General features: G+C 46.1%; 1 protein-coding gene across 2 annotated transcripts; it reads right to left on the bottom strand.

Annotated features, from left to right (window-relative positions):
• Positions 1 to 62,465: 62,465 nt before the first annotated feature.
• LOC138472740 (uncharacterized) lies at positions 62,466 to 191,190 on the bottom strand. 2 transcript variants are annotated; one of them, XR_011268670.1, is made up of 2 exons: positions 191,124 to 191,178; positions 62,466 to 65,473 (listed from the first exon to the last, which is right to left on the bottom strand). XR_011268670.1 is itself a non-coding variant. In XM_069611062.1 (2 exons), the coding sequence occupies exon 2, from the start codon at positions 113,956 to 113,958 to the stop codon at positions 112,729 to 112,731; it is 1,230 nt and encodes a 409-aa protein (XP_069467163.1). In that variant the 5' UTR covers positions 113,959 to 114,153; positions 191,124 to 191,190; the 3' UTR covers positions 107,513 to 112,728. The 2 variants fall into 2 exon arrangements, 1 of the variants encoding a protein (XP_069467163.1); XM_069611062.1 differs by lacking the exon at positions 62,466 to 65,473 and adding an exon at positions 107,513 to 114,153 and having other exon boundaries at positions 191,124 to 191,190.
• Positions 191,191 to 288,358: the final 97,168 nt, after the last annotated feature.

Below are 288,358 nucleotides of genomic sequence, written 5' to 3'. Positions count from 1 at the left end.
TCCAAGGGAGTTGGGAAAACCCTGACCTTTTGGAAGCAGAGATCATGACAGTACCCCCCCTCAAGGCCCCTCCCAAACCGGGCTTCTCCGGGGGTTTTGGCTTGTCAGGAAATGTTCGGTGAAATCTTTTGATTAGGCGAGGAGCGTGGACATATTCAGCAGGTTCCCAGGATCTCTCTTGGGGGCCATAGCCTTTCCAGTCAATTAGGTAAAATAGTTTAGATTTGGAGATCTTGGAGTCCAGAATGCTTTTGACTTCAAACTCGAGTTCTCCATCAACTAGGATAGGTTTTGGAGATTTAGTTAGTCGGGTTTGAGGTTGCACGGGTTTTAATAGAGAGACGTGGAAGACCGGATGTATCTTAATGTGCGGGGGCAAGTCCAACTTGACCGCTACTGGGTTTACTATGGTAGTGATGGAATAGAGACCAAGGTATCTTGGGTTGAATGTGCGTGGCCCTTTTAGAGGTAGATATTTGGTGGATAACCAGACTTGATCCCCTACTTGATATTGAGGGGCTTCCTTCCGATGTTGATCTGCTCCTTTCTTGTATTGTTCTTTAGCCCTTTGAAGGTGAGAAACAGCTTCCTTAAAGGCTTGGGTGATTGTAGAATGCAGGTAGTCTACTGCTGGTGTTTCAAGATCTTGGAGGGGATCCAACTCCGAGGTTCGAGGGTGACTGCCGTACAAAAGAAAAAATGGGGTTTTCCCAGTTCCCGAATGGACAGAGTTATTGTAGGCATATTCGGCTATCCAAAGGATGTCTTTCCAAGTTTTTTCAGTTTGTTGCAGCATGCAGCGTAAATACTGTTCCAGAGTTTGATTGGTCCTCTCGGTTTGTCCATCGGTCTGAGGGTGGTGACTGGTCGATAGTCTCACATCAATTTTAGCCGACCGACAGCAACTTCGCCAAAAATGAGAAATAAATTGACTACCTCGATCCGAAATTAGAACAGAAGGAAAACCGTGCAGTCGGACGATGTTTTCGAGAAATTCTCGGGCCAGAGTTGCTGCTGTTGGCAAGCCTTTGAGCGGAATGAAATGCGCCATCTTGGAGAATAAGTCCACGATTACTAGAATCGTATTGTATCCGGAGCATGGAGGTAGATCGGTGATGAAGTCCATAGAAAGCGTATGCCAAGGGCGAGGTGGGATGTCAATAAGGCGTAAGAGGCCTGCTGGTCTTTCCTTTTGACTCTTGTTTTGGGCGCATACTCCACAGGACATTATAAAGTCTCTGATATCTTTTTTCCAAGACGGCCACCAGAAGTAGCGCTTGATCTTTTCTGAGGTCTTGGCCATACCGGGATGTCCTTCCATTAAAGAATCGTGATAACAAGAGATTACTTTTTTCTGTAAATCTGTGCTGGGTAGGTATAATCGTTCTTGGAAATACAATAAGTTGTCCTTTACTGCAAAGTCCTTTCCCTGCAGATGCCAATTCTGTATGTCTGCTGGAGTTACAAGTTGCCTGGCCTTATCCTTAACTTCCTCTATGGATTCTGTGGCGATTACACCCAGAATTCTTTGTTCGGGAATGATTGGTACAGGTTTAGGGTTGATCAAGTGTTCTTCCACTCCCATCCGAGAAAGGGCATCAGCTTTACCGTTCTTTGTACCAGGTCGATAGGTAATTATGAAGTCAAACTCGGCAAAGAATAATGCCCAACGGAGTTGTCTAGAGGATTGGGCTTTTGCGGTTTTCAAATATTGCAGGTTTCGGTGATCCGTAATCACAGTAACGGTGTGTCGGGCCCCCAGCAGATAATGCCGCCAAGCCTTAAAGGCAGACTTGATAGCCAGAAGTTCCTTGTCAGTAATCGTGTAATTGATTTCAGGAGGCGAGAATTTGCGGGACCAAAATGCCACGGGATGCAACTGATTGGTTACCGGGTCCTTTTGTGATAGAACTGCCCCCATGGCAAGGCTTGAAGCATCAGTTTCCACGATGTAGGGGAGTTCGGGGCGAGGGTGTTTTAAGATTGGTGCAGAGATAAATTTAGTCTTCAAATCCTGGAAAGCTTGTTCCGCCTCGGTAGACCATTCAAAACGTTTGTTTTTCTTTAACAAGGCAGTGATGGGCTGGACTATTCGAGAGAATTCGGGGATAAACCTTCAGTAAAAGTTAGCGAAGCCTAACATGCTTTGCACACCTTTTACGGAGGATGGTGATGGCCATTTGAGAACTGCATCGACCTTCTTTGAATCCATACGCACTCCGCCAGGTGATAATATGAATCCCAAGAATTCAACTTCAGTCACGTTGAAAACACATTTTTCCAACTTAGCGAAAAGTTTGTGTTGACGCAATCTTTCGAGGACCATTTTCACGTGTTTCCGATGTTCAGATTCCGATGAAGAATAAACGAGGATGTCGTCAATGTAAACAACAACACACACATCTATGAGCTCTCTGAGGACATCGTTCATAAAATATTGAAAGGCGGCCGGGGCATTGCAAAGTCCGAAGGGCATGACCTGATATTCAAATAGCCCATACTTGGTGCGGAAGGCCGTCTTCCATTCATCGCCCTCTTTTACTCGTACCAAGTGGTAAGCTCCTCTAAGATCCAGCTTTGTATATATGCATGCTTTTCTGACTTGGTCCAGGAGTTCAGGGATCAAAGGTAACGGATATCTATTCTTAACGGTGATCTGGTTCAGGGAGCGATAATCTATACAAGTTCTAAGGTCTCCTTCCTTTTTTGGAACGAAGAACAAAGCTGAAGAAGCAGGGGACTTGGAAGGACGAATAAACCCATTTGCCAGGTATTGATCCAGGTATTGTCGAAGGTGAAGGTTCTCAGGCTCGGTGAGGGCATAAATTCTACTACAAGGAGGAGTAGATCCAGGTATCAGGTCTATCTGGCAGTCATAAGACCTATGAGGAGGTAGAGAGTTAGCCTGATCCTTCCGAAAAACATCTTGGTATTCTAGGTATTCGGGAGGTAACTGGGGAGTCCCTGAAGAAATTGCTGCCAGTGCAACACCAGGTGGAGGGTGACAAGTAGAGACACATTCTGGAAACTGGACCGTTCTTGCTCGCCAATCGATCAGAGGATTGTGTTTCTCTAACCAAGGTATTCCCAGAATAATCTGAAACTGAGGGGCCTTGATCACATCGAACACGATCTTCTCATGGTGTCCATCTTGACTTACTAGCGTCACCTCTTGAGTGGTATGCGTTACTGGCCCGGAGGCTATCTCCGTACCATCCAACGTAGTAATGACGTCCTTTACAGCCTTGGGACAAAGAGTTAGATTCATCCTCAAAACCATTTCATGATCCACATAATTGCCGATGGCACCGCTGTCGACGTAAGCTTCAATTGCATGTAATCGATCCGGATTATCAGGGCTAATGAGGACCATAGGTATCACGAAATGCGAGGTCACGGAACTGGTTTTCACGCTCGGCAAGAGGACCTCTATTCTTGTCGGGCGAGGTCGTTTCCCTGCTCAGAGTTTGTAACTTTGGTAACTGCAGCTCCTACTGCCTTCTTGGCAGGTTTCACCGGACAGTCTCGAAGAAAGTGCCCTGAGTTTCCGAAATAGAGGCATAATTGCAACTGTTTTCTCCTTTCCCGCTCCTTTTGTGTTAGAGGACCTTTCAGACCCCCTATTTGCATGGGTTCCCCGGAGTCTACTCCTTTGGAAGGAGTTGGCGGTTTGGAAAATACTCGAGCATCAAACTTGGAACGATCGGCCTTCCTGTTCTGCAGTCTGTGATCTATTTGAACGACTAAGTCTATATAGTCCGAACAATCTTGTGGGGGATTCACTACTTGAGCTAACACATCTTTGAGCTCTCCACGTAGACCTCTATAAAACAGCGTAATCCTTTTGTCCTCAGGCCATTGAGTTTCCACTATCAGTCTGTTGAAAAACGCAATATAAGCCAAAAGGTCTTGATTACCTTGTCGCAACGAAAGAAGCTCATTGTCCAAGGCCTGCCCCTGTGAATGTCTTGCGAACAGTTTTTCCATACTGAGCTGAAAAGCTTGAAAATCATGGAGGACCGGATCATCTTGATTTACTAGAGGGATCGACCAGTCTGCCGCATTGCCACTAAGGTACGAAAGCACGAAAGCTACTTTAGCTTGATCAGTTGGAAAGGCTGCTGGCCGGCATAAGAAATGCAACCGGCACTGATTGATAAATACTGCAAACCTCTTTGGGTCACCAGAAAATCGTTTGGGCGGAGCCAGAGGTACATTCCCAGGTAGGTTGATCTGCACTGGATTCATAGAGGATGTAGAAGGAAGATTTCCCCCAGATGCGGGTAACGGGGTCTGTCCGGCTTGTGACTGTAGCAATTGTCTAGCGAGATCATCTGTTCGCTCCTTGGAAATAATCAGTTCCCTTCTTAGAGCGTTCGTTTCCTGACGGGCTGCATGCACTTCTGCCCTTAGTTCCCCAAGTAACTGGGCTAGCTGGTCGGTATCCGAGGTTTCCATAGCGCCTGGACGGGAGTTTTGTGGTAGGCTTTGCGTTCTGTAACGCTCACCTGATTCCCGTAGAGGCGCCGGTCTTGATTGGGCGTATACCGTATCTTCAAAGGTGATGTGTAACACACGGCTGGCTCTTTGGGCTGGACCTCTGTGCACTGTACGTCTGACTCGAAGGGTAAGATGTCTGCAGATAGAAAATATGGGATTAAGGAACTGGGTTATTGAATGTCTCTCTCTTCTTCCCTTTCTCTTCTCCTGTAGAACCCCAAAGGTTAACGCTCTCACCTTAGGTAAGTGAACGCTGTGCTCTCCATCTGCCTCGGGGCAGGGTGCTGTAACCAGTTTCTTCACTGGATAAGGGGAGCAGGCCTCTTGACTTCAGAGGACTGCTGTCCGTCGTTTACTGCACGAACGGTAAGTTTCGAGTAATTCTAATGTCTTTAAAGTCTTTAGTAATGATGTCTCTTGTTTTGCAGGGTTCCGGCGATGGCGGATGACGGGCTGAAGTGAGTTGAAGATGGAGCCCGTGTGATGAATAGAAGCGCCTGGAAGCACGTAAGTAAGCGCTTGTTGCCTGCTTCACGATGCGCTCTAACTGTCTTTTTATTTTGCAGGTACAAGTTCGGAGCGGCTGCAGGGTGCCGGAATACCCACTGGGTTAGATGTGGGAAGGAGTAATGGCACGTGAGTATTAAAGTTCCCCAATGTCTTTAAACGCACCTTGTTTTGTCTTTCAGATGCGGGATGCAGCGCCGAAGGCCTCCGGAACGTGCGAAGAGTTGGTAAGCTTTTGTCTTTCAGATGCCGGAATGCAGTGTGAAGACCTCCGGAGCGCACGAAGAGTAGGTAAGCCTGTGTCTTTCAGATGCCGGAATGCAGCGCGAGGCGTTGGTGACAGCCGATGGACCAGGTAAGTGAAGAGCTGTCACTGAAGACCGTAATGCTAACCTGTTCTTTCTTGTCTTTATAGGTGTTGCTGAAGACTGGATACAGGATGGTAAGCCTTTTTCCTTAGGCCCAGGATCAGATGCAGAAGACACGATGAGCGTTCTGCTGCAGAGGATGCAGAATAACGCAAAGCAAGATTCATCCATCGGGTGTGGTTTAAATAGCCTCCTGTAGTGCTTAGGTTTCTCCTTCCACAGCCACGCCTAGGTAAGAAAAGAGTTCCTGCTTTCCAGAAGAGTTCCAGTGTTCTGAATCTAGGGAGTGGCTCCTGCCCCACCCAACAGGAAAAGTAGTTCCAAACAGAAGAGGATCAGAGGCTCAACTGGCAGGCAAGTAAGCAGCATGGTCTGCTGCAGGTAAGTCCACCCAAGCATTATGAGCCCGGCGCTTCCAGCGCTGGGACTGGGCATATTTATGAGCCTGGTGCCACTGGCGCCAGGACTGGGTCCAAAAGGTCCCAATTGGGACTGGTTGGCACTCGGAACCTGGGTTATGGATCTGCTTCCAAGGGAGTTGGGAAAACCCTGACCTTTTGGAAGCAGAGATCATGACAAGGCATGACAGAAACTATTGAACTGTAGTACTATAAAGAGGCAGATGACTTGTGAGGAGGGACGCACAGCTTGAGGATGTTTTGTTATTTACTAGCCCACTGAATGCCCATGGCCATGCTAATTCCTATGGCCAATCCCACCCACTTCCTGCCCCTCCCACAACACATCCTCATGGGACCTCTTTGATTTAGCTTTATCAAGCATTAACATCATCCATTAGCCTTGCAAGGTTATTTCTAAGCAGTCTGCTGAGAGTTAATGGCTTAATTAAAGTTGTAAATGGATTCTGGTGTAATAAAAAAGCTTCAAGCAAGTTTGACTTCAACCACTTGATTTAGATCTTTTCCATGCACCGAACACCTTTTAAAAACAAGCAATCACAAAGCCAACAGTTTTGGGTTAGGGTATTAGAAAGGCATTTGCCAGTTAATGCCATCATATGCCTAGGCAATCACTCAATTTTTCATCCGTTACCATCTTATCCTAAGGTAATACCATTATATCAGTGCCTATCCCATACTTGCACAAATGCCCACACTGTCGGCTTTGCCAGTGCTTGTTTATTATTCCAGGCAATGTCTAGTCTAGCCGCAAAGCAACAAGAGACATTGTAGATGGCAAACAAAAGGTCAAACCCCATCCAGCGCAGTCCTACCCTCCCCATCTCCCACCATCCCACTCCCTCCTTTTCGGATGCATGGTAGCACTAGTTCCCTTTTTCCACTTCCGACACTTTTCTGAATATAGCACTTTTAACACGAATAAAGAACTTTCTTGGCACAGGATGAAGCGCCGACTCTACTTGAACTTGCCTCCTCACTTACAAACTGTTTTTATAGAAGAAGGTGTGGTTTTGCAATCTAATGTAAGCTTTGTATGGAATTGAAAGGTATTGTGACATGCATCAGGAGTGACGGTGCTGACAGGCGGGTGCAGGTCAGAAGCACCTGAGTCTTGAGTGATGATCTTCTTCAGTGGGTTTGGGGATATGTTATAAAATGCACAGAACCTGGTCTGATCCCTTGAAGTGCTTTGTGGAAACCTTAGTTACTTAAAGCATTTCATTGTTAGCACCTGCACTCATATGCATACATTTTAGGCTCATGCCCATAGCAGGACAGAGTTAACTGCTTGTAACATTGAAGCTGCACTAGAATAGTCTCATTATAATGCGTAAATAAGTTAGATGCCCCTACACAAGTATGTTTGCCACTCCCTCACCGTCTCTGAAGTTAGCGCCTCTCCCAACATTTGAAGAGTTAGCCCCCCCCTAAATTTTAGCCTAGGTGCACCACGGGATGTGCGCACATGCATTTTGTTAGGCAGAGCGGTCAGGGAAGCCTTTCCCAAAACTGGCGGTGTTAAAGTTTTACTGTGTTTGTGCAGAAAGAACTGCTACTTTCAAGAAAGACTTCCATCGCCTCTATGCATATTGCGCTGGAAAATGTACTATTTGATAGTTGGTTCCCACACCAGACCCAGTGGGGCTGGAGGGGTAGAACAGTGGGGGTGGAGCCTCCAAGTTTTCCCCACCTATTTTCTGAAGTGGACCCTCCCATCACCACCCCCTGAAATGTAGGATTCGTAGTGCACCCTGGGAAACATCATAACATGAACTTATGGCTAGCACCCTGTTCACTGAGCCTGTGCGCCTACCCTAAGACACGAGTAAAGACAGTGCAGAAAACCTCGCACTGAGCCATGGCTAGCACGCTGCCACTCAGCCTGCTCACACCAGCCTCCCATCCTCCCATCACATCGTCTAAAGTGAAGCAGAAATGTAAAACACCTGGACTATGAAATTATGAGAGTCATGGAAACGAAGCCTCTCAACTACAAGAAACGAGGTCATAGGCTAGTTCCTCTTCGTCCTCAGGCAACATGAAGAGCACAGTATCCGTATTGCGGCAAGTTCTCCCACCTCCTTCCATCAGTACTTCATCATGAGTTGGGCCTTAGCCCTTAAATGCGGCAGTAACAATATTACCACTGCATTTAAGGGTTGGCTCAATCATGAGTCGGGTGATAAGTGGGAGTTTTACCTTACTGCCCGTTTTCGGCGCTATTACTGCCGGCGGTAATAGCGCCCCCCAAACCTTTGTCCAAAGGACCCAATGGGGAATGGGAATTTATCGCTGTACCGCTACTTGTGATCTGCCCCTAATATCGCCAGACCGAGTAGTGGTAACACTATTTGCGCTGGTGTTATGCTGGTAGTGTTACCGCCGGGATATCGCCAGACTCCTGATGACGCTTGTCTTGTTGGCAGGCCATGCATTTTGTCATGAAATGTGTCTTGTATCACAGATTCGCGTGCTATCCCTGCCTCACCTATCGCCTCTCCTGTCATATTCATTTTGCTCACCACAGCCAATTTGCATGGCCGCCCTCACACAGCTCACATTCCCTGTGTTAATGTTTGCATTTAGAATAGCGCACTTTGGCACGTGGCGTCACTTCATAATTACCCTTTGGCTCTGGTGTCAAATCATATACATACCTGAACTTTTGGACTACCCAATATACACACCACACCGTGTTCTCACAAAACCAATATTGGAGTTCTTGCATCTTTAGCAATTGCCACCAACATGCAGTGGGAAGTGTCTGCCTCGCTACAGATGATCAAACCTGCATTCAATTCCATATTAATCCCGTCAAATCTGGCGATATAGGAAGTGTCGTTTTAAGGAGGCTTGCTTTCTTAGTATGTTCCTCTGTCCATACACATACTTTGGCACACAACACCACATAGGAGCTGTCAACTTGTCAAACAGCGTCTCTCTTTTCATCACTCTCCCGGGTGATCAACATGTCACCTACTAAGAGGATTGACTCCTACACGTTCCAGATCCTTCCAAATCCCTCGAATTTTCTCGAGGCATGTCATCAGCGAATCTCTCATGCCTTGGTGCAACGCCTTTCACAAGAACCTCTCTGTGCCGCAGGAGAGTGACGTCTTTCCTTTCTCCCTCTAATGACAGCTCCAAAAACATTTACTCTCTTGATGGTAATGAGCCATTTATCTTCAGCTTTTGTTTTTGTGGTCAGTTCAGAATATTCTGTGACTACCTGTGCTACTAGTGTCAACACAGTATTTAATTTATGACACGCTGTGCAAAGTCTCCAACCTGTATGCTCACTCTCTCAGTATAATTGAATGACTTATTTTTGACTGGGCAGCATGCGTTGTGGCACTGTGTGCCCTTTTCCCCTCTCTATCCTCTGTTATTGCAGTAGTGATTGTATAACTTTGCTAACAGCCCCCATGCTCTCTTGGCACAGCTTTCTTTGAAAAGTTTGCGATTTTATGCCAAGGAAAATCCCCTATCTTATTTATATGGGTGCTGGTGAAGGTTCGGGAACAGTCGGCTGTTGATGCCGATCTGTTGCTTGGACCTTCGCTGTGAGGGCTTGCTGACGGAGTGGGGTGGGACGTGGGCGGGGGCACTAAGAAGTGGGCCCGATGGGCCAGGGAAAGGAGAGAGGGAGTGCCAGCGCCAGTGGGGGCATTGGGGAGGCGTGAGCTGGGTTTTTTCTGTGGGGATTGGGGAAGAGAGGGGGTGGTTAGCTGCGGACACGTTGACAGCCAAGGGAAGGGGCTGGGGGCAGCAGGGAGCTCGTTTCTGTTGTTCTGCACGGGAGTAGGGGCAGCGAGGAATGGCTCCTGAAGTTTTGCACCTAGGACGGACATAGGAGACGCGAGGGGCAGATGCTGTGTGGCCCCCTACTCCCAAATGTGGGCCTTGGCGCCGATGCGGCCTCCCCTGTGGGGAAGGCAGGGCATGGGAGGGATACCGAACAGGGTGTTTGCAGAGAGGGTTAGGGGGGATACATGCTCCCTGGTGCGGTGCCGGCATTGTCTGGTACGGGGCATGTTTTTCATGTGGCAGGGTTTTTGCAGGGCGCCCCTTCAGGGTAGAGAAAAGGGGCATGATATGATATGATATGGCATTTATAATGCACCTGTACACAGGGCGTTAAGTGGGCCGGGGCCAGCCGAGGCCAGGCCCCGCAGTTTCCGAAAGGGCTCCCAACTAGCCCCAGCCAGTTTACACCTCAGGCAGCCGTGTAAGAGGCTGCACCGTAACACGAGCTGCCTTCAGGTGTCAACACTTCGGTTTAGAAAAAAGAAAAGGCAAAAGGAAGAGTACGTTGACATGTTCATTGAGTTTGAGATTGACTAAGAGCGATTTGCAGTCTTCAATGTCTGTTGAAGCAAAGAATATGGAGCTGATGTGGTTTTTGTGTGCCACAGCAATTCCTCTTCCTCTTCTGCCTTCTCTGCTAAGTTGTATTAGTTTGTAGTTGTCGTGTATGGCTTTGTGAGCGATTACTTTGTAGTTGTCAGATAGCCATGTCTCTGTGAAAAGAACAAATTATTTATCCCTGGTAATGTTCTTTCGACTGTATGTTCCTCCCATGTATTCCTCATCTTTGATATACTCCGATATCCTGTTTGCAGATCGGAAACATTTCTGAGCAGAGGGTGCCGTGCGTGGTCGTCAACCTTGTGTCCCTCAAGAGCCTTCGTCCTCCTCGGGGATGATGTTGACACTGGTATATGTGGCACACAATGTGCCCGTTGCCTCAGTTCGTGTTTTCCTTTCACCAGCACAGCAGTTCAGAAGATGACAATACTTGAGTGTTAACAGAGAGGAAGGTGTAAACCACAGAAACTCCTTCTTGACAGAGGGGCAGATTAGGAGGCGCGATGAGGAATACGTGGGAGTAACATTCAAGTCGAAAGAACATTACCAGGGGTAAGTAATTTATTCTTCAAATTGATTGTGTCCTCCCAAGTTTCCCTCATCTTTGATATTCTCCCATAGAATTGTGTTGCAGGAGGTGGGAAAGAGTTTAATTTTGGTTTAGCCTTTCCAAATCTGGATTCCTGGCCTGAAAGGGAATTTAAACAATAATATTTTGCAAATGTATGCACCGAAGACCAGGGGGCAGCATTGCAGATGTCTTGTAGTGGTACCCCTCTCTGGAGGGCTGAAGAAATGGCTACAATGCTGGTCGAGTGGACCCCTAGACCTTTGGGAGCCTCTTTCCTGGCCAGGTTGTAACATTTGGATATACATAGTATGATAACACCAAGACAGCGTTTTTTTAGTAAACGATTGTCCCATTCTGTGGCCCGCATAGCCAACAAATAGTTGGTCATCCGCCCTTATCTTAGAAACCCTGTTGATACAAAAGCTCAAGACTCTTCTAGGGTCAAGTCTGTGTAATCTCTCCTCTTCTTTAAATGGATGAGGAGGAGGGTAGAAAGCAGATAAGACAATCTTTTGTGTCAAATGAAATTCAAACACTATTTTTGGCAGAAAAGAGGGACAAACCCTTGAAAACTACCTTGTCCTTATGAAAGACCATGCATGGTGGTTTAGAAGACAAGGCTTGTAGCCTGCTCACTCTGCGAGCAGAAGTAATGGCCATTAAGAACACAGTTTTCAAAGACAACAACCTAAGTGGACAAGAATGTAATAGCTCAAATGGAGAACCCATCAGTAAGCTTAAAACTAGTTTGAGATCCCAGACCGGAATAAAAGGAACCAGTGGGAAGATGATTGTCAACCCTTTCAGAAATTGGATGACTATAGGAACCTTGAAGTAGGAACCTTGTTCCGGAGAGTGCTTAAAAATGGACAGTGTTGCCAGATAGCCTTTGGCTGTGGCACCCTGTAACCCCTGATGGGTTAAATGTAGTAGAGAAAACAAAACCGATGGTGTATCACAGGTAAATGGATCAATTCCTTTATCTCTACAACAGCTGAAAAATATGTTCCAACGGCAGCGGTATAAAGAATTTGTTGCTGACCTTCTCTTCATGACATCTTCAGGAAGGTCCCAATCTTTGTACCTCTCAGAAACCATGCATGGAGATTGAGGGTCCTGATCTCTGGATGAAGAATGCGACCCCCTCTTGTCAGAGAAGGTTCTCTTTGTGGAAGATAAATTCGAGGGAAGATGGACACTTGCAGACGTTCCGGGTACCACATCCTCCTGGGCCAGTCCGGGGCAATCAGGATCATGGATTGCTAAAATCATCTTAGCCTCCCGAGCACACAAGGAATGATGTGGATCAGCAGAAAAGTGTACAGAAGTGGAAATTCCCAGTACACTACGAACGCGTCCCCTAGAGCTCCTTTCAGGGGAAATTCCCTGGAGCAGAACTGTTCACACGTTTGGTTGACACTGGTCATGAACAGATACACTTGTGGGATTCCCCAAAGGGTGAAGATCTCTTGAAGGACTTCCTGAGATAACTTCCACTCATGGGAGACTGTGCTCTGAACGCTCAGGGAATCCGCCACTGTGTTTTCTTCTCTGGCCAGATCAACTGCCGACAGAGAGATTCCTTCTTGCAGTGCCAAAAACCAGAGCTGTATTGCCTCTCTGCACAGAGGCAGTGACTGCACACCCCCTCTCTTGTTGAGGTAATGCATTGCCACTGTGTTTTCCATCATTATCGGGACACTCTTTCCTCATACAGAGAGCATGAAGGCCATCAGCGCTGGTCTGATTGCCCTCAGGTCCAAAAGGTTGATATGCAGTTTGGACGCCGATGGAGACCAGTGCCCGCTGATTGTTAGGCTGTTGATGTGACCTCCCCAACCCGATAGGGAGCCATCTGTAACCAACGTAATCTCTGCCCATGGTTACCAAAAGGGTTCCCCCTCCAACACATTTCCCTTGACGGACCACCATAGGAGATCCTGTGCAACCCTGTTCGGAATCCGCACAAGATCCATCATCCTGCCGGAGAACTGTGACCACTGAGTCCTGAGGGCCCACTGAAGAGACATCATTCTCAGAAGGGCCTCTGGCACCATAAAATTGCAGGATTCCATGAGACCGAGCAACCTCAGAAAATCAAAGGCCAGAATATTTGAGGCACTTTGAAATGTGTTTACCACCTGCAGTATGTGGCTAGCCCTCCCCTCGAGTGCAAATCTTTTCCAGGGGAAGAGTGCAGGAATTGCAGCTTCTGGGCAGGTGTCATTTGGGACTTCTTGAAGTTGAGGGAGAAGCCCATCTTGTGGAGAGAATGACAGATGCTGTCCAGATGTTCCAGAGCCTGTTCGGCGTGAATGTGCTCTGATCAGCCAATCATCCAGGTAGGGGTAGATGTGGAACCCCCTCCCCTCTGTAGATTCATTGCCACCACAGCCATCAGCTTTGTGAAAACCCTCGGGCAGAGGTCAGCCCAAATGGCAGAACCTGAATTGATAGTGAGAACTGCCAACAGCGAATCCCAGGTATTTCCTGTGCTTTAGATGAATTGACACATGAAAATAAGCCTCCTGAAGATCCAATGACATCATCCAATCCTGGAGCTGAAGGGCCTGGGGGATCTGCTGTAATACTTCACCATCCTTTCAGATGCTGGGATAATATGCTTCCCACCACTGTCGAATATTTCAAGTTTTGAAAGTGGTTTTGTGGCACCGGTTGGTGCAGAAAGCAAGGCAGTGGATACTGCTGCAGCTCCTCTTGACCTCTTCCTCTTCTAACTGAGGAATAGTAATGAAACAAATGATTTCTCCATCCCTGAGCAGAAGATGCAGCTGTTCGACCTTGTTGGGGCTGCCTAATGGCCTGACTCAAAGATTGCAGTGCTGCCTTAGACGACTGCAAGTTTTCAAGATTTTCGTCTGCTTTACATCCAAACAAGTAGGACCCTTTAAATGGCATATCCAATAACATGAATTGCACGTCAGAAGCAAACCCTGATTTACAAAGACAGGCAAATCGTCTAAGCAGTGTACGAGCAGCCATAGAACGACTAATACAATCTGCAGTGTCTAGCCCTGACTGCAATCATTGGCACATAGAATCTTTACCGTCCTGAATAATGCTCATAAAACCACCCATTTCCACACCCTCTGGGATGTGTTCAGATGCCATGGTTATCACCTCCCACAAAGTGTAGGTGAACCTGGCCATAGCACAAGTTGCATTTGTTGCTTTCAGTCCCATACTCCCTGTAGAGAAAACTTTCTTTCCCATGGCATTGAGCCTTTTATCCTCCCTGTCCAGAGGGACTGTGGGATAGCTGCTCCCTTAGATGCAGTAGTAGCTGATTTCACAATAAGGCTTTGCGGACTCCAATGTTTCGAAAGAAACTCTGGATCCACTGATGAGGTCTGTATTTGTTACTGAAATACTTGTGAATTGCAGGTCTGGTATCTGCATTTTTCCAGTTCTCTAGCACTCTATTTTTCACTGCTGTATGGAAGGGAAGGACTGGGTCCCTAGGAGGTCCCCTGTCCAAAATATCTGCAAGGTCATCCTGTTCATATTCAACAGATTATCTACCCCATCCAAGGTATTCAATAACCTTTGCCATTACTGACCTATATGATGCATCAGCATGACATGAACCTTCAGGAGTGCCTGAAGAAACCTCTGGAGGGGTGTCTAGACCACTGGCATCCTGCAGGGTGTCCACAAGGTCTCTCATTTTAGATTCTTTGTATATTAGCTCCTCTGGAACCCGTAGGAATGGCTTATCCACTTTCAAAACTATAAATAGGGCTTTCTTTCTCCACCTCTTCCTCATAAAGAAAGGCCATGAACTTAAAAAAGTCTCTTTTTCCCTGAGGTTTAAAAACCTTTGACAGACCTGTAAAAGGCCTCGAGGGCTTTGATCCTGACTGTTTCGGCATCAATAGACTTGACTTCGATGCCTTCGACACCGACAAATGGGTCGGAGAAGGAAGATCCCTTCAAGGTGTCGAGGTCATGAGAGCCGCACAAGATGCCTTCGAGGTCTTCGAATCCTTCGAAGCCTTTGACCTACTGTCTGGGCCCTCGAGCGTGTGGTCAGTGGTTTTCAAAGATGACACCCTGTCGGCCTTTTGCGCGATGGGGCTGGGAGTCTCTAACGACTTCAATGAAAGGGATGGCTTTGCCGTCTTCTCAAACACCTTTAACATCTGCCAGTAGAACTTTTCCAGTTCCACTTGACTAGCCCCCTTTTTAGGAAATCTTAACCGTTTCCCTTCAGCCGAGGAATCCATAGAGGATGACCTGGAGCAATGACCCCTTTTCTTTGATCTCCTTGAAGATAACGAAGAGGACTGCCAAGATCTTGAACTCTTCAAACTTTTACTGTGCCTCTTGGCCCGGTGCAGCGATTTCCCTCTTGGGCTCTTACCTTCGGATGAAACATTTGTGGGGGTCACCAAAGACGAACTCGGGATTGTTTGCCCAAAGCAAGTTTCCCCTTCCTTTCCTTTAACGTTTTTCCAGTCATAGACTGGCACGAGCCACAATCTTCTACGATGTGGCCCACCCCCAGGCACCAGAGACATGCTCGATGAGGATCGGTTTTGGATATCTTAGCCGAACACTCAGCACATTTCTTGAAGCCCATTTTCAGGGTATGAGTAAAACATTTTTTGTAACAAACTTGTAAATACGCAGTAAATAGCACGCCGAGGCAAAGAACCGTTTCGAGCAGCTGTGTGGAAAAACAGAACTAAGGCAACGGGCGCGGTGTGTGCCATATATACCAGCATCGTCATACTCAAGGAGGACGGAGGCTCTCGACGGACACAAGGTAGACGATGACGCACAGCACCTCTGCTGAGAAAGGTTCCCGAGCTGCAAGCAGGATATCAGAGTATATCAAAGATGAGGAATACGTGGGAGGACACAATCCATTAGAAAGAGTGCGTCAGTGCTGCCTTCACACACAATGTCATAGATATCCGTGTTGTGCTTTGTCATTGATCATAATACATTGATCAGACTGCAGTGTAGTGTGTTCCATTTGAATGACTCGTTTTTGGATGCATTTTCTGGCATCCAGTGGGGGTGGGATGTGTGGGTTTTTTGTCTATCAGTTGGGTGTGGCTGGTCTGTCTCTTCAGTAGGTTCAGTGATGGGTCTCTCTCAGTGCTTTAAGTGGGGTAAGAAATTGAGGTGGGGGCCTCAATTTCTTACCCCACTTATGGGCATTGATTGCATGATTGGTATGGTCTAAAACTTGATGGGTGTGGCCTAAAGATGAACAGGTAAAAATGTTCTGGCCTACATAACTAAGTGCATATCACAACACAGTCTGCTTGGTACAAACTAAATAGATAATAATAATAATAATAATAATAATAATAATAATAATAATAATAATAATAATAAATCGGCCTGTGCACTCATCCCACAATGCATAAATAAATAAATTGGCTCATGTATCCAACAAACAATATGACTAAATAAACAAGGTCGTGTATGCAGGTGAGGCCTTGTGACCCAAGAACTACATAACCCCAGTGTGTTTAAATGTTTGCATTGTTTTGTCGGATACCGGCCGTGTTGTCGTCGCCCCCCATTTCTCCTCGCTCTGGTGGTTCTGGCTTTAAGCTGTGCCCCTCATGCTGTTCACGGCGAGTGTGTGTGTGCTGTAGTAGTGGCGGTGCACTGAGGGCAACGTTGTGATGCAGGTAAAGAGATGGGTAGGGTACGGCAACAACGCCACCTAACTGCTGTATGTGTAGAGGAAGCAGTGGTTTGTGTGTAGGAGTTGGGTCAACCTGATAGGGGAGTTGTTGGACGGTAGAGGAGGTGATGTTGCTATTGAAGGCGTCTCCATTGTGGTGCAAGTGTAAAGCCATGGAGTACTTGCAGTTTAAGAATAGAGCACTTCCACTTCTGATGTTTGAACGACATACACCAGTTGGTTGAGGGGGAACTTGGAAAGATTAATAGGTAGATATACAGGCTAGCAATCCGACCAACAATTTACAATAATTGTACTGGTTGCCATAGGGTGGAGGATGTGGGGCTGATTGCATTGTATAATGCAGGGGTATAGGTCCTTCTTTAGGACGATCGTTAAACTAATTGATCATTTTGATCCCGCCACTTAGTATTATGATACTCCTGGCTTTGCATACTGCCCTGTTTGACTGCTAGGATGTCGTTATTTTAGCAATATCTCTGTGTATTAAACGCCAGGACCGATTGCACATCTTCCTCCGAGCAAAATGTATTCAGTCCTGCACTTCTCTTCCCCTGTGGCCTCCTCATATCCATGGCATGTGTAGCCCACCCCGCTAACACTGGCCTAGTCCGTGGAATGCTCTTGTTGGATTTGTTGCCCCATGCATGAGCCCATATCTTGCAGGGCGACTTTCACTTACGGGGCCTGTGGATCATGCAATTTGATTTCACCAAACAGAAAATGAACACGAGTACATCTGTCAAAATGGCACTTCTGGTTCGAATCTGACTTCTATCCCGTGGTGAAATTGTTACTCAAAATTGGGTTTAGTTGTATATGTTAAAAGTAAATTAGTGGTTAGTCAGTGTACACTCAAGACAAGGCGCCAGGCTTGCAGTTAAACCTAAACATTGGGCAATCCGTGCCAACGCGTACCAACACTTGACATGAGTGATATGAAGTCTATAAATAAATAAACCGGGTTGTGTATGCAGGTGAGACCTTGTGAGCCAAGAACTGTCACAAGACCTCATCTGCATACACGACACTGTTCATTTATTTATTTAGGCATTCTTTTTCGGATACGGTGTTTCCGACAAACAATGCATATATATATATATATTTTTTTTTAAATTTTATTAGTTTAAATTCAAACCTTTAAAATATTACACAAAACAAAACAATCAACCCAAATGCAAATACAAAGCCCAAAACACCTCCTCCCTCCCATCCTCCATTATCATAAGGATCCAGCCTATTCAACATACATGAGTCAGCATGGATTTTTTTAGGGTTAATCGTTCTGCTGCTGGACACATGTTTAACCTCTCCTCGATTGAGGCCAAAAAGGATGTTAGTGGCATGATTAATTTCATGTCAGTGCCATTCCACATTCTCATCCACCATTCTTCCGCACACACAGTCAGATGATCATCATTCCAGCGTCCCAGATGAATTGATCGGACATCTTTTAACTCTGGGCAAAACAACACAAGATGTTTAAGTGATTCCACTTCTTTATCGCAGAACCGGCAAGAGAGATTCAATCCTTCGTTGCATGCCCAGTGGCTGTGCCGGTCTTCGGTTTTAAAGTCGTTCAAGCGGAACAGCATAAAAAGTCTACGTGCTTTCGGTCTTGGAAATAAGTGCAGATATTTTTGTAGCACGTTAAAGCCTCTTGCTTCTGCAGGTGAGTTTGTCATTGCTCTAGCGGTGAGACGCTCACTGCACGTGACTTCCCAATCTGCTCGCCAGATCTTTACTTTTGCTGCTGTGGGATTTGAATGATGGGTGTCGAGGCTAATGTTGTATGCAAGTATGAGATCTTCACAACGTTTTATCCATAAGGATACAATATCAATTCCACTCGAAGACGCGTTGAAAGTATTCGGAATTGCAGGATTCTTTCCTGAGCTCTGGATTTCCGAAATAAGGCCAATTGGTTCCAGCTAATCCGAGCATGCAACGAAATGAGCGCAAGTTCGTACCTTATGCAGGCTGTCGAAATTCCAATTGGTAAGCTTAAGGCTTTCGACCAGAACAAGTGTTCGATTGATGCCCAGTGATTTGGAGAGCATCCAAACGCATTCTCCGCTCCGTATGTTAGAATTGGCGACACTTTATGTTCTTAGAAATTTTTCAAGGGTTGCATAGAGAATCTTCCGAACTTTCTGTGTATCAATTGGCCCTGACATGCTAACTGGCCACATTTCCTCTTAGATTCACATGTGCAGGGGTCGACACAAATGCTCGAGTTTAATATCATGCCCAAGTACTTTACGCTTTTTGTTAAACGTAGTTTGTCTTGCCCAAGTTTCCACACAAACTTTGACTCCATTGACCTCTGTGTTACGCTTAAGTTATGGAACACCAGTATTTCACTCTTGGCTGCGTTTATTTTCAAATTGTTTGTGTTCACATACTTTTGGACTGCCTCGAGTTTACGTTGTAAACCGATCGGGGTTAAATCCAGAATAACAAGGTCGTCAGCATACAGCATCCAATTTATTGGAGATGAATGGAGCTTAGGTGGAAAAGCCCTCACTGCGGAAATTGCGTCACCAATGTCTGAGATGAAAAGACTAAAGATTGCAGCTGCCAACGGACAACCTTGTTTAACCCTCTTATACGTCTTGATCTGTGCAGATAAGGAACCTGACTGGTCTAGACGGATTGCAATGGATGTGTCTGTGTGGAGTTCTTTGATAGCCTCTAGTAAACCAGCAGGGCAACCCCATAACCCTAGCTTTTGCCACAGTAGCTCTCGGTCGATCATATCGAAGGCGCAAGAAAAATCCACAAAGGCAAGATAGACTTTGGTATTTGTACGCAGTGCTTCCCTTTTCAATAAGTTTAGGACAAGCTGGTTCAGGGAGCACCCAACATTCTTCACGAAACCTGCCTGTCTTTCATCAACTCTGTTAGCTGCTTGGGCCCAGTTGATCAGTTTTTTTTGGAGCAAGGAGGCGTAAATCTTCCCTAAGACATCCACCAATGCCACTGGCCGATAATTTTTCAGTGACATTCTGTTGCCTTTCTTGAAAATTGGGACAATTATCCCCATTTTCCATGAGCTTGACGACTGATGGTGCATATTTATTCTGGCAAATAAATCAAAGCATAAATCAGCCCAGAGTTCAGGAAACTGTTTAATCATAAAGTTCGACAAACCGTCAGGACCAGGAGCAAACAATGTATAAATAAATGAACAAACCGGGTCCTGCGCATAAGGCTGCATGGGACTGTAAATTCGGCTGATGAACCCTCGCGTGACGTCCTGAGAGGTAGTTAGTTTGCTTGGGGACGTTGTGTGGCTGACACGTTTCTTGCAGGTGGTGCAGGTATGCGTGATGCTGTGGCTGGTGCTTCTGTCAGTCACAGCTGCCATCATCATGAACGAGGGCAAACGCATTGTCGTGGCTGCACGCGTGGCAGGATAATGTCCCACTGTGCTGTGGTGGGATCGGGGGACGATGTTTTGGGGACTGCCCCAGCTGGCCCAATCCCACTTAAAGTGCTGGTCTCTCTGTTTTGTATTCTTGTAGAAGGCCGTTTGATAGTCTGTGCAGCACATTTTCCAATCTCTCCTTAAATTGTATTTCTTTCTTTCTTTGTTTCTTTCTTTCTTTCTTTCTTTCTTTCTTTCTTTCTTTCTTTCTTTCTTTCTTTCTTTCTTTCTTTCTTTCTTTCTTTGTTTTATCTTTCAAATAGGGTGGAAGGGGAAGTGAAGGGTAAAGAGGAGAGAGGGCAAATTAAAGGGTGTAGGCAGAAAGGGGTAAGAGGGGCACCGGGGCTAGGCGAGTGCTGAGTGGAGGTCAGGGGGGCAACTGCCAAGGATTGCAAGGGGAGCAGGGGGTGGGGTCCACATGCTAAGTGCGAGGAGGGGAGTGAGCTGGGCGGTGGGCGGCCTGGTGCCCTGTAGAACTCCGAAGGAACCAGGCAGCCAGTCACTGTGGCAGCCAGGGATGTTAGCAGGGGAAAGGTAGATGGAAGGAAGAAGAGAAGAACAAGTTACTTACCCGTGGTAACGTTCTTTCGATTGGATGTTCCTCCCACCTATTCCTCATCTTTTGATAATATCTTTTCAGCTTCAGCTGCTTTGGAAACCTTTTCTCAACAGAGGGTGCTGTGTGCTGTCTCATCGAGTCGATGTTCCTGGAGGGCCTCCATTTGACTGTCGACATCATCATTAGTATTAGTAGCACACACACCGCCCGTTGGCTTCAGTTCTGTTTCCCCCCTCCCGTAGAGGAATTACAAGGCGTACCATAGACTGTAGGCTCCAAGAAAGCGTAAAGTGTAAAGACACGTACATTCTTTGGTGGGGTAGGCTGGGAGGGGCGATGCGGAATACATGGGAGCAACATCCAATCGAAAGAACGTTACCACGGGTAAGTAACTTTTTCTTCAAATGGATTGTGTCCTCCCATGTATTCCTCATCTTTTGATAGACTCCCAAAGCAGTAATAATTTGGTGGTGGGTGTATGAATTTTATTTCGTCCTTAAATGTTATCATGGACTGAATTAAGGACTGCTTTTCTAAATTGTCCTTCTTGACTAGAAGATGAATCCAAGCAGTAATATGTTATAAAAGTGTGAACAGGACACCAAGTGGCCGCTGCACATATGTCTTTTACTGGAACCCTTCTCTGAAGATCAGCAGAGGTTGCCATGCCCCTTGTAGAATGTGCTCTTAAACCTTCCGGCGGGTCTTTACCTGCTAACCTGTAACATTCCCCATTGGCCAGAATAATCTGTCTGGATATGGTCTGTTTTGCCACAGCTAAACCCAATTTAGGACCCAAAGGGTAAAGATCTCTTGAATGACTTACTAAGCTAACTCCCACTCGTGGGAGACTGTGCTCTGCCTGCTCAGAACATATGCTGCCGTGTTCTCCACTCTGGCTAGGCAAACTACCAACAGGGAGATTCCTTCTTGAATTGGCCAGAACCAGAGCTGCATTACCTCTCTGCACAGTGGTAGTGACCCTATGCCACCTCTCTTGTTGAGGCAGAACATAGCCCCGGTGTTGTCCATCATTATCTGGACATTCTTTTTCCCTACAGAGGGCAGCAAGGCCTTCAGCGCCAGTCTGATTACCCTCAAATGGTTGAGTGTAGTTTGGATTAGGATGGAGACCAACAACTGCTGGTTGTCAGATTGTTGGCATGGGCTCCCCACCCCGTGAGTGAGGCGTTCGTAACTACTATTATCTCTGGCCATGATTGTCAAAAGGGTTCTCCCTTCAGAATGTTGTCCTCGCAGGCCCAACACATAAGATCCTGTGCAACTCTGCTTGGAACCTGAAGAAGATCTGACATTCTGCCTGAGAATTGGGACCATTGATTCCTGAGAGCCCATTGGAGAGATCACATTCTCAGGCGAGCCCCTGGCACCAGAAAAATGCAGGATGCCATGAGGAAGAGCAACTTCAAAAAATCAAAGGCTCAAAGACACTGGGAAATCTGGAATTTGGTCGACGATCTTCAGAATGTGTTGTGCCCTCACATCGGGTGACGAGGCTTTCCCCAAGGTTGTATCCAGTACCGCTCCGATAAATTGGAGTCTTTGTTATGGTATCATGTGGGACTTCTTGTAATTGAGAGAGAAGCCCATTCTGTGGAGAGAGTGGCCCTGATCAGCCAATCGTCTAGGTAGGGGTAGACGTGAATTCCCCCCACTCCTGAGACTCGCTACTACCACCGCCATTAACTTGGTGAAAACCCTTGGGCAGAGGTGAGCCCGAATGGAAGAACTCGAAATTGATAATGAGAACCGTGAACCTCAGATACCTTCTGTGCTTGTGATGGATAGGCACATGAAAGTAAGCATCCTGAAGGTCCAATGATACCATCCAATCCTGCAGCTGAAGGGCCTGAAGTATCTGAGAAAGTGTAACCATCTTGAACTTGTCCTTCCTGAGGAACTTGTTCAAGTTTCGTGAGTTAAGATGGGTCTCAATCCTCCGTCCTTTTGGGGAATTAGAAAGAACAGGGAGTACCAACCCTTGTTCCTCTTCGCCACATGTAACGGTTCTTTAGCACCTTTCTCTAGCAGGGTCAACATTTCTTTCATAAGGAGCGGATCTGGAATTTTGTAAGAGTTGGTCCCTGGTGGATGATTCAGAGGCCTTTTTAGAAAAGGAAGGCAGTAACCCTGGGCTACCGTTTCCAGTGCTCTAGCATCTCAAGTAATGTCTTGCCATTCTTTCAGATGCTGAGAAAGTCTGCCTCCCACAGGGGACTCAAGCTGGTTTGAGGCAGCTGAAACTGTGGCTGAGGGTAAACTGCCGCTGCTTGGGCTGATTTAGCACCTCTCCCTCGTCCACCACAAGGGAATCTTCTCTGACCTGTATGACTGGCCTTTCCTCTCCCTCTTCCAACTGAGGAGTAGAATCAAAAGGACTTACCCCTCCAAGATGTACTGGGGTAGGAAAACTGAGGATGTCTAATGGTGGCACTAAAGATTTAGCTGCCTCTTTCGAGGTCTGCAGCTTTTCATCAGCCTTGCTGCCAAACAGCCTCGAGCCGTCAAAGGACATATTGAGGAGTCTAGATTGCACATTCGGTGCAAATCCAGACTTCCTCAACCATGCAAACCTGCGCAGCACATAAGTAGTTGCCATTGACCTGCTAATGCTATCAGCAGTATCCAGACCTGACTGGAGGAATTCACACATTGCTTCCTTATCATCCTTGATGATAGCCAGAAAGCCATCTCTTTCTTCTCCTTCTGGGATGTGGTCAGCCGCCATAGCTACACAGTCCCACGGGGTAAACATACATTTTGACATGGCACATGTAGTGTTTGCTGATGATTTTAAAGCTATACTTCCAGCAGTAAATATTTTTCTAGCCCAGGCATCTACTCGCTTGTCATCCCCATCGGGAGGGATAGAAGGGTATGCTGATCGCTCAGTACACGTGGCAGCCTGAACCACCAAACTCTCCGGTGTTGGTGTTTTGTTAAATATTCTGGGTCACTGCTGGATGGCCTATATTTTTTTGAGAAGTTCCTATTTATTGCAGCTGCAGTTTCTGGTGTTTCCAATTAGATGTGACCCTTTTTTTTAGGGCACCATGAAAGGGTAAAATTGGATCTCTTTGGGGACCCTGATCCAGTATATCAGTTAGGTCATCCTGCTCAAAAGATGTTGCAGGCCTACTCCAACCCAAAAACTCAACCACCTTGCTCATTAGTTGTCTGTATGAGGAGTCAGCATGGTCAGAAGGATCTGGTTTCCCAAATCACAATTCTGGAGCGGTATCAATACCACTGGCTGTTTGCAGGTTTTCATACACGTCTTTTATCCTTGACTCTTCTGAAATGAATTCATCTGACACATTTGGGGCACCAAATTGTAAGCCAAATGGTGGTGTATTGTCATCTGAGGGGTCATTGTCTTCATGAATTGAAGTTAAAGATGTCAACAAAATCCTTTTTTGGTAAAGGTTTGAAAATCTTTTCTTGCGTATATGTGGCTTTGACAAACTTGAAGAAATCGTCGACAATGAGTTTGAAGTTGGTGTCGCAGACTTCAAGTTTGTCAGAGTCGACTTCAACGCTGATGGCGTTTGCGAGACCATCAGAGTTGCCGACTTCTTATGCTTCTTCCAAGCCTTCAACGATTTCTCGTCGGATCGAGATTTCTCTCTGTGGAATTTCGGTTTATGCCTCGGACTCGAAGATTCATAGGGTTTCGTCTTCGACTTCCCTTTGCCGTCTTTATGCAGATCGACAGGGGCATGACGTTTCTGCTTTTTTTCGAGGGGATCAGGCCGCCTTCTCGAAGATTTTGAATGTTTCTTTTCGAAATGCATCCCATTTTGCTGGGGAGTCCGACTTGTTTGGACATTTGATTACCTCAGCCGGGGAATCACTAAAGGTCGAAGGTGACCTGTGATGCCGTTTCTTGGCCTTCTTGGAAGAAGATGAAGAATGACGCGATAGACTACTCGATCAAGATCTTTTAGACCTTTTCCGCCGAGGAGAATCTCTCGACTCATTGGATTTTCTTTTTTTGGAACTGTTCGAAGGAGACTTCAAAGGTAACCTGACCATCACCCATTTACCTTTACGCTCCCTCAGAGCCTTCATGGTCATCGCCTGACAGGAGTTACACTCAAAGGTACGATGTTCAGTTCCGAGACACCACAGGTATATGCAGTGGAGGTCAGTGATTGACATTTTCGATCCACAGTCCCGGCATTTCTTAAAGCTCATTTTAGGTGTTGATGGAGCCAGTGGTGAAGTCATTTTGGTACAGAAACTTAGTGACGAAGTTCAATGAAGAACCGAAGCGCACCATAATTCTTCGAAGGATCCACTCTGGGGGGAGTGGATCCATAGAGGGCAGCCAGAGGGAAGGTGGGAGCTGGGGTCCCAATGAGAAGGATCTCAGTCTTACTGGCATTAAGGCAGAGATCATTGACAGCACACCATTCCTGAATAGCAGTCAGACAGTCAGGGATGAGAGAGGAGGAAGTAGAGGGAAGCTTGAAGGAGAGATGTGTGCCGTCTGCATAACACTGGAAGTGAGGAGAGAAGGAGGAGATCAGGTGGGCTAGAGGGGCAAGGTAGATGTTGAAGAGTCGTGGCGAGAGGATAGAGTCTTGAGGGACGCTGCAGGTGGAGAGTGTGATAGGGGAGAGAAAAGCACCCAGTTGAACATGGGGAGGTCGGTCGGAAGAAGAATGAGATCAACCAGTCAAGTGCCAGGCCCATGGTGCCAAGGATGTCACAGAACCTATTTGTCAGGGTGGCATGATTGACCGTATCGAAGGCAGAGGAAAGATCCAGAAGGATAAGAAGGGATGGAAAGTTGGAATCGAGATTTGAGAGCAAGTCTTGATGGGTGTTCAGTAGAGAGGTTTCTGTGCCTCTGGCTGCTCTGAAGCCAGACTGGTAGTCGTGGAGACAACCAACAGATTCAGCCTGTTGGATCAGTTGGGAGATGACCAGCTTCTCCAGGAGTTTGCCCAGGAAGGGAGTAATGGAGATAGGGTGGTAGTTAGACAGGCAGAAGGGGACGGTAGAGGGCTTTTTGAGGAGAGGATGCACAAGGGAGTGCTTCAGGGGTAGCGGGAAGGAACCAGTGGCAAAAGAGTGATTACAGAAACTGGCCAAGGCTGGCGCAAGGGAGGCAATGTTGTCCTTGACAGTTCTGGAGGAGCAGGGGAGCACCTGTTTTGGAGGAGACTTTCATAGAGAGGACTTGTCTAGAGACATCATCCCGTGCTATAGGTGGAAAGAGGAGAGTAGGAAGGAAGGGGTGAGGGGGCAAGGGAGGCCTGAGAGCTGGGGAGGGAGGAGAGAGGGGAGGAGAGTGAGGACAGGATGTCCTGAGTTTTGGTTAAGAAGTGGGAGGCCACTGAAGCACACAGAAGTGGAGGCTGCAGTAGGATTGGCGAGTTCTTTGCAGATTTTAAACAATGTGCCTATGTTGTTAGTGGCCCCTGAGATGCAGGCTTGGATATGGGCCCTCTTCTTCGAGCGGATGGAGAGTCTGTATTGCCTTTGGAGCAGACAGCACGCCAGTCTGTCAGAGGATGTGCCTGATGCCCGCCAATTCCGCTCAGCAACTCTGCACTTGCGTTTCAGAGAGGCCAGGTCAGAGCCATACCAGGTGTTGGAGGCAAGCTTCATGCAGATCCTCACGACAGGGGCAAGGATGTCCAGCGTGTTGGTGATAGAGAGGTGAAGATTAGCAAGGGAAGAGTCAGTGTGCGAGTCCGTGGCAGGAGTGGGGTGAAAGAGGCAGCAAAAACCATAACTGACACTCTCTTCATCGGTCGAATGACAGAGAAAGGAGACTTGCAGTGCAGGCAGAGGCTTTGCTCAGAGACCTATGAGATCCGGTGAGAGGATAGGAGAGAGTGGTCAGACCAGGGGAGAGGTGTAGTGAGAGGGTTGGCAATGGGGATGTCTGCTGATTTGAGTGCCTCCAAGGTATGCCCGGCTGAGTGGGTCGGACTGGAGGGATGAATAGTGAGGGAAAGAAAGTCACAAAGGTTGTGGAAGAGTCCAGTGGCTGAATCAGGAGAGTCAAGGGGAATATTGAAGTCTCAGAGGAGAAGAAACTTGGAGGTGGAGGTGAGAAGAGGTGAGGTCAGACCACTCCGAGAGGAAGAGGGAGACCGGACCAGGGGTTTTGTAGATGGTGGCGAGAGTCAACATGAGGGTTGGCGTGACACCAAGCCTGCAGATGAGGCATTCGAAGGAAGAGTAGGTCTGAGAGGGAATGATAGTAGCAGGGACCAATTCACAGAAGATCAATGCCACTCCGCCTCCAGACCGGATTTTTTGCTCAGGCACGTATTGGTGTCTTTTGGTGGGGTTTTCTGCATTGTATGGTTGTGTGTGTTGGGCTGGGTGGTTTGTTCTGGGTGCTATAGAAAAGCTTGGAGTGTATTAGCTGTCTGGCCTGGGTTCACCCATAGCAACTATGTTCGGTCAAGCACATTAAGCCTTTCTTTGATCCCCCTGAGAAAGGTTGACACCTTCCTTCAGGGAACAGGAACTCTCCCTCAGAGATCCATGGGAACCTGTGCTTCAAAGACAGTCCTGTCATCACAATGGCCACTTATTTTACTTTTTATTTTTATATTGCGCAAACCTCACCAGTAGGAAATGACGTGCAGAACATTTTGTAAGGAATACAAAAGAAAAGTTAGAAAGAACTGGAGACTTTCAAGATTAAGTTGAAAACAAAAGGTTTTTAGCTCCTTATGTAAAAAGGAAAAGGGAAGGGGTAAAACAAGGAGCAGTGGGTAATAAATCCTACAAGAATGGTATCACAACAGAAACGCCTTCATGATGAATGCGATTATTCCACTTTGAGGCAAAGAACGTCTTTACTTCATGTAACTCTAGATCCCTCATATATCATCAATTGATTAGACTGGCTGGGAGGATGATGAAGCACAAACACCTTGTAAAAAATATATGCAAGCTTACATTTAATAAATGCTTCCCAGGGAAGCCAGTGCAACTCAGTCAGAAATGGGGAAATGTGATCAGGTTTCCTTTCACCGGATCCAACCCGAGCATCAGAGGGCAATACTGATCTGAGGGGCCGAAGTGCATTGTCATCCACTTCTTGATATTGGATTTGCAGACCTTTAACTTGCAGGTGTCAAGAACAATGTTACGTTTGGAGACACTTCACATCAGGTTGCTGATTACTGGATGCCTTTTGATGTATCCGACAGAAGAAGGGGGCAGAGTTAGAGTAGCCTTTAGCTCTGGTGACTGAGCCCTCTGCCCATGCAGCCCCTGCGGCTAAGCGCCCAAGGCAAAGGGCGGCTCCACATTGTGTCTGCAGGTGTCAGCAGGAGAAGCCAGTGACCATCCGTCAACCAGCAGCGACAGCCAAGGTAGGAGTGGCAGGGGTGGGGAGTAGAGCAATCACTCTACCCTGGAAGCCCTACCACTTTGCAAACTAGCTTAGCACTGTGAATATTAGCCTGCGTCGCACCTCAGGGAGCTGTTTTTATAATTGTTTTAAATTTTTATATTTAAAATGATATAGTTTATATATAAACTTTTCATTTAAATTGCATAAGACATTTTACATTATTTACAAATTAGAACACTATGCCGCATCCTTCAGAAAAGAAACGAGGGCCAAGAGACACAAAGAGTTACTTTAGGCAACTTGTGTAAGCTCCAAGATATTGTCAAGGAATTGTACAACTGTGTATATCAGCTTATTATTTTTGCCTTGAAGGAGTTTTAGCCATCTGGAATCGCCTTGTTCTTGTTGGTCTGAGATCTTGAAATGGTCTCCAAAGAGGATTCTCTTGTGCGCTAGTGCAGGGCATATCATGATTAGTTGCATGAGAGACTCTGTTATTTCTTTATTCTTGCAAAAGCTGCAAAAATGTTCCTCCTTTGGTATGTTTCGAATTTGGGATAGTCTTTGTCTGGTAGGAAGGATATTTAGTCGTAGTTTCATGAAAATTGTTTGAATGACTGGGTCCGGAAAAAGTTCCAAATAATGTGGAAGTTCATTCAGAGCTCGTATGTCAATTGGGCATTGTAAGTTCATAGATTATGCTGCGTTCCTGCTATTGTTCTAGACCAATCAGTACACTGAAGTTTGATCTTTGCACGCTGTGGCCAGTTTATCAACATTTCCGTCGTGATTTCTTCTTTTGTCATTTGGTTGAACAGCTCATTCTTCCATGCTTTCAAGCTGGTATTATGCATTGCTTGTGGCGTTATTTTAAGGATTTGCATTGCTGGGACTGTATCTTCATTTATGACTTTACGAAGGAGATCAAACTGCTTCCAGCGTACTATTGAGGCAAGTGATTGTAGGGCTACCTAAAAACGTATTCTGGGCATAGGATAGTTCCTTGGGAGCTGTAAGATTTTACACCAGAATGATGCCTCTAGCTTTTGCCAGTTTATTCTAGTAGCAATGATCATGGCGTTGCTACCATAAGTGATGATCGGAATTACCTTTTGGCGGTAGAACGCTATGATCGGTTTTGCAGAGAATTTTCCATAGCATCTATGCAGCATCATGCCTTGACGTGCTAGCAGTTGGATTTTTCCTTCGAGACTGGTCACCCAGGCTGTTTCTTCCTTTTGTTGGTTTAATAACACGCCAAGATATTTGAACGAGGTAACCGTATTCAGCACTTTGTTATCGAGGGTGAAGTTTGGTCTGCTTTGGCAAGACGACTTACAATAATTGGTTAATGCCATGATTTTGGGTTTTTTGATATTTGTCTGGAGTTCGTTGTTGGACATATATGATTCTGTCATACGTAGATTCTCCTGTAGTAAAGATGGTGTTTTGTCTAGGAGTACAATGTCGTCAGCATACATCAAGTATGGGATCGGAATTGAGTTTATCTTTGGTGGATTGAGATTTGCACTGTCGATGCTTGTGGAGTAATCAGCAGTATACAGATTATACAGGGTTGCTGCTAAGGGGCATCCCTGTTTTAGGCCATTCCAGGTTCTTATCGCCTCCGTCGTTGTACCTTCTTTTGTTAACCTGATCGAAACTGTCGTGTTGGTATATAATAGTTTGATCGGTTCGCTGATTTCAAGTGGGCAATTCCATTTAGCAAGTTTGTTCCAGAGGATGGACCTGTTTATGGCATCGAAGGCCATGTGTAAGTCTATGAACGCTGCATAAACGGGGGCGTTGTTGCTTATGGCATCATGTTTTAGCAGGTTTAAAGTTAGAAGGTTTACATTAGTTCCTACGTTCGCGGTGAAGCCGGTTTGTCGACTATCCAACCGGTTGGAAGCTTTCGCCCATGTGGTCAAGTTTTGTAGCAGATATGAGGCGAACAATTTTCCCAAAGGATCTAGCAGGGCAATTGGTCTAAAGTTGGCCGGGTTATCTCTGTTGCCCTGTTCATAAAATGGAATCAGTACCGCTTTGGTCCAAGTAGATGGTAATAACTTGACTGTATTTATTAAGGTTAGTATGAGATCCATTAGGTTCGCCCAAGTCTCCGGATCACGCTTCAGGGCAGCATTAGATAACCCATCTGGTCCGGGTGCTCTGGAGGAGTTTAGTTTGCCAATCATTTCTGCAAATATGCAAATATGTGCTTCTCCGAGGAGATGGTCCATTGATTTGAGATTGTCGCTATTTCCATATTTTCATCGCTATTCCGCGATTTGTAGAGATTAGAGAAATGTGCAATCCAATTCTTTTGGGTGACATTAGATACCATCGCTTGTTGTTGCTGGTGATTATTATTTAGCAGATCCCATAGAGATCTCAAGTTCTTGTTTCTGAGTGTTTGTAGCATAGCTTCGTCATCCGTTTGCTGCAGAGCCATCACGTTTGATTTGGTCCAGTTTCTGTATGCTTGCTTTGCTTTCCGGATGTTTTTCAGGTTTCCCGGGTTTGCATCTTTTCTCCATTTATGCAGGTTTTGGCGCAGCAATTTTCTTTTTTTAACTATTTCTTGGTTGTAGTAATGTTGGTGGATCAGTTTCTCTGTAGCAGGCTTGTTTTTTTGGAAGGGGAGAAGGACCCAGTCATAATTTATTTTCTGGTCATCTGGCAGAGGTGTTTGTTGGAATACCTGCGGGATGGTGGCCAACAGATCTTTGCTGATTCTTAATCTGGTGTTACCTCCAACAATTTCTATCCGAGGAGGAGGAGGACAGGGGGCAGGCTCGTCCACTCCCGCAACTGCTATCGAGAGGATCGAGTGATCACTCTGATTAGTAGATATTATTTGAAATTCCAATAATATGTTGGTTATGGCTGGCGATAAATATATGGAGTCGATGATGGTGGTAGCGTTTTGACCAATCCAGGTCGGGATCAGCAGGTTCTGAGCATCATGAGGTTGCTTTATTAGCTGTAGATTTCTCATCGAGATCTCTTTAGTCCAGCGTAGGGCTCTGGTTGAAAGGTCATCAGATTGCTTAAGGAGTCCGTTGGTGTCATACAGATGAATATTTAGGTCTCCACAGATGATGAAGTTTATATCTGGGGATTTGCCACTGATTCTGTCCATTGTTATAAATACGCCATCCAAGAAGCAATTGTCATTAATTGCAACTGGATTCCAATACACGTTGATGACTGCAATCATTCTGATTGACTTCAATTGTGATTCAGGTAGGCATTCTGGGGTTGTCTCAATCATAATTTTGATGATGGTCAATTGTGTCCATGGATTTATGTTTTCTGTTTCGACAAAGTTCCATTGTGGCGATATCCTCACCAGCGTCCAAAGGCCAGCGTCCAAAGGCCAGCGTCCAAAGGCCAGCGGACGCGCGGCCCCTAGAACTTTTCAGCGCTGGGTTGAGGGCAGTAATAAATCCATCACAAGCTGGGGTTTTAGTCAACCACGTCTCTTGAAGGCATATAATCTGGCAGGAGTCTAGTAGTGAGTCTGGAGAGTCGAAAAGATGGGAAGATCCTCTCGTATTCCACGAGCATAGTTTCCATCTGTCGCTCTTTGTTTCGATTGATGGTTATGAGCAAGGTTCTGGAGGTGTCAAAGGTTGTGATGGATCTTCAGCATAATCTCTCCAAAAGGGTTGTTTATTTTGTAGTTTTCTGTTAATATCACACTAGTTGGTTTATGTAGGTATGTGAATTCTTCCAGAATATAAATGAGTGCTCATATGTCGTGCTGGTCTATCATCTCGCAACTTAGTATCATCGTCAGGGCAGTTCACTTGTTGTTCATATGAGCATGTGGCGTCATCAGCATCACTTGTTTCATCCACAGTTGGCATTAGTGCAAATCCTAATGAGAGCAGTGGCGTGGCCATGTCTAAAATTCGGTTCATGATCTCCGGGGTGTAAAGTTAAATCTGGACCTTGTCTAGGTAATATTCATCTTCAAAACTCACTATCTTTATATCTTGTGATAGGGAGCTGTTCAAATTTACTTGAATAACATCTGTTCTTGCATTGATTCACATCTAGAAAGTGCCCACTGAAATAGTACTGTGATTTATTTGCCTGTCCCACACACATAGAAATTGTTCTTGTAAGCTTGATTCACATCTAGAAAGCGCCCACTGAGACAGTACTGTGATTATTTACCTCCGCCGCACACTTAGAAATTGTTCTTGTTAGTTTAATTCACATCTAAAAAAGTGCCCACTGAGATAATAGTGCGATTTATTTACTTGTGCCGCACACTTAGAAATTGTTCTTCTTAGCTTGATTCACATCTAGAAATTGCCCACTGAGATAGTACTGTAATTTATTATTTGCCTGTCCAGTGCACTTAGAAATTGTTCTTCTTAGCTTGATTCACATCTAGAAAGCACCCACTGAGATATTACTGTGAGTTACTTACCTGCGCCGCAAACTTAGAAACTGTTCTTACTGCACTGATTTACATCTACAAATTGCCCACTGTGACAGTACTGTCATTTATTTGTCTGTCCTGCACACTTAGAAATTGTTCTTGTTAGATTAACCCACACCTAGAAAGTTACATTGACTCACATCTAGAAAGTGCCCACTGTAGTAGTACTGCGATTTACTTGCCTGTGTCGCTCAATTAGAATTTATTCCTGTTATGTTGATTCACAACTAGAAAATACCCGCTGTAACAGTACTGTAATTTATTTGCCTGTCCGGCACACTTAGAAATTGTTGTTGTTAGATTGACCCACACCTAGAAAGCTACATTGATTCACATCTAGAAATTGCCCACTGAGATAGTACTGTGATTTATTTACCTGTGCCGCACACTTAGAAATTGTTCTTTTTAGATTGATTCACATCTAAAAGTGCCCACTGTGATAGTACTGTGATTTACCTGCCTGTGCCGCTCACTTAGAATGTGTTCTTGTTACATTGATTCACATCTAAAAAATGCCTGCTTAAGTACTGTAATTTATTTGCCTGTCCCACACTCTGAAAATGGCACTGTGATTTACTTACCTGCGCAGGACACTTAGAATTGCTCTTGCTAGTTCGATTCACAACTAGAAAGTGCCCTCTGAGATAGTACTGTGATCTACTTGCCTGTGATTTAGGCGCCGCTACCCCATCTAGACTTCCATTTTACTGTTGCCCTCTTTAGCCCTCTCTCACTACCTGGTGTCCAGAATCCAGACGCAGGTTCGACATCTAAGAAGACTTCATCTACTGTTACTAGTACATCAATCTCTAGGTGCTGCCCTTAACCTCCACTGGGATGGAGATCCCAGTTCAACAAAGACCCGCCCTCCAATCCGTCCTGATCCCTGACCTCTCTACACCCAGACGCCGCCCGCCCACTCTCCTATCATCATCCCTCATCCAACTCTAAGATCAGAGGAGCACTCTGGTGCGCCAATCACCTACCTCCTCAAACGCTCATCCCCCACTCCTCATCCCTCCCAAACACATCGACATCCACTTTCCCTCTGACATCTTTTGAGAACATCTTGATAACCCCACCCATTCACCACGCGCATTATTGAACTCCCAAGCCAGAAGAGCCCTCTGGAACTGCAAGCAGAGTGAATCCACCTCCACTACCACACCATCCTTGTGCCCACTGAGGAACTCGCCACCCTCTCAACCTACCTCCCATGCCGCCCTCTCCCTCCCCCTTAGCCCACTGGGGAACTCACCACCCTCTCAACCTCCCTCCCCTTTATCCCCTACTCAACCCCTGCCAACAGACACGCCCCTTCATATCCCTTCCCTTCTCTGAAAGAAGCTTGTCTTGCCCTTGCTAGAACGGTAGCCTCATCTCTCTCCCCCTCTGACCCCAACACCCTCTCTCACACCCCTATGCCACCAAAACCCACAAAATCCAGAAAACCTGACTGGTCTTCTCCCTCGACCCTCCACACCTCACCATTTCTGCTTCAGTCCAACCTCCCAGCCTCTCCCTCACCTACCCCAGACACTCCCCTATCCCCTCCCTCAGTTTCCACTCACTCTCTCTTGACTTCTCACACAGGTGCACCTAAACCCCAAGTGCCCTCCAGACTCATTACAGAGTCAACCCGCCTAAACCCCACACCTCAAATGATCCATTCACCACCCTCCCAACCACCCTTGATCCACCCCTCGTCTCTCTCATACCTACATCCGCCCGCCTACTCTTCCAGCCCCCCATCGACGTAACCCTCTCACCCAACACTCAAAGTCCACAGGCACCCAACCCCTCCACCACACCTCAACCGGTCTCAACCACCCTGAATGATCCTACCAAACCCACCACCCCACCGGGCCCCCAAGTCCGCCAAGCTCCCACTGCGATTAGCATCACGAAAACCACCTCCCCTCACAAAGTCACATGCATCCTTTTTAATGCCCGCTCCGTAGCAAGAAACCGAGACAGGATTTTTGACCTCCTATCCTCCAACAATCCCAACCTCATTTTTATTACAGAAGCCTGGTTCTCCGATGACTATGCCCCAGTAGCACACAAAGCCTTCCCCCATGACTACTCGTTTATTGCCCACAATAGACCCTCCAGAGGTGGCGGATTGGCAGTCCTCTTCAAACCCCATTTCTCCGTCTCACTCGTCCAATCCCAGACATACAATGCCTCCTGTGAATCCCTTCTGGTAAAACTCTTGCTACCATCGACTTTCACCCACAGCTTCCTACTCATCTACAGACCCCCTGGATATGACAGATATTTCGCCAACAACCTCTGTGACTCAATAGCTACCATTCAGGTAAATCACCCTTCTCTTACACTCCTGGGAGACTTCAATATCTGGTTCAATATGCCCAACAACCCCATGACTCATCCGCACGTTGAGTCTTGATGCGCACAACTTCTCCCAACATACCACTGGTCCAACCCACTCAGGTGGACACACCATTGATGCAATTTTCAGCTCTCATGACCTGGTTTATATATCCTGTCCCAAACCACTTATCAGGACGACCACTTTGCCATCCGTTTCTCTATCCGCACACCTGCCCCTCCTCCTACAGCTCCCCCGGTCCCCACCCCTGATCTCAAATGCTGGAACAAAGTCAAGATCTTTCCCGACCTAGCCGAAGCCCTGCTTCTCCCCCCCCCTGCAAAGCTACTCCATGACCGACCCTTAACCATCGATTCCTTCGACTCCTTGCTTAAAGACTCTCTAATTCCTCTCAACCCCACCCCGCGCCCCGAATCCTCACGCTAAGGACCGTCCCCCAAATGATTCACGCCCCACCTGAAGAATGCCAAAAAACAAAATAACTCTCCTGAACGCAAATGGCGAGCATCTGAACACAATCTCAGCAGATCCATGTTTGCCCTGCACCACCGTAACTACAAATTCGAAATCCGAAAGGCCAAAAAAGCCTATAACAATAAACAAATTCTAAACTGTGGCAACCGCATCAAATAGCTCCACATGATGATATCAGAATTTGTGAAGCCTACGTGGACCTCTACCCAATCCACCCCCACACAATCACTCTGCGACTCCCTCTCGCTACATTTCTATAACACTGCACTTGACAGGACAGCAACCATTAACACCAAACTGTCCTTGCTCTCCCCCTTCCCATCACCGACCCCTCCTGATCCCATTGCGCCAACGTCCTCTTTCGCTACTTTCGACTCCTTCAAACTCATCTCCAGAGACGAGTTTATTGACCTACTATCAGCCAGCAAACACTCTGGGTCGCCCCTCGACCCCTGCCACGTCTCAGTCCTGAAAGAAATATTCTCGTCTACCTGTGCAGGAGAACATGCGAGAGCCATACTAAACTACTCCCTCACCTCTGGCATCTTGGCATCTTCCCTGAAGCCTTCAAAATAGTTTATGTCAAGCTTTTAGCAGGTGTTAAAATCCATGGCGCTAAGGGACCTTGATGTTAATTACGCCACCGTAATTTACGGTGGCGTAATTAACGCCTTCCCCACTCCCATTATGCCCTATGGGGCAAAAATGGGAATGAGGAAGGGTAAATGGGGATTGGGGACTTACCGCCCCGCCAACCTCGGAATGGGGCGGTAAGTCCGCCAACCACCATGGCGTAAACGTAGTTTACGCCATGGTGGTAAAGGTACGACCCAGGCGGTAACTTACCGCCTGGGTCGTAATGAGGCCCATTGTCTGGGCAACATACTCCCAGCTCAACTCCTTTGTAGAATCCAACAGTCTCCTCGACCCCGCACAATCAGGCTTCAGACCGCGACATGAAACAGAAACCACTCTGATCTCGATCTGGGATGATCTCAAGGTCAATGCAGACTCTGAAGGTTGCGCAGCACTGATTCTCCTCGATCTCTCTGCAGCCTTTGACACGGTTAACCACTCAATCCTCCTTGACCACCTTCACTCCCTAGGAATCCGTGGCACTGTTCTCAAATGGATTGCCTCCTTTCTCAGCAACAGGAAACAAATAACCCTCCTTTCGCCTTTTGTCTCAACTGCTCGCTCGGTGAACACTGGAGTACCCCAAGGCGCATGCCCATCTGCTCTCCTGTTCAATCTCTACATAACCACTCTACCAGGAATCATCTACATGCACAACCTCTCCTGTTATAACTACACTGATGATACCCAAATTATCCTAAGAATCCCCAAGACAAGAACCAACCCTCGTCCCGACCTTGAACCTTGCCTCTGCGATATTGACTGATGGATGACAAAAAAACCACCTCCTTTTGAACCCTGATAAAACTGAAATCATGGTGTGCAGCAATACTGCCCTTCTCACACAATCCACTGCCATGGCCCTCATCCCTCGGCCCTCCCCACCCCACTCCGATATAGTCAGAAACCTAGGCTGCACTATGGACTTGTGCTACAACTACGCTGACCATATACCCAAATCATCCTAAAAATTCCCAAAGCAGACACCAACCCCCACCCTGACCTTGAAGTCTGCCTTCGCAAGATTGATGAATGGATGACAATAAACCACCTCCATTTGAACCCGGCTGAAACTGAAATCATCTCATGCTGGAATACTACCCTGCTAGCACACACGCTCCCAAGGCCCCATCCCTCGGCCCTCCACCTCCCCCTCTGATACAATAAAAAACCTAGGCTGCACTATGAGTCAGGCCTAACCCTCTCCCGTCAGATCAACGACATGTCAAAATGCCGTCACTACCACCTCAAACTTCTCAGATGAATTTTTCCCTACCTCTCCTACCCGAACAGACTTGCCGCAGTTATTTCTATTGTCATGTCGAGACTGGACTATGCCTACTCCCTATACCTAGGAGCACCGGCATACCAACTCAACAAGCTCCAAAGAGCCCAAAACGCTGCCGCAAAACTGCTTCTCGCCCTGGGACAAAAAGACCACATCTCATCCCGCACTTCGAACCCTCCACTGGCTCCCAGTCGGACAAAGAGCTACCTTCAAGACCCTATGCATCACTCACCGAGCAGTGCACACGACCGGCCCAACGTACCTATAAGAGAAGATAAAACCCTACCTCCCATCTCGCACCCCGAAGATCAAGGACTGCCCTATTTCTAGTGATAAGAACCTCTAACTCTGTCAGGATCAGAGGACCCGCCTTCTCAACCTTGGCCCCAACTCTGTGGAACTCACTCCCCCCACATATTCAACACACCCAAGACTATATAACCTTCCGCAAAGCTCTAAAGACGTGGCTCTTTCCGTAATGCCCACTATGACCATCTGAGGCGACTGAGAGCTTGCAACCCGATTACAAATGCTCAATGAGATCCCGAGCAATGTCGCCACTAAATACGCGTATTAAGCCACTATTAACCAATCGCACGCTTGAAATCCGGAATACCAAACTCCTTAGAGCATAACTCCACCCAAACACTCACCTCCCATATCACTATGCTTACTCTCTACTTTACACCAACACACAATTAGAGTGCAGCTACACTCCTTGACCAATTTCGGCCTAGCTGCTCACATACGAACATTACTCCATGAACACCTCATCATTCTAAAAAAACGCAGCTACATCTCATGACAACCGGCCTAGCTGCACACATAAGCATCCTACGCAGGCCTAACACAGCCAGAACCCAGTCTTGGTGTACATCCTCCAGAATGAGCACATTCAACTGATATCAATACCACCACACAGAATGCTAAACTGCAGCTACCATCAGGCAATTGTCTACGGTCCCCGAGGGCATTCAACCTACCAGCGCTTTGAGGTCATTCCAATGATATATAGAGCGCTATATGAATGCCAAATAAAATAAAATAACAGAGGATAGACCAGGAGAGGGATTCCATCATCTTGAATGTTGTTAATGTTCCCAAATTTCCTGTCCCTCCTCCCCACTTCCTGCAGACAAGACACTCTGGGTATAACATGCACTGCAAAGGGTGTTGTAAGTGTTGCCGGGCCTCTTGCTTTGCATCCTTCTGGCCTCCAACAACAGGTCATTACCATCATGGGCGCTCCTGCATTGCATACCACGAGGACCCTTTTATGATGGCCGCTGTAGGCATTCTCACCATCATCATTTCACCTTGATCGGAACAGGGCCCGCCTGATTGGCTGCATGCTCCCTCTTCCTGTTTGGACCCTTTGGAGCCGGCAGGCAATCGGCAGCCTCCATCAAAGGGCCATGCCTCTCCCTGTCTGGTCCTGTCCGTGTCTGGATGAACGGTAGGCGGTAATACCACTCACTTTTACTCAGCCGCTTTCGGTAAGCACTCCTCCGTGATTTTAAACACCCTCACTGCTCTTGTTGCTGACACCCTTGCAGGCCCTGCACTTGACTATCTCACTTTGCTACAACAGTAGAATAGGGGCCCTGTTAACCCTCTTTACTGTCACCTCAGCCTGATCTCCCCGATCCTCTGTTCACCGGCTACAATTGGAACTCTCTCTACTTATACATCCCATCTGCCATCCATGAACCAACTTTGCCTTTCTCGTGTGTACTTATTACTCATTTATTCATGCCATCTTCTGCATTGCACTGCAACGAACGGCTGATCTGCTGCATGCTTTGTCTCTAATCTGTATCTCTACAACTGTGCATCCTCCTTTGCGCTGATTGACTGTTGCGTTGTCCTTTCACCACTGCCTATCTGTAAACTTTTATCTAGACCAACAGCAGTACCTTCTCATTTTGCCTCGCAAAGACTACTCCTCTTCTGCTTTCTAAATTCCCTGCTCAAAACGTCGATCAATACCTTACTGTATGCTTTACTGCACAATTCGAATTTAGGTGTACTTTCCATCTGTGCACCATCCATTTTGTACTGCATGTGTGTGCTTCTGGTAATATTCAAATGTAGGTGTGTTTTACATTCATGCACCATCCATTTTTTACTGCATTTGTGTGCTTCTGGTAATATTCGAATATAGGTGTGTTCTACATCTATGCGCCATCCATTTTTTACTGCATTTGTGTGCTCTCTGGCTTCTGAGAATTTTGGTGAGCCTTACATCTGTGTGTTTCCCACCTTTTTCAGCTGCTAAGCCGCCTGTTGAGTTTGTGCTCGTGCAATGCAGTCTCCCCTTCTTTCCTTGATCCTCCCCTCTCCTCACCTATATGGCACTCACCATCTCTCCTATCTATTCTAACTGCTATGCTATCACTTTTCCTCACTCTCCCTCTGTTCTTCCATCGAGGACAACATCGGCTCCCTTGCCCCTGCACTTGCTTATTTCTGAAATCACTCTCTTACTACCGGGTCCTTCCCCTCTTCCCTCAAACACGCCCCTGTGCACCTCCTTCTGAAAAAGCCTTCCGCTGACCCCTCGTGTCCGGCTAACTAGCGCCCAATCTCCATCACTCCCTTCCTTGGGAAACTTCTGGAGAACCTGCCCCAAACTGACACAGCATACTGAGCTTGTTGGTTGTCTACCCGACCATCAATCTGGATTCTGAGCATCCAGAGGCATGTTAACTGCTCTCCTGAACACCTGTGAAGAACTGCTTGCATCTGCTGACTCTTACTCACCTGCTGTTCTCATTCTACATGATCTCCCCTCTGCATTTTATACGGTCAACCACACCATCCACATAAAATGTCTCCATGATACCCTTGGTATCTGGGAATGGGCACTGGACTGGCTGACCTCCTTCCTCAATGACCATTCCTCACAGGTTATCCTGGGCTCTTTCTCCTCTCCCACCTCTATCTCCACTTGTGGCATTCTCAAGGGCTCCAAAATTTCACCCTGGCTCTTCAACGTCTACCTCGCCCCGCTTGCTCACCTTATCTCTACTTTCTCCCTGCACTTCCAGTGTTATGCAGACACCAAATTTCTTTCAAACTTCCCTCTGATCCCCTCCCTACTTCTTCTACCATTCCTGACTGCCTATCTACTATCCAGTCCTGGTGTGCCTCTAATGATCTCTGCCTCAATGCCAACAAGACTGAGATCCTCCCTATCGGGACTCCTGCTCCCTCCTTTCTCCCTTCACTCTGGCCACCCTCTATGGGCTCTCCCCTTCTCCTTCACCTGAAGCCAGAAACCTTGGAGTCGTCTTCGACTCTTCCCCTCTCTTTCCTCCCCCACATCCTGGGCCTTGCCAAGAAGGCACATTTTAAACTCCATCTCCTCAAAGATATCCTTCCTTTCCTCACTTTCCCCCAGAAGCTCAATGTCTCTATAGTTCTGTTACTCTCTAGGCTGGACTACTGCAAAAGCCTCTTCCTTAATCTAGTGAAATAAATAACGGGTATCTGGCATTGTGCTAAGACTAAATAATATCAGAGAAATCACATGGTTGGGTAAATCAGATCAGCAAAAGAGTCCATACCAAGTGTTTGTTATGTTTTTTTCAGCCTGACCAAGCAGGAAAAAAAATTAAAACATAACGAACACTTGAAACTGACTCTTTTGCTGATCTGATTTACCCAACAATGTGATTTCTCTGACATTATGTTGGCTTGGGACGAGTGCCAATGCCAGATACCCGTTATTTCTTTCACTGCACTAAATCACAGGCCCAACAGGTGGTCTAGGGTGTTGTTGGTGTTCGCTGCTTCCCACTTTTTTTATATCTTTTTTTGATATCTTTTTGGTTCATACTTAGGACTTAAGCGCCTTCCGCACTGATCGTACCCGTACTCTTTTTTTTTATTCTTCCTTAATCTACCCTCTTCCTCTCTCCGCCCCTCCAGCTTATTCAGAACAGGGCTGCATGACGTATCCTTGTCCTCAAACTCGGGGACTGTATCTCTCCAGCCCTAAAATCTCTCCACTGGCTCCCGGTTGCTACAAAGATCAAATTCAAATCCCTCTGCATCATCCATAAAGCTGTCTGGGTCGGGGATCACTCTATCTAGAGCTCAATCTCACCAAATACTCTTCCTCCAGATCTCTACATTCTTCTTACTCCAACTCTCTGCATGTCAAGCGCTTCTCTAAGCAGTGAGCTGGTGGCCAAACTCTTTCCTCAGATGGTTCCCTCAGCTGTAAAAGCCTACCCCTTCCTCTCTGTCTTGAGCCGGATCTCTTCAAATTCTGGACGCTCCTCAAGAGTTTCCTTTTCACCTCCTTCCCCCTCTCCCTCCCATGCTAAACCCCTCAGTCGCTGAGATTGGTGGCCTGGACCCTTATGTGTTCTTCTGGGTCCTGGCCTTCCGTCCAAATGCATTCAGCCTCCGCCCTCCCCAAGCACTTACCTTTGGCACCCACTGGCCTGTGTTGTCCCACAGGCCTGCACTTATTGTATTGGCATGCAACCACTCTTCACCAAGTGGTCTCTGCCGGAAACTTACCTGTTGCCTGCAACTGACTCTCTGGCACTTCCCCCTTTGTGGAACCTCTAGCACTTACCCCCTTCCTTTGTCCCTCTCTCTCTCTGCACTTGCACGTTCCGAAAGTTCATAAGGCCTAGTAGAACCGCCCACTGCCTCTGTTCTTCATTGGGTTTTTTTGCATCTGCTCCCCTGTTCCCTCCTCTTTGCCCTGTGAGCGCTTTGAAACACAATTTCTTGATGTATTATAAGCGGTATCCGGTCATTGCGTTGACAACCAAAGCATCGACAGCCAAACCATCTAAAAAAAAAAGCATTTAAAAAAAAAACATCTAATGCATTTTCTTTAGATGGTAAAGGGTTTAGTGTAATAAAAATGGGTTTTTAAGGTTAAAAAAAGTGGGGTGGGGGGGCCCCACCATTAAAATAAAAATGAAAAAATGCATTACATGCTTTTTTTATATGCTTTTTTTATATGGTATGGCATTAGATGCTTTGGCTGTCGATGGAATGACTATAAACCGTATAAGCGCATTACAAATGCACAATAAATAAACAATGGACTTGCTCTGAAGCAATCATTTGTAAAATATTGCTTTTACAAGTGTGGGGGACCCTTCCCTTAGTTGATTCATCTTTAGAACACTGTTTAAGAAAGATTCCCTTATTGGGAGTGCAAACTACTCCAACGTCCTCTGCCAGAGAAGTGAAGATAGAAGCTTGAAAGAAGAGAAAGATCTTGTACTTTAACCATCCGAATGGTCTATTTGGGATGGTAAGCTAACTGGAAAAGGCCTACTGCAACTGAGAGGCTGGTACCCAGGACCCGCTTCACTAGAGGTGGGAGAACCCTGCTAGTGCTCCCTACAAACAATTTTAGTTGGGATGGGCAGAGGAAAAGACTCTCCTTGCCCTTGAGACCGTGGACCGGGTCTCCAATGAACAACAGAACCAAGGAAGGGACCCCTGGCTCTCCATGCCTCTTCAGACTGCCTCAACACCAGTTTATGATCTGTCAATTCTGTCCAAGTTGCTGGACGGGATCTACCAGAGTCCTTTCTAACCTCAACACTGAACCACCTCCGTTGCTGACGCTCTGCTGTCACCACATCTAAGACCTTCTGACTCCTCTTGCATCCCCAACTCCACACCGCTTGTCTGCTTTCTTGTGTTTTCTCTTACAGGGGTGGGCCAGAAATGTTTTTATTAGTTATGTGCATTTTTGTTACTTTAATTAAATATCCTATTTTTTTATAGGACATGCTTTCATTTTGGCATCAGCGTACAATTATTTGGATTGCTTCTGTAATTGCTCACACTCCTCCTGAAGAGTATAGCCTGCCCTCGGCTCACAGTACCAGAAATAGCAAAGGAGGTATACCTGTCAACTGTGCCTGTTTCACCTTTATTATTGGGATCAATGGTGGATTAGTAGTAATGGGGGACCGAGCAGGCGTGTTAGCTACAATTCATCCCTGTACTCCTGTAGATCAGTAGTTATTTCATCACAGAGACGATATTCTGCATAGAAACACAACTATGTTCCAACTAGTCCCACAATGGAGACGTTTTCGGTGAGCTCACTTGGGATTGTGGCTCTTGTACAACAGACCCTATAGAATGAAACCTTCACCTAATCATATAGATTTGCTGAGGGAGTCTATCGCTAAGGTGCATGCTGCTTAGGACTGGATGTCTTGTTACAAGGACACTCAAGGGTTAAAGACTTGAGCAATAAAGTAGGAAGAGGAGGAGCCTCAGGGAGGAAGGGGCATTGAGTTAAGGCAGTGATTCGTATAGTGTTAATTAAACCAAAAGTGTCCTGTCGTCCTTAGATGAAGGCCTGCTGTGGTATGAGTTAACTAACAACTGGCGACAAGGATAAACACTTGTTATAGACACTCCAGCCGGCGTGCATTGCATCCTTCCTTTTCTGCGGGCTGCCCCGGAGACCGCCCGCCATAATCCAGGCGTCCTTGTTGAGCTCCACTGCCCATGTTACTTTACCATAAGGGTGAACCTCGCAGGACCTGCCTGCAACGGCGCAGAAGCCTGCGCTAACTCCTCTCTACACCAGGTGATGAGAACATTGGAGAGCCCACCCACAGTCTGGGGAGGCTCGCCCACACAGTGCGCATCCCTAGAGGGAGCACACGTGAGCCCATGAAGACCTGGCGAGAGGCCCACATAATCCCTGCCCACCCACATCGTGGGGAAAAAATAACATTATAAAACCATACCTGAGGCACACTAGGCAGGCTAGGGGGAAAGCCCTTGCATGCACGCCTGCCCAACCACTGTCCTGCCCATCTGCCCACATCACCCAGCAAGAGGGCCACTGGGACAAGCACGAGAAGAAAAAAAAAAATATCAAAACAAAACCGTGCATATGTGGGCACACTAAAGAAGGTGCCACACCAAAGGCGTCCACGCCATTGTACGACATGTGCACACTGGTGCACCACAGGTAGCAACGGAGCCCCTTCGCGCAAGAAGGGTCAACACTGGAAGCCCTGCGCACCAGCCACCATGGCAGAACCAGTGGCACAGTCGTCCACCAGCAGCGTTGCTTTCCTGAGAAAGTCTATCCCGTTCAGCCTACAGTCGTAGCCTGACAGAGGCCCTAGATGGACTGCGTCGGTCAAAGACTTTGTCGGATTTATCACAGCGGCAGGAGAGGAGAAGTCACCGGTATTGAAGGGCATCTTCATCAATTTGGCAGGTACAGAAGTCAATGGCATCATCACGACCATCCCGGCTGAAGAGAGAAACACCTTTGACGGCCTAGTAGCAGTTCTGAACAAGAAACTCGTAATACAGCCCAACAGGCACTACGAGCAATATGTATATAACCAGTGCCAACAGACGTCCCACAAAACAGTGGAAGAGTTCATCACGCGTCTCTTCCAAAAGTTGGTCCACTGCCAATTCTCAGCATTTTCAGATGACAAGGCGATCCGACTCCGGGTCATTGAAGGATGCACATTGTCAGTGCTGCGAAAACAACTCCTAAAGAAAACCCTGATGATCGACGAAGTAATAGAGATGGCGAGAGTACATGAGAGGGTGGAGATCCAAGTGACCTCCATAGAGATGCCGAAGAAGAAACCAGAGAGAGATGAAACAGTGGCAAGCATCACCAACACTAAAGAAACAGGAAAGGCCACCCCAGACCACCAAGCTTTTTAAAGAGGACCACAGATGGAAGGTCAAAGGCTGCAAGGACAATCGAATCCCAGGATTATCTCTTTTTCCACAATTGGGCATCATCTTAAACCCAATGGAAAAGCTAGCCGGAATTTGAGTGCCACTTCAATACTGAGCATCCTAAAACCTAAGAGCCTAACACAGTTCAAGATAAAACTACAAGAAATTGAGCTACATATCCTCCTGATGAACCGCCACACAAAGGTGGGGAAACACGTGTTGAGGATTAGAATATGTTAATGAGTATCATAAAGTACTAACGAAGACAACAACATACAAATACATTTCTAATTTGATGCAAATTATGGATTCCACTTTCTTCTTTCCACAGAGGAAAGGATACTCACAGATGAGACCAGGACCACATCAGCAGAGGCTGTGCTATCGATGTGGCAAGATCTTCCCTCATGCAGGCCCCTGCCCAGCAATGAAACAGCAATGCACCAGATGTGGCAGAGATGGACATTACCAGGCCGCCTGTTGGGAAAGGAGAATATTCCCACCAACCCGTCCAGCCTAGACAACATGAAACAACTGGAGACAACCTTTCAGACCGGGCCCGCCAATGGTGCAGTGGAGACAGCCGCAGTTCTACCCACAACAGCCAAGAATGATGGTGAGAGCAATGGAACAAGGTTTTGACTACAGGGATATACCCGCACATGATCATCTGTCACAAGCCGAGTACTACGCTAACTGGAATGGCTACCCAGATGAGCCGTACGCCAACTGGGATGAATTTCCTCAATGAGTTGGTTAATCTCATACAAGAGGAACAAGACTGACTACAGCAAAGCACCCAGAGTGCTTGTGACAATGGAGACAGTCACCCACCAATTCCTCATAGACACAGGAGCCACCGTCAATATTATGTGGGAGCAGGAATTCCTTCTGCCAAGAACACCCCACGAGCTGACTCCATCAAAGGTGAGAATATTTCATTGGGGAGCCAGTGTCCCACTGCCATCCTTGGGGGAAGTTAGGAAGGCATTCTCCTTCAGAGGAAAGAAAATAGACACCTTCATCCATGTACCAAGGAGCCGGTGCAGGGGAAATGCCTGCTCAGCGACTGCACAGTGAAAGGGCTCGGCCTGATAGACATCCAATTCCAGGACACAAACGTAGTAGTATGCAGCAGGGACCAAGATGGCAACAAAGCCATCTGCCACCTAACGGGCTCACAGGTGAACAAGGAGATGATCAAGGAAGCATTCCCTGTGCTCTTCCAAGGGTTTGGAACACTGAGAAACACAGTCATACGCCTACAAATTGACCAGCAAGTGAAGCCAGTCCCACCACATCCAAAGGAGTGTCGGGTTCCACCTTAAGGAAGCAGTATCGGGGGAGCTGCAGCAGCTGTTGGACAATGAAATTATAGAACACGCGACGGGGCCCACGCCATGGATCTCGCCCCTTATCATGGTGCCAAAATATGGAAACCGACTTCGACTCTGCATCGACATTAGAGTAGCAAACACAGCGATTGAAAGGGAATGGCACCCAGGCCCAAACATTTAGGACATGATTGTGAACCTGAGCTGTGCCACAAAATTTTCAAAGCTTGACCTCAACCAGGGGTACCACCAACTGGAATTAATTCCTGACTCCAGAGGATAATGACGTTTGCCACACAAAATTGCCTTTTTCGATACAAGCGGTTGAATTTCGGTATTTCGGCAGTCGCAGAGATCTTCCAGGAGACCATTAGACACCTACTCCTCCCAGTCAAACTAGCCTTCAACCACTCAAGACGACATCCTGGTGTACGGCACCACCCAAGAGGAGCACGACCAGGCACTCATGGACGTGTGCACCATCCTGAAGGAAGCAGGATTCTCCCTGGACCATGAAAAATGCAATATCAGCAAGGACAAGTAGAGATTCTGTGCACCGGATGTCTGTCAGAACCCCTATTGTGCATGCCAGGGGTTTAATGGATGGGCTGATGACACTGTGCATTCCATGGATCCTGTTCTGTGTTGAGCTGTTTGTTGATTGTATATTTTCTCCACAGAGAACGATTGAAGCATGTGTGTAATCAAACCAGTTGGACTCTTTCCAGCGTTCAGCAGCTGCTGAGGGACTGGGGGATGGAGAAGAGATTAACAAACTAGAACATTTCAATGAACTAGAGAATTGTGTGCAATAGTCTAGGGCCCCTCAGTCTTTCGCTGCCAAAACGCCACAACTATCCTATGGTCTGTCTGGGCTGAGGCCCAGCTCAATGAACCATCAAATGTCTAACATGTGAAGACCAATTCATAGGTTCTTAGGGCTTAGTGAGCTCTGCAAGTATCTGATTTAAAGATGATGTACAACAGCATACATCTGATTTGCTAGAGAGTGATAGGTATAGGGTTTGGTTGGGGTGTTGGGAAAGATTCTGATGTGTGCGTGCCTATTCCCAGGGTTTGAGTTCCTGCTCTTTTATTAGGTTCTGCCTACTTCAGGTAGATGAATAGTGAACCAGGTGGCAAGTGTGCAGTTAAGAATTTGTCCTTGTGGGGGTAATTTTCCAAGCCCCAGATCAGATAACAAGATTGTTACATTTTTCCCAACCCAGAGTGGAAAATAAACATAAAAGCATTTTCACCTGTTTTTACACTTTTGTTTTGCACTTCATGCACGGAAGTGCCCTTTTGCATGGAAGTGCCAACAGAAGTGGTCCCGTGTGTGTAATTTACTGCTTAACTGAAAATGATGCCCATGGCGTTTCAATAAATGAGATGTATATAAATATATTTGTACATATGGTTTGTAAGTAAACCTTACACATTGTATTATTAATAAAGATACAAGTATACAAACACCATCAAATAACACATAAATACAAATACACACATTTGCATCAGTAAATATACATGTGCAAGAACACTATTAAAGTTCAAAATCAATTAATTTGTTAATTCCTAATTCGGGGGTTCATTCATTCATATTGGATTTAAGTCAGTGCCTGTTGGAATTGTATCAGCCTGAAATGTTACAGTGGAGCATTTGCAGGCCATTCACACCATAGCATTAGCTAGTTGGATTTCCTTTGAATGGTTTTAGTGTCTACTCAATGCATCTAATGGCTGCCAATATCAAAGATATCTGGGCCTCTGCTATGATCTCACTCCAGAAGTGCGGTTGTACAATATATCCTTCTTTCCTGCAGAAAGCCCTCAAAGTGTTATGTTTTACAAGGATGGTTTTTGGCCTTTTGTTAGAAGGTGTCCCAAGGTCTCAACTGCACCCCCCCTCTAAGCAATATCGACATATCTGATTCTCTCTTGAGATGCCAGATCTAGGCCCTCCACCTCCAGATTTGGGAGCAGGCTCAGTCGTAGTATTAAAAACGACATCCTCCATTTGGGGTGGGCCCATTTTTTAATGTAATGTTCTACATTGTTGAAGGGCTCCTCACGTCGAATCAGATTATGGTATAAAGAGTGTGTGGTAATGCTGTCTCATGGTTTATACCAATCCTGCTCCCACAAAGCGCTCTTTATATCGTGGGGGGCAAAAGTCAGAGACTCACTTTACTGATTGATGTGGGTCAAAAGAGATTCACATGCTTTTATCCAGTTTAATAGATGGATGGAACTTTTTTCGTCAGTAGGTTCAATTTAGATTTAATTTAGTAAATAATGATTTTTTGGGATGATCGTTTTTTTCCAAGATTTTCCTACAAAACGCAAGAGTTCTCCATTCTGTCTGGGTGTGATTGAATATGGTAAGTCCTAAGTATTTTGTATTTTTTATTTGGATTTATAAAGCACTCAACAGCCCTTGGGCATTGTGGCGCTGTTACAGCATACTTAGTTACATGAGATTGGTGCAGTTAAAAAGCAGTGCAGATAATAATGACAACATGAGAGAGGATAGTACAAGTTCCTTGGTTACAGTGAAACAGGATAAAAAAGCGTCCAATGTTCCGGTGGAGCCAGAACATGTATCAGAAACAGTTGTTAATAATGCATAGGTGCGCCAGAGCTGCTAATCATTACAGACCAGCGGCAGTGTGTCCACTATGCGGGCAGGCATATTTAACTGAAGAGTTTGGTTTTCAGTGTTTTACGGAAAACTGTGTAGGATGTTTCATTTCTGAGTGCTGTGGGCTGGGCGTTCCAATTTTTGGGTGCTAGGTATTGGAAGCTGGAGCCCCCTGCTTTGGTTCTTTTGAAAGATGGGACGTAGATCTGGTTGGAGAGGTGAATTATAATGGATCTGGATGATGTGATGGGGTGATCTTTTCAAAAAGATGTGGGGGGGCCTTGTGTGAGAGGCACCTGTGCATGATAGCCAAGGTTTTTAATAGGATCCTCTCTTTGACTGGCACCCGGTGCTCTTCTCTTCTTGCCTGTGAGATATGTTCCCTTTTGGGGATTCTGATTGCTGCCCTGAGGGCATTGTTTTGTGTGACTTGTAGCTTATTAAGGTTTTTGTAGGAGGTGCCCAGGAAAATAGCCTTGCAGTAGTCGAGTTTGGCGCCGACTGTAGCCCTGGCAATTGCGAGGCAGTTTTTGCTTGATAGGAAAGGTTTGACCGTGTTGATAATTTTCATGGTGAGTGCAGCTGAGGAGGCAATAGCACTGACCTGTCGTGTCATAGACAAGGAAGAGTCAAGGAAAACACCTAGAGTTTTAACAGAAGGTAATACAGTGATAGGTGTGTTATCAATGTTGAAGGTGCTGTACTGGGGGAGAGCTTATTGAGCGTCTCTTTGGTGCCTACCAAGAGGATCTCTGTTTTATCTCCATTGAGACAGAGGCCATTAGCTGCCATCCATGTCTGGATGGCTGTGTAGATGCTAGTTAGGGCAGCTGAGGCTTGTTCGTAGGAGCCGGTTGGGGGAGTAACAGTTGAGTGTCATCGGCATAGTTGGTATAAACTATGCTCCGATGATCCAGGCAATTGAAAAGTGGTAGGGTGAAAATATTATATAAGGTGGGTGCAGTGCATGAGCCCTGCGGGACTCCACAGTGTATAGTACTGGTGCTGCACAAGCAGTGTCAGAGACAACCTTCATAAGTCTCCCTTTAAAGAAAGACAAGATCCAGGCTATGGCTTCGGGGGAGAAGCGGGCAGCATTTTTGAGTTGCTTACAGAGGGTATCATGGTTGACGAGATCAAAGGCAGCCGGAAGATCTAGTAGTAGGAGAAGTGCTGGCTTGCCTTTGTCCATAATGTCACTGAGTTGTATCTTAAGATCAAGTAAGGCAGATTCTGTCCCATGTCCTTACCTAGGATGCAGTTTGCTTCCAGAAATTGCTGGATTTAGGTATAGGCAACTTTGTCCAGGATTCTAAGCAGAAATGGGACGGTGGTGATGGGTCTATAGTTGTTGGTCTCAGGGTCTAGTAAGGATTTTTTCAGGAGTGGTCGAACCTATGCCTCTTTTAGGCTAGCAGGGACTGTGATGGATTTGAAAGAGGCATTAATGAATGTTTTAAGGAATGGAGCTAATGTTTACGCACATTCTTTCACCAGCTTTGCTCAACAGGCATCATCTTTGCAATTGGGAGGTCTGATTTTCTGCAGGATGTCCAGTACTTCGGACTCAGTTACCTCCCTAAATGACAAGAGTGTTTCATCTTTAGCATCCTTGCTATCAATATGAGACACTGTCATGATGTGTTTGGAGAGGCTCTTGTGATGCTCAATGATCTTTTTCTGCAAGAGTTAAATTTTATTAATCAGGACTGTTTGTACACTGGTACACCATGTTTTGTCTTCTTGTGAGTTGGTAACTGGTGCGGACAGTTCCTTAAAGATGGCAAAGAGCTCTTTGGATTCAGAGGTGGCCTTGGTGGTAGTATCGTTGTATGATGTGGATTTTGCTAGGATTGTGGCTTGAGTGGCTAAGGTTTAGTAGGCGGATAGCGTGGAGTCCTGTGGGGATCCTTGCCATTTATTCAAGGCTTTGCGCTTGAGCCCACATAATGCTTTCAGTTTGGGGGAAAACCAAGAGTTGGAGTGTTTTTGTTGTTGCTTTTTTGTTCTTTAGAGGTGCCATGGTGTCGATGGCTGTTTTGAGCGTGGTATTGTATATATCAGCCAGCACAGAGGGGTCTGATGAGGTAGGGTGCATGAGCACAGGAATGTCTATGTGAGGAATTATCCTTTCTTTGGTTAGGTTCCGTGCACATTGAGCTAAAGCCAGTGGGATAGGGCTGAGTGGTTTCATTGTGTTGGAGGTGATTGGGATGAGGAATGGATAAAGTGGTGGTCAGTCCTGGGGGTAGGAGTAATGGAACTGACATCTACACTGCAGTTATGGTCTACTTCCCAGTCTAGGGCGTGCCCTTTACAGTGGGTGGGGTTGAGGATTCTTTGGTGGAAACCACGTTCCAGTAGGGCTTTGGCTAAAGCCTTAGATGGTTTATCTTTCTGATCATTGAAACACAGATTGAAGTCCCTCAAAAGAATGGATTTGGAGGTGGTTTTCAAGTTTTCAGAAGGAGTTGGAGGAAGTTGTCATGGAAGTCCGCTATAGGTCCTGGTGGGCGATAAGCTAGGTGAATAGCAATGGTGTGTTGGGAGAGATTGCGATCTTGACCGCTAGGGAATCGATGTTTTCTCAGAGGTGTGAGAAGGTTTATCTTACTGCTAGGGTATCTTTAACTATGAGGGCTACTCCCCCGCCTTTAGCAGTACGTCTGTCTTGATGGAGGATGGTGTACCCTGATGGGAGGGCTAGAGAGAGGGTCCTCTGGATGCTTCATTACGCCAGGTTTCTGTGATGGCTAAGGCGTCAAGATCCAGATTGGTGATAAGGTTGTGAATTTTTGTGGCATGTGCTGGGAGGAATCTGGCATTAATCAGTGCAAATTGTAATGGAGAAGGTGCAGGATTGTATTTATTATTGCCTTTGTCTTTCTGTATGGAAATATCGGTTGTTAAGGCTTCATGCAGGGCGGGTGTAGAGATTTTAGTGGTACCAGGTGGGGCTGGTGTCTTTGTCACATTGGGGTGTGAGCTTTGTCGGTTGGAGATGGGACCTGTGATTGCAGTGGCATGACGGGAGCCCTGAACTAGGAATTTGTTTCTGGTACTGATGGATCTAGGGCGTGTGAGGAGATGGGTGGTTCTAGTGAGGCTGTCTGGTTGGTTAAGCCTTGTATCCGAGGAATTATGGAGATGCAAGGTGGACCTGCGATATGGAGCGGATTGGGAAAATAGGTTTTGAGAAAAATGATGGTAGGAAGGGTTAGGGGTAATGTCTGTGGATTTGGGAAGTTGAGAGTCTGTCATGATAGGTTCATAAGGGAGAGGTTGGCAGTGAAGGTATGCTAGGCAGCTGCCGTGTTTTCTCGTGATGTGTGACAACGTAGCAGAAATATGCGTGGTAGTGGTACGGGTCTGTGCTAATTCAATTTGTGTACAAGTACAAGTAGTTAGCGTGCAGCAGAGACCAAAACATGTCGAAATACCCCTAGCAGGGAACATCATTGAGTTAGTCCTCCGCACACTTAGGGACGTTAGTTGCACTAAACAGACCACCTTAAAAATCCATCCACATATGTTCAAGGATGGGATTTGATTGATTATCTTCTTGGTAACCTGGATCTTCCTTTATGAGTTTCCAAAATACCTGCGAGTCATTTGTTGTGAGCACTCGTAACATGGTTTCCACATCTGATTGGTATAGTTTTGATTGTGTAGCCTTTCAGACAGATTTTGAATGCCTGCTTGAGTTCTTTCATTGTTTGCCAATTCTGTTTTATTTTAGTGCATGCAACCTGCTTCTCAAATCCTTTTTCTTGTCTTGTAATAGGGTAATAGTATCGTAGACATGTTTTTTCTCATGTAAATGACATATCACTTCCCACAGTAGGGAATTGCACTACAGCTCTTTCATCAGGTATTTGGAACACGGTAGGTTATACTTAGCTGGAGGTTCCAATTATCACAGGGAATGCTCTGTCACAGTTTTTACCACCACCTCCACATTCAGGGCTTCCTCCTCGTTTATAGGGTTGTCTGCTTTTCAGTCCTAATTTTGTAGAAGGCTTTGCCAAGAGAGGTCAATGCTGTATCCTATTTCAAATGTCAGAAATGGGTTTGGCACATTCACCTGCTGACCTACACTGAGTTATAATAAGCTTCCTAAATTAGTTAATTTATCGGTAATTGGCTAGAGTTATATTTTACTTTGATGTCCTGCATTGGTTATTACTTTAAAAAGAGAAAGCGTCATTTTGTGATTGTACCTTCATGATGCAAGTTTCAGTGCTTCTTTACATTCAGTGCTGTTATTTACACATTATAAAACATGTCTGATCATTTAGTGTACTGCCCAATACAGTTCGCTGCATTCGCCCTATGAATAGCATAACTTAATAAAAATGCATAGACCTTCATGACACTGACAGGAGCACTGCAAGATAGGGACACAGTTATGGCTTGGAGGTAACTTCCGAGACAGAATACATTTTCATACAGTGAGTACTCTCACAAATACTACGCCCTTTGCTAATCCATCACACATAGTTTTAATGCCTGATCAGAGATTCACACCAGAAGAAAACATATGAATTCTGTGCAACATTGTAACTACATAACTATGTAACATTGTGATAATGTATGGTTAAAGTATCCTTGTTCTCGAGCCCTGATACCTTTGGGTCTGGTGCGTGCTATAAATAAACAAACAAACAAACAAACAAACAAACAAACAAACAAACAATTTGCCTAGTATTTATTGTACTTTCCTTGATGGGCTGTTAAATTAATGATACATATTTATATATGTCCAAGGATCTTCGGTTTCTTTAGATAACCCGGGCGCTTTGAACCAGATTCATTTGTGTGTTAACTTTACCACTGCCTCAATTCCGAATCAATGGGAAGGCGTATATTTTTGGAAAATTGCTGGAATTGGGGATATATAACTGTGGATCTTATCGTTGTGACCCTGCTCAGCCATTATTCCATAATTTTAATTGAGAAAACCCTGAGCGATAGATTAACTCCATTTGGATGTTTTCATTCCTTTTATAACCCAGCAAAAGAGAACCAGGAGGGCCGAATTCAGGTAGTCTGCTATCATTTTTGCCAATATTTTGTCATGGTCTGGTGATCTTTTTGAAACTTCTGATTACTGGTTAATTTGTTATTTATTTATTTTGGAATTTGTATAGCCCACCTAACCCGAGGGCATCTGGGCGCTTTTCTTACATAGGATAACAAATGGCATTACATATTACATTTATTGTAATAGTTTCATATTTACATAGCCGTGGAAATTTACATACATGGCAATAGAAAATACAGTTATTTACATATTCGCGTACATACAGATACGAGGCCTAGTTACGGATGATGTGTGGGATTAAGGGTAGTTGTGTTTTCTGAGGCATGCTTGCTGGTTTTATGGCAAGCGTTAATTACACAATCCCCTTGTAAAGAGTAAGGTTTTCAGTTGTTTTTGAAAGGTCCAGAGGGAGTCTTCTGCCCTGAGTTTGGTTGGTAGGGTGTTCCAATGTTTGGGGGCTACTGTGGGGAAGCTACTGCCTTCTGGAGTTTGAATCTCGGTCTGGCTAGCAAGTACATATGTGCCAAGCGCGTGGGCCTGTTGGATTGGGATCTGGAGATTTTGGGCCTCATCACGACTTTGGCGGTAACCCTTAAATCCGGCGGTCGCGCTATTACCACTGGATTTAAGGGTCCGCCAAATCAGGACTTTGGCGGATTTTGCCACAGCTCTTGGCTGGGGGGAAATCCGCCGAAAATTCGTGCTATTACCGCCGGCGGGAAATCCGCTGGCGGCAAGAGCGCAAATTTTCCCCATTGAGCCCAATGGGGAATGGGCCATTCCTGAATGGGCTCAATGGGGAATGAGGAATTACATTACCGCCGAACTCGTGATCCGGCGCTATTAGCGCCAGGGAGTTCGGCAGTAGGGCTAATACCGCCGGCGTTGCCGCCAAAGTCGTGATCAGGCCCCTTGTCTGCAAGGTAGGAAGGAGCAGACTTGTGGAGGCATGTATGTGTCAGGATACGGTTTGAACACTGCGTTCTTGAACCGCTAACCAATGTGCATTTTGTCTTGTAGAGGATATGTGCACATTTTTGGGAATATTGAGTGCTGCTCTTAAGGAATTGTTTTGTGTTACCTGAAGTTTGCTCCGGGGTATGCCACACACCCTTCTCAGAGCAGCAGTCTTAATGGTAAAATTGTTCCGATCTATCTTCTATTTTCTTTTTTATCTCATCTTTATTTGCAACTAGCCAAATGTACCTGTACTCTGCACAGGTTCTGCAGACAAACATGATAATACGGTGATCAGTTGTTGAAAATCAATGATCCTGTAGGTCGCTGTTCAGAGTCGCTTGATGTGCTTTGCACTCTGAAGTAAACTGCACTGAGAATGGGCGTGTGACATACCACAGGGCAGATGTGGAGGGGAGGCGAGAATTGGTGTGCTGCAGCATACTGGGGCCTTCTGTGCACTCTCCCCACCTGTCGCATCACACTGGCACGGTGCAGTGTGTTGCGGTGGAAATATCTCAGAAAGGGTGCATGCTAAGGGCTTGAAACATGGTTTTCATTTTGAATTTTGATCCTTGCGTCAAGACGCTTACAATTTGCTTTGTCCGGTCTTTCTATGATCACATTGACGTTTCACCAATTTCAGGAAACTGTCTCCTGTGTGAAGGGTCTGAAATCTGGGCAAAGCGCGGGATGTCCAAATGTGATGCAGCCAGCAATGTCTGGAGGGTCCTAAAAGGTAAATATGCAAAATGTTGTTCAGATTGGTGGAACAGTGTGGAATTGTATAAGAAACAAACTAAAGGATTTTCAGCTTTTTCTATAGAGAGAGAGATTTTGTGGTGTCTTGGTTACACAATAACAATCAAAGATACCAATAAGGCATCAGACACATCATAAGTATCCAACAGAATGGGAGAAACAGGCATAAAGGGATTGAAGGTGGAGGGAGGGTTAGGTTGGTCCAATCCCCTACTGGAGGCATTCAAACTCAAGCATGCCGAGGTGGCATGGTCCTATTGAGCTGGTTGGGTTGGAGGGCTGAGACTCTGTTGGGCGGAGAGAGAGGTGGCTAAAATGAGGGCAGGTGGTGCAGGGTGTTGGGTTTGGGGGAGCATCTAGGGTGTCCCTGTAGTTTGTCACCCATCGGAGCTAAGTCCTTAAGAATTTGGAGAGGGAATCGTGTATGGTAATAGTGATCTTTTTCATCACACGTGTCTCCCAGATTTTGAGCCACCACATGCTGAGAATATGACCATCAGCGGGATATCAAGATTGGGCAAGGTTAACCAGGCTGCAGCTAGGGGCTGAGTGATTAGAAAACCAATTTCCCTGCTCAACCTGTACTCCCCTTTCTGGTCAGTATCCCCTAATGTCAATGTTAGTGGATTTAGTTGGTTTGCGTGCCCAGTGATGCCCCTGGATAGGATCTCTTTCCAGCAGAATTGACAGTGGGGGCAGGACCACCACATATGCTCCAGGGTGCCAGTATGCCCGCACCCCTTCCAGCATAGGTGAGAATACCCAGTGGAGAATTTGTGAAGCCGGCGTGGGGAGAGTTACCATTGAAAAATGATTTTGTAAGAGTTCAAGCTTATTTGGGCCCAGAGGCATTGCTAGGTGATGGGCTGAGGGGGCTATAGCCCCGGTTCTTTTGGTTGTAGCCCCGGATAAAAGCTCAGGAGCTACAACCAAAAGGCTAAAATATTTTCTAGACCTAGCAACACCCTTGTTTGGGCCATCGACCAGATGCAGGACTTGTGGGGCAGGTGGGGGATAATTTCTGTTTGGAGGCCTCTTCCCCAGGTTATCATGTATGGTAGGTTTTCCTGCAGGTCGCATCAATTTAGCCACCTATAAATGCCAGTGATCTAATGTTTTACTGGCATGTCATTGATGAGCAACTTGCCTGTCATCTAGTGTCTCAACTGGCAATACCAGTTCAGTTAGGGAGCATTGTGTCTTGAAGTCTTCGTAAAGGAGCGGGCAGTCCTGATCATAACAATCCTGAAGGTGTCCCATTCCTCCATTTAACCAGAGGTTGAAGGCATTGGGTGTCTGAGCCCTGGTGAGAAGTCCGGGTTTCTAGGGACTAGGGAGAGAGGGCCCAGGCCTGGCTTCACCCCCCAGAGTCTATGTGGTGCATCCCAATAGAATAGGGCTGTGGAAGTTGAGTGCAAGATTAGCCCTCTCAGTGTACACTATTGCTTGTGTATGAATAGAACAGAGCTCAGCGGGAGGTGGGTACCAAACTGTTCGAGGTGAGGCCAGTCCAAACAAGTAGATGCATTCCCCCGTTTCTCTATGTGCACCAGTTGTGCTGCTAGAAGGTAATGCCGGAAATTAGGGACCCCCAATCAACCCATTGCTGTGGAGCAGAATAGATCTTTAGGGACACCCTAGGGTGATTTCCCCCATATGTAGCAGAATAGGTTAGCTTGGATAGCTTGAGGGAGGATTTGCTGAGCTGGATAGGAAGGTTAGTAAAAGGATATAACAATCTGGGAAGGACATCCAATTTTACCAAGTGTATCCGGCCCAGCCAGGAGATATCCATGGGGAACCAGCGATTGAGATCCGCAGCAAGAGATTTGAGGAGTGCGGAAAGTTAAGATTATAAAGATCTCGACCACTGGGGGCGATGACCACGCCTAGATACTATCAGGTTTTTTTAGTCCAATTTATGGGGAATGCAGCGTCCAATCAACCGATCACATCCGCTTCCTCAGAGACGTTGAGCCCAAGCAACTTGTTAAATTTTATAGTGTAACCTGAGGCCAGGCCGAAGGCCTCAAGTCCCCGGATCACAGCAGGAAGGGGTTCTTCGTGTTGCTGAGGAACAAGGGGACATTGTCCTCATATAGTGCTATTTTCTGGGGAGAGAAACCTGCTTTGATGTCCTGTATGTGTTTATATCCCTGATATTGCGGGTCAGGTGTTCCATTGCCAAGGTAAATGGTGGGTGAGAAAGCGGACATCCCCGACGAGTGCCTGTGGTCATTGACCCTAATTCTGGTGAACGGGGCGGCTAAGATCACAGCAATCCACAGTCTAAAGTTGGGCCTGATCCCATAGGCTAACAGGGTCTTTCCCAAGAAGCCCCAGTCCAGACGTTCGAACTTGTTTGCATCGAGCACTACCAGAGAGAAATTTTGTTTGTTTTCCCCAGCTCGATTACATTTAATGCCCTGCTGATGCTATCGTACGTGCCCCTATTGGCTACACATTCAGATTAGTCAGGATTTCTGGGAGAGGGGAGAACCTGTGAGAGCCTGGTAGCAAGGATATTCCAGAAGAGCTTAGCATCTGTATTCACCAAAGCTATTGGTTGGTATGAATCGCAACTGGAGTCAGCTTGCCTGGTTTGAGAAGCTGGACCGTTAAGGATTCTGCCGTCGTTTGGGAAACTGAGTTGGTGGATAAGAAAGAGTTCTAGAGAATGGTCAGGGAGCGGGATAGGTGGCTTTTGAAGGTTTTGTAGAATCAAGCTGTGAAACTGTCTGGGCCTGGGGATTTGTTGAGGCAGGGAGAGACGATGGCCTCCTCGACTTCCTCTTTGGAGATTGGCAAGTCAAAGGAATCCCGGTCTGTGTGGGATATTGGAGAGAGCGCAGGTCTTTCGATATAGACATTTTTGCACGTCGCCATCCCATAAGGAATCGCCCAATAGCTGGGAGAAGAATCATTGCGCCACTTCGCATTTCTCCACCTCGCTGTACCTCAGCACCTTGGATGTGTTCATGAGCCTTGTGATCTTATTTCTAGCCCTGAAGCCCTTTAGCTTGGTAGCCAGTAGCATGTTGGCCATGTTGCCTTGGCTACAGTACTTCTCCCTGTGCGGTGTGCTAAATGGGCTTACAGTTTCGACCGCACAATCCACAGATTTCATAGGGCTCTCAGGTAATTAGTCAACGTATGAGTCCTTTCCAGGCCTCAGACATTCTCTTCAAGGTGGGATCTAGGGATTTCCTTGGCTTTGACAAAGGCCGAGAAGTGGCGATCAGTTTGCCTCTGAGAATGGCTTTGAATGCAACCCACATGGTATACCAGGATAAGCCTGTGGTAGTGTTGGTGGCAAAGTATTCTGCTATCAGAGAGCTTACCTCTATACGAATAGTTGGGTGTCCGAGGAGTGCATCCATAAACTGCCAAGGAGGTTTCCGGCTAGGTGAAAACCTGTGTACCAAGAAGTGTGCTGTCATCCGGAGTGGTCCATTGTTATCCTGTGTTATGAAATGGCTAGCACTGCACCCAGTACTGATTTGAAGATATGGGGAGAGAGAAGCAGAGAGGTGAATTCCCAGATTCTTTACAGAATCAACCGTGATCAGAAGAGAACCAAGAGAAAGAGGTCAGAACGCTAAAGACCAGAGATCTCGTACTGTTGGTGGACCATTCACCAAAACTCAGTCTTATCTCCATTTAAGCATAACCAGTCAACATTAAACCAATTACCGATGTCTTCTAGGCACCCTCTCAAAAGAGCGGCAGCTCCATTCAAATTTTGATCTATGGGGAGAATCAACTGGGTGTCCTCCTCATAAGAATAAAAGTGGCGCTCCTGGGAGTGGATGGGACTGGCCAAAGGGCACACATAGACATTAAAAAGCAAAGAAGACATTGCTGGTACTTACGGGAACACACAAGTAAGAGCAGGAGGAGCGGAACTAAAAGGAGGTAAAGAAAGCATCTCAGACCGCTCAGAGAGAAAAGACCTGAACCAGTGAAGCACAGTGCCAGCTAATTCAGCCTCACCAAGACAGTGACACAAGATGGAATGGTCGATGGTATCAAAGGTTGCAGACGAGTCCATGAAGATCAAAATCCCGACCCTACCCTGGTCGAGCATCATGGTGAGGTCATCAATAGCCGACAATAACACTGCTACAGTGCCTATAGATGGGCGTAAACCAGACTGAAAGGGGTCTAGGATGGAAGCATCTTCCAAAATGTTCCTTAGCTAGGGCGTGTTTATAGCTTCCAGGACTTTCATAAGTAAAATAAGAAGGGAGATAGGGTGAATGTTTGCTGGAACCGCAGGGTTGAGAGAGGGCTTCTTCAAAAGAGGAGTAACCAAAGCTTGTTTAAGAACTGAGGGAATCCACCCACAACTCTTTGGGGGTCATTACGAGGTGGGTGGTAAGGGATTACCGGCACCGGTAAGGGCACCAGTGCCGGTAATCCCTTACCACCCTATTCTGAGGTCCCTTAGCGGGTCCCTTCCCTAACGCCTGGTTTTACCAGGCGTTAGGGAAGGGACCCGTTAAGGGACTTCAGAGCTAATAACGGGCCCGCTAATTGCGGGCCTGTTATTAGTCCATCCCCATTCCCATTGAGCCCTATGGGGGCTCAAATGGGAATGGGGAATGGTTCCCGGAATGGGGACTTACCGGGTCCTCCAAGGTCGGAATGACCCGGTAAGACCCCATTCCGGGAACATGGACCCGGAATGCGGTAAGGGGGTAGCCATAGCGCTAATAGCACCATGGCTACCTCCAACCTCGTAATGACCCCCAAAGAGTGGTTCAGAGCTAAGGTAAGAATGGGAGCTAAATCCCCAAAGATACTTTTTTAAACTGTCAGTGGAATAGGGTCAAGAATACCGTTAGGCTCCTTATCTCAATATCGACCCTCGCCAAAGAGGGGATTAATGCTTGGGACATGAGGAGTAATTCAAGGCGCGAGTGAACTCTACGGACATGGGAGAAGAAGGAAAAGTCTGTCACCTCGGAGTGTAGCACCTGCCAGGAATCCACAACATTTAATTTGCAGAGTTGGTGGAGGAGGGCAAGAGCATTGGGGGAGTCTGTCTGATTAGGTGGTGAAGATTTATCCAGAGAGGTGTTTAATGTGGTATTAAAGTGCCTGCCCATGATTAGATCGCCTTTGGCGAATCCGAGAGGATCGGGCTGAGTGTCTTGAAAAACGAGTTCTGTGCATCGTAAGGGGCATCTATCGAGGCAAGAGTGACTTGGGGCCCACCTAGGCTGCGGTTAAGGAGAGAATCGGCCCTCGTGGTCCCTACGTATCCTATGCTTGGTGAAGGGGAGCTACTTGGTTATGAGGATCGCAGCCCATCTTTTTTTGGAGCTGTATCATGCAATGAACTGATATGGAAAGTAGGAATATCTAAGGCATGGTTCATCTTTTTGTAATAGATGGGTCTCTTGGAGGAAGGTAATGTCACACATTGAGTAGCTTAACGATTGGAGAATCCCTTTTCTCTTAACAGATGAATTAAGTTCCTGGACATTGAGGTTGATCAAAGGTGAGGAGGGGAAGGATCCCTGGACATTTGGGTCATTTGTAGTAGTTGGGACAGAGCCTGTTGGCGTGGACCCGAGGGGTAAGTGCTGCATGGTGGAAGGTAAGGAATATGTAGGATAACTGGTGAGAACCAATGTAGTGGCCTTAACACCTATATCCAAATACAAGCAGGTTGTAGGGTATATCTCTGGTTTGGGAGGCAACTACCAAACTGGGGGTAATCAGGTCATTCGTTGAGGCTCACTCAGAGTTCTGGGTAGAACAAAAGCATGAAGCAATTAGAATGAAAATAAGGCTATGCAAAGGCGTAAGGAGTGCTGTGGAGGCCATTCTGGGCCTGACGCTAGTTGATGGTTGGTGGACTGTCCCAGGCGGAGAGTCATGGCAGTTGGGGCCCCTGGGGGACTGGGGTTGCACTGCCCTCATGGGTCGGTTGATTCTTCTTTGGGGCCCTGGGGCCTGCCCCAGGCTCTTTATGATTTCCGACCCCATGCAGGGGTGTCCGAGTCTCTGTCCGAAGGACCTGGAGACCCAAGACGATCAGAGTCTCACAGGAATTCTTCCTCCATCTGGGCTGACAGGGCCCACGACTTATTGTTCCAAGTAAAGAGAATTGGCTTGGGAAGCACCTGTGTATTTGATGTTCCCTTTGGTAAACCACAAGTTCACAGATTGGAATGTTTGCCGCTTCACTAAGGTGGAGGGGGCCAGGTCCTATAACAACTTGGCAGCTCTGTGGCGCAGTTTGCCCTTGAGGCGGGACCGCCTTAGAACCTCCTCCTTGACTTTGAAGTAGTGCACCCTGGTGATAACATCTTAGATCAGGTTCTTCGATTTTTGGAAGGCGGAGTACACCCTATGGGTGTGGTCCAGGAGTGTGCGCTCACCATCCGGCAGGGGGAGGATGGATCGGAAGAGACCTTGTATGAAGTCTTCAAGCTCGGAGCCTGGAATGTGAGAAGGAATTCCCCTAACTCTGATATTGTTTCTCCTGGCTCTATTTTGAAGGTCAGTCTGTTTCGCCTGGAGTTGTTCGGTTACTGATTCCAGGGTTTCAATTCTTTTTCTCACTTAGGCCAAATCTGGGAACTGGTTGCTCATGGGCCTTCTTACCTATATCCCAACTCAAATAAATGTAATGTACTAGTGACTGCATTGCTTACTCATTTTGAACACTGTATCAGATTGTGTCTGTGTAACTATATATCTATGATTAGCCAAGCGGGAAAATAGACCATGGTTAATTTTCTCATTAAAGGAAGGGGTGTTTGATTATTTTGTATAGCAATTTGATGACACCCTTTTAAAGGAAGATTAAAAAGCCACCCCCGAATCAGATCAGCAAAATCAACATATATATTGTGAGTTTCTATTTCGGTCTCAGACAACCCACAGTGTAATAATTTAGCAGGTAAAAAGCCCACCTTCATACTCTGAAATAACAAACAAGCTGGTTTGCAATAACAATTTATTTTACGAATTGAAATAGTACTAAAATATTATGACAGACAGTTCTCCACTTGAATTACAATACGACTGCAAACACACCTCAATCTAAAGCAGTTGATTGACTTTTCTCTATATTTTTCTCTATATGTAGACACACAGCTTGACATTGATGCTTTCACAAAATATGAAATCAAATAATCTACGGCATAGAGCTGTTCTCACTTTAAACCCACACCCACCCTGAAATCAAAAGGCAAAGCAGCACTCAGAATATAGTTTGAAACAAACCAATTTACTGCAGTTGTAGCTCACATAAGCTATGCCTCTGGCTGATTTATATCTAAAATGTTGGACATCATCAATGACAAACTATTGGTTCCTAGCTTGGGCATAGGCACCACTTGACTTCATCTTCTATGATATCAGATTTGTTGCAAACAATGGTAAAGGCTTGGGTTTCTCTAGATTTCTGTTGCTTTGGAAATGCTGGGACAGAGGAACTGAATTCACTCACTATTTTTCAGGAATCAGGTCCGCCCTCCAAACAAATCCATAACCACTGTGAAATGCTAATATGTTATGTGGCTTACTACACATAGTGAGTGTCAGGGAGCTAACTGTAGTAAGCTGAAGATATTAGATTCCGTTTGGCCAGTTTTGACACATATAATCATTAATGTTAAAGTTAACCTGTCAAGTAAACAGATGACAGTCTTAGAACACTCCATGGTTTCAAGCTAATTATTGTATTTTTAAGCATTGGACCTTGGCTCAAGTTATTTATGAGGGTGTCTATTTTTTGCCTTTTAGTTTTGTCACACAATGGGTTTTTCAATTCCATGTTAACCCTTATGTCACACAGATCCGTCTAAAGCAAATACGCTTTAAGAGGTCTGCTTTCGTTGCATATAAACATTCCTTCTCACAGTTTTCTGAACTCATGGGGTCTTTCTTTGAGAAAAGGGGTATTAGAGAGCACTGATTTTAATTAAATACAACCTTGGTTCTTGACTATGCAGGCTGTATATAATGTAAAACCTGTACTTGAGCTTGCATTATATTCACTTTCAGAATACAGATACCCATGTACACTTAATATGTAAATTAAATTAATTAAAACTTTTGAGGCACCATCTTTACAATTGTTTTCTTTTTTATTTATGTTTAATGCATTCTGTACTCTTTGAAGAAAACACTCCACAGTGGAGAAGGCTATTAAAAGAGACTATGCCCTGAATGTATGCCTGGTTACATTTAGCTAGCTAACTAGCTGTTCCCGGCATAACATACGCTGTTCTAGCATATCTTAAAGGTCAATATCGGTCGGTATTCATAGGGTCACGTCTGCCCCCCTTCTGAAATATTGGAATTACCACTGATCGCTTTCAGAAAGGGGGCGTGGGTCCATGTGACTTATTAATGGTCATTGAAAATGATATACATATTAGAAACTGTCTTCTTTTGAATTCGAAAGGCATCAGATGGAATGTGAGGTATGCGTTGTATAAGAACAGTATCTACGTTTAATCCATCAATTACACAGGCCTCTATGATGCGTCTTTGTAGGCGTGTAATTGTCAACCGTGTTACAGTTCAGAGTCCTCGGGATGTCATAAGCTTGCGTAGTAGCATCATTCCAGCACCTACTTTCAGTTCTGGCTCCTGAGGAGGCAATCGTCCAACAGCGATTTGCTCTTTAGAGACTGAAATGTTGATCCGGTAATTAACTGTCCATTGACACAGGAACAGCTGTGCCTGTGTGAAGAGAAGTGGGGGTGGAAAGAAGTCACTTGAAATTATTCTGAATATTTGCAATAGTGGAAGGTGAAGATGACCGCATAGAACCGTGCTCATTCTGTTTGTTAAAATGATAGCTGTTGTTGAAGTGGATGGGCACACAGAGGTGCACTTTACCATTTGAACAGCAGAGGACAACCTAACGCTGATAAATTGCTTTGTTAAAATGATTTCAGTATCGTTGAAGTGGACGGGTACACAGAGGTGCACTTAGCCATTTGGACAGCAGAGAGCAACATCACAATGCTAAATTGTATTAGTGAGTACGGACACATACCTGTTTTTTTTTTATATATATAGATAGATGTAGAGGTCTGGGCTTCACTCCTAACTATGCCTTTTAATGCAATGACAGCCTGGAATTTAAATCCCAATTTTTTGTCTTTCGCCTTGGTGATTTTAATGTTTAAAAAAGGAGATTGGCCCCTTCCTAAAATGTATAGGCCAGTTGTGGTGTTGGACACATATGGTAAGACAAGATGGTTTTTGATCCGATTAGGGAATTGGGTGGAAATAAATAGCATACATTCTGCAATAGAAAATGTGTTTAGAAAAGGTCTATGCACCATAGTCACTCATTTTGTAATTGATACTTGCTAAATCCATTCACATAAAAAAGAGACAATCTTTTCTCCCTTAATGGATTTAGCAACAACTTCTGACTCAGTGGACAGGTCTATTTTAGGTAGATTTTAATTGATACAGGGGATCCAGATGATCATATGAATGTTATTTTCCACCTTCATCAGGACAACAAGGAGATCGTCCCCTATGTTAAGGTTGGTAAAACGACATGCTCGTCTGCAGTTAAAGTAGCTAGCTGTTAGACAATGCTGTATGTTGGCATCAAATGTTTTTTGAAAATGTATTTACCAATGCATTGAGTCCTGATTTATTGCCAGTTGATGCAGATGTCCCTGGAATGAGCATAGTTCTTATTCCGATTCTGGTGTATGCTGATGACGCCCTTTATTTTGGAAGAACTGCACGGGCACTGCAGATATAGCTTGACAAATATGTTGAATTTATCGATGACCTGGTTTTGGAGATTAATGTGACAAAATCTCTGCTGCACACCTTTGGCTTGGGGTCAAAATAAGATTGCCCAACCTAGACCCAAACACCCCAACAAACTATAGGCCAATCACAACCATCCACTTCCTCTTAAAAATTCTGGACAGAGTGGCTTACCTGCAAATTCAGAAACACCTGGAGGACAACAGCTTACTTGGTCTCCGACAATCTGGTTTTCGGCCTAGGCATGGCACCGAGACTGCCCTCCTGGACCTGAAAATACAGATGGACGAGGCGAGAGACAAAGGCAAATTAGCCATGCTCCTCTTGTTATACCTCTCAGCTGCATTTGATTTGCTTGATCACCAAATTGTCACGGAACACTTAACATCTTCAGCAGCCTTCTCTACGAATGCTTCCTCTTGGATTAAATCATTTTTATCCAACCGCACCACCAGAGTCTTCTCACCCTCTGCCTCTGCAGCCACGATCCCCATACACTGTGGGGTACCCCAATGATCCTGTATATCCCCTTCACTATACAACATATTCACGAAGCTCCTCTTAGACCGTCTTGACAACATGGGTGTCATCTACACGAACTACGCAGATGACACCCAGGTTCTCATCACGTTGTCAGGATGCTACGCTGATGATTCCAAACTAATCAACGACATCTACTTGGAAATACAGGCATGGATGGCTGCTCATAGTCTCTGCCTCAATGAGGAAAAAACAACTCTTAATTGTCGGGTCCCAGACTCGCCTTAACAAGCTAGACGCACAGTACATGTCCTTCAATATTGATGGGAACTCAATCAAAGTTGCGAAGGAGATAAAAACTAGGTGTCTACTTTGACTCGACCCTATCACTGAATAAACAAGTGAGCTCCATTGCATCATCAACAGCCTACACTAACAAGCTAATCAATGCCTGTAAGACATACCTATCCCCCACCAGTTGCATGATGCTAGCACGAGCTCTAGCGCTCTCTAAATTAGACTATTGCAACAAGCTCTTTCTTGGAACCTCTGAAAAGAACCTTAAAGGACTACAAGTCCTACAAAATAACTCTTTAAGAGCTACCCTAAACACCCCCAGATCCAGCCATATCTCCAGCCACAGACAAAAATCTAACTGGCTTCCAGTGCGCCGACAGAATCGCGCTTTGCCCGCTGGCTATCACCCACAAATGCATCTCCAACGCCGCACCAAAATATCTCTAAGAAAAGTTCTCTCTACACCAAGCGACCCAATCTACCAGATCGTCCCAAACGCACCTACTCTCAATGCCCAGATTCAACCTCAAAACGGCAGGTGGAGCCAGCTTCCCTGTACAAGCCGCCAACCGCTGGAATTCCCTACCTCCCACCAATAGATTGGATACATCCTTCAATGCTTTCAAAACCAATGTTAAACTCTGGCTTACTGACAAGCTCAATAACTGATGCCTCCGGCTCCGGTGTTTGTGACTTACTACTGCATGGCCCTTTAGTACACCTATGATCATAACCTAACTGTAATTATTGTGAAAGCTAGACCATTCTGTAACCCAGGTCGACCCTTTCCGACAATCTCTTATGTATGCCTTTTCATGTATGTATCCTATTTGTTTTTTTTTTATATATACAAAAAGAAAGTCCAGTATTTCAACCGGTGTTGCTTAACACTCTTCCCCCATCCACGATGGAGTCAAATATCCAAAATACTTTATTTAAATCTCATCTATTTCATAAAAACAATCATAAAAATGATCATAGTACATAAAACATATATCATATGTTAAAACCACACAAGTAAGAACACCATAAGTGAAAAATGTTATAATCATTTCTTTAGGATCATACACTCTGATTCCTATGCCACACAATTGATGGCCTATTTCCTATTGGTGTAATGTAAACAACCCGACTTGTACAAGTTTCTGTCCTTCAGATACAATAATGTAGGACATTCTTCAGGGGATTTTTGACTTGTGCCGGGATTAATAATTCTTCTTTAGGGGAGAAACCTTTCATCCCATTGATAAATCCTGGGCCTGTTCTGTAAATCACCGCAGATTCCCAATTTCTTGAGGAATTCTTGCGTTTCCTTAATCTCTCCTTTCTATCTCACTGCTGGTCTGTAATATAGTGAGGTAAGCGCTCTCAGTCCTGTGTCTTATTATTCCACACCCGTGGTAATTGGACCCATTCCACCACTCTTTGAGGTTTAGTATTTTCCAAAAGTTCCTTATTCCTGCCTCACTATTACTGTGTCTGCGTCCTCATCTGGAGATTCACCCATGGACATGTATCCTATTTGTAACATGTACGAAGTTTTCCAGCGCTCAGTTACCTCAGGGTTAGGTGCGCAATACAAATAATAAACAAATACAAATTGTATGTCTAATTATTTAGTAAAGGGTGAGAGAGTGCAAAAACAACTACTTATGATTATTTTCGGTATTACTTGTACTTCAGAGCTAAAGAGCTAAATGGCAGAGAGCATTTAATCAAAAGGGCCCTGAAAATGTCACATGCCATAGGTGTCATGCATTCTTTTGCAGCAAATGATTAGTCTTAGTCAATTAAGCCAATGTTGAGGGTGTATAGCACACACCCTAAGGCTGTTGCACTACATGGGGCAGGTGTGTGAGGAGATGGCTCCCAAATACAGCATCTCTTTAAATACGTTTTGTAAACACATCCTAGATCTCCCCCAACATTCAGTTGCTTTTGTTGTAGGTATTTCCGATTGTATGGCATAGACAAGGGATATTAGTGGATTATGTGTTTAGTGTATTTGTGTGGTGTTGATCGTGTGTATAGCACAACTGTTGTACTTTTTGGCAGTCCATGTGCTCACAAAATATCGCATGTTTCTACTTATGGGGAATACCTGTTTGTAAAATGGTCATGCATTTGGAGGGAATTACTGCTGTGGCTGTTACAATTTGGAAGTGTGAGCGCGCCAACGCTGAAGAGTGAACGTTTTCCAAAGTTACTGACTAGTTGATACGTGTAGGTGTGTGCTGTTTGAATGTGTGTTGTGGGGAAGTGCGCGGTTTGGAAGTGTGTTGGTGAGTGTGTCCTATGCCCCTTTAATAGTTACATTTTTCATTTAGGTTTGTTTTTTGTTATAGTAATTAGGACTTTCCAGATTCAGAATGGGTCATTTAATGTAGCAGGGCGTGTGGCCCTGGAGTATTGCAAACACTTTGAGGTGAATATAAATGTGGTTCTGGAAGAAGTTATTCTCATGTTTGTATTTTCAGAGTTTACTTGTTATACTTTCATCCCAGTTAACGTGTTAATATTTTGCATATTTGTATTTTTTATTATTTACCTGCAACTACATTGCTTAGTAGTTACTAACTCTAGATAAGTAAGCTAGTTCTCTTTTTGGTTACTAACACAGTTGATATTTCCTATTAATAGCTAGTCAGATAGCACAGCGAGTACAGTGCTCGCTGGCAGGGCCAAACTCATCCTTTGATAAATGAGCACCACGCACCGTGTTAAATAGGCAGCCCTCAGATACCAGAGGGGTTCGTAGCGCTATATAAATCCCCTAACAAATACAGTCAAGATTTTTCCACTGAACCTATTTGAATGCATGTTTTGCCTTGTGATTTTAGCCTTTGCTGAGGTTTCCTTTGGCATGATATTAGTAATTCTTTCAAATATGAAATATGCCCTTTAATGTTGATGCATGTATTTTGAGTAGAGCTGGGCAAGCCAAGGATTTCATGGGTGGGGCCGAGCCTGGGGGTCAGGAGCCCACCACGGGCCGAGCCCTTGATATTCCTGTCTCCTGCAGAAACATTAAAAAAAAAATGAACGCGTGCCTGGGAGGTCGCATTAATTTTTGTCTCATGTTTGGGCATTTCTTTCCATTTTGGCCGCTCGGCGTGGGCAAAATGGAAAGAAATGCCCAAATATGGAAAAAAAATAAAGCTGCCCTGGTGCCCTCGCGGGACCCGAACCAGCATCAGAGCCCGATTTCTTTTTTTCTCCATAGTAACATATGGCGGGGAGTGGGTCTAGCTCGTGTGCGCACAGCTGCGCTTATACTGGGCAGCCGTGGTGGGGCCCGTGGAAGGCACGTGGCGTCTGGGGGTACCGGCCCGAAACGAGGGTCAGGCTAGAGCCCCCTTTTGAGCCCGGGCCTCGCCAGGCTCGCCCACCCCTAATTTAGAGCTGGCATATTAAATAAGGGGCATGAGGCGGTTCGATATTATGTTCAATGCGGTGTACTTCAAAGTTCTACATGCGCAGATCCACGTTACAGAGTATTGTTTAATAGGATTTACAACTGTAATGTATGACATTTAACATTGTCTACTGGCAAATTCTAATCTGTTATGCGATGAGGTATTTTTCAATTAACTTGTGGAGTGGGCTCATGAGTGGTGGAAAGACGGACAATGAGTGGCTATGAAGACTCCCATGTCTCCCCTTTGTGGTGGCTTTTCTTGATGCAATATTTGTAATTGTGCATCTTCAACATTGCATAATGTCGCAGTGGCATTTTCTTTTGGGTAGGCTTTGCTATTTAAGTCGTGCACAAATATGCTAATGAGTACATATATTGTAATGGATTTGTTTATTTGTTTCTATTCTTAGCTGGTGAATGTCTTGTCTATATTGTTTTTGAATTTGTGACAGGCAAGATGCTAACAGAAGTACAAATACTTACATTGGTTGCCATGATTAATCAAAATCCTGCTCTGTGCATTCCTTTGTATTTGGTCATACGTATATTTTTGCATTACAGTGCTGACACATGAGGTGTTCTGAAAAATCCCTGTTTTTATATAAGGTCTGTGGATTGTCTGGATGTCTTAACTGATAGTGCAGGTGAAGTTTGTTCTGCATACAGTTTTTGAGGGGTCGGTGTAAGATGTTATGAGAATTCCCTGTTCTTAAGTTACGTGTGTGAGCTCCCCGGATGTGTTATCATGCCTGGACGTGTGGATGAAAGTATGATCCACGTGCAATGTTTAAGGGGTCTATGCAGGCTGTTATGCATTACTGATGAATGGCACATGTATTTTGGGGTGGAGGAGTGAGTGAATGATTGGCAATGGGAGGGGGACTTCCCTGTTTGTAATGTGTGGGTTGCTCGGTTGTGTTGTGTAATACGCTTTGATTGTGACATCTTTGTTTTTTTATTGCACACTTGTAAATGCAATTCTGGTTCCAATGTTTTTGCATGGGGTGTCAGTGAGTGCTGTGTGGGGTGTCAGGTAAAGACTGGGTGAGACGTCAATCAATATTCTTTATTATACGGTTTAATGAAAATTGCACAAAGTTCCAGGATTCCACAACAGACAAATGACCTCTGCAGAAGGGCCTCAGTCTCCGGTCAGAGTCCTTCCGGACCTCTCATCTGTGTGCTATCTCCACAAGCTGCCATCCCCCTCCGTCCAGACAGCCTGGTTATCAGCCTTCTCTGCCAGGTTGCCCACAATACCTTCTGCTGGTAGGTGATAACTTCAGAGATCATCAGGAAGGGAGATAGGGTTTGGAGTCCACTAATCTGGGGAGTCTTGGCCCTGCCTTATCCTTTTCCAGGACCCAGACTACTCTATGTGCTGCCATGCCACTCTCTCATTCATCCACACCATTGGGATTTACCCCTTTGGGTTGGATATTCTTCTCTAAACAAGCACACCCTTCCCACAACCCCCCCCTCTCTCTCTCTCACTCTTTCTTAGTATGACCTCCTGTGGTTCCTTGAGGCTGCTTCTTCTACCTTCCACCAACACTGCCTTTTTCCTGTAGATCTTTTCCCACCACCTCCAAAAGCTGTCCAACATTTTCCCTTCAACATTATTCAACCTCCTCCAATAGTTCTCCATATTCCTTCAAAAGCTCCCCTCCTCCTCCTGATGTTTCCCAACCTCCTCCAACTCCTTCTCTCAAGCTCTTCACCCTTCCTCTACCACCACTCTATCGTCCTCCATTCTCCTCCAGTTTCTGAGCCTATTCCTCCTTCCGCTCTCCAACTCGCTCCTAACATGATCCTTCTTCTGCTTTGACAACTCACTCTGTGGGCTGCATGTTCTGCCTTTGTCTTGGTCCCTCCCCTGTGTTGGAGTTATTGCCATTGGCTTGCAGCTGAACCCAAGGTTAGGGGCAGCGTTGAGATTGGTTAGCCTCTGGACCCCCACCCCCCGGACACTGTCTCAGGAGACTGTTAAGGGCTATAGGATAGGGCCAGCCACCATGCATGCCAGTGGGTCAGCCTTGTTTGTCGGTTGTCTACATGCTGTAGCTTCCATTCACTGAAAGGTCTTGGTGACTAGGTCTTTGCATAAATTCCTCGGGCGCGTTGGGACCTCTCCCTAGGACGATGAGGGATGGGCTCAGTTGAGTTGGTTGATAGCGTTCAGCAACTCCATACTACATGGACCCAGTGTCTGTCCTTTTGGTAGATATTCTGTGACAGAAAAGTGTAGGAAAATCTAAGTTGTAATGTGCTTTGCTAGTGTTTTGGATATGAGAGTGCTTGAATGTGTGTATAAGTGCGTAGTGAGTGTTAAGTGCAAAAGCGTGCCGACGGAGCGTGTTCTTGAAAATTGTGTTTATGTTCATCTATGGCTCTCAAATATGCATTGTTATGCTGGAGCATCTGTCAGAACGGTGGTCGATTGTGCGTGTGTGTCTCTGAGCTGTGTATCATTTTTACTTTGTGAGTATGGCGAGCTGCATAATACATTACATTTTCCTAATGAGACCTGTGAATGTGCATGATGTGTATGGCATTTAGTTACTTCCATTTGAGATGTTAGTCTTGTAGTGAGGTTTTAAAGGGAGACGCCATATCATTCATGGTGATGTTTTAATTGTATTTCTTTAGTATGTTGATATGTACCATACCTTGTGGATTGTTGGGGACACGTGGATACACTGGCTCCAGTGCTTTCTCTTAAGTATAGGCATGAACATGAAAGGGGTACATCTCCAGCTATTTGAGGTCTTGTATCCAAAGCATGATGAGGTTCCCGGTGTGCTTGCCCTCCATTTTGGTGGCAATGACATGCTCTATATCTTAATCCTGCCCAATGGGGGACCGCTCCACCTAAAGTCTGCTCTTTTTTGGTCGTTACAGAGCCCAAAGGGTTCCAAAGGCTGGGATTTTCAGCCCATTGGGGAGCTTCACCCCTCGAGCCCCAGTTCGTAAAGGTTTTTTTTTTCAAATGGAACATTTGTTTGCAGAAGGCAGGGTTTTTGCAGCAATGGTATGACGCAATTACTGGTTCCCTCGGAACGTGAAGGCGGTATGTTTTGGGATCTTGTGGTTCAGAGGTTGCAAACAATTCCCTTAATCAAGCAAATTATTTAAAAAGTGCACCTATGAATGATTTAAAAGTGAAATGCATAGAATTAGCAGAGTTTCAGTTCAGGGTTGAGCATGTAACTCTCTTTGATCCATAACTATTGCTCCCAACACCGATTTTCTATGACTCATTGCTCCATAAATGTATCAAATAGCGTTAGAATATGTGCAAGATTTGACTGGTTATTTTTTTTAGGTGCACCGTTTTTAATGGCGAAGGAACTCTAATTCTATCCCACCCCGTTTGACCATCTACTGTTGCACAGGTGATTGCATATTTGTATTAGTTATTTTCCATTTCATTTGCAAAAGAAGGTTTTATCACTTCCTTGCCTTCAGGGGGCTTACCTTACATAAAGGAGGGGCCAATCGTGTGGTGCCAAGATACCCTCTTGCTTTGATATTATCCAAATTGACCTTTTACAATTGACCTTTTGCGCAATTGAGCTAATTATAGTGGTCCTAATTGACCTTCTGCACAATTGACCTCTATATTATTTTAGTTATTTTATATATTTATTGGGTTGGTTTGGGATTATAAATAATATAAGGGGATTGGGTGGGGGGCCATGGGGGGTTTTAGATTGGGTTGGGGGATACGGGGGTTTCCCCCTGCATATATGCCCTAATTGACCTTATAAATTAGGTCAATTCTCCCGAGGTCAATTCTCCCAAGGTCAATTGTGAAAAGGTCAATTAGTATACAACCCTTGCTTTATGTGTACATTTGGTCAGAACAAAGCTTTTTTTAGTTTGGGCTGCTAGGTATCGCTTGCGACACTTATAAGCCAAACCTATTGCATAAGAGTACAGATAGAGGGAAATGGCATATGAGGAGGGGCACACAGAATTTAGGTGTTGTTTGGTCATTTGCCCACCATTAACTGCCCGTGGCCAGGCTAATCCCCATGGACATTCCCTTGCTTTAATCAAGTGTTACCATCAAACTTCGCACTCGAAGTGCCTGTCATTGTTTATTCAAAGCAGTCTTCTGAGAGTTAATGACTTAATTGGAGTTGTAAACCCACTACTGGTGAAATAAAAAAATGTCTTAACATATCTGCCTTCAGACACTTGATTTATAAGCACTCTTTGTCCTGGTAAAACAAGAACTGGCAAAGCCAACAGTTTTGTCTTGTGTACAAGTATTTGGCATTTGCCAGACGCTGCTATTAGATGCCCAGGCACTCACACCATTTTCCACAAGCTACCATCAATGGGCAGTTAATACCACTATGGCAGTGCCTGGCAAGTGCATTTGCCATGCTACACAAAAGCCCAAACTGATGGCATTGCCAATGATTGTTTCCTTTGACTGCTCTTCTTCTCGCTGGCTGTCACAAAATAAGCCTTATTTGGAGGAGGGGTTGCGGGGTCATTCTCAGAGAACCATAAATCAGCAAAATGGTGTCAAAAGTGGTGGTACACCTTTACTGCCATTTTCACTGATCCACAGGAGTTTCATCTGTTTTACCAGGCAGAGTTGGGAGCAGGAGGGACTTTGCATGCCCTGATAAATGCGGCTGCATTACCGGCAGCGATTGGTTTTCATGCTGGTGGTAATGCAACTGAAGCCGCCTGAATTTACCACATGGTAAAAGCAGGGCGACCCATAAGAATCCATTACAAATGCATCCTGCAATCATTAATTGCAAGAGGCTTCAACACTTTTACACAAAAGTACTTGAAAAGCGAAGGGTCGCCCTGATTTTGCTAGTGTTTTACTCTTACATTTTCAACTAGGTGGTACATATGAAGAAAACTGCACAGGGGGCACCTATTTGCACAAATGTGCAAATGATCACGGCCCCCTCCCTCCCTGCAGTTCACATAGGAAAACAAACACTTATTTACGATTTGTCTCAAAAATGGAAACGTCTGATCCAGGATCCAGAACTTCAAACCAATCTTTTGCAGAGTGATTTGCCAGGATTATCCAGTGCGTTGGATATTGTCCCCCTGACTAACTTTACACCTGTAATCTGATATTTTTGTCCGTCTTTTTTTCATGCATAGCTGGTGTCCCAAAATTCACTCATGTGTTGAGTGACAAGAGCCAGAGTATTCAATCTCCTGTTTAGTGGAAGTCAATACTGCTTTCTATCTCTAAAACAGTGGTCTTCAAACTGTAGGACTGTCCCCCAGGGGGCCACAAAGCTCTTCAAAACTGGAGTAGAGTGGCTTCTTTTAATAGTAAATATAAGCAAATATGGCATCAGGAGTGGGGCAGCAACCTTATTTTTGCTCAATGGGTGAGGTCGGGGGGGCGGCAACAATATTTTTTATACAAGAAGGGGCTCACCATAAAGAGTTTGAATACCACTTCTCTAAAATCATAATCATGTTGTTGATAATTAGATATCCTATAACTTCTGTTCCACTATTTTCTACCTCTATTTATTAGTCCACCAGCAGAGAATTCTGCTTAGTATATTGGAGGGTGGCTTGAAAAGTGTGCGTGTGCCCCCCTCCTGCCAGCCCCCTCCTTTGCAAGGAGGAGGTTCAACGTTTCTCTTCTCTGCTCTCCCATTTTTTGTGTTTTTACATTTAGATCTTTTTATTCAAGTTTAATATTAATTGCATGCTGTGTTTTAGTGAGAACAATGTATACAACAGTTGATCAGGGCGACCCCGGTTATACAAAAAGACGCAATAACAATTAGGTAGTATTTAGAACATAAAACTCAAATTGTGTGTTACACACAGAAAAATGGATTGCCACAGGTAAGTGTAGCCGACACATTCCCAACATAAAACATATACAACAACGTATCTAGTCACAATAACAATAAGTGCATTTTTGAAATGTCCAATAGCTCAAAGCATACAGCAACCTGACACTTTGCGAGGAGATTGGTATCAATGTTGAATTAAACATCAAAAACGTGGTGACCAGTGTGTGTGACTGACACTATACAAAACAGTCGACAAAACTGTGTTTCAGCCTCTAGTTTGTTTGTATGGCTGTGGATAAGACGGTCTTCATCTGGACCAGGAATTGTGGTCTGGGTTTTCAACGACCTTGCCTGTGGTGTAGATCTATGACGACAAACAAATATACAATACTAAGTGTCATTGTCCGGTATAAACATATAAAATAAAGCTCCATAGGTAGCTAGAGCAGTGTCCCCAAGGGTGGGGGGGGAGACTTACTGTGCCTTGGAAATGCAGCACGTGATGTTAGTGGTTGCTGCGCTGTTAGCTGTGGCCATGCTGTTCGCCAGTATGATATGATATGGCATTTATAACACGCCTATACACAGGTGTTTCAAGGAGCGACGAGGCAAGGGAGGGGAACAAAGAGAGGACAGACAACGATCCTACTAGGCCATGTGTCATTTAGATTGCGCAAGTGCGTGGGAAGGGGGCAGGGACAGTGCAGTACATGTGAATAGATAAACAATAAGTAAGTAACGCCAACACGTGGCAAGTGCATGGGTAAGTGCAGACATCAGGTGTCAAGGGCTGGGGGGGGACTGAAGGGATACAGAAACAGTCCCCAAGTGCAGGGATTGCCAGGGGGGGCAGTACAAGTGTGTGATGCTGGCGGGCAAGGGACCTGGGTCCGGGATCAGAGGGTGTCCAGGTAGCTGGTGCAGTTTCGGTAACAACCAGGAGGTCAGCAGATGAGAGGAGGAGAAAAAGCAGAGGCAAAGAGAATGGTTTTGAGGTGTTTCCGGAACCGGAGATGGTTCTCCTCAAGTTTAAGGGAGGCAGGGAGGCTGTTCGAGAGGGAAGCCCCAGCCGAAGATAGAGATCTACCACCGACTTGTTGTTTAGAGAAGCGACTGACTCTGAGGGAGTTGGAGGCGGATGAGCGTAGTGCTCGAGAAGGAAGATATTTAGGGAGAGAGAGTTGAAGGTATTGAGGCCCCAGAAGGCCTTGTGGACGATGCAGAGGGTTTTGAACTTAATCCTCGCAGCCACTGGGAGCCAGTGCAGAGATTTCAGTCCTGGAGAGATACGATCCCTGGGTTTGAGGCCAAGGACAAGTCTCGCAGTCCTGTTCTGTATAAGTTGCAGAGGGCGGAGAGTAGAAGCAGGCAGATTAAGAAAGAGGCTGTTGCAATAGTCCAGCCTAGAGAGAACCAGAGCTCTGGAGACAGTGAGCTTCTGGGGAAGGAGAGGAAAGGAAGAATACCCCTGAGGAGGTCCAGCTGGTAGTGTGACTTCTTAGAGACGTCAAAGATGTGAGGGGAGAAGGAGAGTGTGGAGTCGAAGATGACACAAAGGTTTTTAGCCTTGCAGGTTGGAGCAGGAAGAGGGCCAAGGGAGGCCGGCCCGAGACCTACAGGAAAGGAGGGAGCAGGTTTCCCCGATGAGGAGAATCTCAGTCTTACTGGCATTAAGGCAGAGGTCATTGGCAGCGCACCACTCCTGGATAGCAGACAGACAGTCAGAGATAAGGGAAGGAGAGGAGGAGGCCGAAGGTAGCCTGAAAATGATCTGGGTGTCATCCGCATAGCACTGAAAGTTGGGGCAGAGAGCGGCGATGCGGTGGGCAAGAAGTGCCAGGTATTGGTTGAACAGCCAGGGAGAGAGGTTAGATCCCTGGAGGACATCACACGTAGAGAAAAAGATAGCGGAGAGGAAGGACCCAAGTTGGACCTGGGAGGGTCGGTCAGAGAGGAAAGAAGTCAGCCATGCCAGAGCCTGACCAGTGATACCCAGGTTATCACGGAGATGGTTGAGCGGAATGGCATGGTTGAAAGTGTCAAAAGCAGAGGATAGATCAAGCAGCATGAGGACGCAGGGGGTGTTAGAGTCAAGGTTGGAGAGCAGGTCTTCACGGATGCTCAGGAGAGCAGTTTCCGTGCTTCTGGCTGCTCTGAAGCCAGATTAAGCTGGGAGATGGCCAGTTTCTCCAGCAGCTTGCCCAGGAAGGGAGTGATGGAGATTGGGCACTAGCTGGGCATGAGGGGTCGGTAGAGGGTTTCTTAAGAAGAGGGTGCACAAGGGAGTGCTTCAGGGGGGATAGGAAGACTCCAGTGGCGAAGGAGTGATTGCAGAAATCAGCCAGGGTAGGAGCCAGGGAGTCGATGTGGTCCTTGATAGTTTTGGAGGAGCAGGGGTGAACCTGTTTTGACAAGACTTTCATAGATCTGACTTGTCTAGAAACCTTGTCTGCGGAGAACAGGGGAAAGGCAGAGAAGGAGGGAGGAGAGGTGGCTGCAGAAGGGCCAGAAGAAGAGCAGGTAATAGAGGGAGGGGGGGAGGAGGAGAGTGAGGACAGGATATCCTGAGTTTTTGAGATGAAGTGAGAAGCCAGTGCCGTGCAGAGGGCCTGGGAAGGGACAGGAGAGGTAGAGACTGCGACAGGATTGGCCAGTTCCTTGCCGATTTTAAAGAGTTCAGCCGAGTTGTTAGATGCCGCAGAGACGCAGGCTTGGATATGAGCTCTCTTCTTGGTTAGGACAGAGAGCCGGTATAGCCTTTGGAGCAGGCGGCAGGCCAGTTTGTCAGAGGGTGCACATGAAGTGAGCCATTTCCTCTCGGCCATCCTGCACTTGCGTTTTAGGGCGACGAGGTCTGAGTCATACCAGGAGTTGTACTTGGCTTTGGGCTTCAGGCGGATTCTCATGACAGGAGCAAGGATATCAAGAGTATCAGATATAGCAGAGTGGAGCGTGGAGAGGGCTGTAACAGGGTGAGAGCCAGCCAAAGGGGGAGGAGGGGGAGAGAAAGTGGTGGCGAAAGCCTCAACTGACACACGCTTCATGGGTCGGATGACCGAGAACGTGGGTGGCAGTGATGGAGGTGCCTTGGCCTGAGGGGTAGGGAAGGTGAGGTGGGAGGAGAGAAGAAAGTGATCACTCCAGGAGAGAGGAATGGAGAGAGGGACAGAGAGGGGAAGGTCTGAGGAGATCAGAACATCCAGAGTGTGCCCTGCAGAGTGAGTTGGGCCAGAGGGGAGAATAGTGAGTGAGAGAGAGAGTCGCAGAGGTTGCGAAAGAGTCCAGAGGGAGGACAGGAGGCATCCAGGTAGATGTTGAAGTCTGCAAGAAGGAGGAGTTTAGTGGTAGAGGCCAGGAGTGAGGAGGAGAGGTCCGCCCACTCAGTAGTATGTGCATGCTAAGACTATGTGGCTTGAACAGTGTGCTTGTGCCCCCCTTCCACTGGCCCCCTCCTTTGAAAGGAGGAGGTTCAACAACTTATATCTTCTCTACTCCTCTGCTCTCCCATTTTTTGTGTTTTTAAATTTAGATGTTTTTATTTAAGTTTAATTTTAATGGCATGCTGTGTTTCAGTGAGAACAATGACATATTATGTCTCTGTGGCTCCTGTCAGATATCCAGGACCAGAGAACAGCTGCAAGTTGCACATACTGAACAAAAGAGGTTGAGCAAGAGAAACAGTGAGAGAGGATCGAAACAAGAACAGTCCTCAGCTCTTCCTTGAGGATGCACCTCTTGCTTTGTCTGTTCTCAATGTGACATTTGTTTGTTGCAACCTCGGGTCTCGTACATGAATGGTCTCTCCTAAGGACTGCTAGGGTGCTGTTACAATATGTCTGAAGTGATTTCTTTTTTTCCTGCTCACTGAGAAAAGCTAATCTTCTATTACATTCTAGTTTAGCAGAGCTCCTTGTGGCTCATGCTAGCTCTCGTAATGGAGAATAAGGCAGATATAGAAGGCGTGCCTATTAATTGTAGACAGATACACAGAGACCTAACTATTATAGGTTTCCAATAGAGGGTTATATCCTGCAGGCATCACTATGGCATGGTGTCATTGTTGAGATGCTAGGTTGCGATAAGTAGCTCATAATTGTCCTTGTTTGCATGAATATCATATACGTCTGCTCATTTTTCCCTAGGCGTGTTCCTGGCAAAGGTTTAAGTGTCTGGAATTGCAAAACCAGTATTTCGCCAGGCTGTCATGTAGGGGTATAGTGGGGGGTTGCTGGATCTGCCTTTTAGGTGTCAAGCACTAGAGTCCAATTGAAAGTGTTGTCAAGGTTTGTTCTTATTAAGTCATATTGCTCTTTGATTAGGCTCCTCGTCAGTTGTATTCTAATAAGCTCTAGATATCCTGCCCCTCATTGGCCGCCACCTGTTATGGTTTTTACTGATATACCCGCAACTAGGGCTTCCTCGCCTTTGGAAAATTGTCTGCAAGGGTCTCTGATACACAATGGTAAGGTTGTGGGAGGTTTTTCAATGGAGAGTTTAATAATGTATGGTATCAGAAAGTCAGCATTGAGTTTGTTACATTCATACACTGTGCTATCCTGGGTTGTAATCAGCTTTCTAGTTCTCTCCCCCCCCTTACTTACCCCCAACCACAATCTGCTTCTCATTTCCAGAACACACTGCAGCTCAAAGGTTGGACGAGTCTTCCCATTTCTGGATGCAAAGATTGACATGTGCTACCTGGAGACCTCGCTCAGAGAGAAATCAGAAATTTGGAAAAAAAGCTGTAAACCAACATCTTCTAGCCACTGCACCTCTCACTCCCCAGTTAGGGATCTTCTAGGAATAATGAATAACTTTGCAGAATCTCTCACTTATATCGCATGACATTGTTAACAATATTGGGTAGTAGCGATTCTCATTAATATTCATTAGATTTAGAAATGAACCCCATTAACGTTATCCATGCTAGAAATCAAACAAGCTATTATAAATACCAGATAATATAGAGGCCAAATAACTGAAGACAATCTACGTTTTCAAGCAATTCACTGCCGTTAGTTGGTTCCTACCTGCCTACCCACGCTTGGCATCACCACCAACAGAGCAAAATGCTGCCTTTCTCGCAACTCTTGTGACACATAGATATAGCGATGAGTCGAGGAAAGTCTGCAAGCATGCTCAACCTAGACCCTTCGGAAGCAGCACATATCGGCTCTATAGTCATCTGTCGTTGGAGCAGACATTGCTTTAATACTGTCGCTTCCCACGCCTAACACCAGGCATCAGAGTTTAAGCGCATGATAACGTACTGACAGAAGCAGATGCCTTTGTCCATGTGCCCAGGTTGAGGAACCTTGTCAGAGAAGGGAAAATGCTTTTTGGCCACACAGCAGGCATAATCTGAGGACAGGTGCACAAAGGCTCTCATTAGCATCTCCTCGGCGGAGGGGCTTCCATTCCTGAAAGTTTCCTCAAAGGTCAGTTTGCATTTCTCCAGGGAGACATAAACAAAATGGAGCTTCACACTTGATTTCCAACCTATCAGAACCAAGGTGTCCATCAATAAGCCATTAGCTTGCCCAGTTCTTTTAGCCATTTGAAGATGCTTTTGTTTCTGAGTCCTTTTTCCCCAACCACAGACACTGACAAGTACAACTGGAAAAAGAATTAAAGCCATTAGCAGTATAGGTGAAAAAAAGACACATTTGAACGGTGTCCTTGAATCGTTCTGGGTACATTGCTATACAAATTACATATAGTAAAATAAACATTGGAATTAGAAATATCATAACAGCACAGAGAAATACCCTACAATAGAAGTATTTAATGCATGACTTCATAGCAGGGCTGGTGTTGATTGTTTGAATAGCTCTTTCATAAAGAACGGGGTCTTCAATGAGCATTCTCAGCTGATCTGGCACAGGTCTGGTGCTGAATGTGCCCATTTGCCAGATTGGGATGTTCTCCTTCACAGCACTCAGTGTCAGCAGGGTCTTCCCATTATAAAGTGCGCTGGGCTGGTAGGGGATCATGGTGGAGTGCCTCATTTGCTCATTCGACATACACAACACCCGGAGCAATTTCCTGAAGAAGTGGAAGTCATCTGCCTCCAAGTAGGTCAGGTGATTCAGGTGAAGAGGAATGGGGCAGGGCTTAAGCATCACTGGACGATGGGCTTCCTTTCCATGCAATCCTTCAAGAGCGATAGGTTGGCTTCAAACAGACACCAGCCGCTCCGTACAAAGTCCGGGCTCAGCACCATCAGGGTCTTTTGGCTGCTCTGGATAGCCTCCTCCATGTTCTCAATGATGAGCTTCCCTGGGACAAAATCGCGTCCATGGTAACAGACTTTCAGCCCCACGGCCTCCAGTTTTCCCAGCAATTCAAGGACCCATGGGGAATCCAGGCTACTGAAGCTGATGAAGACATGGTACTTTTCATTCTCACCCAATGCTGGGATTATTGGGGCTACCTCTTCTTCTTGAACATCCATTCCATCTACAGTACATGAATCCACCACTGGAGAATTGCGACCCAAGAGATGGACTCTCTCAGAGCCTCCACCCAGCTCTTCAGGAGCCAACTCTGAGTCGTACCACTTTTCTGCCATTCTGTCAGAAAAAAGCAGTTATGTGGAATATTTAAAATTGTTTATTGTAGGGCTACTTTCTATGAATATATTGTCGCAAAGCAGATCTTCATTAATATCTGTAAGAAAATGAAACTTGTCAGTGGAGGGCAAAAAGTGTAAAAGGAGTACATAATAAAACGGTGTCGGGGCTTTCAGCTTCAACTTACAATGATATATGCTGTTGACACCCAGTTTTATTTAAAAAAATAAGGAAGAAAGATACAGTCATGGCAAGCTGCCAAGCTTCAGAACACTGCATAATTGTCAACTGATTGTACCGAAGTGGACAGAAACATTGATAGTCATTTGCCAAGCAGCACAGATATCCCATATCTAGAACCCACTAGTTAGACACACTACATAGGCCCAGCTACAAACCCAATAAAGACATTATGGAATATTAGTACCCGGTGAGGGGGGTGTGGCGTCCTCCCAGCCAATGATTAAGCTCAAAATGGGGTCTTTACCACATGGTAACAACCCCCGTACCGAGCCTCACCTGAACGGGAGTCGGACATCTTCCCTCCCCGGGAATCAGGAGAATACACTCCTGCATGCCCTTCCCCGATGCCCCCCCCATTTTCCACATCTCCAACGCCCCAACCCCTGCCCCACTTACCTGTCGCTGCCTTGTCCCTCGCTTGCGTTGGGTACACTAGTGTTCATGGCGAGTCTCTATCGCAGCAATGGGCGCCATGGAAAGGGAGAAGGGACTACATGTAGTTGCCTTCTCCCCGATCCATGGTATTCATTTTGATTTGTAGTTTTTTTTCTCAGGTTGAGCAATGGCAAACACGCTGTTTCTCAACTTGAGAAAAACACTATTAGTAGCATGGTACAACATACTAATAGCAATATAACCCTTGCAGGGTGAGGAATTACTGGTCAGGTAATGCCCCAGGGCTAAGGTTAAAGCCCTTGAATCGCCCGGGCTTCTAATGTATGACCCAGGGCATTACCTGACCGGTAATGCTCCCCAGCTCAGGTTTTATTGCTTAATTCTTGATTCAGAGCTGTCTCTCAAACTTCACATCAATAAGGTGATTGCTAATGCTAGGAGCACCCCCAAAAGAGTGACTCACAAGTGTTTGTGGGCCACATTTTGGGGGGGGGGTAAACCAATCCAACTCCACCCCCCAAAGCGCCCCAATGCCACCCCACTTCCCACCCCACTACTCTTCATGCCATTCCCAACACCATAATTAATCAAAAAACATTTTCTATTACCTGTGCACATATGGGAATACGTTTAACATACCCCACTGCCCTGTGGGGGCCTACCATGCCGCAGTGGGGCATGTCACAGGGCATGGTGGGAGTTGCAGCAGGCTGCCCTCCCTCGCAAGGCATTCATTTTATATCCCTATGTGAAACTCCCCAGGCAAATCTTTGGAATATTTAGAAAATTTGCTGGACCTAAACACTTGGAATTTCAGTGGTTCAAGTCGTTCCCAAACTAGTTTGCCCAGAACTTGTGAACTTCAATCGTCAAGGCCAAACCCCAAAGTACAAATAATAGATTGATCTGCCTGAGTATAACTTACAAATCTAGAGCATGGAGCACACAATAATATCCTGCCATTGCAACAACTTCTGTGAAGGACACATACATCTAAAAGAAAAACTAGAAACAACTCCAAATCATGAACCCAAAACCTCACGAAGGATAGATACAGTACCTGGTGCCCAATCCGCTGGGACCTACAAGCACTGCATCAGCTACTCTGCATCCAGAGGTCTTAATTCAAGCTGCCCTACCTAGCCCACAGCACCATGTCAGGTTGAGCCCTGATATGTGTATCGTGGAGCTGGAGCTATAACAACACAAAGTTGCCTAGAGAACTGACTGACACTAAATCTATTTATCAAATTAAAGAACATTTATAAAACATTGTCAATTTAATATCAAAAGTGCAAATTAGAACAAAGAAGGGACATTCTTTTTTAAAAAAAACTCTTTTTATTAGTGGCTACATAGAGATACATGGCACCAATCCAAATCGCACCTCCAATATTACACAAATATACATTGTTCGATTCATTTATACATTCAGTGTTACAGAGATTCGTCATCATCAGAAATCATGTTGCAGAAATACCCTCTGAAAGGGCTCCAAATGTCTTTAGGCCTGCATGCCGCTGGTTGTGTCAAGACATATTGTTCTTCCGTTTCATTGACATATGTTAATTCCCGAAGAAATTGTTCCATGCTGGGTGGGCCTCTGTTTTTCCATTTTTGTAGGATGCATTTTTTGGCCACTGCGCATGAAATATTAAACAATCTCCTAGCTTTCTCGTAGCACTTGCCAATGTCCCCAAACAAGTATTTCTGAGGAGTTAGTTCAGGGGGAATCTGCGTTATCTCTTCCAACATCACAGCTACAGAATTCCAAAAACCTGCTACAACCGGACATTCCCAATACATATGAAAGGCTCCGGCCTTGGGTGAATTTGATTTAGGGCAAGAATCTGAGCTCTCTGGTGCGAATTTTGCTATTTTAGCTGGTGTATAGGGTAGCCTATTTAGGATTTTAAATTGGATTAGCCTCAGCCCAGCATTAAGTGAAACATTCTTGGTGAGTGAGCAGTACCTGGACCATTTCTCCTCTTCAATGGGGATCTGCAAGTCCCTTTCCCATTTTTCTTTAATTTGGTTTAGCGTGGGGGTGTGGGTCTGTACTAGGGCTGTACCGAATAGCATATTTAGTATTCGGCCGAATACCGAATAGTTTGTCAGCTTTATTTAATAAATCATGTTCCAAACTTCAAAAAACACACTTATTAAAAAAACAAATAAAGCACCATTTTAAATATATTCTATATTTTTATTTCTCTTAATTGTAATGAATGTAGCATCTTTATTTAAAGCATAAAAACCAGACATAAAGCAGATTTAACCAAAATGAAGGGACCAAATGTACAGAGGATCGTTGCATATTCAGTGCCAGTTAAAGTAGGAGGCTTCACAAATGCAAAAGGACTGCCTTTGTGAATCAGATACATTGCATTCTCTATCCAGACGATCCAGTCGAGTTTCGAAACTTCTTTGCAGCTCACATAGAAATGTATAAAATGGTTCATTTCGGCTCATGCAGGACACACGTCAAGAGGAAATCTGAAATGCGTGAACTCCATCTCACAACTATTCACCCCACCCAAACTAAAGCTGCGCCCTATTCACTTATCTTAGCCACCCCTTCTTGCCAATACACAAACATATGCAACTTATCATTCCTGATAAAACATCAGATAATATTAAACTCAGGACTCAAATCATTAAAAAAAGAATAGGGGGCACTATGATGTACGCAATGGGAAGTGAAAGGACAGGAACTGAAAGTATGTATGCACATTTCTTTCAGTTTGTCTTTTCCAACTGAAAAAAGTGCACATTCCATCTAAACATTCGCCAAAAGAAAAGATTTTCCAGTATTGTTGCAGGCTAGGTATAAAGGATGAGCACCTTTTATGTCTAAGAATCTGTAACAAAACATGCCCTAAAGAGCAGATTACAATATAAGATATTTTGGACCTGTGTGATACTAATTTGTCTGGTCTAATTCTATTCAGTTTTGCAAACTGAAGTCTATATTTGCCTTTCTGAGTTCATGTTGCATTGTATTCAAATGAGAATGTCAAAGTATTCGGCAAGAGCCGAATAGCAAGAAACTATTCGGCCGGAGCCGAATAGCTTTACTTCAGCCGGAATTCGGCCGAATACTTACTCGAAGCCGAAGTTCGGTACACCCCTCGTCTGTACTGCTGAATAAAGCTTAGAGACTCCCAGGCCCTCTTTTGCGGTTATCAACTCTATACATGGGTGTGGTGGAGGTTCGTCCGGGAATGGCAGCCATTTTTTCAGAAACGCAGATCTCATACGGTAGTATTGCAATGTTTTGAGTGGTCCATCTCCCAGTGCCCTCAAAAATTCTCCCAGGGTTGCAAATTTCCCATTGATAAACATGTCACCCACCCTCATCTCACAATTTGGGTCCCAGGATTCTTGTATGCTGCTGTCGTGCGTAGGTGGTATACCTGGGAAATTCCATAAGGGTATTTCCGGGTTAAAGGGTATCTCCAGTTTTAACCTTTCATATATGGCCTCCCATGCCCTGACGGTGAAGCTTACCGGATTGTACTCACAGGTGTCTCTGTATCGAGAATCAAAAATGACTGATTGTATGTTCGTGGGGTGTGTGTTCTATTCTTCTATCCATGCGTGGCGTGTCCTATCCGAGACATTATACCAGTATTTTGCGAATTGCGCTTGGGAGACATAGTAATAAAGCTCAAAATTGGGGGCAGCCATACCACCCAGGTAGTACGGTTCCGTCATTTTTTCCCACCCTATCCTCGCTGTCTTCCCATTCCAAAGGAATGTTACCACCATGGATCAGAATCTGGCGAAGAAAGTCCTACCAGGCCATATGGGGATGTTGACAAAGAAATAAAGCAGCTTGGGTAAAATCACCATCTTAAGGATGGCGACCCTGCCGTATAACGAGATTGGAAGACGCCCCCAAATCTGAAGTTTGGTATGTAGGGTTTGCAATGCGCTTTCGTGATTATTTGTATATAATGTGAGTCTATCCCTGGACACAAGGACCCCTAGGTATCTAATGTGTTGTTCTGACTACTTGAGTCCACACGTTATGTTGGGGCATTTAGTGGCCGGTGTGAGTGGAAATATTTCAGATTTGGCCCTATTCACAGTGTACCCGGAATAAGTTGCAAACTCTTGTATTTCTGACATGATGGGTGCCAAGTTCATCTCGGGTTCCCGGATATATAATAACGTATCATCGGAATATAATGAAATCAGCTGAGTGGACCCCTTTTATTTTTATCCCCTTATCTGAATGTCTTAGTCTCACCGCGGCTGCCATTGGCTCTATGGTCAATGCGAATAACGGGCGAGAACGGACATCCCTGTCTAGTGCCCCTGCCCAACAAAAACAGTTCGGAGATGGATCTATTAGTTAACACCCGGGCACCAGGATCGGTATATAATCGTTTTACGTATCTGATCAAATTGGGGCCCACCAAAATTGCCTCTAGTACAGCCAGGAGATAAATCCATGAGACCGAATCGAAGGCTTTTTCGGCATCGAGGGATATGGCCACCGCGCTTCTGGCTGGGTCTATCTGTGTCATTATGCCGAAGAGCCTGCAAAGATTCAAGGCTGTTGACCTAGTGGGGATAAACCCGTTCTGGTCGGGATGGACAAGTGTGGGTACAGCCGTTAGAAGTCAATTGGCCAGTATCTTTGCAAATATTTTAGCATCAGTATTTATAAGGGACAGGGGCCTATAGGACGAAACATCTTGAGGTGGTCGACGGGGCTTATGGAGAACAGTTATCACCGCCTCTCTCATGGTTGGGGGCAATATGTTACTCTCGAGTGATTCCTCCCATACCTGGATTAATATCGAAACGAGGTCCTTGCGGAACTCTTTGTAGAATTCGGCTCCCAGCCCGTCCGACCATGGTGCCCTGCCTGATGACAATGCTTTGATTGCTTCCGTCATTTCCTCCGGGGTTACCGGCTGATCCATCGCTAAGCGATCTTCATCCGGGAGTTTCGGAAGTGGGAGAACCAAAAGATATGCCCTGATTTCATCGTGTGACTTCTCATCCTTGTTTGTGTAGTTTTTTATAGAATTTGACAAATTCCCCGTTTATATCTTCTTCCTTCAGGAGTACCTCCCCTTGTTCATTTTGTATGCTAGTGATCTGATTTCGTTGTTTATCATGTTTAAGCAGGTTAGACAGTGTTCTGCTGGCCTTGTTACCCACGCCCGTATGGGGGCCGCCACATAACGCACTTCTCTGATGGCCAGTTTATCAAATAGCACGAGATCTAGAGCCACATTGAAGTCCCCTCCCCAAATCACATTGGAAACATCAAGTGAAACAATCAACTGATACACATGTATATTTAGAAAGCGGGATCATCTATGTTGGGCCCATATCTATTAACCAGCAGCAATTGCTTGTCCGTTACCTTCCCCCATACCATAACATATCTGCTAAGCTGATCCACCTTGTGGCCCTCCAGCCCGAATCCCAGATTTGGATAAATAAGCGTGATAACCCCTCTAGATTGGGAGGAGTAGTCAGTATGGAATGGTATGCGTTTCTTGTAACATTAGGATATGGGTTTTTTTTTTCTCTGGTAACGCAATTACCAATTTTTTTGACTTTCATCTGATTATTTAATAATAATAATAATAATTTGGCATTTACATAGCGCTACGAACCCTCGGGTATCTGAGCGTTGCTCATTATTACCTATGGTGTGTGGTGCTCATTTATCAACCTTGGAAGGATGAAAGGCTGAGTTTGGCCCCACCGGGATTCGAACCTGCGTTAGCAAGCTCTGCACGGATGTCAAAGCGAGCGCTCTATTCGCTTTGCCACTTGACCGGCTATCGCACATTCCATGTCAAATAGTTTTATCCTCAGCCCATCACTCGTGTATTATAGGGAGGTATTTTGACAATGTCTCGGCTATCAGGGTTATAATATTTGTGCGACTCGGCCAGCGCCAGTCTCGATGCAACCACATTTTCAATATTCAACAAACCTTTAACCTTTGTGAAACTTTCTTCTGAACAGTGGCAACAAACCCCTCCATTGTACCATAATAGGTCTATTTCAAGACAAAAACAGCAACTTCTGTTCCCTCGTATCTCCCTCCTACCCTCATCATCACCCCGAACTTGACGATGTTTCCATCTGAATTTATGGAGTATTCAAGGGGTAGCCATGTTGCTCTACATGGCCGCCGATTTGGCTCCAGCACTCCAATTACCAAATTGCATGGGGCCGCCCTAGCCATCAAGTTGTCAAGGCCGCAGTATCAAGGATGCGGTAGTTTAAGCATATATTCGTCCATCAAGCATCTTGTAATCCGCTGGCCGGGGCCTGTTATTCTGTACCGGTCTGCCCCCTCTGGGAGTAAGAGGTATGGAGGTTTCGATATACTGCGTGGCTTCTGCTGGGGGATTCGAAAAAATGTGCCCTTCCTGCATGTTGGATCCTCATCTTGGCGGGGAACATCAAGGCATATGGGATTTGGCGTTCTCTCAGGAGTCGTTTGACTGGCTCATAGGATCTTCTCCTCGACTGAACCCCGGCAGAAAAGTCTGGGTATATATGTATACGATTTTCTTTATGTTGGAGAGTTCCAGCCTCCCTTAACAATCGCAGGATTACGTCTCTGTCCCTGTAATTAAGGAGCCTTGCAATTATCGTGCATGGCGGTGCGCCTGGTTTGGGAGTCGGGGCCAGTGTGCGATGTGCTCTCTCGACTAGGAAGTGCTTGGAGAATGCCTCCTGCCCGAATAAGGATTTAAGCAGTATTTCAAGTTGCTTCTCCATTTGGCCTTTTCCAAATGATTCCGACACGCCCACTACTCGGATGTTGTTCCGCCTTGATCTAGATTCGAGGTCTTCGCATTTATTCGTTAACTTAGACATAGTGTCTTTAATCTCAGTCAGGTCATGGCTGTGTTGTGCAATAGTGTCTTCATTAGTGCTTATTCTATTCTCAGTTTACGTGTCACGTGTGCTTTCTTTGTCCACTCTGGTCTTGTGGGAGCCAATAGTGGATACTATATCATCAAGCTTCATGTTCACTGCACGAAATCCATTTTGCACTATATTTGTCAGCCTGTCTTCCTGATCCCCAATTTCTGGGTCCAAGGCCTTGTTGGTGCTGGTGTGGATGTCCGCGGTAGTGGTTTGAGTTTGGCTGCCAGTATAAGCATCCATTGGGCCTTTCTTCTTGTTACTAGGAGTCTTGCCTCCTTTCCCTGCTTTGTGTGGTTCGCCCATAGTGTAGCCTTGCTCTGTTATTGGGCTCGTTTCACTTCTGAGCCCCTTTACTTCTACTCCTCGTGTGCTGTACCCGTTAGGGGACAAGGACAGGGCCTTTAGGGCTGGGCGTGCGTTCACCACGAGTGGACTTCGTTCTCCCACGTATTTTGTTGATGGATTACAAAGTTGATGCTAATTCGCGGTGTTTCGATCTGTTTTGGAGATTTTTGGAGCCTTCAGCCCCAACCGCTTGCCTGTTTTCTCCCGTCAGCCCGGGTTGGTGTGCCCTTAAATATTGTGAACCATCTGAGGGGCGCACTCCCGTATTATTCTGAATTTTAATGCGTGCGGTGGTCCGCGTTTGCCTACAGTGCTACGTTGTTGTGTAGGAATACTCTCTGTGGCCTACAAATGGCCAGTCACGAAGGGGGGCCCCACGCGCCTGTGCGATCAGATCTTATGATTCTCTAGCAGCCAGCCACCAAGCCCAGAGGGGACGAGATTGGGTGACCGGGAGCAGCACCCGCTCGGCAAGGCGAGCCGAGCCCGGGCCAAACGCCGACAACGTTTAGCCCGATCCGCAGCAGGGGGGCGCCGGCCTTGCCTGCTAACTTTTATCCAAATGGTCCCGCTCCCCCTCCGCCCTCCTTACTTGGGTCCGGATGCAGTGTATCGTGGTCCCTCCGGATCTCCTCTCCCCGCGGCGTCCCGTTGTTGCTCCGTGTCGAGCAGCAGGATGTAGGGGCGGCTTCAGGTCTCAGCAGCGGGAGAGCACTGAGGGTTCAAGTTGTATCGGGAGGTCTGCTGGTCCGCCTCCACTCTGCCCCTCCCCTCCTTATCAGCGTCCCAGCCGCGTGTTCTGGATTCAGGCTGGGCGCGGGTCGCAGGCGCAGGCCCCCGCCCATCTGCAGCCTCCCGCCTCTCTGCCTCCATGGCTTCGGGTTCTCCCAGCCGGCTCGTGCCTGCAGCGTGGGTCGGCTGGTGTTTGTGCGGCTGTAACTTCGGGACCCTTGGTCACAGCTTGCCAGGATTTTTATGAGATGAATACGGATTTTCGGGCAATCCATACCTCTGTTTTTTAATGCATCAGGCGGCTCCAAAAAGGATATTTAGGCCCAGGATATCCTAGCGGAGCGGGAGCTCTGAAATCAGGCGGCCATCACTGCAGTACACAACAGCGCCCCTCAAAGAAGGGACATTCTAAATCACATGTAACAAGCCCATGGACACAGTGGGTCACATTCTCCGAGTCCCAAAAGTGCAAAACGGAGGCGCAAAAGCAAGGCGTAAGTCGTTCATGTCTCACTTTTATTTATTTATTTATTTATTTGTATATGGTTTGTTTAAACCTTTACAAAAGAATCACATGATAGAAAACAATAAATACCACATAAAAGCATTTTAAAATCAAGAACATTACATTATCGTCAAACATTTCTAAAAAAGAACTGTGTTTGGTGACTAAGATTTTAAGATTATATGTTCAGCATTTCATGAAAGAGAGCAAAAATTCTTTAAAAAGGCGATGATTCTTAATTTCAAGACTGTAGAGCTGTTATGTCGAATCTGAAACCATAGCATATCCGTATTTACACAGTGTAAGTGTACAATAAATTGCTCAAAGTATAGTATACGTTCTTTCAGTAACGCTGGACATAACAAAATAAGATGCAACAAGGTTTCTTCTGCCCCTTCTTCTTTGCAAAACCTGCACCAGCCCCACACAACTTTTAATATATTCCATCTTTTTAAGACATGATTTGTTTTAAGAATATCAAAGCGGAATCTCATAAAAGAGTTTCTAAAGTTTCGTGAGGGATATTTTTCCAAATAAAATTCCAACCAGGGTTTAAATTTCCAACACGAATAAGATTGACTGACAATTTTAGATTGTGCTACTGCATTAAGAGTTTGTTGCCAGTCATTACATTTCAAAATGTGTTTCACTTTTAGAGGATTGATTAATAATATATCTAGTGATATAACTGCATTCCCCAAAGTTTCTTCCATATATTCTTTCAATTTCATACAGAAGTCATTAGATGGATCGCTTCCAGCTAACGTATATAATGAGTTGGCATCAATCAATGAACATTTTCTCCACAATTACATCTTTTTTCAGACAATAATAGACCTCAGCGATTGTAGATCGAATTCATATCTAATCACTTCAATCGGTATATTCTTCGGAATAAAATATAATAGACCTTTCCAAATTGTACTTTCTAGTTTTTTCATCAAATCGGTATTTTCCAGTTCATAAAATTCCAGCCCATATACCAATTTAGGGATACATGACGTAGTATAAAATTGTTTTAGGGGTATTGCAGTAAATCTACCAAATTTAGCATCGATTTTGCGCATTTGTCTTCTAATCATGTCAGCTTCTACTCCTGTCTTTTCACAATCGCAACAGAACCATTACCTGAAAAATGGTATCCTAGATATTTAAAGGATTCTTGACAGGTGATTCTTTTTCCTTGACAAGACCAAGATAACCGTGCCTGATTTTTGTCGGTCTTACCTAGACACATAATGGTTGTTTTGTCAGCATTCATTTTCAAATGAATACTGGAAATAAAAAGTACAAAAGCATTTATCAGTCTCTGCAGACCCACCTTTGTGCAGTCCAAAAGTGAAAAATTGTCAGCATAAGCTAACCATTCCATTGAGATACCACCTAGTTTTGGTGGTATCAGTCCTTTACCTTTCATTTCCTTACCGGCTTTACAAACGTATAAATTAAACAACGTGGCAGCTAGTTTGCAGCCTTGTCTAAGGCCGTTTGGAATTGACTGTTGCGAAGAAAGCTTCCCTTCTGAGTTAAGTCTGATTTTGATTTTAGTATTGGAGTATAAATCAATATTCATTTCGAGGAGATGCGCGGGGATCGATAGATCTCTTAAAATTTCCCATAATGTATGTCGATCAACCAGATCAAAAGCTTTAGAAAGGTCCATTGCTGCCACAAAAATTGTGGAGCCTTGTTTTTTCAGAGCCTTAGATTGCAAGCTCTTCAGAACAAGACCTCCACAATCAGTGCCCGACTTTTTCGTAAAACCAATTTGTTTGATATCAAGAGCTTTACAGCTAGTAATCCAGTCATCCAAGTCTTTAAGTATAATAGACGTAAAAATCTTATAATCAGGATCAGATATCGCGATGGGCCTGTAGCTTTCAGGAGCAAACCTAGGGCCTTTCTTGTATATCAGAATCACAATGGCTAACCTCCATGATTCTGGAATAAGTTTGTTAGCAAGTATATCCGTAAACAATATATGCAAAATTTTTCCCCACAGGAGAACATCAGTTTTCAAAATTACATTCGATAAGTTGTTCGGCCCAGATATATTGCTTGAGGAGATATCCAAATCCCAATTAACCATTTCATTTTTTTGTATGATATTCTTTTTCAGTGGTTTTTCACAACAGGGTACTGCGTATAATGCAATAAAATGTTGTTTCCACATATTTTCACTAATCTGGATGAAGAGAATCTCTTTTTGCGTAAGCAAAGTGTCATTTAACAACAGCCAAAAGTTAGAAATATCCTTGCCTTTAATTGCTGCAAGGATTTTCTCACCGCCAGCCTGGTCTCTAGTCACTTTTCTAGAGATTAGCCAATTTTTATATGCTTGTTTTAAAACTTTAGTCTTTTTGTTTCTTTCCAATTGCGAATCGGTTCCATTTTTTAGCTTGCGAATTCCTTGTCTCAGCTCTTTTTGCTTAACTAAGGTCTGATTATCAAAAACATGTATGTGGGGTTTTTTCTTAATGTTTGTTGCCTTAGTTTGACACATCTTCGGTGTAATCGCATTTATGTAATTAGTGAAGCCAGTAGCCGACAAATGTGTTGCTGTGTCTTCAACCGATGCGTAGCTCCAATCTTTGTGTAATACAGATATGATTTTTTTTGTTTTAGTATATGACCAGTGTATTCTAGTGCCTGTAATATTGGTAAGTATTTCCTCGTCCTAGCTTGCATAGTATTCTAAATTTTCAGTATGTCGAATTTCTATTGATAGCAGGTTATGGTCGCTTGTAGGCATTTCTACCATGGCTAATTGCGACATATGTCGATCCAAACCATTAGTCACAAATAACTAATCTAATATCGAACCATAACCTCTGGCGTGCCATGTATGTTTAGCGTTGGATATTTTAGTTAACCCCATAATTTCCAAGAAATTCATCCATATTGCACCTCTCAGTCTGCTGTTACACGACATTGGTCTTGATTTGTTGTAAATAGATTCCATGTCACATAACAGAGCATCAATCTTAAAACTATCAAGGTTACATTCAGCATTTAGGTCCCCAGCTATTAACACAAAGTTGTTTGACATTGTTTTGCTCCAAACATCAATTTTGATCGTTACATTTTTTAGTTCTTTCAACAATTGAGTTTCTGTATGTTTAAGAGGGTTCCAATACACGTTAATAATGCATACATTGACACGCGTGTCTCCTAGTCTGATGTTACAAGTAACAGCCAAAAAAAATTCTAGGTCTGCCCATACATCTATATTTACCGCATCCATAGTAAATTTACAAGCAGTGAGCAGGCCACCCATTGATCTCCCTTTTTCACCTTTTACAGCAGGTATCTGCCAAATATCATAATTCTCCCAGGACAGTTGCGTAGTGGCCCATGTTTCTTGAAGAAGCACCACATCAAAATTAAACAGGTAATCTGTAACTTCTGTATTATACAACAACTGGGAGTGACCTCTCGAGTTCCAAGATGCTATTGAGGCTTTACCATTGTCGCTAAAGTGGTTTAACCAGAGTCTTCAAAGAGGCAATTGTGTCTTTTAGTGCAAGGGTTAAACCTCTCCATTCCAACTTATCTCAACCATTTCGGTCGCTTTGGTTGCTTCAGATTTAGATAGCGTTTCTTTCCCAAAATTAGAATGTTCGCTGCCTTGTTTTGAGTCAGGACGGATGTATTGGTAGATGTCAAAACCTTTACATTGCAGACTTTCGGCTTCTTTTGTCAACAGCGTTTTAACTAACGCCGATGGGATTACCAGGCGAACATAGTCAAATCTTTTTTGTGAATAAAGTCTACCAAAACAATTTCTGCAGGTGATATCAACTCAAGCGCAGGAATCATCGCAAATAAAGACATAATATAGGAACGATTCAATGTTAATTGTCTACCCTCAGCAAATAAAGTGGTAAGTATTAAACTTGGCAACTCGGCCATAGCTGGATTTTTCAGATCTAGAAAATCATTATCAGTCGCACAATTTTCATAATATTTTTGCGACTATCTCTCTACTAAGTAAAGATATGCATGTTCAAGTGGGCTTTTTTTATTTTCCTTATTGTTGTTTTGTTCCTCTAAGATTTTTCTTACAATATTAGTGATGTCTTGTTCATTGGGTATCACTTCGTATTCGGGACCATCATCACCTTTATGATTATCACTTTCCGTCATGTTAGGGGACTCAATGGTGCTAGGATCAGGGTCACTGCTGCTGCCTTTAAATCGTACTTTCAAAGTTTCACAGTCGAAAGTTTGCTTATCATCTTGCACCAAAGTTGTTTCGACATTAGTTCTTTGTTTCAAACCATTGTGATCATGAACATTATTATTATTTCCATGCTGTATAAGCCGTGAGGTAGCAGGTGTCGTTGGGACGAATAGTTTAGTCTTAGGGCTTGGTTTCAGGTGTGACCTTTGTCCAAAGTTACTGGGCACAAAAATTGTGAGTGGGCCTACTGTGTTTATCACCGAATCCTCATCAGCCTTATCTATGGGGTGTTTAGCTTTAGACATTACTACTGGCATCATAGAATTGGCTTTAAAGATTTCAAAAATATCAGCCATACCGGTTTTTAGTGAAGTCAGCTGTGATGCAATGTCTGAAGATTCGGTTTTCTTTTTCATGGAATCAGAGATGGTGTTTTCAGCATCATGATATCCTTCTTGTAACGGGTGTTGATTAACTCTATTCTCATTACATGTTACACTACTTACTTTTGTGCCTTCTACAATGTCTATGTGTTTCGTCTTGTCTGAACCTAACAAATCTTGACGTTCAGCTTCTATAATGTTTTTAAAGTCGACGTCTCTACATATTTACGTGATGTCTTAGGTTTTTTTTAAATTTTTGTTTTGCAGCTGTATAAGCCTTTTATTTCTTTTTTTGATTTATTTTGGTTCACATCACATCCTAGTTTATCAAAACTTGGAGGCGAGCGATGTTCAATAGCCAGAACCGATGTCTTCATCCCGGCCAGATTTATTTCAGTAGGATTATCATGTTTCTGAGAGTCTTCGATCACAGTCGCTTCTGGGCTAGATATTTTTTCCAGATAGACAGGTTTGTCATGTGACACTTTACAGATTAGTGGTTTTGCGGTTGATTTAGACAATATCTCATTAAACTTTGCTGGTACCTGCTGGACAGATATATTCATTTGTAATAGTAAATCAGTTTGCCTTTTTAGTTCACTCAAAATTAAGCGATTAAAAATCCCCATCAATGTACAGATGTCAGTGTTATCTGATTTATCCGGTAGCAGTTCGTTATTGAGGTCTGTAACTGGTGTGTCAGAAGTGTTGTTAGATTGAAAAGGGTCCATATCTGCAGTTCTGAACACACTAGGTGTGTCGTCGAACAGCTGGTGGATCGTTTCAGCTTCCCCTTGTGTATTGGCTATTTCGGTCCACAGATTTTTCAAGACCTCTTTTTGCTGAAGGTCAGTCAGATCTTCGGCAAACAAGGATTGCGAATTGCAATTCAATTGAGACCCTACATTCACCATGTCTTCACTTGTTTTCAAATTGTTTGAACAATTTATGGCACATGCCAACAATTCTTCTTCTTCATCAGATTGTTGGGGAGGAAGTGGAAGGGCAGCTGCCCGCGCCAGACTAGCTCTGTGCATAGAGACCACGGCAAAACAATCAGCTTGTGGGTCTTTCATGACAGTGGGGAGTTTAGACTTTTTACTCTTCAATATTACGTTGTCAGCGGTGGCAAGCAGCCTTTTTGACAGCCGTATTCTGAAATTACCTCTTTTGCAGTGTTAGACTCAGTCTGCGTTCTGTTTAGGTATGTCTTCGTTTGACACAGTGCGCGTAGTATAGCTAACAGCTAGCAGCGTACAGTGAAAAGTAAACAGTCCTTTGATGTGCTTCGAGGTGCGTGCGCAGGTGCGCTGCACCTTGGGTGGATATGGAGCTTGGGAGGGATGGGAGGGGGTGTGTCACAAAACACCAAACCAATGGCAGCTCCCTAAAAAAAGAAAACTTTTTTTTAGCGACAAGCTAACTAATTACCAAATCAACTACCAATCTGAGGTCAGGCAGTCCATTAACTAACAGCCTGAATCCAGGCAGTCCATTAACTAACAATGTGTATCTAGGTAGTTCATTACAACAACACGTTAATCACCTCCAGGCAGCTTCCGTGTTACACAGAAGGACGTCCTCCTTCGTTGCGCTTGTCTGGCAGATGGAAAGTCAGCTACACGTTGAATTCTGAACGGCGTTGCGGAGTACAAACGCTCGGCGGGACACCACAGTAAAACAGTCCTTTGATGTGCTTCGAGGTGCGCGCGCAGGTGCGCTGCACCTTGGGTAGATATGGAGCGTGGGAGGGATGGGAGGGGGTGTGTCACAAAACACCAAACCAATGGCAGCTCCCTAAAAAAAGAAAACTTTTTTTTTAGCGGCAAGCTAACTAATTACCAAATCAACTACCAATTTGAGGTCAGGCAGTCCATTAACTAACAGCCTGAATCCAGGCATGTCTCACTTTTACGCTTGAGGACATTTTCATTTCAGTTGAAGGTGGAAAAAGGTCACGAAGCGGAAATAACGCTCCTGCCTTGCATTATTCCTCCTTAAACAAATGGATTCCCAAGGAATCCATAAGCAGCTTTTAAAAGAATGCAGATTTCATAGGATTCCATACATGTCACCTGCAAAACGTATTGCAGGTGGCATTTACATTTTTTTTACAAAGCTGAACATAAAAGCAAAGAGTAAAGGGGAATGCCCCTGGTTTGACTCTTTACTCTAGCATTCTATTTTGAAAAAGCTGAAGGGTGCATGCAGCGGACCCAACAGCACATAAGTGCTAACGGTGGTGGCCCCCTGCATGCAAACAATACTTTTTACAAAATGATCGCTTTTGTATTAATTTTCAGTAACTTTTGAAGTTCAAACTAAGACATGGGACAATATACTGTAAAGATATAAGACTTCACAATGCAGTGCACTTATCCACATTTCAAAAATAAGATTATAAAAGAACAAGATAAAAAAAAAGAAAATATTGCTCGAGTTGAATTTAGATGAGTGCTTTATAAGCTCAGCTTTAAATATCGAATGTACACATTTCCAAATGAGAATGCAATTACTGATTGCAAGTACCAGCTATCATGGTCAATTTATGTTTCGGCTAACAGGGACTGCAAAAGAGTTGGGCCAAGCTTGCTTCAATGCCATAGATTTTCGGTTGTACTTCTCAAATTGAACATTTTTTTTAAGACATAGGGAGAAAATGGAATGTCAGTCTGGTGCTTCTTTAGTGAGGATTACAAGTAGAACAGATGCCCCTTTGCAGCGAGCTGATCTACAAAAATGTAGATGGTAGATGCCATGAGAACAATTATAATACCACAGTGGGTGATAGAGACTAAATGCTATAAAAAATGTAAGTTCAAATTGTCCAAGCATCGGAGAGGCCGAATCAGTCTTCTGGTGAAAGAAGGATATATGTGGATGTATTTGTAGACATAGGTACTTACTTTACACCAGAGTCAAACAACACGGATGGCAATTTACAGAAGGTCAGTGAGAAGAATTAGGCTCGATTCCCACTTCATACAGCAAAAATCGGAGGGGATCAGATAATTCAAGGGGTCCAATTCGGAGAAGCCTCACAAAAACTTTGGCTGTTTGCGGACGATATGCTGCTGGTGGTACAAGGATTAGACTCATCGATCCAAGCAACAATGGATCAAATCAACGTCTTTCGTGAGTACTCCTGGTATAAAATAAATTGGTTTAAATCTGAAGCGTTGCTGGCATCAAAGACCTGTAACAATCAACTACTAATGGAGTTTGGCTTCAGATGGTGTCTGGAGAAAATGCGGTACCTAGGTATATGTGGATCGTATGATGGATGTTAATCTGCTTAACGCTATTGAGACGCTGAAAAACGACCTGCGTAAATGGTATGAATTGAAGCGGAGTCTGTGGGGAAGAGTGAACGCTATCAAGATGACTTCCGTTCCTCGTATTAATTATATCCTGAGTATGATCCCAATAATAACAAGAAAGAAGCTAATGAAGAAGATGGAGAGTCTGGTACAGTCGCTCTTAGGGGAGGGGAAACAACCTCGGCTAAAGCTGTGGAAATTACAAGTCTCTGCAGAGAATGGAGGATTGGCAGACAAGGATTTTGAAAATTATCATTTGCCCTATGGATCCAGACATTTGCTACCTTTCATTGAGAACTCAACTGATGTTTGGACTCAGGCACAAACTAGCAGAAGCACTCCACCTGCACCAAGGGAATTGATAATGTCAGAAGACGCACATGGATGCAAATCATATGCTCCAACAACATTTTCAAGGGAGTGCTGGAATGGGCTTATCAAGCTCAGTAACAAAGGAGTGTCCTATTCAAATAACTTGTCTCTATGGCTAAATCCAGAAGTTAAACTGCAGGGGAAAACACTGTTTTGGCCTAACTGATATTTGAGTGGTATCCAATGGCTGGGTGACCTTTTCAAAGAAGGAAAATGGATCTCCTTTTTTTTTATTTTATTTTTATTTTTTTATTGTATTTGGTTAAAAACCTTTACAAAGAAAATTTTTTTTTCATACAAAACAGAATTTTCACCAGTTCATTTTCCCATTTTGACATGAATCACATACATTATATATGTTACCTAATTAAAAAGAATTTGTGCATAGCTAAACAACATTCCTACATGTATCACATAACATATTTATAGCTCATCTTATATCATTTATATCCTTTAGCTCAGATTCAATAATTATTAAAACAGATAACAATCTTAAAATGAGTTTAGTACTTTCACCAAGCATGCATCGCTGCCATAGTACTTCACGCGATAGGTTTGAGTTAGAGATTATATAGTTCCCAAACTTCGATAGTCTCAACATTTCAAAATGTTCACAGTAGATAACTAGATGTTTAAGAGACTCAAGAGAAAACATATCCTTACAAAAACGGCAAAAACCATTGTTAGATTCTTTATCAGAGGTGCCCCATTTGCACAATCGTTCATTGGTGTGAAATACATTCAATTTGAACCGTAAATAAATATTACGACCTATAGCAGAAGGAAACTGTGTAATATAACCAGCTCTATCTCCCAATTTTCTTCTGAATTGGGCAAATTCGTAGTATAAGCGGTAAGACCCAATTCTATCAGCCTGACAGCTCCAGTAGTAGCGATACAACTTTTGTTTGCAACTAGGTAAGCCTAGTATTAAGTCATCTTTCAGGATGCCCAAGAGAGCCATTAGATCGTTCATTTTTTCCGCGTATCGGGTCAGAGATTTCATACAACCCATGTGAAGAAATTCATTAAGGTCTTCATACAGTGAATTACCAGGGGGATCCAGGATTTTTGTATAGTTATTCAGGAGTCTCCAGTTCCGTTTGGCAGATATAGGGAGGATACCTAGTTCATGACGAACAATATCATTTGGGACTGATGCCGGCAGCCCCAAAACGCTTTTCCAGATCCCACCTTGAAGTGTGTCTAAGATATCGTCTATCTCATATATACACATGTCTAAATATAGAGTAGCGATGGTTCGACTTTAAGGAGGTAGAATTGGATGACAGGTAAAAGAGAAAAGCCACAGTATTTACCCATAATTATTTTCATCTGTGAAATTAGAGGTTTAGATTTCTCACATATTTTCTTTTTCCACCAGATTTTTGTGTAAGCATTCGATAAAGGATACCCTAGATATTTAATTTCATGTGTAATGGTGACCCGAGTATTTTCCATGAGCCAAGTGTATGGGCAGCTCTTTTTATAACCATCCCTAAAGATGATAATTCGGGATTTGTGGTGATTGATTCTCAAGTTATGAGTATTTGCATAGCGGATGAAAGCATTTAGTTTATGCTGGAGACCAAAAGGTGTTCTATCTAAAATAAGAATGTCATCAGCAAAACCAATATAGTTCAGTCTTGTGCTACCAATTAAGATTGGATAGATGACTTCTTTTGTCCAACATTCCTCTATGTCACAAGTATACAGATTAAACAGTACGGCAGCCAGAGTACAACCTTGTTTCAATCCAATTTTCGATGGAATTTTGGCAGTTAACATGCCTTCTTTATTAAGGCGCACTCTGTAGGTTGTGTCTGTATGGAGAAGCCGTATTAATGCGATCAAATAAGCCGGGAAACCCAACACCTCCATCTTCCACCACAGGTGTTCCCTTATCACGGTATCGAATGCTGAACTCAGATCAAGAGCTGCCATATAGACAGCACCTGTGTTGTTATGTTTGCAGTTCCACTCGATGTGAGATATCAGTAAAGCATTAAGAGAGCATCCCATGTTCTGACGAAAACCAGTTTGAAATTTTGATAGGATGGCATTGGTTTTCATATAGACTTGCATTTCTTCAAGGATCAGTTGGGAGAATACCTTAGAGGATGCGTCAGTTAACGCAATCGGGCGAAAGTTACCAGGGTCATTAATAGGGCCTTTTTTATATATGGGGATGACAGTAGCTGAACACCATGAACTAGGAATTGCTTGAGAAGAAAATATCACATCAAATTTGTTTTTTAAAATGGTAGCCCACAAGTGGATATCCGATAGAAAAAGACAAGCAGGGATGCCATCAGGTCCCATAGCCCTTGAAGGATTTAGTTTCTTAATTGCACGTGTTACATCTTCAATGCTCCAAGGGGAGCAATTAGGTATTGTATTTTGAATTTCAGTTTTGGAGTTGTTGTGGAATACTAAAGGTAACTCGTATTTCAGCCTAATGTAGTTTGCCCACTGATCCGCTGAGATGGCATTTTCTTTCAACCCCACATTATCGCCGTTAATCAGTCTTAATAAGGACCATATTTTGCGTGTGTCGTTTTTCAAAATATGATACATCATGTTCTGATTATCTTTCACATAAAGTTGTGTTTTTAGATTTTTGACAGCAGTTTTATGTGTAGCAAGGATTGCCCTTTTATGAGAGTAGTATTGTGTAGATTCCAGAGATAACCTAGATAGATGTCGTAGTTTAAAGTTTCTTAGCTTCTTTAATTTAAAGATCTCAATATCAAATTTATGTACATGATGTTTTACATCCAGAGCCGATTTTCTTTGTTTTGCTATTTGTAGTAAATGGAATTCAATCCTCTTTGAGATAAATTGATCTATATATAAAGAGTCACTCTCAGTCACTAATGGATTCAGATCAAGGTCATCTCTGAGTCGCTCTGATAGCTGATGGCATACAAGAGGGTTCCACCTCACAGATATGCCCGCTCTGTCATTCTCAACCATTTGTAGAGAACGATTAGAAGTCAATCCCCAACCTTCGATTTTTAGATTTATCAATATCGCATTATGGTCACTAAAGCCCAAGTTTAAAACATTTACAGTGTCAATTTCCAGACAAAGATTAGATGATTTAAAAAAATGATCAATATGAGAATGATGTCCTCCCCTAGACCATGTATATGTGAGATCCATCATTCCAGTGGAAATTATCTGAATATCCCAATTAAGAAAGAACTCCACCCATTTTCTCCCATTCATAGCAGATGTAGTATCTGTATGGGATTGCTGTCCCGGGTCTATATTGTGGATTAAACAGGAGGAATTAAAATCACCCCCCACCACCACACCAACTTCCTCATGGTGTATGAAGATACCTTCTAAGATGGAATCAAGAATATCGATGATATTATTAAGCATTATTAGCTTTCTATTCCAATAAATGCACATAAAAATGATATGTTGATCCTGTGGAGATACAGGGAATAGTTCTATAACTAATACATTGGAATCTTTATAAACCAGCCTGGTTGGGGATTTACAGGCGTTATTTACTAAAATTGCTAGGCCACCTGAGGGCCGACCCTTATTCCCTCGAGTAGCAGGTTGTGAGTAACAGACAAAACCTTCGACAGATAATTGAGATACATACATAGTTTCCTGTAGTAGAACTATAGCAGGGATCTTGTCGCTCTCGCATGAACCCCACCATCTATTAAAGTTAGCAAGCCCACAACAATTCCAAGACAAACATACAAATGATTGTTGATGATATGCCGGGCTAGGAAGATGAATTCGTCGCTGTTAATTGCGAGGCTGAATGTATGCCCGACAATGCAGCGGCCATTGCTATTATCTGTCGGACCAGGTCACCACTAATTTGTTGTGGCAATGATTGCATCATTTTCTGGTCAATTGTGGATGTTGGTACCAGTGGCTTATCCAAAAAGACCCTCGCATCTTCATCAGATTGGATCAAAAAAGGAGTTAAGCCAATGGAAACAAAGTTTTCCTTCTGTTCCCAAATAAGTTTCATAATCAGTCTTGAATATAGGCCACAGGTCATCCTGTTGTTATTTTTATCTGCAGGTCTTACCCAGTCTATATCATCAGATCTCAGAGTTCGCAGACAAGGTATTGTGTGAAAAGCTTTTAGCAGGGAAGAGCGATTCAAGTTTTGTTTAACATTAACATTCGGATCACTCTCCCAGCCAAGTATGTATGGAGGTTCGCGTATGGACTCAAATTCATTATGAACCGTCTTATGATTGTTAATGGGAGAATCTACCATTTTATGGTTTATCGTTTCCGCCAATGTCAGATTAGTATTTTCATTAGATGACTTGACTATGGGAGGTGGAATATTGGACCCCGGATCAACTATAGGGTCCTCCTTAGGTTCCTGGGATCGCAACAAGTCCCCACCCAATACACCCAACATCCAGGGTTCGTCGGAAGAAAAATGGTGAGAGGTTTCCAGTTTAGCCGATTGTATCTTAGAGTCCCTAGATACAGTGGCATTAGTTTTCACTTTGCTAGAAGAAGTTTGTTTCTTACTTATAGGATAGAATTGAGAGAGGGACATTTGTGAACCCCCACTTATGGATTCCGGGGGATTAAAACAAGATGAGTTAGATTGGCAATCAATCTGCTCCTCATTCATATGTACATTCACCTTTTTTTTTTTTATTATTATTATTTATTTTCCCCTCCCTATTTTTCTCATTGTTCTTCTCAGGGGGATTGATATCTAATAATACCCTGGATTCATCATCCAGCTGAGAAAGATTTATTATCTCCTCATTCTCAAAGGTGACTGGTATTACATTAGATTTCTCAACTTGTACAATCCTTGCCTGTTTTTTTATTAAGGCTAACGCTTTGGCTTTCCTTTTTTGGGCCCTTCCCGCCAGTCGCTTTTCCCTCCGGGTTAGGACTGTTATAGGCTTAGGTATCAGATCACCCACAGTAGGGTCAGACATTTCCACCATTCCTATCCGGGAACAATCTCCCGCAAGATCAATTAAGTCCGTCAAATGAGAGGGACTATCAGAACCATATGACTTGTTTGTATCATCTATCAATTGATCAACGGGAGTAGCTGTAGTCTCTATGGACTCTTTGTTCATTTTGTCTAGGTGCTGCTCAATTTTTTGAACTGTCGTGAAAACTTTGTGCAGATCATCCACAATTACATCGGTCTGTGTACAGATCGAATTATGTGATTGAGTCTTTAGTGTAGCCGCATATGAGCGCTTTGTCTGAGAAGGATTGTTGAAAATACCATCAAACTGTGTGGCACTATCTACCATATCCTTTTTCTTGTATTGTCTATCCGAGAGAGCTGCGACAGCATCACATGTAAACAGGAGGCCTTCAATTCTATTAATTTTGTTGGATAGTTCAGAAATTGATTCTCTCATAATTCCCATTTCATAATGAGAGCGCTCATGTCCCTTGTCCAGTAAGTTTAAGATTCTCGCGAGAACTGGGAAGTCTGAACTCAATGATGGTGCATCAAGGATGATGCTTGCAGATTGAGCATCATTATTGGAAGTATCTTTGTCTTTTCCATTAAGGCTCGACTGAAATTCTTGAATATCCAAATTCATTCGATCATTAATTGCTAATTGGGCACTAATGGCCTTTGGGGAACTCACCATAGGTTTGTTGGGAGATACATGGGACTCAAAGTCCATTTCCCAAGGCAATTTTACATTCTCGTCACATATGGGATCAAGATTTCTTTCAGAAGGTATCATGCCTTTTGTACTCAACATAAAAACATCTTCTCTCCCCACTAGTTTCTGATTAGCGGGCGTAGAAGGACCCAAAGATAGGCAGATGCGCTTACTTAACTCTGCTTCAATGATGGGGCCCATCATAGAGCAATCCACAACATTCTCTTTGTAAGGATTATCGCAGACACTATCAGATCCCATATCATTTCTCTGTATTGATTCAGTTAAGATAGTGTCATTGGGAGCGCTATTATTCAAATCCTTTAACTTGAATTTGGTGTTTCTGACAGACATATCAGCAGAGATCTCAGCATCACTACCTACACAGTGAATCATAGCTACGGCATCAAATTTGGGAGCAATACCCATTTCTGTAGAGACCATCGCTTTCTTATCAGCTAACATAATATCACTGCCCACTCCCACAGATGTCATATTATCGGGGTGGACCAGTGTGGTTGCACTCTCAACCAGAATATCTTGACTCACCGGTTGAGAAGATGATTGGGACAGAGGCTCAGTGAGTTTCCGTCCGCTTCGCAAACCCTTCACCATGCTGCTATATACAAGAAAAGAGATGGTCTATACTAGAGTATGGCCAAGACTCCTATCATGAGCGCAACCAATTCACAACCCAATAGGGAATCAGTATTTACTAAATTAGATGCAGAAAGGACATGTACAAAGGCTACAGATCATTAATATATTACCACCCTTACCACCCAGCCAAACAGCTCAACAGCACTTGCAGTGCACTTCCGGGGTGCGCGCGCGGGTGCGCGTGCACCCGGGTTATGAGCACGGCAGGGAGGGGCGGGCGGGTGGGTGGGAGGGGGCGTGTCACGCTCACAAAGGATCTACGTAGAAGAAAAAAAAAGAAAAGAATATACGTAAGTACCTAAAAGGCACTCGTTTTAGCATCAAAGCTAGACACAGTAGCACAGTAGCACAGTAACACCCTAAAGGAAGTCCAAACACAAAGCCCAATATCCAAGGCAGCAAGTCCAAAGTTAAGTTGTATTGTAAGTATTTACTCTGGTAATTGGAGTCCGACAGCCTGTTTCGCCGCGCTACGGCAATGTTGTTTCCTCTTGAGCATGGGCGCCTTCCCAAGGAGAGACAGGAACACACCAGCAGGTCCCACAGCTCAACAGCACTTGCAGTGCACTTCCGGGGTGCGCGCGCGGGTGCGCGTGCACCCGGGTTATGAGCACGGCAGGGAGGGGCGGGCGGGTGGGTGGGAGGGGGCGTGTCACGCTCACAAAGGATTCTGGTAATTGGAGTCCGACAGCCTGTTTCGCCGCGCTACGGCAATGTTGTTTCCTCTTGAGCATGGGCGCCTTCCCAAGGAGAGACAGGAACACACCAGCAGGTCCCACAGCTCAACAGCACTTGCAGTGCACTTCCGGGGTGCGCGCGCGGGTGCGCGTGCACCCGGGTTATGAGCACGGCAGGGAGGGGCGGGCGGGTGGGTGGGAGGGGGCGTGTCACGCTCACAAAGGATTTGGGCATTTGGGATATATATCTTCGGCCTATACTGAGATCCGCCCAACTTCCTGGGAAACGCGCACAGTCTCCAGCGGATTCATTCATCTGCAGCAAAGACTAGAAGACGACGGATGCAGACCCCCGGATGCTGGAGGAGGGATCAGGCAGGCTACGCCACCCTTTGACAGATTGAAAATGGAGAAGAAACTTGAGAATAGTACCTTCGGGGAATATAGAAAACTGAAAAAAGCTGTGGGGAATAAAATTCATGAAGTTAGCAAGGATTGAATGGATTGGTTGCAAGATTTCAAGCTGAATGGTCATAGCACCTCCAAGGTGTAAAAACATCTAGCACAATATAAGGTACCCAATGAAAATCTTTGGACAAATGGTCAGAAGTGATAGACTTGGAAATGAGTGTGAGCAGATGGAACAATATATGCAGGAATGTGTCTTTGACGTTGTTGAATCTAGGGGAAAGAGCAAGACAGATTAAGATCCTGAATAGGGTATACTGGACTCCACGGAAATTATATAAAAGGGGCTTATTAGAGTCAGAGGCTTGTTGTAAATGCAAACACAGAGTGGGATCTTTTGAACATATGATGTGGGAATGTGGAATCGTGAGGGATTTCTGGAGAGAAGTGACACTGACAATGAATAATGTTCCAATGATTGATGTAGAGTATGATTTTGAAAGTATTATTCTGCGGGAGGAGGAGCTGATTGCAGATCTAATATTTCCACAGAGATGTTGGTTCTTTAGAGCTTCACTCTGTGCTAAGAAAATTGTTTTGAGGAATTGGAAAAGTGAACAAACACCCTCTGTTTCAAAATGGTTGTCGGATTTGGTGCAGATGTCAAAAATAGAAAGGTCAATCTTTTGTAGGAACAAGAAAAGGGACCTTTATGAAGGGATATGGGATAGATTCCTGGATCTGTGACCAATGTTACTTTTCAGACTTTGTACAGCAGGATTTACCTGTAATGTGATTTATGTATATATGAATATGTAAAATGTGATGAGATACTGAATGTCATTTTTCAATTTATAATAAATGTGAATACAAAAAACGAAAAAAAAACAGTAAAACACAAAGCAAATTAAAATTGGGATATTTTATGATATGAACAAAGGCAAGACTAAATCATTGTAAAAGCTCTGATTTAACAAATCAATATGTACTATAAGTAGAAGTAAAAGAACAATAATAAATTACAAAATATCCCTTCTCCTAATATTATTTACTAAAGAAAGTGGTTGAAATGAATTTTTGCGCAACACAACAAAACTTCTACAAATTGCACAAGACCTTCACCTACTCACTTTCACAAAAACATTTCTTGCTGTCTCATGCCCACTTCCTCTGGGCGCTAAGTGGGAGAATACTTAGACTGATCATCAGACACAACCTCCTGCAGTCAGGTGACGTTATTTCACAAACTCCCGTACTAACTTGCAAACCAGCATGACTGACCAATGATGGTAGACTGAAAATATTTTGCCTATCCACACCCCTTGCCCTCCACTTCCACAGATGGTCTTTTTGCTTGATTACTGCCTTGAGATGGCCAACAAATTCAAACTGATGTTCACCCACACATTGAAAGTCCCATCTTGTCAGCAATTTACATCCCTCACAATACCATTCAAACTTGTCTTTGGCAGCAGAATCAAACATTTCGCCTACCACCTAATTTATATTACGATTCTCACATAGCCAAGATGAGCCTTCAGAAAATATGTTGCCTGTACATCGAGCTTGGAAATCCCTTATTCCAATCTTAAAGGACTATTGGGAGTACCTGGTGGAAGCCCTATTACCCCTATAAAAAACATATTTGAGTCACAACAGGGTGAGTTTGAATAACCCTTTATCTCACATCCATACAGCATCACAGAGCGCACCTTTTTCCATGAACACACAAAGGCAGTATCTAGTCTGCAGGCTCAATACTTAAAATGTCTTATAATAAAGTCTCCCAAAAGTCCCAGGAAAGACTTGTTTTTATCACAGCATTCTAGGCCGGGGGAGGGGGGTGCTCACTCAAAGGGTTAAAGTCTCTATGTGCTTTGAGCTGTCTGTACTCACTGTGAGGTTAATCATCTGACCTCTCTTTTTTCCCACCCTCTCACTTCCAACCCGCCCCAACTACCTACCTCACTACTCTTTCTCTCGTCTACTGTGGGGTAACTTTAGGGCACAGTTGGGAAATAAATAAACAACCTAACCTATTTAATATTGCTTGTTGCTGCCTCCTTTTCTCTCCTAACTCCAGTCCTAATTCACTGCCCCACTCTTTGATATGGCAACCAAACATGAAAAACATACAAACATTTAAATTGTATAAGAATGCATATACAAAGAAGAAGCCCTTTATGTATTTTAATTGGGTTAAATGGGTGTTGTGTCCTATCTTGCTGTGTGCAGAGTGGCACTTTAGCTCAGGGAATGTTAGATGCGTAGTTTGAAGAAGAGTTCTGTGTGAGCATTGGCAGGGGATTCAGCTGTAACTGTGAGGATGGCCGGTGGGTGTCTGTCTCCATTCAAAATAACTATTAAGACTAGTGGCCTCATTACAGGTTTGTACGTAGCCATGCCCTTAATAAGGGCATGGCTACCCCCAAACTCGGGTCCGGGTCCCCTGAATGGGGAAATACCGGGCCATTCCGACCTAGGAGGGCCCGCTATTTCCCCATTCAAGTAACCCGGACCCGGTACATCCCCATTCGAGCCCCCATAGGCTCAATGGGAATGAGGAGCAAGCTAACAATGGGCCCGTTAATGACGGGCCCGTTGTTAGCATGCTGGGCCGCTCGCGGGATCCGCTAAGGACGTCTGGTAAAACCAGGCATCCTGAGCGGGTCCCGCGAGCGGACCTCGTAATGAGGCCGTATGGGGTTAACGGCGCCGGCAGCTCTACCGGTTAACCCCATACCGGACAGGGTCGTAATGAGGCCCATATGTTATGCTATTGTGATTAATATTGTGCACTGTTGCCATTTGCATGGCCTCAAGGTGATCTGGCAGATTTAAAAGAGAGAAGGGTGGGTTAGGTTAATGAGCAGAGAGGGGAAAAAGCAAGATAGCTTTGCTCTTGTGTTGAAGATGTAGGCCGGAATTACCCAAGTCCTACATGCAGGTCTGTTTCTAAGTATGACATGATATGATATGATATGATAGGTTATTTATAACATGCTTAATACCCAGAGGTTTCCAAGCGCGCACCCAGAGATCGAACCTGTGTTGCTCCGTGTCGTCTTGCTTCCAAGGTGAGCACGTTGCCCCTGAGCTATCCTCCCAACACAAGTATCTTGTGCCGAGGGCATTAGAGGTATTTGTGGTCAGAGGGGAACTTTGCACAGACATGGTGCTAGGATGCATGGGCCAGGACTGTAATATGCAATGTGATTGTAGAGCTGCAGCGTTCTGTTATTTGATTCTCTTGGAAGGAGTATTCAATTGATATGTGTGAGGGGAATAGCTGCTATGCATATAGTGTGTTTGTGTGTAGAGGTTGAGGAAGGCATTGCAAGGAGGTTAGTGGAGGGTCTGGTGGGCAACTTGGAGCCTACATCGGGAGCGGCTATTGTAAGGCCTTGGCGTGGTACCCCTTGGGTAAGATACTTGGGAGGAAAGTTCCTGAGGCACGCTAGAGTGGGTTGGTCTCTCTGACAGTAGACAGTGTGAAGTGATTGGTCCTTTGTGAGAGTGGGGTCCACAGAGAAGAGTGGATAGCATAGGGAACATGCAGAACATGGTTCACGTAGACAGTGTGTGACAATGGTTTCAGAGAGGAGGTCAGAGGAGGGATTCCAGAGTGGGCACTGTCCTGGTGGGATCCCCAGGAATAACTCAGCCTGTTGTAAGGTGAAGCTGCAACATCTAGGAACCAGTCACCTGAAGTGCATTGGGCATCGGAGAACTAAAACACGGCAGGGCACTAATTGTATCGGGCACCATGGGGAGAAAAAGAATCATAGTGGAACTCCAGGGAGAAACATCACAAAGGGGCAAAGTTACAGTGAGACACACAGGAGCAGAATTGCAGTGGGACAAATGGGAACAAATCCCAGAGGGCAGAATCGCAGTGGGGCACCTATTAGCAGTATAGTGTTAGGTCGAATGGCGAGCAGGTTAGTGAGGTCCACAAACAATCAAGCCACATATAGCAAGGCATAGCATGGTTTAGCAAGAAATGCTAAGGGCATGACAAGGCATAACAAAGGAAAAGAGCCTGTCCTCCTCCCCACACACCTACCACAGACCTATGCAGACAGCTGCTATTTCTCTTTCTAACTTTCTCTCCCTTTTTCTTAGACACATTGTGCATTGAGTGCTGTAAGGATCTGGGATTTGGCAGATGTGGGAGTAGGCACTCTGGAGTGCCCACGTACTACCATAAGCAGAGTGCTGAGGATTATGGGAGGCATTCACTTTGGTTTCAGAGAATAGGATGCCTGAGAGATGGAAACCACAGTAGCTGTTGGTTGGCAGGATGAGCACAGCCTCAAATCTCACTCTAACTTGCTCAGTGAGCCCTGCTGGGACTTTTGCCTAACAGGACAATGCAAAAGTGGGAACACGCGGGGGCTCATATTGAAGTTCCCTGTAAAAAGACAGCGGGTACCTGTTACGATTCCGCTTCAATGTGCACACGCCCTCGCCGTATTATTTTTTTTTATTTGCAAGGTGGAGTGCAAAAGGGGAGGGAAAAAAGCAGCACACAAGCGTGTAGTGTGCAAATGAAGTAAATTCTGAATGACCTGCCGGCGCAAATGCTGGAGTATTTGTATGGCATAGATGAAATACAAATCCATTAAATGGGGCCGTGACGCAAACTGAATCCATAAAAGCCTTACAAAAGGCTTTTACGAACTCTGTTTACAATACACAGAGCACAGAATGAGCTCCACAATGTGTTTATGAGTTGATAAGGGCTGGAGCAAGGTTGGTTCCTCCAAGTAGTCTATCCCAGTGTCTCCAAAAGGCCTCAAGCCCCTCTCCCACATCACACAGGGCCACAGACCAAAAATGAATCTCCACCTGCACCCTCACCTGGTATTGAGGTGGCTCCATTACTTTAGATTCAGAACAATGCTGAAACACTGCATGGAGGTTTTTCACAGGGAGCGCAACGCAATGTGGAATTGGCGAGATAAAAGGTGGCGTGTGGATTCCGCAAAGTCACCCACAAAGTTAAAGGGGCAGCTGAGTCAGTTCACCATTCCAGCAATAATTGGAACCAATGCAAGAGACTGTAAATAGAGAAGGTACTTTTGTACCCCGGCCTCCTGTTGTCCGATGTGAAGAATGCATTGTGCTTTGTAACAGAGGGCTTATCTATTAACTGTGTTCAGGCTGCACACAACTTACTGGTGTGATCATGGTCTAACAGCAACACCTTTTGACACACAAAGTAGGTTTGCTCCTCTGGAGATTTTATAATGTTTTCTGGACTCTGATCAAAATTATCTTGGGGATACAGTACCAGTCTCTCAGCCTGTCTCTGACTGATTGAACGTACTGTTTTACTAATGGACCTTCAATTTTATTTCACTCCTCTCAAATCTGCTTGATAAGCCAGGCTTCCCGATGCTCCCTAACTTGTCTTTATAATCTCCGCCAGCGCACTGGAGGGCAAGACAAGTTTTTAACATTGGGCCTAAGAACTTGCTTTCAAGTGTCATTACTTTTTTTCCACACACCTCAGACAATGCCCAGAGGGTCTGCAGATCAATCATGAGATGCCTTATGAATCCCATGGTGGTTGGGGGACCTGTGAGATTACTGGTGGCATCATAGACCTTCATTCTTGTGATCTGTCTTTGAATTGTGCCACACCACAGACAAATGCAATAAAAATGATGAGCATTGGGAAAGCTGATCTTGGCAGTGGATAACCTGATGTACTAAGGGGGCATGGTTTGTGGAATTGATGAAAGCCCAATCTACCAAAAACCATTAGAATATGCATGATGTGCCCGCCACAACGAATCTGCAGAGGATGCTTAAATAAGACAAGACGCGCAGCAGTACATGCTTAGGGATATGCCACACAAACAATAATTCGGAGGATTGTCCATATAATGTTTGCCAGCTAGCATCGTCTATTCTACAAATGTGCTCTACCAACCCCTGCCACAATCCTGATACCCAGCATTGGAGCGATCCATGTAGAAGGGCTGACACACACACAGTTTTGCTAGTGGAACCGAATGAATCAGAAACACGCACATAATATGCACATGGAGCGCAGCTGTGCTAAAGTTCCCTATCCGACCCACTTTCCTGCAGGAGGTAAGTGGTTGATGGGGACCTATATCACCCTTCCCGCTCGTCCTGCTCTGGTGTTTCTAAAACCAGTTACCCTGTTTTAATTGCAAGGACACATACTGACAGAAACAAATTCCGTGCTCTAGATGCTTTGCTGCAGGGGCCTGCTCACCAAAGGGAAAATGCTTTTTTGCCAAGCAACAGGCATAGCCTGAAGAGAAGTGCACAAGGGCTCTCCTTAACATCTCCTCAGCCAATTGATTATCATTGCTGAAGGGCGCCTCAATCGTCCGTCTCCATTCTGCGAGCAAGACGTAGACAAAATGGAGCTTCCTGGATTCGCAGCTTATTAGGACCAAGGACTCTAGAAGAAGAATGTTGGCCTCCTCAGGTCTCTGAGTCATCTTGCAGTGTCTCTGTTTCTCAGTTCTTTTGCCCCAAAAGCAAACGCTAGCAATTGCAGCTGGCACAAGGGGACCAGCAATCATTATGCTAAACAATGGTGCAATAAATCTGGCCTGGGGTTTACTTTGTGGGTGCATCACAACAACATTCAGAAGATAAAAATAAAGACAGACGGTGCCTAGGTTGACAAGGAAAACATAGAATAAGACCCGGCAGGCTAAATATTGTATGCAGCTTCTCATAGCAGGGCTGGTGTTGATTGTTTGAATAGCTCTTTCATAAAGAAAGGGGTGTTCAATGAGCAGCTGATCCGGCACAGGTCTGGTGCTGAATGTGCCCATTTGCCAGATTGGGATGTTCTCCTTCACAGCACTCAGTGTCAGCAGGGTCTTCCCATTATAAAGTGCGCTGGGCTGGTAGGGGATCATGGTGGAGTGCCTCATTTGCTCTTTCGACATACACAACACCCGGAGCAATTTCCTGAAGAAGTGGAAGTCATCTGCCTCCAAGTAGGTCAGGTGATTCAGGTGAAGAGGAATGGGGCAGGGCTTAAGCATCACTGGGACAATGGGCTTCCTTTCCATGCATTCCTTCAAGAGCAATAGGTTGGCTTCAAACAGACACCAGCCGCTCCGTACAAAGTCCGGACTCAGCACCATCTGGGTCTTTTGGCTGCTCTGGATAGCCTCCTCCATGTTCTCAATGATGAGCTTCCCTGGGACAAAATCGCGTCCATGGTAACATACTTTCAGCCCGACGGCCTCCAGTTTTCCCAGAACGTCAAGGACCCATGGGGAATCCAGGCTACTGAAGCTGATGAAGACATGGTACTTTTCATTCTCGCCCAATGCTGGGATTATTGGGGCTATCTCTTCTTCCTGAAGATCATTCCATCTACAGTACATGAATCCACCACTGGAGAATTGCGACCCAAGAGATGGACTCTCTCAGAGCCTCCACCCAGCTCTTCAGGAGCCAACTCGGAGTCGTACCACTTTTCTGCCATTCTGTCAGTAAAAGGCAGTTATGAGGAATGTTTAAAACATTTTATTGCGTGGCTTTATATGTATGTATTGTTGCAAGCAGATCTTCATTAATATCTGTAAGACAAGGAGACTTGTCAGTGGAGGGCAGAAAGTGTAACAGGAGTACAATAATAAAACAGTGTCAGGGCTTTCAGCGTCAACTTACAATGATATATGCTGTTGACACCCAGTTTTATTTCTAACGATAAGGAAGAAAGATACAGTCAGGGCAAGCTGCCAAGCTTCGGAACACTGCATAATTGTCAACTGGTTGTCCCTAGGTGGACAGAAACATTGATAGCCATTTGGCAAGCAGCACAGATATCCCATATCCAGCACCCACTAGTTAGACACACTACATAGGCCCAGCTACAAACCCGATAAAGACATTTTTTAATATTAGTACCCGGTGAGGGGGGTGTGGCGGCCTCCCAGCCAATGATTAAGCTCAAAATGGGGTCTTTACCACACGGTAAAAACCCCCGTACCGAGCCTCCTCCGAACGGGAGTCTGACATTTTCCCTCCCCGGGAATCAGGAGAGTACACGCCCTGCTTCCCCTTCCCCTTGCCCCATGACCACCCCCATTTTCCGCATCTCCAACTCCCGCACCCCTGCCCCACTTACCTGTCGCTGCCTTGTCCCTTGCTGGCGCTGGGAACACAAGTGTTCATGGCGTGTCTCTATCACGGCAATGGGCGCCATGTAAAGAGAGAAGGGACTACATGTAGTTGCTTTCTCCCCGATGCATGGCATTCATTTTGATTTGTAGTTTTTTCTCAGGTTGAGCAATGGCAAACAGGCTGTTTCTCAACTTGAGAAAACCACTATTAATATCATGGTACAGCATACCCTGGTACTAATAGCAATATAACCCTTGCAGAGTGGGGAATTACCGGTCAGGTAATGCCCCAGGGGTAACGTTAAAGCCCTTAATCCGCCCGGCTTATGCTCCCCAGCTCAGGTTTTATTGCTTAATTCTTGATTCAGAGCGGTCTCTCAAACTTCCCATCACTAAGGTGATTGCTAATGCTGGGAGCACCCCCAAAAGAGTGACCCACAAGTATTTGTGGGCCACATTCTCGGGGGGTGGGAGGGGTGAACCAATCCAACTCCACCCCCCAAAGCGCCCCAATACTCCAATGCCACTCCACTACTCTTGATGCCATCCCGACCCCATAATTAATCAAAAAACATTTTCTATCTCTCGTGCAAATATGGGAATACGTTTAAGATACCCGACTGCCCTGTCGGGGCCTACCATGTCGCAGTGGGGCAGTGGGGCATGTCAGAGGGCATGGTGGGAATTGCAGCAGGTTGCCCTCCCTCGCAGGGTAATTCATTGTATATCCCTATGTGAAACTCAAACTCTGCAGACGAATCTTTGGAACATTTAGAAAGTTTGCTGGACCCAAACACTCGAAATTACAGTGGTTCAAGTCGTTCCCAAACTAGTTTGCCCAAAACTAGTGAACTTCAATCGTCAAGACCAAACCCCAAGGTACAAATAACAGCTTGATCTTACTGAGCATGGAGCATACAATAACATCCTGCCATTGCAACAACCTCTGCGAAGGACACATACATCTAAAAGAAAAACTAGAAACCACTCAAAATCATGAACCCAAAACCTCACGAATGATAGATACAGTAGCTGGTGTGCAATCCGCTGGGACCTTCAAGCACTGCATCAGCTACTCTGCATCCAGAGGTCTTAATTCAAGATGCCCTACCAAGATGCCCTACCTAGCCCACAGCACCATGTCAGGTTGAGCCCTGATATGTGTATCTTGAAGCTGGAGCTATAACAACACAAAGTTGCATAGGGAATTGACTGTCACTAAATCCATGTATCAAATTAAAGAACACTTATAAAACATTGTCAATTTAATATCAAAAGTGCAAATTACAACAAAGAAGGGACATTCTAAATCACATGTAACAAGCCCATGGACACAATGGCTCACATTTTCTAAGTACCAAACGTGCAAAACGGAGGCACCAAAGCAAGGTGTAAGTCTTTCACGTCTCACTTTTACGCTGGAGGACATTTTCATTTCAGTTGAAGGTGGAAAATTGGTCACCAAGCGGAAAAAACGCTCCTGCCTTGCATTATTCCTCCTTAAACAAATGGATTCCCATGGACTCCATAAGCAGCTTTTAAAAGAAGGCAGATTTCACTGGAAACCATTGTAAATGTCACCTGCAAAGCAGAATTTGAAGGTGGCATTTTTTACAAAGCTGAACATAAAAGCAAAGAGTAAAGGGCATTGGCCCTGGTTTGACTCTTTACTCTAGCACTCTGTTTTGAAAAAGCTGAAGGGTGCATGCAGCGGACCCAACAGCACATAAGTGCTAACGGTGGTGGCCCCCTGCATGCAAACAACACTTTTTACAAAATGATCGTTTTTGTATTATTTTTCTGCAACTTTTGAAGTTCAAACTAAGACGTGGGACAACATACTGTAAAGATATAAGACTTCACAATGCAGTGCACTATCCATATTTCAAAAACAAGGTTATAAAAAGAAAAAAAGAAGAAAAAGAAAGACAAAATATTGCTCCAAGTGAATTTAGTTGAGTGCTTTATAATCTCAGCTTTAAAGATCAAATGTGCACATTTCCAAATGAGAATGCAATTACTTACCGCAAGTACCAGCTATCATGGTCAATTTATGTTTCGGCTAACAGGGACTGCAAAGGAATCGGGCCAAGCTCGCTTCAGTGCCAGATATTTTTGGTTGTACAACATCTCAAATTTAAAAACATTTTTAAGTCTGGAGAGATAGGGAGAAAATGGAATGTCAGTCTGGTGCTCTTTGATGCCTTATTTAGTGAGTATTATAAGTAGAAGAGATGCCCCTTTGCAGCGAGCTGACCTACCTAAATGTAGATGGTAGATGCTATGAGAACAATTATAATGCCACAGTGGGTGATACAGACTAAATGCTATAAAAAGAGTAACCTCAAATTGATTACAAGCATCAGAGAGGCTGAATCAGTCCTCCGGTGAAAGAAGGATATGTGTGGATGTAGTTGTAGACATAGGTACTTACACACTAGAGTCAAAGGACATGGATGTTAATTTACAAAAGGTCAGTGAGAAGAATTAGGCTCGATTCCCACTTTATTAAGCTTGTGGGCTTATGCGCTCATGCCCTCCGGTTGATGCCTTTCTCATTTGCTCTATTAATACCGAGTGTGGGCTAGCATGCCGATATGGAATCATGTGCTTACTTCCTCGGGAGTGCACCCTTACAGTCTGGCCTGTCCTGCGTGGCCTAGTAATGCTGAGTCGGTTAGCATGCTGATATGGAATCATGTGGTAATTCCTTCTGAAGTGCACAGTACTGCATTGATTTGCACCTTTAAGAGAAAAATGATTTTGAGCCAATCAGATTTGACTACTTGCTCCAACTGTGATCAATTAAACAATACAACTCCAGCCAATAGACTGCTTTGCGACATCCCCCCAAGCCCTCCCCCTCCCACTTCAAATGCCATTGGGCCTTTAAAGGGCCTTTTGGAGAATAACTTTTTTTGTGCATTGCAATGCATGAGCTATTTCATCCCACTGTACTCTTTAGCTTTATGGTGCTGCACAATGGCTAAAATAATCAGAAAAGAGATAAGAGCCAGGATGAAGGAACGTTTTGCCATTGGGTATACTATTAAAGACATCCTGCAATGCTTGGAAATTCTGTAATGCAGTCTTCAGTCAATCCACACACTGTGGGGAAGCACATCCACACAGGAGGATTAGAAAGCAACAAGACAAATGTGTGCTGGAGGGTGTTCTTTAGTGAATATTTACTGTATATGAGAAATCAAATGTCTTGAATCTTTCTGAACACCGATGGTCCTTCCACTTTGCTTCTCTGTACACACGTGCAATGATGTATACAATTCAAGAAGATGATGAAAGGATTGCATTTTGCTATACAGGAGAGTTACCCCTACTTTTGAGTACTTGGGGTTAAACTAAACACTGTTACACAATTGTACGCAGCGATTTTGTTCGAGGAATATGTTTCTACAATTGTTAGGTGCATTTAATGCTAAAGGTTTTCTTGTGACACTGTTTTAACAAAAAATGTTTTGTGGGGGTACATAGTGGTCTTCACAAAATGTGGTGTTTTCCCTTCTTTTCACGTTCGGTTAGGATGTATACATAAACATGAAGGTTGTTGCTAGATCCATATAAAAAAATGGGATATATATTTTTCCTTATGTTCACACAACAAAGGTTATCCATGAAAGAAAAGGTGTAAGCAAGGATTCAAAAACGATGTTCTAAAAATTGCATAATTTAATTATTGCGCAAGCATAAGAACCATTAATAAATTGAAATATTGGTGGTCAGTACATTGTCCGGAGAAATCATTTAGCATTACATGCACCTAAACATTGTAGAACAATATTCCTTCAACAAAGTCGTTGGGTACAATTGTGTAACGGAAAGAATTGTGTTTCAGCAGAAATCTGTGCTGTATTCAATTCACAGGATTGAAGTCATAAATGATGTCAAATACAATTCTTTTTTTATTCACAATTTATAAAAGTTACATTACAGTTTATAAAGCCACCCCCCCACCCACAGTGTCTCATATACTAATTGTAGAAATCTACCCCAAACGTCCTCAAATAACGTATACTTCTTCTGATTCCTGTAAACAACTCTCTCCATTTGCGCAAGCTTGTCCATTTCATCCAGCCGGGTGCTCTGCTCTGGGCGAACCACCGACTTCCAATGTTTCAGTATCAGAATCTTGGCCATTAAAGATCCTCTAAACAACATTTTTTTCTGTGCACAAGTCAATCCATCAACAAGCATATCTCTCAGTATAAGAGTGTCAAATTCGAAATCAAATGATGTCCTCAGCACCCGGTTGAATACCAAAGACAACCGACCCGAGAAGTGCCTCACTCTGTTACATTCCCACAGCATGTGTTTGTTCCAACATTCCGGCCCTATGAGAACATCCCCAGCACACATGCATATCAGACATCTCACACTTAAATAGACCTTCCTGTGTCCAATAGAGACTATTCAAAATCTTCACCTGTCTCAACCTCTCCCCAAGACTGATAGAAGACAGAGCCACATTCCCACAGACAGTCACCCGGTGCTCCTTAGTCATCTCCTCAGTCAGCCTTGCACACCACCCCTGCAACAAAGCAGAATTACCCTTTTCTGATGACAAGACCAGTTTGTACAACCTACTCACCTACTAGGCATCTGATTCAGTCTGCGGAATCACCTTAGCAAAATCAATCTCATCTACCTCTGGATTACACCACACCAAAGAGCCCAGATGCCAAAATGGCTGCCCACCCAGATGACTCCCTCAAGAACTCTGTGAAGCAACAAAAAGCTGCATAGATTTCGCTGACAGCAGAGCCTGAGGTATCAACAGTCCGCATAACCTAGCCTCTGCACTAGGCCATTCATCCGGTACAGAATGCAGAAAAGGTGCCAGGTGCCTCACAGTGAAAGTTAGGTGGTAGGCCTGGAGAACTCCTAAGCCACCCCTATCGACTGGTAGTTGAAGCTTCAAAATGTTAATTCTCGGTGGCTTGTTGTCCTATAGAAAACCCTGTACAAGAACATCAATATTCGACCACAACTTCCTGCCTACAGGTAAAGGCAGCATATTGCAAGCATCTTCAGTGTATTTACTTTCCCCCAGCGGAACAGATTCAGCAACTTCCACCTCTCCAAATACGATTTCAGATCCAAAACCAGCCTCCCCATATTCTCCAATAGAATCCTGTCCAACCTGCATGACAACCAGATCCACAGATACGTTTTTTTCTTCAGGCACCACTTGAAACGCAAGTCCTCTATTGCCCCTTTTCGGCAACAAGGCGAAACATGTAACACCTCTGACTTAGACCAGTTAATTTTGTACCCTGAACATGTATTAGCGAGAGATCCAGGTCACTCAGCAGCAATAGTAAGTAATATGTGTATAACCAAAGTGTCTGTGTGACCCCTCCATAACTATCCCCAGTTATCCTCACATCCTGCCTGATGCTGTAGGCAAGGGGCGCAATTGCATGTACGGATAACAAAGGAGACAAAGGGCAACTCTATCGAATTCCACGTTCCAGAGCAAAGGGGTCAGAATGCACCCCATTAGTTGACACATCCGCAGATGGATTTTGTCAGGTCTGTCTTTGTCTCTGGGTGTGTGAGTTGGTTTGAGTCTGTTTTAGGAGTGTTATTTAGTTTGAAAGGAAATTTAATATGGTTTTGGCCTTAACTTTTCTAATTTCAGAATGAGGGTATGTGATAATATTTTATTGGATATAGGGTTATCCCTGGAAATTCTCATAAAAAATCCTGGTAAGGTCAAAGACCTTATAAAAGCACATGACTGGTTAGAAAATAATGCTGTAATTCTAAATTCAAACCTGTACTCACTAGTAATATCCTTTTGGAAATGGAAACCTGCACCTGAAAAATATGTAGAAAAATACCCTTCTCGAACCTTTAGGAATGCAACAATGAGATTTAGGTTTAACGTACTACATACAAATGAGATTATGAATATTCGCGCTAAAAAGGATGTGGAGATGAAATACTGTAGGCATTGCAAAATAATTGGGGTGAAGGACTCACTTATTCGTTTGTTATTGATTTGTCCAAACCTCATGACGCAGAGGATTGAATACTTTCATTATTTGTTAACGATATTTCCTATGTGCATAGGGATCTCCTATGGTATGAGATGCTTCATGGTAACTGTAGTTCTGAACATACGAGTTAATTAATTTTTGAGGGTGATATGCAGTTTGAAATGAAAAGTAATGTTAAATAATCAATTCTGTATAAAATATGAGACATGGTATACATTTGTGAAGAAACAGTATAGAATTTGTTTGAGATATTAAGAGAATAAAGGGGGAACGAAATGAACAGAAATAGATTTTTTTAATCTATTTGTGTAAAAAGATTAGTATTATGTGTAAGTTAAGATCAACTTTTTTTACTTGATTTACGAAATTCATTGTATTTAAAAATGTTGATCTATTGTTGATTGAATTTTGTAAAGGTTTGAATAAACCGTATACAATGAAATAATAACAAGAAAACATGGAACCCAATCCAACATGGAGGTGAGGGACAGAGTTCTGATTGGTCCACATAGTCACCTGTCGTACCAGATGGCATTCTAAACTGCCTTTCATCGTCCAGTTAGGTCCTGTTTAGTTTGGCTCCTATGTTTTAAGCGTTAGAATTTGAGAGAATAATGTAATGAACCAGAAAAGTAGAAATCTAATCTACTGCTGCGTGGGACAAGGCAACTAGAAGATTTTGGTGGGAGCGCAGCATTTTGTTTTGGCATTTACCTTCAGAACAGTGTTCTGTGACTGTTTGGAAGATTCCTTTCATTTAGCTTAGGCATTTAGTTAGGTTTTCTTTTGCAAACAAATCCGGATTGTGAACTCACTCTTGTAAGCTCAAGAGAAGGAAAAACATCTGTTTTTAAAGATTAGCAAAGTTCTGACAGTGAATGGAGAGGTATGTTTTTTGCCCAGTTTGTCTTTTAAAGAATCATCTGCCTAGAGACTTTTCTAGCTGTGTGAACTGATGAGCATTTGGCATGTTTCATAAATCGCTTAGTTAGTCAAGCAGATGCTTAGTGTAGTACATTTAGAAAGCATTCAGTTTAGACACTGCATAGTGTGCGCAAGGAAGAGTTGAATAATGTTTGCCTGACCCAGCGCAGACCTTTCACTAGTATGCAAGCGCAAGGTGAAGTGCGCATGAGGAAGTTAGAGACAGCGCTTGCCTGATCCTGCACGGATTATTAAATTGCACACATGCGCGAGGTGCGCCAATTGATAGCATTTCAATTCTTAGTGAAGTGTGCATGAAGAAGTAAGAGGCAGCGCTAGCCTAACTTTAAGTAGACTATTCACCAGAGCGCATGAAGAGGCTGACAGCGCACCTTAATGCAAGCACGTAGGTTAATAACTAAAGTCTTAAAATAAGACATTAGAACAAATTGAGAAGCGCTAAGGCAAAGGGTTCTTAGGCAACTTAATTAGTGTGCACACGCGCACGCAGTGAAAGGATAGTGTGTCCTTTTAGGTATTTCAGTCGTGTATGTGCAGGGATTGCAGACGACCGCGCTTGCGCAGAACTGCCAAATTGCCACGACATTAAGACGTTTTAACTTCTAGTGAATGCAACTAAAGAATTTTATTGAAGACAAACTAAAAAGGGTTATTGAGGTCAATTCTATAAGGAAAGGAAATTCATACAAGTTTCTTTAATTTGCAAACTCTCACTAGAGTTCTTCTTCAAAGTCTGCACTTCAAATGATAAGGAGAAGACAATCACAGGGAGTTATTTGTTTGGCAACTCACACTAAGTGCAGGAAAGTTCAAGTCCGCTTCACATCAACAAGTCATTCAACTTTCTGTATTGGAGGAACCTTTTCTTCAGTGAAAGTCTTGTGTGCATTACTATTTTATGAGCGGATATTCCTCACAAGAGAAATTAATCCTCTCAGCTTTTGGCAGAGGATAAACAGGTATGGAGTCAAATAGGGAAATTATAAGAGGGAAGTTGTGGTTTTAAAGTATGCAAGGATAATCTGACCCATCTCAAAGGCCTCCGCAAAGCTCATCCTCTTCAACACGGCATACAAGTAACTCCAGTCCACCCGATCAAAGGCCTTCTCTACATCCAAAGATAGTGCATATTAGATGCCACATGCCTTCCTTTCACAAAGCCGGTCTGATTAGAATATATCAAGTTTGCTAAAACTATCTCCAGCCGTCTCACTATTGATTTTGCCAGGATTATCTTAGCAGTATTTTTTAGGCTTATTGGTTGGTAAGTTTGCAGGGGACGCCTGTACCTTATCTTTCTTCAGAATCAGCGAGATCGACGCATGATGCGTCGTCTTCAGGAGGATCCCAAGAGCGTCCAAGGCTTTGTACATATCCCTTAACAGCTCAAAGACCGAGCTGATTATCCTGTAGAATTCCATGGGCCCAGACACAAAGTCAACTTTCTCAGCTCATCAACCGAAAAGTCCTCATCCAAATACTCCCTTTCTCCAACTGAATATTCTGGAAGTTCCAAGTTCGGACTAAAATCATGGATATCTCGCATTCCTCCCGAGCATAAAGATCCTTATAAAAGCTACAAAGCACCCATTGATTTCAAAAGGGTCAAATGTCACAGAGACATCAGCTTTCTCAATAGATGAAGTAACCCTGTCTTTCTCCAGAGTCATAAGGCTATGTGCCAACCACTGATCACATTTCTCTCCTTTTTCAAAGTACGTAGATTGGGTGCAGAATAGCATATATTCTGCCCTCTCGGACACCAATTTATTATATTCACATTTAAGCTGACGCAATGCTCTCTTCTTCCAGTCATCCGTCGAAATCATCACCTCCCGCTCCAAGCTCTTAATTTCACAATCCATTTCCTTCATCGCCTCCACCTTGTCCCTCTTCCTTGACAAACCAATGAAGAGAACACCACTCCCTAAAGGCACACCAAGATGCTGATCATTCTACCCTCCTTATCCTTCTGCTTCGAGAGCGATGGCATTACCAGGCTCCTGCAAACCGGTATGGCCACGCCCCTGGGTCGGGAATTGAATGACTAACCGTATACCTGTCCCACATATCCGCGTTGCAGTTTCAAAGTCTCCGACTCAGAGGGTTGTGTCTCATGCAAAAACACTATCAGGCATCAGGCTATGTAAATGATTTAAAATTGTCTTTCTTTTAAGGGGACTGTTAACGCCATTGACATTCCAGGAGACCGCCTGCAGATCACCACCTGAGGTAGACAACATCACAACAGACTTGCAAAGAGACCTATCAGCAGGCAACACTTCCAAACAGACACTGAAAACAATAACCACCCAACACCCCCATAAAATAATACCGGTCCATGGAAACACTGACCTGTCAATAAAAATAATTAAGGAAAAACTCCCCCCCCTCACCCTGCTCCAATATATATGAACATCAAACAACAAGGATCCCACAAACAAATTCTTCCACAGCTCAGCTCACACAACCAAAGAACCAACCAAGAACCCGCCTACCTGACTAAGGCCTACAGGACAAGGCCATCCCCTGTCCGTGCCTGTCAGTGCTTGGAGGATCATAGAGAGCTACCTCTCCACCTTGGGTAAGACACCACCCCCACTAACTCTCGTGGACTACTTCTGCGGCTCTCTGCCACACTACTGTCTCGGTACTGCTACCACACATTACTCAGTATTGCAGTAGCCATATCCTCCGTTGCAGCTCCCAGCCAAGTTTATAATAATACCTGCCAACATGAATTACTTTCTCTTGTTTATCTGTATACGTCGCTCGGGCGACAAATTTACGTACGCACTGGGCACACGTACATCTGAACCTGCGATCTTGTTACTGCCAATATTTTGGACTTCTAACATAGCCTGCATGTCTAATTAGGGCGCCCAACTGTACTGCCTAACGTAGACTACATATATGGCTCAGCCGCATTGCTAAACAGAGTTTGTATGCTCGATCGACTAGAGGTCCAGCCTTTGTCTATTCTATTGATTGTACCCGATCATACCATTTGTAACCTTCATATTGCCAGCCAGTAATGCATGCGTTCTGTTATAATGGTTATGTTACCTACTATCTCCGTGTATAGTTGAAGACAACCTCTGCACAACACTATGAGCCTATACTGATCTCTACTACTACTAGGCTGTCCTCACCTATCAGGCTGACCTGGTATTTGGAATGTTAATTCTTCCAATCTACTGACGTGCTGGGTGCAGACAGACTGCACATTTACTGAATTTACCTCCCGTTTAGTCTGTCAACATGCACCGTACCCCTGTTTTCTCCTCACCACTGATCCCCTTCCCTGCTAGTTTAACACTGCATCCCATACATCGACCGACACTGTGCACCATAACGCACATCCTACTCACCTTTTGGGTCCTGACTTAGATACCTTACAGCACCTACAAATCTCACACCATTACCTCACAGTACTATCACTTAGGCTCACCAGCCACCTTTACGCCATACCGGGATGTCTTAAAGTCTCCTGTCAGCATGACCATCTCTAATCCCTCTGAATGCACCGGACCTCTGGCTACAACATTTTGCTTCTAAACCTACGCCTAATCAACCTTGCACTACGCACCTGAGAAACATGAGGCTAGGTGCACGACTCTGCCATGCAACTCTCAACCTGACCCCTATACTAAGCAGTATACTCCCCCAACCAATCGCCCCACTGCCATCCACGCCACAAACCAGAGGCTAGGTATTTCTAAGGCTCCCATTGTTGCTAACAGACCTCTGCCTACATAGTTGACTTCAATATTAACTGCTACTAACCAGCCTACACTCACATACACAAGCCAACCCTGTGCCACACAGGCCAGAAACCATAGATTAGCATCTCGACTACACCATCTGACCTATCGACAGAACCAGGACCCTAGAAACCATTCACCAGCACCTAACAACAACCTAGCCACTGTGCTGACATCCAACAAAAATGCACCTGCCCCCCTGGCTACCACTACTACCAACGGCAAGGACATTTAGGTCAAAGGCGCGCTCATCAATGCACGATGCCTCCCTGCTCATGCCTTAGAGATCGCAGACCTTATCATTACCGATTATCTGGATTTCCTGGCCATCACTGAAGCGTGGCTGCATGCTGCTTCGGGCCCCGCCCTGTCCCTGGCGATTCCTGACAACTATTCCATCATTAGGTGCAACAGGGATGCTAATCAAACAAAGGGTGGAGGATTAGCCTTTATCTTCAAGAGCTCACTTGAACTTAGAACTGTACATAACCTCCAGATCACGTCCGCTGAACTACTCTGCATTAAACTACCTATCTCTCCCAACCAAATTGCTACAGTGCACCTTATATATAGGCTCCTAGGTCCCATTTCCACATTCATTGAGGATATCTCCTCCATCCTTGCCACTAAAACCAAACCCAACTCACAAATCCTTCTACTTGGTGACTTCAGTCTAGGGTACCAGGATGTGAACGATACTAAAGCCATTGACCTAGCTTGCACACTAACTGATTTTGGCCTTACACAACACGTTAAAGAGCCTTCCCGTATTAAAGGACGCACCCTTGACTGGGTAGCAGACCTGAATTGCTGGCTCAACCTGATTTGTGTAACCCCTTGCTTCTGGTCTGACCATCACAAAATAATCTTCTCTATGAACTCCAACCCTCATACATCAAAACCCAACCTTGCCCCACCCATCCACACTCACAATAAGAGAGATATCACGTTGGAGAAACTTCTACCATTGATCCACCCTCTGCTTAATACTGCATCAACCACCTGCTCTGACCCCACAGTCATAGTAGATACCTATAATCATGCCATGCTAGAAGCCCTCAATACCATTGCACCACTAAAACTGTGCAAACAAAAACCTCGCCTTCACCTCAATACCTGGTTTACCCCACATCTTAGAGACCTTCGAAAAGAAAAGAGAAAGGTTGAGGCACATTGGAAAAGTATACCATCACTAGTCAACAAAAATAACCTAGCCAATGCCTCCTCTACTTACAAAAATTCCTTACTGGCAGCTAAGAAAGACATGTATAACAAATGCATATTGCTAGCACAATCTAACACAAAGGAACTCTTTAAGATCCTCAAGGAATAAGAGTCTCCTGTAGCCCCTCTCGCCACTTGCACCCCTGACACTGCCCGGTGTACTAACATCCAAAAGGCACTTCTAGACAAAATCTCTATGCTTCAAGCTAAAACCAACGCTAAAAGAAGCAACCTCTCATACTCTGCACTTAACTTCTCGTTTTTACAACCTCCCTACACCTAAACACGCCTTCAAACCATTAAGCTTTGAACCTCTTTCTATTTGGGAAGTAGAAAATATTATCAGGAAGCTAAAACCATCTAATTGCCAAGGTGACCCATGCCCTGCCCCTATCATCAAGGAGGCTGTGCATGACCTTGCACCTTTTATCACTTCCTTTATAAATGCCTCATTCAAATCTGGTATTGTGCGGATAACCTCAAGGATGCTTGGGTCATCCCACTAATCAAAAAACCCTCTCTTGACCCAAGTAACCCATCTAATGACAGGCCTATTACCACTGTGCCTTACTTACAAAAAATTTGGGACCGGGCGGCCTATTTACAAATCCAGGATTGAAAGGGGCCCCTAGGGGTCCCTTACGTCTATGAAAACAAGGCAAGTCACCACACACGATAGATACGCCAGATACGAGGTTGTATTCCCAAAGCTAGGGTTTATTGCAAAGCAAATAGTGTCAGTTGGCCAACTCGGTCTCACGCCCCGCGACTTGTATCTCTAGACCTCGAGGGATGCAAGAGAGTGAATTACGTACATCAGTTACATATATACAAAATAAATACATATCATACAATCAGCTATGACATGTTTAACACCCCCCTTTATTGGGTTTCTTTGAACTTGGTGTGATGATGGACACTTTCAACAATTATGACACCTTCAAATATCTATTCTAGTAACAATATGCAATTTGCAAGTGCGGAGGCATCTTTCAGTTGTTGATCAGAACACAGTGCTTCTGTTCTTGGAAGTGAGCTACATACGGGGGAAGAGTCACATTCCAGACCCTGCCATCTATGAGGTGCTATTCGTGTCCTGGGAGCCGACACGCTCTACAGGGCTCAGTAAAAGGGGGGCCGTAAGAAGAGCATAATTCAAGCCTTTAGCTGCTTTATTCTAACATATTCTACCATATAACGAGACTGGCTGGCAGCTGCGAAATGATTAAATGCCCTGCAGCTCTGCTTCAAGGCAACATTCGGGAGGGAGTTGGGCATTCCTTCCTGGCGCTGCCTACGTTGTGTTTCAACAAACTCTTGTTATCCTCGCGGCCCTGCGGCCTTGTCCTTTCACGTGAAGACAACAATGTTTTACAGTCGAGCAGTGTAAGCAGAAAATGTGCTGCGAAGCAATAAAAACAGAAAGCAATGAGCAATGGTTAGAAAACAAAATGGTGATCCTTGTTACATCAAAATGGTCGTTCATTGGCAAACTTGGAAACCTATATATCTGTCATATCGTGCATGAGACGGTTGGCTCACGGCCACCAAAATACATTTGCCGTCAAATATGAGAGGTATCAATTTTTCTAGACTGACAAACCCTCCTTTGGCCGTATGCTAAACGTCTCATCCATTCATTGTATCCTCCTCTAATGACGATAAGTCTGAAGTACTTATGTCTGAATTTTGCATGCTATTGTAAGCATCATCATCCTCATTAATATCTATAGCCATCAATTCTTTTACTGTTTTCATCTCATTTGTGTCTTGGTCAGCACGACCATAAGTTTGTTTTCTTCTTGTCATCATATGCATACATCCCTTAGTACATCCCTCAGTTACCTCAGTGCAAACTATCGGTAGGCAGTGTATGCAACAACAGCACGTTATGAATATTCCAAACACCACTACTAATATCGAAATCAACTTCCATCCCCAAGAACGCAGTATTCCCCAAAACCAGGACTCTATTCCCCAGCTTCCTTCTCCAGTAGGGAATTTGGATCTTAGGACATGCATTTTCTTTATCGCTTCAAAGATTGTAGGGGAATAGTCATCTACAAATACACAACACGCTGATCCCACTATTTTGCAAATTCCCCCACGATCAACCAGGATCACATCGAGAGCCATTCTATTTTGTAGCGTTGTTAACCTGATTCCTTTTTCTTCCAACGTCATGTTAAATAATATATCTGTCGTTGTGTTTATGGTATTTTTTAGTATTCTGGACAGCTGCCTTATGTTACAGGAGTTCACTATTTGGTACAAAAATGGAATTAATGTTTTTGCTACGTCAGTCGCTACCAGAACTCCTTCGCTACTCCTTTTGGCTCTAGATCTGGATAGTCTGGCCATGTCTGCTGTTTCTAAGAGGAACACTCCTGGGAACAGTAGACCTAGGTAACATGTACCTCCCCAGTTTCTGGGCAACCAAGGATATGCTTTCTCTCCACATATAAAATAAACTGGATCTCCCACATATACTGGTTCTATTTTCCATTTTAATACCACTGTATTCATGCATCCAGTAAATGTTCCGACTGAATAGGAGCCTTTCTTTTTTAAACAAAAAGGGACAGTTCTTGGGTTATAATTCACCGTGTAAGAAGGGGGAACTGCATCTTTGTTCCCGTCTGTTCTTACACGAAACGTCATCACAGATGTTTTAACTGGTGGGGACAATCTATCTTGTCTATTTTGTCATGTTATCTTTCACGTACTTTTCCTTGTAGGCTCTGGGGCCATCACTTGTGCTTTATGGACTATGGAACAACCCACAAGCCTCATAATTATTTCCTCAAACTTATTCATGTTTGTTCTCTCTAATTGACCCGTACTACTCTTATTCCATTTCCCATAGAACATTGCACTTAAAGATGCACTACATGCAGAACTTAATGGTAATGGCTGTACATAGCAACCTATTCCTTTCCCAGCATGCTGCGGTAAATGGGCACATACCCAGCAATTTGTTTTCTTTAGAATTGCATGTGTCATATTCATAATTAATAACAACGTATTGTTCCCAAACACTTCCCTGTGTCTTTCTTCCATTGGGGACAGGGTATAAGTAATCACCTGAACCGGGCTTTCAGTAGTGGATATATTATCTATTGGTAAAAAATGGGTGTATCGATTCCACATACCATAATACTAGGGCTGTCATTATTGGTGCTACCACACTCATAAAGCACATAATTATTGTCAGTGCCAGCATACAATTCTTTTTACCATGCGTTTTTCTTAAGCTTACAGTCTTTACAATTAAGTCATTCTCAGCAGCGGTGCAGTAGGAGGCTGAAACCCGTCCCGACATGTTTCTCATCGTCCTTCTTCTTCCTTATTAGAGTTCGTCGTCGATATCTCTCTTTGTTGCACTTGCTCTGATGTCAATAAGTTCAACGGAATTGTCACAGTTCAGTTCTGCCAGTCCTTTATAGCCTGGATTTGCTTATTTGTTTTTAGGCAAGATCACTTGTCCTTTGTCATACTGCTCAGAGGACTTTTGATCTGTTATCTATTGCCTTAGTGTCATGTGCGCCCAGCTTGTCCGCTCTGGTTCCAGACACATGTACTTTTTATGATCGCACCGAGGAGCCGCGAGTCTTGAATTGTCCGACTTGCACAATTCTCACGCTTCTCTCCTCTACACCTCTAGTTCCTTCTCAGTCCATGAGCAGAACCAGAGGTTGACATAAACAGCAAAGAACTGTAGATCACTTTGTCTTTCGAGGACGCAAATTATATCGCCTCACTCCTGGTATTGTGTGATCCGTGAACAGTGCCGGTGCACTTCCAGATTCAGGCTCAAAGTCAGCCTGTGGCGCTACGGCAGGTGCTGGTGTGCGCCGCGCCAGTGATGCAGATTCGGTCTTTGGCGTGCTGGCAAGTGCTGGTGGGCGCCAAAGGGGTACACGTTTAGTTTCTGACGGTATTTGCAATGCAGATTTCGTGTCGGCCAACAGTGATGTAGATTCTGCTGGGCAAAGTTGGGGCACTCTTTGCCCTTCCCCCTTTTTGGCAATCGTCTCAGGCTTTGTTTCGAGTTTCACTTCTCGTTTGGGCAGATTTGGTGGCGGCTTACTGGCAACAGTGTCTTTCGTCTCTAGGACCGCTCTCTCTTCCCGGTGATCTGGGTCAGGCAAGTCTTTCAGTGAACTTGGAATCTTTTTGGCATGGGTGGCATGGATCCACGACTTCCGTCCATCCACCCGTATCACCGTCTGCATTGCCAAGAGTACTTGATAGGGGCCACGCCACCTGGGTGCTAACGATGACTTTTTTCAAAATGTTTAAGCAGCACCCAGTCTCCTGGCTCCAGCGCGTGCCCCGGACCGGTGTATCTCACTGGTAAAGCCTCCTGCACCTGCTGATGACTCAAACGCAATTTCTGCATTTAAAGGCCACAATAAGTACTAAGCAAAGGATATTCTACCTCTCTAAGTCGTTTTGGCTGAGGTGCGCACCAAACATTTGCCGGCCTCCCCATTACGATTTCGTACGGGGAGAGCCCAGTTTTAACCTGTACAGATGTACGCATGCATAATAGCGCTATTGGTAATGCATCCACCCAACTCAACTTGCTTCCTGCACATATCTTGCTTATTTTTGACTTGAGAATCCCGTTGTGCCTCTCCACAAGACCGGCCGAACTCGGATGCCTTGAACTATGGAATCTCTTATCAATCTGAAGACCCACACATATCTGTAACACCACTGCGCCCACAAAATGTGGGCCATTATCTGACCATAGGACACGGGGCAAGCCAAAACGGGAAAAATATTCTTTAAGCATTACTTTTGCCGTGCTCATTGCTGTGCAGTCTTTTAAGGGATATGCCTCCACCCACTTGCTGAATGCACAGATCACCACTAAGACATATTTCAAATTTTGGCATCCCTCCATCTCTATGAAATCAAAATGGATTACCTCAAAAGGCATAGAGGTTGGGCCAAAACTGCCTACCGGAGTCACTGTTCCCTTTCCTACATTGTGTTGTAAACACGTGATACAGTTCTGCACCAACCTCTCTGCATTCTTCTTTATGTTTACATTCTGCCATACTGTGGATAGGTGCTGTATTATCTTTTTCGTACAGATGTGAGTAGGGCTGTGGGCCATTGTGACCATTGCAGTCACATACGAATTTGGCAACATCCAGTTTCCAGTTCCCTTGTCCACCCAAAAACCCTCCAGATCTAACTCAGCAGAGCCCTTTGCCCACCCTTGTATTTCATCGGCCGTGGCTTCGGCCTGCATTTCTATGACAGTGGCAACTCCATTTTCTATCATACAGGGTACTTCCTCAGTCTGAACCGTCATCATTTTGGTATTTAAATCAGTGACAGTTTGTTTCGCAATTCTGTCTGCAAACGTGTTTCCCTCTCCTACTTTGCACGTTACCTTTTTGTGTGCCTCGCATTTCACTATTGCTAGGCGCTTTGGAAACGTGAGTGCAGACGGCAATCATACAATCAAAGGGCCATATTGAATTCTGGCACCATGTGATGTCAAAAACCCTCTCTCAGCCCAGAGTCGACCAAAGTCATGAACCACCCCAAAAGCATACTGACTATCAGTATATATATTCACATTCAAATTTTCAGAAATCTCGCAGGCTCTGGTCAATGCTATTATCTCTGCGGCTTGTGCCGAGTTGTAGGGGATTCTTTTGCTTTCTACAATGTTCTCTAGGGTAGTGATAGCGTACGCAGCTGTTGTTGTGCCATCAGGTCATTTAAAACAAGAGCCGTCACAAAATAACTCTCCATCTGGCTCTTTCTGTGGGGTATCACTTAAATCAACTTTCCCCTTGGTTTCTTCCTCAGTGACCATTAAGCAATCAATCATGGGGGGGGGGTGATTCATTCTCACCAATTTCTTTTATGGGTAGTGGCATTAATTCTGCAGGATTCAAAGCACTACACCTCATAATTTGGATATGGGGCGCAAACAAGATAATGTCATATCTTGTCAATCTAGCAGAGGTGAGGTGTTGTGTCTGTGTTCTATTTAATAGAACGTCTATGGCATGTGGCACCATCAGAATTAAAGTATGCCCCAATACCATCCCTTCTGTTTGTTTCACTGACGCAGCAGCCGCCGCGACATATCGCAAACATCGTGGTAGTGCGCGCGCTACAGGGTCCAGCGCAGAAGAAAAATAGTCGCATGGCCTATTTCTTCCACCTTGTTCCTGTGTCAAAACCGCCAATGCACATCCTTCACTTTCACACACAAACAGTCTAAAAACCTTCTCATAATTTCGTGTGCCCAAAACTGGAGCAGAACATAATGCAGTTTTCAATTGATCAAATGCTCTCTGACATTCCTCATCCCACAGTAGAGGCATAACCGCATCCTTTCTAGTCAAATTCACCATCGGTTTCACAATGAACGCAAAATTACCGATCCATTGTCGGCAATATGAAGCCAGGCCTATTATGGCTCTGACTCCTTTCTGTGTCTTTGGAATAGGCATACAAGAAATACTTTCTATGCGTTCTGGCGTTAGCCTTCTCCCCTCTTTCGAAAGTAGGTAGCCCAAATAAGCTACCTCCTTTCGATTATATTGAAACTTCTTCAAACTAGCTTTATGGCCATGTGCCGCTAGGTGTGACAGTAGTAATACAGTGCTTTCTTTACAAATCTCCTCTGTGTCAGCAGCTAACAATAGATCGTCTATGTATTGCAAGAGTACGCAACCCACTGGTAATTCTAGCATGTCTAGCTGCTCTTTCAATGCTCTACTGTAAATACTCGGACTTTCCGTGTAACCCTGCGGAATCCGCGTGAATGACAATGATCGTCCTCCTAATGTGAACGCGAACAAATATCTGCTGTCCTTGTCCACCGGAATGCTAAAGAACGCATTTTTTAGATCAACTACACTAAAGTATTCTGCTGAAACAGGTATCATTGTCAATATTGTAGTGACATCTGGCACTAAAGGAAATTGTGGATCTACTACTTTGTTTAGCACGCGCAAGTCAATTATGAAACAGTATGGTACTTCATTGCCTCCTTTTTTATAAACTGGAAGAATCGGGCTGTTGCATGTACTGCCTGTAATTTCTTCAATTACCCCTAATTGCACCAAATCTGTAACAATACTCTCCAATCCTTTCTCACCTTCAGCCGAAATTCTGTATGTGGGGAATTTGCGGTAGTGTAACCCCCTCTTTCAAAATGATCTTTACTGGCTCTATTTTCAAGCATCCTACATCGTTGTCATGCATTGCCCATATACAGGTTGGCACTTTACTTAGTTCTCTTGGTAAAGTTTCAGACATGAATTCTGACACAGGGGCATCTTGTGGCCAAATCGTTAGAACACCCCGTCTGACGTGCAATGTATAACGGAACCTAATTTTTTCAACAAATTTAATCCCAACAGGTTCTCCCCGCAATTTTCTGTTTAAAGGAAAGGACAATGTTCAGTGAATGGTCCTATAGTAACTGGGACTGGTTGGGACACTGGGTTTATGACTGGTGTACCTGCGAACCCTACGGAAACATTCTTTTGCCCTGACAGTGGTATATCCGGAACCAAGTGATGGTCTATTGAACACTTTTGCGCTCCCGTATCTACAAGGAAGCGGTGCTCCTCATTCCCGACTCTCATTTCTACGTAGGGTCCTCTCTGATTAACGGGAATAGACACTGGTTCCTACCCCTGTTCTAGGTTGTCCTATTGGGGAAATAACACATCGTCCGATGTGTAATCATTACTATTACTGTAATACGTGTCTGGCTGTGTATCGAAAACGTTCCCACTCTTCCCTCAATTTCCCCCACTCTGGTTTCCATACTGTTGGTTTTGCTGTCCCTGACTCTGGTTAGGGGCACTTTGGTTTTAGGCTTGGTTTTGATTACCTCCATTATTGTGGTGCTGCTGCATACTATTCCTATTTGGTCCATTCGCTCCTTGGTGCCCTCTATGCTGTCTCCTCTGACCAGACCCATTTCTATTCTGCAGATGTGGACATTGCGCTCGCCAGTGTCCTTCCTCCTTACAATACGCACACTGATTTGGTCCCACTGCTCCCCCATACATATTCAAATTACTCCTTCCTTGTGCATTGCCTCTCCCTCTATTATGTCCTACTACTTGCTGCAGTAGCACCCGTGTCTTCAGATTTACCCGATCCTTCCCCTCTTTTTCTTTCTCCGCAGTCACTTTGTTCTCATAATATTGGGCCATGTGTAATACTTCGCCCAACGTTTTTGCTTGCCATGCACTCTCTGATGTCATTATTAGGTTCTGGATTGGAAGTTTTAACCCCCTCATATATTTGTCAACAAATAACCTCTTTCCCGCTTCCGAGTTCACATCCTGCCCACTGATTCTGTAAATACTTCTTCAAACCTGTTAAAATAATCTGTAGCTAACTCATCCTTGCCTTGTACACATGCAGTCAATTTGTCCCATTGAATTCTTTTCTCTGGGACAATTTCTTTTAATTTCTGTACTATGCGTGCTGGTAATGCTACCAGGTTCGGTCCCAGTGTTCCTTCAACCGCTTTATTCCTGTCTTCTATTATCAAGTCCGTCCATGTGGCGCCAAAGGTCGTTATGTCATCCACCTTTCTTATTTGCTTCCATATGTCTGTTGGCAGGATCACTGGGAATATTAGGTCTATGTCACCCATGGTAAGCACGGATTATTGTAGGCAGGACTCTACTTCCTTGTAAAACCCTGCAGGATTCTTTCTTATATCAGGAACCGTCTGCTTTATGTTGTTCACCTCCTGTTTGGAAAAGGGGACATGCTCATACTGGGCGGTATAATGGGCTGGTGTTACCTGCGCCGCTACGTTGCCCGCTGCGGGAACCTCTACTTTGGGCACAAAGGTAGGTTTGACCTCTCTCATAGGAAATGCCCCATTTACTGTCCCTCCCCCTTTTCTCATGTGTAACAATATTCCCAGATCAAGCGATAGGGCTGTTTCTCCTGTCCTTCGTTCTAGTGCTCTCTTATAAACTGCCATTATTTCGGGTGGGCTGGCCTTATTGTTTTTATATCTTTGTCTAGTAAATGTTCAGCCATCGACTGCAGTGCTTTTCTTTTCATGGGCATGGAATATTCATCAAATATCTCATGTATCTCCATTGTGGGGATATTGGGATCCGACATCCATCTAAGCGCTTCTCATATAGATACTTTTAACTTGTCGCCCCTCTGCACTGACGACATTGAATGTCGTCGTCGTATATACGGCTCTACAGCTTCCTTCCCATGTCTCCCGATATCCTTACCCCTGTACCCAGGTGCAGTAAACATTTCGGCATAATCATTATCTAATTCATCTTTAAGCTCAAAAAGTGCATATACTTGTTCTCTTACTTCTTCATTCCTCTCCCTATAGAGTGCTAATGCATTCAAATCCAACAATCTCTGCGGTGGTAATTTCCCAATTAACTGTTTCCATCTCTCCACCAAATATTCACCCATGCATTCCAGGACTACCTGTCTTTCGTTGCTTCTTCGGAAGTCATACATCGAGGCCAATGCTGCCATCCCATCATTCCCATATACATTTCTGCCTGTTGCTGCAATTCCACCTTCCTTTCTTTGCTGATCGCACTGCGAGTTACCCTCATGCATCCACGTTGTTCAGTCTCGCCCTCGCCACCGTGGTTTCAATTTCTACCCCGGGAGGGACGGACGGTACCGAGTCTGTATCTAAGGCGGGTGGTGCGGATGGGACAATGGGAACAGGGAGTGTCTGCTGTGGGCCTGGTTGGCTAATAGGAAGTGTTACGTGCGCGGTCTGTGGCTGTGGGAGGGCTTGAGCTATAGGAGGGAGAGTTTGGGCTACGGGCAGGTTTTTAGCACTAGTTACTGACATGTTGAGCCTTGCTTCTGATCTTGGGCCTTGTTTTGTATGGATCAATATGTTTTCTATCAATTCATCTGCTATGTGCAATTCTCGTTGTGGGTATATTTTTTCTATATTCAACTGGTCACGTCTGCCTGACCTCCTTAGACTCTCAGTCCACTCCTCCTCTTCCTTTTCTTCCGCTACTTCACCTTTCGATTTATGCCTGCGTGCATGCTTCGCTCTACTCCTAAATCGGAGCATTGCTTCCCTTCTCCAGTCCTTAACGATATCAAATGCTACAGGACGCGCTTTCTTTCTTATCAACACCCTTTCCAAGTTATCTATTCTCGCTATCTCAAAACTACTATTAATCGGCCACTGATGGTCTTGTTGCTTTCTGGTTTGCCTATGCCAAGTCTCACAGAATATTATTGCACCCACTCCATACTTCACATACATCTCATATGCCGGCGTTACCCCAGGTGGTGCAATTTGGCCATCTTCCAAAGATTGTCTACCACAGTGGAAAAACCCCGCTAGGGTGGACAATACCCCAGGCATGTTTCAACCTTCCCCCTGGTTAATCAACCTTACCTAGGGCGTTTGATTTTGCAAAGTCAACTCTCAACCAATATCAGGATTACTTTGAATCGGGGAATGACTCACCTGATAAATCAATTTGTCCTTTCGGACACAAGTCGCCTGTATACTGACGCAACAATGACGTTGTGTCTGCGTTTCTTGGCTTCTGCCTCGTTTGGGGACCCTCGCCTCCTTGTTCTCTAGCCAGGTACGTCGATCAGGGATCAGATGTGTGCAGATCTGCAAAGGAATCTCTCATCACTTCTACAGGGCGCCCCGAACACCTCTTGATCCCGGCTCGATCGTCCCGTCCTCGCCGTTCTACGCCTTGACTCAATTACAACGTATGCGATGGAACAAGTGGGGCAGGGTCCCTATTCGGGCGCCATCTTGAAAGGGGCCCCTAGAGGTCCCTTATGTCTATAGAAACAAGGCAAGTCACCGCACACGATAGATACGCCAGACACAAGGTTGTATTCCCAAAGCTAGGGTTTATTGCAAAGCAAAAAGTCTCAGTTGGCCAACTCGGTCTCACGCCCCGCGACGTGTATCTCTAGACCTCGAGGGACGCAAGAGAGTGAATTACGTACATCAGTTACATATATACAAAATGCATATAATACAATCAGCTATGACATGTTTAACACCCCCCTTTATTGGGTTTCTTTGAACTCGGTGTGATGATGGACACTTTCAACAATTATGACACCTTGAAATATCTATTCTAGTAACAATATACAATTTGCAAGTGCGGAGGCATCTTTCAGTTGTTGATCAGAACACAGTGCTTCTGTTCTTGGAAGCGAGCTACATACGAGGGAAGAGTCACATTCCAGACCCTGCTATCTATGAGGTGCTATTTGTGTCCTGGTTGCCGACACGCTTTACAGGGCTCAGTAAAAGGGAGGCCGTAAGAAGAGCATAATTCAAGCCTTTAGATGCTTTATTCTAACATATTCTACCATATAACGAGACTGGCTGGCAGCTGCGAAATGATTAAATGCCCAGCAGCTCTGCTTCAAGGCTACATTCGGGAGGGAGCCGGGCATTCCTTCCTGGCGCTGCCTACGTTGTGTTTCAACAAACTCTTGTTATCCTCGCGGCCCGGCGGCCTTGTCCTTTCACGTGCAGACAACAATATTTTACAGTCGAGCAGTGTAAGCAGAAAATGTGCTGCGAAGCAATAAAAACAGAAAGCAATGAGCAATGGTTAGAAAACAAAATGGCGATCCTTGTTACATCAAAATGGTTGTTCATTGGCAAACTCGGAAACCTATATGTCTGTCATATCGTGCATGAGACGGTTGGCCCACGGCCACCAACATACGTTTGTCGTCAAATATGAGAGGTATCCATTTTTCTAAACTGACAGGATTACCTTGAAACAAATAAACTACTGGGCCTTAGACAATCAGGTTTCCGTCCCAGACACAGGACTGAGACCGCCCTGATCAACTTAAAAACACAAATTGAGGATCTAAAAGACAAGGGCAAGTTGGCACTCCTACTCCTCCTTGATCTCTCAGCAGCTTTTGATTTGGTAGACCATCGAATCCTTTGTCACCACCTCAAAATAGCTGCCCATTTCTCAGATGCTGCATCATCTTGGATCAGCTCCTTCTTGGCCAACAGGACCATGAGGGTCTTCTCACCCTCTGCCTCGGCTGAACCAGCACCTGCGCCGTGCGGAGTCCCTCAAGGATCCTGTGTATCGCCTACACTTTACAACGTGTTTACTAAGCCACTCTTTGACATTCTTGACTATCTGGGTGTCTCATACACCAACTATGCCGACGACACCCAGATACTCATCCCCATCACAAGGGACTATGCAATTGATTCTAAAGCACTCAATGAAATCTACACAGTCATCCAGGCTTGGATGGCACATCATGGGCTCTACCTTAATGATGAAAAAACCGAGCTACTTGTCCTCGGCTCTCACCACAAACTCTCTAAACTTGACACAGCCTACAAATCATTCACGATGGACAGCAACATTATCAAAGTGTCTAACGTTACAAAAACGCTTGGCATCTACTTAGACTCGACAATATCCCTTACCAGACAAACAAATGCTGTTGTCTCTGCCTCATCCTACACCTGCAAACTCCTTACTGCTTGCAGACCCTTCTTGACGACGGACAACTGCACTATCCTCGCGAGAACTCTCATGACAAAAATCGATTACTGCATTGCCCTCTATTTAGGGACTAGCCAAAGAAACAGTGATAAGTTACAGGTTACCCAGAATAATGCCATCAGGGCGGCCCTCAACCTCCCGAGGAGAGCACATATCTCTGATACTAGACGCAATCTTCACTGGCTCCCTGTTGTCCATTGTATATCGCTAAAAACCCTAGCCTTAACTCACAAGGCCCAGAACAATTTAGCACCTGCATACTGGACCAACCGCTTCACACGGCACACAGCATCCAGACCCTTGAGGTCCACCCAGGTACATACATTGTCTATACCCAACTACAAGCTTCAGACAGCCGGGGGATCTAGTTTCCCCGTCCTTGCAACCAAACTTTGAACACCATACCCACTAAACCCAGAACAGAACCGTCCACTCACTCCTTCAAGAACAAAAACAAATGCTGGCTCCATGAGTGTGATGCATCTGCTGCCTCCACCTAACCGCACTGGTATTGTATGTATATCTGCTGCTTATCAGTCACTAGCCATCTCTATAGTAACCACTGATACGCTGTACCTGTTCATTTCCTGTGTGTCCTTTAAGAATTGCACTGTTAACACTATGACTTGCCCTTTACTTTTTGAAAAGCTGTTTTGATGTATGTAACCACTGTTACGTAAATTATGCGCACAGATGCCCCTGGGCAAGGTGCGCAATACAAATAAATAAATACAAATACAACTCTCACCTCACCCATGCAACCTGGCAAAGAAGGAAAGGTTTGCACATCCCACAATCGAGTGCACCCCCTCATCCTATTTGTACAGTGTATGCTTTCTCAACACAGAGCTAACAACTAGGCCAAGGGGGTGGCACAAAAGTCCAGGCCAATGCGAATTGTAGCAGAGTCAATGCAAATGGTGATGCTAAAAGCAAACAATAGAAATCTCACCTCCAAAACAGATTTGACCATTCCCCCCACACATATACCAAAAAACAGGCCCAGGAGCAGTTCTGCAAACATGTAAATGCAAGTCCTCAATGATCTTGAAAACACCAATACAGTACAAGTAGGAGCCAGCCAACCTGTAGAAAAGTCACCCCTACAGCATCCATATTTACTGTGACATATCCCAATAGCCTCAAATTCAATGCATACCCACCACACTCCACATGTACTACCACCCGCAAAGTGATTCTCAGCACCAAAAGGAAACATGGAATGGCCAGTAATTTGCAACATACCAATGCCCCTGAAGGGAGACTGTCCCTAGAAAGGCAACCCACACAAGCAGAAAGAAGGGGCAGCGAATTGGATAATGTCAAAATGCAACCAGTACCCACCACGTTCATATATACGCTCCCCACCACACAGTAGCTCTCCAAACCAGAAAAAAAATACAGGGAGGGGCCAGCAATGTACAACATTCCAATGTGCTTCAAGAGATACAGACACCTACCGGCCCCCCGTCCGCAACCCTGCCTAATCAAGACAAAGAACAGGGTATGAGATAGCATCAAAAACATAAGAGCTATAATACCATAAAGCACCTGCACTCAATACTCGTCTGCAAGATTTGAAATGAACTACCTAACCCATAAACATACCCACGCACCAGGTCAGACAATCAGTGTTGGGGACATCAAGGAGGGAAAGAAAGAAGGAAAAGTCATTTATAAGGCCAGAATCGGGGTATTCCTACACATACCAATAACTGATGAACACATATGCATGCATCATTGTAGGCTGAACTCCGACCCTCACCCGAAATCATTTGTCTCACAACATTTTGTCAAGTGTTGGCAATAAAAGGCCGTAGGATTTTATTGTACAGATATGGTTATGCAGATAAACAAATAATCGAATATCATAATAATATCATACTTTTGGGCACCGGGTCCTGAGATTACCCCCTCTTGCCCGTGCCGCCTTCTCATGTCCCACGACTCGTTGTGGACACCGTACAGTGCCCTGTACTTCTTTCCCTTTGTTCTTCTCCCTTATTTGTAGGGTGGGAGGGTTTTGTGGTAAAGAAGCAAAGTGTGGAAGTCGCTGAGTAAACAGCGAACCTACCGTCAGTTTGGGTCCCCGTTCAGGGTCCACAAACAGATTGTGTTGTCTTAGAGCATTCTGCACTTATTTATAAGATACAGGGAAGCCCTGGGTCTTTGATGTGTATAGTAGTGGGGGCTGTGCGCCAGCCCCCGGCCGGATAGCCGACATGTCTGGCCCCCTGAGGAGGGGGCAGTTCTTTGAACCTGGCCCCTGCGTGCCTGTTCGTTTTCCGTAGATGCTTAGCACCTTGTTGTTTGGAGGAAGGGCGAGGCGCTTGTTCGCACCTCACCCTTCCTTGGTATTGTGTGACAGAGACTGCGTGTCTCTTCGCTTGTGGGGGAGAGGAGCAGGCGTGGGGGCAGGGGCTGCCCCTCTCCTAGCCTGCCGAATGGTAACATCATTTACTCTGCCTCGACTTGGGCGGCCCTGCATCATTGCCCATAACTGATGAACCCATATGCATGCATCATTGTAGGCCGAACCCCGACCCTCACCCGAAATGATTTGTCTCACAACATTTTATCAGGTGTTGGCAATAAAAGGCTGTAGGATTTTATTGTACAGATATGGTTATGCAGATAAACAAATAATCACATATCATAATAATATCATACTTTTGGGCAACGGGTCCTGAGGTTACCCCCTCTGGCCCGTGCCGCCACACACGGGCAGGTTACCGGCTGGCCGTGTTTCCCCGAAAGTATCTCCTAATAACAGCCTCTAGATGCGAGAGTTGCCGAGATTTCCCGAAAGAAATGTTCCATGCCTTGGATTGTTAGGTGGCTGCCGTCTTTGTGAAAAAGATCCGGGTCACCCAGGATAACAGCCGGGTGTTTTATGAAACCCAGCCCTCTTGCTGCACAGAATTTCTCTATTCCCGTTGAGTTTTCTTCTAGCAATGTCTACGGATTTGTAACAGTGGGCCCCCAGCCATTTATTTCTGGGAAGGATGGCTGGAAAATATATTTCTGTTTCTCTCCAGTTGTGGGAAATGCCCGCCAAGGAGGAGCAGATTTCCTCAAATAAGTTTCTCCTTCCTGAGTTCACCAGGTCGTTACCCCCCCAAGTGTATTATGAGAAATTCAGGCGGGTCTCTGTATGCGACCAGTTCTGCTAGTGTTTTGTGGATGTCGGCTCACCGTAGGCCCCTGTAACCCCACCATGAAGCAATGGTATTTTTAAACGGCGGACCTTCTTTGGTTTCTTCCGCCCATCGGCCTGTCCTGAAGACGAATGAGTGGCCGACAATCCATGCTGAGTTGAGCGAGGTCTTCCTGTCGCCTGTTTGTCCTGCGGGGGGGGAAGAGGAAGAAAAAGACATGGGATGACCATATTAGCTGTGGTCTGATGTAGCTTTTGTAGCAATCTGACTTCCATCCCCCTATGTTTTTTAGCTGTGCTGGTGCCAGGCCTCCCTGCCACGCCGAGGTGGCAGCACCTATTCTGATGGAGTGGGTACCAAAGACTTTTGGGTCCCATCCCGCGTTGCTGATCGCTTTCATCAGAACCCCTTTAAATTGGTAGCGGCTCCCCCCAACCTGGGGCCTTTGTGCATAATAAAAGGTTGGTGGTACATACTGGCCAGTTTGTTGCATCGTCGATGCAACAAATGTTAATGGTTCTTTTGGCCCCCATGACGCCTAAACCGTTTGTGGCCTTGGTGCTGGAGGCAATGAGCTCTCCCACCCAGAAGGCCCCGAAGTAGGCCAGAAAAAATGCTGTTTTGAATAGTACGATCTCATATGGGTGGCAGCATATGGCTTCCAACTGGTCTGCTATTTTTACCAGTTTGTGGAAATCGAGGGGGCGGCGAGTGTCTATCTGGGGCCCTTCCACTCTGGCCCATCCTTTTATAGCGTAGGAAAAGAGGGTGTTCTTGGTGGGATCTGAGCCACCACGTAATTTTGAGAAATATGATATTGCTACTAGGTGTCTTTTTGCCGAGTCTCTCTTAAAGCCCTGCTCATGCGCCCATTTTAAGAATATTTCTATGTCGTTAATCGTTATCAACTCGGCATGGTTTAACCCTGTGGCTCTAAATACCGTTGTAAGCACTTACTGTGCTGAGTTGCAGTAGTGCATGCCATTGCTCTCTCTGCCATCTCCATTAAGAAACCTGGGCCAGGATTCGAACTTTCTATGGGCAGGGAGTTGTTGGCACCCATTTTAAAGGTGCCTGTATCATGTTGGACATCCCGGCATGGGCTCACTGGCGCTGGCGTTGATGTCAGTATTTTGTTGGCACCCATTTCTGAGGTGCCTATTTCTATTTGAGCATCCTGGCCATTGCTCTTTGGCGCTGGCGTTGATGCCATAATTTTGAGGACCCCATTTTTGAGGTACCTTCTTTTTGTTGAGCAACCCGGCCATTGCTCTTTGGCGCCGGCGTTGATGCCCCTATTTTGTTGGCACCCGTTTTTGAGGTGCCTGATTCTTGATGGGCAACCCGGCCATTGCTCTTTGGCGCCGGAGTTGATGCTGTTATTTTGTTGGCACCCGTTTTTGAGATGCCTGGTTCTTTTTGAGCACTTCAGCCATTGCTCTTTGGGACTGGCGTTGATGCCGTTATATTTGAGTTCCCATTATTGCCCAGCATTCTGCTGGTATTGGCGTCATCTGTTCCTGGGCGTGCGGCGCTAGCTCCCGGAATCTTGGCCACTGAAGCGAGATAAAGCATCTGCAATGTTATTGTCTGCTCCTGCAATGTGCTTTGCTTTGACCACAATGTTTTCTTGTAGTGTGACTGCTGTAATGGCTCGTAGGACTTTCAGCACTAAAGGGCATTTAGTGGAACTTCCGTTTATGGAGCCTACCACGGCCATGTTGTCGCACCAGACCAAGAGTTACGTGTTCGCTAGCTGCCTGCCCCAGATGTGTAAAGTAAGCCAGATGGGAAATATTTCTAGGAGGGTGATGTTTCTTGTCCACCCTGCAGCTTGCCATGTTATGGGCCAGTGTCCTGCCACCCATTCTGCGTCTAGTATGGCTCCAAACCCCCTGCTCCCGGCTGCATCGGTGAAAAGGACCCTTCTTATCGAAGTGTTCAATGGCGTACGCCAAAGTGTTGTCCCGTTATAATCTTTAAGGAAATTTCCCCAAATTTCCAGATCTTGTTTCACCTCTGTGCCTAGTCGGATGTGTAGGTGGGGTTTGGTGTAAGATTTGATTTTTAGTTCCAGACTTCTGGAGAATACCCTCCCTTGAGGGATAATTCGGGCTGCAAAGTTGAGGCTTCCAGCTAGTGACTGGCTTTCTTTCACTGTGCCTTTGTCTTTTGTTGTCAAGCTTTGTATTTTTTGTAGGAGTTCTGCTATTTTTATTTCTGGAATTTTGCATAGGCCCTTTGTGGAGTCTATTTCAATGCCTAGAAAAATTATGTTGGTGGCTGGTTTGGTCGTTTTTTCGGCTGCCAGGGGGATGCCCCATTGCGCGGACATTTCTTCTAACGTCGCCAGGGCTCTGCTGCATTCTTCAGAGTTTGCTGGCCCCATTACCATGAAATCATCGAGGTAGAGTACTATCCTGGACCCTGGTCTCTGTCTTTGAAAGGCCCTTTGAAAAAAGGAACTGAATTGTTCAAATAGGGCGCAAGATACTGTGCATCCCTTGGGGAGGCACCTGTCCACATAGAATTTGTTATCGAAAGTGAAACTTAGCCATTGCTGTGAGTCTGGGTGAACTGGCAGTAATCTGAAAGCGGATTCAATGTCCAGTTTGGCCATCAGGGCATTCGTGGCGCATTCCTGTATGAGTCTTACCGCTTCTTGAAAGTGTGTGTATGATACCGCTGATTCCGTGTGCAGAATGCCATCGTTTAGTGAGATTGGCCTTTGGGATTAGATAGGTGATGAATTAGCCTCATTTTCCCAGGTTCTTTTTTGGGTACCAGACCTAGAGGCGATATTATGTACTCTTTGAGAGGCATGCAGTCCCAGGATCCTGCAATCATTCCTAGTAGTAATTCCTTCTCAATTTTTCTTTCGACCATTTGTGGGTTATCCCTGGCTGACTTCAGGTTGTTTGGAACATTCAGGGACCCAATGCCCTTGAACGGGATGACAAACCCCTGGGTGAAACCTTGTCGGATTGTTTTCTCTGGTTTCTCTGTCTGGATAATTCATGAGGGCCTCTCTAAAATTGTCTGGATTGATGGGTGATCAGCCCAGGGTTAGACATGGGGTTGGCGGGATGCATCTGATGCTATTCTTTTGTATTTTTGGGTGGTAGTCTAGTGCAGTTACTTGCTGCGTGGTCACCGTTGCAGTTTGTGCACTTTGTGTTTGTACCAGCATTCTTTTCCCTGTGTGCATTGGTTTTTCCCAAAGTTTTTACAAGAGGTGTTAGCTTTCTGAGAATGTTTTTTGTTCTGCCTGTGGGTATTAGATTTGGCCCCCCATGGCTGGTTCGTCGTAAAGGGCTGCTCCCCTTTTTTGTGGTTTTCATTGTCGGAGGGTCTGGGGCCCTGTGAGTTTTTGTTATTTTTGGGGGTTATCTGCGGGGTCTCTTCTTCTGAAGGAGGCTCTGCGCTTAACATGTATAAGTCGTTCTGGACCTCGTCCCATTCTATGGCTGGCCTCTCTGACATGCTTCTCCTGAATCTAATATTGTATGCTAGCCAGGTTTTTCCTTTCTGAGCGATTTTTACTTCTCTGATTTTGTCCACGTATGCGCATAATTTTCTGCCATCGTGGGGGAATTTTTCTTCATAAATAGTTGCCAAGATGGCGAAAGCCTGTAGACAGTTGTCCCAATTCTGTTCTACCTGGGCATTTCTGGCTATGGCTTTTACTTCTATCTTTTATGGATCTCTAAAAGCATCCTTTCCTTTGCGTTGGGCTTCTATCAGCGAAAAGATTTCAATTAACTCTTTTGCCCATATGGCTTCTTTGATTGTCACATCAATGTTCCATGCTAAACACCTTTTGTATCTGTTCAATATTTCTGTTTGAAAAGATTTAAGTTTTTGGTCTAATTGGGAACTACTAATCATTACTGTGTCTGGAGGGTTGCTGTTGCTCGCTCCTGACTGTCCTGGGGAATTCGTATTGGGGACTGAGCATGCTTTTAAAGCACCCGTTGTGTCAGGAGCTGCCGTTATTGGCGTAGTTACAATTGTGATGGCTGATGTTGGTGTTGTTAGCAGCTGTGTTATTGGTGTTGCTGGAACTGGTGCTGCTGTAGCTGTTGGTGCTGGGGGGGGGGCGGTAACTGTGATGTCCGGTACTAGTGGTACAATGGGGTCTGCATGTCTGGACTTGGCTGTGGGAAGTGTTTGTTTGCCCCTTATTTCTAGCAATAACTGTTGCATCTCACTCATGTTCTTGTACAATTTAGACGTTTTTTTGTTACCTTTTCCCATGCCTTCTTCAGACTTCCTTCTCTTTGCCGGTGTCGTCTGGTCCTCATGGCTGGTTGGTAGGGGGACCCCTTCTTTTGGTAAGCCGTACATATTTTCTCTGACCCAGGCCCAGCCGTTTTGCTATGCTGCCTCCATGGCTGCCAGCAAGTGGGGTGATTTCGGTTTCTGGGACAGTGCTGGAGGTTCCCGTGATTTTGTTTGTTTTTCCTCCACGCTTGTTCGTGATGGCCTTGGATCTTGCTTCTACACACGTTCTCCCCAGGGTGTCTTCTGTTTCAGCGCGGTTTCTCACTGCTCGCCTGTAGTTAGAAGTTTTCTGAACAGTACAATGTTCAAAGGAGGGGAGAAAAGACGCTGCGTAAGCAGTGACATTTTAAAAGACTGCTAAAGAAGCAAAGTGTGGAAGACGCTGAGTAAACTGCGAACCTCCTGTTAGTTTGGGTCCCCGTTCAGGGTCCACAATCAGATTGTGTTGTCTTAGAGCATTCTGCTCTTATTTATAAGACCCAGGGAAGCCCTGGGTCTTTGATGTGTATAGTAGTGGGGGCTGTGCGCCAACCCCCGGCCAGATAGCCGACATGTCTGGCCCCCTGAGGAGGAGGCAGGTCTTTGAACCTGGGCCCTGCTTGCCTGTTGGTTTTCCGTAGATGCTTAGCACCTTGTTGTTTGGAGGAAGGGCGAGGCGCTTGTTCGCACTGTCACGACCCTCAGTCCTGATCCCCACTGGCAAGCCCATTGGCCAGGTGGAATCAGGGCTCGGATCACTAAGAAGGCCTGGCATCCACTTCTCAGGCCCTCTTGGGGCCAGTCCTGGCGCCTTTGGCGCCAGGCTCATCAGTAAGGAAAGACATCTGCTTGAGGAACTACTTTATTTAGGCTTTCAGCCAACATGGAGGCATCCACATAGCTTGATTCCTAGAACCAAGCTATGCGGTCTAGTGTTTTGGGTGTGGTGGCCTAGGGACTACTTTACCTGGACTACTTTGCAGTGGCTATTTAAACCACACCCGAAAAAGACAACACGCTTTGCGTTACTTTGCTTCTAGCAACGTGACGCTCACCGTGTCCAGCTTTCTCACGAGCCTGGTGAATTCCGGACCTGCAGAAAAACCAAGAACATCGTTAGCAGCAGAATCTTACCTGAATTCATCATCCTTCGCTGCTCGCAGCTCCTGGGCATCTCAGTTGGTGGAGTTCACCGCCCGAATCGAAGGACCTGAGAAAAGGAGAAAGACATCATTGAAGGAGGTAGTGGAGACATTACAACCACAAAGCGCTTAAAGACTTACCTGGTTGGTTGATTTTCGGCTGGCATAGCTCCGGAACTCCATCTGCGCTGGGAACTCACCGCGACCTACGAAAAGAGAAGAGCACAGGTCAGTGAGGACAAGACATCGCTGCGCTACGCAAAGTGCCTCCTTACCGCATCATAGCACTATAGCGCGCCATCATCTCCCGATGAGAACCAGCATATCCAGTTCTCCAAGCGGGCACTCCGCGCTCCTAGGGAGATAAAAAAAGAGACATTTAGAACAGAGAAAAGGCATGCAAGAATTACGACGCCATCAATCGCAATAAGACCTACCTGAAAGACACTACAAGGGCAGCAGTCAGTGAAGTAACTGGACCGCCCGCGCCCACAAAAGACAACGCGCCCCTGCCCAGAGAGCAGGACAGAGAGACCACAGATTCCGACAACCAGGTGAGAAAAGAACCTGGAGGGGCTGGAAACACAAGGGAGGTGGGGGAAAACTTACCTTGGTAGCCCAGTCCTAATATAGTCTTCATTTCCAGGTGGAATCCCATCAACACCGAGACCACACCAGGGAATCATTGGGAAGGGCACCAACGACCAACTGGCTGGGTGGCGTCGCCGTGGATACCAGGTGAGCGTAACACGCACCTCACCCTTCCTCGGCATTGTGTGACAGAGACTGCTTGTCTCTTCGCTTGTGGGGGAGAGGAGCAGGCGTAGGGGCGGGGGCTGCTACTCTCCTAGCCTGCCGAATGGTAACATCATTAACTCTGCCTCGACTTGAACAGCCCTGCATCATTGCCCAAATGTACTGCAACATCCAGCCACAGGTATGCGCCTAGCGGTTATTATCCCATAACGTTAAAGAACATACATAATGACATGCTTGAAGCGGAACTGAAAGCCTCAATCTAAACAATGGCATTGCAAAGACAAAAAACAAAATTCCCATCGCCTTCCATCAATGGTTTCAGCAACATTAAACCAACCCAGCTTTCACGACTCCCACCCTCTCTGTCCACAAATCCTACCCTGGTGGCAATGATAGCAACAAAATCAAACATATCAGGCGGCAGCAGCATCACATCATTCCACCCCCCTAGCCAACCCACACACGTATATAACACACATCAGCCCCCCACCACCTCCTGCCACGGAGCACCCCTGTACAATTAGCAGTACCATGTCAACCCCCTCACACAGCATCATAACATCCGGTGGTAAACATCTCCCCGAACTTTTAAACCCCTAAATATTCAGCAACTAATCAACCTACTGTCCTGTTTACCAAGGCCATCCACAGGATATGGTCCAGTATCTGCATCAGATCCACTAGAGAAGTGGGGGGTGACCCAAAACCCCTCAAACTGCGTAATAATGTATTATTGCCCGGGCGTTGCAGGCTCTCAAATCCATGCATGACTTCCCAGTTTTAACGTCTCTTCAGGCCCACTTCCTCATTTGTCGCCCTCACACTGTGACTTGAATGGTACCCTTGGCTGAGTTCCCCCTGTACACACGCTCTCCTCACCTGAGCTTTCCGAGTCAATGGTATCTTGCAGGCCTCGACGTGCCAGGTAGTCTCTCTCCTTCTTCTGGTGCGTGGGCTTGTCACGGAGAGAAGCCACTGTGACCGCTGGGTGAGAACAGCGGCTCAGTGAACTCCTTTCCGGAACCAAGCCAGAAAATACAGGGAAAAACCCGCAAGGGGAAAAAAAACCTGATAAGAGGTGTCAAGTCTTGTCTCAGAAGGCCAGTTGTTAACAGATGAAAGAAGGAAGCGAAGGATCTCCAACAATGAGGGTGTGGCCTCAAAACGTCCAAGCCCAACGGCAGCAGTAGGCCTGAAGAGCAGGCGGAGAAGGCAGCAGCTGAAATGGCTGAGGTGGAGGTAGAAATCTTCCAAGAAAGCACTGCGGAGGAGCATGGGAGAAAACCCCAGGCTGACTGGACTCAAAGAGCAAGAGAAGAAGAACGGGTGAGAGAAAGAGAGAAAGAAAGAGAGAGAGAGAGAGAGAGAGAGAGAGAGAGAGAGAGAGAGAGAGCGCACCGGAGAAAAAGGCACAGGTAGCGCCGCCCAGGGAAGGCGGTGGAGAAGAGGAACCACGGGGAAAAAAAAAACCCCAAGTAGTTCCAAAGCGAAGAGCAGAGGAAGAGCAAAGGACCCAGAGTCGAAAGGTAAACAACAGAGGGGGTTGCAACGCAACGACCTGCCGGGAGGCGGGGATTTAAATACTCCCGGCAGCGTCGCGTCCCGCGTTTGGAGCTGCGGCTGCGAACACAGAAAAAGGACTAAAGTAACCTTCCTCTGCGTCCTCTCAAACTCCAACGCGGAAGACATCGCCAGTCATGGCGACGGCCGCGACTGCGAGCGACACACACAACTAGATCTGTTTCTCTAGCTCACAGCACCGATCAGCTAGCCTCAGCTTTGAGCCCTCTGCGATGGCAGACGCAGCCACAGGCAAGCCCACAAAGGCATCCCTTTGCATCCAACGTCCACATGCCGGCATACCCTCGCACGGCAATCCGAACTGGGAAGAGGTTTGTGGTCTGAAACAGCTTCCAGCCCACTTCTGCTTCCTCTGTGTGGGTGCACAGCACGCCTACATTCAATGCGCCCACTTGCTGCAACGATGGAGTCGTTAAAGCCCGAAATCACTGAGCGCCATCTTGCCACCATACAAAGTTAGGCAAAAAATGTAAATGCATACTTTGTTTAGCGCACATCAAAAAGAAAAGGAAATACTATTCTTGAAGAGGTCTGGGTTGGAAACGGTGTACTGCAACATAAGTCTGACTTTACTATGGTTTAGTGCACTAGTAATGATTTTCCTGTAGCTGATTTTACACAATACAGAAACAAATTTAATTCAGTGTATGAGAGATGGTCTATGGAGTAACAGGGTACCCAAACGTGGCAAACAGCGCAACGTGCATGTTTCACAATTACAAATGTCCAAGTGGACTGGGTGATTGATGTTGCATGAGAGGGGGAAAGCAGCACTGTCGATGTGCATTGTTTAGATGTCCTAAACTGGCACCTTGGGTTCCATGAAATGAACAGGGAGAAGTGGGTGGTGCGTGCAAAACACTGCATCACTGACTCAAGACGTGACACACACTCTGATTCATGGAATTCGTGCGCCGAAAAACGGGGTTTTGTGCGCCATTCTACCCGCAAATCCCCATTTGTTAAACAGGGATTTGCGGGCAGAATGGCGCACAAATCCCCGTTTTTCGGCGCACAAACTCCATGAATTAGCCCAATAATGTTTTAAATATTATCTGTCATTTATTTGCCAAACAATGTGATGAGAATGAAAAGAGCCCATAGCTGTTTCAAATTCTTTGACGAGATATTCATATGATCTGAAACCAAAACAATTGGTATTATACAGGGGGAAGAAGAAAGGGAAGAGTCACTGTGGAACCCAGTAAAATGTGATCTCCATACTTGCTACTAATACAACATTGGACAGACTGGTCAATCCTTATCTTTCACCAGTTTCCAGAAAAGAGAATTATCCCCGGTTCTGAGTGCATTTTGTACGGCTCTCCACTTGTCTGCTGTAAATTACTTCTTTTTCGACTTAGTCAAACTTTTGTTATTGCCTCTCAGGATTCGAAACTTAACTTTGTCCACTCTGAAATGTTTAACTTCCTATTTGTCAAACGGCACTCCTCATCATACCAGTGAGGGTGAACTACCATTTTCCTCTTAATAGATTTTACTGGAGCCGTCATTAAGGGAAGGATTTTGGCATTCATGTGTTTGTACTTAATTAACAACAACTTGTCAGTAATGTCCAGCTTAGAAATATTTGATAAGTTTGGGAGGATCGAGTCATACATGCAGGATTCAATTATATCGTCATTAATAGCCCCCGATTTTAAGAATTTACGGGCATGCCCTTCAGTTGTTAACGCTTGGGTATAGGGGGTGTCACAGGGTTTAGGATAACCTGGAGCAAGGTCCGGCAGACAGATCGAAACCGGAAAATGGCCACTCTCTGATCTGCAGTATATCCCAAAGTCTGAGATTTTGCTCCATTCATTTGTCGAAATAAAAATGTAGTCGATGAGAGAGTTCCCATTCGCCCATTAAAAGTAAACTGTGTCGGCTGGTTCAGGACAAATCTCCCATTACACACCTGCAGTCACAAATTAGACAAAATACACAGACTCTACAGCCAAACAATGGTTTCTGATTGGGGGGCTGCCACCAAAGGTGGAATGTCCCAAGCAAGGTCTTGATCATCCCATAGACCCACCAGCTCTTTTAACGGTTCCAGCTGGACATTCAAATCTCCTGCAACAATAATATATTTCCCTTTAATAGACGGACCATGAAGCTTGGTTAATATTTGAGATTAGGGACCTTCTATGGTTGTCAAACAATGCTGAAACCTAGGCCTATTATAAATAATACACAGAAAAAGCATTTCATCCTTAGTAGCCCTAACATTTGGAGATCTGTGCTGTCAGTAATTACTTCAATCTTCCAATTGAGGGTAACATTGAACCAAATCAAAAGGCCACCAGACGGCCTCCCCCTCGGGCCCTTGATGTCCGGGAGATGGAAGGACTGATACCACTGAAAGAATACTGGATCGACTGCCCAGATCTCCTGCAGTGCTATAATATGGAACTTACGTTAAAAAAGAGTACCAATCTGGGACTGCAACCTCTTGAAGCCTTTGATGTTCCAGGATAGGGGTTTATGGCCGCAGGCATCAACAATTCTACTATTCTCCCCCTGGGTTAGTCAGTCCACTGCCTCAAGATCATTAGTACTTCTGATCTGCCCTTTTCCCTGCGAGAGACCATTAACACTGGGACCCACGGGTAAATGATCCACAAAAGTGTAGAGGGCCTGGCAGAGCGACATTATGGCTGAGGGAGGCTGGATAAGTAAGTGGCACAGAAATAATGCCAGGATATAATTGTAATTACACATTTTTCATTTGGATAGCACCTTTGATCAATACTCAAAAGGCCTTTCACATGATCTGCTGATTTAAAAACAATCTGAATACAACAAAGCTCGGAGCCTGCAAGTGGACCCTGCATACACCTCACAATGTCCTCGCCGATAATCGAAAAATAACCTTTTGTTTGCAGATTCCAATATATGCATTTGTTGATCAAGGATTCAGGGGGTTCATATATACCACTTTGCAACCTGGGGACATTTACCATGAATACGAAGCACAACTGTTCTTTTTTCGTGTCAGGATGATAACCACTTAATCGCCCATGCCCCCTTAATCTTTCCAGTGGGTCGAGATTTGGACCAGACAACTTTGCATGTTGGATTGTATTAAGGCCCCAGGCAACATGCAAGTTTATTGAGAGAGATGGCTGGAACTCACAGGAAAACCCAAGAGGCCCAGCTTAAGGCTATTTGAGGGAGGGTGGCATGGAGCCTTAGTAGGCTGTTCAACATTATCTGAAACAGTCTTTCCAGTCCTCTCAGTCCTAAAGGTCGAAGGGTCACCAGTCCCAGTGTGGGAAATGCTCATCAATTTCACCTTTTCTTTAATCTCCTTAAAAACTAAAGATAACTCATAAAGCCAGCTTTCAATTTTTTGGGCAATTGTCTCCTTCCATTCGATGAACAGGTCATCAAACTTTGCCGCTATATTGGACTTTTCCCAACATTCAGATGCTTCCGTGGTGCAGGTCTGAGGACCCGTATCAAAGAGCAGCTTTTCCTTAGAATTATCCTTGGAATTGACAAGCGTGTATAGATGTGTTTTACTCAGGGGTTGCCGCCCTACCAACTTCTTCTTTTTAGTGCGGGAAACCACCTTCCAAGCCGGGGTCATCAAGGTGCTGTTTAATATTCTCAGGTTAGAAGAGCCCTTGGACAGGCACTCATATCGATTTGTTATAGGATTAGCGCTCAGATCAGTCACACTATTAGAGAGCTCTGCTGAAATGGGCTCAACACTATCACCACTACATTCTTCCGATGAACCAAAGGGCAGAGGACCAGGCCCCCTTTGCTGGTAGACACCTGGCCTGATGGCAGAAAGTCTGACTGGGATAATACTGTGGAATATGTTTCGATAATGTTAGTACCAACACGAACCAACGGAATTAACTGGCAAAACAAAGTTCCTCCCCGCCACTTGCCCTGGTAAATAAGCCATCTCAAAGGGTGCTGGGCGAACCTCCTTTGATGCACGTACAAATGAGCACTTTTTTCCTTTTGCTCGGGGCTGAATCCTGATTGCAAAAGGAGATAGGATCAATTGCACTTCAACAAACAATGCAATTAGAGGAAGAAGGGGGATACATTGTAGGGTCCTTAGTGACCTGGCTCAGCCCTCACCAGAATCCGTAGGGTTAACACAACTCAGGCCATCGATATCAATTAGCAAATCCTTAATCTCCATAATCAAGCAATTCACCTCCTTTATCAGTTTGAACATTCTTGATATTTTGTTTTGGCTACCACCCAAAAGGGCATTACCCTCTGCTTTCCTCTCATTAATGCTGGGGGTTGTGTGAACCCTCACACCAACCGTCAATATTTCGTCTTCGCTTTGCAGAAGTTGCTGGCGAGCCACTGAAAATACAACCAGGCACTATGTGAAAGCAGGTTTCAGGGAGTGGGACGCGAACACGCAAGCGGGTGCCAACACCCGCACCCTTGACTCCAGCGGGCTTCACCCTCTGCGGCTTTGTAAGTGTGATTACTTCGTACATTTTACCTGTCTTGGTATAGCCAGTCTGGATCTACTTCTTTGTGAAGCATGACATTTGTTACTGGCTGCGAGTCAATATAGGATAATATTGGGATATATTGGTTCAGCATGCAAGGACATGTATAGGCACAACCAGCATGAAAATGTTTTATATATTAGCATACTAGCGGTACCACCTGGCGTTGCATTGGTCTGTAGCGGACATCCACGTGGGGGCCTGCTATAGCCTTGTGTATGTTGTATTGTGCCATGACAAAATTAGCAATCTCCCGAAATCGCATATACTGATAGCACAGGGCCGGACCCAACTCCACTCCTGTGCAGGGCGAATGGGTGGGGTTGATCAAATGTCACTATCGCCAGTACACCCCAGACTGGTATGTCGACCTTGTGTCCTAACTTCCTATTATTGGAAAAGTCGCAAAATCAGCAATCTCCCGAAATCACCTATACTGGTAGCACAGGGCCCTACCACGCCCTGTGCAGGGCGAATGTGTGGGGTTGGTCAGATTTCACTATCGCCAGTACACCCCGGACTGGTATGCTGACCTCGGGCCAAAATTTAATTCCACCAGCTGTTATGGGGCTAGAGCCAACCCCGAACATACAAACAAACGTTCACAAATATATGTGTGAAAAAAGGCATCATCAAAATGCAATGGAAAATAAAGCTGTGCATTGGTGGTAACTTGCACCTATTGTTCTTTTTCCATGTACTACCATACACAATTGATTGCAAACTCTGTGGCTTTCTACCCCATTTTTTTCCACGAATGTCCTGTAAAATGCACCATTTTAACCCATTATTTCAAAAGAAATTCCGAAGAACCCCCAGGATATGATATGGTATTTGTAACGGGCCTATACACAAGTGTTTCAAGGCGCAACTAGGCAAGGAAGGGGGAACAGAGGGAGGATAGAGACAATGATCTTACTAAGCCAAGTGACATTGATATCACGCAAGTGCAGGGGAGGGGAAAAGGGGAGCGGGTCAGTGCTGTACATGGGACCAAAATAATAAGAAGTGCGGCCAGCATGTGGCAGGTGCAAGGATAAGTGCAGACAGCAGATGTCCAAAAGTGCAGGTATGGGGGACAGTAGGGTTACAAATACAGACCCAAGTGCGGAGGTTGCCGGGAGGCAGTGTGGGCGGGCAGGGACCTGGGCCCGAAATCAGAGGGTAGCCAGGTGACCAGTGCAGTATCAGACAAGAAATCAGCAGGGGAGAGGAAGAAAGAAGGCAGAAGCAAAGAGAAAGGTCTTGAGGTGCTTCCGGAATCAGAGATGGTTCTCCTCAAGTTTCAGAGAGGCAGGGAGGCTGTTCCAGAGGGAGGCCCCAGCCGAAGAAAGAGATCTACCACCAACTCGTTGCTTGGAGAAGCGACTAACCCTGAGGGAGTTGGAGGTGGAGGAGAGAGGAGCTCGAGTAGGAAGGTATTTTCGAAGAGAGATTCAGAGGTATTGAGGACCCAGTCCCTAGAAGCCTTGCAGAGGGGCTTGAACTTAATCCGTGCAGCCACTGGAAGCCAATGCAGAGATTTCAGTGCTGGAGAGATACAATCCCTGGGCTTGAGGCCAAGGACGAGTCTTGCAGTCCTGTTCTGGGTGAGTTGCAGAGGGTGGAGAGTAGAAGCAGGCAGATTTAGAAAGAGGCTGTTGCAGCAGCCCAGCCTAGAGAGAACCAGTGCTCTAAAGACAGTGAGCTTCTGGGGGAAGGAGAGGAAAGGAAGAATACCCCTGAGGAAGTGCAGTTGGTAGTTTGCCTTCTTAAAGACGTCAGAGATGTGAGGAGAAACGTATAGTGTGGAGTCGAAGATGACTCCAAGGTTCTTAGCCTCGCAGGTGGGTGCAGGAAGAGGGCCAAGCGAGGTCGGCCAGAGAGTGACAAGAAAGGAGGGTGCCGGTGTGCAGATGAGGAGAATCTCTGTCTTACTGGCATTAAGGCAGAGATCGTTGGCGGTGCACCACTCCTGGATAGCAGTCAGTCAGAGATGAGAGAAGGAGAAGAGGTGAAGGAGGGGAGCCTGAAAACGAGCGGAATATCATCCGCATAGCACTGAAATTTGGAGCAGAGAGCAGCAATGCAGTGGGCGAGAGGTGCCAGGTATTAGCTGAACAGCCAGGAAGAGAGTTTAGACCCCTGTAGAACACCACAGGTAGAGAGTGAGATAGAGGAAAGGAAGGACCCAAGTTGGACCTAGGAGGGTCGATCAGAAAGGAATGAGGTCAGCCAGGCCGGGCCTGATCGGTGATACCCAAGTTATCACAGAGATGATTGAGCAGGATGGCATGGTTGACCGTGTCAAAGGCAGAAGAGAGATCGAGTAAGATGAGGACAGAGAGCAGATTAGAATCAAGGTTAGAGAACAGTTCTTCACGGATGTTCAGCAGAGCAGTTTCCGTGCTTCTGGCTGCTCTGAAGCCAGACTGATGGTCATGGAGACAACCAACAAATTCAGTTTGAAGATTAAGCTTGGAAATGGCCAGCTTTTCTAGGAGTTTGCCCAGGAAAGGAGTGATGGAGATCGGGTGATAGTTAGCTGGGCAGGAGGGGTTGGCTGAGGGTTTCTTGAGAAGAGGGTGCACAAGAGAGTGCTTCAGGGGGGAAGGGAAGGCTCCAGTGGCAAAGAGGGTGTCAATGTGGTCCTTGATGGTTTTGGAAGAACAGGGAAGAACCTGTTTTGAGGAGACTTTCATAGATCGAACTTGTCTAGAAACCTTGTCAGGGGAGAACAGAGGAAAGGAAGAGGGAAGAGAGGTGGCCACAGGGGGGCCGGTGGTAGATTTGAGAGGGTGGACAGGATGTCCTGGGTTTTAGAGATGAAATGAGAAGCTAGGGCCGTGCATAGGGCCCGGGAGGAGACAGGAGAGGTAGAGACTGCAGCAGGATTGGCCTGCTCTTTGCAGATTTTAAAGAGTTCGGCCGAGCTGTTAGATGCTGCAGGGACGCCGGCTTGGATGTGGGCTCTCTTCTTAGTGCGGACAGAGAGACGGTATTGCCTTTGGATCAGGTGGCAGGCCAGTTTGTCAGAGGATGCACAAGAAGCTAGCCATTTCCTCTCAGCCACCCTGCACATGCGCTTAAGGGTGATGAGGTCAGAGTCATACCAGGAGTTACACTTGGCTTTGGGCTTCAAGCGCATCCTCATGACAGGAGCAAGAACATCAAGAGTATGAGAGACAGAAGAGTGGAGCATGGAAAGGGCTGTGTCAGGATTTGAATCAGGCAGAGGAGGAGGAGTAGGGGGGGAAAGATTTTGCGGCGAAAGCTTCAACTGACACACGTTTCATGGGCCGGATGACCGAGAAGGTAGGTGGCAGTGTTGAAGTTGGCTTGGCCTGAGAGGTAGAGAGGGAGGGATGGGAGGAAAGGAGAAAGTGATCACTACAGGAGAGAGGAGTTGTGAGGGAGATAGAGAAGGGGAGGTCTGAGGAGATCAGGACATCCAGAGTGTGCCCTGCAGAGTTAGTTCGGGCCAGAGGGGAGAATAGAAAGAGAGTGAGTCGCAGAGGTCACGAAAGAGTCCAGAGGAGCAACAGGAAGCATCCAGTTGGATGTTAAAGTCTCCAAGGAGTTGAGTGGTCGAGGCCAGGAGAGAGGAAGAGAGGTCCCCTCACTAAGAGAGGAAGGAGCTTATCTGACCAGGTGGCCGATAGATAGTAGCCACAGTAAGAGAGTGACCAGGAGAGAGAGAGACAGAGCCTGCAGACAAGGCATTGGAAAGAGGAGTAGGCCTGCATAGGAATGACAGAGGCAGGAATCCACTCCAGGAAGATCAAGGCTAAACCCCCTCTGGAACAGTTGGATCTGGGCGCAGAGAGGATCTTGTAGCAATCAGGGAGGAAAATGTCAAAGCTTGTGACAGAGCTGGCCATGAACCATGTTTTGGTGAGACCAAGGACATTGAGATCAAGTTCTTCCAGGAGGCGGCAGATGTCAGAGGAGTGTTTGACAGCTGAGGGAGAGTGGCAATATGGAGAAGGTTGCCAACCTTGAAAGATTTCCGGGTAGGGGTACAAATCAGAGGTACGCCCTGCGGAAGCATAGAAGGAGCCAGAGCGGGGGCAGAGAGGAAGGAGGAGAGGGCAAGGTAGCCAAGGTTGAGGCAGAGGGGGAGGCAAGGAAGCTGATAAAGGGAGAGAAGGGACAGCAGGAGAAGCAAGGAAATTGATGAGGCACAGGTTGGTCGAGGGCCTTGGACCAAGACGGTGTCATTCGGGTAAACATTAATGATGACCTTAGAGGAGTGGAAGGGGGCCAGAAGGGCCACCCACCGGGTGCCCCCATTAATGGGAGAAGGAGAGAGCACAGAGACCATATGAAGAGTCCATACGTCTGGCGAGGGAACGACAAAGAGGATGTCTGTCTGTAGGAAGCACTGGTATAGGGGTCAGCGATAGGGAGGCCCAAGAGCCCCCCCCCCCCTGTTTGGTTCAAGCTCCATTGCTGCGCTCCGTCGCTCACACATATTAGACACATGTATTTACGCCCCTCCCATTGAAAAATTCACCTGCAGCCAGTGCACGTAACATACCAACATTTGTCTATCAAACAACTTCAGCACTTCAGCTGTTTAAATGGTATAGTGTGCAAAGTGTAGACCTGTATGCCTCAATTTAGTGCACAGTACTGTCAACACAATACTCTTGGCAAATATGTTCGCACTTGAACTTGCAGTAATGGTGGCACTTTAATGAGTGCTAATACCACTGTCACGTCTGCAGGAGTTCTAGCATGTGAAGAATTATACTTCTGCAATAATGGCATGCTATGTAGACATTCAACCTGAATGGATTAACACCTTGTAGGGCATCCAGTCCTACTTACATAGTTTGCAATTTAAGTGAAAAATACTCTTGATGGGCCTAATAACGGTGCTCGTGCCCCTGATCTTTGAAAGGAGGACTCAAGGTAAGAGGTGATCACAGGGTCGGACTGCCCTAATGTTAAATAGCACATCATTAAAAAATAATGGGAATCATTTTGCCTCGATATTCCAAAACTAAAGTTCTATGGTAACTGGCTGGACTTCTGTCTGCTGGCAGTGCATTTGTTCAGACACTTCTGGTGGCTCTATTCCAACCCTCAGTGAACCCCCTCTCTCGGCACAGAGACCATGGTGTGATGAGCCCCTGATCATAACCGAGTCATTGATGAACCTGGGTCACTGATAACAGTAAGCCATTGGCAATACTAAGCTGCTGTTAATACCGAACCTTTGATGGAACTGAGTTTGTGATAGTCAACACGAATTGTGCTGATCCGCTGATGATACTGAGCACGGATAATACTGAGGAGATGATGCAGAGTTACTGATAAAACAGAACCATTGAGAATACAAACCACTGATAAAATTGTGATACTGATTATACCAAGCCACTGAAAATGCTATGTGAGTGGATAATGCTGGTACACTGATGAGACGCAGTCACTGATGGCATCAACCTAATACTGATATGAGCCATGGAGGATACTTATCCTGTAATGATATTGAGCCGCTGATGATGCTGAGCTGCTGGAAATATTGACTCACAGATATTAAGGAGCCCCAGGTGGTATTGTGATACTGTTAAAACCCAGATACCAAACCACTGATAATGCCAAGCTATTCATGATATTGATAATAGTGAGTCATTAATAAAAGTAAGCCACTGGTAATGTTGATTCATTGATGACAGCGAGCACTGATGACTACACTGTACTACTGATGCTACCGATCCATGGATCATATTGAGTCAAACAGCAATGATTCTATTCGGAGTTCCTTTTGCGTGTTGTAGGAGACAATTGTACCAATACTATGTCAATATCCCACACTCAATACTATGTCAAAATCCCACACTTGTGGCATTCGTTTATGACAATAAGGAGAAAAAGTCACTCCGAAAAGATTAGAGTAAAAAGTGTATGTTGATCATGGGACCATAAAGTATTGATTTCTAGAAAGATAGTTCAGTAGGTTCAGCACCTGCTGTAGGGATCTCAATAGAACGCTCAGATTGGTGGTTTGAATCCATGGCTGGATTGACTTTTTTTTAAAAATCATTCACAAGTTTATAACATACACTCTACGGACTGATATTAAGCATCAAAAATATGTCAGTCTGTCAAAAATGGTCATGTTAATATTTTAATAACATTCCACGATGTCCATTAATGCTAGTTGTGGAGCAATTTAATATAAATGAGGGAAAACGTGAGCTATTTTTGGCATCTCATGGTTGATTTTAGCATTTAGCTCAACCAAAGGTGCTTTGAAGATTACGTTTTTGCTCTTTTTTTTAAACATTATTTTCTATATTATCTCTGATTTGCTTGACAAGTAAAGAAACATACAATACCCTAAAATGGCAATATTAGGCTAAATCCTTCAGGCAATAACTGCAAAATCGTAGGAATTCCTATGCATTTCACAATGTGCCACAAAGAGAAAGCGCCGTAGAATGCTTTTTGGCTTACTGCACAAAAACCCAGACTCATTTAAAAGTGGAAAAGGTCGCTTTAATGTGACAGGCCCAAGCTTACAATTAATGCTCACCTGGCTCCATGGCCTTGCAGACTAACAAAATATTTAAACCACCAATTAACTAATTACACATTTTCATTTCCCCCAACAATTAAATAATTAAATAAAGCCATTTCCTCCCTAAATGTCCTTTGGACCCTACCATCTCCTTACCCCTTTCCCAGGCGTCCCGCTTTCTCCATGGGGCCATGCCCCTCCAGGCTCAATACCTGTTCCCCGGGGGTGGCCCGCTTGTGCAAACAGCACCACCCGCTCCTTTCCCGTGTCATTCCCCCATTGTGCTTCCCTCCCCCCACATCAAAAGGGGCCATGCCCCCGGAGCCCAGACCCACTTCAATCCCCTTTGTACTCCCCTCTACACCAATCTCCCCCTTCCTATGACCTGCAGCCAGGCTGACCTGCCACATCAGCAACATAAATTTGATATCACAACTTCTCAACTGTCCCGACCTGTCACACAAAACTACCAGCCAGTCGCCCCTTAACCTACCAAAAAACTCCCTCACCAACCGCCCTTGTACATAAAAACCCAAACCAACCGACCTCCCAAGGTCCTCCCCCCACCTTTAATAACCAAACCCCAAACCTAAACGAAAATGAAGGGGTGGGAGGGCGGGACAATCGCCAAGCCCAACCGTCGCCTGCCTCCCGAACCTTCCCTGCCCCCTTAAATACCCCAGAGGGGCGCTCTGCCCCCACGGCCACTCGCTGGCCGTGTGTAGCGCCAAAAACTTACCCGGGGGGAAACGCTTCGCGTTCCCCCCGGGGCCTCCCTTTTGGCTTACTGCACAAAAACCCAGACCCATTTAAAAGTGGAAAAGGTCGCTTTAATGTGACAGGCCCAAGCTTACAATTAATGCTCACCTGGCTCCATGGCCTTACAGACTAACGAAATATTTAAACCACCAATTAACTAATTACACATTTTCATTTCCCCCAACAATTAAATAATTAAATAAAGCCATTTCCTCCCTAAATGTCCCTTGGACCCAACCATCTCCTTACCCCTTTCCCAGGCGTCCCGCTTTCTCCATGGGGCCATGCCCCTCCAGGCTCAATACCTGTTCCCCCGGGGTGGCCCGCTTGTGCAAACAGCACCACCCCCTCCTTTCCCGGGTCATTCCCCCATTGTGCTTCCCTCCCCCCACATCAAAAGGGGCCATGCCCCCGGCACCAGAAAAACCCTCCCCCGAGGTGTTCTTTCTGCCCCACCCCCCCAACCACTTTCCTTTATTTCCAACTCTTCACCCAATCTCCCAGCCAACAGCAAAAGTCCGCCAAATAGTGATTGTTCCCATAATCCGACAAATGCACCCCATCCTCCCTAAAAATCATAAAGCCCTCATACACTATTTCCTTATGATCCATCACCTGTACTGCCACCGAGGCACAAAACTTCACCATCTCCCTCTTGATCCCCTTTCTAGCCCGCTCTATAGCACCCTCGCTCCTTGCTCCCCTCCATACTCTACACGGCAACAACTTAGTCCACAACACCTCTGCTTGCGGCCACATTTCCCGCACCCAGACCAAATCCCTTTTCATTTTCCTTAGTAGGGCCACCCCAGTATCCCTCACCAAGTCATTCTCCCCAGCCTGAATGATCAACACCTCCGGCGCCCCGTAGCGCTCCCGCAACCCTGCCAACATAGGCAGCAACTGGTCCCAGCGCAGGCCCCCTAACCCGTGCCATCTTACCACCACATCCTTATAGCTACACCCCAGTTGCCTGCCCAGCACCCTTTTCTCCGCTTCTTTCCCAGCCCATTTAACAATTGAATGGCCGACAATCCACACTTGCGCCAACTTCCCCTCCTTTCGCACAGCATCTGAAAAAGAAATTACAAAATTACCACCACAATACAATACCCCAACCCCACGTTGTTGTCAGCCCCGCTCAAACCCCCCCATCCTTCAACAATTTCCCTTCTGAAAATCCCTGACGTACCCCTTGTATCTCCCAGACTTCCACCGCCCCAAACCTTTCACCTTATCCTCCGTGAAAACCAGCCTCTTTCCCTCCGATGCCGCACCCATCCTGAATGAATGTGTCCCAAAATCCTCACCCTTTTCTCCCAACACCCGCAGAGCCTTACGCAGTACCCCCAAAACTTGTGCCACTGAAACCGCTGCCCCATCCTCGTGCTTGAACACCAAGCCCGTCTCCACCCCACACCGCTCCTTCCACAACCTGCCTGCCAGCACTGGGCATAAATCCTTACTCCCCCGCCCCAACAAAACCCAGGAACCCCTTCCCTTCTGGTCTGTTTTAGACTTATTAATCCTTATGTCCAAACCCAATTCTGTAATGTGTACATCCTCCCACTGCAGACCCCCAGATCCCCCTTTTCCCCCCACCAACTCCGAAACCCGAAAGGCCCCGAAAAATAGCCACGTAAAACAACTCCCCCTCCCATACCGACCAGCAAATTCCCCCTACTTCCTTAACCAACCTTTGCAGCAATTCTGCCGATATAGGCCTCCTCCTGTCCTTGTCCCTCTTACTTTCCCTTGCCCATCCTTCCAACATCCTACTCATCATTTCCCCCTCACTCGGCTGGAAACCCCAAAACCACTTCCCGTAAAAAGCAATTCCTGCTAACTTCCCCGCTATAGTCGCTCTTGACCAGCCCCTGTCCATACACCTCAGGAGGAAATTCACGACATCGTCCCTCCTCCTCTCTTCCGCATCCCATGTTCCTTTCCAACTACACGCTCCCCCCCCAATAAAATCCTCCCATGCCCTCCTGTACGCCTCCTTAGACGGCCCGGCCAATGAACCCTCCACCAAAGCCAGCGCTCTCATCTTCCTATCTTCCACAGCTCTTCGGGAATCTGCTGCCCCTCCTGATCCGCCTCTGGAGCCAATCCATGGAATCTCTGCCATTGAAAACGAGATAATGCATCAGCGATGCCATTATCCTTCCCCGGCACATGTGTTGCCTTAAACACCACATTCAGTTCCATGCATCTCAGCACAAACTCCCTCATGAGTCTCGCCACCCTCTGATCCTTTGCTGACTGCCTGTTTACCACGTGCACCACACATTCATTGTCCACATTAAAATTCACTTTCCTATCCCGCAAATCCTCCCCCCACAGCTCCAATGCCACCAATAGTGGGAAAAACTCCAGGAATGCTATACTCCTTCCCTCCTTCAGCCACAGTTCCGGCCATTTCTCCGCACACCATTTTCCCCCCCAAAACTCTGAAACACTCCGAAACCCCCCGCTCCTGCCGCGTCCGAAAATATCTGTACCTAGCAACCAAAAATCCTCCGGGTGCACCGGCAATAACCTGAACGCCGCTTTGATGTCACACTTGGCCATGAAGGCCCCCCGCCCTTCTTTCCTTACCAGCTCCACTGCCTGGTCAACATTTGCATAAACAACCCCACATTCTTCTGGGGCAATGAAATCATTCACCGACATGCACTCTGGCCAAGACAAATGGTGTATTAACCGAAACTCCCCCGGAGCTTTCTTGGGCACCACCCCCAGTGGGGATATGACTAGGTCACCCGGGAGGTCATCAAATGGCCCCACGATCCTTCCCGCCGCTATTTCTTTGCTCAATTTTTTCCTTACCACTTCAACATTCTCTTTTGCTGACTTCAGATTTTCAGCCCACCGACGCACCCTTGGGCCCTGATACCCCAATCTGAAACTGTGACTGAACCCTTCACTTAAAATCTTCGCCCCAACCCTGTCCGGGTAAAATTGCAACCAATTTTTCAAAACCCCCACCTTAATTGGCGTAAAAGCCTTTCCCCACAACCCCTCTGCCCGCACCTCTCCCCCTCCCCCTGTCTCCCTGCTGGAAGCACTGTGTAAGCGGGTGTTTTCCACCACACTTGCTGCACTCATGCCTGAAGCTGCACAGGGTCCTAGTGCAGCCGTCCTTGTTGAACGCCCAACATGCTGCTGAGGACTGCCCTCTGCCCCATTCCCCCACCCCTTCCTGGGCGGGGCGACCAAGAAAGGGCCGGAAGGGCACTGGCAGCCCACTTGCTGTGTGCAGTGTCAGGGCAGGCCTCGTTGGGGCCATCCATTGCAGCCAAAGATCCATGTCTATCTCCCCCCAGACCGCTTCACTGTCCTCCGCCATTCTCGCTCTAAATTCCTCGTCATACCTCACCCATGCAAAACCCCCAAAACTCGTGAAAGCCTTCCTAATTACGTCCATATATTTAAGTAGGGCCACACAACGCTCAGGAAATCTTTCACAATAAACACTGGCGTAAATGATAAATGCTGACGTCCAATTCTCAATGGTCACCGGTACCCTTGGTCGCGCAGCCAGTTCCCTCTCCTCTTCTTTAGACCCCTCCTTAGCTCTCACTTCCCTATGGAGCAATTTAAAAACGTCTACAAATTCCCCCGCCTGGATCTTTTCCCTGGTCGCCGCCATCAAGTGCGCCCCCAACGGTTTTGTTATCCCCATATATGGCAATTTTTTCTCCTTTCCTTTCATTTCAACCTCCTTTTCTTTTCCCCTTTGCACCTCGAGCCCCAATGGCTCTACCACCTTGTCCGTCTGAATCTCCACTGAGCAAATGCTCTTTTCAACCCCCAAGGCTCCAATGGCCTGCACACCAACTTCTTTCCTCAGCCCTTGCAAACCCGACCCTTCATTTCCTGACCCCCCCCCGGGACCCCTCTCTGCCATGCAGCTGACCAATCCCTTTCTTGCTCACCTCTTTCTGCACCCGCCGTCTGCTGCCTTGCGTCCACACCAATGCTCCTCAACTCCTTCCTTATCGGGCTCCTACTGCGGGGACAAAACATGTCAGCAGACTCACCCAGCCAACCTTTCCCCCTCCCACTTGCCCCCCGACCCCCTTGCACCTGTCTTTCTTTATCCCAAGCCCAACTTCTTCTCTCCTCCCCCCCTTTCCCTCGCCGACCTATAACCATCCACCTCCCACTGCCCCACATAATCCTCCAAACCCATTTCATCACCCACCAAATACCATTGTGGCTGCGAGCTTGTGCCCCAGTCGAGTTGCTCCTCCTCCTGCGAGCCCGGGGTATCCACCCCGCCACTCCTCTGACGTCTTCTCGGCGGGGCCGTGGAAACCCCTGCCTGGTCCTCTTCTCGCGGGCAAGGCGCACTGACATCCACCCTGGGTTCTTCGTTGCTAGGGGCCGTGCTGCACCCTCTAGGCTCTCTGTACGCTGACCGAGTAGGGGCCGCTCTCAAACCCTCTACTTGCATTTGCCCAGTGGGGGCTGCGCAGCGCCCTCCGCCCTCACTCACCCTACCCGGGGGGGGCCGTTCCGCACCCCGCCCTATCCCTCTCCATTGAGGGGGACCTCCCTCTCCTTCTCCCACCCGCACTCTTCTGTAGGTATTTCCCCCCTCTTCCCCGCTGCCCCTGCACCCCCTTCTGCCCTTCCACCATAGCCCCACCGTGGTTCCTTTGAGCCGCCTCCCTTTGCCCACTCGCTGCTCCCTTAGTGCTATCCCCCAATCCCTCCCCCCGTGGCTGCTCACCCGAAATTCCTTCTTCCCCGGACGCCCTCCTGTCTATTTCCCTCCTCATCTTCCTGCCCCTAGATTCCCAAACATCCCCTCTCCCCGCTGCGGGGGCGCAAGCCACCACTGCCGCGAGAGCCCGATCAGCTGCCGCTCTCCGCTGCGGCCTACCCCCACTTGTCTGCCCTTCACCCGTGACCTCCCCCACCGCCCCCTCGAGCTGGGCCTTAGTTGCCCTGCTAATTATGGCCAGGGCCTCCCTCAGCGCCCTCGCATCCACCAACCCCTCCCTGCTTGCAGCTTGCCCTACCATCTTGCCCCGACCTTTACTGGTGCACCACACTACGCACCTTGCCGCTCCCCGCTACCTGCACCCCCGAGCCGGGACCTACCCGTGGAAAGACAAAGCCCCAAATAGAGGAGAAACCCCAAACGAAATTGAGCTAAACGTTAAATACCACAGGGGAAAATAACCCCTGGACCATACAACCTTACTATCTCTAACTAAAAAGCAAAAAGAAACCCAAAACATTTTTTTTTTAAAAACCCCTCGCCAACTCCCCCAGCACACTTAAATACCTTGCTCGCCGACCCCCCAAATGGCCCCCGCCCCAATTACCACTGGGGCTGAGAACCCCCCAACAAACCCCCCCTTTTCCCTACTGCTCCTTTATTCTTCCTATTTTATCTCTTTCTTCCTATTTTATTTTATTTATTTATTTATTTATTATTTTTTTTAAAGCCCCCAGCCCTTATTCTTTATTCTGCCGCCCGCCCCCTGGTGGCCAACCCGCCATACTGCAGTGCCCTAACACGCTCCTTGGTAGCAAAAGGGAGCGGTCCCTTTAAGAGGACAGCACTGCCCTCTATTTGCAGCAGCCCGTCACCGTGCGCACGGCCAAGCGAGCCCGGAAACCCACAGGCTCAGACCACGGCCACCCCCGCCTCACCCCGCACCAGCGTCTCGGGAAGAAAACCCGAAAGCGAAGCGGCGCCAACGCCGGGTCCTCCCACCACTCTGCGGCCCCCACGAAGGAAGCGCCTGCCCAGAAACTCCCCCACAGCACCTCCCGGGGACCTAGAGACGCCAAACCCAAGGATACTCAACGCCGCATCCTGGACCACGCGTGACCCGCCAGTAAGACAAAAAGGGGGGGTGTTTTATCTACGGCACCCCTGCTAGACGATCCCCCACTTATTAACAAATTAACTATTTTTTTTTTATTTTTTTTTTATATGTACTAACACTACACTACCCGACCACACTACCGACCCTCCTCTTCCTACCTCACTAACAACGCACCTGTAGGCCCCGCTAACTACCAGGGAAGGCTCGGGAGCAGGCGACAGGACTTCACAATCACCAAGCCCAACCGTCGCCTGCCTCCCGAACCTTCCCTGCCCCCTTAAATACCCCAGAGGGGCGCTCTGCCCCCACGGCCACTCGCTGGCCGTGTGCAGCGCCAAAAACTTCCCCGGGGCAAACGCTTCGCGTTCCCCCCGGGGCCCCCCTTCCAGGTGGGCATTGCAAGGCACACATTGCAGAAGTCCATGCAACAGAAGCACAGGGGCAGCTGGGGTTACACAAAGGGTATTATTTATTTCCTACAAAAATCTTAAGAACGGAAAAGCACGAACGCTTCACTGTAAGCCACAGCTTAGTCATGGTAACAATAGCCATCATAACGAGTTTTCTGGTCATCTGCCATAGTACCGGTGGGTTACGGTTAATTCGCCTTACCGTTACCCGATATCCCGGTGGGTGCTGACAACAGCAAGTTCCCATTCCATGGAGCACCATACGACTCCATTGGATTGGGTTACCCACCATCACCGGCACTGGTAGTAACGGTGCCAGTGATATGGGCCATTCCTTGCCAGTAGAGGCCTGGACTCCAGGTAGGTCAGGCCTTCCAGTAGTTCACTGCCCCTACCGGCAAACTCTTAGTGTACCGGTCAGGTAAAAACGCTGCATCTAATGTTACCAGCATTTTTTTGTGCATTTTTACCGGACCGGCACCATCGTAATGAGGGCCAATGTATTTAGTCCAGAAGTGCTTTTAAAGCTGGGCAATGGCCTCCTTCCTTTTGTAAACACTTTAGCAGGAAATTCGTACTTGTCCACATGTCACAGTTTCGAACAGTCTTGATGTGTGTTACATTTTTCCGAGTTTTGTTGTTTTTTAAATTCTTCTTTAGAGGCATGGATTTTGGAATAGTGTCTCTAAAATCTAATGGGTTTTACCACTTGGCGAGGCCAACGGTGATTCCAGACGGCAGTATCTTGCTCCCTTTTCGTAAAATGATTTGGAAATCTTCATGGCATGTTCAATCAGACTGCAACTGAGTCGCTACAAGCGCAATATTTATTTATTTATTTAGCATTTTTAAAGCGGTCACACAGCCCGCGGGCATCGAGGCGCTGTTACAGGAATTTTTGTTTTTTAGATGCGTAATAGTTTTTTTTTGTCTTAGTTGCGTATTCATAACGCGTTTAAACAACCAGAGGTTTCTAAGCGCGGACCCGGGGATCGGACCTGTGTTGCTTCATGTCGGCTTACTTCTAAGGCGAGCACGTTGCCGCTGAGCTATCCTCCCGGGAAATATAGCCTGAGCATTGCGAAAATGATTAACTGAAACTACTGAACTGGAAGCAGAGCTGAATATTTCCTTCAATACCCTGCTGCTGGCCATCCATGCGGCAAGTGATGAAAGCATTACGGTCAATGCACAAACGCCTATCATTGGGCCCTGGATAAACGTCCCTCTAACCTATCCCTTTAGTGAATACTTGCCATTGCCAGACATGATTTCTTCTTAAGATATCAGGAATTCCATCCAGATGAGAATCCTGAGGGTGTTATAAAAAATTAACAAACTCCCATCGGATTCTTACAGTTTCAAGCACACTGCATTGAAGACATAAAGCCATGAATATGATAAGACTTTTATTCAACGATACACAAGATGTCGGCCCCGCATGAGAAACTATGTATAATCGATAGAGTAATCATGCAGCCGAACTGAGCATAGGCGCTGTCTACTCGAAAATATGTTTGGCTTCTCCAAGTAAGCAACTAGCTCATGAAGATTCGAGAGAAAATGGCAGTCGACAAGTATGCCACAATTTGGATTCTGTGACCAATAAATAATCTTAACACTCCTTTTTGTTCCTTTGTCAAAAGGATGGGCAACACCCTTTCAGTCACCACCATGGTTCCAATGAGGCCGTTGTCCTGTTGGTCATTTGAAATGTTGGTGAGTATCTTCCTGACGGGTACAGGGACCTTCCTTAGCCTGTGCCCAAGAAGCACTGCATCACTCTTTAAAGGATCATGTCCTTGAATCCAGTGAGTTTAACTTGCTTTTCAGCAGAACAGAGGGGTATGTCTTAGTTTGACCTCCTCCACGCACTATTATTTCACAGAGGGTACTTGTTATCCAGAACAAGGATCCAGCTTTATGCTTTATGCACATGTCAAGTTGGTGAACCCATCCAAGAACAAACACTCCCTTTCTTAAAAGAGCAGTAAAACTTGGCTCATTCCAATTTACACTTCAAACATGGAATGTAAAAATGTTTTTTCCTCATGGCCACCATGGTTGATGTCGGAGTCTTCCAAGCCCTTCCCTCTTACCACAGTTCAATAAAACATGATTTAGGAAAGGATAGGGTACCTTGAAGTAGAGTCTGCATTGACTCAGCCATACTTGGAATCCATGACATTTGCAGCGAGTTGACTGAGTTTCTCAACAGCCGTCTTAGCTGACTGAATCATCAAAATGAAGTCTTGGTCTTCTCCAGCTCCTTGCGCCTCATCCTCCATTAGTGCCTTCACTCTCGCCCTGTTGTGTGACCAAATGGCTTCAACCGTGCTTCACATAAAATGTGCACATCCTGTTTGATGGCGTACGTACTCCAGAACTGCCAACATGATTGATGCTGCTGCATCTGTAGTAAATAACTCTAGGATTCTAATAAAAAGGGCCCATTGCACTTTCCGTCATCTGAACTTCTTTCACTGTGTTGCTCCTTTACATCAATTTGAGAGACTTTAGAATTTGTTTCTTAGAGTGGCTTTAAATGTCTAACTTTTTTCAAAGCTTCTGAAAAGACAGATTTCCCATTCCAAAGTCTCTATTGGAACTTCTTGATACTGTTGTCCAAAAGACTTTGATCTTCCAGTCCTTGTTCTTGATCAACTGTTTCAAATGTGCATGTGGCCGCTAGTCCAGTAAGGGCAGGTATGCATTCATCTAAATAATTGGTTGCCCCTTGCTTCTTTAATGACATGTGTGTATCTCCAGATCTGGATTTGCTTTCTCTTTGAAATCTGCGTCTAGTTGTAACCAACCTGGTAGATGGTTCATAATACACATGCCCTCTACATAAAGGCAACATTTTGTTAAGGATAATTTCTGTTGGGTGTTGAAATGACCATACATGTCTTCTATGTATGCATCAAACAATTCCTTTAAAATGTCAGTCTTAAATTTGGTGACCCTTGATTGGGTAAAAGTAAAAGAGTTGAGTTTTGAGCATCCTGTTTCAAATCATTAGCAGATGGAACCTGTCACTCACTTATTCAGTGCCGAGTCATGGGCTGGAGGACACATTGGTGTCCGGTGTCCCCGCCCGCTATGTGATATAGTGTCAGCAAGGAAAAGGGCAGGGCCCCCAGGTCCGGCAACAGGCCAGGAAATAATACCTACCTACCTAATCACAGTGACCCCTCAGACAGTGGCAAAGGGGACGCCACTTGAGGTAGGAAACACTGAGAGGAGAATTTGCTCATTCACCACTGAGTGTAAAAATACAATTTGAGGAACAAAGCACTTAAAACAAACCATAGGTTACCTCTTGAACATGGTTATGTCATCCGAAATCTATGAAGCACATGTCCAGAAATAACCGTCCAGTTCCTTTAGAAAACCCACAGACCTATTGGGAGGAGTTCACTGTCTGATTACTTTGTGCAAAACTGTTTTAATGTGAGACAACGCACAAGCTACCTGCCTTCTGTAACTGGCAGAGAATCAGGCAGATTCAATGTGACCCTGAACAACCACAGGCCTGCTGAATGTTTGTACCAGCACTGGGGTGGGCTTTCTTTAACGCTCTCAAAACTATCACCAATAACAAACTGTAAGTGTTTGCCTCCAAGGATATGCAGGAATAACTTAAACCAAATAGCTGTTATATATATATATATATATATATATATATATATATATATATATATATATATATATATATATATATATATATATATATATATATATATTATTCTTAATTGTGATTTGGTTACATATTAAACTTCACATAAGAAACAAAATGCAACATTTAATTCATTACAACATAGTACATAATAATCAAACTATTATACTTAAATAACTTCACACATATGGATATAAATACACCTATAATGAATTCAGACATCAAATAGATCAAGTACACATCCTTTACTACTTCACATTGCATAATAATTCATGTACTGAAAAAGAGCTGAAAGAAAATCCAGATCGAATTAAAGGAAAAACGGAAGAAACGGACTGGATTCTGACAACAGAGAAAGCGGTGGGAAATAAACTTCTAAACCACCTGCCTCCAACATTCAATAAGGTGAAAAAACCACTCAATTACTGTGCTAAGTTCCCGGACAAGAACCTGAGAATCTGTATTATGAGAGCAAGACTTAACCTACTGCCAACCAGAGAGATCATAACAATCAGAGGAGCTTCAACCGACAAGCGATGCCGCCTTTGCAAAAAGGAATCATCCATCAAAACATTGAAGCACCTTGTGATAGAGTGCGCAAAAATGAACGAAAACAGAAACATCTACCTCCCCTCGCTGGCGGAAAATCTCTGGATATTCCAAACGGACGATCTGTGGAACAGATTAATTTCCGGCGAGAACACGAGATGGACCACAGCTTTGGCCAAACTAATCGAACTTGCTTTTGATCAGATTAACCGTCTACAGCCCGACGGCTGCACTTTGCAGGACTCTGACCCAGGATAAAGAAAAGAAGAATCAAGAATTAAGTATTTCAGCAAGCTTATGTGTCTTGGCCAGCTATGGGGAGGTTTCTGTAGTTTCTCTGAGAACAAGCTCCTGAAGACGTGGAAGTTTTGACAAAACTTAGTTGTAACTGAGTAAAGTTCAAATAAAGATAAAAAAATAATTCATTTCCATAAAACCTTTACTTAAAACATTTGATTCCACTAGACTTAAAAGCTCCTTTGTTAGTGCACTTATATTGCCTACTAAATTAAAAACAGCATCCATAAAATTCATCAGTTCAATTGAAAGTGCTAACGAATCTCCCCTTATCATCCATCGCCAGAGATTGCCAGAGAGTATGCAGGTGGATTTATGTACAAATCTCTCAAAGAACTGGAGGTGCGAATACTTTAGTGCATTAGAATTAATATTTCGTAATTCTATCCCAAGACTCTATCTTTTCCCATTCTCTTAGCATTTTCTTATAGAACATAAATACTGCCTCCTCACTAATCAAAGCTTCCTTTAAGAAATCTTTGCACGGAAGCTTAAAATCTTCTACATTTAGATCTCTATCATGAAAAATCTCTCTCAACATATTGAAGAGGGGCGTTTTACTCTCCATTTTAATTATCTCTTACATTTATACACATGCCACCATGACACTAATCCAAATTCACATTGTATGACTGGGAGTGGCACAGAGCTTGATAGGCAAAGTACAGACCTCCGTAGGCGGCCCTCATTCATCTCTAATCACCTCTTAATTGCAGGAGATAGCAGCTCAAGCCCATACATTATTTTCGGAACAACGTTCTGTTCATAGAAGTGTAATAGAGGCAACATAGAAAAGGAACAGATTCTTGTGATAATCCGTTTCATTTGTATTACCAAGGCTTCAGTCACCATTTTATTTACAGCAGATATACAAAACTTTGCAGCAAATATAGCCAAGACTACTGCTGTCGCCTCCAGGTATTCGCAAACTGTCTATACTCCATGCAAAATTATACTTTTATGTTTTTTTATTATACACCAATATACATGACTTACTTGGGTTCACCTCCAAGTAATTCTATTTATCATACATATGCACGGCAACAAGGGATCTCTAAGGCGATTGGCGTTTGATCATAAAGAATTATATCATCTGCATATAGTAGCCAACCAACTGACATAGACCCCAAACGCGGCAGATAAGCATTAAGTGTAACCAAGTTCTTTGCAATATCAGAAATGTACAAATTAAATAGGGTGGGGGCAAGCACACAGCCCTGTCTCACCCCCCACCCTCAATTTCTTTTGTGGCAACTCCTGCGGTATTTAACCTGACACTTATGCAATTCTGTTGGTATAGCGGTCTAACCATACTCAAAAGACCTTCAGGAATATCACAAAGTTTAAGTTTCTGTCACTGCCGATCAACTTTATCAAAGGCTGAAGACATATCGAGGCAAGCCACATAGAGCTAGCTGCCTGTTTTAATAGCACAGGCCTTTTCAATCAGTAAAGTAAATATCAGCCCGTTCAATGAAGTGACACATCCTTTCCTAAAACCTTTTTGCTTCACATCAAGGATATGCTGTTCTTCAGCCCATTCCATAAAATCTTTTAGAATAAGTGACGCAAAGACCTTACTCATTGAAACAATAAGAGTTATAGGGCGATAGCTGGAGGGCTCACTTTTGGCTATATATATATATATTTTGGTAACTTTTTTAAAGGAACAACTAAGGCCACTTTTGAGCATCAATTTTAACATTACTGGACAAATTAGAATTCTGTATGTTCATCACTAAAACTGGTCAATGCAGTAAACTGCTTACATGACAGGAAAAGGTCTTTGTGGAGATTCGGTCTCGCGAGAGGCTGTGTCGCAGGCTCTCGCGAGATCGCGCCTGCAGTACAGAGGAATCCTTGTCTGGCTTTAAGCAGGATACTGGCATGCTTGGTGTGCATTGCATTTTCATGCCATTGTAATCCACGCCTTAGGCCTGTTCACCTGCGCAAATGTAGTCCAGGCTGCATGTAATACACGGCCACGCCCTGCAATTGTTGTAAAAATCAACACAGCTTGGTAATGTACTATGGAATACACAGAGGCCATGGGAGCTGCAGAAAGAACCCGAAAGTGGCCTCGATCACACACACAACTTTCAGCTGGGTGTTTGTGAATGGTCACAGACTCCATAGAGCCATTTTTAATTAAATGAGCTATTGCTCCTGGAGTCTCTAACCGTAATGAAGACCAACGTGGAAACTGTCCACATTCACTTTCAAAGTCGCTCACCTGCTAAATGAAAATTACCAGCATCCTCGCGACTGCAGCATGCATGTGCCTCTTGCCCTGGCTCTTGTCTTGCTGCACGATTAACTAACTACAGTGGAATGTGCAGGCGGCAGAGACAAGGCTGGGTACAGTTACAACAATGTTTGCCGCTCCTCCTCAAGGACAGCACCTGCTCGTGCCTCTTTGCCACTGCACCACCACAGCTGCCATCCTCGCCACACAGTTCTTTGAAACAGCTTGCCTTAATTTGCACTTTGCATTGTCTGTAGCTGCAGCTTGCCACTGTCACCCGAGGCATATGCAAAGTAGCCAAGAATATGCAAAGTAGGCATGATTTGCCAGCACGTGGGGCAACTGCCTCTAACGTCTCCCCAACCAACGCCCCCCACTTCCGCTTGTTCTCCCCAGAGATGGGGAGTGCGTGGTGCTGGCGGGCAAGTGGAAAAGAGAGGAATGAGCCGGAGAGCAATGTGTGTGTGCAGAAGTGAGGCAATTGTATGGGAGATATTTGCAATGGGAAAGTGGCGCAGGGAGAATGAGGAGATGAGAGACCGGAGGGAAACGGCAGAAGGAAAGGAACTTCTGAAGGGAGAGGAATACAAGTGTGTTGTATACAGACATGGGGCAGAAATGAGAAGCAATGGGGGGGATATATGTGCAGTGGAGTGATGGGTGAAGAGGAGAGCGAGTTACAGAGGAGAAAGGAGGTCCCGGGGGGAACGAAAAGCGTTTCCCCCCGGGGAGTTTTTTGGCGCTGCACACGGCCAGCGAGTGGCCGTGGGGGTGCAGAGCGCCCCTCCGGGGGTATTTAAGGGCCCAGGGAAGGTTCGGGAGGCAGGCGACGGTTAGGACTTGGCGATTGTCAAGTCCTGTTGCCTGCTCCTGAGCCTTCCCTGTAGTGCCTGGGGCCTAGGTGGCGAGTTAGAGCAGGTGAGGTAGGGGAGTAGTATCAGAGGAGGGCGGTTAGGTTTTGTTTATATAAAAAAAAAAAAAAAAAATTAAGTTCGTTTACTTTTTTGGTTTAGGAGTTTGTGTAGGAGGGGTGCCGTAGATAAGACACCCCTCGCGTCTTACTGTGTCTTCGGGCTTCCGTGTGCGTGCCGGGGTTATCCCGTGAGCGGGGGGTGTGAGGGCTCCGTGGTTTTGCGGCGGGGATTTGGGGGGAATCCTGCATCCGTGCGCGGGCCGGCTGTGCGTGTGGGTTTTAGGGCCAGGGAGGGAGCAGAGCGGCAGCGGCTTTTCCGCGGCTCCCCAGTGGATTTCCCACTCGTTTGTCTCGGTCTGGTGGCGCGTAGCAGCGCTCGTTAGAAAGGGGGCAGGGCAGCGCAGTAAAAGGGGCCGTGTCCCTCGTATTGTGGGAGAAGTGCGGTGCTGTTTGGGCACCGCCAGGTGGCAGTGTGTGCTGCTGTTAGCAAGCACTAATTAGTGCTTGTTTCTTATAGTGTTTTTGTGGGCTCCCTCTTCCGGGTTTTCGCTAGGTAGTAGGGAGGGAGGGGGTTCAAGGATACATTTTTATAAATTTTGCAAATTAGCATAAGGCAAGCATAATAGTGACAATACCGGTAATAAAAGCTAATTAGGTAAGGATATTTTGGGTTTATTTTTCTTTTATTAATTATCAATATTAGGGAGGTTATTTTACCGGTTATCACACAAGGTGTGTTTTGGTTCTGGGGGCTGTTTAATTTAGTGTCTGGGTTGCTCAGGGCCAAAGGTGCTAGACCACGGGTAGGTCCCGGCTCGGGGGCGTAGAGTACGTAGTTGGATTTTAAGGGGCATATTTTTGGGCACACGCGGATTAGTGTGCACAATGACAGGCCGGGGGGGCAAGCAAGAAGGGGCTGGTGGATGCTGGGACCTTGAAGAAGGTCCTGGAAATCATTAGCAGGGCAACTAAAGCCCAATTGGAAGGGGCGGTAGGGGAAGTTACGGGAGAGGAGGAGAGTGGTGGGGGCCGGCCGCCGCGCAGAGCGGCGGCAGACGGTGCGTTGGCGGCGGTGGTGGCTTGCACCCCTAGGGCAGGGAGAGGGGAGAGTTGGGAATCCAGGGGCAGGAAGATGAGGAGGGAGATAGACAAGAGGGCGGATGGGGGTTTAAGGAGGTCGGGGGGGCAGCCAGGGAGGGAGGAAGGGTATGATAGCTCTAGGGAAGAGGGGAACGCTCGAGAAGGTAGGGACCGAGGGAACACCAGTGGGGACAGGGGTGGGGCGCAGGCGGGGGTGTCAGGTCAGAGGGGAAGAGAGGGTAAATACCTGCAGAAGAGCGCAGGTGGGAGAAGGAGGGAGAGGTCCCCGTCAATTGAGGAGGGTAGGGCGGGGCGCGGAACGGCCCCCCCGGGTAGGAGGAGTGGGGGCGGAGGGCACTGCGCAGCCCCCGCTGTACAGATGGAGGGTGAGGGTTTCGGTACGGCCCCTCCTCGGTCAACGCAAGGAGAGCCTGGAGGGCGCAGCACAGCCCCTAGCAACGAGGATTTCAGGGTGGAGGTCGGAACGCCTCGCCCAAGAGAAGAGGACCAGGCAGAGGTTCCCACAACCCCGCCAAGAAGACGTCAGGGGAGTGGCGGGGCGGACGCCCCGGGCTCGCAAGAAGATTAGCAAATCATCTCAGGCAGGAGATCACATCCTCAATGGTATTTAAGGGGTGATGAAGTTGGTTGGGAGGAATACGGGGGGCAATGGGAATTTGAAGATTACAGGGCGGAAAGGGAAAGGGTGGAGGAGAGAAGAAGTTCAAGGTGGGATAGGGAAAGGGAAGTACAGGGTGGTCGGGGTGAAAGGGGTCAAGGGAATTATTGGCTGGGTGATTGTGCTGACATGTTTTGTCCCCGCAGCAGGAGCCCTCTAAGGATGGAGAGGAGGAGCACCGGTGTGGATGCCAGGCCGCAGGTGGCAGGCGTGGCAAGAGGTGAGCGGGAAAGGGAATGGTCATCTGCATGGCAGAGAGGGGTTACAAATAGGTGGTTGGGGGATGACCGGGGTGGTTTTCAAGGTGTGATGAAGGAGGTTGGGGTGCAGGCCATTGGAGCCGAAGGGGTTGAGAAGAACATTTGCTCAGTGGAGGTCCAAACGGACAAAGTGGTGGAGCCATTGGGGCTCGAGGTGCAGGCGGGTAAAGATAAAGAGATGGAAGTAAAAGGAAAGGAGAAGAAATTGCCATACATGGGGATAACAAAACCATTGGGGGCACATTTGATGGCGGCGACCAGGGAGAAGATACAGGCAGGTGAATTTGTGGATGTCTTCAAATTGCTACATAGGGAGGTGAGAGCGAAAGAGGGGTCTAAGGAGGAAGAGAGGGAACTGGCTTCACGCCCGAGGGTCCCGGTGACCATTGAGAATTGGACGTCGGCGTTTATCATTTATGCCAGTGTGTATTGCGAAAAATTCCCGGAGCGTTGCGTGGCCCTGCTTAAACACATGAACGTAATAAGGAAGGCTTTTACGAGCTTTGGGGGCTTTGCCTGGGTAAGGTATGATGAGGAATTTAGAGCGAGAATGGCGGAGGACAGTCAGGCGGTCTGGGGGGAGATAGATATGGATCTTTGGCTGCAATGGATGGCCCCAACGAGGCCTGCCCCGACATTACATACGGCGAGTGGGCTGCCAGTGCCTTTCCGGCCCTTTCTTGGTCGCCCCGCCCATGAGGGGGCGGGGGGAGGAGGCAGGAGCCAGTCCTCAGCAGCGTGCTGGGGGTACAATAAGGATAGCTGCGCAAGAACCATGTGCAGGTTCAAGCACGAGTGTAGTAAGTGCGGGGGAAAACACCCTCTCACGCAGTGTTTCCAACAAGGAGACAGGGGGAGGGGGAGAGGTGCAGGAAAAGGGGTTGGGGGGAAAAGCTTTTACTCCAATTAAAGTGGGGGTGTTGGAAAAATGGTTGCAATTTTATCCGGATAGGGAAGGGGCTAAGATTTTGAGTGAGGGGTTCGGGCAGGGGTTCAGATTAGGTTACCAGGGTCCAAGGGTACGGCGGTGGGCGGAAAATTTGAAGTCGGCGAGAGAAAATGCGGAGGTGGTAAGGCAAAAATTGAGCAAGGAAATAGCGGCTGGAAGGATAGTGGGTCCATTTCATGACGTACCGGGTGACTTAGTGATATCTCCATTGGGGGTGGTGCCCAAGAAAGCCCCGGGGGAGTTCAGATTGATTCATCATTTGTCATGGCCGGAGGGTATGTCAGTTAATGATTTCATTGCCCCGGAAGAATGTGGGGTTGTGTATGCGAGTGTAGACCAGGCGGTTGAGCTAATAAGGAAGGAAGGGCGAGGGGCCTTCATGGCCAAGTGTGATATCAAGGCGGCGTTTAGATTATTGCCAGTGCACCCAGAGGATTTTTGGTTGTTAGGTTTGCAGTTTGAGGACCGTATTTACATAGACAAAGCATTGCCTATGGGGTGCGCAATCTCCTGTGCGTTGTTTGAATGATTTAGCTCTTTTTTACAGTGGGTCTTCTCATTCAGCTCAGGGTGGGAGAGTGTGTTGCACTATTTGGATGACTTTCTGTTCATTAGCGGGGCAAAAAGGGAGGAGGATTGCAAAGGAATGCTAAAGTTGTTTCAAGACTTGATGGAGGAGCTGGGGGTACCATTAGCCGAAGACAAAACGGAAGGGCCGGCAGTGGTGTTAACATTTCTGGGAATTGAGTTGGATTCAGTGGCCATGACCTCACGCTTGCCGCACGACAAGGTGAGCAAATTGGTGGTACTGCTGGAAAAAGCCAAGAAAATGATGCTGGTGGAGATGCAGAGATTGGTTGGGCATCTGAATTTTGCTTGTAAGGTGGTGGCCCCGGGGAGGACGTTTTGCAGGAACATGGCAAGGGCCATGGCGGGAGCGAAGTGCCCGCGTCACCGGATAAGAGTATCGGGGGCAGTGAGGGAGGATTGCAGGATTTGGTTGCGCTTTTTGGAGAGTTTCAATGGAACGTCAATGTGGTTGCAGGGAGACCCAGTGACATGGGAAGTCCAGATTCTCTCGGATGCAGCGGGGGCCGGTGGTTTTGGAGTGTTTTGGGGGTGAAAATGGTGTGCCGAAAAGTGGCCAGAGAGATGGTTGAAGGAAGGGAGGAGCATAGCATTTCTTTAATTTTTTCCATTACTAGTGGCATTGGAGTTGTGGTGGAAGGAGTTGCGAAATAAGAAGGTGAATTTCAATGTAGACAACGAATGCGTGGTCCATGTGGTGAACAGACAGTCAGCGAGGGATCAGAGGGTGGCAAGGCTGATGAGAGAATTTGTCCTGCGTTGCATGGAATGGAATGTGGTGTTTAAGGCAACACATGTGCCAGGGAAGGATAATGGCATCGCTGATGCATTTTCTCGTTTTCAATGGCAGAGATTCCGTGGATTGGCTCCAGAGGCAGATCAGGAGGGGCAGCATATTCCGGAGGAGCTGTGGAAGATAGGAAGCTGAGAGCGCTTGCACTGGTGGAGGGTTCATTGGCCGCGGCATCTAAGAAGTCATACAGGAGGGCCTGGGAGGATTTTATTAGAGGAGGAGCTTGTAGTTGGAGGGGTAGATGGGATGCGGAAGAGCGGAGGAGGGACGATGTTATGAATTTCCTGCTGAGGTGCATGGACAGGGGCTGGTCAAGGGCAACGATAACAGGAAAGCTAGCGGGGATTTCCTTTTACGGTAAATGGTTTTGGGGTTTTCAGCCAAGTGGGGGGGAGATGGCGAGTAGGATGTTGGAAGGATGGGCAAGGGAGAGTAAGAGGGACAAGGATAAGAGGAGGCCGATATCGGCTGAATTGCTGCAGAGGTTGATTGAGGTTTTGGGGGGAGTTTGCTGGTCGGTATGGGAAGGGGAACTGTTTGCGGCTTGTTTTACATGGTTATTTTTTGGGGCCTTCAGGGTTTCTGAGTTGGTCGGGGGACAAGGGGGGGGTAGGGGGGCTGCAGTGGGAAGATGTGCAAATTACAGAGGAAGGTTTAGACATCAAGATTAAAAGGTCCAAGACGGATCAGAAGGGAAGGGGCTCTTGGGTCCTGCTGGGTCGAGGGAGCGAGGCTCTATGCCCAGTTCAGGCGGGTAAGGTGTGGAAGGAGCGCTGTGGGGTTAACTCAGGTTTGGTTTTCCAGCATTCGGATGGATCGCCGGTTACAGCAGCACAGGTGCTGGGGGTATTGCGTAAGGCGTTGGGCAGGGTAGGAGAAAAGGGGGAGGAGTTTGGGACTCATTCTTTTAGGATGGGCGCAGCATCTGAGGGTAGCAGACTGGGTTTTTCGGAAGAAAAGGTGAAGAGCTTGGGGCGTTGGAGGTCGGGAAAATACAAGGGTTACGTTAGGGATTTTGGGAAAGGGGATTGTTGAAGAAAGATAGTGGAGGACCTGGTGGGCAAGTTGTGTTGTTTTGTAATAAGTTGACTTGTCAGTAATTTGTTGTAATTTCTGTTTCAGATGCTGCGCAAAGGAAGGGGGAGTTGGCGCAAGTTTGGATTGTTGGACATTCAATTGTGAAGTGGGCTGGCAAAGAGGCGGAGAAAAGGGTGTTTGGAAGGCAATTGGGGTGCAGTTATAAGGAAGTGGTGGTGAGGTGGCACGGTTTGGGGGGCCTGCGGTGGGATCAGCTGCTGCCCATATTGGCAGGAATGAGGGAACGCTATGGAGTTCCTCGGGTGGTGTTGCTGCATGCTGGGGAGAATGACCTGGTTAGGGATACGGGGGTGGCTCTGCTGAGGAAAATGAAGAGGGACGTAGGGTGGATTAGGGATATGTGGCCTCAAGCGGTGGTGGTGTGGACTAAGTTGTTGCCGAGAAGAGTGTGGAGGGGAGCAAGAAATGAGGGAGCAATAGAGCGGGCCAGGAAGGGGATAAACAGGGAAATGGAGAAATTTTGTGCGTCAGTGGCGGTGAGGGTCATGGACCATAAAGAAATAGCATATGAGGGGTTTCTTATCTTTAGAGAGGATGGGGTACACTTGTCCATGAATGGGAATAGTCACTACCTGGCGGACTTGGGTTCTTGGCTGGGAGACTGGGTGAAAAGTTTGAGGTAGAAAATGGGGGATGGGGTTGGGGCAGAAAGAACTCCTCGGGGGAGGGTTTTTCTGGTGCCGGGGGCATGGCCCCTTTTGATGTGGGGGGGAGGGAAGCACAATGGGGGAATGACACGGGAAAGGAGGGGTGGCGCTGTTTACACAAGCAGGTCACCCCGGGGGATCAGGTATTGAGCCTGGAGGGGCATGGCCCCTAGGGAGAAAGCGGGACGCCTGGAAAAGGGGTAAGGATACGGTAGGATCCAAGGGATCATTAGGGAGGAAATTGGTTATTTAATTATTTAATTGTTGGGGGGAAAATGGAAAATGTTTAAGTTATTTAATTGATTGTTCAAATAGCTATTTAGCTTGTTAGGCCATGGAGCCAGTTAAGCGTTTTGATTGTAAGCTTTGGCCTGTCACATTAAAGCAACCTTTTCCACTTTTAAATGAGTCTGGGTTTTTGTGCAGTAAGCCAAAAGGGGGGTCCCGGGGGGAACGCGAAGCGTTTCCCCCGGGGAGTTTTTTGGCGCTGCACACGGCCAGCGAGTGGCCGTGGGGGTGCAGAGCGCCCCTCCGGGGGTATTTAAGGGCCCAGGGAAGGTTCGGGAGGCAGGCGACGGTTAGGACTTGGCGATTGTCCCGCCCTCCCACCCCTTCATTTTGTTTAGGGTGATGTCAGTTATGGAATAGGGGGGGGGCGTTTTTCAGGGGATTATGCGGGGGGGTTTATGGTTTTGGGGGGTCTGTTAGGAGAGTAGGGATGGTAGTTTTGTGTGACAGGTCAGGGCATCGTGAAAGGTGTGTGTAATATTGTTGCTGATGTGGCAGGTCAGGCTGGCTGCAGGTCACAGGAAGGGGGAGTTTGGTGTAGAGGGGAGTTTAACGGGGTTGAAGTGGGTCGGGGCGCCGGGGGCATGGCCCCTTTTGATGTGGGGGGAGGGAAGCACAATGGGGGAATGACACGGGAAAGGAGGGGGTGGCGCTGTTTGCACAAGCAGGTCACCCCGGGGGATCAGGTATTGAGCCTGGAGGGGCATGGCCCCTGGGGAGAAAGCGGGACGCCTGGAAAAGGGGCAAGGATACGGTAGGATCCAAGGGATCATTAGGGAGGAAATTGGTTATTTAATTATTTAATTGTTGGGGGGAAAATGGAAAATGTTTAAGTTATTTAATTGATTGTTCAAATAGCTATTTAGCTTGTTAGGCCATGGAGCCAGTTAAGCGTTTTGATTGTAAGCTTTGGCCTGTCACATTAAAGCGACCTTTTCCACTTTTAAATGAGTCTGGGTTTTTGTGCAGTAAGCCAAAAAGGTCTGTGGCGGAGAAAGTACGGGGGATAAAGGAGCTTAGGGGAAAGAGGGTGGGTGAGAGAAATGAGTGAAGAGGAGACAGAGAGGGCATCAGGAGAGACAGAGAGGAACAGGACAGCTAAAGGAAAGGGAGGGTCAGGCGCAGAGAAAGGGACTTGCAGTGGGGAGGCAGGTGAAGGGAAGTGGGGGGGGAGAACGAGAGGCCAGGGCACGCGTGCAAGCACACGCACGCAAGCACGTGCGCGCGCGCCCTCATTGCAGAACAATGAACCTGTGATGTCCGGAAGGAAACGGTGGGGAGCAGTTGAAGGGAGATAACAGAGGGTTAAAGCGAATGAGAGAAAGTGGCGCAGGTTCAAGCAGGTGTGCAGGGGGAGTGTTTTGCAGACAGGTGGCAAGTTGGGTAGTGGCAGATGTCCAAAGGAAGAACACGTTGTGGAGAAAGAGGGGCATGCTTCATTTAGGAAGAAGGGATGAAGCAAGAGTACAAGCACACAGATGGAGCCATGAGAGATGCTGGAAGAGAAGGGGGCAGCGGGTGAAAACATTGAAGATTTGAAAGAAGTGAAAAGGAGACGTGTAAATGCACACAAGACAGAAGGGCAGAAACAGAGGACGAGGCACTTACAGGGAGATGGAACACGTCGCGCGGGACGAGGGAAGCGTGCAAGAAGAGTTCCAAGCATATAGCAACAAACAAACGCAATGCACAAAAAACCACACCTCGACACACTAACATAGTTTTCTAACTATTTTTAGTACATGCAGTTTCACAAATCGGAAACTAGTAACATGCTGGTGCCTCGTTAGGCCCACTACGCCAGCCCTGTACTAAAACCTGACCCGCTAATGCAAACACTCACTTAACTTTCTACGAGTACATGTTAGTGGTCCTCAAAGTGTTTACACCACCCGCCGAATTCTGTGAACTTCCTGAGACCACAAGTTCGTGAAGTTATGAAATTCTGCACAAGTGGCAATTTTGAAAGTTAGAGAAAAGTTTTGACATAAGTTTCAAACTTCATATTCTTTCCATCTCATATATAACCATGTATATCAAATATACATACAGGTTAAACACACCCACATTCATACATGTAAAACGTATGTCTATCATAAATATACATTATGTTTGTATTGTTTATACTTATTTAAAAGTTATTTATGTATTATATATAAATACATATTTATACATAAATAAAATACATATAATAAATCAATAATTAAATGTAAGGTATATAGTAATATAATGAATACAAATATAATATACATATATTATATTTTCCTATTACATGTATTTATTTTAGATGTGTTAGATTTATTTGTTGATCATTCATATAATAAATGCATATAATACATAACTGATTGCAAATATGATACATAACGACTACACGTACATAAAATCAATACATATAATACATAAAAATCCATATTTATGTAACATTATGCTTCTTAAATGCATGTATTTTTCATTATATATATATATATATATATATATATATATATATATATATATATATATACACACACACCTCTATAAAAAGCCATGCCACTATGAATATTATTTACTTAATATTGCTACATCACATTTTCCACTTCCCCTTTTCCTCTTCTATCTGTCCACGTCTTGTCTTGTTTCCCCTGTTTTGCAATTTTATCATTCGACTCTAATCCTCAATATACATTTTGATATTGTTAAGCACTTTTATGGTACAATTTCTAGTTTCAATGTTATGCATTTTACTTGTCCTTGTACTTCTATCGATGGTTATTTGGCTCCTTTCTTTGTATGATAATTATTCTCATCTGGATATGTTTCTTGCTAATGCTTAATACAATTATTCAACTTAAAAACCCATACAAATAATAACATGCTACAAAAGAAACATGCACATTTAATAGACATAATTAATACATATAAATAATACATAATATATATATATATATATATATATATATATGTCAAACGTTGTGAGTGGGTTTGTGGCGCAAAACATTGTTCCTTATACAATTCCACACTGTTTCACCAATCTGCATGAAATTATGCATAGTTACCTGTTACGACCCTCCGGACATTATTGGCTACATGACATTTGGACACCCCACCACTTTCCGTAGATTTTAACAAAAGTCCAAATTTGTTTGTGGGTTTGTGGCTTAGCGACACGTTGTTCCTTCTACAATACATTTGTGATGTCATTTTACATGTATAGGGTGTTTGTTTTAGCAGTGCAGAGTGGTGGTGAGAGTTATGGTTGCTTAACTTACCACAACTGGTGAATTTCTGGGGGTTTCCAGTTTTACTTGTAACCATAACGGCACTTTAACAACATTTTTTCATTGAATTTCATATGTTTTTATTAGTGCAACTTAACCATAACGTCCCTTTAACAAAGATTTTTCAGTGAATTTCATGGGTTTTTACCAGTGCACCCTAATTTGCTACAATTTACCAATATCATACTTACCCCAAAATAGCAACATTTTACTCCAATTTAGGTTTCAGCCTAAATCTCAGCCATTCCCCACCTTGTAGCATCATTTGTAACACTTCTAAAAACTTTTTGAAACATTTTCCACTGTTTTCGTGTTCGCCGATGTTCGCAAACGTCTTAAGTCATTGCAGACTTTCCAGACAGTGTCATGTTATCATGCACGCATGCGTGGCATTATGATGTGTCCATGAACGTGTCTGCACTTCGCGAACAGGTCCCTGCTTCGTGAACAGTTCAGAACTGCATTTTCAGCTAATCTAGGATCTTTAAAGCTCAAAATGTAACCTTAGACCTATTCATACTCATTATACATTAACAATCTAGCATGCAGCACATCCTTGGAAGAACTTTAGCTAAACTGCTATGTATCTTTAAAAATGGCATTAGCTATTGCCATACCTCCTCCCCAACAGCCACCAGCACCACCAGCAGGAGGACCTACACAACAAAAAAAGTGCAGTACTTCTAAAAACAATGAAGAGGACAAAGAAGATGAGGTAGAGGAAGTGCCCACCTCTAGCACCCAGAGAGAATCATCATAGGTGTGACCGTTCTTTACCACTGTTGGGAATGTACCAAAGGCTAAAGCTACCAAAGTGAAATGCACTGAGTGCAAGGTTGTACTCAGTCGCGGACTACCTGGACAGTACTCCTACGGGACTACCTCTATGCGCCGCCACACCAAATCCAACAATCGCAATGCTCTCAGAAAGGTTGTTCCTTTCTTAGGAAGTAAGTAGTAGGCTGTTTTCCTCCACATCGTTTTCCTCCATCTCATGTTCCTCAACCAATACTGTAACCACATAGCCAACTTCTGGGGGACACAAAATCCCACCAGCTACCTTGCTACCTAAAAGAGTCTGTTGATCCATATCGTTCGAAGACCACAGTACTCTGTATATACTGCAATACACCACTATGCATGGGGGAGAAATTTCAAAGGGCTTTTGAAGCTGTAATCAAGGAGCATGAGAAACACTGCCGTCTACCTTAGATGTAACACATGCGCAACATCTTCCCCTGTGCACCTGCCCCTCCATATTTATGGTTGGTGCCTCTTCCCTCATTTCCATCCCCACCTTAACTTCTGACCTCTCCTGCAAAAAATGATTTAAAAAAAAAGGTTCCTATTGGAACCAACTTTCACAGTTAAAAAACAGAGCTAAGCAGTTAGACTCAAGATTCTCAAACATTTCTATTATCATTTTGTGTTATGCTATTGGGAATAATGAACAATTGTATACCAGAGAAAAATATAAAAAGGACTGAAACAATTTCCCCTAGCATACAATAAGGACCATAATCGATGGACCGTTACAACTATCTGCGGTCTCCAAAGTCCATTTTCCAGACAATGGATCATTAAAAGACCAGATAGCACGTGCACACCATCGCACAGGGAAGCCCTTCTATCCTTTTTAATGTTATATTTGTAACACTCCCTCAAGGCCTGCTTTCAAACAGTCACACATCCATCCACCCAATCACTTCCAAAAACTGTACATATAACCCTGTGTCCATATTAAGCTTCCACACACCAACTGACACTTAACAATCTTCTGCAAATCTTTTGCATCTGCATTTCCATTACTTATACAAATAAAGTGCACAGAGTGCTCCTATAAATGCATATATGCATTGTGCAGTGAGAGACGTGCATAAAAAGAAGGGGCAGTATAGATGGGCAAGTGCTCATGAGAACCCAGGAGGGAAATACCAAGGTGGGACGCCACTGGTTAACTACTGGAGCAGAGGAGTCCCATAGAAGTGATGTATCTTAACCGTAACATCACTTCAACAAAGTTTTTTCCTGTCAACGTATAGGTTTTTATAAGTAAAAAATGTTCATGGCGTTACATCACTGTATGTAAGTTATTAATAATTCCTCTTTTCGCATATATTAAATAACTATAAACCTCCTTTAAGAAACATATTTTTTGCAACACATACTTAGGTCTGTCGTTATCAGCACTGCATGTCGGGGATGCAAATCATTGTTCAATTGCCTACGACATAAGCTTCAACCATAACCCCAGCCCAACCAAACCATTCACCCCTATTATTCACTGCAACTACCTTGCATCCTAGCTCAGTGTCCACTACTATACCCTAATAATGTAACCAATGGCCAGTGCTCCTGGTTTGCAACCATGCCGCATTCCCCAATAAGCAAATCAGAGTACACATTTGCGATTGCTGAGGGCCAGGCCCACTACCCAGACACCAAATGTGTATCACTAGTTTTTCTACTTTCATTCTTACACTTTTGAAAAATAAAACACAAGACATATTTCCAAAAGTAGGCTTTTAGGTCCTTGCGAATGCTTATCGTGCAAGTTTGTTGTAATCTAGTCCACCACTGCAGGCTGTAACCTCAAACAGAATATTTGTTTCCCATTCAAACCTACCACTTAGCCCATGCCACGTGCCGCAATAAGCAAATTACAGTACACATTTCTCCTTGCTGATGGCCAGGCCCATTGCCCAGACACCAATGTTATATCACTGTTTTGTGTACTTACATTTTGACACTTTCAAAAAAATAAAATCCAGGACATATTTGCAAAACCATGCTTTGAAGTTCTTGCTGACCTTCCTTGTGCATATTTGCTGCAATCCCATCCAGCATTTCAACTTGTACTCACAAGCAGGGTGTTCTTTCCCCATTCAAACCTATCCCAATTTTCAAAAACGTTACCAGATAGCCGGTCCCTGCCCATGGCCATAGGCTATACCACAGTCACCAAAGGTATGTAACATTTTTTTGTACCTACATTATGACACTTTAAAAAAAATAAAACACGGACACATTTGCAAAACCATGCTTCCAGGACCTTGCCGATGCTTCTTACACGAGTTTGCTGCAAATCCGCCCATGTTTTTTTTTTGAAAAGTGTCGAAATGTACATACATAAAATAGTCATATAACTTAGACCCCACTTGACAAAATCCATTCAGACTTTACACACACACATTCCAGACTGGGTCTATAATCTTGCTGAAAACTTATCTCCACATATGTCAAAAGGCAACAAAGTTGTTAGCAATCTAAAAATGTTGAGACCTCCTGTCCAAGTTTGCCCCCTCTTGACAAAATCCCACCAAACTTTGCAAAAACATTAATATCTAGGTCTAAACTCGTTTTGTAAACTTTTGTCCAGATTCATCACATGCCACCGCATTTATAAACCTTTAAAATATTTTGGGACCTCCGTCTAATTATGTTCCCTCATGCCACAACAGCACCACACTTTGCAGAACCATTCAGAGTCACGTCTAGAATACAATTGCAAAATGTCATGCAGTTTCATTGTGTGGCACCAAAGTTATAAGCCATCCAAAAACTGTTTTTCACCAACCCTGTAATGCAGAAATAGGCATAGATATCGCCAAACATCTCAGATGTTCGTGAACATCACAGGACTGCCCTGGACTTCCGGACTGTTCGGAGACATCGGAGTTGAAAAACCGCCAGTTTTTTGTGCTTTATAAGGCCATATCCCATGCCATCCTCATCACTCGTCACCTCCCCAGAGATTGTTTCATTAGTTTCACAAGTGCAAAGTTGTGTTTTTTAATATGTTTTTACTGCAATGTTCGTGGACACCGGTGGCTGACCGCAAATTCAACCTATCAGTTGGACATCACGCCAACCTCTGGGCCAATCGGATGCCGTCCGCGGATCGAACAGGGAAGTAAGTCCGCAGACCGAACCCAGATATCATTAATTTATTTTGACCTACTTTTTAGCCTTTTTATTTAATACTACTGGATGGATTTATACCAAATTTATAAAAGCATACTTTCAGGACCAATCCGCCTCTCCTGCTGCAAATTTGGGGAAAATCCATCCACCCTATAATGTTGCCCCTCATTCACGAAACCTCACCAAACTTTGCAGAGTCAATCTGACAGGCCATATGTCTCTTTTGCAATGCTTCATGAGGATTCGTCAACTTAACCATAACTACTGGGCAGCTTCCACAGGCCCTGTGATATATATATAATGTAACAAAAGATGAAGAAGTTATTCAGAAAAGAAAAATACACTGTTTTTGGCATGGTTCCATCCAGTTCTCCTTAGAGAAAAAGTGCATCGCTTCAACACCTATAGCGCAAAAACCGCTGGACAGATTTGTACCAAATAAGAAACAACTTGGGCATGAAGCATTGCAGATATCTCTTTTGCTGATTCCGGGTAAATCCATCCAGTAGTTTTTAAAACATTTGATGGAAAAGAAAATTCCCCAAAAAAGGTTATATATCTCCCATGGTGCTTTGCACCATAAAGGTTAAGAGGCTTTTTAGAAATGAAAACCTGCCACTTTTTTTGCCCGATACAAACGGTTCCGGCGGTATTACTGGGGGAAGCAGAAAATAAAAGGTGTTCAAAATGTGATTGAGGAGGAAATGGGCTGTACTGACATCAAACTAGAGGTGAGCAGGGGGAAACAAGTCAGCATGTGAAGTGGGGGAGTTTGGGATAGGCTGGGGAGCTTGTTTGGGGGAGAATATTTACAGCTTCTGGGAAAATCCCAAGGGAATCTCACAGAAAAAAACATGGGTTACGTGAACCGAAGAGTGAAAGGGGGTAATGGGAGAGGATGGGGAGGCACAATGGAGGAGAGTGGCCGTGGCTAGTGGGCCACTGGAAATGGCTGAAGGGCAGTGGATCCTCAGTTTCCTAGTGGGTTACATGCTTTGGCCATTAGGCAATGGCCAGTGGCCTTCCCTTTTCAAATTAATTGGGGCAACATGGATAGTGACCACAGCCAAAGGCCATGGAGAGTTGTCTCCGAAGAAAATATAGTATAACAAAAGCCTGGAAATTCAGTGACAAATCTTTAGTTAAGAGAGAGTTAAGGTGTGCTGATAAGCCATGGGCCTTACCTTTTTAAGTAATTGTTGAAACATGGACAGAGGCCACAGCTGAAGGCCATGGCTAGGGGGCCACAAAGAAAATATAGCACAACAAAACCCTTGAAATTCCCTGAAAGAAATGTTAGCGACAGTTAAGTTCAGCTGATTTATTGAAACAAAACCCTGGAAGTTCAGCAGGTGTGGGAAGTGATGACCATCTTTACTCTGTGCCCCCTCCCCCGTCTCCCTGTGCTGTAAAGCCCATGATCGCATTCATGATATCACAAAAGAGCTTCACAATGAAATATAAAATGACCCCCTGGGGAGGGGACAGCTCTCAGGGAGTCCGTGGTACTCGAGACAATTGTCCAGATGAGACCTGCTTGCCACCCCATTACCCACCTAACATATGAACCCTCCTAGGCATACACACCCTGAGTGTAACCATTGATACAGGTTATAGCGAGCAGCACATGCTATAGGCATCCATGGATGTGGTGCAGGGCATGAGGAGTCATGGGCTAGAAAACGAAGATATGAACAATAGTTTCACCAGCATGCAGAAGTTATGCCCCTTTCTTACCAGCTCTTTCTGAGGCTCCAGGTTAATCATGTGTGCAATGCCGTTGGGATGTGACTTGCAAGCTTCTAGTCCGAGGATGTATAGTGATTGTTTACGCGCCAGCCCATTTCCTTCCACTTTATTTTTCTACTCCTTTTAGAAAGCTGCTGTGGTAGTAATTTGGATCTGCGCCCAGAATCATCATCTCACCAATTTCACACTGGCTGCTGGTAGCACTGAGTGTAAACCCTGCTGTGCTCCCACTTCTTTCAGAGTAAAGAAAATTGAAGGTTTATACAGTACTCATAAAATCACAGAGTACGTGTCTCAACACGGTAGCAATCAAGTTTTTCTTTTAAACTGTATTTATTGTTTTTAACGTACACCAACACCGTCATACAAACAAACCTTCAGAGTGTCTGCGCACAAAACAAGGAAGAGGAAGGAAACAAGTCACTTATCTACTTTCGTCTCCAGTCTCTGCCAGTTTGCCCGAGTCTCTGTTCTCCGTTCTAGGGGAGGTACCCTTCTCCCCCACACATCCTCCTCCCCACCAACCTCCCACCATCAACATGCAAGAACTTATGGCCCCTTCATCCCTCCAGCAACATCCTCAGTTCCCTGGTGGCACCATCCTCAGTCCTGTGAATTCGGTCTTCCAGCCCAGGTTAACAAAAATTTAACATATAGCGACTTTATATCTGGCGGACGTGCATGCAGTGGCAATGTGCAGATATATACCAGTTCAAAGTCATGACAGCAGGCAATGTCCTCATCCACCCTACCCATCAGTGACAGTGGAAGGGCCATCCACCTGTCCAGTTGTTGTTGCAAGTTGTCTACTACCCTCCTATAACTCTCACTGAACAGGACCTATGGATCTCGTGATATCTCCACCCTAAGTTATCTAGTGTGAACCTGTTCCCAGATGAAACTATACTCATCCAGCAAGGGGTCTACATGAGCCGTTAACAGGAAGATCACTGATCATAGTTCATTTTTTGAAAATTGGTTTTATTGGTTTTCAACAAGGATATTGCAGTCTTCATTACAAAGATTGTGAAATAACTTATGTGCAATACAGTGACTCATAATAACTCATAACCCCAACTTAACCCCTACCCCCTTACCCCCACCCTGCAACTCTTGAGGCGACAGATGGTCTCACTGATTTCCGTAGTTTGACGGAGGAGTTAGTAGGGAAATTCGTAAATTTGAAGCAGTGGTACTTGCAGATGACATATTGGAGTTAACATTGAAACAATAGGCAGAACAAAGAACTGGTGACTTGGCTACATTGTGTTGCACCCTCAGGTAATGTACTTGGCTCGGAATTCGGACCATTCATTGTCAATGGAGGTACGATCGCCATGAATGGCTGTTGTTAGCTTGTCCATATTGTAAATATTACGGGAGACATTGATCTACTCAGCTTTGGTTGGTAGACTTACTCTTTTCCACACAGTCGTGAGGCAGGCCCTTGCGGCAAGCAGGAGCCCATGTGTCATTTTAGGTACCTTAAGTGTTTGTTCATCCATCTCGACCAAGCTAAATAGGATCATGATTGGTTGTTTCTCCCTCTCCTCCCCTTCGAGCTCTTTGATCCAGCTGAGGACTTTTTCCCAGTAAGCTTGGACCGTCTTGCATCCCCACCACATGTGCCAGTAATCTGCTTTCTGGCCACAGCCCCGCCAACAAGAAGGACTTACATCCTGATACATCCTAGCCAGTCTAAGCGGGTCATACTGCCATCTGTAGAGTAGCTTAATTCCATGCAATTAGTACTGGCATAAGATGGAGGTTTTTGAGGTCCTTCTACATATCTTGAGCCATGTTTTTGGGGAGAGATTTCTGCCAAGGTCCTTTCCCCATTTCTGTTTTAAAGTAGCTGAGGGGGTTATATTGATTCCTACTAACGCTGTGTACATTGCACTTATGAGGCCCTTGGAGCCCAGGTATGTGTCTAGAATGCTTTCGAATGGGGTGAGGTCTCTCTGTAGGGCCTCCTTGCAGACTTCACGGGTCATGGCGCCTTTCAGTCTCAAATATAGGAAAACTGAGAGTGGTCCTATGCCAAGGGCTTCTTCCAGGTCCTGGATGGAGATGAATGCATTATTTCGCCGTAGTTGCCCTGCCCTTTCAAGCCCCGCCTGGTACCATGATTCAAAACTGCCTGGATCAGGGATATTATCTCGAATGCTGGGTGCCCATAAGTGTGCTAATGGGGAGGGTCATGTCGTGACTCCTTTCATACCCTTGTTTGGTTTCCATATGGCCCATAAGGTCCCGAGGATGGGATGGTTTTTAATGCTATTTCATAACTGGGGTGCGGGTACCCATAACCATTCTCCCACGATAAATGGACGCAGATGATAGTTGTCTAGAGCTATCCATTGGGGGTCTTCTTGCTGTCTGACATGCGGGATTACACGCAATTGAGCTGCCCTGAAGTAGAGCTCTATGTCCGGGAGGCCTACCCCCCCATCGTCTTTCCGCAGGTGAAGTAAAGCAGCAGGGACCCTTGATTTTTTGTTTTGCCATAGAAAGGTGTGTAGAACTTTTTTAGTGGTTACAAAGAATTCTTTGGGTAGTTGGATGGGGAGCATTTGGAATAAGTAGAGCAGCTTCGGTAGGATTACCATTTTGATGGTGTTCAAACGGCCCATCCACGAGATAGTAAGCTTTGTCCACCGGACAATATCTTTTTGGAGCGTGTGTAATATCGGGGGGAAGTTGGCTTCAAATAGGTCATCTAGGTTTCGAGTCACATTGATACCCAGGTACCGCAACGTGGTGAGACTGACCTTCATACCTAGAGGTGCAAATCTTTCAACCTCTGAGTCCCTACTCTTGTCAATCCGAAGGAGGACCCGATTTTGCTGTGTTAATTTTCAAGCCCGCCAGTTGGCCGTATTCCTCAATTATCTCCATAGCCGCCGGTATCGAACTTAGGGGGTTGGTTGTGTGTAGGAGAATATCGTCCGCATATAGGCCTAGTTTGTATTCTCGGTCTCCAACTGTAATTCCCTCCACCCTTGTGTCAAGCCTCAACTTCTGCGCCAGTGGTTCGAGGGACAGCACAAATAATATGGCGGATAGTGGGCAGTCCTGTCTTGTTCCTCTTTCCAGTGGAAACCATCTTGACTAGCCACCGTTCACCGCCACAGAGGTCATGGGAGATGAGTATATTGCCTTGATGGCGCGACAGAGTTTGGGGCCAAGACCTATCCAGACTAAGACCCTTTCCAGGAATTCCCAGTCCACTCTGTCAAAGGCCTTTTCAGCGTCAAGTGACAGGAGGGTTGGGTCGTCGCTCCTCCCTGTGCCTCATGTATCAGGTGTAGTGTTTTCCTCATTGTATCCGCTCCCTGTCTTCCCATTACAAAGCCGACTTGATCTGAGTGTATTCATTTAGGTAGGTGTGTTTCTAGTCTGGCTGCTATTACTCCCGCGTATATTTTGGTGTCTATGTTGAGGAGTGATATGGGATGATACGATGCACAAGGTTTTGGGTCTCTACCTTCTTTCGGAATGACCGTTAGGAGGGCCTGGGCAAAGGACGGAGGTGCCTGTCCCGTTTCAAAGATATTGTTGAATAGGGTCACTAGGAAGGGGGTGAGGAATGCAGTGAACGTTTCATAGAAGCCGGGTGTAAAGCCATCATACCCTGGTGCCTTCCCTGACTTAAGACGCTTGATGGCATCGGAATCTTCGTCCCCGGTGACCGGTGCGTCGAGGGCCTCAGCATCGAGACGCGCAAGTGTAGGGAGATCTGTCTCTTTGAGGTAAGCGTCTACACTCCCCAGTGGGAGAGGAGGGTCGGTGGTATAAAAGTCTTCATAAAAGAAGGCAAACACCTCTTGTATGCCTTCTGGGGAAGATTCCACTGTGTCTATGAGGGTACCATCCGTCCTCTCTATCGTGTCCACCCATCTTTCTACCCTTTGTGCGCGAAGCCTTGCCGCAAGGAGTGCATCAGCTTTATCTCCCTTCTCATAGTATTTTTCTTTTAGGTATTGTAAGGTCTGGGCTACCTTACCCATTTCCAGGGCTTTTAGCTCCTCCCTTAGATCTTTGTCTTCAGCAAGGTGTCTAGATCTGCTTTGTGGAGATGTCTGTGCTAGGCTCTGTGCTCTGTCTAGTTTCTTTCTGATGTTAGTCTCCAGTAATGTGAGTTCTCTCTTCTTACTCGCACCCTCTCTGATTAGGATCCCGCGCCAAGTGGCCTTTGCCGCTTCCCATACATTTACTTTCGTGACTTCACCTGTGTCATTGGTTATGAAGAATTGTTTAATTTAATTTTCTAGTTCCTCCCTTAAAACCACATCCGACCACAGAGTTTCATTGCACCTCCACTTTGTGTTGCGACGGGCCAGGCCATCCCAGTCCATGTGCACCACGACCATGTCATGATCAGACCATGCAACAGGGTGTATGTTTGCGGTCTGCAGTATTCTCATTAGGTCCGCAGATAGGAACACATAGTCTATTCTTGTGAGCGTATCCTGGGGGATGGACCGAAAGGTAAATTCCTTGTCAGATGGATGTAGATGACCTCAGCTGTCCGAGAGGCCGTACAAGGCAAGGGTCATTTTAATTTCTGCATGTTCTTTTGTCTGGGGGGTTAGGAGATGTCATGTGTGGTTTGCCTATCCATGGTACCGCTCATCCATGTATTGAAGCCCCCCCCTAGAATAGTGTGACCTGGCGACTTGTTGAAAAGCCATTTGGTTGTTTTAAGAAGGAATCTCTTTTGACCTTGATTGGGAGCATAAATTGTGGCAAGAGTTATCACTGTGTCCCGGATGGATCACACTATTACCATGGCTCTGCCCTCTGTGTCGGACCAGGAATTTAGGATCTTCATGCGGAGGCTCTTTCGGATCAGGATTCCCACCCCAGCTTTTTTGGTGATGCCCGAACTCCAGTAAGCGTACTCCACCAGACTACTGGGGATCCCTTTCTCGCTGCCCCTCTGGTATTTTGTCTCTTGTAGGAACATAATATCAATATTGGACCTCCTTAAATTCTCTAGCTACCAGTGAGCGTTTTGTGGGGGAATTTAGGCCTTTCACATTGAGTGTGCATATGCATAGCATGTGGTGTCTAGGTGCAGTCGCCATTGTTATTTATATGTGTGGAATAGCCCAATAAGTGCGTCTGCCTCAGTGTCTGCACTCTAGGTACCTGCCACATGTCTGACTCCTTGCTAATGAGCCGGGTTTTGCTTGGCCCTGCGCGGGCCGATGAGCATTCTTGGTGCTCTGCCATCAATAGTTTGAAGATTGCCTTTCCCTCCGTCTCTCCCTCTTCCTCATCCGTTTCCTCAGACCCTTCGAGTTGCACTGAACTACCCCCCTCCCACCCACCTATGCGGCGTCCGATTTTGTCGGGTTATATTCACCCGGTCGCTCTCGGCCCACCAGCGGGAAACGCACCTTGAACTGTCCCGATCACATATACATATCGTCTTAACCATGAGCCCCCAACTGCCCCCTACATTATATAAACATATTGACAAACTGAACCATGTTTCAACCATAGAATCTCGGTCATGTGAGTCCGATATCAGAATCCCAATAAGACATTGTATGGGCAGTTTTTGTTTTATGTTGGCTCTCACTACTACCTCCATCTTTTACTTCCCCGGGCCATCCCCAGTTCTTGATCTCCCCACCCCCTCCAGAGCCCACAGAAATGCATTGGTGCACATCGTGTGTGTGTGTCCTTACCCTTGTCCATTTCCTGATTACATCACCTGAGTCAAGTAGGGCGATGTGAGGAGGGTGACAACCCACCCATCATCTGATGGTACTCGGTGAGTGTCCATCCGACGTTTTCAGTGGCTTTTAGATAGCCAGGTGTTCCCTTTTTTCCTGTCAGTGCCTCAGTTCACGAAGGTCTGCTGTCATTCTTCAGTGGTAGGCTGTAATTTGAGAATCACCTTTGTTTCAGTGTTGCCTTACTCGGACATTGCCGTCCAAAGTTTCTTCATGAGAGAAATGATCGGATTAGTGACAGAGTCAATGTTCGATGTCCGGGGAGGTGTTCATCCTCCTAAACTTTCTGGATCCTTGTATTCTCCTTCTTCGAGGGCCTTTGATTTACCATTCTCCAACCTCATTCCTCTGTGTACTCATTGCTGCTCCGTCTGCCTGAGGGCCAAATAGGTCTGCAATGCAATTGGAGATGTCTCTCTCGGAAATTAGTTTTGTCTTTGTTGCGTCCCATTCGAATGCCAGTGAGAATGGGTAGCCCCACCGGTATCTTATGCCCTTGTCTTTGAGTATTTTAGTGATTGGAAGACATTTTCTTCTCTGCGCCAATGTGAGGGAGGATAAATCTTGAAAGATGACAATATTCACTTCCCCCATCGAGATCTGCAGTGTGAGCCTGGCCTTTTCCAGGATTGGAGCCCTGTCTGCATAGTTTTGAAACCGGGCTAGTACTGTTCTGGGGCCAACTGGTTTGCACCCAGCTCGATGGATCCTGTCAATTTTGGGCTCATCTACCGTGTCATCTTTGAAGAGTAGCTTCAGGATATCGTGTAGAGCTTTTATGAGGTGCGATTCGGATTCGCCCTCGATCTCCAGAATGACAAATACACGTATGTTGTTGCGACGTTCTCTATTTTCTAGGTCGTCGACCTTTAGACAGATTTCTTATTCCTCGTGTTCAATTTCTGCAAGACGTTGGTCTATCTTTATTTCCAGTGTGCTCGATGAGGTTTGCTTATGTTCGACCTCCTCAAGCCTCTCCTCCATTTTATCGATTCTATTTGTGATTTTGTCAATCTTGTTTCCTATGTACGCTCTCATTCCCTTCATTTCAGTGAGGAGGTCAGCGATATCTGCCCTGGTTAAAGCTGCCTCAGGTCCATTGGTTGCCATGCTTGTGCAGTCAGGAGTCGGCGGTGTGTTGGAGGCTTGGGAAAACTTGTACTTTGCCAGCTTCTGCTTAGCGTCCATAAATCTGGGGTACTGGCGTACCGGTAGATGTAACTCTGGCCGCCGCCAGACATGTCCAGAGCGAGCTGGAGTGAGGGATGGACGAAGGTTCGTGTCGCAGTAGGGACCCTTTGGGTATGGCCTATCGACCTCTTGATTTCTCAACACAATTTATGGGATGTGTCTTGCGAATTCAGAGTTTGCGGGCGTGATTCAGTGTCAGGGTGACTCCGAATGGAGAGCGTGGATGATCTTTTCACTGTTCACTCTGGGATCATATGTGTCTTTCGGTGTGTTATGATAGATGTGGTCGCTGTGGGGAGGATTCGAAATCACGATCAGCTGGATCAATGACACACCTGGTACGTCCGAGGAGGGCACATGCCCCAGGTCCTGGGGGCCCAACCCTTGGATCTCCAGTTGTCCAGTAGGGTTTCAGATCATTCTTTGGGGACCGACTTGGCGTGTAGCCGGAAGCTGAGGATTCACCAAAAGGTCCCGTCTGTCTCCCGTATCTGTTTTTTTAAATGCGGGGAGCTCGGGGCACCACGTTCTTTCCAGCGCCCTTTATGGGGTGCTATGTGACCCTGTTACCCTTCCGTGTGGTCGTCGGTGTGGGTAAGGGAGAGTCAGGTGCATGCTGTGCTTGTGGCCCTGTGAGCGCGTCCTGTGTTTTATATTCGCGGGGCCTGGATCTCTTGCATATCAGGGTCTGTGGGTACCGTGTGCGGGCTATGGCGGTGCTGCGGACCCACCATCCAACTTCTTCGTCCTCGGGGGGATGGGAGGCTTTGCAGCATTTACTTACTGCATGTGCTGGCCACCCGCTCCGATTGCTTTGGTTGTGTAGTGATGGCGCCGGCTCAACGGGCACCTCGGATCGCACGCCCTGGGCCTCCGGAAGGTGCGCTGGTCTGGTCTCCGAAGCCGTTCAGTGGGTTGGGGGCGCACCGGCTGTCCGGGCCGACTTCCAATCTTGCGGGGTGTTGTTACGTGGGCTGGATGGCCTCTGCCTGCTGCCGTCCTCTGATTTGCGAGCCCTCCAGGTACCGCCGGTTTCCATTTGCGAGCACCCGTGTGAGGCCGGCGCACTGGTGTCCTGGGGGCCCTCCTTTGCTAGTCCAGAACTTCTGGATAGGCTTCGCGGGGATGGGGGGCGCGGGACAGGTGCCGCGTCGGGGCACTTTCCTGCGTTAGAGGGCAGCCTCGTTTCCAACACAGGGTCTGTATGAAACTCTGGCGGGGTGGCGGGAAGGGTTACTTTCACTTTCTGGTTGCGTGGACGGCCGTTCTGTTCAGTCGGTTGTTTCTGGGCGAATTCTTCGCCGTTGTTCGCCAAATTTTCTACTGCCAGTAGGGGACACGTTCATGCAGCTCTGCACCAGTTCCCAGTCGTGGGGGGTCCTAGAAGTGGGGGATCAGACCTCTTCAGGGACGACTGAGGGACGAGCTCACATGGCGCACAACTTCATCCGTGCGACCCCTGGTGGCCGATTTCATCATAGTTCATTTTAAGTCCTGATAGTTCCCCTGAACAAGACTATTTGCCTCATTACGGGATTAAGATTCTCTACTGGGTTTTTCATGAATAAGGCTATGTCGCTTGCATACAAAGACAGAAGAACCTTATGCCAGTGGCCCTATCGCAAGTGCAAACAGGAGCGGTGAGAGGGGGCAGCCCTGACGCATTCCCCTCATCATCCGAAACGGCACAGATCGTTCTCTGTTAATAGTTACCTGTGCGATTGGAGAGTCATAGAGTAGGGCAACATACTCCAGGAACCTGCATCCCAAGTCCATCTGTCGGAGGGTACAGAACATAAACTCCCACTCGACTGAGTTGAACACCTTCTCAGCGTCCAGGAGGACTTCCACCGTCAGCACCCTCTGGTCTATCCCCTCCAGAATGCCAAAGAACCTACGCAACCCATAGGTGGCATTTATCCCGGGTATACATGTTGACTGATCCGCCACTAGTAAGCTACTCATGAAGGGGAGGAGGCGGTGTGTCAGTGCTTTGGCCAAGATCTTATTATCCAGCATGAAAAGGTATATAGGCCTGTAAGAAGAGCAGAATGCCCCTGGTTGCGTGTCCTTATGCAGGATAGTAATAGTGGCTTCTCTCAAGTTGAGGGGGAGGATACCGCGCAGTACTGCATCCTGTTACACCTGGAGCAGATAAAAGGCCATGATACAACTGTAGGTCTTGTAGAATTCCCTTGTGAGGCCGTCCGGCCCCAGAGATTTAGACCCCGACAGGTCCTTGATCACCCCCTTGATTTCCTCTAGTGTCAGCTCTTTGTCCAGATGTTCCCACTGTTCGGGTGACAGCCAAAACAGTTCTATCCCCCAGATATTGTTTGACGTCCTCCGTGGAGTGCATGCTCCTTGATGAGTAAAGGGCGCTACAGTATTGTCGGAAGACCTCCCCTATGTCTGCACTCTGGAATATGTGGTCCCTCCTGGCATTCTTCAAATAGTCAATCTGAGTCGGCATCCTCTGTGCTGCTAACAGCCATGTTTTTGGGCCCTGCCCATACTGTCTGATATGGGCCGATCTATGCATAAAGCACACCTGGAACGCATTGAGGGTTCTATGTCATTTCATCGACACCCGTTTTTACGATGAGTGTTTTGCAGCTGAATATTTGCCGAAAAAAATATGTTACATTTCAAAATAAATATTTTTGGTGGGGTTTGCCCCAATCCTCATCATCTATCTATTTTTATTTTTTGGTAAATTTCTTTTTATTGGGTTTTGACAATGTTACATGTTAATGGAACTCGACAACTGGAGGGTGAAACCCTTCAGCAACATAATAGACATGTCGTGCTACCCCCTTATTTCCCCACCCCCCGCCGCCCACACCAACATTTTACCACTAAACTCCAAATTTAGGCAGGTCAAAGATGTAGCTGTAAACTTGCAAGTAAGTTCATGTCCGAGTGGGCCGTAGCCATATGGTCCTTACCCCAGTGTGGTTTGTGGCACACCTGCTCTATTGTTAGCCTTGGAAGGCCGAGTTGGTTCCTCCTCCCCCATCTCCTGCCTCCTTTCCCTTCAGCAAAACGTATTATGAAATTGTAACCACTCTGATCCACCGCAGAGCTACCTCCGTGAATCGCTGGCGAGTTCTTTTCCATGAGGTATATATCTTTAGCTGTACTAGACCAGTCCTACACCGTGGGGAGGAGCCCCTTTTTCCAGTGTTTTGCGCGACATGCTCTCGCCACCAATAGAAGGAAATGCACCATGGGCGATGGCACCTCCCACTTATCCTCCTTCCTGTCCAACCTAAACAGTATAAACAAAGGGCTCAGGTTGTGTGCTCCCCCCCACCCTGAATCCCTGATTCATCCCAAAACCTCTGACTAAAACACCTTTACCCTGGGGCACGCCCACCACATGTGCCAGTAGTCGGCTCTGGCTCTGCACCCATGCCAGCAGTGGGGGTCCACGGTTGGGAACATTCTGGAAAGACACACCAAGTCGTATTCCCATCGATGGAGCAGCTTTCTTGCATGTAACTCATACTGACAGAAGATGGAGGTCTTGAATGCCCGCCTACACATTTGATGCCACAGGTTGTCTCCCATTTCCATACCCAAATCTCTCTCCCATCATGCCCGGAGTCCTCTCGTGACCCCTCCCCTGGGCTCTAGTAGTGCCCCATAGATGTGTGAGATGAGACCCTTCATGTCCGCGTACCCATCCAAAACCTTCTCGACTGGGGTGAGATCCCTTTGGATGCGCTCTTTCAATTTTTTAGACATGAATATCCCTTCTAATCTGAGGTATAGCAACACTGATAATCTACCAATACCCAATGCTTCTTCCAGCTTCTGGATGCTTAGAAATTACCCATGTTGTACGAGTTGGCCCACCCTAGTGAGTCCCACCTCAAACCAGGACTGATAGTGCTCAGCCTCCGGTATTTTGTCCCTAACCGGTGGTGCCCAGATATGACTCATGGGTGAGGGCCAGGTGGCAATTCCCCCCTGCTTTTTGCCCCCATAGCCCGGACCTCCCAGAGGACCCCAAGAATCGGATGTTCTCTAAGGCATTTCGGGAGGCTGTTCCTCGGGACCCAGAGCCATTCCCCGAACCGTTGACGGGAGCAGGTGTTGGTTTTCTATTTCCATTGTTTATCTGGGTCTTCTCTTAAATGCTACAACCAGTGCCCAGAGTTGTGCTGCCCTATAATATACCATGAGATCTGGGAGGCCTACCCCTCCCCTTTCCTTCGGCTGAATGAGTGTCTCGTAACCTACCCTGGGCTTTTGACCCTGCCATAGAAATCTCATGATAGGCCGCTTAGCCTCTTTCAGGTGTTCGACCGGAGCCCGGATTGGGAGAATTTGGAACAGTTAAAGTAACCACGAGAGAATGTTCATTTTTATTGCATTGAGCCTCCCCATCCACGACAACTTTCCCTTACACCCATCCCTCCATTTCCGAGAATAGCTATTCAAACAAGGGAGGGTAGTTAGCTTGACCCAGGTCCTATCCAGGGAGGACAATATTAATCCTGACATATCTTACCCCCTCCAGTTGGATGTGCAACCCCAGGGGTTCTAATTCTTTTACGTTTCTAGCAGACTCAAGAGCAAAGGGGAAGACCACTGATTTGCCAATGTTCACCTTGAACCCCGAGAACCTCCCCAAATTACCCAATTATCTCCATGGCTGCAGGAATGTACTGGTCAGGGTGCTTCAGGTGCAGCATGACATTGTCTGCATATAGCTCAAACTTAAATTCTTTATCCCCAACCCTGAGTTCCACCACCTGTGGGGATCTCCTCAGATTTTCCGCCAGTATTTCCATAGTTAGGGCAAACAACAGGGGTGACAAAGGGCACCCCTGTCTCGTCGTCCTTTTTAATGGGAAAGTTCGAGAAAAACACCCGTTTATTGTGACCCTGGCCGAGGGGCTTTCCTACAGAGCCTGTACCCCTAGTTGGATCCCCTTACCGAAGCCACATTTCTGGAGAACCCTGTTGAGGAAGCCCCAGTCCACCCAATCAAAGGCCTTTCCTGCATCTATGGCCACCAATACCGGGTTCCCTTCCTCTCCCCCTGCTGCTCCCATGAGGTGTAAATTCCTACGCAGGGTGTCTGCTCCTTGTCTGCCCTGGATGAAACCCACTTGATCTGAGTTGATGAGTCTTGGCATAAGGCCCTCCATTCCCTTGGGCAGTATTCTAGTAAAAAAAAAAAAAATGTGCGTCCACATTGAGTAAGCAGATGGGACGGTATGATTTGCAGTCCTCTGGGTCTTTATCTGCCTTGGGGATGACAGTAATCAATGCCTTCCCAAACGATGCGGGGGGGGTGCTTTCCCGGTTGCCATGATGTTGGAGTACAGACCCGCCAAATATCGTGACAAGGGTCCTGCAAAGGTCTTATAGAACCCCGCTGTATAGCCACCTTCCCCTGGTGCCTTTCCTAGTTTCAGTCCCGCTATTGCTTTCAGCACTTCTTCCTGTGTAATGGGCTTGTCCAGGTTGAGACTCTCCCCAGTACGGAGGCTCAGGAGTGGCACTTCTGCAAGGTATGTCCCCAATGTGTCTCTGTCAGAGGCCCCTTCTTTCCCGTATAGAGTCTCATGGAATGTGGCAAATTCCCATGCCACCGCCCCTGCTCCCGAGTACTTCTGACCTCCCTCTCCCATGATCCTGGTTACCCACCTCTCCCCTCTCTGTCCTCAGAATTTTGCCTCTAATAACGCATCCGCCTTATATCCCCTCTCGTAGAATTGCAGTTTCAGATGTTGCAAGCTGGACACTACTTTCCCCATCTCCAACTCTCTCAGTTCCTGACATTTGCCTCTACCCACCTTGAGGTGCTCCTCCCTGTCTCCATCCTCTTGCCCTCGACCCTCAACAGGAGGCGGATCTCTCCTCTGAGGTTTGGGGACAACAGGGTCCCGATCCTTTTCTTGGCTGCATCTTCCCTAATGAGGAGGCCCCTCAATGTCGCTTTCCCAGCATCCCAAACCATGCCCATTTCCACCTCCCCATGTCTTTGAGTCGGAGGAATTCTCCAATAGCCGCCCTCATTTCTTCCATAAAGACAGTATCCCTGATGTCAGGGATAAGGGCAGACAAAGACACAGACACGGCACTCATAAGGGTGTTGTGGGAACTATTGTGGCAGGATCTGCTGCACAAATAATGTTGAGGAAGCTGCAACCGTATAAAAGGCTGCTTTGCCCTATGTGCAAGAAAGCAGCAGCGCTAAAAACTACATTGCCCAGCAGCCGGCGCCGAATAACTACAATACCCAGCATGCCCAGGGCCAGCCCGGGCCAATCAGGAGCCAGGACAGGGTGTGGCACCCCAACGTGCATGCGCAGAGCTCCAGGCACGGGGCTTGCGCTTGAGACTCCACGACGAGAGGATGTGTGCACCGGAGCGCCTGCAGATACACACGCGAGGGGCCCAGCCCCACCCGAGCAGCAGCCCGGCCCCTCGCCTTTACAAGATAAGTACTTGCCCACGCTTGAACCAAAGGGGATCAAGGGGAAAGCACAGGGGGCCATCGTTTGCCCACCCATAGCCCCTGCACTTCCGAGTTAAGATAAGTGGCCATAACTTCAGCGCCTTAGTGCGCGTGCGGCATACTTTGAGGGAATTATCCCGTACAGGGTCCCGCATTATTGTTGGGGTGTTTCTGCCTCCTGGAGACCAAGGAAGGCCCACGAGGCGAAAACACCAGTGACGTCCTGCTACGTTTAACAGCGCACACGCGCCTACGAGGTTCAGAAGAAAGACCGGTCGTGAAAACCCACTGAAAACTACAGTTACGCCAGCAGGGATCTGCAGGAAGATCGCTTGCTACTTGTTGTGCACTCCGCTGTACATCTCTTGTTTTAGGGGCATTTACCTTGCACAATTCGCGCCTTGAGACGGAAAACTTGTATGTTTGTGAGTGTGGCATGGTTTGAATGCTGGCAACTGTTTTAAACTGTGCACTAGTCTGTTGACATAGGGTTAGATAGTGGAGGGCTGAACTTTTGTGCAATCTTGTGCTTATGTAAGGAACAGCTAGTAAGGGCTGAGGACACCTGAACAAAAGTGTGCAACAATCAATCTTACCCTATACTCCCCCTGCCCTACCCATAATCTCTACCCTACCCACAATCCGGTTTACCTAACTTCCCCCTACCCATCCAATCATCGAGACCCTAACCCTCCTTCCCTGCTCTGGTCCAGGAAACAAGTGCAAGCTTCGACTTGCGGGGCTCCACGACCATAGTGGGGGTGGTTGGTATAACGTTGCTCCCGCGCCTTGGATCTGGATATCGTGACAGAAGCGCAAGCCCACTAGTTATTCAGGTGCCCAAGCGCGTGCCCATCCCCCATTGAAGCTATGGAAGAGCTAGCCAAAGCTCTGCAGGACTTACAAGGGGAGTTGGTGGCGTCCAGACAGGATTACGTCACCTTGTCCGCACAAGTGCGCAGTTTAGCAGCCCAAGGATCACCATTACCTGGTCAACCACCTACCCCGGTACAGGTGCATGTAAGTCCGGAGGCCATTGTCCCTTTATCGCCCCCTGAGCGGTATGCAGGAGACCCTCAAAAGTTTTCTACTTTTATAACCCAGTGCCGTCTCCATTTCCTAACGAAGGCAGCAGCCTTTAGGTCAGTTCAGTCACAAACGGCTTTTGTAATATCATACTTCACTGGGGACGCGGCTCCCAGTCCTTCTCGATCAAGTCAGGGATGCGGTTATCTATACCAAGTTGGACCTTCGAGGCGCATACCATCTAGTACGGGTACGTGAGGGAGACAAATGGAAAACCGCCTTCCGAACTAAGTTCGGATTGTACGTATATCAGGTTATGCCATTCGGTCTTTGTAACACTCCCGCAGCCTTCCAACACTTCCTGGATGAGGTTCTTAGAGAATATCTGGATGTATGTTCTGTTGTATATATTGACGACATCCTTATTTATTCTCATAATCTCCAGGAACATGTCCAACATGTACGTGCGGTTTTGCAAAAGCTGCGAGAACATCATCTTTATGCAAAACTGGAAAAATGCGAATTCCATCGTACCACCGGGGAATTTGTAGGCTATTACTTGACCCCGACTGGCGTACAAATGGACAATAAGAAGGTGCAGGCAATCTTGGATTGGGCTCCCCCTACCAATGTGAAAGAAATTCAATCTTTCCTGGGGTTTGCGAACTTTTATAGACGCTTCGTTAAGAATTTCTCAGCATTGATCACTCCAATCACAAAGCTTCTTCGTAAGGGTTGCCCATTTGTGTGGGATACATCTGCCGAACAGGGGTTTCAACAGCTCAAGAAGGCCTTCACTGATGTGCCGGTACTGAAACATCCAGATTTGTCCAGACCATTTATAGTAGAGACGGGCGTGTCAAGCTACGCTCTAGGCGCCATCCTGTCCCAATGAGATTCCCAAACAGGCCTGTTACATCCTGTGGCCTATTATTCAAGGAAATTACTCCCTGCCGAACAGAATTACATCATTGCCGATCGAGAATTGTTGGCGATAAAATCAGCTTTCGGTGAATGGCGGCACTATCTGATGGAGGCACGTCATACCATCACGGTAATAACGGACCACCGTAACCTCCAGTTCATAAAAACCGCCAAGACGTTAAGCCCGATCAGTTACGATGGGCTCAATACTTTGCTGAGTTTCACTTCATAATTACATATAGACCTGGGGCCAACAACCGAAAGGCTGACATATTATCACGATACCCTGAATCGGCAGGGCAGGAGGTTGGAATTTCACCTCAACCTATCATTCCTTCGACCCGTATTATTGGTGCCACTTCTGATTTCTTTGAGACCATTCTTAAAGGTTTCACTATGCCAGAAATAAGTCAGTGGTGCAAACAAGATCCTCAGAATACGCTCATCGAGGGACTCCCCTACCATGGATCAGCCTTGTACTTGCCCACAAAGCAGCTACAGGAAAAGGCCATTTCATAATGCCACGATTCATCGCTGGCGGGACACCCGGGAAAAACAAAAACCCAGGAATTGGTAGCTAGATATTTTTGGTGGCCCAAGTGGCGACAAGACATTCAACAATATGTCTCAAAATGCGAGGTCTGTTCACGAAACAAGGCCAGCCACCAAAGACCCGCTGGGCTCCTTCAGCCCTTACCAACTCCCACGGTACCATGGCATACCATCACCATGGACCTTATAGTGGATCTTCCCGAGGTACAAGGGTACACCTCCGTATTAGTGGTAGTGGATACCTTTTCGAAAATGGCTCATTGTATCCCCTGCAAGGGAGTCCCGACCACCGGCGCAATCGCCAAATTAATTCTACAACATGTGGTTCACCTTCATGGTCTCCCATATTGTGTGGTTACAGATAGAGGCCCACAGTTCACCTCCCGCTTTTGGTGCAAATTCTGTAAGATATTGCGAATGGAAGTCCGTCTGTCGTCCGGGTATCATCCCGAAACTGACGGCCAGACAGAGCGCGTAAATCAATGCCTTGAGCAGTATCTACGTTGTTTTGCCACAAGCAGGGAGACAACCTGGGTCCAACATGCTTGACTGGCAGAGTTGGCATATAATAACGCCATACATGCCTCCACCAGAAAAACTCCCTTTTATATTTTTTTTGGGCGACACCCATGAATTCTCTCCATGGACATTCCATTTTCAGAACCAGAACTGCCTACGTTGACTGGACAACGAATAGGCATAGAGCAAGTTTGGAAGGAGGTGCAAGGCAATCTTACAAAAGCCAAAAACACATACAAGTATTATGCTGATAAGCGTCGCCGAACTAGTCCACCCTACTGTGTGGGGGACAAGGTGTGGCTATCCACCCGCAATCTTCGCCTAGATGGGCCCAGGAAATTACAACCCTGTTATTTGGGCCCATTCCCGATAGTAAAGATTATCAACCCAGTTGCCGTACAATTGACCCTACCCTCTCAGATGAAGATTCACCCCACCTTCCACACTTCCCTCCTGAAACCTGCCCCACATGGAATAGCCACTAGGAAACCGCCTCCCGTGTTAGTTCATGGGGAACCAGAGTACGAAGTCCAGGCAATTTTGAATTCCAAAAAAGACAGAAAAGGTCAGGTGTTTTACCTTGTGGATTGGGTGGGGTATGGCCCCGAAGAACGCACATGGGAACCCTCACAACATATTCATGCCCCCAGATTGTTGCACACTTTTCACAGGAACTACCCTAAAAAACTTGGAAAAGCTACCTTCTGTGGGGGGGGGTGTGCTGTCAGGGATAAGGGCAGACAAAGACACAGACAGGGCACTCATAAGGGTGTTGTGGGAACTATTGTGGCAGGATCAGCTGCACAAATACTGTTGAGGAAGCAGCAACCGTATAAAAGGCTGCTTTGCCCTTTGTGCAGGAAAGCAGCAGCACTAAAAACTACATTGCCCAGCAGCCGGCGCCGAATAACTACAATACCCAGCATGCCCAGGGCCGGCCAGGGCCAATCAGGAGCCCGGACAGGGTGTGGCACCCCAACGCGCATGGGCAGAGCCCCAGGCACAGGGCTTGCGCTTGAGACTCCACGACGAGAGGACATGTGCACCGGAGCTCCTGCAGATACACACGCGAGGGGCTCAGCCCCACCCCAGCAGCAGCCCGGCCCCTTGCCTTTACAAGATAAGTACTTGCCCATGCTTGAACCAAAGGGGATTGAGGGGAAAGCGCAGGGGGCCATTGTTTGCCCACCCGTAGCCCCTGCACTTCCGAGTTAAGATAAGTGGCCATAACTTCAGCACCTTAGTGCGCGGGCGGCATACTTTGAGGGAATTAACCCATACAGGGTTCTGCATTATTGTTGGGGTGTTTCCGTCTCCTGGAGACCAAGGAAGGCCCACGAGGCGAAAACACCAGTGACGTCCTGCTACGTTTAACAGCGCACATGCACCTACGAGGGTCTGAGGAAAGACCGCTCGCGAAAAACCACTGAAAACTACAGTGTACATCTCTTGTTTTAGGGGCATTTACCTTGCGCAATTCGCGCCTTGAGACGGAAACCTTGAATGTTTGTGAGTGTGGCATGGTGTGAATGCTGGCAACTCAGAGGGCATATTTTAATTCTTGTCCTTTCTTTTAGCTTGGACCATTGATGAGAGGACTTCACAGACGTGCCAAAGAACTTGACTGCCTCCCATGGACAGGACTCTAAAGACCAGAGCTAAGTCTGCATGCAAAATGTAATGTTTTAAACTGTGCACTGGTCTGTTGACAGTGTTAGATAGTGGAGGGCTGAACTTTTGTGCAATCAGGTGCTTATGTAAGGAACAGCTAGTAAGGGCTGAGGACACCTGAACAAAAGTGTGCAACAATCAATCTTACCCTATACTCCCCCTGTCCTACCCATAACCTCTACCTTACCCTCAATCCGGTTTACCTAACTTCCCCCTACCCATCCAAACATCGAGACCCTAACCCTCCTTCCCTGCTCTGGTCCAGGAAACCCGTGTAAGCTTCGACTTGCGGGGCTCCAAGAGCATAGTGGCGGTGGTTGGTATAACGTCGCTCCCGCGCCTTGGATCTGGATATCGTGACACCTGAGAAGGAGGTTGTTACATCACCAGAGGCATTCCCTGGATCTCAAACCCAACAGGACTACCTCCATTTCTACCAAGTCGTGATCTGACCAGCTAACCGGGAAATGCTCACAGGTGCTCACCCTATTAGCGTGCTGTTGTTCAATGAACAGGTAGTCTATTCTTGTTCTGGACCGGTGTGCTGCTGAGTAAAAGGTATAGCCCTTTACCGTCAGGTGAGAATCCCTCCAAACATCAATTAACCCATGTTCCCACATGTAATCCACAAACTCGCTATTTGCAGATCCCTCCTGCTCCCTGAAGGGACTTGCCCCCCACTGTGATCCATTTCCCTGTCTGCCCACATGTTGAAATATCCCCCCAGAATAAGGAGGCCCTCCGTTCTGTCCGAGACCTCTGCCATAATCTCCCTCAGGAACTGCACCTGGCCAACATTTGAGCAGTAAACAGACACTATAGTTACCCTTGTATTTTCTATGTTCCCCGAAATTACCAGAGCCCTCCCATCTGTTTGGCTCCAAACTGTCAGTTCTGTGAGTCTGAGCCTTTTATTCAGTACAATTCCCACTGCACCCTTTTTAATCGGCCCGGTCAACCAGAAGGCCTGTCCAACATGCGCCCCTGGAATGCACCTTTCTTCCCCGAGCAGCGTTCGGGTTTCCTGAACCAAGAGTATGTCTAAATCGCAATTTCTCATTTCCCTTCACAGCAAGAACACTGCATGGGGGAGTTAAGACCCTTTACATTCAGAGAGCCTATCTTAAGGACCTCCACCCAGCCATCAGTCTCACGGTGCACCATCAAGCGTCATACGTTTCCCTCTTGGCCACTCGGTGCTAAGGAATACATTATCCCCCGTATGTACACTTGGTCTGCCTATCCATGTGTAAGTCCCTGATTCCCCCTTGACCCCCTTTCCCACTGCCCTCCCCCTGACCATTATGTTTTCTGAGACGCCCACCAAAAGGTGTGCCACTAAGGAGGAGTACACCACTCCACTGTTGTCCTCATTATCACCTCACTTCCCCCCTGGCGGGGATTCCGCTCCTCTTGGTACCTCCATCCAAGAAGTCACCACTTCCAAGTCTTCATTTCTTGTCCCCACTCACCTTGTGAGGGGGGGTGTTTAATTTCTTGAATTTTCTGCTGCCCTGCATCCTCTTCTTTGAAACCTGTGGGCCACTGGGTCCCCTCTGCTGTTACAATGGTGTCGCCACCGCCCCTTCCTGATCCCCCGTCGCCTCTTCACTCTTGATGACCTGGAGCACCTGATGAGCCTCTTGTCCACTAGTGACTCGATAGTCCACCTCTCAACGTTCAAATGTTAAGGCAAAGGGGAAGGACCACCTGTACCTGATGCCTTTGACAGAGAGCCATTGAGTGAGCGGGCGGCAGTCTCTGCGACGGGCCAACGTCAGGGCTGAGAGGTCCTGGAACACCTTGATTGTGTCGCCCTCATAAAAGGAAATTTCCCAGACGCTTTGCTTTTTCAATCGCCTCCATCTTCTCTGTGTATCTAAGGAAGCAGACAACTATGGACCTTGGGCCCTTTCCTCCACCACCACCACCCCTGTGGGCTCTTTGCAGCTGCACCTCTTTTCCCCGTTCGAGGGTGAATAGTAGATTTATCAGGCCCTGTAGCTTCCGTACAACTTCAGTTGCCGATCCCCCTTTCTGTTCTCGCACCACCAGAATTTGTATGTTGTTGCATCTCTCCCTGTTCTCCAAATAGTCCATCTAAAACATAATTTCCTCTTTCCTCATTTCGAGGTGGGCTAGGCACACTTCGTATTTCATGTCGAGGGTGTCAACCTGCGATTGTTCTCCATCCCCTCCATTTTGTCCTCCAATTTGTCCGCCCTGCCCTTGAGATCACAGATTGATGCTTGTATGTCCGTTCTAATTGCCTTGATTGCTTGAAATATGTCCTTCAGATTGTCTCTGGTCAAGGCGAGGGCTGGAGCGTCTTCCCCGGTCGCCATCTTGTGTGAGGTGGAGGTGGCAACTCCCGGGGTAGCTCCTGAGTGCCTCCGAAAAGCGTTGTAAAGACTGAAACCCTGAGGGGGTCTTCCTTGTAATTTCAGTCCGACTCCGTGCCTTCTCCAGGGCCACTCCCTGGGACTCTGACAGGGTGTGTTTGTCTCCCACCCTTGACGGGGTCAGGGCTGGCACAGGGGCTCCTATTAGGACATGTTCCTGTGCTTGGGCGTCTATTCCCATGAGTTTGAGCTTAGGCGTAGGGGTCCGCCCTCCGTATCACTCTGATTATGTGTAGGGAGCCTGGGTTCCCCCTTCCAGTTTGGGTCTTCTCCCTGCCTGGGGTTGGCTGTTGCTCTAGGTTGCCCTGTACAAGGGGTATCTCCCTCTCACAGTTGTCCTCAGAGCCCGTTCACCGTCTTTCGGATGCTGCGGGGGTCCGTGGCCTGTAGTTGGGTAGCAGCGGTATCCTGGCACACTTCCAATTCAACCTCTTGACTGGTCCTGTCGCTGGGGCGCCTCTGCCCCTCGGTTCCGGCTCTGCCATCTGTTTCTCAGCTAGTGCCACACTCTGGGGTCTGGGCAGCACGCATCAGGCCCTCAGGAGTTCCAAGGGCCACCGGCGTCCAGGAGAGAGTCTCCGGCCGCCTGTCCGGTCTTCGGTCGGGTTGCGCTGCCTCCACTGCTTGTCCTTGGGGGATGGGGTGACGGCGCCCCCTCTACCCCGGATCCCGGATCAGAAGCCTTTCGATGCCCCGGGGACTTAAGGTCGCCACCGTCTCCCAAGATACTGCCATCTTGTGTGAGGTGGAGGTGGCCACTCCCTGAGTAGCTCCTGAGTGCCTCCCAAAGCTTTGCAAAGACTGAACCCCTGAGGGGGTCTTCCTTGTAGTTTCAGTCCGACTCCATGCGTTCTCCGGGGCCACTTCCTGGGACTCAGGGTGTGTTTGTCTCCCACCCTTGCCAGGGTCAGGGCTGGCACAGGGGCTTCTATTAGGACATGTTCCTGTGCGTGGTCGTCTATTCCCATGAGTTCGAGTTTAGGCGTAGGGGTCCACCCTCCGTATCACTCTGATTATGTGTAGGGAGCCTGGGTTCCCCCTTCCAGTTTGCGTCTTCTCCCTGACTGGGGTTGGCTGTTGCTCTAGGTTGCCCTGTACAAGGGGTATCTCCCTCTCACAGTTGTCCTCAGAGCCCGTTCACCGTCTTTTCTTTTGGATGCTGCGTGGGTCCGTGGCCCGTAGTTGGGTAGCAGCGGTATCCTGGCACACTTCCAATTCAACCTGTTGACTGGTCCCGTTGCTGGGGCACCTCTGCCCCTCGGTTCCGGCTCCATCATCTGTTTCTCAGCTAGTGCCGCTCTCCAGGGTCTGGGCACCACACATCGGGCCCTCAGGAGTTCCCGGGGCCACCGGCGTCCAGGAGAGAGTCTCTGGCCGCCTGTCCGGTCTTCGGTCGGGTTGCGCTGCCTTCACTGCTTTACGTTGGGGGATGGGGTGACTGCGCCTTTTCACTCAGTCTGGATGGCACCACCACCCGCAACACCCCCAAGGCTACGGGTGCTCCAGAGCGTCACAGGGCAATAAGCTCTCTGCTGGGGGGAGGAGAGGAATCCGCAGGCCCAACGGCTGGAGGCAGAACAACGTCCTCACGCATCCATCTCTGTATGCGCCCCCTAGCAATTTCCTCCCTATTTCTTTTATTTCCTAACCCCCAACCCTTTATATGCCTTTTCCCACCCCCCCAAAAAAAAATGCGAAAAGGTTTTTTCAGCAAAAATGGGCGTCGATGAAAGGACGCTATACTGCATTGAGCCCCTTCCTAATGTCTGCCAGAACTATGCCATCCCCAGTCTCCTGAAATAGCCCTTCCAATTCCTTCAACTCATTTTCGCTGTAGGTCGGCCCTTATCCCTTTCAATATACCTCTCTCTTTCCCTAGGGAGAAGCCCAGAGCCCAGCACTTAAAGGCTTCCCACTACACCCCATGGGACCCCACAATACCACTGTTGGTAGCAAAATAGGCATGTATCTCTGACATTCTTCATTGAAGACCCCATCCTTCAGCATCTCAGACTTAAACCACCAGTACACCCTTTTGCCGACAGTCTAGGGAGCAGACACACCAATACCACCAGAGAATGGTCAGAGAGCGTTTTCGGTAGAAGGCCCCAAGTGTACCACCACATGCCCTGTTGCCAATATATGGTCTATACGGGAAGCCAAATGCTGCACCCCAGATTGAAATGTATCATCCTGTTGAGTGAGATGCTGTACCCGCCATAAAGCTGTTCAGCCATATATTCTACATACATCTAGCACCCTCTTGGCGACGGGCCCCCCTGTGGACCTATCCACTCTTTCAACCAGTGTCGTATAACCCCCTCCCCCCATAGAATCAGTGAATCAGCTGCGTGGGACAGCTGGGCCACTACCCAAAGAATCATGGCTCATCCATATTCGGGCTGTATGCGTTTACCTTTCTTCCTTCAATGTATCCTGTTAACAGGAATGCCCTCCATTCCTGGTCTTTAACAATTTCCACCAATCGTGTATAAAAGAGTCTTCCTAACCTTATCCGGGTGGTTGCCCCGCTGAATATTCCAAGTGAGCATATTAAAGCTATGGGTTTCTTGCAGAAATTGAGCAGCACACAGAGTCAGATATGGTCACAGTCACCTCCATCCCCCCTGTTGAAGCTCCTCACAGTGCTCCATTTCTGTGCCACATGCAGTTTTCAGCACACAATTGCACTGGTGCATGGCATCACCCCGTCCTGCTTCTTGCACATCCTCTAACAGGTCACATATGGCATGATATGATGGATGTGGCAATACATTGCCTTCCCCAGAGACCCTACAGTTCTGAACCACATCAAGCCAAACTGCAGGCTTCCCCAATGTGGTTGGAGCTCTGGATTGCACGCCCTGGATTGCACGCATGAGGCCCTCATACCACCCAGGGTGCAAGCGCATGCAAGCAGCATTCTATCAATGTGAAAATGGTTTGTGATGCAGACATGTGCTTCACACATGTTTGTGCCAGATTTCTAGGGTCAATGCATGACTCCATGACCCTGGCCCAGAGCAACCTTTCACAGATCATGAAGACCTACATCAATGCCGGGGAGAATGGCTGCTGGGTATGTGCAAGGAAGTACACCACCATACCTGTGCACTGAAACACAGCATGCCACTCCTGTCCATGGCCATGCCACTCAAAGGCCTGTCTGTCACCTGTCTTTCACTGATGCATGGGGGGATGGCCATGACTAGCATGACAATCGTGTAACACTGACCGTGCCTTTCAATGGATTAGACTTTAATTTGTCCACTGCCCTTCACATGTGATGCTGGATACCCCATCCGCCCCTGGCTGAAAACGCCATTGCAAAATCCAGGCAAGCGGCAGAAGCAGCGGTACAACAATGACCACATCTGAACCCGCAACATCATTCAAAAGGCCTTTGGTGAATTGAAGAACCACTTCTGCTGCCTGCACCTATCTGGCAGTGCATTGATGTACAACCCAGTAAAGGTGTGCCAGATCATCGCCATATGCTGCATGTTGTACAATGTGGCCATAAGGCCTAACCTCCCCTTGCACAATGATGCCATTACAGACGATGAGTCTGATGAAAAGGGCAATGCCATCCAGAGACAGCCACAAGGAAATGGGCATCAGCAGGACAATATTGATGAGCTTGTGCAGCGTGATGAAGTAGTACAAAACTTCTTCCAGTAGAGGTGACTGTAACCATGCAAATATGGCACATACCACTGTGCCATCACCCCTCCCATTCAAAGAAAACCCCACTCAAGGACATGTATTTCAACTTTTCCAACCAATAATATTTATCGGACGAGAAATGAAAATAGGGAAGTGAACAAAAGGCATCCTGTGTCATACAGTAAAAGAAAGCTTAACCAAGTCCAAGGCACTTCCAAAAAGAGTACAACATCCAGAAAAACAAGTAAGATACATTTTATTAATCCGATTTCTCCATTAACATAGATCATTAAAACACATCATGGCAGAAACAAAAGTTTATACAAAATTTAAAAGCAGTTAAAAACACAGTGTTAAAAACAGAATTCTCCCCACTTCAATTTCAGTCTAAATCTTTCCTCGAACGTCTTATGAGGGCCTTATTCACCCAAGTTAAAAATAAAGTCAAGGTCCGGACAGTTCCAAATAAAATACAATGTCGCTTTACAGTCCCTTAGCTGATTTTCTGAGAAAAAGGGCCTTAACAAATCTATTCGATAATATGGGTAACAGCTAAAAATTAGCAAAAAATGCTTAAGATCCTCCCTTACTTTTAGCCCACACGTGCAATTTTCCGATAAATCTCCCAGTCCCCGATTGGTGCAGGCTTTTAGTGGCAACATGTTTAAAAGCACTAATAAAATAGAGCACCCAAAGTTAGGTGAGGGGATACTATGCACACTACCCCTTGCTCGGCATTGGATCTCTTAGCCAAAAACAGATTCAGAGAGCCTAAAGCCTGAACCGCATCCTAATCCTGAATCAGGTCCCTTCTCAGTATCCCCTCTTTAACCCTTGATTGTAACTCGATCAGGCTCAGGTCTCTTGCTGAGGTCAGGGACTCAATCCCTGCTGTCAACAGTGTTTTAAAACGCTCTCAAAACCACTTAAACTTTAAACAGAAACCTGAGCCTGCCATCTCTGATAACAGGAACTGAATATTGTCATTTCTGGGGTACCTGCAAAACCTGAAAAGAAGGCACCGGGTCTCAATTTAGCTTGTGTGGCTATCCTTGTAATCCCCAGCTCCAAACGCAGGGTGCAATTTGGGGTTCCCATTGGGGACCCGTTAACCTTTATTTTGGCTGACCTCCAACTTCTCACAGTTAGAACTCCCCCAGATTGCACTGCCATACAGTAGCATATTCCCCACCTTACACGTGTAGACCTCTATGCACCCACCAAATTTATAGTAGAATCTAATTAACCCATTTAACCTTGACCAGATCTTTAGACATACAGAGTCCAAATGCTTTCCCCACTTCCTGTTACTGTCAAAGGTCAGCCCCAGATAACAAAATGAATCCACGACCTTGATTTTCTCACCATTGAGATACCATGAATAGTCTACCATCTTCCTGCTTTTACCAAAAACTACAATCTTTGCTTTATCCTTATTCAATGTTAACTTGTTAGCCTTAAAATACTTAGCGGCATAGTCAAGACCAGCTTGTAGCCCCACAGTTGTCATGTCGATCAGAGCTGTGTCATCAGCATATAACAGTGCATCGAAAGACCTGCCCCCCTCCCCCCTAAAAAGGGGCGGATTGGTCCTAAAACTAGCTTCTACAGGGTTAAAGTTGGCTAAGAATAGGAGGAACAGCAACAGATCCATGGAATAGCCCTGTTTAATGCCTCAGTCTGTAGAGAATTTCTCTGTTAATCGACCTTGGTTATTTACCTTTACAGCGGCTGTGATATCTTGGTAGCTGCATAGAATCAACTGCAACAGATTTAGAGGTATATTATTGTCCCTACCTAAGTTTCTGCCGTAGAATTTTTATCAAACACCTTCTCAAGGTCCAAAAAAGCCACATACAGCCTACCCCCTCTTATCGAACAATACTTATAAAATAGGATATGTAAAACCAGGCAGAGGTCCATAGTTGAAAACCTACTATGAAACCCTGCTTGGGAGGTAGGTAGCACTGCACGACTCTCTTCCCGCTCTTTGACTCTCCTCTTTATACATTTATTAAAGATCTTACTGGGAATATCCAGGAGCGAGATTGGGCGGTAACAATGGTGGTCATTAGATGTGCCCTTCTTAAAAATGGAATCTTTCTTCCAAGAACTGGGGGCCACGTTAGAGTTTGCAATAGCGCTCAAAGGTTTTCGTAATAGAGGTCCACAAACAGGACTCCACTTCAAGAGGTCTGACTGAAGACCATCAGAGCCCGCCACCTTCCCCAATCTAAGATCGGCGATACACTCCAGTATCTCCCCCTGTGTGAAAACTATAGGCTCCCCTCCTACGCCCTGGTCACACTGTGGCAGAACACCCTCCCCTCCCACTTCCGGTAGAAACAATGACAAGAAATTTAAATAGGGGAGTGAACAAAAGGAATCTGTACCATGCAGTAAAAGAAAGCCTAACAAAGTCAAAGGCACTTCCAAAAAGAATATAAAGCCCAGAAAAGCAAAGCCCATGGAAAGGTGCATGGATGAGTTGTGCAGGTCCGTTCCCGCAATGAAAACGCAACAGGGGAAAGAAAAGACGGGCATCGTAGACAACACAAATACAGTTCCAATTTGGAAGGGGAAATCAGGGGAAGGTAGCAAACGTGGGTGTGTGGCCGCTTTTCCTGCAGGGCTTTTCTAGTAGAAGTAAGTGGCTGGGGAACCTGCCGACTGTGCGGGTCCCTATTAGGGGTGGCCCTTGCAGGCGACTGCTGTGCTGTGGGTGAGGCTGAAGTGGAATGTGATGAAGAGGTGGTTGAATTCCTGCCCACCTATTCAAGCATCAGGGCGGAGTGCTCCTGGCGGGGCAGCGAGCCTGTGATGGCAGCATGGGACTGTGTTTAGGCTGTCCACCATCATCCAGCGGCAGAGGGAACCCATACAGCGGGACAAATGGTGCACTGCTGCTGATGAGGCAATGGCAGCATTGTAAGCAGCCTGGCTGTGTCTCGAAGCCTGCTCTTGGGCCAATTGGGTGTCTTCCCTGGCCCCAGTTGAACACTCAATAGCCAGCTCACCCACTGGCTCCCTTGCAAGCCGAGCATCCTCGCTGGCCCAAGTCAAGCCCTCTGATGCCAGCTTAGCCGCCTTCTCCCTCGCAAGCCAAACATCCTCACTGGCTTCAGCCTAGCATTCAATAGCCAGTTCAGATGCCTGCTCCATGGCAAGTCGAGCATCCTCCCTGGCCCCAGCATAGGCCTCTGATGCCAGATTAGCCGCCTGTTCCCTGGCTTTTCTCCTTCCTGTTAGTGGCTCTGCCAGCTGCCCTTCCCTCAGCTTGTTGGCAGCCACCAGCTCATGGTGCACATCCTCCAAGGACTGTTGGACATCCCCCAACGTTGGCCCAAGTGAAAGACACACCTCCAGCATTTCCTTCCCATTGGACTCTATCCATGCCTGAGCTGCCTCCATGGCTGTCAGTTTCTCTATGATGTTTCCCAGTAGACCATCACCCACAGGGGTAGGTGCCATTGGAACAGTATGTGGGCTGGAAATGCTGGATGCATGAACTAGTTGGCATATTTCCTGTGGTCCATGGATGATGTACAACACTCTCCTTACCCGGCTTGGGGAGAGATGGCTCCACAGGAGGGGCGGTGAAGTCCTCCACCACCATCAGGCTGTCCCAAGGCCTCAGTAGAGTGGGTTGTAGGTCAAAGGATCGAAAACAAAAGGCTCGAATGCCTTTTTCGACTCCAAAAGGACCGAAAAAAAAGGGTCACATTGTTTTTTTATGGGTGGTTCACCCCAAACCCCCGTTTTCTTTTTATAAAAAACTTTTTATGCATACTACACTTTTAAAATATATAAATAAATAAATAAATAAATAAACAAATAAATAAATAAAACATTCGCTCCTTTTTTTCGGTCCTGTTGTATTCGAACAAAAGGGCATTCAATCCTTTATTTTCGATCCTTTGGATGGACACCGTAGCGTGATGTCACATGGGGCTATGGTGACAGTGTCCATGGAGCTGACAGTGATGACAGTGGTCCCCATGGCCATGCGCGAGCGCTGTTCTGCTGGTTGAGGGCCCAGGCTCGATGGTGTCTGGTGTTAGTGGCAAGGTGTGCTGTGGAGCCGCAGTGTCCTCGCTCTCATGTTGGGCAGGTTGGCTTGACCACTCCATTGTGTCCTCACCATCATCCTCTTACACATCCTCCTCTTCGTCCTCTGTGTCATCTCCTTCCCACAGGAATGAGAAGGCATTGGCAGTTTGGCAGGCAAATGTTGCAATATAGGCACCATACACAAGTACATCAAATGTGCTGCCTTCACAGGGCTAAGCCTGTTACGTGAACACTTATATTTCGTTATTTGCATGGCGGAGTGCATATGTAAAGGGAAAAAAGTGGTGTACAAGTGTGTACATTGCCTTTTTCCCTTCACACTTGCACTCCTCCGTGCAAAGTGATTAAACACACCCTGGCATGGTGGCATGCCAGGCAGTGTTTACTTTTCTTTGTGAGAACAGATTGCCATGCTTGCATGGCAAGCAGTGCTCACAATGGAAATGAAAACCTCCCTGACATGCTCACATGTTGGGGAGGGTTTCAATGAAATTGTACATGCTCCCTGCCATGCTAGCCCGAGTACAATGGATCCTTATGGGATAAGTCTGTTTTATGATGTTGCATAAAGCTGGCGGACCCCACAGGGATCAGCTGCATGGGCGCCGTTATGAAAATCCATGCTGGCACAAATCCTGGAGCTATGGTGGCGAGGAAGGGAGCAGCATAAACGCAACTTGCATTCTGCCCCTCCTCCCCTCCATACAAATGTATGAAAATGAGCCATGGCGTGAATGCAAGGCATTAAAGCCTTACTCAAGGCTTTTACAACTTGCATTCACGTTATGGCTCTATGGAACAAGAGTCTTACAGTGACGGCCTGTCAAACAATGTGAGTTGCCCATGTCAATAACTTCAAGGCCGCGGTAACCTTGGCGAAGTCCTCTTACAACAACAGAATAAGTCAAGCCAAATCAAGCTCTAAGGAGCTTTTTGCTATTCTTCGGAAATGTAACACTGAGACTCATTCTAAGACCAACATTGTTCAAGACTGCCTGGTGTCAGACTATTTATGATTCCTTTACAGCTACAATCGCACTACACTTAGTGTCTCACCTAATTTGGTCTCTCAGGGGTCTATCAGTGTTGCCTCTACACCTGGAGTTACATCCACCAGGCAGCAATCTACTCCTACATCCACCTTCTCTTTTGCCCGCCCCTTGTACAGTAGCAGAGGTGAAAAAGATCATTCTTGACATGAAACCCACCACATGCAGGGGTGACGCTTGTCCCTCTAGGCTGTTGGTTGGGTCTCTTGACACCATCTGTGCCTGGATTACTAAACTCATAAACCAATCTTTTTCTGAGGGTCATGTTCATACTGATCTGAAGGAGGCCTGGATTACTAGATTGTTCCAAAAAGAAAATTTTGACCCTCTTCAGCCAAAGCATTACCGTCCCCACACAAATGTGGCCTTTTTTCTTAAAGTAATGGATCATGTGGCTTATCTTCAGCTTCAAAAATACATTGAGGATAATTCCATTCTAAGGCCCCACCAATTGGGCACGACTGGCCATTGTCGATCGCGTTCATCCAGCACTTTTTATGCTGCTTGATCTCTCAGCCGCTTTCGATTTGGTCGACCACAAGCTCTTGGCTACCAGGTTACAATCTTTGGTGGGCTGCTCCGATCTACCCACGCAATGGATGGTCTCCTTTTTGGGTCCACGCACCGCTCAAGTTGCTCTTCGTGATGCCTCCTCTTGTCCCACTCTTCTCACACGTAGTGTTCCACAGGGCTCCTCGCTGTCACGTACTCTCTTTAATATCTACATTCTTCCTCTTCTTCTCTTACTTGATGACCTGGGTGTCTTGTATACTAATAATGCCGATGACACTCAGATCATCCTGGAACTTTCTGGTACTTACTCCTTGGACTCACTGGCCCTTAATGCCATCTATGCTACCATCCACTCCTGGATGGTGTAAAATTCTACGGCCATTAACACCGACAAGACTGAAATTCTCATTGCAGCCTCGAGTCATACGCAAAACAATCTCTCCTCAGAGTATGTCTCCATCTCGATATCTAATGTCACAGTTCCTGTGGCAAAGAATGTTCAGACATTGGGTGTTACGCTAGTGACCACCACCTATTAGTGACAAGTGATAGTAGAGTTTAACTTATATAGACATATTACAACCAATATTGTAAACAATACGAAAAGCTATTAATAGTGGTGGTCACTATTTAATTCCAAAGCACTTAAATGGAATTATATTTGTTTTTTTATAAAAAAAACTTCTTTGAAATTACAAATTTAAATGCAAAGATGAAAAACAAAAAACATTTTTTTGAATACTAATTGTTCCATGTTAAAATGCATAATTAAAAAATGCAACTCTATTACATGTGAATCTTTAAGTCTATTTGTGTTTAGGTTTCACACATGATTGAATACGTGTGACATGACTAAATAACTTAATGTGTACTATAAAAAAAGAGTACCCCCTTTAAATCCAATTGTCAGAGCGAACCCACTTGTGTATATTGTTCTCTACAGCCCTCTGCTCTGACACTTCAAGGGCACTTCCCTCTAGTTACAAAAAAAAAAAAAAGGTCTTGGGAGAAGGGGCTCTCTGGGGGTCCTGGGAGCAGGGGCTCTCTGGGGGTCCTGGGGCAAAGGCTCTATGTGGGCCCTGAAGGAAGGGGCTCTATGTGGTTCCTGGAGACAGGGGCTTTATGAGAGTCCCAGAGGCAAAGGCTTTGTGGGGGCTCTTGTGCAGGGCCTCTATGGGGCTCCTGGTGGCAAGGGCTCTATAGGGGTTCTGGGGGGAGGTGGCTCTATGGGGGTCCTGAAGGTAGGGGCTCTCTGGGGGCAGGTTCAGGGCTCACTTATAAAACAAAGTGTTACCCCAGGCCCACTGTTGCCCTTGTCCCGACTTGCCTGAGTGGGATTGGAGGCTGCTGGAGGCGGTGGACGGCCTCTTCTGTTGAAGCAACACCTACTCTATATGTTTCTGGATACACATCTGTTTGCGCGATTCCGGAAACAGATATGACGCAGCGAGGCTGCAAAGCGCAGCATTAAGGCAATGTGTTTGTGCTCTGCTTTTATGCCATCCGAGGGGATTGATGGCAGAACTAATCTTCCCCCGTGAAACCCAGCGGATGGCGTATATTGTAGACAATATGGCGCATTGGTCTCACCTTTAGGCTGGTGTAGGTGTAAATCTTCATTGCAGCGTATAATACGCTGCTGTGAACATTAGCCCCACAGTGTCTGAGTAAGGACTTCTGTCGTGAAGTATTGGAAAATAAAAGTTGATATCTCTACTTTGTATATATTTAATGTATCTGTGTTATGCTTGTTATTGTTTATGGAATTGTATTCTGAATAAACTTCATAGATTGAAAAGTTTATATATGTTCATAAATAAATACATGTGTTTGAGTGAAATGTTAAAATAGCTTCGTCACTAAGAACAATATTACACATAGCCACCAGACCAGATGGGTGATTAAAAGTACTACTTCTACTACTACTACCACTGTTACTGCCATCTAAGTTAGCTCCATCACTCCTTCACCAACCATCCCATACCCCCATTCACTCATCCACACTCTGCTCATCCAACTAGACTGTTGCCTTACTGATGACCCTCTGTACTCACATTGAGTACTCACTTAAATTCATTCACCCACAGCAATGCAATCCTGTTTACTAGGCATCAGCACTCCTGCAACTGCCAGTCATGCTTGCAACCTCCTGCCATACCATGGTAACACAGATCCATCGATCCTGCGCCATGGTTCCAAGGAAGAAGAGCACTGGTGCCCTCTTGTCATTCTACCCATTGCAAGCTTTTACCTCATAAGCGGAGCATGTCTTCCTTAGCAACAGCAGACATTCCCCGGTGAGATAGCATGCATAGTGTTCAAAATCTAGGGGCTCATTTCGGCCCCGTTGTACCGGAAATGGAATGCGTAAAAGCCTGTGTAAGGCTTTTACACATTGCATTTCCCCTATGCCCGATATTTGTCAGTTCGCATGGTGGAGAGTAAGGGCAGAATGTCACTTGCGTTTCCGCAGCTCCCTTCCTCTCTGCCAGACAAATCCTAATGCATTTGCACCGGCCTTCATTTTCATGCCGGCGCAAAAGCTGGGGATCCTATGGAGTCCGACGACTTTTTACACCAGTCAAAGTACATGGCAGGCAGCGTTTAATCAATTTGCATGGTGGAACGCAAATGGGGGTGCAAAAGGTGGAATACACGCTCCCCTTTTACACCCTGCCATGTAAATGACAAAATTCTGCGGCGGGGACCCGCTTAGGTGGAAGTGTACACTTAACAGATCCCTGCTGCCTCCCTTGTCCTGTTTTGGGGGCTCCCAAAGTTTAGTTCAACAGGGTATTTGTAATTCATTGGCCACCACTCTTATCAGATTATTCAGTTCGAATACAGAGTTTTCCCAGGTCTGATTATTTTCCTTCACTTGTTTCCTTCTGTTTCTCTTCCTTTTAATCTGTTTTGTCCGTTATCTCTCTTCTGTGATAGAATAATTCAACACCTTTGTCCCTAGCTCCATACCAATCTTTCCAATCTCTTATTGTTGATTTTTCATCCTCCTCAACACAAGTTATAAAGTTCAAGTATTCTTTCTCAGTGCTTTTTACATGTTTCTCTAGATTGAGACAAGTTCCACTGTTCCAATGCTGAACCACACACTGAGTATTTTAAACAGTTCCTTCTTACTGGGATAAGTGTGAATATTCCAGTTATAATATTCTCTTTCTTCAACACTTCTGGTTAACTTAGACGAGTAATGATGCTCTCCCCTCTTTGGTATTCTCAATACCTCCTTGTGACTGTATGAGCGTTGCAGCAGTAATGTTCTCTGTCGTCTTCTATTTTCAACACTTCTGGTTGACTGGGACGAGTATGAGTGTTCCAGTAATGATTCTTATTCTCCCTAAGGTCCCACCCGGGACTCCTGTTTCCCCTTTTACCTGTATATTGTAAGGGTAATGCCACCAGGCTCCTGGGATGAATCAGACCTTCATCTCTTCTTGTCAGTATAGTTTTTGACCCGTTAACAATGTCTGTGACAATTGCTTCATTTCCCTGTTGGGCACTTCCTTATGCTGTAATTCTTCCTCCGTGGTTTGGGCATCATTTGTGGACCCACTTGTCCACACTCTCTCCTCTGGGGTCACGCCAACACTCTTACACCCTTCGGGTTTGCGACGTCTATCTGTCCGTCCTCTTTTCCTGTCAGCGTTCTCTCTCTCGTTCTCCTTCCAACGCTCTGCGTTGCAGTGGCGGCTGCTTACTTAGGGCGGGGGGGCGCCGCCCCCCCCTCCCCACCACAGAAAGAAGAAGAGACAACTCTTTTTGCTGTGCTGGAATTAATTTAATCAATTTTTGCAGAGCGGCAGATTATTTATTTATTAATCTGCCGCTATGTCTGCAGTATGCTGGGCTGCCAGGCCTGCTCCTGCCCAACCTAGAGCAGCGGGGCGCGTCCGGATCTACGTAGACTACGTCCATATTCTACCATGTAGAGTGCGTGGAGCTCTGAGCTCCACGCACTTTACGTATCCCATTCCCACATTTGGGAGGCTGTCGGGGCGGTGGAATGGTGGCCCCTCACTGTCGGTATTCTGCGCAAACAGCGCAGCAGTAGAGGAAACCTGACTCCTGTGCTAGCATTGCAGGCCATGCAGGACCATAGCAACAGGTTGTGTTGGATTGTCATTGGCTGTCTACCAGCCAATGACAATCCGTGTGGGTGGAGTCGGGTGACGGTCATGGGCACACAGTGTGCCTCACCTTCTTCTCGTTCTTTCCATCTGATCCTAGTTGCTTGCTGGTGTGGTGGTCGAGGACTCGTCGTCGCAGTGACCCAGGCCCAGAACCAGGCCCATCCACGGACGGACGTGTGCTGCTGCAGCCCCAGGTAAGTGAGCATATAAATTGTGTTTGTGTTGGCTTCTTAGTTAAGTGAACTCTTAGTCTTCCATGCCGCATTGGCGAAGAAGACTAAGAGTTTCCTTAACCTTAACTAAAACTGAGATGTAGGCTGAGTGTCCCGCAGCCGCCATTAGGTTTCAGTTAAGGAAACTATTAGTCTTCTAAGAAGACAGTTTCCTTAACTAAAACTTAATGGCGGCCGCGGGACACTTGGCCTACCTCTACCTGACTCTCAGTGAGAGATGTATGCTGTGTCCTCCCGAGTAAAAGACACCTATCATGTTGTCGAGGCCTTGAATGTCTTTTAGCGGCTCAGCGGCTGGCCTGGGTCTCTTCCGTGTGCTATACACTGTCATCGAAGTGACCCAGGTAGCAGTAGCAGTGGTATGTCTAATTATAACTATTTAATTTCTGACTGGAGTCTTTTATGGCCTCAAAGCGGGGATTTAAAAAAGCTCCATGACCATGTGAGTGTCTGAGTTGAAAGGGTGCGGCTGTGAGGATCCTGCTTTGCTATTTAACATGAGAGACTTTTCCAGTATAACGTGCGCAGCTTTTGGCAAAGCAGTGCATGCGGTTACCATCAGGCGTCCTTCTGGAGATAGGGAATAGTACAAAGGGCTGGAATATTTTTGGAAATGGTAAATTTTCAGGGAGGCGGATTGGGTATGGAGGAATATATCAGTCACTGAAAGCTGCTGGTGTGAGTTTGTGCGAAATGGGAAGGTAGCGGGTTGAAAGTGCATTTGTTCGCTAATGCACTTGGTGAACCCTGACGAATTAAATTGGGGGTAGGTAAAATGAGTATTACACAGTCTTATATTTGAAGAGCAGGTCTTAAAAGGGGCGCCCGCGGGACCTTAAGTGGCGTGCTTACGAAAACTGCCCTGTGTTTCCATGGCATGGTGCATGTAGAATGTTGAGGGATTTGAATGACCAGCAATGCCGGACACATAGGCAGGGTGGTCCTTCCCGAATCCCGCCAAGCAACTCCCGTCGCACCTTTCACGTCGCTGCTGCAGCTATGCGTAAGTGATGCAACCCTGCACTGCCACTGAAGCCCCTAAGAAGTGCACAAAACGCTATCTAATCTGCCCCAGATACTACATCATCATTGATAATAATAATAATGATGTACCATCTACATAATAGCCAGTATAATTTAATAGAGTTTAGTGTAATAGCCCTACCCGACAGAGGGAAACTTTTGGGAACATATGTTTTTTGCTTATTTGAACTATATCTAATAAGTTCTTGGCAGACATAGCTTGTGGTGTCTGTTGTGCTCGACAGAACGGTCAGAGCCCCTGTTGACTTGAATTTTATTTAGATGAGTTATTCTTCTGTTCTCCATATGCTGTTTTATGATCTTTTGTAGAGGATGTAGTTTGTGAAGGGTTTGCTTACCCCTCCTCCCCTGTCAGCCCCTCTTTCTCACGGCGGGATGAACCCAGATTTTGTTGATGCAGACAAATGGGGGTTCACGGTTTCCTGGGTTAGGGTCGGGACTGGGAGGCGATTGCTCACATCGATTCATTGGAAGACCAGAAATGCAACGCAAGTTTGAGGTTTATTTTTTGATGAAATGGTGTCTTGGTTAGGAAAATGCATTCTATCAACACTTTTGCTCATTTTAAGAAAAATGTGAATCAAATTGCAAAAGTGTTTGTTAAAGCAAAAGCACACTTTTAAGCAGATATATCTGTTTCCAACACATCTTTGAATTATTTAAGTGCTTTTGTTGAGTGCAGCTGCGCCCACCTTATGGGATATTTCAGAGCCAGGTGAAAGAGAACGGGGGTACAAAGGGCTAGGAGGTACAGTACGTGGGTACAGAGAAGGGGGTGTGGGGGCTAGGAGTGGAAGAGGCCTGAAAGGTAGAGGACAGGGGTTATAGAAAAGGGGAGGGCTAGGAATGTAATAGGCCTGAGAAATAGAAGACCGGGGCCACAGAGAACAGGAGGAGTAGGAGGAGTAGAAGTGGCCTTAGAAGTGAGAGGATGAATGCATATGAATGCCAGTAACAGCATGACAAAATGATATTTTTCCATCATTACTGACTATATAATGATGAATTTCTTTATGCATACATCATAGTACCAGCGATTCTTAATACAAGCTGCTGTAAAATACACCATCACACTTGCACACGTAATAATAATGTACCACCATTAGTAGGTAAAACCTAATGCATTTTATGTCATTTTTCGGTGGGTTTTGGACAGTAAATGGCACATTTTGGAGGCCATTTTTCAAAATGTTTTGCGGGGAGAACCCTCCCACACCCTCCTTGGGTGGTGCGGGCTTGCGCGCTGCTTGCACTCGCTCCCAAATTCCACCTGGGAACTTTACGCCCCACCAGCTTTAAAACTCACCAGCCGCCACTGCTGCGTTGTTAACCTGCTTCGGTTCCGCACTCAGCGCGTCTTCACATTCCAACAGCTTCATAAGCTTCTCAGCTTCTCATTTCGGACTCTGCACGTCCTGAAATCTCTCAGCGGGGCAACGCCAGCTGATTAAAAATCCAGGTCTCTCTCTGTTCCCAGGGCCCAGTCTTCTTGTTTAATGACGTAGTCCTGGAGCTTCCCAGGTATGTTGGATAGGTCCTTCTTGGCTTTCAGGCTCATATTCAATATAGTTTGAATGCTCTTCTTCGTCCCAGTTTCTTGAAAGCATTCTCTCAAAAACGTTAATGGTGTACTTGGTTGACAATAACAAACTTCAATATTTTGTTCAGGTCTTTCTTTATGATATTTCATTGAAAACAGTGTCATGATCTTTGACTGAGGGAGTTCCTTAATGGGAACTGGAGTCCTTGTCCCTGTGACGTTCCGCTTGCCTCTAGCCCTAGTTAGGGTATTGTGTAGTGGGCTCACCTCCCTAACCTTACAAGGAAAGGCTCCCCCTTGGGAAGAAGTGACAGAATCCTGCGATTCGTCACACATCCCTGCCCGATATTCTGAGCAGCACCATGCTGACCTTTTTTGCATGCATGCTTCATGGGGAATCCAAGCATCACTCTAAGGAGAAGATTCACACATTATTTCAAATGCTCCACAGCATACACTGTCATCAGAACTGCAGAATAAGGGCATCAGTTGACAAAATGTGTTCTGACTGCAGGCAAATCAGAGCTCGCTCTTCTGCAGTTCATTGGACTAATACACGTGCAATTGCTAGGTGGAGTAAAAGGTTTTAGTACATGCCAACAGTGGTTATTGTAATGCTACAACATAACAGATTGCCAACGCATATCTGCGAAACAAGGAGGAATAGCCACTTTTGTGTTGGGCTTAATGCAGTACCAGAAAATGTCCTATACTATATGTGTTTGCGGGAGGATGTGGGGGCGTTGCACATACCTGATCACAGAGACAGGGACAGCAGAACATGAACACAACTGTATTAGTGATCCCAGAAAAAGTGTTGAGTTTTAGAGACCATTGGTGGACAGGGCCATTTTGTAATGCATACCCGAGTTGTGAATAGATCAGACTAGATCCTTAGCCCCAATTCCTGACTTTACCGGCCCTCCCTCCCTCCATCCCGCCTCCCATCCCGCCCAACCCCGCTCCGATTGGTCCAGACGAGAGGATTCTGGCCGGCAGCCCATCGGCTAAGGACCTGAGGCAAAGGTCGGCTCCAGGTCGTATCTGCAGGTATCCGCAGGAGAAGCAAGAAGCCAACAATAAGTAAGTGTGGGAAGGGCAGGGCCAGAGGCAATTACTTCACGCCATACTACCCAACCACTCATCTAACAAAGCATCAACACTGTAAACTCGTTATATCTGTAACATATTTGCATTTGGAAACTCTGTTCTATACAGGTAAGAGTTGAATTCTGAATTGTCCGCAATAGCCTCTCTCTGAAAGTTGCATTTAGAAGTGTGCCCAATAGCCTCTCTGTGAAAGTTGCATTTAGAAGTGTGCCCAATAGCCTCTCAGTGAACTTAGAACTGTCCCCAATAACCTCTGTGTGAAAGTTACATTTAGAAGTGTGCCCAATAGCCTCCGTGTGAATTTAGAACTGTCCCCAATAACCTCCCTGTGAAAGTTGCATTTAGAAGTGTGGCCAATAGCCTCTCTGTGAATTTAGAAGCGTGCCCAATAGCCTTTCTGTGAAAGTTGCATTTAGAAGTGTGCCCAATAGCCTCTCTGTGAAAGTTGCATTTAGAAGTGTGCCCAATAGCCTCTCTGTGAAAGTTGTATTTAGAAGTGTGCCCAATAGCCTCTCTGTGAAAGTTGCATTTAGAAGTGTGCCCAATAGCCTCTCTGTGAACTTGGAAGTGTGCCCAATAGCCTCTCTGTGAAAGTTGCATTTAGAAGTGTGCCCAATAGCCTCTCTGTGAACTTGGAAGTGTTCCCAATAGCCTCTCTGTGAAAGTTGCATTTAGAAGTGTGCCCAATAGCCTCTCTGTGAAAGTTGCATTTAGAAGTGTGCCCAATAGCCTCTCTGTGAAAGTTGAATTTAGAAGTGTGCCCAATAGCCTCTCAGTGAACTTAGAACTGTCCCCAATAACCTCTGTGTGAAAGTTACATTTAGAAGTGTGCCCAATAGCCTCCGTGTGAATTTAGAACTGTCCCCAATAACCTCCCTGTGAAAGTTACATTTAGAAGTGTGCCCAATAGCCTCTCTGTGAACCGCCAATAAGCCGGTCAAGTGGCACAGCGAGTAGAGCGCTCGCTTTGACATCAGTGCAGAGCCTGCGAACGCAGGTTCGAATCCCGGCAGCGCCAAACTCAGCGTTTCATCCTTCCGAGGTCGATAAATGAGCACCACACACCGTGGGTAATAATAAGCAGCGCTCAGATACCTAAGGGTTCGTAGCGCTATATAAATGCCAAATTATTATTATTATTATTATTAGAACTGTCCCCAATAACCTCCCTGTGAAAGGTGCATTTAGAAGTGTGCCCAATAGCCTCTCTGTGAATTTAGAAGCGTGCCCAATAGCCTCTCTGTGAAAGTTGCATTTAGAAGTGTGCCCAATAGCCTCTCTGTGAATTTAGAAGTGTGCCCAATAGCCTCTCTGTGAATTTAGAACTGTCCCCAATAACCTCCCTGTGAAAGTTGCATTTAGAAGTGTGCCCAATAGCCTCTCTGTGAATTTAGAAGCGTGCCCAATAGCCTCTCTGTGAAAGTTGCATTTAGAAGTGTGCCCAATAGCGTCTCTGTGAATTTAGAAGTGTGCCCAATAGCCTCTCTGTGCATTTAGAAGCGTGCCCAATAGCTCTCTGTGAAAGTTGCATTTAGAAGTGTGCCCAATAGCCTCTCTGTGAATTCCGAAGTGTGACCAATAGCCTCTCTGTGAATTTAGAAGTGTGCCCAATAGCCTCTCTGTGAATTTAGAACTGTCCCCAATAACCTCCCTGTGAAAGGTGCATTTAGAAGTGTGCTCAATAGCCTCTCTGTGAATTTAGAAGCGTGCCCAATAGCCTCTCTGTGAAAGTTGCATTTAGAAGTGTGCCCAATAGCCTTTCTGTGAATTTAGAATTGTGCCCAATAGCCTCTCTGTGAATTTAGAACTGTCCCCAATAACCTCCCTGTGAAAGTTGCATTTAGAAGTGTGCCCAATAGCCTCTCTGTGAATTGAGAAGCGTGCCCAATAGCCTCTCTGTGAAAGTTGCATTTAGAAGTGTGCCCAATAGCCTCTCTGTGAATTTAGAAGTGTGCCCAATAGCCTCTCTGTGCATTTAGAAGCGTGCCCAATAGCCTCTCTGTGAAAGTTGCATTTAGAAGTGTGCCCAATAGCCTCTCTGTGAATTCAGAAGTGTGACCAATAGCCTCTCTGTGAATTTAGAAGTGTGCCCAATAGCCTCTCTGTGAATTTTGAAGTGTGTCCTATAGCCTCTCTGTGAAAGTTGCATTTAGAAGGGTGCCCTATAGCCTCTCTGTGAAAGTTGCATTTAGAAATATGCCCAATAGCCTCTCTGTGAATTTAGAAGCGTGCCCAATAGCCTCTCTGTGAAAGTTGCATTTAGAAGTGTGCCCAATAGCCTCTCTGTGAAAGTTGCAATTAGAAGTGTGCCCAATAGCCTCTCTGTGAATTTAGAAGTGTGCCCAATAACCTCTCTGTGAATTTAGAAGTGTGCCCAATAGCCTCTCTGTGAATTTAGATGTGTACCCAATAGCCCCTCTGTGAAAGTGCATTTAGAAGTGGCCGTGCCCAATAACCTCTCTGTGAATCTACAAGTGTGCCCAATAACCTCTCTGTGAAAAGCTGAATTAGAAACATACCCAATAGCTGCTCATGTAAAATTGTATTCAGAAGTATACCCAATAGCCTTTCTATAAAAGTTGCATCTAGAAGTGTGCCCAATAACCTCTGTATGAAAGTTGAATTTAGAACTGTTCCCAATAGCCTCTCTGTGAAAGTTGCATTTAGAAGTGTACCCGATAGCCTCTCTGTGAAAGTTGCATTTAGAAGTGTGCCCAATAACCTCTCTGTGGATTTAGAATTGTTCCCAACAGCCTCTCTGTGAAAGTTGCATTTAGAATTGTTCCCAATAGCCTTGCTGTGAAAGTTGCATTTAGAAGTGTGCCCAATAGACTCTCAGTGAAAGTTGAATTTAGAAGTGTGCCCAATAGACTATTTGTGAAGGCTGATTTTAGAGGTGTGCCCAATAACATCTGAGTGAAAGTTAAATGTAGAAGGTACCCAATAGCCTCTCTGTGAAAGTTGCATTTAGAAGTGTGCCCAATAGCCTCTCTGTGAAAGTTGTATTTAGAAGTGTGCCCAATAGCCTCTCTGTGAAAGTTGCATTTAGAAGTGTGCCCAATAGCCTCTCTGTGAACTTGGAAGTGTGCCCAATAGCCTCTCTGTGAAAGTTGCATTTAGAAGTGTGCCCAATAGCCTCTCTGTGAACTTGGAAGTGTGCCCAATAGCCTCTCTGTGAAAGTTGCATTTAGAAGTGTGCCCAATAGCCTCTCTGTGAAAGTTGAATTTAGAAGTGTGCCCAATAGCCTCTCAGTGAACTTAGAACTGTCCCCAATAGCCTCTCTGTGAAAGTTGAATTTAGAAGTGTGCCCAATAGCCTCCGTGTGAATTTAGAACTGTCCCCAATAACCTCCCTGTGAAAGTTACATTTAGAATTGTGCCCAATAGCCTCTCTGTGAATTTAGAAGTGTGCCCAATAGCCTCTCTGTGAATTTAGAACTGTCCCCAATAACCTCCCTGTGAAAGTTGCATTTAGAAGTGTGCCCAATAGCCTCTCTGTGAATTTAGAAGCGTGCCCAATAGCCTCTCTGTGAAAGTTGCATTTAGAAGTGTGCCCAATAGCCTCTCTGGGAATTTAGAAGCGTGCCCAATAGCCTCTCTGTGAAAGTTGCATTTAGAAGTGTGCCCAATAGCCTCTCTGTGAATTTAGAAGTGTGACCAATAGCCTCTCTGTGAATTTAGAAGTGTGCCCAATAGCCTCTCTGTGAATTTTGAAGTGTGTCCTATAGCCTCTCTGTGAAAGTTGCATTTAGAAGGGTGCCCTATAGCCTCTCTGTGAAAGTTGCATTTAGAAGTATGCCCAATAGCCTCTCTGTGAATTTAGAAGCGTGCCCAATAGCCTCTCTGTGAAAGTTGCATTTAGAAGGGTGCCCTATAGCCTCTCTGTGAAAGTTGCATTTAGAAGTATGCCCAATAACCTCTCTGTGAATTTAGAAGTGTGCCCAATAGCCTCTCTGTGACTTTAGACGTGTACCCAATAGCCCCTCTGTGAAAGTGCATTTAGAAGTGCCCGTGCCCAATAACCTCTCTGTGAATCTACAAGTGTGCCCAATAACCTCTCTGTGAAAAGCTGAATTAGAAACATACCCAATAGCTGCTCATGTAAAATTGTATTCAGAAGTATACCCAATAGCCTTTCTATAAAAGTTGCATCTAGAAGTGTGCCCAATAACCTCTGTATGAAAGTTGAATTTAGAACTGTTCCCAAAAGCCTCTCTGTGAAAGTTGCATTTAGAAGTGTACCCGATAGCCTCTCTGTGAAAGTTGCATTTAGAAGTGTGCCCAATAACCTCTCTGTGGATTTAGAATTGTTCCCAACAGCCTCTCTGTGAAAGTTGCAATTAGAAGTGTGCCCAATAACAAGTTGTGTGCCTGTGAAAGTTGCATTTAGAATTGTTCCCAATAGCCTTGCTGTGAAAGTTGCATTTAGAAGTGTGCCCAATAGACTCTCAGTGAAAGTTGAATTTAGAAGTGTGCCCAATAGACTATCTGTGAAGGTGGATTTTAGAGGTGGGCCCAATAACATCTGAGTGAAAGTTAAATGTAGAATGTACCCAATAGCCTCTCTGCGAAAGTGGAATTTAAAAATTTGCCCAATATCCTAATAGTCTAATACCGTGCCGGGTTGAACCAACTAATCTCCCTAATAACCTCTCTGTGCTAAGTTGAGTTAGATCCATGCCTAATACCCTCCCTGTATTAAGTTGAAGTGAGAGAAGTGTGCCTATTAGCGTGCCCTAATTGAACTGACTATTGTCCAGAATAGTCTCTCTGCGCCTAGTTCAAATTAGAAGTGTACACAACACCATTGAGGTTAAGAAGCGTGCCTAAATATCCTAATTAATCCTATTAGTATACCAAATAGTATATCTGTGTCACATAGAATCTAGAACTGTGCCTAATAATCCCATATCCCCTCTATACAAAATTGAATCTAGAGTTATACCTAATATCTCTGTGTACAGTTGAACCTAGAAGTGTACCAAATAGTACCTAATAGCCTAATATCATCTCTGTGCAATTTAAACTCGGAAGTGTGCCTGAACTTAGAACTACAATTAGAAAGCCCTCCTAAATCCACCTAAAAGCTTGTACCAAGCATGAGTGCACCCACAAACCCACAGTTTGTCGGAAACGACTGCCGTGGACCGCCCCCCACTCCCCGATCTGCCTTCCCTCCCGTTCCCCCCTTCCCACATCACCCCACCCTGCTTCGCACTCCCTGCCATTCATCTCTCAAAACACCAAGCCAGAGGGGCACAGTGGCGAGCCAACCACCCTAAGACCACTCCTCCCCTGAACCCCACCACCGACCAACCAACGTTAACCATGCCTGCTCCCCTCACTATCATACCTGACACACCCCCCCCTGCAAGCATCCACACGCCACCTTGTCCTCAAATCCCAGCCACCTCCCCCCATTTTCCCCGACCGCACCCTTTCCCCTCCCTAAAAACTGCACGCCTAGCCCTAGCAAGAACCAAAGCCGCATCCCTCTCCCCCTCTGATCCCCCTACCCTCTCTTACACTCCAATCGCAACAAAGAAACTAAAGAGGAAACATACCTGGTCCCCCACAATCTCTCAGCACTCTTCGCCTCCCCTTTCTCGACCCACCACCTCATTCCCCCACTCACCTCCTTCCCCGGTGGCTTCAACCTTCCTGAAACCCCTCTCCCTCGATTTCTCATCAACGGTGACTGAAACTCCTGACCGCCCACACCCCGCCTTCAAATCCCCCGAGCCAGACCGGATCACCCTAAAACACGCAGCCTCCCAATCCCGCCCGAAGCCCGCCAATACTTCTGCTCGTCCACTATTCCCATCGATCATCACCCACCCTACCCCTCTCCCTCTCCAGCTTCCACTCTCTCCGCCACCACCCCCTTCCGCTCCAGCTCCGAGACCAACCTCGCCTGCCAATGTGAACTGCATCCTATTTAATGCCCGATCCGTAGCAAAAAACAGACATTGCATCTTTGACCTCCTCGCCTCTGACAAACCAGACCTGGTTTTCATCACCGAAACTTGGTTCTCTGATGACTTCGCCCCAATCGCTAATGAAGCCTTCCCCCCTGACTACTCCCTCATCCCACTGAACCGTCCCTCCAGAGGAGGGGGAGTAGCATTCGTCTTCAAGTCTCTCTTCCACGCCTCAATCATCGACAACCAACCTTCCATACCTTCCTGCAAATCTCTTCTTGTTAAACTATCCCTCTCCGCCTCGCTCTCACACAGCTTCCTAATAATCTACAGGCCCCCTGGCTACGATAGACAATTCGCAAACAACCTCTGCGACTCTATTGCCACCCTTCAACTAAACCATCCCAACCTCATCCTTCTTGGAGACTTCAACATATGGCTCGACATCTCCACCAACCCTATGACACACTCTCTGGTTGACGGTTTAGATGCCATTAACCTCCAACCCCACATAAATGGCCCGACTAAAAAGGACACACTCTTGATTCCATCTTTAGCTCCAACACCCGGATTCATCTAAACCCCGCCACCCCTATCATCTGCTCCGATCACTTCATTCTCTCGTTCGCCATTCGCTCACCCGTCCCCCTTCCCGTACTTGAATCTGAACCTCAGAATCTACGCAAATGCTGGAAAAAACGAATTATGGTCCTGGACCTAGCCGACGCGCTCCTCCAGTCTCCACCACCTACTTGCCAACTCAGTAAACAACTAACCCCTGACGCCTTTGACTCATGGCTCAACGCATCTCTGATGCAGCTCACACCCTCTTGCAAACCAACAACCCGCTGTGGCCTCTTCCCCAAATGGTTCACCCCTGAGTTGAAGACGACTAAACAACGATATAAATACCTAGAACGCAAATGGCAGAAAGACAAAACCTAGGAGAGCCGAGCCACCGTGGCCCGACACCTTTATCAGTACAAGGCCGAAATCCGGAAAGCAAAAAAGCCTACTACAACTCCCGAATCCTAAACTGCAAAAACCCGAGCAAAGAACTCCACAAAATCATCTCTGAATTCACCAAACCGGCTTGTACCACGACCGTCCCGACCCCCTCACAATCACTGTGCGACTCACTCTCCCTCCGCTTTTACACCACAGCTCTCGAAAGAACAAATACTCTAGCCACCAAACTGACGCTCTTACATCCACCAGGCAATACCCCCCCCCATACCGACCTGCCAACCAGCTCCAACCACTACGCAACCAACATTCGAATCCTTTAGTCCAATATCACCAGAGCAATTTCTCAAACTTCTTTCTACCCGCAAACCATCTGGCTCGCTGCTAGACCCTTGCCGAGCAACAACCCTCAAAGAAATGTTTGCTTCCACTTGCGCAGGAGAACACGCAAGATCCATCATAAATGCCTCCCTTTCCTCTGGTATCTTTCCCGACGCATTCAAAACAGTCCTTGTCAAACCTCTGATAAAAAAACCTTCCCTCAACCCTCTCGAGCCCAAAAACTACCGCCCCATCTCAAACACCAGGTTCCTTGCCAAACTCATTGACCGAACCGCCTACTCCCAACTAAATGCCTTTGTCGAAGCCAACAATCTCCTAGACCCCGCACAATCAGGTTTCAGGGCTCGTCACGGAACTGAAACCACCCTAACCTCAATCTGGGAGGACCTTAAAATGGCAGCAGACTCTGCGGGATGCGCCGCACTAATCTTTCTTGACCTGTCTGCCGCCTTTGACAGGTACCAAATAACGATACTCTCCACCTATACCTCCCAAGCCCGACCGGTCGACACGGGAGTCCCACAAGGAGCATGCCTATCCGCCCTCCTGTTCAATCTCTACTTGATCCCCCTCCCACCAATAATTTGTTCACACAACATCCTGTGTTACAACTATGCCGATGACATCAACTAATTCTAAAACTCCTGAACTGAAAACCCAACTCCTGACCTGACCTGGCCTCCTGCCTCCTTGACATAGAACTCTGGATGACCCAAAGCCACCTCTTGTTAAACCCCTCCAAAACGGAAATGATGGTTTGTGGCAACTCCGATCTTCTTCCGCACCCACTACCCTGGCCTCCCACCATGGGCAACTCACCGACCCCCTCCAACTCAGTGAAAAATCTTGGATGCACCCTTGACTCTGATCCAACACTCTCGCTCCAAGTCAACATTGTCTCAAAGTCCTGCCACTACCACCTTAAAACCCTTAGGCGCATCTTTCCATATCTCTCCTTTCCCAACAGACTCTCCGCGGTCCAATCAATTGTTATATCAAGACTGGACTATGCAAACCCCCTATTCCACGCCTACCAACTGAATAAACTCCAAAGGGCACAAAACGCGGCAGCCAAAATGCTACTTGTGCTCGGCCCAAGAGACCACATCTCCCCAGCGCTTAAGACGCTGAACTGGCTTCCTGTAGCACAAAGGGTGACTTTCAAAACCTTATGCATCTCCCATCGAGCACTGCATAAAACCAGACCTCAATATCTTCAAGATAAGCTAAAACCCTATCACCCCCCAAGCACCCTAAGATCAAGCTCAGCCGGCCTCCTAGTCATACCTAAGACAAACTCGGTCAGGTTAGGCGGATCATCATTCTCAGCCTTGGCCTCCATGCTATGGAACTCACTCCCACCCCACATCCGCCTAACTGAGGATTTAACGTCTTTCTGCAAACTGCTGAAGACCTGGCTCTTCCCCTAAAATCAACCCATACCAAACTGACCCAAACAGACTAACAGCATCTCAATGACACCATTCCAACAAACTACCCGATGCGCGAAAATTGACAGCCAGTAAACCCCTAATATAAACTAAAAGGACAATCAGAATTGACCGAATAAAATAGTTCAAAACAATGAAGTGGTTAATAAGAATACATCATACGGAAACAGTACAGAGAATTAAACTCCTGAAATGGACATAATGCAAGAGGAGCGAATGAAATGAATGACGTGGGTTAAATAGTTAGAATAGATGAAGCGTGTGGACCAGATGAAAGCGTTGAGTGGAAGAACGCACAAGTGGAAGAACAGATGGCTATCTAATTTGAATGAGTGTATAAATCGAATGAATTTGTAAATTGGATGAGTGTATAGAATGGATGATCAGGCTGAGCGGTTGGGTGTGAAGAGGGGATAAATGCATAGAGCGCCTGAGTGTATAGAGCGGCTGAATGCATAGAGCACATGAGTGTATAGAGCGCCTGAGTGTACAGAGCGCCCGAGTGTACAGAGCGCCCGAGTGTACAGAGGGCCCGAGTGTACAGAGGGCCCGAGTGTACAGAGGGCATGAGTGTACACAGGGCATGAGTGTACAGAGCGGATGAGTGTACAGAGCGGATGAGTGTACAGAGCGGATGGGTGTACAGAGCGGACGGGTGCACAGAGAGGACGGGTGTACAGAGCGGACGGGTGTACAGAGCGGATGGGTGTACAGAGCAGATGGGTGTACAGAACGGATGAAGGTATAAAGCAGATGAGTGTAGAGAGCAGACAAATAGATGGAACTGGATTACTGCATATTAGCTAATTACTTTTTAAGGCTGATGAGTGCTTATTGCTGTTGAATGCATGGGGACTGGATGTGCACGGGGAGCGGATGTGCGCGGAGAGCGGACGAATGCGGGGAGCGGATGAGTGCAGGGAGCGGGTGAGTGCAGGGAGCGGATGAGTGCGGGGAGCGGATGAGTGCGGGGAGCGGATGAGTGCGGGGAGCGGATGAGTGCGGAGGGTGGATGAGTGCGGAGGGCGGATGAGTGCGGAAGTCAGATGAGTGCGGAGGGCAGATGAGCGTGGGGAGCTGGTGAGTTCGGGGAGCGGGCAAGTGCAGAGAGCACGTGATTGCGTAGAGTGGAAGAATGCGTAGAGCAGATGAAGGTATGGTGCATACGAGGGGATAAAGCAGACAAATGCCTAGAGCAGAGGAGTTACATAGACCGGGTGAGTGTGCAGAATGGATAAGCATGTAGAACGGATTAGTGCGGAATGCATGCAGAACTGATGAGTGCGTAGAACCGATGAGTGAGGGAACCGATGGATGAGCGGAGCGGGATGGATGAACTGAGTGCGTAGAGGGGACGCGTGCATTGAAGGGGCGAGTGCGTAGAGCCGATGAGTGAGCAAAACAGGTGAATGCATGGTGCGTGTGAGGGCATAAAAAGGACGAGTGCCTGAAGCAAACGCGTGCCTAGAGCGAACAAGTGCCGAGATTGGAACTGACCTGTTGCTGGAGCGGAAGAGTTGCGTAGAGATACTGAATGCGTAGAGTGGATAGAACGAGTGAAGTGGAGTGCATGGGACAAACAAGAATGCATGCGTGGAGCAGACAAGAGTGCGTGCGTGGGGCAGACTAGTATGCGCAGGGCAGACTGGAGCGCACGGTGCGGACTGGAACGCGTGGAGCAAACTAGACCGCATGAGTGCGTTGAGCGAACCAAAGTGTGTGGAGCAGATTAGGATGCATGGTATGGATATGAGTGCATGGAACGGACTGGAGCGCATAGAACAGCGTGACGTATATAGTATGGTTTGGAACGCAGAGAACGTTTTGAAAGAGCATATAACATATCATATCACACCACCACGCTTACTCTCCCCTCTACACCACCACTCAACTAAAACACAGAGATACTACGACACCATTCGGTATAACTGTTCTCAAACTAACATCCACCGCATACTCCACAGCATTCTAAGTAAAACACTGCTGGTTACACACCCCCCAGCCAGGCGTTCTCCTCAGGCCTAACGCAGCCACACTCGGTCTGGTTAAATCCTGCCAGAACAAACACATTCTCCTGATCTTTCAATCACCACACCTACCGCTAAGAAACAGCTATTACACAAATACTGCACCAGCTGCACACATAGCTGGTGCTCACTCGCACATTTGACTCTCTCTACTCTCTCTACTGATCTGAACTTCGGTTCCCAAGGGCGTTCAACCTACCAGCACCTTCAGACCATACCAATGGTATATAAGGCGCTATATAAATGCAAAATAACGTAACATAAACATATGATATGGTTGGTTATTTATAACGCGCTTAATAGCCAGAGGTTTCTAAGCGCGTACCCGGGGATTGAACCTGTGTTGCTCTGTGTCATCTTGCTTCCAAGGCGAGCACGTTGCCCCTGAGCTATCCTCCCGAGACGGAGCATGAGCCTCTACCTCGTCCCTAAAATATGCCTTTTGACACTGAAATCAGTGGAAGAGAGGAGCTCTAACAAGCTGTTGAGATATAAATGACCCACCTCTACCTCTGTATGATAGGCATGATTTCAGTCATTAAATTATTTCCCAAAACAGAATTAAGCTGAGGACCAAAATGGTATGGCCCTAGAAAAGGACGTTTTGCCATTGTTGCCTTTCTGACTGCTTTGGTGTTCCCAGTTCATAGCCATACATGACTTCTGGGCGCTGTTGACTACCTACCTCCAGAAGCAGCTTCTTACATGATGCTATAGTTGATGCCGGATAAGCGCAGGACCTGGCACTGTGATATTCAACAAGGGTGCCATAGCCACACCACAAAGAAAGCCACATACAGAGGTTGAAAGCACAGCAAGGGAATTGGGCCATGTTACCCTGAGTAGGCTCCTACCCTGATACCACTCACTGAATATCTTCTCCTGAATACACTCTCAATTTCCATATCGACTGAGATGTGCAGGGCTGCCTAATTCAGGGAGTACTCACTGAATATCTTCTCCTGAATACACTCTCAATTTCCATATCGACTGAGATGTGCAGGGCTGCCTAATTCAGGGAGTGGGGACTGCGTTGACCAATCAGGGTACCAACAAAAGGGCCATCAAGTGGAACATCTCCTGGGTATTTGTTGTGAAATTACTATAGTGGAAACAACTTGCAGAGATATTATGGGTAATACATTTTTCAGTGTATTTCCAGTCCTTTCATAAGATGTTCTCCATGTCCTCCTAGTCACACTCAGGAACACACAGTTTCTTTATTGGGACAGATTGTTGGATCCTTAGTGTTCATTGACAAAGGATCCTAGTTCGGAAAACACTGCCTGTGTTTTTTCATAGGCACTAGGTCAGGTCTCCCAACAGCCGACCGGTTTCTGTGGTACAGGTTAGTTACACCACTTTCCTCAGGGCTTTATGGGGGCATCCGTGTAGGTGCCTCCTAGTTTACAATGGCAGCATGGTCTGCATTATTCAATAGCCTCTCCCCTTTCCAAGTAGCTAGTGGTTCTGTGCACGGGAGGGTGAGGCAGCCTGAGACCTCCTGCTTTTGTCCAAAGGGGTCTGGCGGGCCGCAGGACGCAACTCCTCCCTTTGTCAATGAACACTAAGGATCCAACAAGATTCTTTTACTTGTAAAATTTGAAAAAGAGGAACTCACTGGAGAATATTTCAAAAAAAGGTAGCAGGCGCTCCTTTCCAGAAAGAACAAAGCATAATAACCTGTTCTGAGGTGAGAGTTTGCAGCTCACGCTTTTTGCTCACTGTACCTTTCACAGATGGGAAATACCCATTTCCATATCAGTCTTTGTCCCGCCCACATGGGCAGTCCAGCACCGAAATGCTATGGCAATTCCTCTCTGAACAAGAGTACCACCAGCAACCCCATACATGTGTTTCAGCCTTGTTGGGCATCATCAGTGAGGTGAAGCTGTGCCTCTCTAAGTACAGTGAGCAGGGAGTACACGTCTGGTTGCCCCCAGGTAACTTAGGGTGACCAACCCCAAGTTCCTTGAAAACATTTCAAAAAAAGGTAGCAGGCGCTCCTCTCCAGAAAGAACAAAGCATGATAACCTGTTCTGAGGTGAGAGTTTGCAGCTCACGCTTTTTGCTCACTGTACCTTTCAAAGATGGGAAATATCAATTTGCATATCAGTCTTTGTCCCGCCCACATGGGCAGTCCAGCACCGAAATGCTATGGCAATTCCTCTCTGAACAAGAGTACCACCAGCAACCCCATACATGTGTTTCAGCCTTCTTGGGCATCATCAGTGAGGTGAAGCTGTGCCTCTCTAAGTACAGTGAGCAGGGAGTACACGTCTGGTTGCCCCCAGGTAACTTAGGGTGACCAACCCCAAGTTCCTTGAAAACATTTCAAAAAAAGGTAGCAGGCGCTCCTCTCCAGAAAGAACAAAGCATGATAACCTGTTCTGAGGTGAGAGTTTGCAGCTCACGCTTTTTGCTCACTGTACCTTTCACAGATGGGAAATAACCATTTGCATATCAGTCTTTGTACCGCCCACATGGGCAGTCCAGCACCGAAATGCTATGGCAATTCCTCTCTGAACAAGATTACCACCAGCAACCCCATACACGTGTTTCAGCCTTGTTGGGCATCATCAGTGAGGTGAAGCTGTGCCTCTCTAAGTACAGTGAGAATATATTGTTTACTCGCCAGTATTTTAAAATATATCTGCATCTGCTTGACGGAGAAAACCCATTAAAGACTTAAGAATTTCTTCATCCGAAAAGCAGTACACACATGGACAGCCCTTAGTGGCCTAACATGTGTTTTTAGCACGCCAGAGTGCACCCACATGCACTTGTAAGCCAAGACAAAGACATGTGCTCATCCCAATCTGTCCTAATAAAGAAAATGGGTGTTCCTGAGTGTGACTAGAGTATTGGGCAACCCACAGTAGGAAAACCCACAACAGTCCCTTGTGTTTTGTATACTCCATGTCCTCCTAACACAGAAAGGCAGCAAATGCAAGGTCATTGAATCATTTAAAAAAAGCTATTATACGGCATTCGCAATGAGAACTTTACATCCTCTCCTTTTCTATTTTCCACTGCAAATACTGCAACTTTTTCATCATACCATCCCGTTGGGATCCCCCTTATCTTCTTGAGGGTGTCTATCCCATTCCTGTAATAATATGGTGTTTTTTTGTCTCTCCTCTGTACACTTTCTGGACTTCAGAACTGTAGTAGTATAGTACGAGCAATGAGGAGTTGACAAAGCCATCTATATACCCCTCATTTGTCAACTACATTGTCCTTTCTTGGGAGATTAAATATCATGCTGGTGCTTTTGACCCTGCACCACCATTTTGAAATTTCTAAGCAATGCTGTCATTTTCAACATCTGCCCGCGAGTATTCTGTCTGTCAATTTCCTTCTGGAATTCGGTCTTGTATCCTCTTCGTGTGGCCCCCTCGCTTGGCCAGCATTTCTTGTAGGTAGCTCCGCAACATCGAAGATTCTCATTTTGGCAGAGGCTAAGGTTCAAGCATAATGCTGCTGAACACACTCTGGTACAGGAAGAATAACTCCAAGGATACATACTGTCAGGCTGCAACATCACAATCCAGTACAGCCATATACACCCACCTAATTCATGCAGTACTCTCTGAGCAGATGTGTCCACTGTGCAAGCCCCCACTTCAGATAGCTGGAGCAGGCCAAAACAGACAGCGGTCTGTAACAGTGTGACTCTGCTAGGAACAACGGGTGGTTCCTTAACTGCATGACCTTAACCGTCTTGAGCCGGATCTCCTTAAATTCTGGAAACTCCTCAAGACTCTCCTCTTCGCCTCCTCCTTCTCTCTCCCCCACCCTTGCTAACCACCTCTCTATGCTCTCGCTCTCTCTCCTCTACTTCTGCTCAGTTTTGCTGACTGGCTGCCTGGTTTACCTTGCAGAGCCTCACAGGTTCCAAGCTTTCCTCGCCAGTCTCCTGCACTTGCCCCCGGGCTTTGCACTTGCCGCAGCTCTACTGCACTTCGGATACAACCCATGAAAGTGGTAATTCCCTGCACTTAACCAATGTTCTGAAGGGACTGGGAGCACTTGTCCCTATTGTCCCCTCCCTTGCACTTCCCTATTTGTTCACCTGCATAATCTGAATGCACCATGCCTAGTAAGATCGTTTGTCCTTGTCTTCCCTATGTCTTCCCCTCCCATGCATGGTTATGCTTTGAAACACTTTTGTATAAGAGCATAATAAATAAACAATCAATCAATGACAGTAGCTCCTAGTCTACGACGCCGGGACAATGTGGAGGGAGGTGTGGTTTGAAACCTACAACAGCGCTGCCTCAATCACCTTACATAATTGATTAAATGTACTTTGATGCGGCAGCCCATCTAGGTCATCTAGGTTAACTGACTACAGATAGAAAACACAAGAGAAAGACAGATAGAAGAAAATACATGATGGTCTCATCTTAGAGATCAGAGAAACAATGCAGACTTTTGAGAAAGTATTTTATGGTTCTTGTGGTATCCTGCCCCTCTTTCCCTGTGTGTGGGGTTAATGTGTTTGGTGGAAAGGGAGGTGAGTAGTGCCTCGTATTCCTTCCCTGTATGTATGTTAGCCTGTAGCTGCAATGTCAGAGTGAGTGCTGGAATGCACGCATATTATGGAAGGTTCCCTCCAATAGGTTCCAGGAGTCACAGTTGGAAGAGCTACCCGGGTAGTGGGGACCCCTTTACTTATAATGTGTGTGACCAAGACCTTCATTTACTACACTGGCGACGAGTGGTGCTTCAGGGGGCCCGGAAACGGAACTACCATGCAGTTAAAGGGCTGTGAAGGGGGCAGCCAGAAACAGGGGCAGAGCGTTAGGAATTGAACCCAAACACCCAGGGACAGCATCAAAGAATGTTAAAGCAGAGTAGAGTGCCGTGAATTGAAAGAACAGTGTAAAAAGTTGGTAAAGCGCCTTAAGCTTTAAGCGTAGCGCTATTCTTTAAGGCAACTGAAGCAATGACAATACATACATCTCTAAACAGCTTGAGGATGCACATAAATATTGACCTCTATCTGTGAGATCGCTGTATATGAACCAGCAAAGGTAGCAGTTAAAGGTATAAAGAAAAATGCTCTGTGGTCTAAACGTGGCTAAGAGCCTTTGCGAATTTACAGAAGTTTGATTCAACCTTACTGATCATTTATGTGTGAGGGATGTCACCTTCTTCTTAAAATGTTTGTTTAACTTTGTTATCGCACCAACGGTTTCTAGATGAGTGTTAGCAGAGTTCCTTACCTCTCAGGGCCTAATGATGACGTTGGCACGGGAGAGCCGTGCCAAGAACGGGCGTAAATTACAAGGAAAGGACCATTGTTCGTGGTTACGTACTGCCTGCCTGAAATAAAAATGCGGCTCGCATGTGAGAGAGAAAGATGGGGACTCACCGTCAGATGGCAAATGTTGATGTTTCTGTCTCATAGTGCGAACTCTGACGAGGACACTGTGTTAATCTCCTATCATAAATTAACTAAATGACAAGTGTTGTAGTTTACATCAAAGTGAAAACAAAACTGTTTAAAAGGGAAGTTTCCAGTGGACTTGATTTCGATGCAATTTCCAAAGTGCGGTTATATGATATGATTTGGCATTTATAACGCGCCTATAGACAAGTGTTTCAAGGCGCGAGTAAATTAGCATATTTTCTAATAAATGAATGTGATAATTCTGGTTCATCCGTAAAAAATGAAAGAATTGAGAAAAGTAAAGTTGTTGGCTACCGTACCAGTTAGGAATGAAGCGTTAATGAAGGTAGTTATGAAAGGAGCAAGGTCATGTGCTGCTTCCTTAATGATAGGTGCTGGGCAAGAGTCACCTTGGCAGTTGGAAGGTTTTAAATTGCGAATGATGTTTTCGGCCTTGAGGATGGTGAGTGGGGAGAAGCTAAAGGGGGTGTGGGTAAAAGAGGCCGTCGGGATATTGGAAGGTTTCGTGGGTGGGTTAGTGAGTAGGGTGGTTTGTTTAGAATTAATTTTCGATTGCAAGGTGGTGATTTTATTGAGGAGAGCGTTTTGGATGTTGTTGCACCATTTACTGTCTTTAATGCACGTGTCGGGCGCAGGGGCTGGGGATTCCAATTCGTTAAGGATTTTGAATAACTCCTTAGTGTTAGATTCTGCTTGTAAGATGCATTGGTTGTATGTCTCTTTTTTGGCTTGTAGGATCGCTTCTTTATAATTGTGGGTGGTGATGATAAGGCGATCTTTGTTAGAGTCACAGGGGTGGCTCTTCCAGAGTGATTCAGCCTTGCGTTTTTCTTTGCGTAAAGTCCTTAACTGCGGGGTGAACCAAGAGTTCAAGTGGGCTTGTTGTTTGGCTTTCCGTAGTTTGAGTGGTGCTATATTGTCGATTGCTTTAAGTAGTGTTTGATTGAAGATATCTACTAAGACTGTGGGGTCGTTATGACGGGACACGCATTTATTCAAGATGGGAAGGATGAGTGGGAGGAGTTTATCCTTGGTGATGTCTTTTTTGTTCCTTGTGGGAATAGCTGGAGCTATCGTAGAAGTAGTAAGAGGGTTGGTCGCTGGTAAGTGGAAGGTGATGATGTGGTGGTCAGACCAGGCACAGGCGTAGTTAGAGGCTATGGATGTGTTGCAGTTAAGGTCAGTGATCCAGTCGCGCGTCCTGCCCTTAATATGGGTAGGTTTGTCAGTGGTTTGTTGGAAGCCTAAGTTAACTAATGTGGTAGCGACCTCAAAGGTCAAGTGATCCATGGGGTCGAGAAGTCCCAAGTTAAGGTCACCTAGAAGCAATACCTGAGAGTTGGGTGTGGTATTGACGGTCAAGATAGCTGTGATGTCATCTATGAAGGAGCCTAGTGGTCCAGGCGGTCTATAGATGAGGTGGATAGTGGCAGTGTTGGTCGGAGATAGGGTGAGTTTCACCGAGAGGGATTCTGTGGAACTGAGCTCAGTGTTGGGGATGATTCTAAGTGTGATGTTATTTCTGTGTATAAATGCGACTCCACCTCCTTTGGAAGTTGATTGACGGTCCGCTCTAATGATAAATTAGCCGTTAGGGATGGCAAGGGCAAGGAGTGGGCCAGAAGCTGCATGTAACCAAGTTTCAGTAATGGCTATGAAGTCGAGGTTTTGAGTGGTGATGAGGTCAGAGATGTCCAATGCATGGGCCGTGATGGATCTGGCGTTGATGAGGGCACCCTTGAGCTCTTTGGCGGAAGTGGTGCTAAGAGATGGTGGTGACTTCTGTATAGTATTGATATTATGTGTGTGCTGAGTGCCAGAGGCGCGAAGGGCACGAGGCAATCTGGAACCAAGTCTAAAATTTCTGACTTGGAGCGTGCATGGTTGATTGGGTGTAGGTTTGGTGGCGAAGTGTTGGAGCCATAGGGCAGGGTCATTGAGGTATGGGTTACTAGTGGGCATTGTGGGAAAGTGTGGGGTAGAGTGACGAGGGTCAGTCTTGGTGGAACTAGGAGTGGGGGGACAAAGCAGTGTAGCAGTGAGGATCCCTACGAAGGTAGCAAGAATAGGGTGGCGGTGGCCGCATATCATGATCCAGGTGGCCTAACCGTCTGTGCGTTGGGGTGGGTGAGCACTAGAAGGTCAGTGGAGGGGTTCTGCGCTGGGCAGGAATGGCAGTCCAGGTATAGTTTGCTAGGAAGGTACATATGCAAGATGCAACCAATAACTCAAAGGCAGAGAATCAGCCAATGACTCAAAGGCAGATGTGGCTAATCCAACTGGGTAGGTACTGGGTGGGCAGAATGCAGTCAATGCCTCAAGATACAGTGTGCAGGTAAACAAAATCAGACCACCTGGGTTCAAAATCAGACATATGGCACAAATGCAGTATGCAGATAAGCAGTAACAATCCACCTAGGTTCAAAGTCAGGCTTATGGCACAAATTCAGTATGCAGATAAGCAGTAACAATCCACCTAGGTTCAAAGTCAGGCATATGGCACAAATGTAGTATGCAAATAAGCAATAGCAATCCACCTAGGTTCAAAATCAGGCATATGGTACAAATGTAGTATGCAAATAAGCAATAGCAATCCACCTACGTTCAAAATCAGGCATTTGGTACAAATGTAGTATGCAGATAAGCAATAGCAATCCACCTAGGTTCAAAATCAGGCATATGGCACAAATGTAGTATGCAGATAAGCAATTAGGTGCAGCGAGCAGCGCTGAAGGTGCGCCGGTGGGGCTTTAGACCCAAGTTCAGAGATAGAGAGTCACGTGAGGGGTTGGGCATCTGCTAACAGCTACGTGGTCGTGCCTTTGGTACGAGGAGCACAGAAATGGTGGCCGTGTGTGGGGCAGCTGAGCTCAGCAGGTACACTCAGGTGTACCTGCTGAGACCTTATGATGCTATGCCTTCTATTGTAATGCCTTCTATTGTAATGTAGTGTTCCACTACCTGCAATGTAACGTTCTACTAAAATATGCGCCCGGTTGCCCCTGGGCCTGGTCTGCGCTATATAAATAAAACAAATACAAATACAAATTTCCGTGAACGTTAAAGTAAACTGAGAAAGTATTTAGATTTGCTGATTAACATTGGTGGGAAAAAGGCACGTTCTAACAACTAAGCTCGGTCAGTTTTTGTGTGACGGAGGTGGCAGGAAATGTGACATTTTACAAGTTTGGTTGCAAAACGTAACTATCTGGTTAGATACAGTGACAAGGGTTGCAAAGCGTAATTTGAAATTAATTGTGACAAATGTCAAGTGTATTGTTAAAGAAAAGGGGGAAAATCAAAACGTTGATCGGAAATAAAATTAATGCAGCAATGTTTGTACCTTTGGGTAAAGTGACGAATGCCACGTGTAAAAAAAATAAAAAGGGAGGCAAAAATGTTGATTTTGTGCATGTTTTCTAAGAATCAACAAAGGTAATGTGAGTAAATCTAGTCACTCCCAACCTTTTGAAAACACCCGATTTTCTTTTTGGCGGGTGAGAGCCCATAAAAGTGAATGGGCGTATGAGGAACTTGGCGGGTCATTCAGCTGCTTGCAAGACTGGTGACACCCGCCAAAAGCTGGTGAGTTGAAAGCTAAGTAGAGGATGGGGATGTATGATAAGTATTGGGGAGATAGGAATTGAGCTCTGATAAGTATTGTTTATGATGGGCGAGTGCTCTGGTTCTCCAAGAGGCACTGACAATAGATGTGGTTAAGCATTGTTTGACAGAGGTAATTGGTGCCCTACTTCTCCAAGAGGCATCCAAAAGGAAGAGTGATAAGCATTGGTTGATGGTACCATGTTGAATCCCGGTACTCCAAGGGACTTCCACAATAACAAATTTTGAGTAAACCATGTTAGAAAATGAGATAATTCAGTGCATGCTCACATTAATATGGTTTATGCTGCTGTGATGTTGTAATTGACCTATCTTGACTTCCATTTTCAATGGTTAGTCAGGTTGTGTGTGTGCTGAGAGAGTGTTTTCTGTTGTTCTTGTCCGCCAATCTAATAGAAATAATGTCCGGATAGTGGGTGGTCCCTCCCTTAGTCTATGAGTATGTGTGGGTTAACTGTCTATGTAGTCCCTATTCTCTTTATCTGGTTGGGACATCTGTCTTTTTACTTCTATTGGTTCCCCGCCTCGTACATAGTGGCAGTTTGTCTGCAGTGCGTTTGTTCTCCATGGCTCTCTCGGACTTTTGGCAAATATCACCCCCGTGTGTTTGGTAGAATGGGACGTGTGTGGTATCCTGCCCCTCTTTCCCAGTGTGTGTGGTTAAGGTGTTTGGTAAAAAGGGAGGTGTGTGGTATCCCCCTCCTCCTCTGTGTGTGTGGTTAAGGTGTTTGGTAGAAAGGAAGGTGTGTAGTGCCTTGATCCCTTCCCTTCCCTCTGTGCAGTTAGACTGTAGCTGTCATGTCATAGTGAGTGCTGGAATACATGCATGATATGGAAGATTCCCTCCAATAGGTTCCAGGAGTTACAGTTGGAAGAGCCACCTGGGTGGTGGGGACCGGTGGGTCTTCACCTTCTCCTTTACTTATAATGTATGTGACCAACACCTTCATTTACTACAGTCCTCTTGTAGAACCTTAGTCAAAATGTTTTCACTTGTACCAACTTCATGCAGCTGGAGTTGAGGGGGCGGGGGGCATAGACATGCTTATCTTTAGTCATTACATGAGTTGTCCAGTCAAACAGTCAAATACACCCTGCCTTTAATATTGCTTGCTTCAGCTGAACACATCAGAGTCCTCAATATCTAAATGTAGCCCCTTGCTCCCGGTTCTAGGCTACAGCTATTGCTGTAATAAAAACATTCAAGACTACTACAAAAAAAGTGCAGCATTAATTGAACTCGCTCTTGTGTTAAACTCTGCATCCAAAATACAAAGACCTACATTAAGTTAAACGCCAAGTCGTTCCCCGTAGCACCGCCGGATGTAGCAGTTTTGAATAGAAGAGGTTTCATTTCCCTTACTCTGCATCACTGGAGGAGCACTGTGGCAATATCCACATGCATGAGGTGATGAGATGAGCAATCTGCCCACCCCTTTTCTTATTCATGTATAATTCTGATTTTAAAATCAGTTGTAAAACCTCGCTCGAACGAGTCTCTGATTTGTTGCCTCTAAAAAATAATTTGGGCCTGCAACCTCACTTGGTGATAATTAAACACCTGTCAGTATGCAGCCGCGCCACATTTGGTGTATGGCAGTATTTCCAGAGGAAATACCACCAACTCATTTACCATTGCCACATTCATTTTGGCAGTAAACCTGTCAGGTTCAGAGAGTAGAAGTAGCAGTTTTAGCACCCATTTATAGGCCCACAGGAATCCATTATGGTTTGGAGCATTTACCACATGAGGTAATTCTGCTCACGGAAATCCTCAATTTGTCTTGAGAGCACCCCCTCCCTCAGTTAACTGCTGGAGGGTTTTCTCCCAAAACAGACAACGGCCCTCATTATGAGTATGGCAATGAATGGAAATGTGTGTAGGAACAGACTTACTGCCATTTTTCAATGTAAACCTATTTTCTTTTATTATTATTTTTTTTATAAGTGTACATAGTTTATTACAAACTTTTCACTATTTTTATCATCAAAAAGAAAGAAAAGAAGCAACAGATTAAAAATAACTAAGGAAGGGGGACGTGGCCAGCAGCCGAACGATGGAGACGTGAGCTTTTACCGCACCCGCGCCGCCGGCAGATCCTGCACTCATCCTGCCTAAAATGCAATTGTGAAATGCCCCAAATCACTTCACCGATGCATGAAATCCTGCTGCATCGACTCGTGTAGGAGCGGAGCAGAATCGAAGCGGGACTTCGAGTTTATGGCGATCAAAAGGTGCAGACTCTTGAGATGCGTACAGCTCCCAAGATGGCCGCCGTGGTTGTGCTCTAGACGGAGAGCGCGGCACGAAAACGTGGGTACCAGCCAGAGGGAGAAGTAAAGTAGGCACCACCTGCAGGACGGCGGAAAGCCGGAAAATACACAACCTTCGACCTGCTGCTGACAGAGGAGCCGAGGGGCTGCTGGGGACAGACTTCACCCGCTCCCCTGCCGCACGCCGGCCCTGCCGCACAGCGCCGCGGCAGCGCTCCTGCGCCCGGAGGTGATCGCCAGCGACTCACTCCCCCCGATACTGATAATTGGCATAAGTGAGCCGGGGAATCCCGTAGACGAGCGCCGCAGGGACTGAACTCTGGGACTGGGGAGATGTGCTAAGCCCCCGCCAGCACTCTTCCTCTTGCGCCGAGTAAAAAAAACTGCAGCGATCTGCTTCTGTGGTGCTGCTACAGCGTGTGGTGGAGGCCACACAGCAGTAAGGAGTAGAGGGTGGCGGGAGGTGGAGAGCAGGTGCCAAGGAAGCGAGACGCTGCCTGCCCCCCCTGCTGCGCCCGCATGATAAAGTGGATCCGGCGGATCTGCCGTATCCTCCTGCAGCTGGGGACAGGCACCGTACAACTGACCCAAGAGACGCTCAAACAAAGCACGCCACTGGTGGTGGGTGACAAGTAGAGGGCCCTCCCCAAGCCCTACCCGGGCGATACTGGACCCTGAGAGGGGGGTGAGACCGCCCGAAACTCTGGCATCAACCCAACACAACCAGCGCGCCACAACATTATGTGTACACATCCAAAAAGGGCCTACTGGTGTCATCCATAGATACCCAGACAAGCCTCATCAAATCACCTATACCAGGCAGGTGTGTCATAGAAAGAGCCTGCATAAATAACCGCATGTAACTGCTCCAAATAGACTGTTTCAGCCCACAGCAAAAGCACACCACAGCAGCAGAAGCTGCCTTCCCCCCTGTTGTGGGGCGCACAACGGAACTCAAAGTACATTGAAGACACACCAACACGGATCCTCCTACTAAAACCCGCCATCACAAGCAACCAACCAACACGTGTGCCCTGCAGCTATAGTCGGAACCGCCCTGTACCTGTGAACGAAATAAAGGTGACCTAAAACAATTAAAGCACATGTAAGTGCACATCCACAACTAACGCAATCCCAGACGAAGCCCTGCGGCCTGCCTATGGTTACCCCAGTCACAAGACGAAGGCGGAATATCGGAGTCACATCTGTCACAGATTCACAAGACCATCATCCACACCACACCAAGACCCAGTGAAATTACGCCTGGCGCCCCAGAAACATCTGCCTATCCAATCGGTCCCCACCTTCCCCCTCCAAGCAGGGCACAAACCTCCAGCCCCACCATACCAAATAAGCAAAATGGGGAAAGACAAACCCAGGAAAACCTCTACACAAAGCAGAATCGAGCAATATGCAACCACATCAATGAGCCGCTCCCCAGAGTGGCTGCCATCAACCGAAACAGACTGCATGGAAGATGATATCTCCCTCAGAGACATAATGAGTGCCATTGGCAGCTCTAGAACATTGATGGAGAAAAAGATGGACAGTATTGGCGCGGATGTGTCCCTATTAAGACATGACCTACAAAGCTAACCTCACGCACGGGAGAGGTGGAGGCACGGATCTCAGAAATCGAAGACAATTTACGAGGGGTGAATCGACACATGTCCGACATGCTAGCACGTATCAAAATCCTGGAATCAAGAGTGGTTGACAGCGAAGGCAGATCCAGGCGAAACAACATTCGCATACTTGGCCTCCCTGAGAAAGCAGAAGGGGCCTGCATGGAACTATTTTTTGAAGAATGGCTTGTGAGTACATACAATGCAGAGTCCTTTTCCAGGTTCTTGTCAATTGAGCGGGCCCACCGCATCCCAACCGGCAAAGTCACACCAGGCGCACCGCCATGCACAGTCATCGCAAGATTCCTAAACTACAGGAATCGAGACACTGTACTACAGCTGGCAAGATCAAAAGGGACAGTCACGTATAACGGATATAAAATCGCCTTCTTCCCTGACTTTACCAGGGAGTTACAGAAAGCTCGCCAATCCTTTGACCCGCTCAAAAAACGCCTGCAATCAATGGGAGTCAAATATGGGCTAATCTTCCCTGCCCAACTCAAAATATTCCAAAATGGCACAACGGTGCACTTCACAGACCCTAAGGAAGCGTGGAATTGGGCTGAGAGACATATAGATGGCGACTGGAGCTCTGAGGGGAAGAAGAGAGGGGACCGCAACAGACCACACCCTGAGCGACCACCGGACCTGGAACCACTGCAGCAACAACAACATACATGCCAACATTCTGTGACCAAAAATCTGTAGGAATCTTAAAGTTTCAAAAATAGTCAGGCGAGGAGGTAAGGATAGGAATAGGGCGCGTCAGTAGCCCATTGTCATTGAATGAGCCCGCCGCCGTGGGTACATTCAATGACAATGAGTCGCCTGCCACGCCTTCTGCCACCACGCCAGCTCGGGGGAGCCCTTGAAAGACTCCCCTGAATTGGCGTAGTGGGGGGCTAATGGCGCCTTTTGTGAAAGGCACCTGCGGCGGAGGGGCGCCCTTAGCCCACCACCGTGGGCGCCTTTTACATCAAAAGCCTGCATGCTGCGCCTTCTCCTGCTACGCCAGCTCGGGGAACCCCTTGAAAGACTCCCCCGAGCTGGCGTGGTGGGGCTAATGGCGCCTTTTGTCAAATTTATTTATTTATTTATTTATTTATTAAATTTATATAGCGCGCAGGCAGCCCAGGGGCATTGTGGCACTGTTACTTGCAAGGAAGACTTAGTTACAATGTGAGCAGGTTGTGCCTTGGGTTACAGTAAGGCAGTGACCTGTGATCAGATATACCACATTATACATCAAACAATACAATTATGAGGGCTAGGCCATGTAATTGTTAGATGAACAGGGTCGTTTTCAGGGTTTTCCGAAAGGCGGTCAGTGAGGGTTCAGAGCGCAGGGAGCTAGGGAGGGTGTTCCAGTGTACGGCAGCGAGGTACGGGAAACTGGAGCCCCCTGCTCTGGTCCTTTTTACCCTGGGTACTGAGAGCATGCTGGCATAGGGTGATCTAGTGGCTCTTGTGGAGGAGACCAGGTGGATCCTCTGGGAAAGGTACATTGGGGCGGCAAGATGGACACATTTGTGGGTGATGCTTAGAGCCTTGAATAGGATCCTCTCCTTTATGGGGAGCCAGTGGGAAGCTTTTCTGGCAGCGGTGATGTGCTCTCTCTTGGCAATGCCTTGTGCGGCGCGTAGGGCACTGTTCTGTATTACTTGGAGCTTCTCAAGATTTTTGTTGGCGGTCCCAAGGAAAAGAATATTGCAGTAATCAAGTCGCGAGCCGGTTATGGCCCTGGCTATGTTAGTGCAAGTGTCTTTTGACAGATAAGGTCTGATTGCGTTAAGGAGTTTTGCATGGTAAGCGGCCGAGGAGGCAATGGCGTTTACTTGTCTGGTCATGGATAGATTGGAGTCTAAGTAGACGCCTAGTGTTTTTACCGTGTCAAGTACTGGGATCGTGATTGAGTCAATGGTGAAATGGCTGAACTGAGCGTCAAGTTTCTTGATGGTGTCAGGGGAGCCTACGAGTAGGAGCTCAGTTTTGTCGGAGTTAAGGCAGAGGCCGTTGATGGCCATCCACATTTGAATTGTGTTGTAGATGTTGTTAAGGGTAGCAGAGTCCGTGTCATAGTGGCCTGTCAGAGTGAGAAGGATCTGTGTGTCGTCGGCGTAGTTGGTGTAAGAGATGCCCATGGCGTCAAGGATGAGGAAGAGGGGGCGGGTGAAGATGTTGTAGAGGGTGGGGGAGAGGCAGGAGCCTTGGGGCACCCCACATAGCATGATAGAGGGTGATGCAGTGGCTAGGTCAGAGAAGACCTGCATGGTCCTGCCTTGGAGGAAGGAGGTGATCCATGTAATGGCTTCTTGAGAGAAGTTGGCTGTGGAGGAGAGGTGGTGGCAGAGGATGTCGTGGTCTACAAGATCAAAAGCTGCCGACAGATCCAGGAGAAGGAGCAAGACAGGTTTGCCTTGGTCCCTTGCGTCGTCCATTTGGTTTTTTAGGTCGAGTAGGGCGGTCTCTGTCCCATGCCTAGGGCGAAAGCCGGATTGTCTCAGTCCAAGGAGGTTCTGTTCTTCGAGGAAGTGCTGGACCTGCAGGTAGGCTGCTTTGTCTAGAATCTTGAGGAGGAAAGGGACAGTGGTGATGGGGCGGTAGTTATTAGGGGAGGTGGGGTCAAGTGTGGGTTTCTTTATGAGGGGTCGGACCCATGCTTCCTTTAGGCAGGCGGGGACTCTCCCTGTGGTGAAGGAGGCGTTGACGAAGGCTGTTAGAAAGGGGGCCAAGGTGTCTGCGCAGTCTTTGATGATGGAGGCAGGACAGGGGTCGCCTTTGCAATTGGAGGGTTTTATGTTTTTCATAATGTTGATCATGTCGTTTTCTTGGACGGTTTTAAACGAGAAGGTGGGTGGGGCCTCAGTGGGTGATGGGGGCAGTGGTGGTGGGGAGGGTGTAGTGTGGGTGGAGAGTGTTAGTTTGGTGTTCAGGATTTTGGCTTGGAGAGAGCTGATCTTATTGCGCATGGCTGTTTGGATGTTGTCACACCATTCTTTGTCCTTAGTGAAGTTTTGGGGGGTGGGTGTGGGGTTCTCAAGTTCCCTGAAAATGGCGAACATTTCCTTGGTGTTCGAGTTGGCCTTAGTAATTCTCTCTTCGAAGGATTTAGCTTTGGCTTTAATGATGGCTTTCTTGTAATTAATTGCAAGGGATTTGAAGTTGAGTTTGTCTTTCTCATCCCGTGATGTTTGCCAAAGAGCTAATGCTGCCCGTTTGTCGGAGCGTAGTTTTAGAAGGTCTTGGGTGAACCACGCATTAGCGTGTCTAGTGGGTTTGGTTTTCCGAAGTTTAAGTGGGGCGATGGTATTGATTGCTGCTGTGATGGCCGTATCATAATTTTTTGCCAGAGTTTCCGGGTCGTTGGAGAATGGGGCTGTGAAGGCAGGTCCCTGTAAGAAGGGTAGGAGTCTTTCTTTGGTCAGTTGACGGGCACTCCTTGTAAGGGCAGGAGGCAAGGGAGGAGGGGGGTGGGATGTGGTTGTAGTGGTGGGGATGTTAAAGGTGATGGTGTGGTGGTCGGACCATGGGGTGGGGGTGTTGCCCGTGACTGTGATGGGGCAATTGTGGTGGGCGATCCAGTCTAGTGATCTGCCTAGGGCGTGTGTGGGGTTGTTGATGGTGTTGACGAATCCTAGGGTGGCTAGAGCTGTGTCAAGTGCTTTGGCTGTAGGGTCTTTGGCGTCATTCAGGCCAAGGTTGATGTCTCCAAGGAGAATGGCTTTGGATGACTTTTTGAGGTTGTCCGCCAGGAGGTGGGCGATGGAGGCCTGGAAGTCTCCTAGGGGGCCTGGTGGTCGATAGATGAGGTGTAGGGTGATGGTGCATTGGTGCGAGATGGTGAGTTTTAATTGAAGGTAGTCGCTGTTATTGTTGATAGTTTTGTCAGCCTTTCTGATGGTGATTGAGTCTTTGGCTATGAGTGCGACACCGCCTCCAGTGGTCATGCGATCTTGTCTCGTGATGGCATAGCCAGGTGGGAGAGCGAGGGATAGGGCGGGGCCTGAGGCTTCATGTAGCCAAGTTTCGGTGACCATTAGAAGATCTAGATCTAGGGTGGTAATAAGGTCGTGGATGTCTAGTGCATGCGCATTGATGGAGCGGGCGTTGATGAGGGCACATTTGAGGTGCGGTTCAGGGGTGACATTGATGGTCGGGGGTGGCCTATCCGAACCGGTGGGAGGCATGTTTTCTGGGGTCATAGACACAGATAAAGTGGCATTTGCATCATTAGGTAGCAAGGCAGTGGTAGAAGAATTGCAAATAGCGGTAATTTCATTCAAACCAGTGGGGGGCATGTTTTCTGGGGTCATAGACACAGGTAAAGTGGCATTTGCATCATTAGGTAGCAAGGCAGTGGTAGAAGAATTGCAAATAGCGGTAATTTCATTCTAACCAGTGGGGGGCATGTTTTCTGGGGTCATAGACACAGATAAAGTGGCATTTCCATCATTAGGTAGCAAGGCAGTGGTAGAAGAATTGCAAATAGCGGTAATTTCATTCAAACCAGTGGGGGGCATGTTTTCTGGGGTCATAGACACAGATAAAGTGGCATTTGCATCATTAGGTAGCAAGGCAGTGGTAGAAGAATTGCAGATAGCTGTAATTTCATTCAAACCAGTGGGGGGCATGTTTTCTGGGGTCATAGACACAGATAAAGTGGCATTTGCATCATTAGGTAGCAAGGCAGTGGTAGAAGAATTGCAAATATCGGTAATTTCATTCAAACCAGTGGGGGGCATGTTTTCTGGGGTCATAGACACAGATAAAGTGGCATTTGCATCATTAGATAGCAAGGCAGTGGTAGAAGAATTGCAAATAGCGGTAATTTCATTCATACGTGTGAGTGACACATTAACAAGAGTCTTAGACATTGTATCCAATGCAAATGGCTCACGGTGGTGCTTGATAAGTGGGGTCAGCTTCGTTGTGTGGATTAGTTTGTGGTATAGATGCAGTACTGGGGAGGAGGCCTTTCGGTTAGTTGTAGGTAAGGTTCTCGACTGTAGTCGTGCATTGCGTGCACTTGTGGGGATGGGCAGAGTGACCAATACGCTAGGTAGAGTACGTGTGCGTAGACGGTCTCGCCTTTTTGCGAGTGTGTGGGGTAGTTCCGGAGTGCGGGACTCCTTACCTTGTGATTCCAGCAAGAGTCCGTGGTAAACGGCAGACTTCGAGCAGCGAAGAGCTGCAAAGAGGAGTGCAGGCCTTGTCCTCTGGCCTTCTCCTCGCGGCTTCGCCTGGCGGTGAAAGGCACCCGCAGCGGAGGGGCGCATTTAGGCCACCGCCGTGGGCGCCTTAAACATCAAAAGCCTGCATGCTGTGCCTTCTCCCACTATGCCAGCTCGGGGGAGCCCTTGAAAGACTCCCCCGAGCTGGCGTGGTGGGGTACTAATGGCAACTTTTGTCAAAGGCACCCACGGCGGAGGGGTGCATTTAGCCCACCGCTGTGGGCGCCTTTTACATCAAAAGCCTGCATGCTGCGCCTTCTCCTGCTACGCCAGCTCGGGGAACCCCTTGAAAGTGTCCCCCGAGCTGGCGTGGTGGGGGCTAATGGCGCCTTTTGTCAAAGGCACGCGCAGCGGAGGGGTGCATTTAGGCCACCGCCGTGGGCGCCTTTAACATCAAAAGCCTGCATGCTGTGCCTTCTCCCACTATGCCAGCTCGGGGAAGCCCTTGAAAGACTCCCCCGAGCTGGCGTGGTGGGGTGCTTATGGCACCTTTTGTCAAAGGCACCCACGGCAGAGGGGTGCATTTAGCCCACCGCCATGGGCGCCTTTTACATCAAAAGCCTGCATACTGCGCCTTCTCCTGCTATGCTAGCTCGGGGAACCCCTTGAAAGACTCCCCCGAGCTGGCGTGGTGGGGGGCTAATGGCGCCTTTTGTCAAAGGCAGCGGAGGGGTGCATTTAGCCCACCGCCGTGGGCGCCTTTAACATCAAAAGCCTGCATGCCGTGCCTTCTCCCACTACGCCAGCTCGGGTGAGCCCTTGAAAGACTCCCCCGAGCTGGCGTGGTGGGGTGCTAATGGCGCCTTTTGTCAAAGGCACCCACGGCAGAGGGGCGCATTTAGCCCACCGCCATAGGCGCCTTTTACATCAAAAGCCTGCATGCAGCGCCTTCTCCCGCTACACCAGCTCAGGGAAGTCCTTGAAAGACTCCCCCGAGCTGGCGTGGTGGGGGGCTAATGGGGCCTTTTGTCAAAGGCACCCATGGCGGAGGGGCACATTTAGCCCACCGCCGTGGGCGCCTTTTACATCAAAAGCCTGCATGCAGCGCCTTCTCCCGCTACACCAGCTCGGGGAAGCCCTTGAAAGACTCCCCGAGCTGGCGTGGTGGGGGGCTAATGGCGCCTTTAGTCAAAGGCACCCACGGCGGAGGGGTGCATTTAGCCCACTGCGTGGGTGCCTTTGACATCAAAAGCCTCCATGCTGCGCCTTGTCCCGCTACGCCAGCCCGGGGAATCCCTTGAAAGACTCCCCCGAGCTAGCGTGGTGGGGGCTAATGGCGCCTTTTGTCATAGGCACCCGCGGCAGAGGGGCGCATTTAGCCCACCGTCGTGGGTGCCTTTGACATCAAAAGCCTGCATGCCGCGCCTTCTCCCGCTACGCCAGCTCGGGGAACCCTTGAAAGACTCCCCCGAGCTGGCGTGGGCAAAAAAAAAATAAAATGTAAATAAATTCTGTTTTTGGTGCCAATAAATCGGTAGGCGGTAGGACTGCTTAAAAAGCGGTATCCTACCGCCTAAATTGGTAGGGTTGGCAAGTATCCAACAAATAGAGAATCTGCAGCAAGGAAACAAATAAAAAGGTGCAACATCACACATGTTGACCAAATCACTGCAAGTGAAACGCAAAGGAGCCCATGCTCCACATCGCAAATCTAATCACAAAGCATATTATGGCTGGCGGCCAGCGCAGCAGCCGCCCCCCAGAAGAAGAAACAAACTCATAGCACCGTTCATGGGTACTATACTGCCCGGCTCCAGAGCTATATCCATACTGCAGAGCCTGGCTAACACAGGGCGGGGATATGCGAGATAAAGTTTAACTGTTTAGAAGTGTATGTTGGGTCGACAGATGCTTCAGTTAGGGGTGGAGTATGGGGAGGGGGGAGTTGGAGATAACGTTTTTATTCAATGTTTAGCATACAATGGTACTATGAGCAAAATGAACAAGGCAAACGCTGTAATATATCACACCTTGATAACATCGTCGCAGCTGCATCCTATGAAACACACCCGTGAACCTAAAATCCAAACATCCAATGGCACCTGAGACTGCTTCAATCAAAAGGCGCTTTACGGTCATGACATGGAATATGAATGGGCTAGGATCCAGTATCAAAAGAAGACTGGTATTGCAGCACATAAACAGGCACTCCCCGGACATAGTTCGCCTAACCGAAACGCACCCTGTGGGAACCACATGCAAATTCTTCCAAAGATCCAACTACCGCACAGCGGTACATGTGGGTTTCTCCATGGGAGCGAGAGGGGTGCAAATATTGATTCATAAAAAACTTACACTGGAGATCACGCACCTAACGCAGGATAGAGGTGGTCGCTTTGTACAGATTCAGGCAACGCTCTGGAACCAAACCCTGGCATTCATGGCAATATACTCCCCGCCATCCCTACTTAATGCTCTGCTAGCCGACATTACCCTATCCTGACAGCAAATACCGCAGACACATGGGTAATAGGAGGGGACTTCAACGAAGTCATGGACAATGGCCCTAGACCGCACGCACTTGAGAGCCAGGAATCCTGCCACCACCACCAAACTGGCCGCCTTTGCATCTGCACCGGGGCTGCGAGATACATGGCGAGACCTACCCAGTGATGAACGTGAATATTCCTTCCACTCTGGAGTGCACGCCTCAATGTCCAGAATAGACTATTTCTTCCTGCCAACTCAGAATATTCACAAAGCATGCAGCGCATACTTCCTCCCATGGGAAATCTCTGATCACTCCCCATTATTACTTGAACTGGAAATAGAGAGGCCAGGTCCTCCTCCCACATAGCGGTTGAACTCCTACTACCTGGGATTCCCGGACCTACAAGAGAAGATAGAGGCAGCCACCTCCAACTACTTCGATCTAAACGCAGGCTCGGTTGATGACCCTAACATACTATGGGATGCATACAAGGCAGTCCTGCGAGGCGAAATCATCTCGTACCTCGTAGACGTCAGCCAAAAAAAAGGCACAGCGTGAACTGATCATAGAATCCGAAAGAGAAGTTGTGATCAAAGAATCAGAACACATCGCCAGCAATACCCCCGAGACAAACAGAGCCCTAATTTTAACGCAGAAAAATCTGCATAATCTATCTCTGGACTGCGCCAAAAAAGCACACAACGCCATGAAGGCACGCCTACACGAAACAGGGGAAAAAGCTGTCAAACTGCTTGCATGGTTGGAAAGACGCGATGAGGGGCAACAGAAGGTGAAGAGCATTAGGACGATGAATGCAGAACTAGTCTCCTCTGATGCAGAGATAGCAGAACGCTTTGCTGATTTCTACAAAGAACTCTACAAACCTCCCACCAACACTGCAGCCAGCACCATTCTGGATAGTACCGATCTCCCAACACTCACCACAGAGCAAGCCAATATGTTAGATAACAAAATAACAGTGGAAGAAATATCAGCAGCCATCAGCCAACTCCAAACAGGCAAGACCCGAGGCCCCAATGGTTTCCCACTTGACATTTGGAAACAATTAAACCATCTAGATATATCTACCCATGTCAACATGTTAGAACACTCCCTAACAAAGGGTAGGCTCCCACCAGACCTCTGCAAGGCCACAATAATAGTGATCCCCAAAAAGGGCAAACCTCCAGACAAGTGCAGCTCCTACAGGCCCATATCCCTAATCAACAGCGAAGCTAAAATACTAGCCAAAATACTAGCTAATAGACTCCAAATGGTCATCACAGCACTGATCCATCCGGACCAATGCGGCTTCATGCCTCAAAGATCAAAAAGAATGAATATTCGCAGGCTGCACCTGGCGCTGGAGAGAGCACCCGCCCTACAACAATCATTGGCACTACTTGATATAGACTTTGAAAAAGCCTTTGATTCAGTTTATTGGGAGGCTCTATGGGCAATCATGAGAAAGATGCAATTTGGTGAACCATTTATAAAATGGCTACAGCTCCTTTACAACAACCCACTGGCAGAGGTAAGAGTGAACTGGTGGCCCTCGCGCAACATCCAACTGGGAAAAGGTACCAGGCAAGGGTGCCCGCTCTCGGCAATGCTGTTTGCATTAATAATTGAACCGCTAGCAGTCATCCTGCGAGACACAACCACGTGGACTGGTTTCCGGTGGAACTCAGACAGGGAAGAGAAGATATCCCTATATACAGATGACCTCCTGGTACATCTAGGCGACCTGGCGGTCTCCTGCCCGATAGTCACTCAAATACTGATAAACTATTGAGCATGTAGCGGCCTCAGGGTGAACTGGTCCAAATCCGTGCTCTTTCCGGTGAAAGGAGTAGACTGCATACCGCCACTTGGCTCCCTATACCAAATCGAACTCACACAGTTTTGATATCTAGGCATCCTAATCACAAATAAGCTGGATAGCTACGTGACTCAAAACCTACATCCATTAGTTATAAAATATGCGCAAGATGTAGTCCACTAAGACTCTTAGGCAGAGCAGCGCTCTTCAAGATGTTGGCCTACCCCGGTTCTTGTACGTCCTCCAAAACGTCCCTCTACACATCCCCACTGCAGAATTCCGTAAAATAGACAGAACAACATGTAAACTCTTGTGGGGAGGGAAACACCCAAGGATAGCTCTCAAAACCCTCCAACGGTCAGTCTGCGAGGGGGGAATAGGACTCCCGAACATTCAAGTCTATTACTGGGCGTCCCAAATGGCGACGGTAAACGACATACTACATGGTAAACCGACACTTCCCCACATACAGGCCGAAATAGCTGCACGACATGACATGTCCCCGATTGAAAGCCACTATAACAGGAAGGACCGCCCTCCTGAATGCAGATAATAGCGCACACTGCCCAAATATGGAAGGAAACACATAAGCACATTGGCTGGGACAACAACATCACCCCAGTCCAGCCCATCTGGAATAATGCCCACCTTACGGGTCTCAGCAACCTCCCCAAATGGCCAAACTGGGTATCAGCCGGTATACAAAACATCCAGCAAATATATTCAAATAATCAAATAATACCGTTTGCCGAGATCTCGGCCACGCACAGTCTTCCAGCCACCGAAAACTACCACTATGGACAACTACAACATGCACTCACCGAACAAAGGGTCCAATTGTAGAACATTCAGGAGTGCACGCACATAGAAAGAAACATAGTCATAGAAAGTGTGAAAAGCAAGGTCACATCCACCATGTATAATGCTATCTCCTCGTTTGCCACGAAAGAACTGTTGAGCTTGAAAATTAAATGGGAAAGAGATGTGGGCCCAATACTACCCGAAGAATGGATCTCGACCCTGGTGTATCCCAGAGACACTGCAATCTCAGCTAGAATCAGGCTCATCCAGCTGAAAATACTCCACAGAATATACTATCCCTGAGTGGCATTGTACAACTGGGGTAAAACGTCCGACCCCAAATGCTCACGCTGCAAACAAGAGGAAGGAACCTTCTACCACATCCTATAGCAATGCACACGTATACAACAGTCCTGGTGAAAAAATAGAGCGAAAAACTCTCAAGGGTCATGTGCCGACCAATCCCGACCCATCCCAAACTCCTTCTCCTGGGAATTGAAGAGGAAGGGGACATGTCTTGCTTCGAAAAGCTACTACTTTCAACGTCCACAGGAATAGCCAAAAGAAACATTGCGCAACTGTGGGGCCGAGTCAGAACATCATCCTAATGGAACGCTGAGTTTACCAAGCAAGAGGCTGCTTGGGCAAGGCAGATAAAATATGGGGAAAATGGGAACAAACGCTGTAAGACATGTACAGAACGAAAAAATGGACTTCGATGCACAACCCCGCCACTGCTCCAGAGTAGAACACCACTACCTGTCATCACCCGAATGAGACAAGCAACAAGCAAGAAAGTGCCTAGTGTTATTGTTCTCTTTATTTTTATTCTTATTTGTATTTTTATATATGTATATATATATATATATGCAGCACCTGTTCACACTGCTCTACCACTTGTATGCAAAGTTAGATGTTTGTATATTGAATGTCTTTGTATTATAGGATGAAAACGCAATAAAAAATATGTTATAAAAAAAATAACTAAGGAAAGAATAGAAGGAAACACCTCATCCTAAAGATATCAACAAAATAAAAAACGGAGAAAGAAGTTAAGAACATTCAAATCTATCAACGTTAAAACAGTCCAATTATATACTTTGTCATACAGTATAGAGCAGCACAATTTTGGGCTCTTCTTTCTTGTTTACTTTCTAGTTTCCTTTAGCTCTTCTAGCATTTTCAATGTATGCTCAAGGAATTTAGCTGTTGCATAGTTTTGTTTCCTATTTCTGCATTCATATATTATTTCCCACACATTTCTGGCATCTAGACCACATATATCCACAATATAGTCATGCAGATATGTGAATCTCAGTTCCTTCAATTATGGGCAAAATAGCATCAGAAGTTGTAGTGTTTTGCACTTCTGTTTGTACAATCTACATTTTAAACAGCTCTGTTCTTTAACGTATCTTTCCAATGTGGTCTTATTGCAGCGTACATTCAATCTAAAGCGCAGTAGCAAATCTCTCTGTTTACAGTGTGGAAACTTTTTTAGATATTCTGGGATAACAGTCATTACACCCCAGTTTGTTTCCAACAAAGTGTGTGTCCGTGATTTTGTTCTTTGTTCTTCGTTTTCTTGCCAATCTTCAGCCCAAATCATCCTTTGACATATTTCTGGTTATATATTAATGTTTTTGGCACCGTTCCTAGTTTGCACAGTAACAGATCACATTCTTTTTTTCCAATCTTCAACTAACTTTTCCGTAGATCCATGAATGTTTGCTCAAATTGTAGTGGGCGGGTGCTGGGCATAGTCTTTCTGTATAGCATTAACTTGTTATATATTATGTGGGCATACACGGAAGACAGACCCAATTCATGGCGGATTACTGCCATAGGGGTCACTTTTGGTAATGGGAAGATGTTTTTTAAAAAAAAGTCCCTCTAGGGTGTTCCAAAAACTCTTCCTTTAAGACCATACAGGTCACACCACCATATGTCAATGATGGAATTACTTTTTGTCTGTAAAATACAATTAACGGTTGTAGTGATAATTTCCCATATCTTTTGTTTATGGTTTTTCCTTGGGCTATTAATCTTTTTGCTTTACTTTTCAGCATATTCATCCAAGGATCTCCTTTCACGGAGCTCAATTGTACACCTAGGTACTTTATTTCACTATTTGGTTCTATGTACTTCCCATTTAGGATCCATTTTTCTCTTTTGTTTACTTTCCATTTTATGTCACTGAATACCATAATTTCCGATTTTGTTGCATCTATTTTCAGTTCTTTTTCAAGCACGTACTTCTCTAGTAGGTTTAAAGGCCTTTGTAAGCCTATTTTGGTCTGATCTAAGATGATCAGATCATTGGCATACAATAATCTTCCTAATAGTGATCCATTTATTTTTGGTGGGAATGACAAAATTGTTTCTGGTATTCTCTGTAGGTCTTCTATGTAGACACAAAAGAGGGTGGCGGCCAAAGGGCATCCTTGTTTTAGGCCTTTTCTTGTTGGTATGTTTTTTGATAAGTTGCCGCGATGGTCCAGCTTTACTCTTAACGAGGTGTTAGTGTGGAAATCTTTTATTGCTACTAGGAGATCTCTTGGACATCCATTATTCTCTAACTTCCTCCAAAGCAAATCTCGATTTATACTATCAAAGGCCTGTTGAAGGTCGCTACTGGCTAAATATAATTTCTGTTTTTTTTAAAGCTCTTTTTTTCAACAATACCAGTAGCAAAAGATTCAGACTATAGCCCACTTGTTCGACAAAACCGGACTGCCATTTGTCTTAACATTCGGTCTCTTTAATCCATTTTTTTTGTCGTGTCAAAATTAGGGTGGCAAAGATCTCTCCTACACAAACCAACAGAGCAATTGGATGATAATTTGCAGGTTCCATGCGGTCTCCCTTTTTAAAAATGGGGACAATAATCGCTGATTTCTAAGACTCTGAGATACTTCCAATTTTAACTATCCTTTTAAATAGAATCTCGCAGTACTGTGACCATTTTTCTGGGTCTGTATTTAGTACTGCATTAGATAGACCATCGGGGCCCGGGGCACGCAAACTACTTGCTTTATTGATCAAAATTCTAATATCTTCTCTATTGAAATCTATGTTCCATTCTTCTGTAGCTTTGCAATGCTCCTTGGTCAAGTCAGAGATGTCTCCTGATTCATTGAACAGTTTTTTAAAGTGACTTATTCAGGTGCTTTCTGCTATCAGATTAATTAAGCAACTGTTCTTTGCATTATAATTCTCATTTAATAGCATCCATACATTTCTGCTGTTGGTATTATTTAGGGCTCTGCAGATGTGTTCTGCATCTTTTTGTAAAAGGATTGCCTTGTGAGACTTTTGCCAGTTAAGTTCTTTTTTATGTTGGTATTTAGATCTTTTTATCAACCTTATGTCCTTCCTTAATTTTTTCTTTTGTTTCGGTACTTCTATATCGTATGTATGATTTGGCTTGAAGTATGGTTTCATTGCCTTTGAAGTTATTTCTTTAAAGCTCTGTACTGTTGAATTGTATTCTACTGAGTTTAAATCCTTTATTACTGTTGGTATATCCTTTTGTTTTATTGTTTGTTTAAGGTTATGCCTTTTGGATAAAAGAATACACCTGCTACATTCCAAAGGATGGTCAATCAAGTTCTGAATGGGATGGAGGACTTCTGCATGGCATACTTGGGTAACATTGCAGTGTTCAGCGCTACTTGGAAAGAACATATTGATCACTTAGGATATGTTTTTCAGGCTCTTGAGCAGGTCCATCTGACCATAAAGGCAAGCAAATGTCACATTGGTCAGAGAAAAGTAGTCTACCTTGTTCATGAGGTAGGAGGAGGTGAAATAAGGCCATTGCCTAGCAAAGTACAAGCTGTACAAAACTGGGCCACCCCTACTACTCAAACCCAAGTGAGAGTCTTCCTAGGTCTCACTGGGTACTACAGGAATTGTATTGCAAACTATGGGACCATAGCTGCTCCTTTGAATGTAGTCTCCTCTCCAAAATTCCCTAAAAAGGTTAGATGGAATAAGGAGTGCACTCAAGCATTTGAAAACCTGAAGAAAGCCCTTTGTCAAGCGCCAGTCCTAAGAGCTCCTGATTATCACCAACCCTTCATTGGGCAGACAGATGCATCCAATACAGGTATAGGTGCAGTCATTAGTCAACAGGATGAGAAAGGTAGGGAGCGCCCCATTTGCTTCATCAGTAGGAAACTGAAGGAACCAGAAACAAGGTGGGCAACCATAGAGCGTGAATGTTTTGCCATTGTGTGGTCTCTGAAGAAGTTTAGGCCATACTTGTATGGATCTACTTTTGTGATTAAGACAGACCACCAACCCTTGAGATGGTTAATGCAAATGAAAGGGGAAAACCCAAAACTACTAAAATGGTCAATCTTTCTGCAAGGGTTTGATTTCACCATTGAGCACAGGTCAGGATGTTACCACCAAAATGCTGCTGGTCTCTTGAGGATGTTTATAACGGACTAGAGTGAAGAGATTCATCCAGGAGTGGATTAAATCCTCCGGTCCCTTAGTCTGGATGGGGCGAGTGTTAGGGAGAATTCTCCAGAATGGCTAATTTCCCTTACCTACTGAGTCCCTCAGCAGCTTTGCTGGATTTCCAGGATTTATTCTTTCACCTGGAAAGAGTGTGAGCCTTTTTTTCCAACTCTCACATGTGTTTTTGGCTATGTGTTGTATGTGTTCATGGACTGTGGAGCCTCACCCACTCCATAGGCATCCTCTTTTTATTGTGTGTCACACAGCACCTTTAGTGCAGTGACACAGGGTTGTCTTTTTCAGACTTCCCACTCGAACCCCTTTTTCTGGGACTGACTACTGTCTCCCATAACATGTAAAGTTGCCATTGACTTTATTTAGTCTTTTTAAATTCACAGACCCAGTACAAACTATCTTTCATAGAGTACTGGAAAGGGTTAATAGTTATCTCTTTTTGTCTGTTTCTCATGGAACATTATTTTGTTCCCCTTTCGTTAAAATTTGGCTGGTGGCAGTGGTATCTATAATTTTTCCCTACCGCGGTCTATGGAAATAGCCTTGGTACTGTTTTAGGCTAAATTAGTAGCCTCAAACTATAAACCCACTGGACCCCTTTTATTTTATTTCAGGTCCGGCTGGGTTTATTCGCCATTCCTTTTTGTAAAGGTCTTTCTCATGTTTTACTCTGCGCGCCAAACCAGGTTTGGTTCCTTTGTTTGCCGTCCTTTGGCGGGCTTCTGCACAGAAGCCCTCTTTAGACGCCTGAATGTCTGAGGGGGGACAGGATGTGAGGGAGGGGTTTGAGGATCCCTGCACAGGGTCTCCTTGGAGACCCATGTCACACTCTTATGATTGGCTGTGGTGACTGTCCCGCCATGACAGCCACCCTGCTGTGTGATTGACAGCCAGGCTGTGTGAATGCAGGAAAACTGCATAAAAAGCAGGTCTCTTGGGCTTGGAAGGCAAAGTCAACACTGGATCGAGAGAACCGAAGAGAAGCTGACAGAAGAGGACCTCTACCACGACTGAACCTCCCGGTGAAGCCCTGCTGCAGGTCCGAATCTTCAAACTTCGATGACAGGGAAGATCTGCAAGGAATCTTCTCCCCTTGAGCTGGTGGGACCAACAAGTTTGACAAACTGCAAGCCAGGCCTCCCACCTCTGGTCGAATTTGCTGTGCACAGCTACAGTGAACCGGATAGCCAGGAGGATCGGACCCGGCTTGGGTTTTAAGAAGCGCACCTTTTATTTGTTGTTTTGCTCTGCTGCTGGTTTCTTCCCTGAGCAGTGCAGGACCGTCCAGTCTTCCTCCTTCTTGTCAGTCCGACAGTCGCTTCAGGAACCATGAGCCTGCAGGATCTGCCAGGAACGTCTGCCTCAGCTACAGCATTCTTCTGCCCTAAAGGTACTGTGGTAACCCGGTTGTTCGTTTCATCCAACCGCGATGAAAGTGTTTTAAATCTTTCGCCAATCCGAGGGCTTGTCCTTCTCTATGCTTTAAAGTAACTTTCTTCCGACCAACATCGTTCCGAACTCTTGGGCAAAGACTTAACCGTGAAGTACTCTGAACTGTGTGATCCTCTGCAAAGACTCTGGTCCATTGACTTTGGCTCCGGCCTCTTGATTTGATTCCCTCACTGTAGTTGCCTTTTCTAGATTGCCCTGCTTACTTACTTGTTGGTGCTGCTTAATTTTCTAACCCTGTCATTCCCTCCCTTTTAAATTGCTGGAGTGCCATTTTGCTCTCACTTCATTTTGAGCTTAACTTGTCCAGAATCTATTGGGTGTGGTGTAGTGTATTAAAAAGTGTTATTTTTCAACTGCTTTACGTTAGTGAATTGTTTTATAAATGATGTGTAAATAAATGTATATTCTTTTACTCAGAAACCTTGAGTCAGTGTTTGCTTGAACCATAGTAAATTGCTGTCCTTTGTGTAACTTCTGATACTGCTCACTTTTTTTTTTTTTTTTTTATTTTATTGGTTGGTTGATAATCAACCTTTCAATTTAATATATAGCATAATTGATCACAGATTAAAACAAGATAGAATCAAGCTCAAAATCAGTATTCAGCAAAACCCTACAACCCCACTACTTCAACCTTCAATTGTTTCTCATTAACAGCAAAAAAATAATAAAATCACAATTCATATATATACATCATCTGAGTTTTCATCTAAAATCAATCCAAATAGATTCAAATTCCACATCATTAGAACCACTAGTAATCCACCAACAAGGGGGTATTAGTTGTAAAACACATGTCATCTATTTAGGGGAAGATTAGGCTATACATTCAATTATCTCAAGATTTAGGGCTAGCAGAAATTGGACTGTGGCTATACGAACAGCTTGGAGAGGTGAAGAGAATATTCTAAACCAAAGTACATCTTTAGTTAAACAGTTATAGTTTTCGTACAGTTTTTTAAAATATTTACAACGTAAATCCTTTAGTGAGGGGCAACCTACTATCAAATGTTTTAAAGTTTCCTCGCACTCTGGTAATTGACAAAACCGACATTTATTTTCTTGTTTTGTTATTTGACCTCTTCGAGCTAAAATTTCTCTAGTGGGCCATAAATTAAATCTAAATCGAAGATAGTTGTTTCTAAAATGGTGCGAGGGAAATTTAAGTAAATAGGAGGCTGCAACTCTCATTCTTTTCGTACCAAAAGGCAGGCCGCAATAATCTTTGTACTGCGAGCAAAGCTCTAAAGTGCAGATCCAGTCATGCTGATATAGTTTTCTCTGGGCACGATTGGGATTAGTTAAAAGCAGTTCAATGGTTATATCGGCCTCTACTAACAGATTGGTAACAAAATTTCTCCACTTATTGGGAAAAAAATGTGTGGATTTCAACATATATGTGGCCAATATATAAGATAAATCTAAACAATTAGTGCACAGCAGAAATTTTCTCATTAGCGAACACAGTTTCCATGCATAAAATACAAACATTGAAAGAGCACCCAACTCATATCGTATCAAAGGCCCTGGAGTTGAATTCGGTAACTTAAGCACTGACCGCCAAAATTTTGCCTCCAATCGATCCCAAAACGCACGGTCTCTTGGTAATTTAGTTTCTGAGCCGTATGTTATTATTGGTAAAACTTTTTGCGCATAATATAACAATGTCTGAGAACATGTAAATTTACCAAATTTTTGCAAAAGGACTTTAGCTTGACTTGTTAATGTTTGCAATTTTTGTTTTATATCCTGCACATAGGGGGTATCACACTTCAGATTATTAATAATCACTCCTAAGTATTTGTATTGCGGGGTGATAGAGATAAGCTCTTCCTGAAAAGTCCAGACGGACGATTTTAGGGGACGACATTTTTTTTTATTTTTATAACATTGCATGATCTGTGTTTTGCTTAAGTTAATAGCCATATGATTTCTTTGAACATACAATGAAAGCCCTTGTAGTAGCCGCTGTAAACCAGCCGGCGTTTTAGAGATTAAAATAAGATCATCCGCATATAATAGCCATGCAATTTGATGAGGCCCAAGTTTTGGGGCATCTGAGTTGATATCAATAAAATTCTTACCCATGTCCAGTATAAATAGGTTAAAAATAGTAGCTGCCAGAATACAGCCCTGTTTCAGACCTCTTGCTGTCGCAATTTTAGTAGTTAGATGCCCAGCTAAAGTGGTTCTTATCTGAATTGCGGTATTTGTATGAAGAAGCGCAATCAATTTAACCACTGAACCAGGGCAGCCCATTTTAATCAATTTGCTAATTAGCAGATGTCTATCAATTGAATCAAAAGCCTCTTTAAAATCTACGAAAGCTAGAAACAAGGGCTGGTTGAGATATTCACACTTAGCTTTAATCGCATTGATTGCTGTAATGTTTATTGCCGTGCCTTTTCCTGCAACAAATCCGGTTTGAAATACATCAGCTTTACCAGCAGTTTCAATCCATGCTCGCAAGTCTCTAAGAATCAACCGGGCAAAAATCTTGCCCGGTGTATCAAGAAGGGCAATCGGTCTATAATTTGACGGGTCTTGTCTATTACCCTTCTTGAACACCGGGACAATAATAGAGAGAGACCATGATTTAGGCAATTGTTGAGTGCGTATGATTGTAGTGTAAAGTTGATACAAAATCCTTGCCCATAGGTTCGGATCTTGTTTCATCATATAATTAGATATCCCATCTGGACCAGGGGCACGCGAGCTACTAGATTTGGTAATGTAAAATAAGATGTCTGCTACTGAGAATTGCAAGGTAAAAGCTCCTGGATCACACTGACTAAGTAGTGAATTTGTAGTCTCAGGACAGGCATACAAATTTGCATAATGTTCAACCCATTGGGCCTCTGCCACATCATTGATTTGTAGTGAAATCTGCGTATTAGGGTTGGTCTTATTAATTAGAGCCCATATTTGCGCAGAGTTTTTTGATCCCATCTTTTGGAGCATGTGTTCTCCATCAGTTTGGTAAAGAATAGCTCGATGGGCCTTCATCCAATTTTTATGTTTTGTTTTCAATGATTTAAGGGCTTGCCATTTAATTTGGGAGGGCAAAGATAAAACTACCCTTTTTTCTCTTCTAAACCAGGACTTTTGTTGCTGTGCTTCCTTGTTAAAAGAATGCAAAGGGAAGTACTTTGTCTTCACCTTATTTGTTGTAGCAAATGTATGCAATAGGTCACTATACTCTAGTGACTTGTTGGATCCTAGTGTCTTTTCATACACAATTGTTTGTTCCAAGACTCTGGCAAATTTTGTCAGATTGTGTTCAGTCCAGTGGAGTCTATTCATACCTTTATTCACTAGTAGAGGATGGTATGTATTATATATCTCCTCTTTTCCCTGTGGAGCCGTACAATGCCATTTCGCATTCAATATGTTGTGATCACTGTCCTCAGTAGAGATCACACAAAACAACTTAATATCAAAGAATAGTTCACGATTAACATAAATATAGTCAATAATTGCACCGGAGTGACCTCTTTTCCACGTATACTGTGGTGGGCTATCGGCCGGGCATGAACCATTTAACATAACCAAGTTTTTCGACTCAATAAAGGTGTTCCATAAGACCAGTCTGCTATCCCTGCAATTATGGGGAACATCCAGGCAGTGCAAATTTAAGTCGCCTGCCAGAATAATATGCGGGTATATAGGGAGTTTAATAATCTCTGACCATAACTCTTCCAGATCTTTAAAAAATGTTTTAGTGGATATTGCAACTGGATTCCAATATATATTTACAATCGCATATTTATGTTCTCTTATTGTGATGATTACCAGTTGAGTGTATCGATTTGGCGCAGACTGGTGTTCTAGAACAACTTCTGAGGACTTATTTAGAGCCACAAGGAGACCGGACATGGGCCGACCTTTCATAGATCGTATTGCCGGATTAAAGACTATTTCGAAGTTATCCCACACTGGCCGCTCCGTAAGCCAAGTTTCTTGAAATAAGATAATATCATGCTGCGATAACTCATTAGAACTATTCCTCAGTAAATGCCCATGTCCTCGAGTATTCCAACTTATCATAGACAAAAATGGTGGGAGATGTTGCAAGGTAAGTTATGACTGCTTTGATACAGATTGAAGCATTGGGTAATAATTTTGATTACTCGACTGAGCACATAAGCCCTGTCTCTGATTAGAAATATAAGTCTGCATTGCTAGATGTTGCACCGCAGGAATAGGAACTTGGTTTGACACATCGGTGAGAAGCTCAAAACCTAGTTCATATATTTCTTGTTTAGCAAGCCACAATGTGTTTAACACCACTCGTGAGAACACCCAAAACCGTGCAACAGAAAGATCATTATCGCAGATAAATTCCACCAAATCAATATCGGAGGATTGCAGATCATCTAACGCAGGGATTTCAGCTAGAATTGCAAGTATACTAGAGCGATTTAAGTCATACTTCGCATAAGGTAAATCTCTGCACCGAATGATCAATGGATATAGCGGTTGTTTGGATGATATTTTCAAATTTTTTGATGGTAAAGACGGAAACTTGTCAGAGTGCGGCCAGCTTGTACCCAATGAGTGGTTTTGTTGTTGAGGATGTATATCAACCTTTGCAACAGGGCCAGCTGGATAACGACTCAGATCTTTTGATTGTGAATGCATGGTATGCTGGGCAACCTCTGACTTCGTAAGTAATGTAGCATTTTTGTTTAAATTGGTCATGTATTCTTGCACTGCGGTTTTAATTACTTGTTGTATTGGTATTTCGGATACATCAATTATGGGTTGTTTGGAAGAAGCTGTATCAGCCGAATTAGTAGTAATTTTGGGGGGAGCAGACATTTTTTTTAAAGAAGGGGACCCAGAGATCAAGGGCATAATAAGTGGTTGTGCCACATGGTTCTTTTCTGTATGAACTGTTATATGGGATCTCTCTCGAATGTTAGGGTCTTTCAGTATCTCTACTTGGACATTCGAGGGTCGTTGTTTGGTCATATAGTGATCAATCTCCTTTCTAATTTCGTTCCGTCTGGCTTCAGCATTCTTATCTATGATCAGCTCAGGAGAACAAGATGATGGAGCTACAAAGATATCACACTCTTTTACTTGTACCACTGGACATAAGGGTACTAAGGGAAGTGAAGCTTGTGTGTTTGCCACCTTATCATGTTCAGCAGCCTCGACCAATGCGTCTAATGGGCCATAGGCTACTATCTGGGCCGGGCATGCCGTTGGCTGTGTACTATTTTTCTTACCATTAGCCAAGGTGTTATATTTTTTTTGTACTGCTTCCGCGGCCATGATGGTATGTTTCCTAGGCAAGGATAGGGCTTTAATAAAGGCTTTACTTGCTGAGGTTGTCATTTTAGTTATATCTTTAACATTTTTTGTTTTTTTACTACTCGGGTTCTTTTTTGGTTTAGATGTAATTTCGGGTGGCTTAGGTCCGTTAGATGTGAATATGTTAAACACTTGTTTGTCTCCGGGAACTATCAGGTCTAAGAGTGGTTTATCTTTTGGTGGTTCAATTTTTTGGAGCAATGAGAAATCGTCGTGAATTACATTGGAAAAGGCAGGTAAGGGCGTGAACTTCATAGGTAGTGTTTGTGTAATGGGCTCGGTAGGGGATTTATCAAGGATCAGTGATTTCTCAGAATTTAATTTTAGTTTTTTTCGGGTATTCATTTCGATACTGTGTTTAAGCGTTGCCTGCCAATGTAATAATTTCTCAATCTGTTTATCGTGTGTCTGCAGTTTTCGATCGAGTGTTTCAAACAGCTTAAAAAGAGAGGAAATGGCCAAATTCATGGCATGCAACGTGGTCTCAATCAAAATAGACGGGGAAATAACTGGAGGCAAAATAGGGTCATCAGATGGTAGGACCGGAACATCCGGAATACGTCTAGGAGTGGGAGCAGCAAATGAAGCGACTAAACTATGTGCTGAGTCTGAGTATATGAAAGAAACTTCAGGTAGCTCTAATGAATTCCGACAATCATCTCCTTCCAAAAAGGAAGAGTTTGAACTCAGTTCAATTACTGCAGGTTGAGAATCCGCTAAACCAGCACAGCTTTTAATCAGGGGGAGGGGCGGGGGAACATGACAATCGTGTGGTAATATACTCCCACCCCAGACCCCCCCGGCAGAACCTAAAGAGTTCAGACATGGTATTTGAGGCTCTTGGTTTCTATTGGAATTGATGTTAGACCCTGGGGATCCTGGTGCTTCACATATTATAGGCATTGAATGAGGCTCTTTTAAAAGGGGGATGACGCCCTCTTTAATAAGGGTGTTATCAGAAACTCCCAAGGAATTTTTTACATTAGAGCCTTGGGCGTTTGTAGTAAACTTAAAGCAAGAATCAATTGATTTCCCAGTGAAGTCACAGGATAGGGGTTTTGTCTCAAAGAAGTAGCGTTTTATATCACCTGAAGATGTATGCCTATTAAGGTTAGAGGCACTAACAGGGTGATGCCTTCGGGGCGTACTACCCATTAATTGTTGTTTCTGGGTTTCTACATTTTCCTGGACCAATATTGGGCCATTCATCTTTGTACTTCTTAAGGTACGCATATCACCTTATACTAGTACAGTCACCAAATGAACTATACAGTTAGGTTAAAATTTTGATTAAACAAGTAGTTGTAAAAACAGGGTAAGTAGGTACTGCTAAAAGAGATGATCCGATAACAGGATAAAATCTTTAAAAATAGAGAGTTGAGCAGGAATCTTGAAAAAAACTAGGAACGGTACCTAAATTGTTAGCTTGGTCAGTAGATACATATATAACTTCGCCGTCTAGGGAACGCCCGATGGCTTAAGGAGCAGCCTTAGTCAGTCTCTCCTCCCCAAAGACCGGCTTAATTAATAGTTAATTATAATTTTCTTACTCAGAGTTGGATAAGTCGTGAAGTCAATACTTCCAGCCAACCACGCCGAACAGCCAAACAGCACCAGCCCTTCTGCCACCAGGGCTTCGGCGCGAGGGTGGCTTCACGGCTGATTTGTAGCTCTTCACTCTGTCACGTGAGCCAGTCACGTGATCCTCGGCGGCCCCGCCTCCTTGAGGACAGCAAGAGCCCTGTGCTCGCAGTGCTGTTCAGAGGGGGAGCGGCAGGCAATCCAAAAGCAATTAAAGGAGCGTAGACCAGCGTTCTTCGCCTCCAACAAACAGGCAATTAAATGCCTTCAGTCAACTGCTCACTTTACTCTTGAGATAAATCTGGCTGCTCACCCATTGCTATCACTTTACTGTGTAGTACAGGCTTGTACCAAAGGTGAATTTGTGCTGTCACTTGTAGTCTTAATTGCGTGTGGTGTTCCCAAAGGGTACTGCATATGATTCTGCCTAACACCGGATAAGCGCAGGACCTGGCACGCTGTGATATTCAACAAGGGTGCCATTGCCACACCACAAAGAAAGCCACATGTAGAGGTTTAAAGCGCAGCAAGGGAATTGGGCCATGTTACCCTGAGTAGGCTCCTACCCTGATACCAAGGTTACTCACTGAATATCTTCTCCAGAATGCACTCTCAATTTCCATATCGACTGAGATATGCAGGGCTGTCTAATTAAGGGAGTGGGGACTGCGGTGACCAATCAGGGTACCAACGAAAGGGCCATCAAGTGGAACATCTCCTGGGTATTTGTTGTGAAATTACTATAGTGGAAACAACTTGCAGAGATATAATGGGTAATACTTTTTTCAGTATATTTCCAGTCCTTTCATAAGATGTTCTCCATGTCCTCCTGACACAGAAAGGCAGCGAATACAAGGTCATTGAATCATTTAAAAAACGTATTCTCCGGCATTGGCGATAAGGCTGGAAACTCCAGGTTTCAGCTAATGTGTTCGATAATAAACATTACATCCTCTCCTTTTCCATTTTCCACTGCAAATACTGCAACATTTTCATACTATCTCGTTGAGACCTCCCTTCTTTTCTTGAGGGTGTCTATCCCATTCCTGTAATAATATGGTGTTTTCTCGTCTCTTCTCTGTACACTTTCTGGACTTCAGAACTGTAGTAGTATAGTACGAGCAATGAGGTGTTGTCGAAGCCATCTATATACCCCTCATTGGTCAACCACATGGTTCTTTCTTGGGAGATTAAGTATCATGCTGGTGCTTTTGACCCTATGCCACCATTTTGAAATTTCTGAGCAAGCTGTCATTTTCAACATCTGACCGTGAGTATTCTGCCTGTCCATTTCCTTCTGGATTTTGGTCTTGCATCCTCTTCGTGTGACCCCCTCGCTTGGCCAGCATTTCTTGTAGGTAGCTCTGCAACATCGAAGATTCTCATTTTGGCAGAGGCTAAGGTTCAAGCATAATGCTGCTGAACACACTCTATTACAGGAAGAATACTCCAAGGATACAGACTGTCAGGCTGCAACATCACAATCCAGTACAGCCGTATACACCTACCTAATTCATGCAGTACTCTCTGAGCAGATGTGTCCACTGTGCAAGCCCCCACTTCAGATAGCTGGAGCAGGCCAAAACAGACAGCGGTCTCTAACATTGTGACTCTGCTAGGAACAACGCGTGGGTCCTTAACTGCATAACCTTAACCGTCTTGAGCCGGATCTCCTTAAATTCTGGAAACTCCTCAAGACTCTCCTCTTCGCCTCCTCCTTCTCTCTCCCCCTCCCTTGCTAACCACCTCTCTCTGCTCTCTCGCGCTCTCTCCTCTACTTCTGCTCAGTTTTGCTGACTGGCTGCCTGGTTTACCTTGCAGAGCCTCACAGGTCCCAAGCTTTCCTTGCCAGTCTCCTGCACTTGCCCCCGGGCTTTGCACTTGCCGCAGCTCTACTGCACTGCGGATACAACCCATGAGAGTGGGAATTCCCTGCACTTAACCCATGTTCTGACGGGACTGGGAGCACTTGTCCCTATTGCCCCCTCCCTTGCACTTCCCTATTTGTTCACCTGCAAAATCTGAATGCACCATGCCTAGTAAGATCGTTTGTCCTTGTCTTCCCTATGTCTTCCCCTCCCATGCATGGGTATGCTTTGAAACACTTTTGTGTAAGCGCATAATAAATAAACAATCAATCAATGACAGTAGCTCCTAGTCTAAGACACCAGGACAATGTGGAGGGAGGTGTGGTTTGAAACCCACAACAGCGCTGCCTCAATCACCTTACATAATTGATTAAATGTACTTTGATGCGGGCACCCCATCTGGGTCGTCTAGGTTAACCGACTACAGATAGAAAACACAAGAGAAAGACAGGTAGAAGAAAATGCATGATGGTCCCATTTTAGAGATCAGGGAAACAAGGCAGACTTTAGAGAAAGTATTCTATGGTTCTTGTGGTATCCTGCCCCTCTTTCCCTGTGTGTGGGGTTAATGTGTTTGGTGGAAAGGGAGGTGAGTAGTGCCTTGTATCCCTTCCCTGTCTGTATGTTAGCCTGTAGCTGCGATGTCAGAGTGAGTGCTGGAATGCACGCATATTATGGAAGGTTCCCTCCAATAGGTTCCAGGAGTCACAGTTGGAAGAGCTACCTGGGTAGTGGGGACCCCTTTACTTATAATGTGTGTGACCAAGACCTTCATTTACTACACTGGCGACGAGTGGTGCTTCAGGGGGCCCGGAAACTGAACTATCGTGCAGTTAAACAGCTGTGAAGGGGGCAGCCAGAAGCAGGGGCAGAGCGTTGCATAGCTCTCAACTCACACGTTTTTGGCGGGTGTCACCCGCCTTGTAAAAGGCTGACTCACCCGCCAAGCCTCCTGCACGCCCATTCATTCCAATGGGCGTCTCACCCGCCAAAAACAAAATCGGGGTATTTCACCCGCCTTTGCAGCACAAATGGTTGAGAGCTATGGCGTTAGGAATTGAACCCAAACACCCAGGGACTGCATCAAAGAAGCTTAAAGCAGAGTAAAGTGCTGTGAATTGAAAGAACAGTGTAAAAATATGGTAAAGCACCTTAGCTTTAAGCGTAGCGCTATTCTTTAAGGCAACTGTGCAATGACAATACATACATCTCTAAACAGCTTGAGGATGCGCATAAATATTGACCTCTACGTGGTATCCCCGGGCCGGGGTTAGGGAGCGAGCGCAAGTCGCGGCAATAACAGGCCGACACAAAGCGGTGCTGCAAACTTCCTTCTTTATTCGTGCTCTGACATCCACTAACTAGCCCCGCCCCTCCCGTGTCACTTCCCCTCTCTTCCCGCCCGGGTCCCTCCCGCCCCCGTTGTCCAGGATACGTCAACATGACATCTCCCCCCTTTTTAAACTGTTACCACACTCTTCGCAACAGGTGATGATCTGGCGAGTCTCTAGTCCATCTCCTCGATCCACCGGCGAGGTCTGGTCCGGACTCGCTGTGGTCGTGTCATCTCAGCCCTTGGCGACGGTCTGCTCACGGCCGTGTCGGCTTCTGGATCTTGATCCGATTCGTCGGCGTCCCACGGATCCTCTCCGTATTGATCACTGTATTCTTCCTCTGGTCGGGCCTGTACCCTGCCGCTCAGGCGTCTTGTTCCGGGCGGTGGGAGTTCCTTGAAGTGGAACGAGTTCCGGGTTATCGCTCCTGTGGTGCCTTGTGCAGTGATCATCAACCCCTTCCTCTGGGTAACGAGAAGGGGCTCTTCCCGGAAGGCAGGCGTATGCTTATGGGTCGAAGGTTGTCGGACGGCCACCACATCTCAAATGGTTATTTGGGATGGCTGGGCTTTCCTGCGGGCGTCGGTGTATTCTTTCATTTTTTCTTTGCGGCTTCATCCTGCTCTCGGACTTCTACATCCATCGCCGGGCGTGGTGCACTTGCCTATGCTTGGGGAATTCGGGTTTGGGGGTTGCGCCCAAACATGAGTTCGGCAGGGGTCTTCCCTGTTGTGCTATGGGGCGTTCCCCGGTAGTCCCGCAGTAGTTGGTTGAGTACCTGTTCGTATGGTTGTTCCGTCAGGCGAGCAATCTGCAAGGCCCGCTTGAGATTGGCCATGAACCGTTGGATCATCCCGTTGGCTTGCGGCCACAGCGGGGTCACCTTCCGATGTCTGAACCCCAAGTATTCTGCAAACCGGGCAAACTGATGTCCACAGAACGGGGCCCCATTATCGGTCTTGAGTACTTTGGGAACTCCATAGGCAGAGAAAATGTGGTCCAGTGCTGGGACGACGTGATGCGCGGCCGTGGACGAGATCATCTGTACTTCTGGATATCGGGAGTACTCGTCCATTACTGCAAGGACATATCTTCCCCCTTCGATGGGTCCAAAGAAATTGGTGGCCACCGCTTCCCATATGTTCTGCGGAAGTTCAGACATTTGTAGTGGCTCCGGATGTCGGTTTGGTGTGATGATGCAACAGGTGGGGCATGTTCTCAGGGCGGCCTCCACTCGGGCATCCCTTCGTGGAAACCACACCTTTTGGCGCAGCATGCGCTGTGTGGAGACAATGCCTCGGTGGGTCTTGTGTGCCAGGTTGATGACTTTCTCCCGCATGGTTGCTGGGATCACTAGCTTGCAGTCCTTGAGTAGGAGATGGTCTTCTGATACGGCTAGCTCTTCTTTCACGAGAAGTCGTTCCACGTCTTCCCATGTTTGGCCTCCTGCCGCTTTTCCTCTCTCCTTAGCCATCCTCCATTGTCCAGATGTGAGACCTTCACATATGATGCGGCATGCCGGGTCGTTTTCAGTTTCTCTTGCCAGTTCCTCTGTGTTAACCCCTTCCGGCGTGGTTTGGTGAACCAGGTATCTGAGGTAGCGGTCTGCCACCGACGGTTCCGGTCTGCTCTCGTCCCTCGGTCTCCTGGACAGGAAGTCAGCAGGGTTTTCACCCTTCCCTGGTCTGTGAATGATGTTGAAAGCGTAGTCTTGCAGACGTAACCCCCACCGGGCGGTCCTAGGGGGCATCTTAGCTTGGGGATTTCCATAGAGAAACAGTAGCGCCTGGTGATCGGTGACAACCTGAAACGGCTTTCCATATAGGAATAAGTGGAAGTGTTCGCATGCCCACACCACCGCTAGTCCTTCCTTTTCAGCCTGGGAGTAGGCTTGTTCAGTGGCGGATAAGCTGCGGCTGGCATAGGCTACCACGTGTCTCTGTTGTGGGTCTTTGGGATCAAATTGAGCCAGGATGGCCCCTAATCCCACTGGGCTGGCGTCCACTGTTAGTTCTGTTCTCCGGTTGGAGTCGTAGTAGGACATATTTTCCGCTTTCGCAACCCTCTCCCTGATGGTTTCGAAAGCTTCTTGACATGCACCGGTCCACTCGAATTTCTCGTTCTGGTGCGTTAGTTTCCGCAAAGGTTCACTGACCGAGGCGAAGTCCTTGATGTACCTGCTGCAGTAGCTGGCTAGGCCTAGAAATGAGCGAAGTTCTGACACATTGAGTGGCGCTGCTGTGTCATTCAGGGCTGAGACTTTGTCCGGATCTGGGGTCATCCCACCTCTGAGAACACGTGGCCAAAGAATTTTAGCGTGTACTTCCGGAACTCGCACTTGTCCTTGTTGAGTGTGAGGTTTGCATCGTGTAGAGCTTTACACACCCTCATGAGGGTTTCGTCATGGCCCTTTACGTCAGTCCCAAACACCAGAATGTCATCCGAGTAGTTGAGGCAGTTGGGAATGTGCTTTATGATGTTATGGACCTCGGCTTGAAAGATCTCTGCGGCTGACGACACCCCAAAACTCAGTCTTTTATATCTGAACAACCCAACGTGGGTGACAAATGTGGTTATGTTGCGACTTTCGGGGTGTAAAACCAGCTGATGGTATCCCTTCTGGAGGTCTAGTTTTGAGAAAACCTTGGCTCCGTTTAGCAGATGTATCATGTCCGTTATACGTGGCGCAGGGTATCTTTCCCTGCGGATTGCTTGGTTGGGACGTCTCATGTCGACGCACAGCCTAATGGTTTCAGATCCCTTCTTCGGGACGGGGACGATGGGGGAAACCCAAGTGGTTGCTCCCGAGGCCTTTTCAATGATGTCCTGTTCCAGCAATTTCTTTAACTCATCCTCCACCTTTTGTTGGATGTTGACAGGGATCCCTCGGTATGGCTGAGCCACTGGGCATATGGAGTCGTCTATATGCAATTTCACTTGTCGGTTCTTGAGTTTCCCAATCCCTCTGAATATTTTTGGATACAAGTTGTTGATCATGTCAATCGGGTCGATGTACTTGTGAACCATGATGTTATATAAGATGTGTATCAGGCCCATGTCTGCGGCGGCCTTGAAACTCAGGACACATCCGCTGTCCGTTTTGGTGGCCAGGACGTGGATTGGGACCTTCATCTCTTGCCCCTTGTATCGCATAGCCCACTGAATCTTCCTATGCACTTGAGGGGAGTTTTCGCACCATATGCGTAGATATCAACGGTGGCTGGCTGGAGCTTTGGTTTCGGGGTTAATTCGGCATACACTTGTTCACTCACCACGTTGACGGTGGCGCCAGTATCGATGAGGAATTCCGTTGGTCTTTCCTGCAGCTTGATGATGAGGGTGGGGCTATGAGCGGTGGCTGTGGGATTTCCTAAAGCGTAAACGTACGCCTTCTTTTTGTGATCACTCCCGGAGGAACTGGGGTCTGATTCTGTGGGGGATTGTTCGACCAGATAGCGGACGTGGCGTCTTGATCTTCTTTCGAGTTTGACTCTTGTCACGAATCGTCTCCTTTCTCTCCGCTTTTGGCGGTCGTTGCCGGAGTCCTTGTCTCTCTGGTCACTTCCGTGTTGACTTGGAGTGTTGGAGGTGTTACTTGGGGTTGAGTGCTCGGTGTTCCCCCATATCGATTCCTCGAGCGGGTGACGCTGTCTCGGGGCCTCTCTCTCCCTCGATCCCTGAACAATTTGCATACTGCTTTGAAATGGCCTTCTTCACCGCACGAGGTGCAGCGTTGTCCTACGGCCGGGCATGTCCCTTCATGGGGATATTCGAATCCACACTTGTAGCAGAATAGTTCTTCTGTCCTTTTCTCTAGGTGTAATTTGTTCAAATTTTCGCCCACCGGTGTGCTCCCGAAACTTTCCACCTGACAGTCAATGGCTCTTTCGACCCTGGCCAGTGCCAGTATTTCTTCTAGCGTGCGGGACTTCTGGAGCAATTTCCTGCGGAATGTTTGGGACTCGCACCCTGATATTATTTGCGACCTGAGGGCTTCAGTGTTCGAATAATTTGCAAAGTCACAGTGTTTGAGCTTTGTGCGGAGTCGCATTACATACGCGTTCATGGTCTCCCCCTTTGCCTGCTTTGTGGTGTGGAACAGGTGCCTTTCGTAATCGACGTTGGTGTGAGGCGCGAAGTATGCTGCCAGGGCGTCTTTTAGTTTCTGTATGGAGTCTATGGAGTCTTGGGGCATTTTGTCTATGATGTCTCGGGTGGCGGAGCCGACCGCTAGCTTTAGTAGACACACTTGCCTTGCATCCGCCACTGGCCCCGTGGCCCCCATGTACAGGTCAAAGTCCCGAATCCATTTGGTCCACCTGGGGCCCATCTTGCTTGTGTCCGTCACGTCAAAGGCTCCAGGCATCTGGGCAGCCAGTGTGTCCGGCAGTTGGTAGGGCACGTGATCATGCATTTGATCTAGGGGTGCTGGGGGCCCATTTCCTGCAGCTCCCGCACCTTGGTTTGCATCCTGATCAGACATGGTGCTGGGAGCGTGGCTTCCCTACGCGGGATTCCGCTGTCGTGGTGTGATGGCCGCCTTAGAAGGCACGAGCACCATCGAGGAGCACCACGCCTGTTGAAGCGCTCTGGCGTGGGCCTGGCCTGGTCCTAGGCCCTGGGTTGTGGCTGCGCGAGGGCCTTTACCCTCTCTTGGCGTGGGTCAGGGCTTGATCGTGGCTAAGCACTTGGCCACTTGTGTTTGGGCCCGCCCCGTATCCTGCCGCGTATCACTGCGCGCACGTGCGCTCGCCTGCTTCTCCGTGCTCACCGTCGCGGCCCGGATCTTCCCTCCGTGGCTCGATCTTGAGCGGAGAGGAGCTTAGACGGGCTCGTTCTCTGCCCGTCCTGTCTGCCAGGTTCCGCGACGCCCCGGTGCTGCGGCGACACCCCGTGCTTCTGGGCTGCTGTGGGCGTCGGTCGGCAAGCGTTCTCGTCGCTGTTGTGTGCAGATGCACGGCGCTCGTCTCTCTTGCTTTCCGGGGACTCTGCCTCTCAGAATCCCACCTTCGTCGCCATTGTGGTATCCCCAGGCCGGGGTAAGGGAGCGAGCGCAAGTCGCGGCAATAACAGGCCGACACAAAGCGGTGCTGCAAACTTCCTTCTTTATTCGTGCTCCGACATCCAATAACTAGCCCCGCCCCTCCCGCGTCACTTCCCCTCTCTTCCCGCCCGGGTCCCTCCCGCCCCCGTTGTCCAGGATACGTCAACATGACACTCTATCTGTGAGATCGCTGTATATGAACCAGCAAAGGTAGCAGTTGAAGGTATAAAGAAAAATGCTCTGTGGTCTAAACGTGGCTAAGAGCCTTTGCGAATTTACAGAAGTCGAGAGGCTGATTCAACCCTACTGACCATTTATGTGTGAGGGATGTCACCTTCTTCTTAAGATGTTTGTTTAACTTCGTTATCGCACCAAGGGTTTCTAGATGAGTGTTAGCAGAGTTCCTTACTTCTCGGCTTCTCGGGGCCTAATGATGACGTTGGCATGGGAGAGCCGTGCCAAGAACGGGGGTAAATTACAAGGAAAGGACCATTGTTCGTGGTTACGTACTGACTGCCTGAAATAAAAATGCGGCTCGCATGTGAGAGGGAAAGATGGGGACTCACCGTCAGCTGGCAAATGTTGATGTTTCTGTCTCATAGCGCGAACTCTGACGAGGACACTGTGTTAATCTCCTATTATAAATCAACTAAATGACAAGTGTTGTAGTTTACATCAAAGTGAAAACAAAACAGTTTAAAAGGGAAGTTTGCAGTGGACTTGATTTACGTGCAATTCCCAAAGTGCAGTGATATGATATGATATGATATGGCATTTATAACGCCCTATACAGAAGTGTTTCAAGGCGCGAGGAAATTAGCATATTTGCTAATAAATGAATGTGATCATTCTGGTTCATCCGTAAAAAATGGAAGAATTGAGAAAAGTCAGTTACATTTCAGTGAACGTTAAAGTAAACTGAGAAAGTATTTAGATTTGCTGATTAACGTTGCCAAGAAAAAAGGCACGTTCTGACATAAGCTCGGTCCGTTTTTGTGTGACGGAGAAGGTGGCAGGAATTGTGAAATTTTACAAGTTTGGTTACAAAACGTAACTACTTAGTTAGATATAGTGTCAGTGACATGGGTTGCAAAGCGAAATTTGAAATTAATTGTGACAAATGTCATGTGTATTGTTAAAGAAAAGGGGGGGACGTCAAAACGTTGATCGGAAATAAAATGAATGCAGCAAAGGTTGTGCCTTTGGGTAAAGTGACGAATGTCACGTGTAAAAAAAAAAAAGGAGTCCAAAATGTTGATTTTGTGCATGTTTTCTAAGAATCAACAAAGGTCATGTGAGCAAATCTGGTCACTCCCAACCTTTTGAAAACACCCGATTTTCTTTTTGGCGGGTGAGAGCCCAGAAAAGTGAATGGGCGTATGAGGAACTTGGCGGGTCATTCAGCTGCTTGCAAGGCTAGTGACACCCGCCAAAAGCGGGTGAGTTGAGAGCTATGGCATAGAGGATGGGGATGTATGATAAGTATTGGGAAGATAGGAATTGAGCTCTGATAAGTATTGTTTATGATGGGCGAGTGCCCTGGTTCTCCAAGAGGCACTGAACAGGGATGTGGTTAAGCATTGTTTGACAGAGGTAATTGGTGCCCTACCTCTCCAAGAGGCATCCAAAAGGAAGAGTGATAAGTATTGGTTGATGGTACCATGTTGGATCCCGGTACTCCAAGGGATTTCCACAATAACAATTTTGAGTAAACCATGTTTGAAAATGACATAATTCAGTGCACACTCACATTAATATGGTTTATGCTGTTGTGATGTTGTAAATGACCTATCTTGACTTCCATTTTCAATGGCTAGTCAGGTTGTGTGTGTGCTGAGAGAGTGTTTTGTGTTGTTCTTGTCTGCCAGTCTAATAGAAATAATGTCCGGATAGTGGGTGTTGCCTCCCTTAGTCTCTGAGTCTATGTAGTCCCTATTCTCTTTATCTGGTTGGGACATCTGTCTTTTCACTTCTATTGGTTCCCCGTCTCGTACATAGTGGCAGTTTGTCTTCTGTGCGTTTGTTCTCCATGGGTCTCTCGGACTTTTGGCAAAGATCACCCTGGTTGTGTGTTTGGTAGAATGGGACGTGTGTGGTATCCTGCCCCTCTTTCCCAGTGTGTGTGGTTAAGGCGTTTGGTAAAAAGGGAGGTGTGTGGTATCTAGCCCCTTTTCCCCTGTGTGTGTGTGGTTAATGTGTTTGGTAGAAAGGAAGATGTGTTGTGCCTTGTATCCCTTCCCTTCCCTCTGTGTATGTTATCCTGTAGCTATCATGTCATAGTGAGTGCTGGAATACATGCATAATATGGAAGATTCCCTCCAATACGTTCCAGGAGTTACAGTTGGAAGAGCCACCTGGGAGGTGGGGACCGGTGGGTCTTCACCTTTTTCTTTACTTATAATGTATGTGACCAAGACCTTCATTTACTACAGTTCTCTTCTGGAACCTTAGTCAAAATGTGTTCACTTGTACCAACTTCATGCAGCTGGGAGTGGGGGAGGAGGGGTATAGACATGCTTATCTTTAGTCATTACATGAGTTGTCCAGTCAAATAATCCCTGCCTTTAATATTGCTTGCTTCAGCTGAACACATCAGAGTCCTCAATATCTAAATGTAGCCCCTTGCTCCCGGCTCTAGGCTACAGCTATTGCTGTAATAAAAACATCCAAGACTACTACAGAAAAAGTGCAGCATTAATTGAACTCACTCTTGTGTTAAACTATGCATCCAAAATGCAAAGAACTACATTAAGTTAAACGTCAAGTCGTTCCCCGTAGCATCGCCGGATGTAGCAGTTTTGAATAGAAGAGGTTTCATTTCCCTTACTCTGCATCACTGGAGGAAGCACTGTGGCAATATCCACATGCATGAGGTGATGAGATGAGCAATCTGCCCACCCCTTTTCTTATTCATGTATAATTCTGGTTTTAAAATGAGTTGTAAACCCACGCCTGAACCAGTCCCATATTTGTTGCCTCTTAAAAATAACTTGGGCCTGCAACCTCACTTGGTGATAATTAAAGACCTGTCAGTATGCAGCCGCGCCACATTTGGTGTATGGCAGTATTTCCATAGGAAATACCATCAACTCATTTACCATTGCCAGATTCATTTTGGCAGTAAATGTGTTAGGTTCAGAGAGTAGAAGTAGCTGTGTTAGCCCCCATTTATAGGCCCACAGGAATCCATTATGGTTTGGAGCATTTACCACATGAGGTATTTCTGCTCACGAAAATCCTCAATTTGTCTTGAGAACCTCCTACCCCCCTCCCCCATTTAACTGCTGGAGGTTTTTCCTCCCAAAACAGACAAAGGCCCTCATTTTGAGTACGGAAATGTGTGTAGGAACAGATTTACTGCCATTTTTCAATGTAAACCTATTTTAATACACTAACATCCTGATGCTCATCCTCCAGCATTACTTCCAAAACTTATGTTTATTCTTCTAGATGAATTACCACTTGAGATATTAGCACCAAGAAAGTGTGAAGGTCCTCTATATTACAAGTCTGAAAAGTGTAAACCAGGCTATAATGTCACAAAAAAACTGGTGCAAGTACTTCCACCTGTTTGGTGGAGGTGAAGGAACCCAAGTGATGAGAATTAACACCTGGGTGCAGTCATTCAGTCAAAAAAGGGTATAGTGGGTCTCCTTGCGTGTTTGGTGGTAAATTCAAAAAGAGACAGCAATTGAATTATTGCCACTTTTACCAATCCGTCGAAATTAAGGCTGAACGAAAAATGGGCAGTAATTCTCCCAGCCCTATTTCCCCTAGACGAAAAGTCGCTGGAGGAATCACCAAGAAGAGCCAGAGTAAATTCCCATGGTGCTAATTGCACCAGCGGAATTAGCACCAGAAAATACCTTGAACATTCCACTGTATTACAAGATGAAGTACTGCCAAAATACCACCAAAGCATGTGCTAGTTCTGCAAAAATCACAGTGCAGTTATCCCCACCTGGGAAGTGGAGGTAAATGCATCCAGGGGATGGAAAAGAAGCCACAGGTGCGCCAAATAGGCCCTGAAAGGGTATGTTAGGCTCACACCTTCCCCAAACACCAGGCAACTACTAGTAGTAGCAGACTTCGAGCTCCAGAACCTGCCGCTGTACATTGAGCTGCAGAGGGATGCACAGCAGCAGCATCACAGAATACAACTTGCATAAAGGTAAGGGAGACGGTGTGTAAGGAGATCACCCATTCCCTAGGTCAGGCCATCATCCCAGACACTAACTGATGGGCAGCTAATGACACTGTACTGCCTCAATATGGACACCAGAGCTGAGCTACTCACCCTGATACAGGCAGATTTAGAAAGG

This window comes from Ambystoma mexicanum, chromosome 8 (genome assembly GCF_040938575.1).
Source record: "Ambystoma mexicanum isolate Mex_15411 chromosome 8, UKY_AmexF1_1, whole genome shotgun sequence".
NCBI classification, from domain to species: Eukaryota; Metazoa; Chordata; class Amphibia; order Caudata; family Ambystomatidae; genus Ambystoma; species Ambystoma mexicanum.
Note: the sequence above shows the minus strand (reverse complement) of the source record. Positions and strands in the feature narration are given on the sequence as shown.

Bases quoted from the DNA above. Each gene is read 5' to 3' on its own strand.
- LOC138472740 (XM_069611062.1), bottom strand. From the start codon at position 113,958: ATGTACTGTAGATGGAATGATCTTCAGGAAGAAGAGATAGCCCCAATA.